Here is a 288,358-nt window from a genome sequence, read left to right as displayed (position 1 = left end):
AAATAACCATGTGACCAGTCACGTGTCTATTATCTCATTTGTTACAGACTTGTCACATGGCTAGACGTTATGCTAGGTCCTGTCAGTACATCTCTCTCCGGTACGCGGTGATCGTTCCAGCATCTCCGTGTACCGGCGAGATGCTCTGGCACATGGTCGGCTTCCCCGTTCCTGCATGTGGGCGCTCTTTACAGAGTCAGCCCACATGCAAGGACTGCTGCCACAGCTGGTGAATTGTGGCCCCCCGAATCACGTGATCAGAGCACCGTTGCTTTATCAACCCGCCTGTCAGCGGTGACATCACCGCTTACAGCCCACAGCCTCTGCTCACTCACTGAGTGATTAGACTGCACGGAGCAACAGCGTCTTCCTCCCATGCAGTGCTGTCTGATGTAGCAGAGCTGCATGGGTTGAAGGAGAAAGAAGACAGAAGACCAGGATCGTGGAGGGCTGACAGGGAGTAATAAACATTGAGTCTCTAATGTGTCTGTGTATTTATTTCTATTCTAAAGTATTTTTTCTCTGTGTGGTGTCTTTTTTTTAACCCTATATTGGAGATTCTTAATGGCCAGGTCAAACTTGCCTGACATTAAGAATCTCTGGCTTAATACTAGCTAGTAAAACAAAGCTAGTATTAACCCATTATTACCCAGGAAGCCACCCAGCTTCAGGGCTGCTGGAAGAGTTGGACACAGCGCCAGATGATGGTGGTTCTATGAAAGCGCCATTTTCTGGGGCGGCTGTGGACTGCAATTCGCAGCAGAGGAGCCCAGAAAGCTCGGGCCAACCTGTGCTGCGGATTCCAATTCCCAGCTGCCTAGTTGTACCTGGCTGGACACAAAAATTGGGCGAAGCCCACGTCATTTTTTTTTTTATTACTTCATGAAATTCGTGAAATAATTAAAAAAAAAAAAGGCTTCCCAATATTTTTGGTTCCCAGCCGGGTACAAATAGACAGCTGGGGGTTGGGGGCAGCCGTACCTGCCTGCTGTACCTGGGTAGCATACAAAAATATGGCGAAGCCCACGTCATTTTTTGGGGGGGTAAAAAACTCCTGCATACAGTCCTGGATGGAGTATGTGTGACGCCCTGGACCCCCAGGGGTCACAGTACACTAACACCACACATACACCCCCTCCCCTGGGTAGGTGACACCAGTCAATCAAATCCTTGTTGCCACCCTCCAGGCTTGATGTCCACACCAGATGGGGCGGAGCCAGGCGGTTGACCCCACCCACCGAGGAGTACACAGGCCTGGAGGCGGGAAAAGACAGAGGAGTTGGTGGTAGACAGTGAAAGTGAGAGGAGTGAAAACTGTTGGTGTCTGGGTTGGAGCCCAGGCACGTTCAGCAAGGTCGGCAGACGGTGGTGGCAGTCTGCAGGAGTTGGTGTAGGTCAGCGGAACCGTAGGACCGTCGTCTGGCGGTGGCCCGCCGGTACCCAACCGGGGAGCAGATTGAAGCCAAGCACCAAGGCAGGGTACTCAGACCCCGACTAGGCTAGGAGCCGCCAAAAAGGTCAAATTCTCTGATTGCGGTCTGGACCTCAGGGATTCATTCCCACCTAAGTCCCGTCAGAAGGCAACAGCCCAACCCGTCCGGATAAGTGCCACCGCCAAGGGCCAGAGATCCAAGGGCCAGCGCCTGCGGGAAAACGGGCTCTCCTGACACGTACACGCCGGGGAGCGGACTACCCGTGGGAAGCCATAGGAGTCAAATACGCTTACACAGGTGCAGGAAAACGACAACCACCATCAACCCGTCCGGGGAGAGTGAGAACACCGCAGCCGGCTGTGGGTCCCGTCCATCCAGCCGTTTGGTTTACCAGAGACTCTGTCCTTCTGTGTCTGAGTGAGTACAACAGTGCCATCCGGGATCGCGCTGCACCGCAACGTTGCACTCGCGCCCACGCTGCCTCCCCGCATCGGCACCTGCACCTATACCTCCTCCCTACTCCCCAACCGGGGCCCCGGGACCAACAGCCCCTACCCATGGAGGGGTCAACACCTTAGCTGCTCTCTGCCATCGCTCCCGGGATCCCCCGTCACCAGCAGCGGTGGTGCCCACCATCACCCCAACCCGTGGGTGGCATCACGACCGACATCCCAAACATCCACCAAAAACCTCCCCTTTTCACTCGTGGGTGAGGAGGCGCTGCTCGAGCCCTGGGTCCGGCCCCGTGCTCGAGCCACCGAGGAGCAGAAGCACCGGACCCAAGCGCCAGCGAGTCCAGAAGAGCGGCGTTCCCACCCCTCCGCCCGCGACAACTTGGCATCACGAACAGGATCCTACCCATCTACTTACCAGTAGAAGTGCGCCTTGCAGTTCCCGCCGGCGGTGTCCGGCCAAAAAATTTGAAGTTCCGCCATCTTGGGCGCAGATGTGCTGCTGCCTGCAGGCCTAAGTCCGGTTCCTGATGGAGCGATAGGTGGCCGAAATGGAGGAGGTGGCGGCGGCCGTGCGGAAACGCGAGGCGGAGGCAGTTCTGGAGGAGCGGGTAAGCGACCCACGCCCCTGTGTCCCGGAGGGACCGGTCGCTGCGGCTGAGGGGCCCGGTCTGTGCCCGTTCACCCTGCTGCCTCCCCAGCCACCCGTATCGGTTGTCGCTACCCCGCCAATCGGTCCGCTGCCACCAACACTGGCAGAGGAGTCTAACTCGCCCGCCCCAGAGGACAAGCCTGTAGCCCAGGGGTGGGCAATTAATTTTCCCATGGGGCCGCATGAGAAATTGGGATTGGTTTAGAGGGCCGGACTAATATAATTACCTCAGTTCTACCCAATATACTACATCACTACACCCCCTCCATATACTACACCTGTAATAAACTACACCCCTATATACTACACCTGTATTATACTACACTCCCTCCATATACCTGTAATATACTACACCCCCATATACACCTGTATTATACTACACCACTATATAATACACCTCCGATATACTACATCATTACACCCCTATATACTACACCTGTAATATACTACACCTCCATATAGCACACTTGTAATATACTACAACTCCATATAGTACACCTGTAATATACTACATCACTACACCCCTATATACACCTGTAATATACTACATCACTACACCCCTATATACACCTGTAATATACTACATCACTACACCCCATATACTACACCTGTAATATACTACACCTCCATATAGCACACCTGTAATATACTACACCTCCATATAGCACACCTGTAATATACTACATCACTACACCCCTATATAGCACACCTGTAATATACTACAACTCCATATAGTACACCTGTAATATACTACATCACTACACCCCTATATACACCTGTAATATACTACATCACTACACCCCATATACTACACCTGTAATATACTACACCTCCATATAGCACACCTGTAATATACTACATCACTACACCCCTATATGGCACACCTGTAATATACTACACCTCCATATAGCACACCTGTAATATACTACACCTCCATAGAGCACACCTGTAATATACTACACCTCCATATAGCACACCTGTAATATACTACATCACTACACCCCTATATACTACACCACTATATACACCTCCATATAGCACACCTGTAATATACTACACCCCCATATGTCACACACCCTGCTCCCCATACAGCCTGCACCCCCATATCACACACACTACACCCCATACAGCCTGCACCCCCATATCACACACACTACACCCCCATATGTCACACACCCTGCCCACATATCTCACCCTGCCTGTACCCCAACTTACCCCTCTCAAACACTCTGCACCCCTTCACATCCTTCTGTCAGTCTGCAGCCCTCATATGCCACTCACCCTGCAACTCCATCTTCCCACATATGCAGTCACCCTGCAACTCCATCTTCCCTCATATGCCACTCACCCTGCAACTCCATCTTCCCTCATATGCCACTCACCCTGCAACTCCATCTTCCCTCATATGCCACTCACCCTGCAACTCCATCTTCCCTCATATGCCACTCACCCTGCAGCTCCATCTTCCCTCATATGCCACTCACCCTGCAGCTCCATCTTCCCTTATATGCCACTCACCCTGCAGCTCCATCTTCCCTCATATGCCACTCACCCTGCAACTCCATCTTCCCTTATATGCCACTCACCCTGCAACTCCATCTTCCCTCATATGCCACTCACCCTGCAACTCCATCTTCCCTCATATGCCACTCACCCTGCAACTCCATCTTCCCTCATATGCCACTCACCCTGCAGCTCCATCTTCCCTCATATGTCACTCACCCTGCAACTCCATCTTCCCTCATATGCCACTCACCCTGCAGCTCCATCTTCCCTCATATACCACTCACCCTGCAACTCCATCTTCCCTCATATGCCACTCACCCTGCAACTCCATCTTCCGATGCGGTGTTTTTTGCCGGAGCAAAAAACGTTGCAGGGCACGTTCGATCCGGCCGCCGCATCGGCTAAATCTGCCGCATGCGGCAAAAACCGGACCGATCGCAAGCCCCTGCGGCACAATACGGCACTAATGTAAGTCTATGCAAAAAAACCCGCAACCGGCGTTACAAAAGCCGGTTGCGGTTTTTCTGCAGAACGCCGTATTGTGCCGCAGAGCAAAAATCCGGATGTGTGAAAGTACCCTTACTTTCTGCCCGGCATCCTGTGTCTCCACCCACACAGTCACATGGGCGTGACGTCATCGCAGGTCCTGCAAGATGAATTATTCCATCTGCTGTGCTGCTCCTTCTCCTGCAGGGCGGGCGGGAACTTTTGAAATGACACACGCAGAGCAGTACTGACAACGTCAGAGCGCGCGCGTGTGTCACTGACAATTAGTGCCGGCAGGGAACAGAGGAAAGACTCCTGCGTTCCGCTGCCTGCACTGACTGTGCGGACCTGCACAGGATCTCTCCCTGCTCGGCACGCTGCAGCCCGGCTCCACTGCACCGGCTGAAGATGGGCGGGCCGGTCACAGAGAGCAGGCGGGCCGGATGTGGCCAGCGGGCCGCCCCTTGCCCAGGTCTGCTGTAGGCGCTGCCCGCGGACGACCCTATGAACAACCCGCACCGATCCCGTTACCGTGGAAGGTTCCTTGGGAGGTGTCTGTCCGTGAGGTGAAGCCACCGGTCCCAGAAGCGACCGCGCCCAAGAGAGCCCCGGCCTCAGCAGTCCGCCCGGCCATGGAAAAAGTGGAAGCAGCCAACAGGAGGGCCCAGCAGGTGAGGCCTGTCATCCCTGAACTCCACGCCTCGGCTGAGGCAGCGCCGGGTCGCTGCTGTAAGGCAGCATCCCAGGCCGTGTCACCGTAGGACCTCCCAGCGAGGGTATCGGTCGTAGCTGGTATGGGGGAGATCCGGCGGGGCCCGACCCGCGCGCAGCAGGGGTACGCAGGTGCCCCCTTTTGGGATCGGCAGCCAACCCAGCTGGGCCGTGAGATTGCCGCCAGGGAGCAGCAGAGATCTGAAGTGCTGGCCTGCACAATCTGGGAGAAAGACAATCTCTGGAACGCCACCTACCGGGTGCGGGCCCGATCTACGAGGGCCAGGTCCGGCGATTCGATCCCCAACGAGGATATGGGTTCATTTACGAGCCCTGCCTGGAGGCCGAAATCTTTGTGGCTCGCAGAGATGTGAACTCCTATCTCCTGACGGGCCACCCTGGCCGTGACCTGCAACCGGGTGACCTGGTGACGTACACCCGACACTGCGGGGAGAGGGACTGGTTCGCCCTTGATGTGAAGGAGAGAGAAAGCCGCAGTGTCCCTAGGCGGCCCCAGTCCCCTCCCCCACCGTACCGTCCGGATGTGGAGCTGGAGGAGTATGAGGAAGGCGACCTCAAGTAAAGGCAGCGGACCCCCATTGCAGCAGAGCTGTTGTCCCCCGTTGGGACCCTAAGTTATGTTTTCTTAACCCCTAAAAGCCCCTGCCCACATGAGAAATCATGAACATGGCCGAGAACTCGCAGGACACCCACAAACAGGTGGGCTTGTAAATAATTCCGGGCTGGAGTTCCGTTTACCGCCTCCGGAGAGGCAGGTTGGAGGAAGGGCCCGTAGCAGAGCAGGCTGGGGTCCGGTCACCACCTGGACCGGTGACCATCCTCCGGGTCAGGGGTCCCCCTGGACGTGGGGCCCCCTGAATGACAACCGGGTGCGAGACACCGTACCCGTTCCCACTTGGACGACCTGAACCAGGTTCCTGTTTTCCGGACTGGGGAAAAGGGGTGCTGCCCGCTTCTTAGGGGCAGCATCAAGATTTAGGTTGTTTGGGAGGGAAAGTGGAACAACTGGAACCCGTCCATTGTTATTAAAAATGTTTTATTCCTGTTTGCAACGTTTGAAGTAACATGCCTCCCGTCAGGGAAGATTTGAAAAAATGCATACCGTTTGTTTGTTTTTCCCTGTTATTTATATTTTTCAGAAAATAAAACCGGTGATGAATGGGCAGCCCGCGGACGGTCTGCGTTTTACCAAGGGGGAGTGTGACGCCCTGGACCCCCAGGGGTCACAGTACACTAACATCACACACACACACCCTCCCCTGGGTAGTAGACACCAGTCAATCAAATCCTTGTTGCCACCCTCCAGGCTTGATGTCCGCACCAGGTGGGGCGGCGCCAGGTGGTTGACCCCACCCACCGATGAGTTCACAGGCCTGGAGGCGGGAAAAGACAGAGGAGTTGGTGGTAGACAGTGAAAGTGAGAGGAGTGAAAACTGTTGGTGTCTGGGTTGGAGCCCAGGCACGTTCAGCAAGGTCGGCAGACGGTGGTGGCGGTCTGCAGGAGTTGGTGTAGGTCAGCGGAACCGTAGGACCGGGGTCTGGCGGTGGCCCGCCGGTACCGAACCAGGGAGCAGATTGAAGCCAAGCACCAAGGCAGGGTACTCAGACCCCGACTAGGCTAGGAGCCGCCGAAAAGGTCAAATTCTCTGATTGCGGTCTGGACCTCAGGGGTTCATTCCCACCTAAGTCCCGTCAGAAGGCAACAGCCCAACCCGTCTGGATAAGTGCCACCACCAAAGGCCAGAGATCCAAGGGCCAGTGCCTGCGGGCAAACGGGCTCTCCCGACACGTACACGCCGGGGAGCGGACTACCCGTGGGAAGCCATAGGAGTCAAATACATTTACACAGGTGCAGGAAAATGACAGCCACCATCAACCCGTCCGGGGAGAGTGAGAACACCGCAGCCGGCTGTGGGCCCCGTCCATCCAGCCATTTGGTTTACCAGAGACTCTGTCCTTCTGTGTCTGAGTGAGTACAACAGTGCCATCCGGCATCGCACTGCACCGCAACGTTGCACCCACGCTGCCTCCCCGCATCGGCACCTGCACCTATACCTCCTCCCTACTCCCCAACCGAGGCCCCGGGACCAACATCCCCTACCCACGGAGGGGTCAACACCTTAGCTTCTCTCCGCCATCGCTCCCGGGATCCCCCGTCACCAGCAGCGGTGGTGCCCACCATCACCACAACCCGTGGGTGGCGTCACGACCGACATCCCAAACATCCACCAAAAACCTCCCCTTTTTACTCGTAGGCGAGGAGGCGCTGCTCGAGCCCCGGGTCCGGCCCCGTGTTCGAGCCACCGAGGAGCAGAAGCACCGGACCCGAGCGCCAGCGAGTCGAGACAAGCGGCGTTCCCACCCCTCCGCCCGCGACATATGCTGAGCCTTGTCGTTCTGCAGCTGCTGTCTGCTCTCCTGCATACATTAGTGAATGGAGCATGCTGAGCCTTGTAGTTCTGCTCCCCCTGCCTCTCCCTCCAGCATACAGTCCTGGATGCAGGATGCTGAGCCTTGTAGTTCTGCAGCTGCTGTCTGCTCTCCTTCATATAGACCAGAGGTTCCCAACTCCAGTCCTCAAGGCACACCAACAGTGCATGTTTGCAGGATTTCCTTAGTATTGCACAGGTGATAATTTAATCACCTGCAAAGGTGCTGAATCCAACAGCCATGCAATGCTAAAGAAATCCTGAAAATATGCACTGTTTGTGTGCCTTGAGGACTGGAGTTGGGAACCTCTGATATAGACAGACAGCAGACAGCAGCTGTAGAACTACAAGGCTCAGCATACTCCATCCAGGACTGTATGCAGGAGTTTTTGCCCCCCCCAAAAAAATTATGTGGGCTTCGCCATGTTTTTGTATGTCAGCCAGGTACAGCAGGCAACTACGGGCTGCCCCCAACCCCCAGCTGCCTATTTGTACACGGCTGGGAACCAAAAATATAGGGAAGCCCTTCTTTTTAATTATTTGGGGGACCGTATTTTTTTTTTAATTATTATTTATTTATTTATTTTACTGCTGTCACTCATCGTGGGGGAGTGTTTGACTACAACTAATCATGGGCACCGGTGGGCGGGGAAGGCACGGAATACCTGAATGAATAATGAAGCGGCAGCCATTTTCAAAAGAGGAAAAGCCGCTGGAGATTTGTGACAGCCGTGCAGCAAGGCACCCGTGATCGGTGAGTAGGGAAGAGAGAGGGATTGTGCTGGGGACGCAGGACGCATGCAGATACGCAACGCGCGCACATACTTACTGTGAAAAGCCAAACTTTTGGTGATCGAACCGTTTTCGAACGTAACTCGAACTGCCGAACTTTTAGCAAATCGTTCAAGTTCGTCGAACGACTCAAACCCCCCCAAAATACCTCGAACATCGCTCAACTCTACTGTTGGGACATTTCTGTACTTTCTGTGAAGACCACTCACTGCCACTCCTCCAACCATAAGTATATTATTACAGTTGTCCCTGCCTATGAGCAGCTTCTCTGTCTGTCACTGATTTGAGCATTTTTCATTCTGATAAGAGCACAGACCAGTGTAACAATGGTAGATAGTGAGCTTCAGACTACAGGAAAAGTCTTCTAATACAACAGCAGTGTATTCCTGGCAGTAGCAGGTTTCCATTCTCTCTGTATGCACTAGAGCAGAGATTGGCAAGGGGTGGCCCACGGGCCGCATCCAACCCGCCTACTGTCTGTGTCCGGCCCGCCCGTCTTAGTTCAGAGTTGGAGGTGTGGCCTTATCTAAGTTTTTATGTCTAGCTCCGCTCTCACAGCTGGGAGCTCTGTATCCCACAGTGCAGTGCATATGCAGCTGCCACGCCCCCACACTCTGCCAACCACGCCCCCTCTTGCTGCCAGTCACGCCCCCTCTGGATGCTGGCCCCAATCTCTGGATGCCTTCTATGTTATCTATGCTGCTGGCCATGTCCCTTTTGTTGTCATCCACGCCCCCTCTCAATGCTGGACACACTAGTGATGGGCAGTCTGCCTCTTTTTGGTGATCCCGTTCCCATGGCTCCACTCACCAAAATGAGCCGGCTCTTTCGGATCGTTCTTGGCTCCCTATTAAATGTGTACCCCAGGTGAACACATATTTAAGATTATAGTAACGCAGCTGAAACCACGCCCACTTGCGGCTAACACCCACTCACTTACAAGGGACCAATTAGATCGTTGAGGGGGCGGGGTTTAGCCACGTGTGGGCGAGGTTTCACCGGCGGTAAGAGCTGTTAAAAGAATTTAGTGGCTCTCACTGGGGATCAGTCTCCTGTCAGTCACAGCAGGGAGCCGGATCTTTGTGTCGGATGGCGACCGACACATCACTAGGACACACACTCCTCGGATGCCTTCCTTGTCCCCCTTGCTGCTCTCTCGATGCTGGCCACGCCCCCTTTGCCTGCCCTTTTTACCCAGGATCCTCACATGTGACCAGCTCATCTCCACAGCAGCCACTTCAAAACGTCTGTTCTGCAACTGAGGTAATGTGAACCAGAAGCAGCAGTGAGAGTGCAGTGTGCCTGCAAGAGGGGAGTCAGGGGAGAGTCCAGCACTTGTGTCTTCTCAGGTCCTCCCTGTGCCTGCACTAGAAGAAGCAGACACACAGGGGACTCAGAGAAGGCAGCCAATGGAGCGTTCAGGCTCTGCTGCTGCAGTGCTGCCAGCCTGTGCCCTCAGCGTCCTGCACTACTGCCAGCCTGTGTGTGCCGCCCTCGTGCCAGCAGCCGGGCTGCTCGGATCCGGATCCGCGGTGGCTCGAGGTGTCTCCGGACCCGGGGGTCGTGCAGCCACTCAAAATGAAGGGGGTATTTACAGGGGATTGTGTTTAGAGTTCGTGACGCCACCCGTGATGTGTAGTACCATTGCTGCAGTTGGGAGTACCCGGGGCAATGGAGTAAGGCAGCCAGGTGTTAGAGCCCTCCACGGGTAGGGGGAATGCCCCGGGACTCTGTGATGTGTTCGAGGAGTGCCGTTGCGTGCAGAGGGGTCACTTTTGTACTCACTCAGTCCATTAAGCTGACACCGACAACTGGATAAATCAAAGTTCTGTATACCGCTGCCGCTGAGGGGAGCTTAGTTTGGGTCCCGTCCCCAATGGTGCTGTCTGTTGATCCGTGACCTTCCTGCTGGCACTAAGTTACTTCTCTGTTGGTCCCGGTAGTATGGAACTAGTCGGGTCCCGCTCCCCACTATGGCTAAGTGTGGGAGATTGCTCTCAGGGTTCACGCTTGGGATTTTCTGGACCGTTTTAGTGGAAAGTCCCCCTCGTTGCGCTAGGACCCCGATTTTGGAGTGGGTGGAGAGCGGATCTTGAAGGCTTTGTTCTCGTTGGGTAAATTGTCAGGTTGCCTGAAGCTACTCCCTGACCTAGGGTCCACGTACCCCGTCGTGCCCTGGTCCCAGCCGGGTGATGGTGCAAGGCCGCCGGCTGTCCTCCTCTACAGTTCCGTGCCCCTTGCCACGATCCCCTGAGACTGGGGGTCTAGCTCCTCTAGGCCCAGATCACCGTCTGCTATCTAGACTGTTTTTCTAGGAGCCCTGCTCCTGACCTCCTCTCTCTTCCGGTCTCTACACACTTCCTCGACTGACACTCCTGACCTCCCCTTAACCAACCCCCGAAGTGGGCGACCCTATTCCACTCAGGCCGTCCACTGGTGTGTCTGGTGGGTGTGGTGCAGAGTGTACCTAGGACTTTTAATTTGCTGATGTAGGCAGCACCATGTCGTTGGGGACCCATAACCAAGAAGGATGTGGATATTGCAAGGGAGGGCAGATTGTACAATACCCTGTGACGACTTGATAGTCCAGGGGCGTCACATGTGCCCTCAGCATCCTCCAGTGCTGCCAGCCTGTGTCCTCAGCATCCTGCAGTGCTGCCAGCCTGTGCCCTCAGCGTCCTGCAGTGCTGCCAGCCTGTGCCTTCAGCGTCCTGCAGTGCTGCCAGCCTGTGCCCTTAGCATCCTGCAGTGCTGCCAGCCTGTGCCCTCAGTGTCCTCCAGTACTGCCAGCCTTTGCCCTCAGAGTCCTGTAGTGCTGCCAGACTTTGCCCTCAGCGTCCTGTAGTGCTGCCAGCCCTTGCCCTCAGCGTCCTGTAGTGCTGCCAGCATGTGCCCTTAGCGTCCTGCAGTGCTGCCAGCCTGTGCCCTCAGCGTCCTTCAGTGCTGCCAGCCTATGCCCTAAGTGTCCTCCAGTGTTGCCAGCCTGTGCCCTCAGCATCCTCCAGTGCTGCCAGCCTGTGCCCTCAGCGTCCTCGAGTGCTGCCAGCATGTGCCCTCAGTGTCCTCCAATGCTGCCTGCATGGGCTCTAAGCGTCTTCCAGTGTTGCCAGCCTGTGCACTCAGCATCCCCAGTGCCAGTATGTATGCCCCACAGGCCACCACTGTCAGTATGTATGCTCCACAGGCCACCAGGGCTAGTATGTATGTTCCACAGGCCCCAGTAATGTGTATGCCTCCTACTGACCCCAGTAATGTATATGCCACTTATTGATCTCAGTAATGTGTATGCCCCCCACTGACCGCAGTAATGTCTATGTCCCCCACTGACCCCAGTAATGTCTATGCCCCCAGTAATGTCTATGCCACTTACTGACCCCAGTAATGTGTATTACCCCCACTGACCCCAGTAATGTGTATGCCCACCACTTACCCCAGTAATGTGTATGCCACTTACTGACCTCAGTAATGTGTATGTGTCGCGGGCGGAGGAGGGGACGCTGCGCTCTCCCACTGCTCGGGTCCGGCCGCCGCTGCTGCTGCGGCCTCCGCTGCTCGGTGGCTCGAGCGATGGGCCGGATCCCGGGGACTCGAGCGGCTCTCCTCGCCCGTGAGTGACGGTGACACAGTTCTCGGTAAAACACACGGCTGGAAAGACGGTTCCCACGGATGGCTGCTGTTGCTTTTCCCTGGTAGTTGACGGTGACTGTCTCTGTCCCTGCACCTAATGAAATGTTGGTAGTGATGGGTTCCCACCGGTAACCCGCTCCCCAGCTTGGATATGGGCCGGAGGAGCCCCTCTTTGCCCGCAGGCGCTGGCCCTGAGAAACTGGTGCCCTGGCGGTGGCGGTGTCTCTCTCCTACGGTTGGACTGTTGCCTTCAATCGGGACTTAGTTGTTGGGAGACCCAGGAGGTCCCCTTCACTGACGGATTTGGCAAATTCACGGCGACTCCTAGCCTTGCCGGGATCCGAAAGGCCCCTGCCAATGGTGCTTGCTTCTCTTCGTATACCGTTCCGGTACCGCCGGGCCACCACCCGTCCACGGTCCTTTCGGCAACCTCCGATCAGCCTCTCCTGCAGACGGTCCCCGCCGTCTGCTGACCTTGCTGTCTCAGTCCGGGGCACACACCCGGACCAACTTCAGGCTTTCTCAACTCTCACTTTCTCTGTCACTACTCTCACTGTCCTCCTTCTCCTTTCAACTTCAAACTTAATCTCTCTCCTCTCCAAACTGAACTGCCTGGCTTCCCGCCTCCAGGACTGTGAACTCCTCGGTGGGCGGAGCCAACCGCCTGGCCCACCCCCTGGTGTGGACATCAGCCCCTGGAGGAAGGCAACAAGGATTTCTGGTATAGCTTCGGTGTACCTATCCGGGGTGTAGGGTGTGGTGATGTCATGACCTGTGACCCCTGGCTTGCCCAGGGCGTCACATATGCCCCCCACTGACCCCAGTAATGTCTATGCCACTTACTGAACTCCATATTTTCATTGAATCTTTGCATTGTTTACCTTACTATTTGTTTATGAAGGGATAGTATATATACTATATATAGTATTGGGTAAAACTGAGTAAATTATATTAGTCCAGCCCTCTAAAACATCCCAATTTCCCATGCGGCCCCATGGGAAATTGTATTGCCCACCCTTGCATTAGATCAATGTCTGGTGCAAAGCGATCAGTGAGAGGCAGTGTCACCCATGCAGCATGCCTCCTTGAAAAATAGGACAACAAAAAATATCCAGCTCCCACAATCCAAATAAAATTCTAGATGGATTGATTGGATAATCCACAAAAAATATCAACAAGACACAAAGTGTCCATTAAAAAATAGGTACAAAAAAAAAATGTAGGCAGATATTTACTTTTTTCACTACTACGGTATACAGTCATACACTGCCTGAAGAATTTGATTTGTCAAACCCGTACTGGGACCCTTCCTGTAATAAATTTACCATATACAGTGGAACCTTGGTTAACGAGAACAATCCGTTCTAGGAGTGTGCTTGTTAACCAAGTTACTCGTTCAGCAAAGCAAGATTTCCCGTAGGAAATCATTGCAATGCAGACAATTCGTTCCACAACTTGTTAAATGTCCCATACTGGTCCTCTATTGTGTCATTTCACACATGCACAAACACACACAAACATGCACAAACACACAAGCACGCACGCATACGCACATATTATGCTCACCTTACCTTCCGTTTCATCGCAGGCCTGCTGGGACTTGCTGTTCGCTAGTACGGGCTGTGTATCGGGTTACCATCACAACGAGGGAGGAACTTCCGCTGCCAGAGCGCTGATGTCAAAGGCAGGAGCCGCTTGCCTCTGATTGGTCAGCGCGCTGTCTTTTGAGTAGCGGTGACAGAGGAAGTTCCTGCTTCGTCGCTATGTTTGCCGATGCACAGCCTATACCGGTGAATTACAGGACCCAGGAGGCTGGCGATGGAACGGAAGGTACACATATTATGCTCACCTTACCTTCCGTTCCATCGCCGGCCTCCTGGATGTTGTAGTTCGCCGTGAGGATTCCTCCCTCGTCGCAATGTACCGTGGAACTACAAGAACCATGAGGCCGGCAATGGAACGGAAGGTAAGGTGAGCATAATACTGTATGTGTGTGCGTGCGTGTGTGTTTGTGTGTGTTTATGCGGACTGCAAGAGTGGGTTAGAGCGTGGTGGATGTACGGAACCGGAAGTGTGTGCGGTGAGTCTTTTGCTCATACAGCAAAGCTTTCTCGTAAACCGAGTTACAAATTTACAGAAAGCTTTGCTTGTTAAGCGAAATTCTCGTTAACTGGGTTACTCGTTAAGCGAGGTTCCACTGTATAACTGACAGAGGTTCTTGGTTTAACATTCTGATCAGACTGTATGAATGTTAAACCAAGAGCCTCATGTTCAGGTATATATGTTCAATTTTTGCCTAGCGGTATGAGATCAAAGTATGATTTTTGGATGTGCGGTTCATATCTTTTTCTCCAGCTATGTTACATTGTGTAAGGGTGGCTAGTGTGGGCTATTATGTTCTCCTATGCAGGGGCTACTATGCCGCAGTGCAGCCGGTATTTAACCCCTCTGGCCTCGGTCACCACTCTTGTAGAAAAGAGTCCATTCACATCTCTCTCTTTCATTCGCTGAGGCAATAAAATGGACACCGTTGTTGAATTTTCCAATTACAAACTTTTACTTGTTTCTTTCGTCACTGCAATTCCGTCACTTTCACAAATCAACTTCTTTACAATTCCTCTCTGCTCCTGCACCCCAAGAGTGCCGTTTCTGACCCCAGCGGGGTTACCCTGGGACTTCATTACTTGTCCGGCTGACAGCTCCCCCAGCTCTTATGACTCCTTAGACATCACCAGATCCACTATCCCCTATGCTGTACACGCCACACGCGGCAAGCTCATTGACTGCTCCCACGTTGGCTCCCACCCTATGGCCTAAAACACACTTCCGCATAAAAAACGTCCGTGTGACACGGTCTGTTTTTCGGGTCCGTGTTCCGTTTTTTTAGGGCGTTTCTCCGGTACGTATGGCATCCGTGTGATAGCGTATGCGAGCCGTGTGTACGTGTAAAATGTCCGTGTTTGTGTGTAAAATGCCCGTGTATGTGTACGTGGAATGTCCGTGTGGAATGTCCGTTTGTGTGTTGCACAATGTCGTTGATACATGTCGGCTGACATCAGACAGAGTTGCGCGATGAGAATGAACTCGGTGAACTTCACCCGACTTCATTGTCATGCCGCGGCTCTGTGTGTGCCGCGTACTGATTAGCGGTCACCTGTGAAGGATTCACCAGTGACTGCTAATCCCCCGAGTGACTGAAGTGAGCAGCCCTCTCTCATACTTACTGCTCCCCGATCACCAGCGCGGCGAGGAACAGCTGTGCAGAGAATACGCGGCAACAATTACTTTGAATATGCCGGCCGCTCATTAATGAATCTCGTATTCCCTGCTTTCCCCACCCACAGACGCCTGTGATTGGTTGCAGTCAGACACGCCCCCCACGCTGAGTGACAGGCGTCTCACTGCACCTAATCACAGCAGCCGGTGGGCGTGTCTATACTGTGCAGTAAAATAAATAAATAAATTAAATAAAACGGCGTACGGCCCCCACCAATTTTAATACCAGCCAGATAATGCCATACGGCTGAAGGCTGGTATTCTCAGGATGGGGAGCTCCACGTTATGGGGAGCCCCCCAGCCTAACAATATCAGTCAGCAGCCGCCAAGAATTGCAGCATACATTATATGCGACAGTTCTGGGACTGTACCCGACTCTTCCCGATTTGCCCTGGTGCATTGGCATTCGGGGTAATAAGGAGTTTTTGGCAGCCCATAGCTGCCAATAAGTCCTAGATTAATCATGTCAGGCGTCTCCCCGAGATACCTTCCTTGATTAATCTGTAAATTACAGTAAATAAACACACACACCCGAACAATCCTTTATTAGAAAAAAAACACTAACAAATTGCCTTGTTTACCAATTTTATAAGCCCGAAAAAGCTCTCCATGTCCGGCGTAATCCAGGGTGGTCCAGCGTCGCTTCCAGCTCTGCTGCATGAAGGTGACCGGAGCTGCAGAAGACACCGCCGCTCCTGTCACCTCCACGCAGCTAATGAAGGGAATAGCGCGATCAGCTGTATTCAGCGTTTGCCGCGAGTAACCTCAGTGACAGCTCAGCTGATCGCGCTATTACCTTCATTAGCTGCGTGGAGGTGACAGGAGCGGCGGTGTCTTCTGCAGCTCTGGTCACCTTCATGCAGCAGAGCTGGAAGCGACGCTGGACCACCCCGGATTACGCCGGACATGGAGGGCTTTTTCGGGCTTATAAAATTGGTAAACAAGGCAATTTGTTAGTGTTTTTTTTCTAATAAAGGATTGTTCGGGTGTGTGTGTTTATTTACTGTAATTTACAGATTAATCATGGAAAGGTATCTCAGGGAGACGCCTGACATGATTAATCTAGGACTTATTGGCAGCTATGGGCTGCCAAAAACTCCTTATTACCCCGAATGCCAATGCACCAGGGCAAATCGGGAAGAGCCGGGTACAGTCCCAGAACTGTCGCATATAATGTATGCGGCAATTCTGGGCGGCTGCTGACTGATATTGTTAGGCTGGGGGGCTCCCCATAACGTGGGGCTCCCAATCCTGAGAATACCAGCCTTCAGCCGTATGGCTTTATCTGGCTGGTATTAAAATTGGGGGGACCGCACGCCGTTTGTTTTTAATTATTTATTTATTTTACTGCACAGTATAGACACGCCCATCGGCTGCTGTGATTGGGTGCAGTGAGTCACCTGTCACTCAGCGTGGGGGGCGTGTCTGACTGCAACCAATCACGGGCGTCTGTGGGTGGGGAAAGCAGGGAATACGAGATTGATTAATGAGCGGCCGGCATATTCAAAGTAATTGTTGCCGCGTATTCTCTGCACAGCTGTTCCTCGCGGCGCTGGTGATCGGGGAGCGGTATGAGCCGGGGGAAGAAAAAAAACCAGCGCCAATGTAAGTATGACTGAGAACAGCAGAAAAAAAGTTAAGTATACTGAATTTAATTTAAAAAGAAAATAAAAATAAGATCGCTAGTGTAAAAACGCACACGCACGAAACGTGCTGAACACGGACATACTCCGTGTGCGGTCTGTGCAGGCACGGACCCATAGACTTTAGCGGGTCCGTGCCTGCGTGCTGCCGGACAAAAACGGACATGTCGTCCGTGCAAAAAAGCGCACACACGTACTTATCACACGGACACACGTTCCGTGTGATTTTACGTGTGTGTGCCATCTACCATTGAATAACATGGGTCTCCGTGTGTACGTGTCTCCGGTACGTGCAAATACGTACCGCACACGTACAAAAAAAACCGGATGTGTGTTGTGGGTCTAACATAGGGCTCACTAACCGTCTGTCTTCTGCAAAAAAAGGGGAATAGTGGGATTGCTTCTTCACAGCCGCCGATCCCGTCATCCGGAATCTGACCCAGCGGGGGTCACAGTTGCACTTCAGACCGCAACAGGAGGGAGCCTGAAGGTCAGCACAATCCGCTCTATTTAGGGCTACTTCTTGCTTCTCCTGTGGGACTCTGCTTCTCACTTCTTCGTAATTTGCCCTTTTATCTAACTCTCTCCTCCCTGAAATTAACCCCTTTCTAACAGGAGTCCAGGAGAGCAGTACCTTAGGTCACACTGCCACCTAGTGGCCACACCACACACAATGGGAATCTTAATTAACAACAATACATCAGGACATGCAAAGAGACACTTCTACAGGGGGTGGCTGAGCCTGGTACCCCCTACACATTGCATGGTCTGTCGCGATCTTTTTTTACTTTAACCAGCACGCCTACCATTTGGAACAGGCATGTTTAATTAGCACGGGAGGGCAAGGAGGGGTTCTGCCTTTTTTTTTTATTTTTATCTCAGTTCACACACTGGGAGATTGTGGATGGTCATTTGTTCAGTCTCCTTTCACAGTGTGCTGGTGCTGTGTGGCGGCCATTGTTGTGGTCGTTTTGTGTTGTTGGGGCGGTCTGGCCTGGAGTCATGGGGCTCAGCCTTGCAGTATAGATCTTGTGAGGCACCACGTCACCTGCCCTGCTGGTGTAATAGGGTGACCAGTGCCCTACCTCCCCCACTTCCCTGTTGGTGATTGATGGAATGCAGTGTATTTGTGTAACTGCCTTATACTAATGTGTTTTATTTTTGTAAACTGTCTTGCATTAATGTATATTCCTCCCCATGTGTAATACGGCCGGCTTCCCCCAGAGGTCATGGGTCCCGGGTCCCTCAGAGGGATGTGTAATACGGCCGGCTTCCCCCAGAGGTCATGGGTCCCGGGTCCCTCAGAGGGAAGGAATTGACTGGGAGATGACAGGGCAGCGAGGGTTAAGGCTGCTTTACACATATCGATGTATCGTGCGTTCGTATGTGCGATCGCACCCGCCCCCATCGTTTGTGCGTTACGGGCAATTTGTTGCCCGTGCGCACAAAGTCGTTTACCCCCGTCACACGTACTTACCTCCCGAACGACCTCGCTGTGGGCGGCGAACATCCTCTTCCTGAAGGGGGAGGGACGTTCGGCGTCACAGCGACGTTGCACAGCAGCTGCCCAATAGAAGCGGAGGGGCGGAGATGAGCGGGACGTAAATATCCCGCCCACCTCCTTCCTTCCGCATTGCCGGCAGGACGCAGGTAAGCTGCAGTTCATCGTTCCCTGGGTGTCACATGGAGCGACGTGTGCTGCCTCGGGAACGACGAACAACCAGCGCGCAGAAGGACATTCGATTTTTTGAAAATGAGCGACGTGTCAACGAGCAACGATAAGGTAAGTATTTTTGCTCGTTCACAGTCGCTCATTTGTGTTACACGCTACGATATGTCAAACGATGCCGGATGTGCGTCACTAATGACGTGACCCCGACGACATATCGTTAGATATATTGTAGCGTATAACGGGCCCTTTAATTGAGAGGGTGGCTCACCAGCACAGGAAAAGATATAGGGCAGTCATGGCGAACCTTTCACAGGCCGAGTGCCCAAACTGTAGCCCTAAACCCAATTTTTTTTCTGAAGTGCCAACCAATCCTATTATGTAAATAATTGATTTTAACCTTACCTTTGCAGGTTTCTCTTCTCTTCAGCAGGAGGCATCACGCTAATGCATGCTTACCACACATTGAAACTGAGCCACTGCCCTTTCCAGACACAGCAGTTAGATTGATCTCTCTGGAAAAAATTTCAACCTCAGAGATTTTAGCATGAAATGCAATCAGATTTGACCCTGTAATCCACATCTATATTTCAAAGTCTCAATATCTTGAAATCCCATAAAGATGTATGAGTTGCTACCCTTCCCTTTCATTGTGTAGTTATGTCCCTCTTCCTGGGCCACTTCCTGGTAAACATGTCCCCCATCCTGATATATATTTCCTACATTCTGGTATATTTGTCCCCATCATGGCCCCATCCTGGTAAATGTACCCCATCCAAGCATATTCACCATCCTGGTAAATATTCCTCATCCTGGTAAATGTTCCCCCATCCCAGCATGTATCTCATCCTGGTAAACGTACCCCATCCAGGTAAGGGCTCATACGCATGTTGCATAATAGCATGCATTTACGCTCCGTATAGCACTGCAGCGTAAATGCATGCGTCCTGCGCCACCTGCACAATCTATGAAGATTGTGCATGAGACGTGAACGCAGCGATTTAGGTGCTAAAATGTTGACCCAAATCCGTTTGTTCAAAAAAGCAGCATGTCAATTATTTCTGCATTCTGGATGCAGCTCCCACTCTGTCTATGGTGGGGGCAGCATCCCGAGTGCATGAAATCGGCTTTTTTTTTAACAAAAATACTGCATCATTATGCAGTCTTACTGCAACGATTTGACACGCACATGTGCTGTCAAATCACTGCAGAATATTCTGCAGTTACGTGCGCATGAGCCCTAAATGTCCCCCTTCCTAGCGTGTTCCCCCATCCTGGTAAATGTCCCACTTCCTGACATGTTCCCCTTCCTGGTAAATGTTCCCCATCCCAACATGTTCCCCATCCTGGTAAATGTACCCCATCCCAACAAGTTTCCCCATCCCAATATGTTCCCCCATCCTGGTAAATGTTCCCCTTCCTGGTAAATGTACCCCTTCCTGGCATGCATGTTTTCCCCATCCTGGCATGCATGTTTTCCCCATCCTAGTGAAGTGAGGGGGCAGGGAGGCCTCTGGCTGTGTAATCGTGGCAGCTCTGTATTCAAGGCACATCCCTGACTTCATCACTTCTTCAATGCTGGGACAGTGTGTGTCAGTATCTTCATCGGCCGATGCACAAAGAGTCTTCAGGCAAAAGTTGAGATGCATAAAAACTGACATTTATTCACACATAAAAAAACACTCCGGACAGCAGATTCCGGCAATCTTGGTGGAGCTGGGGACAACCTGCCCAAACGCGCCCTCTGGTGGGGATATGCCCTAGATACTCCTCTTCTCTGGGCTCCCACTCTCCGGTCAAGCACACACTGGACCCACACCAGCGGAATAGACTCTGAGGTTGCGTCCACCTCCTTCACTCCGGTGTCCCTTGATGTTCCGCTCACACACTCACACTTGCCGCTGCAGATGTTCACTGCCTGCTGTCCCGGATCCTTCTCTCCCACACACACACAGCCCTTCCCTAGATATCCGGCCGACTCCTCCTTCCCCGGTGGCAACAGCCGTCCCACCCGGCCACTAGGGGGTGCCCTAATACACAAAATCACATACAGTAATAAAATTCAACATTTTTAATAATAACAATGCCGGGTAACTATGCTGAACTAGTAGGGGGTAGGCCCACCCACTACACTAGCATGCAGGTTTTCCCCATCCTGGCATGCATGTTTTCCCCATCCTGGCATGCATGTTTTCCCCATCCTAGCATGCAGGTTTTCCCCATCCTGGCATGCATGTATTTCCCCCATCCTGGCATTCATGTTTTCCCCATCCTGGCATGTATGTTTCCTCCATCCTGGCATGCATGTGTGACGTCCTGGCAAAACCAGGTAGTCACAGATGACTGTACCCCCCACCAAGGGTACAGGAATCGCCTCCTCCTTGGGAATTAACACCACACATCCCACACACAGGAACATCAGCCACAAATCCTAGTCGCCCCCCCCAGGACAGCCAAGACACACCAGTGGGCGGGACCAGGCAGATGGGAACGCCCACCTAGGGGTCTTGAGGTGACAAGGGGCGGGAACCAGTCAGTTTGAGTTCAGTTGGAGTTAGAGTTGTGTTTCAGTAAGTGGAGTTGAGAGGTTGGAGTCAGTAAGGAGGCAACCTGCATCCGGCCTTGTTTACCATACGGACTCTGTGTGAATTCTTCCTAAGTATGAGTACACCGGTGTCATCCAGTCCAACCTGCCGACAGCGCCCCAGCCCTGCTCCTTGCCTACACCTGGGCACCGGGACTACACCTTTCCCCTACCCCTGGAGGGGACACCACCTTGCTGCCCCCACGTCATCGGTCCCGGACGCCGGTCCCGAGAGGCAGCGGCGGTGCCACCATCCCATCACCGCAACCCACGGGTGGCGTCACAGACAATCTCCCCTGTAAATACCTCCCTTTTTCACTGTGTGCGAGGGGGGCGGTTGCACGAGCCCCAGGTCCGGCCACCACTCGAGCCCAGGACATGATCCCGGATCCGAGCGCCACTTGAGCAGCCTGGTTGCCGCAGCGGAGGCGGCACTCGTCCGCGAGCGACACAGAAACCTGGTGTCACGAACAGGATTCTTACCCCATCAATAGATGCTGTGCACCTTGCTATGAAATCCGTGAAACGCTCCAAAATCTTGAACTGCCGCCATCTTGCCCGCCATCTTTGGCGCCAAAACAACAACAGCATCATCGTCTTCCCAGAAAAAGGCGCGAAGCCGAAGCCCCACCCCCTAAGAATGAGGGCGGAACCCAGTGACTCCCAAAGCCGGAAGTCGCAAAGGACAGTGGGTCTCGCGAGACTGCTGTTGAAAACCAAGGGGGAGCAGCATGTAAACCAAGAAGATAAAAGGCAGGGACACCAGGACTTTGCCAAATCCCATTTCTGGACAAGCAAGTGGCAGGATGTCTCAGGGGTCCGGCAACTAGCATGTGGACAGGCCCGTTCCCGGGACCTCCGACTGGATTGAAGAACAGACGGAGAGGATGTGCCGAAGAATCCAGGCCCAGGCACATTTCATGTTGACGCGGTGGACCACCGAAATGAAGGGCCTGGCTGCAGCTGTCCGGGTGCGCGAGATGGAGATGGCCTCGGAGGAGCGGGTAAGCAGTGACCCACGCCCCAATGTTCCCCAGGATTCGGCCGTCCCGGCTGAGGGGTCCAGCCTGCCCCCGTCCGCCACGTTGCCTTCCTCACCACCCATGTCCGCGGCCAGCTCCCCGATCGGCCCGCTACCCCAAGCACCGGCCGCGGAACCCGTCTCATGTCAGAAGGAGGACCCAGCAATGGGGACCTCGGGCCTTACCAGCACCACTGACCCGGCACCCGTTTGGCCCCGAGCCAGGCCGCAACCCTGACGACATCCCATCTGGCCCCGAGCCAGGCCGCAACCCCGATGACGTCATTCCCGGCCCCGGCAACCCGCCCGGCCGCATTAGAGATGACGACAGACCCGGCAATCCGCCCAGCCACATCAGAGATGACGACGACCTCGGCAATCCGCCCGGCCGCAGCAGAGATGAAGACGGCCCCGGCAATCCGCCCGACTGCACCGGAGGAGGAACCCGACCGGAAGTCTGTCTGGTCCGCGGTGCAGGCCGCTCCCAAATACCCCGTTCCGGCTGTGGAACAGCGAGCATGCAACTGCAGAGAGGAGGAGCAGGCCACTGAGCGATGGGGCCCACAGCAGAGAGAGGGTCCAGTCGTCGCTGGCGCCGAGGGCATCCGAGTGGGCATGGCTCCCGAGCAGGAGGCGGAGCACGGAACCCGTGCCCCGTATTGGGAGCGGCAGCAATGGCAGCTGCGCCAAGAAATCGCCACCCGTGAGAAGCGCAAGGCTGAGATGCTGGCCCGCACTTACAAAGAAAAAGACCATCTACGGCAAGCCACTTTCCAGGTCTGGGGCCCGACATACCGAGGACAGGTCCTCTACTTTGATCCCAAGAAGGGATGGGATTTCAATTATGAGCCGGAGGGATGTGGCCCCTCACCTGCCAACCGGCCACTCGGACCGAGATCTGGAACCCGGGGATATGTTGAGCTACACCCGCATTGCGGAGAGCGAGGATGGTTTGCCCTAGACGTTAAAAAGTGGGTTGTGGTGGATGAGACACCATGCCTCGCCTCCCACCGTCACCTTTATGAGAAGAAGTGAGGTAGCGGTTCCCGGCTGCCTTTTCTTACAGTTATTTTGAAAATATGTTTGCACCCGTTAACTGTTAAAAATGGACCATGGTGTCAGGACTGGCGACACCGCCCCAAAAACTTTCTTGGGTCATGTAAATAACCCCCCATCTACCTTCTTGTTACTCACCGCCAGGAGGCAGCACCCTCTGGAGAGGTCAGTTGGAGGAAGGGCCTGCGGTGGAGTCGGCCGAGGCCCAGTCATCGCGGAAAATGGTGACTACCCTCCAGGCCAAAGGGTTGCGGTCCATGGGACCCTTTGGGGTGATACAGAGTGCGGAACTTTGACCCACACACCAACAGAGACACCCACCAGAACCCAGGATGGTGTGACACTTGAATAGCGGTGACACCAAGGGAGGGTATAGGTGTTTTGGGTGGCGGGAAAAAGGGTAGTTGGTGACTGTTTCCGTAACGTTTAAGATATGTCCCTCCCATAAAGGGAAGAAATGTTTAACTGTTGACTGTTGAAAATGTTATCCCTGTTTTACCTTTTTTGCAGAAGCAGAAAAATAAACCCCGGTGCCAGACAGCCCGCGGACGGGCTGTGTTTTACCTAGGGGGAGTGTGACACCCTGGCAAAACCAGGTAGTAACAGATGACTGTAACCCCCACCAAAGGTACAGAAATCGCCTCCTCCTTGGGAATTAACACCACACATCCCACACACAGTAACATCAGCCACAAATTTTAGTTGCCCCCCCCCCCATGACAGCCAAGACAAACCAGTGGGCTGGACCAGGCAGATGGGAACGCCCACCTAGGGGTCTTGAGGTGACAAGGGGCGAGAATCAGTCAATTTGAGTTCAGTTAGAGTTGTGTTTCAGTAGAGTTGAGAGGTTGGAGTCGGTGAGGAGCTGAAGTGCAGTGTGGTCAGGGTTGGAGCCCTTGGAACACTGGAGGACCGACTAGGTGGCAGACAGCTTTGTAGGGCCACAGGCGACGGAGATCCGGTCGCGGGAGACCTGGAGTGGACCGGGGCAGGGTTGTAGCCCGTCGGTACAGATGACGGGTATCCGGTTTGGAGGCGTGCACAGGCGGGGTACTTGGACCCTAGGATGAGGCAAGCTTCAAGCCCCTTGTTAATTGACCAGCGGGACAAGGTACCAGGCCTTGTTCTCGAAGAGAGAAGCCCAGGTAGAGTAGACCGGCAGCCCAACAGGGTGTCCGCCAAGAACCCATTGAAGTCCGACGGGTCAGCGTCTGCGGGCAACGGCTCCCTCTGCATACAAAACTGCAGGGGAGTGGATTTCTCCCATTCCACGTGGGGTTAATCCATACACCACAAAGCACGAGTGCAGGAGGAAGGGCCCCTAAACTGCCAAGCCGTGTGTGGGACCAGCACACCCCTCCAGAGGCAACTGGCATCCGGCCTTGTTTACCATACGGACTCTGTGTGAATTCTTCCTAAGTGTGAGTACACCGGTGTCATCCGATCCAACCTGCCGACAGCGCCCCAGCCCTGCTCCTTGCCTACACCTGGGCCCCGGGACTACACCTTTCCCCTACCCGTGGAGGGGACACCACCTTGCTGCCCCCACGTCATCGGTCCCGGAAGACGGCCCCGAGTGCCACCATCCCATCACCGCAACCCACGGGTGGCGTCACAGACAATCTCCCCTGTAAATACCTCCCTTTTTCACTGTGTGCGAAGATGGGCGGTTGCACGAGCCCCGGGTCCGGCCATCACTTGAGCCCAGGACACGATCCCGGATCCGAGTGCCACTCGAGCAGCCCTGGTTGCCAGAGCGGAGGCGGCACCTGTCCGTGAGCGACACACATATTTTCCCCATCCTGGTATGCATGTTTTCCCCATCCTGGCATGTATATTTTCCCCATCCTGGCATGCATGTTTTCCCCATCCTGGCATGCATGTTGGCATGTATCTTTTGCCCATCCTGGCATGCATGTTTTCCCCATCCTGGCATGCATGTTTTCCCCATCCTGGCATGTATGTTTCCCCATCCTGGCATGCATGTTTCCCCCATGCTGGCACTGCCCTCCACCTTGACACAGCAGCAGACAAATTAAAAAAAAAAAAATCAAAAAACAACACACAACTCACCTTCCAGCACCCACTACACCGCTGCGCACCGCTGCGTCCTCAGTTCCCGCGCGGCCAGAAGATGTCATTACGCTGGTGCCGCTTACTGATGCTCCTTCGTCTCCTAGGCAACAGACCTTCGGCCTAGGAGAGGAGGAGTGTCAGAGCGAGGAGAAATATCCCTCTGCTCCAACACAACTTTGAACTGCTGGCGCAACCACGCCAGCAGTTGAAAGCAGCAAGTTCGGGTGACAGCGCACGTGCCAGCAGAAAGGGCTCTGCATGCCCCGGCTGGCACGCGTGCCATAGGTTCACCATCACTGATATAGGGGAAGGAATTTCCTGGTTCAGTCAGATAGGGAAAGGCTGTGAAAGAGTTCAGATCAAGAGAGAAGTTCAGGAATGACAGAAGATCAGAGTGGAGTGCAGAAGGGTAGAGGTGACAGGGACAGGATTTAAGGAGTGAAGCCCACACTTTAGCCAACCCCTGGTCCTTACTACAGGAACAGCAAGAGAGAAAAAGAGAGAAGAGCAAAGATGTCATAAGGGGCTCTATTGCAGCACGTCATAAATCTACAGTGTCATGGAGATAGATGTAAGGAGAAATTAGGGTTCTCCTACCTGAGGCATTATCTGCTGGTACCTGTGGGAAAGCAGTTGCGGCGGGAGGGCAAGTGGGTCCTTCTGTCTGTTAGCCGAGCTGAACGTCCCACCACCATGCTAGGGTGGGTCCGAAGTAGCAGGAGGTTAAGTCGCCCCATTACAGCCATTCCTGCAAAGTCGAGCCAGATGCTGGAGTTAATGTCCCTGAAAGATAATGATGAGGACGAGTCTGCGGTACAGAACTTGAAACTTTCTGCTGGTAAATTACTCAGTAAAGTAATATAAGTGTTACCGGGTGTCTGTCTCCTTCCTGACCGAGCGGGACATAAGGCCCATAGAAGTGAACAGGATCCAGATGACGAACAGCTAAGTACCACCTCCACACCGCATAACACCCACTCCACTCTGCCCCCCATGTCTGTACTGTACCGGGGTTGGTTGAGGTCCGCCATGACCATGATTTTGGATGTGTGGTTCATGTCTTTTTCTCCAGATATGTTACCTTCCTGTAATAATGTCCCCCACCCTGGGCCCCTCCCTATTATAATGTCCTCTTTCCTTGCCTTTTCCAGTAATAATATTGTCCATTCTGTCGCTCTTCTCCAACATATTAAAAAAAAAAAATTATCTTCCTCCACTCCTACATTTGCCATCTTCTTCCATAGCTGGCGCAGAAGCTGGCAGCTGACTTTGGCATGGAATTCATCACCCGTGATAGGCATGCCAACATGATCTACTAGACTCTTAAGCTGGTGTCACACATAACGACGACGACAACGACGTCGCTGCTACGTCACCATTTTCTGTGACGTTGCAGCGACGTCCCGTCGCTGTCGCTGTGTGTGACATCCAGCAACGACCTGGCCCCTGCTGTGAGGTCGCCGGTCGTTGCTGAATGTCCAGCTTCATTTTTTGGTCGTCACTCTCCCGCTGTGACACACACATCGCTGTGTGTGACAGCGAGAGAGCGACGAAATGAAGCGATCAGGAGCCGGCACTGGCAGCTGCGGTAAGCTGTAACCAGCGTAAACATCGGGTAACCAAGGGAAGACCTTTCCCTGGTTACCCGATGTTTACGCTGGTTACCAGCCTCCGCTCTTGCTGCCAGTGCCGGCTCCTGCACTGTGACATGTGGCTGCAGTATGCATCGGGTAATTAACCCGATGTATACTGTAGCAAGGAGAGCAAGGAGCCAGCGCTAAGCAGTGCGCGCGGCTCCTTGCTCTCTGCACTGTGACATGTAGCTGCAGCACACATCGGGTTAATTAACCCGTTGTGTACTGTACCTAGGAGAGCACGGAGCCAGCGCTAAGCGCGGTTCCCTGCTCTCTGCACATGTAGCACAGCGACGTTATGATCGCTGCTTCTGCTGTGTTTGACAGCTAAGCAGCGATCATAACAGCGACTTACAAGGTCGCTGTTACGTCACCGAAAATGGTGACGTAACAGCGACGTCGTTGTCGCTGTCGCTTAGTGTGACACCAGCTTTATTGGCCGGGGCCGTGTATTGCAGTACAGTCACCTCAGATGTACATCCACCTGAATGAGGCATTGGTGTTAGCAGGCCCCGTCTCTCACACGCTCCTAGTCGCCGGCACACCCTATGTAAACATGATCATTACACCCCTTTATTGATGGTGACAATGCATATCTAGTTAATTCAACACGGGTAAACAAAGGATCCTATTCTTGGAACCAGTATCCTAACAGCAGACATGTTAACTTGACTGGTTTTACATGTTTTTTTTTATTCTTTCTCATCTGATAACATTATGTTTTTCACACAACCGTTGGCCACATCTTTCAGCAGTGACTGCCATAAGCCACAACCTTGGACTGGCTATACTTTAGTAGTAATAACGTCCCCTTAGGTAACTATTGCTGTGTACAGACAGGGTGCCTTGTATGCCTTCCAATATAGTGTATTGTAAGAGGTTGGTTGTTCTTCTTATGTAGAATTAATGCAATACAGATTGCTAGAGTAGGAGCACGATATGATGCAATGATGTCTCCTTTAAAGGAAACTTCTCAGGGGCAATATGCACAGAACCATGAGCAGTTCTGGGTGCATATTGCTAATCCCTGCCTAACTGTCCCTGTATACGCTAGCATAGATAAAGGGATCTTTAGAAAAGTATTTCTAAATATATTTTACCGTATGCTAATAAGTGAGGGAAATAGTCCCCTGGGCGTTATTTCCCCTGGTTAGTCAGCTCCATTAGCATGTTAGTATACCCCTGTGGGGACCCTGTGGGTGCTAACATGCTAATGATTGCGCAGTGTCAGAGGATGATCTCACTCACCTCTCCGCCACCATCGCATTTGACAATGGATTTCGGCTCAGTGCGCATGACCCCGGAGTTTGGGTCATGCGCACTACTTCAGTTTGAAGCCAGGACTTGTACACCCGGCTTCATAGTGCGCATGACCCAAACTTCGGGGTCATGCGCACTGAGACGAAATCTCCCGTCTGAAGCGATAGGGGCGAAGAGGTGAGTGAGATCATCCTCTGACGCTGGACATTCATTAGCATGTTAGCACGTCCACAGGTGCGTACTAACATGCTAATGGAGCCAACTGGCAAGGGAAGCAACACCCAGGAGACTAGTCCCCTCACTCATTAGCATTCTATAAAAGATCTTTAGAAATACTTTTTCTAAAAATCTCTTTATCTATGTTAGTGTATACAGGTCCGGTTAGGCAGGGAATAGCAATATGCACCCAGAACTGCTCGAGGTTCTAGGTGCATATTACACCTGACAGGATCCCTTTAACCCCTTAAGGACAGAGACACCTTTGGCCTTCATCTCCCAGTCTTATTTCTGATCTGTTACTTTATGTGGTAATAACTCTAAAATTATTCTATATATCCAAGTGATTCTAAGATTTTTTTCTTCGTGACACTGACACATTGTATTTTATACAAGACGTAAATCAACAAAATTTGCATTATTTATAAAATTGTCAAATTTCGTGAAAAGTTAGGAAAATTAGCAATTTTTAAACTTTCCATTTTTTTCACTTTTAACAGATATAGTCATAGCAGACAAAAGGGTTAATAAATAACATTTCCCTTATGTGTACTTTTTGTCAGCATTAATTTTCATTGTTTATTTTTTTAGGATGTTAAAAGATTTAGAAGTTTAGCAGCAAATTTCATAATTGCAAATTTCCATAATAGCAAGGTCTGTACGATAGGACTAGTGCAAATGTGGTGCAAATATTCAAAAAGGGACAACAACTGAGTTTTAAAATAATAACCTCTACTGTTAGCAAAGTCTTTGATGCTTTTCTATGTTGGAGTTTCACAGTAGAGTAACCTCATCACTGATGACCTAACATCAAGATGGGTTTATGAGTGATTGGTCATATCTTATCAGCTTCCAAGATCCAGACTGGACCAGGGTAACTATCTAGAAGTAACCTATCTGGACTTTTCAAAGCTGTTTGATACATTAACATATAAAAGGATGATAGATAAAATAAAAGGATTGAAACTTGGGAAAAATATTTCTAATTGGGATAACATTTTCATAGTATTTAAAGGGAACCAACCATCAGGATTTTCATATATAAAGTAAAGCCAGTGCTATACTGGCACTAGGATGCTGAATGTAAGCATAGATTTTGTTGGATGTTTTATTTTAGAAATATGTGCAAGTAAATTTCCTGCATTGCACTGCTATTTGATTGACAGGTGCAACAGGAAGCAAATATGTGGCTTGTGTCTTGCAGAGAGAGGAAGGCCAGGTAATATAATAAAATATTTACAAAAATATGAGGAGTGCATTCACTTTTGTGATATACTGTAGCTTGAATCAGGGTATTTGCCCATACATTATGCTTATCTCAAATGAGGTAGCAAAATACGATATTTATGAAAACCCAATGAATTAGAGTTAAAATTCTACTTTAATCATATAATTTTGGACTTGTTTCAAATCTATTGTACAGAACCAAAGTTATCAAAATTCTGTCACTGTACATTTGCATAAAGTGCCAGGGAGGGGCAGTGGTGGGCGAGGGTAGCAGTCCTCAGTACACGGGGGGCACAGTACATGGGGGGTAGAGTGGTGTAAGGAAAGAGTGTGGAGGTGGTACCTTTCTGCTGCTGTATATCTGAGTCCTGTTCACTTCTATGGGCCTTGTGCCCCGCACAGTCAGTAAGGAGACAACCACCAGGTAAAACTTCCATAACTTTACTGAACAAATGTTTCACAGTTGATTTCAATTTTCTTAAGACAGATTCATCATCATCATCATCATCATCATCATCTACAATCATTAGTTTCTGTACCCGGCTCGGTTCTACAGTGATGGCCACCGTGGGGCGACTTATCCTCCTGTCTTTGACCCAATCCCTTAGCATGACGGTGGATCATTCAGTTCGGCTTCAACAGACGGATGGACTCCTTTGATGCCCTCCCGCTGCGACTGTGTTCCCTCAAGTACTGACAGGTGCTGGAAGGGGCACCCACCTCTCCTCTCCATAGTCTTACACCCCACTGCAGTCGAACTCCCTTCTTTCTGTATTCTTCTCTCTAATAACTTCTTCAGTCTAGTCTCTGTCACCTCCACACTATCCACCCCACTCTGCTTTGTCCGACCCTGCAGGTCCTCTCTCTTGTTCTATTCACTCTCTCATCCTTTCCCAATCTGTCTCTGCCCGGGAAACATCTGCCCTATATGCCCTCCTGTCCTGGGGACCATCCCTCCCCACTTAACCCCTGCTGCCCTGTCACCCCTATCCTTCCCTTCTCCCTAAGGGACCCAAGAAACAGTGACACCCAGTGGCAGCCAGCCATATCACAGGAGAATGCATTTACAAAATCACAATTCATAAAACACAAGCATAAACAAGAAATATAGTGCATTAAATAAAACCCATTCATCAGACATATTCAGGGGTAGCAGGGCACCGGACACCCTACTACATATGTGTGTTGCCCCTGAGGGTCCAGTCACCACAGAGGTACTGTACCTCAGCCAGAGGTGTGGTACCTTATTCTGTGGTAAGGAGGGGGCACAGACTGTTGTCCACACAGCACTTCGGGCCAGGGTTAGGGCAAGATTGTTCCTAAGGGAGAGAACAGCCCCTGAGTCTGCCTGAGGGTGGAGCCAGTGTAGAAGAACAGTGCAGAAGCAGAGTGTAGTATAAGAGAGGAGGAGACGGAACGGAGAGGTCCTGAGAACTGGAGCCAGTGCAGCTTGTCTCAGGACAAGAAGGAAGCAGTAGAGGAAGAGGGGGTCCCAGAGTCACGGGCAGTAAGAGATCCACCTGTGGGGCTTGCATTCACATCCGATGCACTCGTGTGGAGGGACTAGGCCGCAAGGGGGAACCGGCCCCTAGACCAGTGGAGAACAGCCAGGCTCAGCTAGTAACCCGGAGGCTGAGGTATCTTTAAGTGCCAAAGTCGCAGCCGCACACGAATCCCCTGAAAAGGTGACCACATACGGCTTGGGGATAGGGCAGAGGAGCCTCCCAGACAAGGCCCGCGGACACTCAGGGCACTGTGTGTGAGGCGCAGGGAAGGCGGGCGCAAGAAGATGATCTGGAAAGGGACTATAGAAAGGGACACCAGTTATGTGCCTCTGAACTACTTGGGGATTGGCTGGATCCCATTGCCGCAGGACCTAGCACTTCAAGGGTGGTTTTTGACCGGCTAGCCGTGATAACCTTGAATTGCCAACTGTGAGTAAACAGCTAATGACTGCATCCCACTGTGTCTTGGATTCATTGTCTGTGCCACACTACTCAAACACTTCATCTGCTAAAGGCTACGTTTGGCTGTCCTGGGACCCAGATCCACCTGTTGGGAGCTGTACCATCATTGCTGCATCACCATCTGCCCCAGCGGTCCCATCCAGCAGCGTCGGCTATACGTTGCCGAATACCACAGGTGACGTCACGACTTATTTTCCCCTGTAAATATTCGTCATATTTTTTGCAGACAGCTTTCTTCTCGACATAGCTAAAATAGTGAACATGTACACTTCATCTTCGTGGAGAACTTTGTAAACTTAAAGGCGGTCAGCTAAAGCATTTCTGATAATAATCACTGTAGCTTACAGATTGTTTGTTAGGTAACATCTCAGTTTTGTTTTATATACTTTGTAGTATGTGACAAGAAAATATTCACACATACTTGTCATATTTTTTTTCAGCAATGCCTATTAATAAAGCTTTAAAAATCCATGATAGATTTGATTTTTAAAGATTTTTGAATTTTTGAATCCGGACCATGGATTTATCGCCAACCAGCTAAACAAGCGGGTTTATCAATTTACTAAATACAGCGAGGCATAAAAACTTTTCCTTTTACATTGCCTATTAATCTCAGTTAAAAAAAGTTTCTGGACTCCCTGCATGTACGGCGATCTCTCCACTATTGAATGAATAGGTGCTGCACCACTGCTAGATGGCACTACATAGGTGGGGGGGGGGGGGACAACAAAAGAGCTGGCACGTGCAAGAACATAAAAAATTGGTTTCCTTTATTTGTACATTAGTTTAAATGGCCCTCAAACTGTACAATGGCTTCCATACTGTATAATGGCTTCAACAGTAGCCCCCACACTGTAAAATGGTCCTTCACATTAATCCTCATTCTGTATTAAGGCCCAAATAGTAGCCGCAGTACTGAAAAGTGGTATGAGTAAAGAGAGAATCCAGCTTCACAGGTGCATTATTCTTTATTTGGTATAAAATTGAAATCACATTAAAACAATTGCTAAAATAATACAGCCATCCTTAAACGCATTTCATGTGCCGCAGCATGACATGTGAAATGCGTTGAAGGATACCTCTTATATTAGAAATGGTTTTAATGTGATTTCAATTTCCTACCAAATAAAGAATACTGAACCCGTGAAGCTGGACTCTCTCATCACTTTTTCATACCATATATTCTGGCAGAAACGTTCCTTTGCTCCAGACTGCAGCTTCAGAAACCTTGAGATGAGCTAGACTTTCTACTATATTACTGAATATTGGTACCCACAGTAGCCTCCACACTGCATAATGGCCCTCACACTGTATTATGGTTCCCACACTTATTGAGGGCCACCCATTGTATGAGGGTTCCCAAAGTTTACTATGGCCTACACACTATATTATGACCTCCACAGTAGCACCCACACTTCATGAGGCCATCCAAGCTCCCAAACTGTATAATGGCTCCCACATTAACTTTTACACTGTATAATGGCCCCCCCACATTAGTCATACATTATATAATGGCCTCCAAATTAGTGCCCACAAAGTCCCCTACAGTAGTCCCCACACCATATGATGGCCCATCAGTAGCCCCTAAGCAGTTTAATGGCCCTATATTATCTCCCAGGCTGTATAACGGCCCCCACAGTAGTACTCACACTTTATGAGGACCCCACTATAGTAGTCCCTACACTGTATGAGGGCCCCTCACAGTAGACCCCACATTGTATGAGGCCCCCTAACTTAATCCCCACAATGTATGAGGGTCCCCCACAGTGGACGCCACACACTGTATAAGGGTCCCCCTCCCCACAATAGTCCTCACAGTGGCCAAGGACTTCAGAGTACCAGTGAGGGAAGGCATTGCACCACGTCATTCCCGCTATGACAAGTGCATCATCCTGCTGTGCTGTAGACTGCAGGCTTAAAGTGTCCTGCGATCTGATGGAATGGAGAGTGATGGTAGTGAAGCGACCGGTGGTAGGGCCGTGGGTGTGTGTGTATGCTCTATTCCAACAAAATCCCCATACTCAGATTTTACCGGTAGTAACATTTCTTTACTAGGAAGCATATTTATAATACAATCAACCGAACTATCTGCGCACATGTGTATAGTGGAGTCCCCGGATCTTCACTCCTTCCGGGTACGCAGCAAGAGGAAAGGGAAAAAAAACAACAAAGAAATGGCGGCAACTTTCCCTAACCTTCCCTACAATCACGTACCAGTCTATCCCGGAAGAAGATGCCGCTCCCACGTCGCAGGCCTGGGGTCTCACGATGATGGGTCCCGGTGCAGCGCTGAAGGGATGCAGCTCCTCGGTCTTTTCCTTTGATCTTTTCCCACTGGTAACGGATTCTAGTCAGTCTTTTAGTCCCGGGGCACGCCGAACAGAAGAAGGGAGATCACAGCCCCTGCACTTGCACTCAGGGTGCGATGCTCTGCAGTCCGGTTAGATCCTTGGTGCAAACAAAGTCCTGCAGACCGGGAATGGCAGAAACCACTTCCACAGGGCGATTCCTCCAAGACTCCGGTGGCAAAAGAGCCCTCTGTTCAGGAAGACCACACGCAGCTCTCCTCTGGCTGAGCTCCGGAGCTGAATAATCTTCCCGCACTTTTTCTTCCTGGTTCAAACACACAAGCTGCAGTAGGGGATTTCCCACCTCTGTGTTTTTGGTTGCACAGTCTGACACTGCCCCCTTGTGGGCAAGTGCTGAAGCAATATTCAAATCCATTTCTACATTAATGATGCAGTCTGAATTGTTGATCCCATTACATACCCCCCCACTTAAAGGTTGGCAGTCCCTGTCAACTACCGTCGGTTCCCAGGCAGCGATGACTGCAGATGTCACAGGGGTTGGTTGAGAAGTGGGCCATACATACTGGTCCCTGTAAGACCGCCCGGGCGGGATCCCAGCAGTGGTGCGGTCAGTGCGTCTCAAGGGTCGGTTGTTCCCTTCCCTGTCACTGTCTTTACGCCCCACTTCAGTCAGCACTCTGGGGGAAGAACTGGGTTGTGTAGGTGGGTCACCGGTCTCAGAATCGACGTGATCACTATGCTGGGAAACGTCCGTGACGTCAGTCGTGTTGGCAGCGTCACCCCCTCCGGGTACTGTGGTAGGGGAGTCAGGCTGGGATCGGCAGGGACGCAACATATTTCGGTGCACAGTGCGAATGTTGCGACTGTCTTCACCCTGCACTCGGTATACATGCCCATTGGGGTAGGGGCGTTCCATTACCCGGTAGACTTCAGTCTCCCACTTGGCTCGAAGTTTCCCTTGTGGCTTCTTGATACGGAGCAAGACTAGCTGTCCTAACTTCAAGGGTTGCTCTTGCACGGGGAGTGGGTCAGCATGTATCTGGCCCCGGATTTGTTGGCTCACCAGCCAGTGTACAGTCTCCATCTTCTGTCGGTGAGCATTTAGCCAGGAGGGGTAGTTATGGCAGACATCATCTCCAGGGTGGAATAGGTTCAGGTCATGGACCCCTTTTCCGGGGCGGCCAAAGAGAAGGGTGTGTGGGGTGTAACAAGTCACGGAGTGGACCTGGTTGTTGTAGGCCCATACTAGATCGGGAAGGAATTGGGGCCATTGGTCTTTCTTATCATCGGCCAAGGTGCAGATCAGCTGGAGTAGAGTCTGGTTGAAGCGTTCACATGCACCGTTCCCTTGTGGGTGGTAAGGAGTGGTCCTCGACTTCTGGATCCCATACATCTGATGCAGCTCTTCGATGACTCGGCCTTCGAAACAAGCCCCCTGGTCGGAGTGCAACCTCTCCGGGCACCCGTAGACGTGGATGAACTGTCGACAGATGGTCCGAGCAGCCGATTCAGCCGTCTGGTCTTTGGTAGCGACCGCGACAGCGAATTTTGTGAAGTGATCCACCATGACTAGGCAGTACTGATAGCCACTGCTCGCCGTCCCAATCAGCAGATAGTCCACCATCAACAGCTCAAGGGGCCTGGATGTTTTAATTGTCTGAACAGGTGCACGCTGCTCAGGGGACTTGTGTAGTTCACAGGTGCGACAGGTCTGGCAGACGTCTTCAACCAGCTTGCGGAGCCCCGGACAATAGATGGACTGTTGAATCCACCGAAAGGTCTTGTCTATTCCGAAGTGTCCATTCCTTTTGTGGGCTTGGGCCACCATCTCACGGGCCAATTGATCAGGCACCACAACTTGTGTGCATTCCTCCAGCATGTGTGACAAGAGAACCTTCCGGTATAGCACTCCTCTCAAAATCAGCCGGTCCCACTGACTGAGCAGGGTCAAGGTCCCGGTAGACAGTCATGCCCGTATATCGGCGGGAGGCTTCTGCTGCCGCTTCACCCATTGTTTGAGTAGAGCCCATTCAGGGTTCTGGTCCTGGAGCCTGCCCCACTCCTGGGGTGGCAAGGCGACCCCCACTGGAGTTCCAGCTTCGCCCACAACGAACTGGCGGTAATCCACCATCTGTTGGGCGAGCTTTGCAAAGTCAGGCGTCTCATCCCCTTCTAATTCTTCATCCCGGTCTCGGTTGAGTAAGGGGTATGACACTCTAGACAGGCTGTCCGCATTTTGATTCTCAGCTCCAGCCCTATATTTGATCTTGTAATTGAACTTGGAGAGCCGAGCCATCCAACGCTGCTCCATGACTCCGAGCTTCGCATTTTCTAAGTGGGCCAACGGGTTGTTATCGGTCAGGACTAATACTTTAGCCCCCATGAGGTATCCTGCAAATTTCTCCGCCATAGCCCACGTTAGGGCCAACAGCTCCAGCAGGAACGAGCTATAATTGGTGAGGTTCTTCTCGCCCTCATGTAGGGACCGACTGGCATAGGCTATGACCCGTTCCTTGCCTTTTTGGACCTGTGAAAGTACTGCCCCTAGACCCTGTAGACTGGCATCGGTGTGTAGTTGGAAGGGCAGGTTGTAGTCCGCATATGCCAGGATGGGGGGAGACGTTAAGACACCCTTTAGGGCTTGGAAGGACTCTTCCTGGCTGGATCCCTAGCTGATGGGTCGTCCTCTGGGGCTGTTGGTGGTCCCTCAAAGCAGGTCATGCAGCAAGCTGGGCGAAGTTTTTGACGAACCGGCGGTAGTAGCCGGCCAACCCCAGGAAAGCCCTGACCTCCTTGACGTTTGTGGGCTGCGGCCAATCCCGTACGGCGGCTATCTTCTCTGAAGATGGCTGGACACCTTCGGCTGAGATCCGGTGGCCCAGGTAATTGATCTCGGGCTGCAGAAGACGGCACTTGCTGGGTTTCAACTTCAGGCCATGTTCTCTCAACCTACTGAACACACGGCTCAGCTGCTGCAGGTGTTCTTCAAATGTGGCCGAATAGACTACAATGTCGTCCAGGTAGATGAGGGTGAAGTCGAAGTTGAAGTCTCCCAAGCAGCGCTCCATCAGCCGCTGGAAAGTCCCCGGCGCGTTGTTCAGACCAAAGGGCATCCGGTCGAACTCGTACAGGCCCATGGGTAAGATGAAAGCAGTCTTCTCTCTATCTTTCTCATGCATAGGTACCTGCCAATATCCGCTGGCCAGATCCAACGAAGAGAAGTATTTGGCTTTCTTCAGGGCTGTCAGGGATTCTTCGATCCTTGGCAAAGGGTATGAGTCCCGGATGGTGCAAGCATTCAAACGGCGGTAGTCCACACAGAATCTCAGGGATCCGTCCTTCTTCTTGACTAACACCACCGGTCCAGCCCAGGGGCCCTGGCTTTCTCGTACCACTCCAGCGTGTAACATGGAATTCAGGAGATTTTTCACCTCTTGGTATTGCTGGGGAGGAATTTGGCGGTACCTTTCACGGATAGGAGCAGTGTCACCGGTGGGGATTTCGTGCTTGATACTGGTGGTGCACCCAAAGTCGGTGTCATGCCGGGCAAAGGACGCCTGATGCTCTTGAAGTAGCTCTTCCACCTGGGATACCTCCCGTTTGGAGTATTGGGATACGTCCAACTGACACTTCTCTCGTAGTTCTCGCCCCGCGTTGGTGTCACCTGCGACAGCGGCCATGGCAGAGACCGTCACTGTCCAATCTCCCTCTGTAGACGGTACAAACTGGAGGGGGCTCATAGGGTTCACCTCTTCGGTTAGAGCGTAGACTCGGGCGAGCTGTGTCCCGGCTTCTAGGTCAACGCTCACGTTAGCCGTGTTGCCCAGCCTGACAGGAATTCTTCCCTTTCTCACTACTGCTAGAGTTCGAGCGACTAGTGGATTCAGCTTCCCTTCCTTCGGGGTGCGCGGCTCAATCAGCACCTCCACGCCTTCAAGCTGTCTCGTGGTGCTAAGGGGTAGTGAGATAACTGTCTCTTTCCCAGCCGGTAAGGTGATCCTAGTATGGCGGGGTACGGTGACCGTGGCCAGCGGCAGTTGTTCTTCTGTCATTCGCTGGAGGTTGCAGGTCCGGACCACTTGCTGAAAGGCACGGCGGGTGGCCCTATGTGCGGTCACTTCTTGCCAGTACTTGGGCCCCTTCTTGGTAAACAACACTAGATTCAGGTCTTTCAAGATGTTCATCCCAATAATCATGGGCGTTTCTGATCCAAAGCCTTCCCTGACCACAATTATCCCTCTCTTCCCGAGATCTTGGCCACAGATTTCGGTGTTCATCCAGGCAACTCCCGTCACCGGAATGGGTAGATTATTGGCTGCTTTGATCTTGATGGCGGTATCAGGGTCATAGGCAACCCGCGGCTTTAGACATTCTTCGTAGAACTGCTCGGAGATGGTGGATACCTGAGACCCAGTATCCATTAACCCTTGTACGGCGATCCCTTCCAGTAATACTTCCAGGGTGGGGCTATTTGATGCAAGTTTGTTCCGTGGCTGGCTCTCTTTTCCTACACCCCTCTCTTTGGCATCCCCTGCCGAGTGAGCCTCTTTGGCAGGGGCGTCTAGTTTAAAGGCGGCCGCTGTTGTGGGACATGACTTGCTGGTTCTGGTAGATCGGACCGTGGATGAACTTGAAAGTTCTGGGGGCAACGGTTGGCTCTATGGCGGGGATCGCCGCATGTCCAGCATCTTCCCATCGGCCGGCTGGGTTGTTGTCTCGCTTGCCGGCCCGCCTGTTGGTCTAGGGTGAGCTGTAACACCTGTTTCTGCAACTCTGCCACCATCTGCTTCAGTTCTTCCGTGTCGCTGTTCGGAGTCCCGATACCAGATATGGACCTGCAAGCCGCGGTATATGTCTGTGTCCCCACGACCGGTCCCCTTGAACGTTCTATAGCTTCTTGTTTGACCTCAGCGAACGTAAAGGCCGGATTTATCCGGAGTAGATCTTGCAATGAGCGGTTAAGGTACGGGTCTCTCAATCCGGTCACGAACTGATCTCTCAACACCAGGTCACGGGCACCCATACTAGCTATCTGTTCTTCTTTTCTACAGGCTTGTTCTAGCAGCACTTGAAGGGCATTGGCATATTGAGGAATGTCCTCCGACTCGAGTTGAGTACGCCGGAAGAACATATAGCGCAACGTTCCCGCATATGTGGTTGGCCCATAGGTGTTCTCCAGCACCCGCACCAAGTCATCCAACGTACGCTGGCCCCTAACCGTCTCCAGCCTGACTGTCGTCCACGCTTCCCCCTCTAATGTTAGCATGGCCATTTCTGCTAAGGTCTTAGGTTCAGTGTTATACATTTCCCCCACTATCTTAAGTTGTTCAGTCCATTCAGTTACAGGATAGTTCCGTCCGTCAAACTTTCTCAGCTGATTGACAATAGACGGCGGGGGAGCTGTCCGGTTATAAGTTACTACCGGGGGATGATTTTGTTGGTCACACATCCTGCCGACTACGCCACATGAAGCGACCGGTGGTAGGGCCGCGGGTGTGTGTGTATGCTCTATTCCAACAAAATCCCCATACTCAGATTTTACCGGTAGTAACATTTCTTTACTAGGAAGCATATTTATAATACAATCAACCGAACTATCTGCGCACATGTGTATAGTGGAGTCCCCGGATCTTCACTCCTTCCGGGTACGCAGCAAGAGGAAAGGGAAAAAAAGACAACAAAGAAATGGCGGCAACTTTCCCTAACTTTCCCTACAATCATGTACCAGTCTATCCCGGAAGAAGATGCCGCTCCCACGTCGCAGGCCTGGGGTCTCACGATGATGGGTCCCGGTGCAGCGCTGAAGGGATGCAGCTCCTCGGTCTTTTCCTTTGATCTTTTCCCACTGGTAACGGATTCTAGTCAGTCTTTTAGTCCCGGGGCACGCCGAACAGAAGAAGGGAGATCACAGCCCCTGCACTTGCACTCAGGGTGCGATGCTCTGCAGTCCGGTTAGATCCTTGGTGCAAACAAAGTCCTGCAGACCGGGAATGGCAGAAACCACTTCCACAGGGCGATTCCTCCAAGACTCCGGTGTCAAAAGAGCCCTCTGTTCAGGAAGACCACACGCAGCTCTCCTCTGGCTGAGCTCCGGAGCTGAATAATCTTCCCGCACTTTTTCTTCCTGGTTCAAACACACAAGCTGCAGTAGGGGATTTCCCACCTCTGTGTTTTTGGTTGCACAGTCTGACACTGCCCCCTTGTGGGCAAGTGCTGAAGCAATATTCAAATCCATTTCTACATTAATGATGCAGTCTGAATTGTTAATCCCATTACAGTACTGCAGGGAGAAAACATTCTACCCCAAGCTTAATTCTATCACAATGCTGCACATGTCCATACAGTTAAGAGTGGCGGTTGCTCCGAATAGGCCCCTCAGAGAGGAGCACGGGGTGACTGCCCCATCTGATCCCTTATAACTACACTACTGCCTGATATGCTTCAAACCAATAATCCATAGTGACACGCCCACCGGCGGCTGTGATTGGTTGCAGTTACACAGCTGTCACTCAGCATGTGGGCGTGTCTCACTGCAACCAATCATATTTGCCGATGGGCATGGAAAGCAGGGAATACGAGATTGATTAATGAGCGGCCGGCTTTTTCAAAAGAGGAAAAGCCGCCGGAGTTTAGAGAACAGCCGTGCAGCGCCACGCCGGAGATCGGGGAACGGTAAGTATGAGAGAGAGGGGGTAAACTGACCGACAGACAGCGAGAGGGACAGATAAGACAGAGAGACCGACCGACAGACATAGAGAGAGACCGACCGACCGACGGACTGAGGGAGAGAACGAAACAGAAAAAGAAAAAAGACCGACATCACATGAAATAAGCACAAAACGTAAAGGGAGCAAACAGAGATGCGTCCGTGTCACTCGGACGTGCGCACAGACCCATTTACTTTCATTGGGTCGGTGCTGCGTGTTGCGTGCTGAAAACGGACATTCTTCCGTGCAAAACGGAGACACAAACGTAGCACGCACACGGACCCACGGACCTTAATGAAAAATGCACATGTGTCCTCAAACATTAAATAACATTGGTGCACATTTGGCCGTGTCTCCGGTATATACGGAAACGGACCAAACACACACGTGTATCACGGACGTGTGAAGGGGGCCGTACTCCGATTCTCACATACAAGAGAATTGGAGCACAGTGAATGACATTCGGCTCACGTTTGCTGAAGTTTGAGCAGTGTGTCATTTGCACAATGCATCCGATTCTTTCTCACAAGAGAATCATCGCCATGTGTGTGAGCAATCCCTAAACATTATCAAAATACTCACTTGTCTAATAATTGTGCAGACAGTGTAACTAGCTCATGAATATGAAGCACTACAAAGCAGCAGGTTTTCTAGTCCTCTAGTGATAATCTCCTGCTTATAAAATTTTCATTTTATCAAAACTAAAGCAACAAGTACACTAAGTGACACATCGCTGTGATCAGAGTCTCTACAATATGCTGCTGTCAGATTAGATGGCAATTTCCTGGTGACCTTGGTTTACCTTTAACCCCTTTACCACCAAGCCTCTTTTCACTTTCCTGACCAGGACAATTTTTTCAATTCTGGCCAATTTCACTTTATGAGTTAATAACTCTGAAACGCTTCAAAAGATTCCAGTGGTTTTGGGATTTTTTTGTGACATATAGCACTTCATGTACTGTAATAGGCTATGTGCCCACGCTGCGGAAAATGCGCGGATTTTGCCGCGGATTTCTCGCGGAAAAGCCGCGGATTTTCCGAAAATCTGCAGCAGCGGCACTTCCCAGCCATTTCTATGGCTTTTTGGAAATGCTGTGCCCATGCTGCGGATTTTTCCGCAGCGGATTTGGTGCGGATTTTGATCCGGAAAAATCTGCAACATGTCAATTATTGTTGCGGATTTTGATCCGGATTTTGGCTTTAGAATTGGAAAAAAAAAAAATCCGCACCAAAATCCGCATCAAATCCGCGGCAAATCCGCGGTAAATCCGAGGTAAATCCGCACCTTTGAAAAGGTGCGGATTTTGCGGCAAAGCCGCGGATTTTCATGCAGAAAAATCCGCAGCTACATTCTACCGTGGACACATAGCCTAAGTGGTAAATTTGGGATGATATTTTTTGCGTTTATTTGTGAAAACATCAGAAATTTGGCAAAAACTTAGTAATTTTAAAACTTTGAATTTTTATGCCCTTTAACCAGAGAGTTACCATATTTTCCGGCATATAAGACAACTTTTTAACCCCTGAAAATCTTCTCAAAAGTCGGGGGTCGTCTTATATGCTGGGTGTCGTCTTATAGGGCGTATAATTAGGTAATTTACAAGCCCTCCCTGTCTCCATGACCATCAGAGTGGTAGCGCATTCCTCTGGCTCGCCCTTGTATCCTATTACCTCCTTCTCTGCCTCTCAGATCTCGGTCCTGAGGACTATAGCGATGAGGTGAGGGGGCGCCTCACCGGGAAGGTGTAAGTGAAGCAAGCTGCAGGCGTCCGGGACGCCCGGGGTACGAAAAAAAGAGAGAGCGGGGCTATACCCAGAAAAACACGCCTCTTTCACCCGCCGGACCCGCCCTTGTATTCTGTTACCTCCTTCTCTGCCTCTCAGATCTCACTCCTGAGGACTACAACGACGAGGTGAGGGGATGCCTCACCGGGAAGGTGTAAGTGAAGCAAGCTGCAGGCGTCCGGGACGCCCGAGGTATGAAAAAAAAAGAGAGCGGGGCTGTACCCAGAAAAACACGCCTCTTTCACCCATCTGACCCGCCCTTGTATTCTGTTACCTCCTTCTCTGTCTCCCAGATCTCACTCTTGAGGACTACAACGACGAGGTGAGGGGGCGCCTCACCAGGAAGGTGTAAGTGAAGCAAGCTGCAGGCGTCCGGAACGCCCGGGGTATGAAAAAAAGAGAGAGCGGGGCTGTGCCCAGAAAAACACGCCTCTTTCCCCCGTTTGACTCGCCCTTGTATTCTATTACCTCCTTTACTGTCTCTCAGATCTCGCTCCTTTGATTTGATTAAAATAAGGGACCCATGGTCGCACAGATCCCACAATAATTCCCTTGGTCAATTTTGGGCATTCCTATGCTCTTCTCCCCCTTGCTTTTCCCTGCATCTGCGCTCTCTGGCTGTGTTTTTCTTATTTTTCTGTCAACAGAGAGTTTACCAGGGCAAAGGTCATCTGTTGGTCAGCTGTGAGGCAAGATCAGCTGGAACCGGCCTCAGCTGGTTTTCTTGGCGCTCTTTTTCCTCCTCTATGATTGGTGGTTTCAGAAAAGTGCGGGAAAATCAGCTATTTAAAGCTGGATTTCGTGGATCAGCTGGCAGTCAGCGCTTTGAAGAAGTTTGAAGATCCCCGATGGAAGGCCTGTTCCAGCAGCTGATGAAGAGGGCCGGTGAAGCGGGCGGAGAAGACTGGCTGAGAAGATGCCTTGAACTTACCGAATCCCCGACGCCGATAGAAGAGGAAGGGATATCCCTTGAAGATGGAGAAGAGCCCACTCCGGTTCCCAGTTCCAGCGCGGAGCCAGTTGAAAGAAGGAGCCGTCCCATGAAAAGGATGAGGAAGAGCAGAAGCGTCTACTCACCATCGCCGCCATCCTGCAACAGGAAGAGGAATCGCAAGCGGCGGAAGACTCCGCCTCCTGCCAAGTCTCACATTTCCTACTATGGTCCCGAGCGCTGGTGTGAGCTGCAGCCGTGTGACGTCATCGGACAGAGCCCGGGGACCTCATCTAGCCTCCACTCCCGTAAAAGCATAGCGGAGGCCCAGGGACTGAGGCACAGTGCTCCGTCAGGGTCAAGAGGATCATCCGGTCAGGAGTCACAGCGGCGGCAGTTCCATGGATCGCGGCAGCAGAGGAGGAACTGCAGGCCAGGGCCCCCATGTGGCAGCTCCAGGATCCAACCATGGAAATGGGTCCAGGTACTAGCAATCGAAGAGGAGGTCCAGGCTCCGCCGCTGCAGTATCATATCACAGACTCCGAAGGACGGTGAGTTACCTCATTCTAATGTTAATGTTATGGATGTAGATAGCCTTAAATCTATGTTTAAAGGTTTGTTTCAAGAATGGTTAGCTGAGAGTAGGGGGCCTGGGATTGTAGCTGTTGGATCTCCTACTGTGGTCGTTGCTCAGGAGGATAGACCGGTGTGGGATAAAGGATCTGGGGTAGCCGAAACCTGTCTTAAGGAGGCTATTACCTGTGAAGTTTCCCCGCTGGGCTTCCATTTGAGCAGCAGAGTTAAGCAGAAAATTTTAAAGAAGGAATTTATAGATTTACTTTCACTATTGCTCATGACAAAGGATTTGGTTGTCAAGGGCGATAGAAAAGGTGAAAAAAGTAAACAGGAAGACAGGAGACGGGTACTCCCTGCTCCTTTAATAATTGGTTCCAGGCTTTTTGCATTTATGCTGCTGTGCTTGGGGAAAAATATCCAGAGGCCTGCAGCGGTCTGTTTCAACACATTGATATTGTACTGGAGGCATAGCGCAATTTTGGCGGTATGGCCTGGTACCATTATGATGAATCTTTTAGACAAAAGCTTGCGCTTCACCCTTCTATGCGTTGGGGGGTTAAAGACGTAGGATTATGGTTAAACCTTTTGCTGCCTCAACGGACTTCGTCCGGGAGGCAAACTGATACGAATCCAGTCACCAAAAAAGGTTTTTGCTTTGCAATTAATGAATCCTCTTGCAAATGGCAGAATAGCTGTCGATACAGGCATGAGTACTCCTTTTGTGGGGGCACTCATCCCATGTTTAAATGTTTTAAAAAAGCCAATCAATCAGTGCAAGAACAGCCACTTGCTAAAGAGGACACTAAGGGCAACGACAACGGTGAGGCTGGAAAAAATGGCCCCGTGGCTAGAACTTTTCCTGATCGGAATATAGCGAATCTGATTCTGTCAGGTTTTAGGAATGGATTCATGGTGCCTTGCTTTAAGGACTATGGTTGTTTTGAATCTAATAATTTAAAGTCTGTTCTTAGGTTTCTGGAAATTGTGGCCGAAAAGGTGGCTAAGGAAGTTGAGTTAGGGAGGGTTGCTGGGCCTTTTTCGTGCCCTGCATTTAATGATTTTCGGGTTTCCCCATTAGGTGTTGTCCTCAAAAAAGAAAAAGGTTGTTTTAGGATGATTCATCATCTATCCTATCCCAAAGGTTCGTCAGTTAATGATGAGGTTGACAAGGATAAAGCTTCGGTTAAATACGCATTGTTTGATGAAGCTATAGATTTATTAAAAAGGTTTGGCGGCGGGGCGTTGCTTGCTAAGGTCAATATCAAATCAGCTTTTAGACTTTTGCCTGTACACCAAGATGGCTATAATTCTTTGGGTTTTAAATTTAATGGGGAGTATTACTACGATAAGTGCCTCCCTATGGGCTTTACTTTGTTGTGTTATTATTTTGAGGTTTTTGCCTCTTTTTTTGAGTGGTATGTGATTTCTGATGCCCCTGGGGGTGGCATCCTACACTACTTGGATGATTTTCTTTTCGTTTGTTCGGCAGGTTCTAATGATTGTAATCATTTATTATCTAGAAGTTTTGAGTTGGCTAATTCTTTTTGTGTTCCTTTAGCGGAAGAAAAGACAGTGTACCCATGTGGTTGTTTGGAATTTTTGGGAATCACAATTGATTCTGTGAGGATGGAATGCAGGCTGCCAGCTGACAATTTAGTTAAGATCCGAGAGCTATTGGTGGGTATGTTAGCAAAAGAGAAAATGACTCTGAACGAGTTGCAATCCCTTTTAGGAACTTTAAACTTTGCTTTACGCATTTTGCCTATGGGCAGAGTTTTCTGTAGGAGACTTTATGATGCAACAATTGGCGTCTGGGCTCCCATTTCTCATATTAGAATTAATAAGAATATAAGGGATGACTTGATCATGTGGCTTCGTTTTTTGGAGCATTTTAACGGTCACAATTGCTCGCAACAGGATTTTATAGCGTCTGACTTGCTGAATTTATTTACAGATGCATCGGGATATGGAGCATACTTAAATGGCGAGTGGTCAGCAGAGGCTTGGCCTTTGTCTTGGGTCCGTGGTAATGTCTGTAGGAATATTTTGGTGTTTGAACTTTTTCCAGTGTTGGTTTCTGTGGTAATATGGTGGTCAAAATTGAGAGACTGGCGGATTCTGTTACACTCAGATAATAAGGGTGTTGTTTTTGCGATAAATACATTGTCTTCTAAATGTGTTTGGGCAGTTAGGTTGCTTAGACAGTTTTATGGTGTCTAAGGTACAACATTTGGATTAAGGCCCCGGTATATAGAAGGTAAACGCAGCGTCTTTAAAAAAAGCATGAAAAAACGCATGCGTTTTTACCGCGTTTTGGTGCGTTTTTGGCTGCGTTTTGCTGCGTTTTTGCAAACTGTGTTTTTCTGCATTTTTTTTCATCAGTGAACATTGCCATTAAAGATTGTTGAAAAAAAAAAAAGTCTGATGTCATTTCCTTCTTCCATATGTTCTTCATTCTCCAGTAGTGTATGCAGGAGAGCAGCCAGCAGCTGTCGAGCTACAAGGCTCAGCATCCTCCATCCAGGACTGTATGCAGGATTTCCTTGCCCCCCCAAACAAAAAAAATGACGTGGGCTTCGCCATATTTTTGTATGCTAGCCAGGTACAGCAGGCAGGTATGGCTGCCCCCAACCCCCAGCTGCCTATTTGTACCCAGCTGGGAACCAAAAATATAGGAAAGCCCTTTTTTTTTCATGAATTTCATGAAATAATTAAAAAAAATGAGGTGGGCTTCACCCAATTTTTGAGTCCAGCCAGGTACAACTAGGCAGCTGGGGATTTTAAATCCACAGTGCAGGGTCCCCATCCTTTCTGGTCACCCCGCTGCGAATTGCAGTCTGCAGCCACCCCAGAAAATGGCGCTTTCATAGAAGCGCCATCTTCTGGCGCTGTATCCAACTCTTCCAGCTGCCCTGGTGACGGGTGGCTCGCTGGGTAATAATGGGGTTAGGGCTAGCTGTATATTATCAGCTGGCCCTAAGCCCGAAATTCATGGTGTCACGCCAATATTAGACATGGCCACCATGAATTTCTAGTAAAGATAAAAAAAAAAACACAACACACAGAAAAATATTTTTATTACAAATAAAACACAACACAATTAGTGACTCCATCTTTATTGAAATAAAGAACCCCCTCCGCAGTAATCCTGGGTCAAGGGTCCCGCGCCGTCCAATCCGGATCCAATATCATCTGATCGGTTTGCTGGAAGGATTGCGGAGTGATCTCTGCATTTTTAAAAGTTGGTTTCCAAACTCAGTTTTTGTTTTTTCTGAAATGGTTCCTAGATTGGTTTGGTCATACAAGGAGCTTTCCTTCGTTAATAATATTAGAAAAATGGTTAATAGACATATAATGAAGTTCTTTCTGCGTTTAGGAGGTTTCTCTTACAGGCATCGTGAGCTCAAAGGTTTCATGCCGGCCTTGTACAGGGTTGATGGCGTGCACTTGTCGGACATCGAAACCTAAAAAATGTAACCCCAATTTTTCAATGAATAAAGGTGGGGATACACCAGAAAGAGGACTAACCCCAATTTTTCAATGAATAAAGGTGGGGATACACCAGAAAGAGGACTTAACCCCAATTTTTCAATGAATAAAGGTGGGGATACACCAGAAAGAGGACTAACCCCAATTTTTCAATGAATAAAGGTGGGGATACACCAGAAAGAGGACATTTTTTAGGTTTTGTGTTCTTGTGGACCTTTTCCGGTCATAGGAAAGGTTGTTTAGGTTACTTGTCGGAAATCGGTCTGGACATTTTTAATGTTGGTTTGGAGAATTTAATAGAGAAGTGGCTGTGGTGCTTTTGGGGGGCCTAGTCTCTACGAGGCTAGGCTTATGGATAAAATCGCCCAGCATGTGTTGGGGGAATTGCTTCATTAATTGTGATTATTTATTATATTTATTGATTCTGAATGATTAACTATTGGTTGTGTTTAATTAAATGGTAACTCATAATAAAACACCACGGCCCTTAATTATGCACCAGAAGCTCGTGTCCTTGTCTTTTTGGTATATAGTTATTTTAATAAGTTGGTCTTGTGCTACCATGTCAGGGCCCCTGTTTGATTAAAATGGGGGACCCATGGTCGCACAGACCCCACAATAATTCCCTTGGTCGGTTTTGGGCATTCCTATGCTCTTTTTCCCCCTTACTTTTCCCTGCATCTGCGCTCTCTGGCTGTGTTTTTCTTATTTTTCTGTCAACAGAGAGTTTACCAGGGCAAAGGTCATCTGCTGGTCAGCTGTGAGGCAAGATCAGCTGGAACCGGTCTCAGCTGGTTTTCTTGGTGCTCTTTTTCCTCCTCTATGATTGGTGGTTTCAGAAAAGTGCGGGAAAATCAGCTATTTAAAGCTGGATTTCGTGGATCAGCTGGTAGTCGGCGCTTTGAAGAAGTTTGAAGATCCCCGCCCACCCTCCCTATTGTTTTTAATGTATGCCTTTTTATGGATATAAAAAAATAAATATTTTTGTTGTGCTGTTTTATTAGTGGGTAAAATTGTCTAGCATGTGTTAGGTGGATTGTTTAATTAATTGTGATTATTTATTATTTATTATATTTATTATATTTATTGATTCTGAGTGATTAACTATTGGTTGTGTTTAATTAAATGGAAACTCATAATAAAACACCACGGCCCTTTATTATGCACCAGGAGCTTGTGTCCTTGTCTTTTTGGTATATAGTTATTTTAATAAGTGGGTCTTGTGCTACCATGAGGACTGCAGTGAAGCGGCGCAGGCGCGCGCATGTGCGAAATCAAATTCTATATTTTAACTGGAAAAGTTGGGTGTCGTCTTATACACCCAGTCGTCTTATACGCCGGAAAATACAGTATTTCACACAAAATAGTTAATAAATAACATTTTCCACTTGTCTACTTTACATCAGCACAATTTTTGACACATATGCTTTTAGTAAGGAAGCTAGCAGGGTTAAAAGTTTATCAGCAATTTCTCATGTTTCCAAAAAAATTTACAAAACCATTTTTTTTTAGGGAGCACATCACACTTGACGAGACTTTGTAAGACCTATTTGACAGAAAATACCAAAAAGTGACACCACTACTAAAACTGAATACTTCAAACTGCTCAAAGCTACATCCAAGAAGTCTCTTAACCCTTCAAATGTTTCACAGGTGTTAAAGTAATGTAGAAGGAAAAAAATAAAATTTTACTTTTTCCCACAAAAATGTTACTTTAGCCCAAAATTTTGCATTTTCACAAGGGTAACAACAATTTGGTGTGCAATTTCTCCTAAGTACACCAATACTCTATATGTGGCTGAGATCTAATATTTTAACAGAAGGACTCTAAAGGGAAGGAGTGTAATGTTGCTTTGGAGTGCAAAAGTGGCTAGAACAGAGCAGATGCCATGTTGCAGGGCGCCTGATGTGACTAAATAGTGGAAACCGCCCTACAAGTGACCCCATTTTGGAAACAAAACTCCTCAAGGAATTTATCTAGAGGTAAGATGAGCATTTTAAACCCACATGTGCTTCACAAACGTTTATAACATTGAGTCATGAAAATGAAAAAATACATTTTTACCACAAAAATTTTACTGTAAGCCCAATTTTTTTCATTTTCATAAGTGTAACAAGAAAACGTGGACCATACAATTTGTTTAGCAATTTTTCCTGAGTACAATGATGCCCCATATGTGTTAGAAAACTACGGGTTAAGCGCATGGCAGAGCTGGGAAGGTTAGAAGCGCTGTTTGAAATTTGGAGCGCAAAATTGTCTGGAATTCATAGCAGATGCCAAGATACGTGTAATGCCTGCCTGGAGCCACAGACTCAGACTGGCTGTAAAGGGAGGCTAGAGGAAAGCCACTCACCAAGCAGGATCCCGAGCACTCTGCAACCCTTTTACTCCTATACAGGGATTTGGAATTACACAGAGCCCCAGAGATCACCACCTGTGGTAGGCTGTAGTCCGTGGTAGTCAGGCAGGGTCAAAAACCAGAAGATGCGATACAGGAACAGAATCGGTAGGCAAGGGCATAATGAGGAAACAAAGCAGAGGTCAAATCCAGGACTGGCAGCAAGGTACAAAAACGACAGGCAGGAGGGTAATCAGAAAACAAGCACGGGTCAGCACACAGGAATTACTATACAAACAGAACAGGAACCAGGAATACAGAACTATCTCTGGCGGTGGCCAGCAGACAAGAGGGGGAATAAGAAGGGTGTGGTGTCTTCCAATTGGTTGTAGCTGAATGATAGTAACTTCAGCTGGAAGACACACGCCACCTACAGTCAGCCAGTGGTACTGCAGATCCCATGGAAACCAAGCCCAGTGGCTGAGTGGAGCCTGCGCTCACCAGCGCTGCTGACATCATCTCCTCTCCGACCACCAGCACTATCCACTGCAGGAACATGGTGACGCCTGGTAATCGAAGCAGAGGTCGATGGAGCGGACTCCGGTGGGGACGTAACAACACGTTTGCAGAGCCCCTGATGTGCCTAAACAGTGGAAACCCCCCCCCCCCAAGAGAGCCAATTTTGTACACTTGACCCCTCAAAAATGTATCTAGATATGTGGTGAACCTGTTGAGTTCCCAGGTACTTCACAGAATTTTATAATGTTGAGCCAAGATAATAAAATCATATTTTCCCACAAAAGTTGTTTTAGCCCATATTTTGCATTTTCACAAGGGTATCAGGAGAAAATGCACCATACAATTTGTTTTGCAATTTCTGTTGAGTACCCAATATGTGGTGGAAAACTACTGTCTGGGTGCTCGGAAGGGAAGGAGCAACATTTGAATTTTGTAACTCAAAATTGTCTGGAATCGTTATCGTATGCCATGTCACGTTTAGAGAACCTCTAATGCGCCTAAGCAGTGTAAATCCCCAAGTGACCCCATTTTGGATACTAGACCCCTCAAAGAATTTATCTATGTATGTGTTAAGCACCTTGAACTCCCATGTGCTTCACAGAATTTTATAACATTGAGCTGTAAAAATAAAAATGTTACTTCTTTAACCAAAAACAAATGTTTTTACCCCCAATTTTTTTATTTTCCCAGTGGTAACAGGAGAAAATGCACCATAGAATTTGACTTGCAATTTCTCTTGAGTATTACAATATCTCATGTGTGGTGAAAAACTACTATTTGGGTGCACAGCAGAGCTCAGAAGGGAAGGAGCACCATTTTGGGTGGAATAGATTGCGGACACCATGTCACATTTGAAGCTTCTCTGACATGCCAAAAGACCAGAAACCCCGCCAAAAGTGAACCCATTCTGGAAACTACACCTCTCAAAGAGTTCATCTTATATAGTGGCCACTTTTAACCTTCAGGTGATTCACAAAATTGTATAGCATTGGGCTGTGAAAATTAAATATTACCATTTTTTCCAATAAAAATGTTGTTTGGCCCCAAGTTTTAATTCTCAAAAAAGGAGAACATGGACCATACAATTTGTTATACAATTTCTTCTGAGTTGGCCAATATCCCATATGTGGTCGAAAACTACTTTTGAGGAACAGTGCACAGGTCAGAAGGGAAGGAGTGCCATATTGGGTTCATAATGAGTTGGAATGGTTTGGGAATGCCATGTTATATTGGCAGAGCCCCTGACATGCCAGAAAAGTAACCCCCCCCCCTAAGTGACCCCATTTTACAAAGTACACCACTCAATGAATTAATTAAGGGGTGCAGTGAGCATATGGACACCATGTAGTAAGTAACTGCATGATAGGACACACATTAGCTAGGGACCCCAAAAATAAGAGAATACCGTGAAGAGGTTTTGGGGCTCTGTTGCATTGATCAATTTAATAGCTAAATTTCTCTTTATTCATATTTCATAGCAGTAATGCAGATTCCATTATAATTTTTTCATGTAGCTATTGTATTTTTCAGGCCAGTATTCACACAGCAGTTAATGCTATTACATGTATTTCCCTTGCGTAGTCACTGGTGTGCATACCTTCTCTCCAAATAGTGATTGATTTTTTTTAGGTTTTTGCACCCAGTTCAGACTTAGAATGGTGTTCCAAACGTTATATCTTTATTTGCAAAAGACCTGAGACTGGGATGGAGATTTGTCTTCCAACAAGACAATGATCCCAAACATAAAACCAAATCTACAATGGAATATGTGGCGCCCCCACGTCAGCAGCAGGGCTGCTTGGATCCGGATCTGCAGTGGCTCGAGGGGTCTCCGGACCCGGGGGTCGTGCGGACACTCAAATAAAAAGGGGATGTAATATGTACAGGGGGTTGTTGTAGATACTTTGTGAGGCCACCCACGTTGTGTGGTAAGGTGGAGCACCACCGCTGCTGTTAGGGACCACCTAGGGGCGATGGAGCAGCAGCTAGGTGTTTGACCCCTCTGTGGGTAGGGGTGGATGCCCCGGGGCTCAGTGTCCATAACACGGGAGGTGATGGCTGCCGGTGGTGGCGCCCCGGGCTGGACCAGAGGGTGTTGGTGTACTCACGATTAAATGATTGCACACAAGTCCGTGGGAAACCAAGGTGTCAGTGGCCGGCTGTCGCTTCCAGATGTATATGGTTCCCACACCCGGCTGGTGTACCAATGTCCCTTCCTCCGGTACTATGCACTTTTCTCCTCTTATGGACAACCTCATGTGGAACGGGAAAGTCCTCTCCCGCTTCTGTTTTTGTTGGGAGATGTGCCAGCGAAAACTGACCCTTGGGATCTCAGTGGGTTGTTGCGGTTACCCTATCCCCCGAGGTGGGCTGCCATTTCGCTCTATCTGGTCTAACACACTGGAACAACGTCTGGAACCTTGTCCCCGGCTTGGTTAATTAGAGAAGGGGCTTGCAACCGTCTTCTAACTAGGGTTCAGGTACTCCGCCTGTGCACAGTTTCCGGACCGGATCTCCGCTGTTGGTATCGGTGGGCTCCAGCCCTGCCTCGGTCCACTTTGGATTTCCCGTGACCGGACTCCCGTCGCCTTTGGACACGGTCCACTGCTTGCCACCTAGCCAGTAGACCAGGATCACTACCCTGGCTACCCTTCACTAGTTGCAGACTTCACTTCAACTCCGGCTTGAACCACCACTTGAACTGAACTCTCATACTGACACTTCAACTTCCACTGCAACTTGAACTGACTGGTTCCCTCCCCAGGATCCTCAAGACCCCTAGGTGGGCTCTGCCAATCCGCCTGGTCCCACCCACTGGTTTGTCCTTCCTACCCTGAGGGGGTGGCAGATGGTACCTGATGAGGGATGGTGTTGTGTGGGGTGTACTGTTTCTCTGTGACCACCTGGTGGCGCCAGGGCATCACAAATAGTTCACAAATAAACGTATCCAGGTGTTAGAATGGCCAAGTCAAAGTCCAAACCTGAATCCAATCGAGGATCTGTGGAAAGAGCTGAAAACTGCTGTTCACAAACGTTCTCCATCCAACCTCACTCAGCTGGAGCTATTTGCAAAGGAAGAATGGGCAAGAATTTCAGTCTCTCAATGTGCAAAACTGATAGAGACATACCCCAAGCGACTTGCAGCTGTAATTGCAGCAAAAGGTGGCGCTAAAAAGTATTAACTTAAAGGGGACGAATAATATTGCACACCCCACTTTTCAGTTATTTATTTTTTTAAAAGGTTTAATATAAGCAATAAATGTTGTTCAACTTCACAATTGTGTCCCATTTGTTGTTGATTCTTCACCATAACATTAAAATTTTTATCTTTATGTTTGAAGCCTGAAATGTGGGAAAAGGTTGAAAAGGGCAAGGCAGTGTATATACAAGAAGGAGGACATACTGTATATACCAGGAAGGGAACAAAAACCAGGATAGAGACATATATAGCAGAATATGCCCAGGAGGGGGGTGTATATACACCAGGAGGGGCCAAGGAGAGGGACATATGCAAGAAGGAGGACATACATACCAGGAATGGGACAAAAACCAGGATGGGAACATTATACCATAATGCGCACGTGGAGGGAGGTATATATACACCAGTAGGGGCCCTGGAAGGGGACATATATAGAAGAAGGAGGACACATATACCAGGAAGGGGACAAAACCCAGGATGAGGACATATATACCAGGAGGATCTCAGGATGGGGACATATATATACCAGGAGGAGGACATATATGTTAGGAAGAGGACAATAAACCAGAATGGAGACATACATAAAAGGAAGGGCCCAGGATGGTCACATACATACCAGGAAGAGCCCAGGATGGGGACATATAAACCAGGATAGGTACACACACCAAGGAGGAGGACATATATACCAGGAGGATATTATACAGGGGGACAATGTGTGTGTGGGGGGATAGTATACAGAGTGATAATGTGTGTAAGTATATATAAAGAGAGGCAGCTTGTGTTGGGGGATAGTATACAAAGGGGCAGCATACTTGAGGGATATTATATAGAGTGGCAGTGTGTGTGGATATTACACAGAGGGGCAGTGTGTGTTGGGGATGTTATACAGAGGAGCAGTGTGTGTGGGGGGTATTATACAAAGGAGCAGTGTGTGTTGGGGATGTTATACAGAGGAGCAGTGTGTGTGGGGGGTATTATACAGAGCAGCAGTGTGTGTGGGAGGATATTATACAGAGAAGCCGTGTGTATGGGGGATATTATACAGAGTAGCAGTGCATGTGGGAGAGATATTATATAGAGGACCAGTGTGTGTGGGAAGATATTCTACAGAGGGGCAGTGTGTGTGGGATATTATACACATGGGCATTGTGTGTAGGTATATTATGCAGAGGGGCAGTGTGTGGAAGGATTTTATACATGGGGCAGTGTGGGAGAGATATTATGGAGAGGGGCGGTGTAGAGACTGTATCATGGAATGGAGAGGGGTAATGTAGGGGGTGTATTATTAATTTTTTGAGGGAAATACTTCATTTTCTTGAACAACTTCAAGGGTGCTAACACTTTTGACCTTGACTGTGTGTATATGTATATATACATATACTGTGTATATATATATATATACAGTTAGGTCCAGAAATATTTGGACAGTGACACAATTTTCGCGAGTTGGGCTCTGCATGCCACCACATTGGATTTGAAATGAAATCTCTACAACAGAATTCAAGTGCAGATTGTAACGTTTAATTTGAAGGTTTGAACAAAAATATCTGATAGAAATTGTAGGAATTGTTCACATTTCTTTACAAACACTCCACATTTTAGGAGGTCAAAAGTAATTGGACAAATAAACCAAACCCAAACAAAATATTTTTATTTTCAATATTTTGTTGCGAATCCTTTGGAGGCAATCACTGCCTTAAGTCTGGAACCCATGGACATCACCAAACGCTGGGTTTCCTCCTTCTTAATGCTTTGCCAGGCCTTTACAGCCGCAGCCTTCAGGTCTTGCTTGTTTGTGGGTCTTTCCGTCTTAAGTCTGGATTTGAGCAAGTGAAATGCATGCTCAATTGGGTTAAGATCTGGTGATTGACTTGGCCATTGCAGAAGGTTCCACTTTTTTGCACTCATGAACTCCTGGGTAGCTTTGGCTGTATGCTTGGGGTCATTGTCCATCTGTACTATGAAGCGCCGTCCGATCAACTTTGCGGCATTTGGCTGAATCTGGGCTGAAAGTATATCCCGGTACACTTCAGAATTCATCCGGCTACTCATGTCTGCTGTTATGTCATCAATAAACACAAGTGACCCAGTGCCATTGAAAGCCATGCATGGCCATGCCATCACGTTGCCTCCACCATGTTTTACAGAGGATGTGGTGTTCCTTGGATCATGTGCCGTTCCCTTTCTTCTCCAAACTTTTTTCTTCCCATCATTCTGGTACAGGTTGAGCTTTGTCTCATCTGTCCATAGAATACTTTTCCAGAACTGAGCTGGCTTCATGAGGTGTTTTTCAGCAAATTTAACTCTGGCCTGTCTATTTTTGGAATTGATGAATGGTTTGCATCTAGATGTGAACCCTTTGTATTTACTTTCATGGAGTCTTCTCTTTACTGTTGACTTAGAGACAGAAACACCTACTTCACTGAGAGTGTTCTGGACTTCAGTTGATGTTGTGAACGGGTTCTTCTTCACCAAAGAAAGTATGCGGCGATCATCCACCACTGTTGTCATCCGTGGACGCCCAGGCCTTTTTGAGTTCCCAAGCTCACCAGTCAATTCCTTTTTTCTCAGAATGTACCCGACTGTTGATTTTGCTACTCCAAGCATGTCTGCTATCTCTCTGATGGATTTTTTCTTTTTTTTCAGCCTCAGGATGTTCTGCTTCACCTCAATTGAGAGTTCCTTAGACCGCATGTTGTCTGGTCACAGCAACAGCTTCCAAATGCAAAACCACACACCTGTAATCAACCCCAGACCTTTTAACTACTTCATTGATTACAGGTTAACGAGGAAGACGCCTTCAGAGTTAATTGCAGCCCTTAGAGTCCCTTGTCCAATTACTTTTGGTCCCTTGAAAAAGAGGAGGCTATGCATTACAGAGCTGATTCCTAAACCCTTTCTCCGATTTGGATGTGAAAACTCTCATATTGCAGCTGGGAGTGTGCACTTTCAGCCCATATTATATATATAATTGTATTTCTGAACATGTTTTTGTAAACAGCTAAAATAACAAAACTTGTGTCACTGTCCAAATATTTTTGGACCTAACTGTATATATATATATATATATATATATATATATAATATATATATATATATATGCTGTAAATATTTCTGTGGGCCTCGGATGAAAGAGTTTCAGTGGGCCCCATGCACAAGCAGACACACACATACCAGATATGTAGCTATACAAGCATACGTACTGTACCTATACATATTTAAAGAGAATTTCAGAAAACCATATATAGACAGGCAAATCCATACACAGTCATATACACTGACATACATAGGTACACATCATACACGCACACATACAGACACATTAGAGGTATTTTTAATACGGGGAATCCGGCAGCAGCCTCTCTCACCTCCCCCGCTTGTCGCCCATCCAGCTCCTCCAGGGCATGTGGCTGGCCGTCACTAACAGATATGGCAGTTGTGAGACTGTGACCGGGGTTATCTATGACGGCCGGTATGTCTCGCCCCGGTTGTGCTCACTCCATGATAGAAAGTACATCCACTCTAGGGTTAATGCTGTTTCCTTACAGGCTGAAGGAAGGGTTAAATGCAAACAGGAACAAGGGCAGGTGTGCCGGGTGTGAGGGAGTGAACACAACTCCCTGAGTTCTCTGCTGGAGAGGCACATGTATATTGGTGTGGACTTTTGTTTTGGACATTAAACCGTGTGCTGTGAAACTTAATGCCTGGATCCCGTGTCTTCTGCTGCGCAGCCGACCGTGCTACCTCACATATGGTGGAGAATGCGGGCATCCCAGCCGGTGAGGTGTAGCTTCCTTTTCTGGTGACCCAGTAGCACATGTCCTGGATTCAAGCGGCTATACTACGGCCCAAACCCAGCGACGCCATGGAGGACATACTAAAGCATTTGGCTCAGGCTAATGCACAGCAGCAACAGACCAATGCACACCTGCTCCAATCCTTGAAATCGCAGGACCAAAGACACCAAGAACAGCTGGTTCAGGCCAATGCACGTCAGCAGCAAGCCTTACAATTGCAGGAACAAAGACATCAAGAACAGATGGTTCTCCTGGCCAAGTCGATCCGTGCTGGACCGGCAGCAACAACCCCGGGACCGGGTGATGACGGCAGCGTCCGGAAAGCGGTGAGACAAGCATTGCAAAAGATGACCCCGGGGGATGATGTGGAAGCGTTCCTGGCGGTGTTTGAGCGGGTGGCCGAGCGGGAAAAGCTGCCGACCCCCCAGTGGGCTGAGGTATTGTCGCCCTATCTGACGGGGGAACCCCAAAAAGCGTACCTGGACCTCTGTACCGAGGACGCCATTGACTATGTGACCCTAAAAGCCGAAATACTGGCACGGTTGGGGGTGAATACCTATGTACGGGCTCAGCGGGTAAATCAGTGGTTCTATGAGGAAGCCAAACCCGTACGCTCCCAGGCCTATGACTTGTTGCATCTTGTAAAAAAGTGGTTGCAGCCTGACACTCTGAGCCCGGCGCAGATGCTGGAAAGGGTAGTAGTGGATCGTTTTGTGCGCACTTTACCCGTCACCGTTCAACGGTGGGTAGGACAGGGTGACCCGAGTACCCTGGACCAATTAGTGTCCCTGGTAGAGCGGCATGTGGCTACGCAGGACTTGATATGGGACACTGAGACTTTGCGTACCGCCCGTCGGTCCGGCCCCTCCAAGCCTAGGGCCAAGGACCCACCGCCGACAACGGTGCAGGAGTCCCCTACCGTCCCGCCTGAGGCCGCGGCCGCCAATCCTGAGGTCCGGAAGGTTCTGTACCCTAAACGACAACCCGTCAAGGGGGTTTCCGTCCCCATTAGATGTTGGCGGTGCCAGCGGGTAGGACATATGGAAGCCCAGTGTCCACTCACCACGGAGCCCATGGATTGTGGGGTTACCCGGCGGGGTTCAATGTATGCTCAGGTGGTGTGTACCGCTGACCTGGTCTCCCCAGAGACGGAGCCCCACTTGTGCCAAATACAGGTGAATGGATGTCCGGTTACAGGATTATTGGATTCCGGAAGCTTAGTGACCCTTGTGCGATCCACCTTGAGGGCTAAAGTAAAGGCCACAGGACGTACCGTGGGGGTGGTTTGCATACATGGGGACCGCCGAGACTATCCCACGGGGATTGTCACCATCACAGCACCTTGCGGTCAGGTGCAACATGAGGTGGGACTTCTTAACACTCTTCCTTATGACGTGATCCTAGGAAGGGATCTGCCCTATTTTTGGACTTTATGGAAGGGACCCCCTAAGTCTCCTCAGATATTGGTCAGTCCGGGACCTGAGCCCTACAATCCTGAATCCGGGACACCTGCCGTAGGGGTCCCCATGATAGGGACAGAATGTGAACCCGATAGGTCGCCCCTAGAGGTATTGGCAGGAGAGGCTGAGACGGTCGAACCCATCCCGGAGTTGGAGGCGTCCCCGGATACGTTTGGGACTGCCCAACTCTAGGACCCTACATTAATACATGCCCGGAGTCGGGTGACAGTAATTGACGGGGTGGCACAGCTGCCCGGTGCCCAGGTAAGGTACCCCCATTTCGCTCTTAAGCAGGATTTACTCTACCGGGTAGATGAAATACGGGGCGTGGGGGTAGAGCAGTTGGTGGTGCCCCAGCCGCATCGTCGGCGGGTCCTCGACTTGGCTCATAAACACCTGATGAGTGGCCACCTAGGGATCAAGAAAACGCAGGAGCGAATATTGCAAAGGTTCTATTGGCCCGGAGTCTTTGGGGAGGTAAAACGGTTCTGCGAAACCTGCCCGGAGTGTCAGCTTACCGCACCCCTGACCCATTTTCGCAGTCCGTTGGTACCGTTACCCATTATAGAAGTCCCTTTTGAACGGATAGGGATGGATCTGGTGGGGCCCCTCGTAAAGTCCGCTCGAGGGCACCAACACATCCTAGTGATCGTTGACTATGCCACCCGGTATCCCGAGGCGATACCTCTCAGACATACTGCAGCAAAGCTTATAGCTCGGGAGTTGTTTGCTGTGTTCTGCCGGGTGGGGTTGCCCAAGGAGATCCTTACGGATCAGGGGACCCCATTCATGTCTAAAGTGACCAAAGAGCTATGCCGGCTACTCCAGATCAAGCAGTTGCGTACGTCTGTGTATCATCCTCAAACGGACGGTTTAGTCGAGCGTTTCAATAAAACCCTGAAAACCATGCTAAAAAGGGTAATTTCAAGAGACGGGAAAGACTGGGATATGATGCTTCCCTATTTGATGTTTGCCATCCGTGAGGTGCCACAGGCATCCACGGGGTTTTCGCCTTTTGAATTGTTATACGGGCGACATCCCCTGGGATTGTTGGACCTGGCAAAGGAAACATGGGAGCAAGAGCCCACCCCCCATAAAAGTGTGATTGAACACATTTTGGGTATGCAGAACCGCATAAGCGCGGTCATGCCAATTGTGAAGGAGCATTTACAGGAGGCTCAGGCCGCGCAAAGCGGGCGCTACAATAGACAAGCCACCGTGCGGACCTTTAAACCCGGGGATCGGGTGTTGGTATTAATCCCCACGGCGGAGAGTAAATTCCTGGCTCAGTGGCAAGGCCCCTACGAGATAAAGGAAAGAGTCGGGGTGGGTTAACTATAAAGTATTGCAGCCCGGTAGGCGGAAACCTGAACAAATATACCATGTCAACCTATTAAAACCTTGGCAGGAACGGGAAAGCCTGATGGCTGTTTTTTCCCCATCTCCCTCCTCTTCGGGTCGTTCACCTCCGGCTCCAGCGACCTCCGGAGAGGACGAACCGGAAGTAAGGATTGGAGAAGCCCTCACCAAGACTCAGAGGCGAGAGGCCAGACGGTTGGTTCAGCAGAACCCCGATGTCTTCTCCGAGCTGCCCGGTAGGACCAGTCTGATACGACATGATATTGTCACCGAGCCCCACCTGAAGGTACGCCTGAAGTCATACCGGGTACCGGAGGCTCGACGACAAGCCATATCGGAGGAAGTAAAGACAATGTTACGCCTGGGGGTCATCGAAAAATCCCGGAGTGAATGGGCTAGTCCGATTGTCCTAATACCAAAACCCGATGGCTCCTTAAGGTTCTGCAATGACTTTAGGAGATTGAACGAAATATCCAAGTTCGATCTCTACCCCATGCCCAGGGTGGATGAGCTGATTGATAGGCTGGGACAGGCGCGGTATTTTACCACGCTCGACCTGACCAAGGGGTACTGGCAGGTGCCACTGACGGAGTCCGCCAAGGAGAAAACCGCTTTTGTTACGCCGGAGGGTCTCTTCCACTATGTTGTCTTGCCTTTTGGGTTACATGGCGCTCCGGCCACGTTCCAGAGGTTGATGGACTTAGTGCTGGAACCCCACCAGGCGTATGCATCAGCGTACCTTGATGACATCATTATTTACAGCTCCGATTGGCAGACCCACTTGGAACAGGTACAAGCGGTGGTGGACGCGCTTCGAACGGCCGGATTGACAGCCAATCCCAAGAAATGTGCGTTGGGACTCACGGAAGCCCGCTACTTGGGCTACGTGATAGGCCAAGGAGTGATTAAGCCCCAAATTAACAAGGTTGAGGCGATCCAGAAGTGGCCTAGACCCCTGACCACGAAGCAGGTTAGGGCCTTCCTGGGTATCGTGGGGTACTACAGGAGGTTTGTAAAGGATTTTGCGGGACTATCAGCCCCCTTGACGGACCTTCTCAAAGGCAAGAAGTCCGTCATGGTGCGCTGGACTCCGCAGGCCGAGGACTCCTTCCGGGCCCTGAAGGGGGTCCTGTGTGGACAGCCCGTTCTCGTACACCCTGATTTCCGGAAGGAGTTCATAGTGCAGACTGACGCCTCAGAGGTCGGCCTGGGGGCAGTGCTGTCTCAGGTGGTTCAGGGGGAGGAACACCCCGTCACCTTCTTAAGTAGGAAGCTCACCCCTCCCGAGCGGAATTATAGCGTAGTGGAGAAGGAGTGCCTGGCGATTAAGTGGGCCTTGGAGTCCCTACGCTATTACCTGCTGGGACGGCAGTTTCGCTTGGTGACGGATCACTCTCCACTGGTCTGGATGAGGTCCGCCAAGGAACGGAATGCCCGGGTTACCAGGTGGTTCCTTTCTCTGCAGAACTTCCGGTTTACGGTTGAACATAGGGCCGGTAGGTTGCAGGGCAACGCCGATGCCTTGTCCCGCGGCCCATGTTTGATGGCGGGAGTTCAACCCCGCACGCTTGAACTGAGGGGGGGGGTATGTGAGACTGTGACCGGGGTTATCTATGACGGCCGGTATGTCTCGCCCCGGTTGTGCTCACTCCATGATAGAAAGTACATCCACTCTAGGGTTAATGCTGTTTCCTTACAGGCTGAAGGAAGGGTTAAATGCAAACAGGAACAAGGGCAGGTGTGCCGGGTGTGAGGGAGTGAACACAACTCCCTGAGTTCTCTGCTGGAGAGGCACATGTATATTGGTGTGGACTTTTGTTTTGGACATTAAACCGTGTGCTGTGAAACTTAATGCCTGGATCCCGTGTCTTCTGCTGCGCAGCCGACCGTGCTACCTCACACAGTAGAGTGCACTCTGAGACTGTTGAATGCACATCACATCAGAGAAGCTGTGGAGATAAAGCTCACATAGGGTCTTATCTGATAACAATGCGGGTGTAGGAGATAGGACAGGTGCTCACCTGCGGCGGTTATGACAGGCACAACTCCTATGAAGGCATAAAATAAATGCAGAAGTGGTCAAGCAGCAGCCCCGATGATGCAGTGGAAAACACAATGGTGGGTAGGAGAGTCGGGTTCACACTGCGCTAAAAACCACGATATGATGAATTCTTTTCTTTATTTAGGACAGGTCAACGCGTTTCAACGCGATTCAAAGGCATATGCCTTTGTCATATCGTCTAGCTTCATGGTTTTTAGCGCAGCGTGAACCCGACTCTCCTACCCACCATTGTGAATACACATCACAGGAGAGGCTGGGAACATACACATTACTGGGGGGCATACACATTTCTGAGGAGGGGGGCATACAGCATTGGAAGGGCATACATCTCCAGAGAGGGGGATACAGCTCTGAGGGGTAAACAGGACTGGGGTGGAGGGGGACATACAGCTCTGGGGCAGCACTGGGGTGTAAGAGACATAGAGCTCTGGGGGGTATACAGCACTGGGGTGGAGGGGAAATAGACCTCTGGGGGGTATAGAAGTATGCAGCCCCCACATTCCTCCATATAACATAATGCACCCATATTGCTCCACATAATTTAATACAGCATCATATTACTCCATATAATGCACCCACATATTCCTCCATATAGTGTTATGCAGCCCCCATACTCCTCCATATAGAATAATGCACCAAGTATTCCTCCATATAATATAATGCAGCCTCATATTCCTCCATATAGGGTTATGAAGCAGCTATATTTCTCAATATAGTATTATGCAGCCCCCATGTAGCAGCATTATGCAGCCCCATGTAGCAGCATTACACAGCTCCATGTAGAAGCATTATGCAGCCCCAATGTAACAGCATTATGCAGCCCCCATGTAGCAGCATTATGCAGCCCATGTAGCAGCATTACGCAGCCCCATGTAGAAGTATTATGTAGCCCCAATGTAACAGCATTATGCAGCCCCCATGTAGCAGCATTATGCAGCCCCATAGTTGTCTCTTTAGCGCGTCTACTGTTCTGTCAGCTCAGCCCACAGGCGCGCACAGTAATTAAGTCATTGCGCTCTGCTGTACTGATCTGTCAGAGGCAGAGTGCAGACAGACGCTGCAGGAGAATGATGAGTGGGAGCACGCCACTCTCTCTGTCATCATTGCTTTCAATTGTATTTACACACATGTTTTTGCAAGAATGGCGGTGAAAGTGTGGAAGGTTTGAGGGTGGAGACGGAGCTGGTGTGTAACCTGGGCGGAGCCTCAAGGGGGCCCAAAACTTTTGCCAGTATGGGGCCCTGAAATCCCCAGTGGCGGCCCTGACCGTGTCACTCCGCCAGAATTATGAGTATATAGTGTCTATATTTAATTTTTTTTTAAGTGAGTACATTTAGGGGAATTATACTGTTTATGGTGCTATTGCGAAATTATACTGTATATAGGGGGCGGTGGGGACATTATGCTGTGTATAGGAAGCTGGTGGGGGGGTCATCATCTTATATATATAGGAAGCTGTGTGGGACATAATTTAAATAGGGGAGTTGTGGGGGGGGTCATCATACTAGGGATACTTTTAGGGAATAAGTGGACATTATGGCTTTTTAGGGCCACACAGGTGAATTTTAAGTGGGTACTTAGGAGGAATCATTATATTATAGGGGCACTCAGGGTATTTTAAATGAAAAAGGAGCACATAGGAGGAATTATTACTTTCTAGGGGCAAGGTGTGAACACTATTACTTTCTGGGGCACTCAAAGAGGGTTTTAATTTTTCTATGGGGCAATTTACCATATAAAGGGCTCAAGGTAGGTGTTTTACTATGTAAAGGGCACAGTGGTGAACATTAGTATGTGGGGCAGAAAGGGGGGCACTGTTACCAGGTCACACACCTTGTAACGTACAAATACAGCAGCAGTTGCTCGGCATTGGGGTCTCAGTAGGTTGAGGAGTATGATACCATACCTCACAACCATCCCGGATACAGCGGGACTGTACCGGATTTGAGCGGGTGTCCCGGTATCACGATTGTGAGCCATGTGTCCCGTGGCTCCGCCCACCCGCTTTCTCCCCGTCTGACTTTCTCCCCCTACTATCCACATGAGCAGAGCCGAGCGCTACTTCACTGCTCTGGCTCTGTGTGGTGCCGCTGTTATGCGTCGGCGGCAACAGCACTTTCCTGGCTGCCGGCGCTTTAAATCCTGCACCTGCAGCCCAGTGCACAGCTCTCAGCTGGGCTGCTTGTGTATCTGCATCTGTGGGCGGAGCTACCGCGCAACATGCTGATCTCTGTCCACAGATGAAGAGACTGGAGGGAGAGGAGCTGCAACACCAAGGAACGCTGTATGTGACCCCCCACCTACCCAGAGCTGTATGCCGCAACCCCTCCTCACCAGAGCTTTATATATGCCTCCAGCCACCCCCCCTCATCAGATCTATATGCACCCCAGCCTCCTCACCAGATTTTTATGCCCCCCAGCCCCCACACCAGATTTGTATGCCCCCCAGCCCCCATACCAGATTTGTATGCCCCCCAGCCCCCACACCAGATTTGTATGCCCCCAACCCCCACACCAGATTTGTTTGCCCCCCGGCCCACACACCAGATTTGTATGCCCCCCAGCCCCCATACCAGATTTGTATGCCCCCCAGCCCCCATACCAGATTTGTATGCCCCCCAGCCCCCACACCAGATTTGTATGCCCCCCAGCCCCCATACCAGATTTTTATCCCCCCCAGCCACCACACCATATTTGTATGCCCCCAGCCCCCACACCAGATTTGTATGCCCCCCAGCCCCCACACCAGATTTGTATATCCCCCAGCCCCCTCACAAGATCTGTATGCCCCAGCCACTCCCCACCAGATCTGTATGCCCCCCAGCCCCCTCACCAGATCTGTATATCCCCCAGCCCACTCACCAGATCTGTATGCCCCAGCCCCCCTTACCAGATCTGTATGCCCCCTAGCCCTCTTACCAGATCTGTATGCCCCCAGCCCCCCACCAGATCTGTATGCCCCCAGCCCCCTCCCACCAGATCTATATGCCCCCAGCCCCCTCCCACCAGATCTGTATGCTCCCAACCCCCCCATCACAGCTGTATGTGCCCCCAGAGCTGTATAAGCCCCAACACCAGAGCTATATGCCCCTTAGTAATATCTATGCTACCAGTAATGCGTATGCCCCACAGTAAAGTGTATTTCCCCAGCAATGTGTATACCCCTTAGCAGCGTGTATGCCCCTCAGTGAAAAACACAGACGTTCTTCACTGACGTGTTAAACATGCATATGTCCCTTCATACTCCGTGATTCACGGCACACAGTGGTTGTCCATGTGCAATCCGTGATACGTGATCCGTATTCCGTGATTGCACATGGACATATACTCATCTGCCTCCGCTCCTGCTCTCCGTGGTGCTGAAGAGTCCCGCGATTCAGCATCCAGAGACCACTCTCTCACCTCTGCAGCTACTTCCGGGTCGGCTCTGGCTGCATAAATTATATATGCATGCCATAATGAACCAGCCAGGAAGAAGCAGAGAGCAGCTGCCGAACTCAGCATCGCTGGAGAAGGTAAGTTGAACAAGCTTTTTATTTTCAATGTCCGTGTTTTTCTGGTACGTGTTTCACGGATCACATTTTATGTTTATCAGCTCACCGTGTACACGCTCACTTCTGGCCTCTCCCTGGAGCACGGACAGGCACTGCCACAGCCCGATATTGCAAATATGGCTTTCCTCGCCTCAAGTGCTGGATGTTTCTCCTTTCTTTTATTCACGGACCACACCATAGTGTGGTCCGTGGGACATCAGTGATGCCAGAAAAAAATGGACATGTTTCTGTGTGGCAATCACGGATACGCATGTACACCACACGGAGACACGGTCAATGAAAAATCACTGATGTGTGCGCAGACCCATTGATTATAATGGGTCTGCATGAGTCAGTGATTCTGGTACGTATAAAAACTAGCACATACGTACCAGAATCACTGACGTCTGAATTAGGTCTAATATGTATGCCCCCTCAAGTACTGTCTATGCCCAAAGACCCTCCTGTGATGTATATACTATAGCCACAGCTCCTCCTGTGATGTATATACTGTAACCCCAGCCCCTTCTGTGATGTATATACTGTAACCCCAGCCCCTCCTGTGATGTATATACTATAGCCCCCAGCCCCTCCTGTGATGTATATACTATAGCCCCCAGCCCCTCCTGTGATGTATATACTATAACCCCAGCCCCTCCTGTGATGAATAAACTGTAGCCCCCAGCCCCTCCTGTGATGTAGCCCCCAGCCCCTCCTGTGATGTATATACTGTAGCCCCCTGCCCCTCCTGTGATGTATATACTGTAGCCCCAGCCCCTCCTGTGATATATACTCTCTCTCTCTCTTTATATATATATATATATATATATATAATATAAACCCCCATCCTCCCTTGTGATACATACACAGCGGTGTCAGTGTGCACTGTGCGTGGCTAGGTCTGTTAAAGTGATGCCAAGTGATCACTTGCCGAGGTGGAGCTGGACAGAGACAAGCGGGGAAGGTGAGTGCGGCTGCTGCCGGCTTCCCCATATTATTACCTCCAATGTGTGTATATATGTATGATGTATATATCTATGTATGTCAGTGTAGATGACTGTGTATAGATTTGTCTGTGTATATGTATTTTAGGGAATTTGTCTTCAAATATGTACCGTATATGTGCGTATACCTGTACCCACGATCAGGACTCACTGTGTCCTGGAGGCAGCGGGTCCTGACCTGCAGGGCTGCACGTTTCTTCCGCAGGAGAACGCAGCTACCCATGCCCACTATCAGGACTCACTGTGTCCTGGAGGCAGCGGGTCCTGACCTGTGGGGCTGCACGTCTCCTCCGCAGGAGAAAACAGCTGCCCATGCCCACGATCAGGGTTCAGTGCGCTGTGTTCTCCCTACGGAGGACGCATGCAACTGCAGCAAACAATTGTTATGCTGCAGTCTGGAAAGACGCTCCGCAAGTCAGTGTTTGCTGCAGAAAAAACAAGCACTGTGGGCACGGGATTTCTAGAAATCCCTCCACTCCGCTGTACAACGCAGCGTTTTGGACACAGCAAAAACACGCTACATCCAAAATGCTGCAAACACTGATCGTGGGCACGCAGCCTTAAACAATGTGATCAGCAGTGCTGAAAAGGATTGAATGTGGGCGTGACAGATTGAAAAATGGGTGTGGTTAGGGGGCATGGCCTTAAATTGCCGCGGCGTGCTACGCGCGCCGCAGACTTTGTCCCTCTTTCTCATCTTTAAGTGTTGGGAGGTATGGAGTATGTGCAGGCCCTGTTGGGGCAATGCTGAAAATATGGTCAAATATCTTTCTAATCAATTTTACAGACGAATAATTGCTGGAGAGGTTCTGAGCTAGAAGAAAAGACAGAAAAGTGAATTACTCCATGAGAAAGAACATCACATCACTATATAAATCTGCAATGTAATATTTTAATGTGACGCCCCTGGACTAGTCAGGGCGTCACAGGGTACTTCACTTTCTACTCTTTAGTACAGGACTCAACCCCCCATGGTTCTGGTTTCCCAACCTATGGTACTGCCTCCATCAGCACCCAAATCCCAATCACACTTCACACCACACCCTGTCAGGCACACCAGTGGGCTGCCTAGTGTCGTGGGCGGAGGGGACGCGCTCGCCACACTCGGGTCCGGGGCTTCTGCTGCTGCTGCTCGGTGGCTCGAGTGGTGGATTGGACCCGGGAACTCGAGTAGCGCTCCTCACCAGTGAGTGAAAAGGGGGTGGATTGGTTAGGGAGATTGTTCGTGACGCCACCCACGGGTCGTGGTGATAATGGCACCACCGCTGCTGGTAACGGGGATCCCGGGAGAGATGGTAGGGTGCAGCTGAGATGTTGTCCCCTCCGTGGGCAGGGGTTGGTGATCCCGGGGCCCGATGGTGGAGACGGGGAGGTTGGATGGCTGGGGTGCAGGGTTGCAGGGACAGCGCGGCGCGGTGCCTGATGGCACTGGTGTACTCACTCAGACAATCACTGACAAAGTCTCTGGTAAACCAAAACAGCCGGATGGACGGGTCCCGCAGCCGGCTGCAGTGTTGTTGTTGTGCTCTCCCCGGACGGCTGATGGTGGCTGTCTTTCCCTGCACCTGTGAGAATGTTCTTGACTCCTGTGGTTGCCCACCGGTAGTCCGCTCCTCAGCGTATAGGTGCCGTAGGATCCCGTTTTGCCCGCAGGCGCTGGTCCTTGGATCTCTAGCCTGTAGCGGTGGCTGTATATCCTCTCTGGGTGGACGGTTGCCTTCAATCGGGACTTTAGTTGAGAAACCCCTGGGGTTCCTGTCACATTCGGATTTGACTATTGACGGCGGCTCCAAGCCTGGTCGGGGTCCGATGGCCCTGCCTGTGTGCTTAGCTTCACTCCGTTCCCCGGTCTGGTACCGCGGCGGGCCGACGCCCGACCCGGTCCTTACGGCTCTGCGGAGTTCCACTAACTCCTGCAGACAGCCACCACCGTCTGCCAACCTTACTGGTTGCTCCAACCCAGACACCCTAGTGTTCACTCCTCTCACTCTCACCTCCAAGACTTTACTGTCAATTTTCCGCCTCCAGGCCTGTGAACTCCTTGGTGGGTGGGGCCAACCGCCTGGCCCCGCCCCACCTGGTGTGGACATCAGACCCTGGAGGGAGGCAACAAGGGTTTTGTGTTTGGCTGCTGTAACTGCCTAGGGTGGGCGTGTGTGTGTTGGTATATCTGTGACTACCTGGCTAGTCCAAGGCGTCACACTAGCTGGAATAGGACCGCCCACGTAGGGGTCAGGCAGACTGGTGGGAGGGAAGTAGTGAAGAGTGTAGTGTTAGCCCTCAAGAAGTGAGGAGCTGAGGGAGTGGTGGCTCCCTGTAGGTTACAGGTTGGGTCGCAGACGATGGTCTGGGCCCGGAGGAGTCGGAGACCCGGTCGCAGGGTATTGAGGCTGGGTGTCTAGACCCGGTCTTGGAGGACGGTCAGCAACCCGAGCCTAACAACTGGTCCGGGACCGAAAGCACGGCGGGGTACAGGACCCCAGGTCGGGGAGTAGCTTCAGGCAACCCAGCAATTAACCTGTGGAGGATAGTGACTTCATGGACTGTCCCTAAGAAGCTCAGAGATCAGGGACACTAGTGCAACAAGGGGAATAGGGCTTTCCAACCCACGCAGCCCACAGAAATCCCAAGCGTGAGCCCTTGAGAGCGCAGCTCCACTACCAACAAGCCAACGGGCCACCAGAACACTTCTAATTTGTGCACGGAGGCAAGCTCCGGACCACCCGACAGTACCAGATGGGATGGATACCCGGACGAGCTCCCCCAAGAGGGCAGCGCCACCCAGAGACTTGGTTAACATTGTTGTCAGAGTCTGCTTTGCGGTCGCATCATCACCAACACTGCCTGAGTGAATACGGGGTCCTCCCCTGCTTCCAACCAACGCTGCGCTCCCCTACACCAGCATCTCACCATCCAGAGTCCCAGGGCCTTCTCTACCCGTGGAGGGAACATCATCTGGCTGCCCCACTCCATCTCCCCCGGGTACTCCCATCGGCAGCGGCGGTACTCCCCTTACCGCAAACCATGGGTGGCATCACAAAATCTTATCCACTGTAAATACCCCCTTTTTCATTTTAAGTGGTCGCGAGCACCCGGGTCCGGAGACCCTCGATCCAGAGCAGAAAACCCCCGGATCCGAGCAGTTCGACTGCTGGAGGGGTGGCACACCTCAAAGAAAAGACGAGAAAAGTGAATGACATGAGAAACAACATCACGTCATTATATAAATTTGCAATGTAATCTTTTAACATGCTCTTCCAAACTGGTATCTACACTATATGGTCACTGAATAATGGAAATATTGGTCATGGTTTTTGTATATCGTTTATTCTGCAATAAAAAACATTGTTCTTGGCAGCACATCGCCCGGTGTAAACAGATGTGCTGCTGATAACATGTTCTGTATTAGGACAGAAGAATATTTTAGTGATTTTTTAATCTTCATTATATTCTTTATCATCCTGGGTAAAAAGGACAGAAAACAAAGCCAAACAACCTGAATAACTTGGCACTCAGTTCAGTATGAAATCAGTTTGCCCCTGAAATGTTTTTGTGTGATGGTGTGATGCCCTGCCTGGCCTATCAGGTCGTCACAGGGTATTGTGCAATCTGCCCTTCTGCACGATATCTGCATCCTCCTTGGTTATGGGTCCCTGTCTGTTGGTGTTGCTAAGAGCCAAGCCAGTCAAAATCCTAAGAACACTTTGCACCACACCCACCAGACACGCCATTGGAGGCCCTGAAGGGAATAGGGCCACCCACTTGGGGGGTTGGTAGGGAACAGTGAGAAGTGTTAGAGGAGTGAAGTGTTGGAGTGTGAAGAGAGAGTAGGTCAGTAGCAGGGCTCCTTGTAGAATACTACCGTAGGTGACAGACGTTGGTCTAGGCCTGGTGGGAGCTGGAACCTCCGCGCAGGGGATCATGTCACGGGGCACGGATCTGCCGAGGAGGGCAGTTGGCGGCCTTGAGCCATCTCCGGGCAGGGGCCAAGGCACGACAGGGTACGTGGACCCTAGGCAGGAAGTAGCTTCACGCAGCCCGGTAATTTACCCGACGGGGGTGAAGTCTTTAGGATTCATCCCTCACCTGCTCCAAAATCGGGGTACTAGCGCACCGATGGGATAGGACTTTCCCAAATACAGTCCAGGAAATTCCAGGTGTGAACCCTGAGAGCAAGCTCACTCCATTAGCCATACGAGTGAGCGGGACCCGAATAGTTCTATACTACAGGGTCCAAATAGTGAAGAAGGTGCCACGGAAGAGGTCACAAGCTAACAAACATCACCAAGGGGCACGGATCCACGCGTACTCCCTCCCTGCTGCAGAGGTGCTCAGAATTCTGGTTTACAAGCTGTCGGTGTCAGTATTCTTGGACTGAGTGAGTACGCCGAAACCCTTTCCTCCCCAACGGCACCCCTTTAACGGGCTCCTGGGGCAAAAACCCCCTACCCACGGAAGGGTTAAACATCTTGCTGCCTTACCACCGCCACCGGGGCGTCCCTAACAGCAGCGGTGGTACCCTATTTTACCACGCACCGTGGGTGGCGTCACGAACTTCTAACCCCCCTGTACATACTCCCCCCTTTGATCGAGTGGCCGCGCGACCCCTGGGTCCGCAGACCACGCGAGCCACCGTGGATCCGGATCCGAGCAGCAGCCCGGCTGCTGGCACGGGGGTGGCACAATGGTACAAGTATGTTTGCACTTTTAATTTTAACCCATGGTCACGCTTTTTCTAAGTCCAGCCCTGCTTATTATGGACTTTCTATATGTTGTACCTGTTCCCTATACATTTAGTCACACATTTTGTATATTATGTCTCCTATCCATCCACAGTGCAATTTGTCCGTGTTGTGGTTGAGCTATACATCTAACAATTTATACTTTTGGATATTAATAGTATGCATTTTAGATGCTCAGGCAAAATATATAGAAACTATTGGCAGATGCCCTCTTCCAAAATGGTGCCCACTAGCTCACACATCCAGTGAGCATGCTTGGAGCAGCACACTCTAGTGGCAAGGAATAACTATGCAGACAAACACATTGGCCGGATCTGGGCATGCTCAGTACATACAAACAGACTCGAAGACTGAGGAAACATGTGATATTACAGATCAGTGACTGGTGAGCGATGTTAATTGGATATTATTACTAGACACCTGTATGCAGGTTAATGACTGGTTAATTATACAGCTGGGAGATGTGCATGTACATGTGACATAATGTGTTATAGTGGGTTACATGGAGTCACTCGGGACCTTGCTGCAGGCACTGCTTTATATATCTTGTGTCTACATTATAGTGCTGCATTGAGGCTGAATGTTTCCAGGTTTAGGGTATGTGCCCATGATCAGGTTTCGTGGCATTCTGACGCGAGTGTCCTGTGCAGGAGAACGCAGCGTCCGTGCCCATGATCAGGATTCTGGGTATTTTTGCTGTCTTCTCCCGCTGAGAGCACTTACGTCTCCACAACAATAAATTGCCATTCTGCTGCTCGGGAGCCCACGCCGCAGGTCAGTGTACGCTGCTTTAAAAAGAAGCACTAAGTGCAGGAGATTTCTATACATCCCATCCACTGTGCTTGTACTGTACAGCGCAGCATTTTGGACGCAGGGAAAACGCGCTGCATTCAAAACATGCTGCGGACACTCATACCGGTAGATGGTACTCGCCCTTAGGGCTAATAAAGTTTCACGTTTCTTCTGGAAACTAGATTAGGAGTGCTGTCGTTTCTTTCGGTGTCTAATCTATGTGTCTATCTACATACACAAGTTGTGATCTGACGCCAGTGACCCTACTGAGAAGGTTATACTGTATGCTTGTGTGTTTCTCCAGGTACAGCCAGCCTGCCTCTCCCGGAGGAGGGGCACCTCCTACCTAGGCACAGGGAGTGGTCTGTGTGCAGCTCACAAGCCGGAAGAACAATAAGTTCCAGTTGTCACCTACATTTGAATAGTTGGTGTGAGAAGCCGGACGCTTCCAGCCTGATCGTGCCATCTATATGAGACATTGGGAGCCGGGCAATGCCCTGAGAGTCTCCGCTGGTCCTGGCACTGACTGGAGAAGAGAAGGACTCATCCCTGTAGATGGGGCCCCTGGAGGAGCTGCTCCTGGTCCTCTGTGTACTGTACGGGGGAACCTGTGGAGGTAGGAGACATCATCTCATTGCACCTGTTCCATGTGCTTGAAGCAGAATACTAGACATCACCGTGTGACTGACGTCCTGTGCCCTAGGACATTGGTCTGCTGCTTGTGATTGACTTCAGTCCTGAAACTATCACTCCTGGCATGCTACAGCAAGGTAGAGCCAAGAATTGTAGTTCAACAGGTTCTTGAGATCCACGTGTCGCAGACCCCAGCTCCTGGAATACAGGAGCAGACATGGCACTGATAAGATCAGGCTGTTATTTCTACAGACCTGTCCTGGTCTCTTTCTTTGTACTTCCACTGTCATGGCAGTCTAAGGCTACGTTCACATGTCCAGTAATCATCCGTTAGGCCTCGCTCTCATTAGGGTATGGCATCCGATGTGAGAGAATCTGATCATACATGCTACAAATCTCGCTGCAAGTGTGAGCCGGGTGTTACTGTACTGTGCCATGATTCTTTCGCATGTGAGTGTCGGATCACAAGTGCGGAGAAGGAGAGATTAATTGCTCCATTTTCTCCACTGCCGGTCTCTGTGTATATCACTTTGATCTCAGATGTCATCAGTGCAGTACGATGTTTCACATGCACCCATAGACTTGTATGGGTACATGTGATTCGATATACACTGCCAAACACAACATGCATTGTATACCAATATCAATCACTAAAAGTAGATATTGTTTTTCAACCAAATATTTGTACTACTTTTTATATAAAAACCATGTACTTTATTATAACAAATGCACATACATACATAGATTGTTTAAAATCAGGGAGGAAAGACAGGATAATTGACCCTACTCTTTTCCTACCTAACAACAGGGGTCGGCGTCCTAAGTAGTGAGACGCCCCCGTTCCACGACGACTGACCCTAGGTAATCCCTTCCTGCGTATTCAAGGTGTAGTCCCCTCAAGATTGAAATACCCCAACAGTAGTAACACCACAGTGAGGAAAGAGGTGCTCAGTCAATAATGGCTAATTTGTCTGTATCACCAATATGACCACTGGGGATTAAGGTATAGGGTCAGAAGCTGTCATTAAGTCTGTGTGCTCAGTATGAGATATAGAAAGTTAGATGTTGATAATCATATATTAAAGGAATGCCCAAGACTATTTCTGGCCGTATCAAAAAACTGCCCGACGCGTTTCGCCCTTTAGACAGTTGAGGGCTCATCAGGGGCTTTGTGATTGGGTCTTGAAGATTTTCTTTTGGCAATTCCGTTATAGTGGACTCCTCTTTTCACTTTTAACGAAAGGATGGTTGTGATGTATGGGAGTATTGACTCACTGGAGTTATGTCCCAAAGTTGTGTCAGATTAAGGACATATCCTCCTATATGGATAATTCTTTTGTGCAAGGTTTAGCACTGATGTGTCCGGAATATGGCTGAACTTTGGTCTTAGGCGTTCCACTTTGTTGATCTGCATCTGTCTAGCATAGTTCTATAGCTCCGTACTGTCCTTATCTCTTAGATGTGATTTATATAATTACCACACTAAGCTTGCCAACCATTAAAGAGTAACCTGAGTTCAGAAAGAACAATGCCTCCAGGTTGGCGATCCCCCGGGTATCATGTATTGATTTAGTACTGTCCTCTATATTGACAGACAGTGACCGACGTACTCATAGTCCTGATTGCAGTCCCACAGTGGGGTGACTGTGTAGGAATCCACCGCAGTAGGTATCTCCTCCGGTCTGTATTGGGAGTCCCAGGTCTGATGTTCAGTGATCGCGGATTACCTAGGGTCAGTCGTCGTGGAACGGGGGCGTCTCACTACTTAGGACGCCGACCCCTGTTGTTAGGTAGAAAAAGAGTAGGGTCAATTATCCTGTCTTTCCTCCCTGATTTTAAACAATCTATGTATGTATGTGCATTTGTTATAATAAAGTACATGGTTTTTATATAAAAAGAAGTATAAATATTTGGTTGACAAACACAACATGCAGCAACATTTTCCTGATGCCGATTCGGCATCAGAAAAATGTTGCAGATAAACACTGCCAAAACTGGTGCTAGTGCAATCCTATGTTTTATCAGATTGGACTTGTCCCTAGTAAACACAAGTGGGAGCGAGGTCTTAGAACGGATCCAGCAGCAATCCGTTGGCAAAAACGTGTTGCACAGACATAACTTTTTTTTTGTCCATTTTTAAATTGATCTTAGCTGGACCCAGTTTTTTAGCATTGGAGTCTATGGAAAACGGATCTTTTAACTGATTGCTATTTATCTCCCATTTGGCACTGATCCAGTAAACAAAAATGGATCCTGAACAAATAAAAGATAACCACATGACTAATTAATGGACCCATTTTCTGTAGACTGCAATGTTAATTGATTTCAGCTGAATGAGTTTGTTTTTTGTTTTTTTTTTACCATTGGAAGTCTATGGAACATGGATCCGGTAATTAGCCATCCGTTTATCTTTCATTTGCACAGGATCCATTTTTTGATTACTGGATCAGTGTCGATTGGAAGATAAATGGCAATCAATTAAAAGCCGTTTTCCATAGACTCCAATACTAAAAAAAAACAGGTCCAACAGACAAAGTTCTGTCTGTACAACTTTTTTGCCAACGAATCTCTTCAGAATCACTAGACTGGAGCACATAGTCTTAGCCTATGTTCACACAGAGTTGTTTTTTTTTATTATTATTATTAAGAAAAACTAATCCATAAAAACACTTTTTTGGGGTAGTTTTTGGAAGTGGTTTAAAGAGTTTCTTCACTGACGCGTTCTTTGCAGCCTCGTTGGACAGTGTCTACTTTGGTGAGGTTTTCTTCTCCAAATTAGGATGTGATTTAAAGATTTGCCATCTACCGTACTTTTTTTTTCCTCCATCAGTGGTGGTTTCAAAACTGCTTCATGAATTAACCCCCCCCCCCCCACAAAACCTCTTTATATAAAGAGCAAAAAATAAATAGGAACTGATTTATAAGACGTTTTGATGAGGATATTGACAGATCTGCTCCAAAACACACTGTGCAAGAATAGCCTTACAGCTCCATTTACCCTCAGTTTTATCAACCTGTAGAAAATGCTTTGTGAATCGGCACCCTGAAATCACAATTGTGTGGTCCTGATGGTTGCAATGGCAATCTAAGGCCAGAATCACACTTGCTAGTGCCTCGCGTGAGTCTCTCATGGTAGAACCCGGCATGGCCGCACACTCCCCTGACAGGAGCGGGTTGGTTGCATGTATCTATGCAACTCAGACGCTCCTGTACGCATAGTGTGCGGCCATGCCGGGTTCTACCATGAGAGACTCGCGCAAGAAACACTAGCAAGTGTGATTCTGGCCTAAGGCCTAGTAACTGTCTTGGAGTCTACCAGCTATGGTGGTGTCAACGTAAAGTGGACCTTCTGGAAATGTTATTTCACCTTTTTGTGCAGTATTACTATCTAGTTTAAGGAAACAGTCAATATTTTGAAACTTTTTTTTTATTCTTCTAAATTTTCATCAAATTTCCGACACTTTCATAAACAAATACAAAACTTAGTGGTAATAAAGTACAAAATGTCACAAAAAACATTCTTGAATCAACAGTAAGGCCTAGGACACACGGTGAGAAAAATGGTCCGAGTGGAATACGATAAAAAATTGCATTCCACTCGGACCGATATTACTCTATAGGGCAGCTCCCTTGAGCTATTATTTTCTCAGCCCTAATTGGACCGAGAAAACAGTCTCAGCATGCTGTGAATGGAATGTGATCCTGTTCCACTCGCACCCATGCAAGTCTATGGGGCGAGAGAAACGTCGCATTGCTCTCGCGTTACACCGGTGTACCGCGAGAGCAGTGTGATTCTCGCATCAGCCGGCAACGGAGGAGAAGGGAGATAAATCCCTCCCTCTCCATCGCAACGCCAGCCCTCCTCTCTGCAGCACCGGTCCTCCCCTCCGCAATTGTCGTCTGATCACACAATTGGACCACAATCGCTGTGCTGCGAGCGTGTGCCGAGTGTCATGCAGCACTCGCACAAATCCCCGTGTGGCCTCGGCCTAACCTATGCACCACTCCACCACTCGTGCTGCTTGGTGCAGCTCTCTACCAGCTGCAACTTTGTAGAGAATCCAAAAAATTCCAAGGCACCGAGAAGCTCCTTTCCGTTATTGGTCCCAGCATACAAAAGGAAAAAGTAAAAAAAAAAAAACGTTTTGGCCGACAAAGGGTCTTTTTCAAGCCTTATGTGTAATTTTTATGACTTGAAAAGACCTTTTCTTAGACGAAACGTTGTTTTTTTGCACTTTTTCCTTTTATGTGCTGGGACAAATGAAGATTTCTAAGTGGAGAGGAGCTTCTCGATGCCTTGGAATTTTTTGGATTCATCACCTAAAACATTCTCAGGATCTCTGGGATCCATTGAATCATTCCAGGGTTATTGCCACATAAATTTGACCCTGGTCAGAATTGAGAAATTGGGCCTGGTCACTAGGCCGTTACATTTTGATTCAGAAAAAAGGATGTCAAACAGGTTTTAAAATGGCCATGCAGATGACACATGGATGACAATACTGATGAAAATCTGTCCTCCCTTTTTTTTTTTTTTTTTTTTTTTCCCTTTTTCCCTCTGCATAACTATTTGTTTATACGTCCATCTGAACCCGGCCTTAATATTGTTATAGTTTCCAGCTCCAAAAGCAAAGTTCATAGAGAAGGAGCTCCTTATCACGCTGACGCCACACTTGGTAAATAGATTTCTTCTGATCCTTCATTACTAGTTTCCTCAAGAGTAACCTGAAGCCTCATGCTCAGTCTTGTTACAGCCATGTGTTGTAGGCCATGGATATCTATGGGCACATACTATATTTGCTTAGGTTACTCAGGTGTCACATTACGAAGATATTGTCACTACAATCCTGTAATGAGAGAAACCATGCTGTGTAGTACAGACAGGCAGTGACTCCATGTTTATCGCTGCCCATCGTCCGTGCACAGGGCTCTGGTGTATATATGAGGCCTAACATTAGTGCAGCACAGATTGAAATGTCACTTTTCGCCTTAGGCAGCTATTGCTTCCACTCCTTGTGGCAAATAAACATTTACATTCTTTCTTTTCTTATAACTGAATGATAAGGCTGTGTTCACACACAGCCAATACCTTCTCTCTTGGCAGTAAACCTTACATTACATTGCACATTACATGTATGATTTGTCTAAAGTACATATATTTAAAGGGGTTGGTCTAAAACGACAAGTCTGCACTTTTTGTATCGCTGTAGGTGACTGCAGACTTATGAATCCTCACATTGTGCACACTGTACACTGTGAGGATTGTCCGGTGCCAGAGTCGGCAACGGCGGTCACGTGGCTGCAAGTATGCGATATACGCAAAGTCCGACTATATGGGCGCTGCCTCAGTCACTGTATTCTAGTCGGATTCTGGCCAAGAGTATGCATACCACATACTTGATGTCACATGATCGCCATTTTCGGTTTTGACACCGGAGAATCCTCACAGCGTACAATGTGCGCAATGTGAGGATTTGCAAGTCTGCAGTCATAGAGAGATACATAGTGACTGCAGACTTGTCATTTTAGACCATACAAGCCAAGTTAGTAATGATGATCGAGCACTAAAATACTTGAGTGCGCTTTACTCGAGTTTAGCTGGTCGGACGCTCGGATGGGCTTGACTCGAGTAACGAGTATAATAGAAGTCAGTTATTGGGCAATTTGGCTTTCCGCCTACATTCATCCAGCTACAAACAGAGCATTTATGGGGAAAAAAGGGCGGTTAGGATTTTTAATTTTATTATTTTTTTTTTGTTTGACACGCTACATCCGAAAACGTTTTTACCCCCGGTGAGAGCCATTCAGAGACTGCAAGTGACTGTCACTGGGATGCCGGCTCTCAGCATGCAGTGAAGGGAGCCCGCGCTTTGTGTCTTGAATACTTCACAAGCGACGCATCTGAGCAGCCGCGATACTTGGCTGAGCACTGATCGTACCCTAGCACCCTGATGCTCGAATGAGTATCAAGCAGCGGTGAGTACGCTCGCTCATCATTAAAAGTTAGGGGGTTTTCTGTTGGGTTTTTTTTTGGATTTTTTTTTTAACCAAAACGCAGCTAAACTTTCTCATTGCTTTCTATAGGTGCAAAAAACACTGAAATAATTGACAAAACGTCTGCAGTTCTCAAATTTAGTCAGGTAACAAAAAACACATCAAGCGTGTGCACGAGATCTCTGAAATCTCACAGCCTTTTCTGGTTCTGTAAAATCCAACATCTGTTTTGCATAAAAATGCCCAGAAAAAACCCCACTACATTATTCATGACATTCTTTTAGACTACTGAAGAAAAAAAAATGCATAAGTGTTAATTTTTTCTGATGTTTGTATAAGTTGATTGTACATTATAATCACTGATTATTTTTGATCCCCATACAGTGCGTAGCATGACCGATGGCAATACACAGCGCTTTGTATCCAACTCTTTCCATCCTCATCCTCTTTCATTGCATCTGTCATTCTATTAACTAAACTCACATAGCAAAGTGTTATCACAAGCGATGATGGCTGCATTTCTTCTACATCATTTGTGGAAAAATGACATTTCATTAAGGTTCTGATGTGATCTCCATTACTGAATTGTCTTTTGGTCACAAAAGTCAGTGGAAAACTGAAGCATATACAATGAAACTAAAGGTGGTGACACACATAGCGACGACGACAACGACGTCGCTACTAAGTCACCATTTTCTGTGACGTCCAGCAACGACCTGGCCCCTGCTGTGAGGTCGCCGGTCGTTGCTGAATGTCCTGCTTCATTTTTTGGACGTTGCTCTCCCGCTGTGAAGCACACATCGCTGTGTGTGACAGCGAGAGAGCGACGAACTGAAGCGAGCAGGGAGCAGGCATCTGGCAGCCTGCGGTAAGCTGTAACCACGGTAAACATCGGGTAACCAAGAAGCCCTTTCCTTGGTTACCCGATATTTACCTTAGTTACTAGCGTCCGCCGCTCTCACACTGCCAGTGCGGGCTCCCTGCTCCCTGCATACATAGCTGGAGTACACATCGGGTAATTAACCCGATGTGTACTCTGGCTAGGAGTGCAGGGAATAGGGAGCCGGCACTGGCAGTGTGAGAGCGGCGGACGCTAGTAACTAAGGTATATATCGGGTAACCAAGAAAAGTGCTTTCTTTGGTTACCCGATATTTACCTTAGTAATGCGTCGCTGCTAGCTGGGGGCGAGTCACTGGTGAGATCTGCCTGTTTGACAGCTCACCAGCGACCATGTAACGACACAGCAGCGATTCTGATAAGATCAGATCGCTGGTCGTGATCGCTGCTGCGTCGCTATGTGTGACACCACCTTAAAACATGCCTGATAGTCACTTGAAAATATTTTTTTTTTTTTTGTTTGCTGACCATTTTCACTTTAAAGATTATATAACTTGGATTCTGTCTTACAGGAGCTATCGCTTGCCATAAATGTATAATTTTATTCCTTACCTGGTGTAGAAGCCGCTATTTTGTGCCGCAACATCTGTGTTCCTGGGATATGGTGCTCTCCTCCCACATCTAGTCTTTTTTAGCCAACTGGGCATGGTCCTAAAGATGACTCCCACAGAGAAGTGTTGAGGATCATGCCCACTTGGGTTTACATACAGGGAAGAACAGACCATATTTCAGAGATTTAGAGGCGCAGACACAATTAAATAAACAATGACAGGTTCAAGCGGATGCTGGCATTTACACCAGGTAATGAAAAAACATATTTATGGGACATGACAATAAAACAAATCCACCTGGATATACATTAGATAAGTAAAACAAGATAAATTATGTTTCTAATTCATTTATAAAAATTACCTAAAGGGAACCTGTCATATCAAAAAACACCGTTAGGCTCCAGATATGGGGTTTATCTGCAGGTTAATAGCATTCTAAAGTTGTGTGGCCACTACACTTGAACCCTGGCTACCGGGAGGAAATGAAAGGGGTTTTCCCATCTCCAAGATCCTATCCTAATATGTAGTAGGTGTAATAATAATAATATCAAATACCTCCAATTAGAAATGTAGTATAGTTCTCCTGATTAGCTTATGTCTCTTACCTCATGTTCAGGGCATTGCAGGACCTTAGATATCCGTGGTTATGGCCACTAGCAACTAACTAACCAACTGTGCCTATATGCGTGGTCATAACCATGGATATCTAAAGTCCTGCAATGCCTTCACATGAGGCAAGCAACATAGTGAATCAGAAGAACTATACTACATTTCTAATTGGAGGTATTTGCTAATAATATTATTACACTTACTACATATTGGGATACAATCTTGGAGATGGGAATTACCCTTTAACTTAATTTCTCCAGGCAGCCTATGGCGTTGTCATTGAGACGCAGCTTCAGTTTTCGCTCAGCACTGATGCACTCCATCATCAGCAGTGAGGGACATGACAGGTTCCCTTTAAGTCATTGATGGTATATTACAAGTATGTGCCATCACTGTCTGATCACTGTGTTAACTACCAAATGCTACATGTAGCATTAGCGCCAATGTTGACTATGCAGCCTCTTAAAAAACTGACAAGAACCAAAGGGGCAATGTGAACGCCCACAGTGATACTCCTTTACTATAGCTTTTTAGTGGAGTTTACCCTCTTAGTAACTTGTTGCCATGTCCTAGTCATATTCCATCAATGTCTTCTGGTCTTAAGATTAATCTTTGTATATTTGTTTCCTTTTACATATTGAAGTTTCAGTAATAATCATCTCTGGAGAAGAGGGTGGACAAGCAATTCTACCATGCAGCACCATAGCGGAGAGCACAAAAACTGTCATTTGGTTTATGGAGGACCCTAAACAAGTTATACTGAGCTGTAGCAATGAAACCCGCTCTAATCCAAAATACTCAGACTGAATGGGAGTTCTCTTGTGATATCAGATCTACACATGGAAGATGAAGGGCTGTACGGCTGCAAAGAGTGTTCAGAAACGGCAGGGACTGCACCTCAAATACAGCTGAAAATAGCAAGTAAGCTCAATTTCAGATGCATTTTAGGGGTAAAAACAAGTAATAGAATATTTCTAATTCCAAAATTGAAAAATTTGTAGATCTACTTTATACAGAAACTAGCGTTGCCCGGGATAGGAATTGTCTCCCCCCCTCTTCCCACCCCCCCTCGCTCTCCCCTTCCTCTCTCCCCCCTCTTCCCTCCCTCTCTCCCCTCCCTCTCTCGCTCTCTCCCACCCCCCCCTGCTCGCCCTTCCCCCTTCTCTCTCTCTCCGCCCCCCTCGCTCTCCCCCCCGTACTAAATACTAATGAAATTTAGGTAATTTTTGACTCTCCCCCCTCTTCCCCCCCCCTTTCCACCCCCCTCCCTTCCTCCTCTCACCTCCCTCGCTCTCTGCCTCCCCCCCCCCCTTCTCTGCCTCCCCCCCCTTCCTCTCCCCCTCACCCACTCTCCCCACTCTCTCCCTCTCTCTCCCTCTCTCTCTCCCTCTCTCTCGCCCTCTCTCGCCCTCTCTCTCTCTCTCCCTCTCTCTCTCTCCCTCTCTCTCTCTCCCTCTCTCTCTCTCCCTCTCTCTCTCTCCCTCTCTCTCTCTCCCTCTCTCTCTCTCCCTCTCTCTCTCTCCCTCTCTCTCTCTCCCTCTCTCTCTCTCCCTCCTCTCTCTCTCCCTCTCTCTCTCTCCCTCTCTCTCTCGCCCTCTCTCTCGCCCTCTCTCTCGCCCTCTCTCTTCTCGCCCTCTCTCTCTCTCCCTCTCTCTCTCTCCCTCCCTCTCTCTCTCTCCCTCTCTCTCTCTCCCTCTCTCTCTCTCCCTCTCTCTCTCTCTCTCTCCCTCTCTCTCTCTCCCTCTCTCTCTCTCCCTCTCTCTCTCTCCCTCAAATTCAAATTCAAATATGCTTTATTGGCAGGACCAAAATACAATTAGTGTTGCCAAAGCAAGAGAAATACAGTAAGTGTGGTGGGAGGGGATCAGGGTTATGGGGAGTTGGGGGGCACAATTTGGGCTCTGACAGTCCATTTAGGGGTCTTAGGTTCCCTCAGCTTATGACATGTGGTGACATATTGGGCAGCGATCTCCACCATTGATTCCTCTTCCCCCAGTAGGAAGCGGAGTTTCATGTCCTCATCCATGGATGGAAAGCCCGGGCTATGGGTGGTAAATTTCTGGAAGTGGGAGCCCCTCACTGCTGAGTATTTGTCACAGTGCAGTAGGAAATGCGTCTCGTCCTCCAGAGCCCCTGCTGGCAGTGCTGGCACAGTCTGTTCTCTCGCGGCTTGTATGTCTGTCGGTGCCGCCCTGTTTCCACCTCTAGGCTGTGGGCACTCAGTCTGTACAGGCTCAGGGTCTGCCTGTCTTTGGGGTGGCGTAGCCTTTCCAGATATGGGGCCAGAGTGTAGTCCCTCCGCAGTGACCGGTAGATGGTGAGTTTCTGGGAGTTCTCTAATTCACTCTTCCAGTCCTCTATGTATTGCATCTTGCAGCTCTCTGAGATCTCTTTTATTTGGGCTTTTGTCAGGGGGTGTTGCTGACTTTGGCTGGACTGGCTGCCAGGGTTCCTGGCTTGCTCTGGGCTCCGGCTCAGCAGGGCTTTATGATGGTAGGAGCTGGGGTTGCTGTTCTGTGTGTGTGCCTGGTGTGATAGCGCCCTCTTGTGTATAGTGAACCATAAGGGGAATCGGCCCAGCTCTGCCCTACAGGCTATGTTTGAGGTGCTGCGATGGACTTGGAGGAGATATTTACAGAACTCCATGTGGAAGACTTCGGTAGGGCTGGAATCCCACTTTGTGTGGTCTGGGTAGGTCACTGGGCCCCATACCTCGCTTGCCATATAGCAGTATAGGGGTGATGACGCTGTCAAATATCTTGAGCCAGACTCTCACAGGGTGGTTTGAGGTGGTACAGTTGTCTTCTGATGGCATAGAAGGTTCTGCATGCTTTTCCTTTCAGGGCTTCTGCTGCTTGCTTGAGGCTCCCGTTATTGCTTAGCTCCAGACCGAGGTAGGTGTAGCTGCTGGTGTTCTCCAGCGTGGAGCCATTTAATGTGAAGGAGGGAGTGTTTATTTTGTTCTGGTTCCTCTCTCTCTCTCCCTCTCTCTCTCCCTCTCCCTCTCTCTCCCTCTCCCTCTCTCTCTCTCCCTCTCTCTCTCTCCCTCTCTCTCCCTCTCCCTCTCTCTCTCTCCCTCTCTCTCTCTCCTCTCTCTCTCTCTCCCTCTCTCTCTCTCCCTCTCTCTCTCTCTCTCCCTCTCTCTCCCTCTCTCTCTCTCCCTCTCTCTCCCTCTCTCTCTCTCCCTCTCTCTCTCTCCCTCTCTCTCTCTCCCCCTCTCTCTCCCCCTCTCTCTCCCTCTCCCCTTGATACTAAATACTATTGAAATTTAGGTAATTTTGACTCTCCCCCCCCTCTCCTCCTCACCCCCTCTCCTCCTCACCCCCTCTCCTCCTCACCCCCTCTCCTCCTCCCTTAACCCATTGTCCCACTCGACACCGAAATCATATTTTCTTTGTCGCTCCATTGGGAGACCCAGACAATTGGGTGTATAGGCTATGCCTCCGGAGGCCGCACAAAGTATTACACTTAAAAGTGTTAAGCCCCTCCCCTTCTGCCTATACACCCCCCGTGCTCCCACGGGCTCCTCAGTTTTTTGCTTTGTGCGAAGGAGGTCAGACACGCACGCACAGCTCCACAGATTGGTCAGCAGCAGGGCTCTGGGTGAAGTGGGTGAAGTGGGATCCTATCGGTCTCCAGGCACTGAGACCGTGCTTCATCCACAACTCCTGTGGAGCCTGCTGGATAGGAGCCGGGTATCGTTCAGGGACATGGCCCTGCTACTTGGAGGTACTCTGTATCCCTGTGGGGACAGCGCACAGCAACACTCCAGCTTTGCTGGGTGTGCTAGTGCACCGGGGACCACGGCGCTGACCGGGTTAATATGTGCCATTACACACTCAGCGTTGCTGAGTGTGTTTATGTATAGGGACTGCCGCACTGACCGCCGCGGCCATGGAAACACTGCGGCGCGGCTGGGACTTGTAGTGCGCCGGGGACTTTCACGCCGGCCGCGCTTTTACGGCGGCCGCGTTTATTACTAGAGTCCCCGGCTTTTTGCGGCCTAGTTTCCTTTCCTCCCGCCCACAGCCCTGACAGGCAGGGAAGGGCGGGACGCTGCACAGAACGAGCAGCACTGAGGGCTGGAGCATGCTTTGCATACTCCACCCCTCTCACTGTGCACAGTGCGGGCACCAGTTCCCGCTCTTTCTGGGTCACGCCCACGGCTCCCTCCTCTCCTCAGGACGCCGGCAGCCATTCCTGTCAGCTCCTCGGACGCTGCAGAGGGGGGACAAAGTCTGGGAGACCCAGGCAGGGACTCTGGTGGCCTCACAACCGCTTTAGGCGGGTGGTAAGCAGCACCTGTGGTGCTAGCCCCATTGTGCAGTAGTGTAACATTATATGTTTATGGTATATATGTTTTACACTGTATGGTGCACAGTTGATTTCTGGCTATATACCCTATTGTGTTACTCAGGGAAGATAATAGCATGGCGCCCACGAAAGGCAGGGGTGCCAAAACACAGGCTTATTATGTTGCCTGCGCCGCATGTACGACCCCGCTACCGGCAGGTTCCACTGACCCTCATTGTGTGCACTGTTCGGCCCCTGTGGCACTTACTCAGCCGGAGCCTTTGCTAAGAGGGGCCCAGGGGGAGCCACCTGCTAACACTGTTCAGGTGACGGGGACGGAGTTTGCAAAACTCTCTGAGACTATGGCTAAGATACTAGAAGCCTTGCAGTCCAGGCCGGTATCTCAGCACAGGGACTCTGTTGAATCTTTGTTCCCTGGCCCACCTCAGCTGGACCAACAATGTCCTCCCGGGGTATCTCATGGATCCCAGGCTGAGGGTTCTGACACAGACCCCAGCCCCAGACCGACTAAGCGAGCTCGCTTAGATTTTCCCTCGACATCATCATATTGTGCAGGGTCTCAGAGGGGGGAATCTCTGGTTGATGATGCGGAGACAGCTGATCAGGATTCTGATCCTGAGGCCGCTCTCAATCTTGATACTCCGGACGGGGACGCCATAGTGAACGACCTTATTGCGTCCATCAATCGTATGTTGGATATTTCTCCCTCAACTCCTCCGGTGGAGGAGTCAGCTTCTCAGCAGGAGAAATTCCGTTTCAGGTTTCCCAAGCGTACACCGAGTATGTTTCTGGACCACTCTGATTTCAGAGAGGCAGTCCAGAATCACCATGCTTGTCCAGATAAGCGTTTTTCTAAGCGCCTTAAGGATACACGTTATCCTTTTCCCCCTGACGTGGTCAAAAGTTGGGCTCAGTGTCCCAAAGTGGATCCTCCAATCTCCAGACTGGCAGCTAGATCCATACTTGCAGTGGAAGATGGGGCTTCACTCAAAGATGCCACTGACAGGCAGATGGAACTCTGGTTGAAATCCATCTATGAAGCTATCGGCGCTTCTTTTGCCCCAGCGTTCGCAGCCGTATGGGCGCTACAAGCTATCTCAGCAGGTCAAGCGCAAATTGACGCAGCCACACGCACGTCCGCGCCACAGGTGGCGTCCATAACCACTCAGACGTCGGCATTTGCGTCTTACGCTATTAATGCTGTCCTGGACTCTGCGAGCCGTACGGCGGTTGCAGCCGCCAATTCGGTGGTACTCCGCAGGGCCTTGTGGCTACGGGAATGGAAGGCAGATTCTGTTTCCAAAAAGCGCTTAACCAGTTTGCCAATTTCTGGCGACCGATTGTTTGGCGAGCGTTTGGATGAAATCATCAAACAATCCAAGGGAAAGGATACATCCTTACCCCAGCCCAAACCGAACATACCCCAACAGAGGAAGGGGCAGTCGAGGTTTCGGTCCTTTCGGGGCGCGGGCAGGTCCCAATTCTCCTCGTCCAAAAGGTCTCAGAAAGATCAAAGGAACTCTGACGCATGGCGGTCTAAGTCACGTCCTAAAAAGGCCACCGGAGGTGCCAATACCAAAGCGGCTTCCTCATGACTTTCGGCCTCCTCACTCCGCATCTTCGGTCGGTGGCAGGCTCTCCCGCTTTGGCGACGCCTGGCTGCCACGGGTAAAAGACCGTTGGGTGAGAGACATTCTGTCTCACGGTTACAAGATAGAGTTCACCTCTCGTCCCCCGACTCGATTCTTCAGGTCATCCCCGCCTCCCGAGCGAGCCGAGGCTCTTCTGCAGGCGCTGGGCACTCTGAAGGCAGAAAGAGTGGTGGTCCCTGTTCCTCTTCAGCAACAGGGCCACGGTTTTTACTCCAACTTGTTTGTGGTCCCAAAGAAGGACGGGTCTTTCCGTCCTGTCCTGGACCTGAAACTTCTCAACAAACACGTAACGACCAGGCGGTTCCGGATGGAATCCCTCCGCTCCGTCATCGCCTCAATGTCCCAAGGAGATTTCCTTGCATCGATCGATATCAAAGATGCTTATCTCCACGTACCGATTGCTCCAGAGCACCAGCGCTTCTTGCGCTTCGCCATAGAAAACGAACACCTGCAGTTCGTGGCACTGCCGTTCGGCCTGGCAACAGCCCCACGGGTTTTCACCAAGGTTATGGCTACTGTGGTAGCGGTCCTCCACTCTCAGGGTCACTCGGTGATCCCTTACTTGGACGATCTCCTGATCAAGGCACCCTCTCAAGAGGCATGCCAACACAGCCTCGACGCTACCCTGGAGACTCTCCAGAGTTTCGGGTGGATCATCAATTTTCCAAAGTCAAATCTGACACCGGCCCAATCGCTCACATACCTTGGCATGGAGTTTCATACCCTCTCAGCGATAGTGAAGCTTCCGCTGATCAAGCAGCGGTCACTACAGACAGGGGTACAATCTCTCCTTCAAGGCCAGTCACACCCCTTGAGGCGCCTCATGCACTTCCTGGGGAAGATGGTGGCAGCAATGGAGGCAGTTCCTTTCGCGCAGTTTCACCTGCGTCCTCTTCAATGGGACATCCTACGCAAATGGGACAGGAAGCCGACGTCCCTCGACAGGAACGTCTCCCTCTCTCAGGCGACCAAAGCTTCCCTTCGGTGGTGGCTTCTTCCCACTTCATTATCGAAGGGGAAATCCTTCCTACCCCCATCCTGGGAGGTGGTCACGACGGACGCGAGTCTGTCAGGGTGGGGAGCGGTTTTTCTCCACCACAGGGCTCAGGGTACGTGGACCCAGCAAGAGTCCTCGCTTCAGATCAATGTTCTGGAAATACGGGCAGTGTATCTTGCCCTGAAAGCGTTCCAGCAGTGGCTGGAAGGCAAGCAGATCAGAATTCAGTCGGACAATTCCACAGCGGTGGCATACATCAACCACCAAGGAGGCACACGCAGTCGGCAAGCCTTCCAGGAAGTCCGGCGGATTTTGATGTGGGTGGAAGCCACGGCCTCCACCATCTCTGCAGTTCACATTCCAGGCGTGGAAAACTGGGAAGCAGATTATCTCAGTCGCCAGGGCATGGACGCAGGGGAATGGTCCCTTCACCCGGACGTGTTTCAGGAGATCTGTTGCCGCTGGGGGGTGCCGGACGTCGACCTCATGGCGTCCCGGCACAACAACAAGGTACCGACGTTCATGGCACGGTCTCAAGATCCCAGAGCTATGGCGGCAGACGCCTTAGTTCAGGATTGGTCGCAGCTTCAGCTCCCTTATGTGTTTCCTCCGCTGGCACTGTTGCCCAGAGTGTTACGCAAGATCAGGGCCGACTGCCGCCGCGTCATCCTCGTCGCTCCAGACTGGCCGAGGCGGTCGTGGTACCCGGATCTGTGGCATCTCACGGTCGGCCAACCGTGGGCACTACCAGACCGACCAGACTTGCTATCTCAAGGGCCGTTTTTCCATCTGAATTCTGCGGCCCTCAACCTGACTGTGTGGCCATTGAGTCCTGGATCCTAGCGTCTTCAGGGTTATCTCAAGACGTCATTGCCACTATGAGACAGGCTAGGAAACCAACGTCCGCCAAGATCTACCACAGGACGTGGAAAATTTTCCTGTCGTGGTGCTCTGCTCAGGGTTTTTCTCCCTGGCCTTTTGCCTTGCCCACTTTTCTGTCCTTCCTTCAATCTGGACTGGAAAAGGGTTTGTCGCTCGGCTCCCTTAAGGGACAAGTCTCAGCGCTCTCTGTGTTTTTCCAGAAGCGCCTAGCCAGACTTTGACAGGTACGCACGTTCCTGCAGGGGGTTTGTCACATCGTTCCTCCTTACAAGCGGCCGTTAGAACCCTGGGATCTGAACAGGGTGCTGCTGGTTCTTCAGAAACCACCATTCGAGCCAATGAGAGATATTTCTCTCTCACGCCTTTCGCAGAAAGTGGTTTTTCTAGTAGCAGTCACTTCACTTCGGAGAGTGTCTGAGCTAGCAGCGCTGTCATGCAAAGCCCCTTTCCTGGTTTTTCACCAGGACAAGGTGGTTCTGCGTCCGGTTCCGGAATTTCTCCCTAAGGTGGTATCCCCCTTTCATCTCAATCAGGATATCTCCTTACCTTCTTTTTGTCCTCATCCAGTTCACCAATGTGAAAAGGATTTGCACTTGTTAGATCTGGTGAGAGCACTCAGACTCTACATTTCTCGTACGGCACCCCTGCGCCGCTCGGATGCACTCTTTGTCCTTGTCGCTGGCCAGCGTAAAGGGTCACAGGCTTCCAAATCAACCTTGGCTCGGTGGATCAAGGAGCCAATTCTCGAAGCCTACCGTTCGGCTGGGCTTCCGGTTCCCTCAGGGCTGAAGGCCCATTCTACCAGAGCCGTGGGCGCGTCCTGGGCTTTGAGGCACCAGGCTACGGCTCAGCAGGTGTGTCAGGCGGCTACCTGGTCGAGCCTGCACACTTTCACGAAACACTATCAGGTGCATACCTATGCTTCGGCGGATGCCAGCCTAGGTAGACGAGTCCTTCAGGCGGCGGTTGCCCACCTGTAGGAAGAGGCCGTTTTACGGCTCTCTTACGAGGTATTATTTTACCCACCCAGGGACTGCTTTTGGACGTCCCAATTGTCTGGGTCTCCCAATGGAGCGACAAAGAAGAAGGGAATTTTGTTTACTTACCGTAAATTCCTTTTCTTCTAGCTCCAATTGGGAGACCCAGCGCCCGCCCCTGTTTTTTTGTGTACACATGTTGTTCATGTTGAATGGTTTCAGTTCTCCGATATTCCTTCGGATTGAAGTTACTTTAAACCAGTTTAGAATTCTTTTTCCTCCTTCTTGCTTTTGCACCAAAACTGAGGAGCCTGTGGGAGCACGGGGGGTGTATAGGCAGAAGGGGAGGGGCTTAACACTTTTAAGTGTAATACTTTGTGCGGCCTCCGGAGGCATAGCCTATACACCCAATTGTCTGGGTCTCCCAATTGGAGCTAGAAGAAAAGGAATTTACGGTAAGTAACAAAATTCCCTTCACTTCACATATAAGCTTCTTATACTAAGAATGTCCTCCGTTGCCTATAGCAACTAATCCGAGCTCCTATTAATGACCTGTAACAAAATAGAAGCAGAGCTGTGATTGGTTGCTATAGGCCACTTGATAAATATACAGGTTAACTGTCAAAACAGCCAATACATTACCTCACAATCCAAACCGTAAGTAAGCATTTTTTGGAGAGTAACTGTAAAGTGCGGAGTTAAAATTTCCCCTCAAAACATAGTCGTTCCCTGAGTCAAATGAGGTATCTGTGCAAAATTTCGTGATTGTAAGTGCGACGGTGCAGATTCCTTTGGCGGATATATGTACACATACTATACACACTCATCTTTATATGTTAGAGATTCTCGGTCAGCTTCTTAAGATTTCTGCAGCAGAGAGGAAACAAAAAGCTCCTTAGAAAACCTGTTTCTACTGGACCCCAAAAGCCATCTTCTTGGCCCCAGCACTGAGCGTGGAAGTGGTAGTGTCATGTCCTAACAAAAGCCATCAACTCTTCTCCAACATAATGAATGGTATTCTGAATCTCCACAAGATCATAGATATAAATCCATATCACCCCAGTGGTTGACCATAATCAGAACTTTGATTGGTGGTTGTCACTATTAGACTAAACTACAACTCACAATTTTGGCAGCACCGACCGACCAGCTAAGGTTTAATAGATGGGCAGTTCACAGACGTCTGGGCTGGTTCCCTATTATTATGCCTGAAATGGATAAAAAAATGTACAGCTGAATGTTACTATTCCCATTGTGGATAGTTTTGAAACAAAGTCTTGGTACAAACCATCTCTGCTCCATGAAAACAGATCTCTACAGAGCCTGATCCTTGGGGACCCATAAGCCGCACCCCCAGACTTCTGTAACGTCCCCCTTTCTTATGGATAGGGGATAACTTACTATTTTGATATTGACCCTTCACCACGCTGGCTGTCCCTGTTTTCTGCACTGAACGACAAGTTTCATGATGTGGAAAAACTTTACTGGACTGTTTTGGGATGTTTTATAAACCCTCCGTGACCCGTCCATGTGACCGTCATGGACGCATTTTGAAAGAGGAAGTCTCTAATTTACCAATTGTTAACCCTTTCCCTGACGGGAGGTTACAGACCTGTACCAGGGCTTTGTAGCTGTGCCACGTGACGCTGATTTCACATGCCTATTATAACAACTATAAGAAAAGAAAATGACCTTTGTAGCCAGGGTTGAATGCAGTGTTGGGATTACAATCTGTATAAAACAGTAAGAAAACATAAATTGTGTAGTGATGGAATTAGACATGTACAGTATATCACAAGTGAGTACACCCCCTCCCATTTTTGGAAATATTTTAATAGATCTTTTCATGGGACAACACTGTCGATATCACACTTTGATACAATGTAAAGTAGTCAGTGTACAGCTTGTATAATAGTGTATATTTGGTGTTCTCTAATTCAACACACAGCCATTAATGCTTAAACCACCGGCAACAAAAGTGAGTACACCACTAAGTGAAAATGGCCAAATTAGTCATTTTCCCTCTCTGATTATGTGACTCATTAGTGTTACAAGGTTTCAGGTGTGTTGAATTTGATGTCATCACTCACACATTCTATTATACTGGTCACTGGAAGTTAAACATGGCACCTCATGACAAAGAATTAATAATTTTTGCTCTACATAAAGTTGGCCTAGGCTATAAGAAGATTACCAACACCCTGAAACTGAGCTTCAGCAGGTGGCCAAGACCATACAGTGATTTAACCAGACAGGTTCCACTCAGGCCTCAACAAGGTTGACCAAAGAAGTTGAGCCCACGTGCTCAGCGACATACTGTATCCAGAGGTTGTCTTTCCAAAAGAGAAGTAAGAGTGCTGCCAGCATTGCTGCAGAAGTTAAAGTGGTCGGGGAGTAGCCTGTCAGTGCTCACACCATACACCGAACACAGCATCAAATTGGTCTGCATGGCTGTCATCCCCTCTTCTAAAGACGATGCACAAGAAAGCTTGCAAGCAGTTTGCTGAAGACAATCAAGCTACGGACATGGATTACTGGAACCATGTCTTGTGGTCTGATGAAACAAAGCATGTCTCCAGACCTAAAGCCTATTGAGCATCTGTGGGGCATCCTCAAACGGAAGGTGGAGGAGAGTAAGATCTCTAACAACCACCAGCTCCATAATGTCATCATGGAACTCCATGCTCAAGAGAGTTAAGGCAGCATGTGAAAATAATGGTGGCTGTACAAAATATTGACAGTTTGGACACAATTTGGCCATTTTCACTTAGGAGTGTACTCATTTTTGTTGCCAGCAGTTTAGACATTAATGGCTGTGTGTTAAGTTACACTGTTAGGCTGGGGGCACACGGGGATTACTGCAATCCCGTCGCATGACACTCGGCTCACGCTGGCAGTACAGCCAAGTGTCATGCGAGGGCCAGCGCTGAGGAAGAGAGGGATTTATCTCCCTCTCTCCTCCGTAGGCGGCTATTACCATTCTCGCCCTGCACTCGTGGTACACTGGTGTACCGCGAGTGCAGTGCGATTTTTCTCTCGCCCCATAGACTTGAATGGGTGCGAGAGAAAACCGGATCGCATTACAGTCGCAGCATGCTGCAATTATTTTCTCGGTCCGATTAGGGCTGAGAAGAAAATCGCTCATGGGTGCTGACACACAGGCTAATATTGGTCCAAGTGGAATGCCTTTTTTTTTTTATTATTATTATTATTATTATTATTTTACTCCACTCGCACAAATTTTCATGCCATGTGGCTTAGGCCTTATAGAAGCACAAGCTGTACACTGACTATTTTACATTGTATCAAAGTGTCATATCCTCAGTGTTGTTCGATGAAAAGATATAATAAAATATTTCCAAAAATGTGAGGGGTGTACTCATTTTTGTGATTTACTGTACGTAGGTATTGTCCTCTGTTAACATAACGTAATAGCCCTGCTGTTATGGGAGAATGGCTGTGTACAGAATATAGGAGTGCTGGAGACAAAAGGCCTGATTCTTTACCACCAGGTTTTCTTGCGTGAATAACTGCCTTAGGCTGCTTTCACACTACGTTTTTTTAACATGCGTCCTGAACGTTTTTTTAACGCAAAAGCGGATCCAGTGCAAATGCGTTTTCATTTCAATGCATTTGCAATGGACTCGCGTCAACATGCGTTCACCTGCGTTTGCGTGCATTATAGTAAGGATCCAGCGAGTTGCCGTTTTTTAACATTTTTCAAAAACGCTACTTGTAGCGTTTTTGAGCTGCGTCCAAATACTGCAAATTGCTGGATCCTGATTATACTGCACGCAAACGCATATGAACGCTGGCATGCTGATAGACAGGATCCTGCTTGCTCTACTGAGCATGCCCAGAAACCAGCCTCGGGTGATCAGTCCCTCCCTCTCTCCCCCACCCTCTCTCTTCCCCCCCCCCCCCCCGCCTGAAAGCTGCGGACACTCGTAACCAAGATAAATAGCGGGTAACCAAGGAAAGCGCTTCTCTTAGTTACCCGATGTTTACGTTGGTTACGTGTGCAGGGAGCCCGGCTCCTAGCATCTGCAGACGCTCGTAACAAAGATAGATATCGGGTATCCAAGCAAGTTACCCGATGTTTACCTTGGCTACGAGCCGGCTCCCAGTCTATCACGTTTAGTTCCCCTCATTCCCGATCACATGACTCCAATGCCCGCCCATAAACTTAGTGACAGGATCCTGCAAAATAACACATGCGTTTGCATGCGTTTTTTTGCTGTAAAAACAGGATCCGCTTTTACAGCAAAAAAACGTTCATGACGCATGTTAAAAAAAATGCAGTGTGAAAGCAGCTTTAGGGACTTTTTGATTTGTGAAAACATTCTTTCAAGTATTTCTTCCTTTTTAAAGTAGTCTTTGTTGTTTAGTTCATTTTCAGATTGTCACGTCAGTGTGGCTTTTCCAGATGTTTTAGAACGATTCATCAACTTGGACTTTTTAAAATGCGCAAACGTGATCCAGTCCTCAGAATGAATTTTTTTTATTTTTATTTTTTTGCACGACAGAAAATTTTTACGTAGATTTTGTCATTTTGCAGAACATGTGACTCCTTGTTTAAAACAAAAAATAAATAAAAAAAAAATAATTTTAAAAAGAAAAGTCTATTTTTAACTTTGCACAAAATTATTGAGCGGTGCGCGTTATTTTGAAAAAAAATTACGCAAATAAACAGTTTGACAACAAGTTAAATGACAAAAAAAGACAAAAAAACCCCAGCAAATAATGAATTGAAGCCAAAATATATGTTCTGTATAGTTTTCTTATGTTGAGCATGGACCGCAATAGGTAATCCTCCAAAATCTTTAGTAAATTTAGCAAAGTCTGCTTACTAAAGCATTTGTCCATCCCAATTTCAATGTCCCCCTCAGAGATAGACATGACTAAACGACTGTTACTTTCTGTACATACCCTTAAACTATAACAAAAGCTGCATCCTTTCACTTTTTTAATAAAGGGAATCTGTCAGCAGGCTTTATGCTGTGTAATCGGAGATCAGCGTGATGTAGGAGCAGAAACCATTTTTTACAGAATCCCTGTTTTCTCTGCTGTAGATATAGCAGTGGTCAAAATGCTTAGCTGTATGTAACCCCACTCACACCACTGATAGATTGCTGACAATGCACAGTGTATATAGGAAGCTGCCTATCAGTCAGTGGGCACTGAATTACACAGATTACCTGGATTTCTTAGCACATGACACCATGACATCTAGTCCAACAGTGATAGTCTCCTGTTGATAAAACATTTATTGTACGGAAGCTATAGCACATAGCCTAATAAGTGATAGATCCATGGAATCAGGCTCTCTGTCCATAGATAAGGCTGCTCTCACATTAAATATAAAAAACCTGCTGTCAGATTCCTTTTAAAATAGAGGGGTACTTAAAATAGGGTTGTCTCTACTTGACAGGTGCTTTCTACATAGAAGACAGCTGAAGTCCCCCTCTATAATATACTTATTCCTTGTAGGGCGTATGATCAGATATTTCCATTGACGAATCAATTACGTGGAATAGTCAGGTCCCTAAGGACTCGCAAGACCTTTACTCGAGGTGCAATCACATTAGATTATACCTTTTGCATAAAGCGGTTTCTGTGAAGTGATTACATTTTTGACCATGCCTTTAACTATGTATTCAGGGTAATTGAAATATGAAAGCAATAATAAGAGGTATCTAGACGTTATGTATATCAACATATTAAGGAAATGCTGCTTACAGCAGGTGAAATAAGTAATGCACACATCATCAATTTTGTAAGTAAATATATTTCTAAAGGTGCTTTTGACATGAATTTTTCACCAGATGTCAGTAACAACCCATCCAATCCAGAAAGGCAAACAAATCAAACCATAGATGTCCATAAATTATGTTATGTGTAATAATGTGAAATGACACAGGGAAAAAGTATTGAACACATGACTAAAGAGATATGCAAAAAGCCATGGAAAGTCATGCCATTATCTGAAATCTATCAGTAATTAGAAAGCAATCCTGCCACTTTGTGAGAAATAATATTAATTAATTAGTTCAATTGATGGCTGATAAAGGTGTCTCATTATCAAGGTGCCAAACAGGAAACATTTAAAGGGTGCATCCTTTAAAAAAAAAAAAATAAATAAATTGCTCCCTGCCTGTTGTGCCCGGCGTCATTCGTCAGCGGCACAGAGCAGTAATAGACTGCTCCTACCGGCGATTCAGCTGCTTTCGCTGACGTCGTGTCATCAGAAGCTAGTTAGGCAGCGGGGAGCCGGCTGTCAATCAGCATGACATCGGCTGTCCCACCCCATCTACAGAGCAGAGGGGAAAAGAAGCATCCGCTCTGTTGACAAAGCCATTGTATCACCGACAGGAGCAGTCTGTGCCTTCGAAGACCTACGCCGGGCACAACAGGCAGGCAGGCAGGTAGCAGATACTGACTGTTAATGCTTTGGTACTTTTTTTTTTTTTTTGTATTAAAGTCCTGGATATACCCTTTAATGATGGGTAAAACCAGTGTGTGGATTGGATGGCTTGTTACTGACATCTGGTGAGAAATTCATGTCATGTCAGCACCTTTAGAAATATATCTACTTAGAAAATTGGTGACTTGTTCAACACTTATTTCACCTGCTGTATATCAATGTGCATTCGCTAGTAATTGTACTTTAGTAACCTTTATCAGTTTTTAACGCCTTATCTGTATTCTTGCCAACCTAGAATTCATGTCACTATTAACTTCCCTTTTGTCCATTCAGGTGGTCCTCATAATATCACTTTCCTGATATCTCCTACCAAGACTTTTCCAAATGGCACCCATTACACTTCAAGTGGTTCCAACTTAAATTTCACCTGCTCTAGTTATTCCATCCCTGAACCGACAAATTCGATTTTGTTCCAATCGGGGGACGTTCCTGAGCATTTTCACTCGGTAAACGCAAGCTTGCTCTACTTTTTTTTGAGCAATATAGCTGCAGATTACCAGGGAAACTACACATGCTCTGTTATAAATCCTCTTAGTAAGAAGACGCTCAACTACACTCTTCAGCTTCTTGTTTATCGTAAGTATGATCTTTCTTCAGGACCATGAAAGATTAAATCTCAAATGATTTGCCAAAAATAAAATTGAGAGACTTACCAACATGCTTCATTCACATACTAACTGAAATACGTTACATTCAGCTTTGTTTTGCCCAAAACTGTGATAGGGCTTCCGTAAAGGTACTTGAACCCCGTTTGCTTTGTTTCGATAGGGAAAAAAAAGTGTCATTGCTTCTAGAGTTGTCATCTCCATACATACGGAGTTGATCGTAGCTGTACAGACTCTATGTACCACAATACTTCAGCACTTGTGGGATAAGATTACTGTCAGATTACTAGTTAGAAGGGGAGAATGGACTAGTCAGTCAATGAAAACTTGGTTATATTAAGTGTGCGAGTCTCCATAACCTGAAAAGTTGGTGCTGGCCAGTGAATTAAGGTACCGTCACACTAAGCGACGCTCCAGTGATCCCACCAGCAACCTGACCTGGCAGGGATCGCTGGAGCGTCGCTACACGGGTTGCTGGTGAGCTGTCACACAGGCAGATCTCGCCAGCAACCAGCCCCCAGCCAGCAGCGACGTGTGGAAGCGATGCTGCGCTTGGTAACTAAGGTAAATATCGGGTAACCAACCCGATATTTACCTTGGTTTACCAGCGCACACCGCTTAGCGCTGGCTCCCTGTACTCCAAGCCAGAGTACACATCGGGTTAATTACCCGATGTGTAGTCTGGCTATGTGTGCAGGGAGCCGGCACTGACAGCGTGAGAGCGGCAGACGCTGGTAACGAAGGTAAATATCAGGTAACCAAGGAAAGGGCTTCTTGGTTACCCGATATTTACATTGGTTACCAGCGTCCGCAGAAGCCGGCTCCCTGTTCACTGCACATTTAGTTGTTGCTCTCTCACTGTCACACACAGCGATGTGTGCTTCACAGCGGGAGAGCAACAACTAAAAAATGGTCCAGGACATTCATCAACAACCAGCGACCTCACAGCAGGGTCCAGGTTGTTGCTGGATGTCACACACAGCAACATCGCTACCAAGTCGTGCCTCAGCAGCGATGTTGCTAGCGATGTTGCTTAGTGTGACGTGGCCTTTAGTCATCTAAAGAGGTATTCTCAAGTTGTCTCCTGAGCAGCTCAGAGCAATGCATTCTCCTTAATTTCCTTACTTCCTGGATTCTGGCAGGGTGGGCTTTCCTTGTTTGACATCTCTGGGGAACGATAGAGCTGTAGTACTAGTAGATAAATAAAGCTCAGCACAAGTTCTGCTGTAACCCATTCAGCTATTAATGCTTGTTCCTAGTCGAGACGGTTATCCCTGTATTTATATATAAAGATATTCGGGTATTTGAACAAGTACACAGCTCTGGACAGCGAGAGCTGAGATTAGCATACCTTCTCCACAGGCTGGTGATTTATAACTGCATCTCTTCAGAAGATGAAAAGGAGAGGAGGGAGTTGGGCAGCTAACTGCTGTATAGCTATTATGGGTTGGAGACAGCTGACTGGTATGCTAGGAGTTAATCTCTCTCCTGGAATATAACTATTGCATACTCTTGGTTCTGGTGGTTAAGTTCCATGGAAGCCACCTGTAAAAGATAAAAGCTGTCATTGCAGGAGAATGAGAGGACAGTGGAAAATCAAGTCAATAGCAAGTTTGCTTTATTTTTTCTTGCTGTCTAGCTAATTAAAGCAAGTTAAGAACTTGAGAATACCCCTTTAAGCTAGAACTATGTAACTGAAAGTAGCTAATAGGCTACTACAGGCAAAAATGTCCATTTTGCAGCAGTTCATCTTCAAATGGGGTAGTTTTTTTTGACAATATACAAAGTGCTACGGACTATCCTATTCGTGCTGTGAAAAACGCATGGACCCTGAAGTAATACAACACCGTGCCAATGGGACTAGTCTAATGACCTCTTTATACTGTACAAGCCAATCTGGGCTATCTAATGACCACCGATCAAGTAGTGGCCTGTTTAGACCAGCTGACAATAGTTCTGTGTTTATTGGCAGCACATCGCCTGTTTACACAGGTTAGGACGATGTGCTGCTTATCAGCATTTTAATGCCAACATGATCCATCCAATCACCCAACAAACAAGCATTTAACTTGTTCATTGGTTAACCAGCTCATCTAAATGGGCTTTAAAGGGAACCTGTAACCAGGAATTTTCTTTATAAACTGTCCGCCCCCAGAAGGCTCTTATATACAGTATTTTAGAACAATATATATAAGTGCCCAGGTTGCTCTGTATAACGTAAAAAACACCTTTACTATACTCACCTGGGGGCGGTCAGGTCCAATGGGCGTTGGTGGTCTCAGTCCGGTGCCTCATCTCTTCCGTCTATCGCGGTCCTCCTTCCCAGATCCATGTAGATGAAGCGTCCTACGCCATCCACACAGAGGCCTCGATGGTGCTCCTGTGCTTGCGCACAGTAACCTGTCCTGCTGAGGGCAGAGCAAAATATTGTTTTGCGCAGGAGCATGGAAAAGTCAAAAACAACATGCGCATGTGCACTACAATACTGTGATGTGCCCTCAGCTGGGCAGATCAAAGTACGCATGCGCAGGAGTGCCATTGAGTCCTATGTGGGGATGACATAGAACGCGTCATCCACACAGCGCTCAGAAAGAGGACGGCAATGGACTGAAGAGAGGCGGTGTCAGTCCGAGACCAACGACGCCCAGACCAATGCTGTATATAGGGGCTTACTGGTGGTGGCCACAGCTCATAAAGGGAAACTGTCCCCAGCTTTTTCGCTTAAGTATGGGGAAAACCTTTAAAGAAATCACTGTCTTTGAAAAGTTAAGAGCATTATATTTTTACTTTTTTTTTTTTTCCTTTCCCGACAGATCAACCTGCTTTTCCTATGCAGTGCAGTGTACAGTACAAAGTGGTTCCCTCAGGATTGGCATTGACATGCACATGGCTTGGTGGATATCCACCTCCACTACTGCAGTGGGAAAATAGCAGTAATATACTGTCAAATGGGACCTCAGACACATTGGAGGTGACAGTAAATGGCTCCCAGTATCCTAATGGACAAAAGCTTACTTGCAAAGGAAAACACTCAATAACAAATATAATGAGAGAGGAGACGTGTGAAGTTCAATTAGGTAAGGAAACAAACTATCGCCTTTACCACTGCATTGGGCTACACTGCTTTTCTGAAAATTCTTGTCATTTCAGCATGTTAAAAAAAAAAAAAATCTCTAAATCAGAGTATCAGGTAATCTACATAAAGACCATTATCTGCATATAAACCAAATGTAGAAAGCCTTCTAGTCCTTGACGAAGTGGAGTCAGAGCGCTGTTGAATTTAAGGGGTTGTACCATGAATAAAGTGCACTTTACTTAATAGATCTTGGAAAGATGAGTTCCACAATAGCATGTGCTAGAAAATATATATACGCTACTCACAAATAGTTAGGGATATTTGGCTTTTGGGTGAAATTTCAGGATGATCCTAAAATGCACTCTAACTGTCACGAACCACCGGGGGGTCACTCAGAAATCCCCCGCGCTGGCTACCAGTACGTCACAATCGGGGGGTAACAAGTGGGGGTCACCCCTCCTTTATACCTCCCGACCGACAGACAGAGCACGTGACGCGCTCTCTAGCGCCCCTCTTATAGTCAGGCCAATTATGGAATTGCCCGACAATAAGCAAGGAGGCCGCTATACTACTTATGCCGATTATTGAAGGGTCCCCGGTGAGAGTAGGGTATATATTCCCCCGACCTCCGCGGGCGGAATATATAAAACCTCCCCGAATCTCACTGGCCTCCCCACAATAATCCTTGGCACAACTCGCTGCCACCAACCGCTTCACGGTAACTATTAGCCGAACACACAGACGTGGGATTCAAGATCGAGATAACAGAACAGCCCAAGATTAATTATATAATTTAATCAGCCTAAAGCACACTAGAAACTACAATATATACAATAGGGAATCTACAGAATATACATATGTCAGAGTACAGTTACAGATAAAGCATGGTTTACAAACAGGCATACACAGTTCCAGCAGTTACCTTGTGCGTCTGGCCACAGGGGGGCGCTGTAGACCAGGTTTCCAGGAACTCCCACAGATGTTTCCTACACGTGACCCCCAGCGAAAGAACCCTGGAAAATGGCCGAAGTAGGGTTATCAACCTGTGCAAATCCAGGTCCCCTCCTACCTTAGTGACCTCAGAGGGAGCACTGCTCCACCCCTGGCTGGAGTTATGGACAATCCACAACATGGAATATGGGCCATCACTTTGCCTGGGAGCGTCGTAGGCGGACGCCGACGCTCTCATTGTGACAGCTATGAATTTAGCTACAGAATGAGAGGACTCATGACTTGTCTACTAGTTCCCCATTGGCTGATATCACGCCTGGGGTATTTCCCAAGCTCCCGCTCCCATAAAAAGGGTGTGCCAGCATCGTCCGCATGCGGAGACACCATTTTTATGGTTGCCATATTTATCGGAAATATGGCTTGCGAGATATGAACCATTTTTTACTGGAGTCGTTCTGTCTGGATACTTCCAAGCTTGCTAATTAGATAGCAGCTCCTACCACAGGGTCACGGCAGGGAGTCCTCCTGTGTCCATTGTTCCCACATCATCTCATCTCCATATCACAGGAGATGGCCATGGAGGTGTAACACCTTCACAGATGCTGGACATTGAGAACAAGAAGGGAGGGGGGCACTGCCAGGGAGTGATGAGCGATTATGACTGGAAGTCATAATTCATCTTCATATCCCGGGATTTGCCTCACACCTCCCCCCTTTTGAGGGCGCTAGGGGGCAGCACACTCCGGTGTTCCCCCGTGCGCCCGTCCGCGACCTCTCCTTGTCGGGACAGCCCGTCTGCGTTACCGTGGTCACGGCCCCTTTTGTGGCGAATGGTGAAGTTGTATTGCTGGAGCGCAAGGCTCCATCGCAACAATCGCCCATTCGTCCCAGAGACGGTGTGCAACCAGCTGAGGGGATTGTGGTCCGTCTCCACGATGAAGTGGCGCCCGTATAGATAGGGTTGCAGACGCTGCAGGGCCCACACTATGGCCAGGCACTCCTTCTCCATCGTGGAATAGGCCACTTCCCTTGGTAACAGCTTCCTGCTCAGGTACAAGACTGGGTGCTCTTGGCTCGCAGAGTCCACCTGGCTGAGCACCGCACCGAGGCCGAAGTCACTGGCGTCGGTCTGTACTACAAACGGCCGCGTGAAGTCGGCTGCCTGTAGCACGGGCGGGCTGGACAGGGCGTCCTTTAGGGCCTGGAAGGCTGTCTCGCAGTCCATTGTCCAATCGACTGCAGAGGGCAGCTTCTTCTTGGTGAGGTCCGTCAAGGGCTTTGCCAGGCTACTATAGCGTGGAACAAACCTCCTATAGTACCCAGCGGTCCCCAAGAAGGACATCACCTGCTTCTTGGTCCTGGGGGTGGGCCAGGATGCGATGGCCTCCACTTTCTCAGGCTCGGGCTTCAGTGTTCTCCCGCCTACCCGGTGACCGAGGTACTGGACCTCGCTCATGGCCAGCTGACACTTTCCCGGCTTGATGGTCAAACCTGCCCGGTGGATCCGCCTGAGCACCTGTGCTAGATGCTCTAGGTGGTCCTCCCAGGTGGGACTGAAGACGGCAATGTCATCCAGGTACGCGGCCGCGTACCCTTCAAGTCCCTTGAGCAGGGTGTTGACCATCCGCTGGAAAGTGGCAGGGGCATTCCTCATCCCGAATGGCATCACCGTGGACTCGTATAGTCCAAATGGGGTAATAAAGGCAGAGCGTTCCCTGGCCTTGCGAGTCAGGGGGATCTGCCAATATCCCCGGCTCAGGTCCATGATGGTCAGGTACTGAGCCCCGGCCAACTGATCGAGCAGGTCATCGATGCGTGGCATTGGGTACGCATCGGCGACCGTGACAGCATTGAGCCCCCTGTAGTCCACGCAGAACCGAGTGGTTCGGTCCTTCTTAGGGACGAGGACTACAGGCGAGGCCCAAGCGCTGTTGGATGCCTGGATCACCCCCAGCTTCAGCATCTCGTCAATCTCCTGGCGCATGTGTTGCTGCACCTCCAGGGAGACCCGATATGCTGAACGCCGGATCGGGGGATGATCCCCAGTGTCCACGTGATGGACAGCCAAGTCAGTCCTTCCGGGCTGGTTGGTAAACAACCCCCGGAAGGGGAGGAGGGTGGCCCACAGCTGGGACCGTTGGTCCTCCAAGAGCTGGTGGCCAACCTCCACATCCTCAATGGATCCGCCTGCCCTAACCTGGGCTAGCATATCCAAGAGGGTTTCCGCTTCTCCCTCCTCGGGCAGGTTGCACACGGGGAGCGCACATGCCTCCCGCTCATGATGTGCCTTCATCATGTTCACATGGAAGGGCTTCCGCCTTCCACGGGCAGGGTCCAGGGTGACCAGGTACGTCACAGGGTTGAGCTGCTGGTACACGAGGTATGGGCCTTCCCAGGCTGCCTGAAGCTTGTCCTGTGGTACGGGGACCAGTACCCACACCTTTTGACCCACTTGGTAGGTCCTCTCACAAGCGTTCTGGTCGTACCAACGCTTCTGATCGGCCTGGGCTTGAGCCATATTGTCGTGTACCAGTTGCGTCAAGGCCTGCATTTTGTCCCGGAAGCGCATGACATACTCGATAACCGACACTCCAGGGGTGGCCAAATCCCCTTCCCAAGCCTCTTTCACCAGAGCCAGGGGGCCCCGCACACGTCGCCCGTACAGGAGCTCAAACGGTGAGAATCCTGTTGAGGCCTGTGGAACCTCCCGGTAAGCAAATAACAGGTGTGGGAGATACCGCTCCCAGTCACGCCCATGGGAGTCGACCAACATCTTAAGCATCTGCTTTAAGGTGCCATTGAACCGCTCGCACAGGCCATTAGTCTGTGGATGGTACGGGCTGGCCACCAGATGTCGCACCTGGACTTGCTTACAGAGGGCCTCCATCAGCTGGGACATGAATTGGGTCCCCCGGTCAGTGAGCATTTCCTGGGGAAAACCCACTCGGGAGAAAATCTCCAGCAATGCGGTGGCCACCTTGTCAGCCCGAATGGACGACAAGGCCACTGCTTCTGGGTACCGGGTGGCATAGTCCACTACCGTCAGTATGAAGCGTTTCCCGGAGCTGCTGGGGATGGCCAGCGGGCCGACCAGATCCACAGCCACCCTCCTGAAAGGCTCATCGATGATGGGCAGAGATACCAGTGGGGCTTTGGGGCGTGGCCCCGCCTTCCCCACTCTCTGACAGGTTTCACACGAACGGCAGTAGGCAGCCACATCGGCCCCCATTTTTGGCCAGTAGAAATGCTGGTTTAACCTGGCCTTGGTCTTAGCGATCCCTAGGTGTCCGGCCATCGGAATCTCATGTGCGATCCGCAACAACTCCGTCCGGAACGGATAGGGTACCACCAACTGTCGGTCCCTGGGCCACGCCTCCGGTGAACCCTGCTGGACCGTGGCCCGGTACAGCCGTCCTTGGTCCCAGACCACTCGCTCCGGGTCCGAGTCCGAGGGAGGCTGTGCCGCCTGCTCCTTAAGAGCTTTCAGGCTGTCGTCAGCTTCTAACGCTGCCTGAAACCCCTGACTAGATGTGGCCAGAATCGACGAGACTGTCACATCTTCGGTCAGTACCCCGGGACCTGTGTCCTGGCCTCCACCTGACTCGGCTGCCACTTGGTCAGAAGGGGAAGAGCTATCGGACCTCCGGGAGGCCCCTTGGCTTCCAGCACTCCCACTGCGGGTGACAGCGGCCACAGCCGCTGCGACCGTGGGTCGTGCCTGCTCCTCCTCCGTTCCTGACCAAGTCGCCGGTTCAGGCAGACCGACCGGGCTTCCTGACACCCCGGTTGTGGGGGAACCATGCACCGAGATCTTACCTGGGAGCACTTCCGCTCCTGGACCGGCCCCAATCTCACCTGCCTGTTCCCCTCCTGCAGCAACAGAACCCCGCTGTGAAATCTCTGGGGACCCCACATTTGCTGTGGTAGCCCCCACCCCACACACTGGTCCTCCCCCTGCAGCACCCTGCTCTCTGCTTATCCCTGCAGAGGGCAGCAGATCCCAGCTCACAGGCTGATTACTTGTAGAGGCATTGTCACACCTTTCTCTGACCCCCTCCCCTGTCACAGCTGCAGCTGTGTGTGTGTCTATGGTGTCTGTGCAAGCAGAAATATCAGAGTTCACTCCCCCCTCTCTCACATCATTCATAGATAACACATTAACATTGTCAGGAGTCATGTCCGTACTGGCTGAAGGTTCAGCCCTTGGTGGGGGCCCAAACTGGGAGGTTATCTGCCCCAAATCTGTCCCAAGTAGCACGTTTGCGGGGATCCGATCAGTTACCCCCACCTCCCTCACCCCTCGCCCTGCGCCCCAGTCCACATAAATGTCAGCAACAGGCAGCGCCGGGTCAATGCCTCCAATCCCGGAGACAGCGAGGGTTTTTCCAGGGATCAAGTCTTGGGGGGACACCATCTCAGGCCGCACCAGAGTCACCTCCGAGGCGCTGTCTCGCAGTCCTATGGTCACAGACCGGCCGACGGTGACAGGTTGGAAGCTGTCCAGGGACCTACCACCACCCCCACCCACACAATACACCTTGGGCGGCCCTTGGGACGGGGACGGAGCCGGGGCCTTGGGACGCTGAGGGCACATGGCCTTGAAGTGTCCAGGTAGGTTGCACTGGTGGCACCGTCTTGGCTCTGCCACGGGCCTGGAGAGGGGAGTTGAGGGGGACACCCCCTGCAGTCTAGGGGCAGGTGGGGCAGTCGCAGAATTCATCTTACCCCCTCTCCAGGTGCTGCTGGTGGCTGCTCTCCTGGCCTCAGGAGCCCGATTGTTGGTGTAGTCATCGGCCAGGGCAGCTGTAGCCGTGGACCCCTTTGGCTTCTGGTCTCGGATGAACTGGCGGAGATCCTCAGGGCAGTTCCACAAGAGTTGCTCCGTGATGAACAAGTCCAGGATCTCCAGTCCGGTGGAAAGCTGCAGGCCTTGGGTCCAGTGGTCGGCAGCTCGGGCAAGTGCCCGCCTGTGGTCAGCCCAGGAGTCCTTTGGTCCCTTCTGTAGGCTCCGGAACTTCTTGCGGTAGGACTCTGGAGTGAGGTTGTACTGTTGGATCAGGGCCCGCTTGATGGTGTCGTAGCCCTGATCTGCCTCAGCAGGCAAGTCCCCAAGGATTTCCAGGGCCTTACCCCTTAAACGGGGGGTCAGGTATTTGGCCCACTGGTCCTTGTCCAGATGGTGCTGCAAGCAAGTCCGTTCAAAAGCAGTCAAGAAAGAGTCCAAGTCTCCATCCTTCTCCAGCACTGGGAAGTCCTCAACACGGACCTTTGGAAGTTTGGTGTCTTGAAGGTCACGTGTGGCTGATGAGGGCCGGAGCTGAGCTAGCTGCAGCTGGTGGTCCCGGTCTGCCTGTTGCCGTCGCTCCGCAGCCTCACGCTCTGCCTGGCGCTCTTCACGCGCTGCCTGCCGCTCTGCCTGCCGCTCCGCAGCCTCACACGCTGCCCTGCGCTCTGCCATGAGTTCCCTGTAGCCCTCCCGGTCTCCAGCCTGGAGAAGGGCCATAGCCATTTGAAGAAGGCTATCCGAGCCTCCCAGGCTCGGTGGAATGGCACGTGGTGATCTGCGGCCCGCTGCGGAGCCTGGTGATTCACTGTCCATTGCAGAGCGGAGGGCTGGCATCTGGCTCGTTGAGGACCCTTGGGTGAGCTGCTCCTCATCTTGTCCAGCAGTGCCAGGTTGTGCAATGTCCTCTGCAGAGCTGTTTTCTGGCGTCGAGCTCCTGGAGGACTCGTGGGCAACCTCCTCATTACTGTCCACAGCACCGTCCTCCCTCTCTTCGGCTCCTGCTTTAGCATTGGCCAGTTGCATAGCTCTGCTCCTGGTGCCATCAGCCATTCTTGCAGACTTTTGGTCACTGACACAGAACTGACACCTGATGCCTCCACACACCTTACAGTATCTGCACTCTGACACTCTAGTGTTGAGCTAGTCTGAAGACCCCAGCAGCCACAGCTGCTGCAGGCAGTCTTTAGTGTCTGGGAGTATGGGTCTCACACTCACACACACTATTATCTCGATCCCACCGCTATGCCACCAATATGTCACGAACCACCGGGGGGGTCACTCAGAAATCCCCCGCGCTGGCTACCAGTACGTCACAATCGGGGGGTAACAAGTGGGGGTCACCCCTCCTTTATACCTCCCGACCGACAGACAGAGCACGTGACGCGCTCTCTAGCGCCCCTCTTATAGTCAGGCCAATTATGGAATTGCCCGACAATAAGCAAGGAGGCCGCTATACTACTTATGCCGATTATTGAAGGGTCCCCGGTGAGAGTAGGGTATATATTCCCCCGACCTCCGCGGGCGGAATATATAAAACCTCCCCGAATCTCACTGGCCTCCCCACAATAATCCTTGGCACAACTCGCTGCCACCAACCGCTTCACGGTAACTATTAGCCGAACACACAGACGTGGGATTCAAGATCGAGATAACAGAACAGCCCAAGATTAATTATATAATTTAATCAGCCTAAAGCACACTAGAAACTACAATATATACAATAGGGAATCTACAGAATATACATATGTCAGAGTACAGTTACAGATAAAGCATGGTTTACAAACAGGCATACACAGTTCCAGCAGTTACCTTGTGCGTCTGGCCACAGGGGGGCGCTGTAGACCAGGTTTCCAGGAACTCCCACAGATGTTTCCTACACGTGACCCCCAGCGAAAGAACCCTGGAAAATGGCCGAAGTAGGGTTATCAACCTGTGCAAATCCAGGTCCCCTCCTACCTTAGTGACCTCAGAGGGAGCACTGCTCCACCCCTGGCTGGAGTTATGGACAATCCACAACATGGAATATGGGCCATCACTTTGCCTGGGAGCGTCGTAGGCGGACGCCGACGCTCTCATTGTGACAGCTATGAATTTAGCTACAGAATGAGAGGACTCATGACTTGTCTACTAGTTCCCCATTGGCTGATATCACGCCTGGGGTATTTCCCAAGCTCCCGCTCCCATAAAAAGGGTGTGCCAGCATCGTCCGCATGCGGAGACACCATTTTTATGGTTGCCATATTTATCGGAAATATGGCTTGCGAGATATGAACCATTTTTTACTGGAGTCGTTCTGTCTGGATACTTCCAAGCTTGCTAATTAGATAGCAGCTCCTACCACAGGGTCACGGCAGGGAGTCCTCCTGTGTCCATTGTTCCCACATCATCTCATCTCCATATCACAGGAGATGGCCATGGAGGTGTAACACCTTCACAGATGCTGGACATTGAGAACAAGAAGGGAGGGGGGCACTGCCAGGGAGTGATGAGCGATTATGACTGGAAGTCATAATTCATCTTCATATCCCGGGATTTGCCTCACACTAACCTTTTCAGGTGACCTTAATGTGACCTTCTCTAAACTTTTCAATGCAACTTTTTAATGTCCAACTGTTCAGTTTCTCAGGACGTTTTGCACAATTTGCTGTGAAAAGGAGCTTAATGGCAAACTTCACAACAGTCGTTTGATTCATGAATAGCCCAATACATTTCAGGGTTCAATTAGAATTGGCATTTAAACAGTCCTCCTCAAAATGCTGATCACATTTTGACATCATGAGACCAGGACGACACCTAACAATTGATCAACTTTACCTCGCCATTTGAGGCTTCAAGCAGGATGTTCTCAGACGGAAGTAGCCACTGAGCTTAGCGTGTCATCAGCATGTTGCAACAGAGATATAGAGAGACTGAAAGAGCCACAGAAAGGCATAAAATTGGACGTTCTGTTGCCACATCCCTCACTGGTGACCTCTTCATCGTGAACAATGCCATTCAGAACTGGATAATTAATGCCACACAACTCCAGACACATTTTAAGGGAGGTGAGAAGAACCCATGTGTCAACTCAGACCATTCAAAACCATTTTACTCAATGTGGTCTGCGTGCTAGATGATCTGCAAGGGTACCTGATCACACCACTAGGCATGGTTGTCATCTTCTTCCTGGATGAGTGACCAGTGGGTCTCTGTCTTGTTCACTGATCAAAGGCAATTTAAGTTGAGCAGAAATGAAGACCACGAATGATGTTGGAGATGTCAAGGAGAGCGCAATGCATCAACCACTATTGTCACCAGAAAAGCTTTTTGTGGTGGTGCTGTTAAGCGGGCTTTACACGCTGCGACATCGCTAGCATTTGCTGGAGATGTCGAGCGCGATAGCACCCGCCCCCTTCGTACGGCCGATATGTGGTGATAGCTGCCGTAGCTAACATTATCGCTACGGCAGCGTTACACGCACATACCTGCTCTGCGACGTCGCTGTGGCCGGCGAACCGCCTCATTTCTAAGGGGGCGGTTCGTTCAGCGACGTCACACGGCAGGCGTCCAATAGAAGCGGAGGGGCGGAGATGCGCGGGAAGTAACATCCCGCCCACCTCCTTCCTTCCGCCTTGCCGGTGGAGGCAGGTAAGGAGATGTTCATCGCTCCTGCGGTGTCACACATAGCGATGTGTGGTGCCGCAGGAATGACGAACTACATCGCTAATATGCAGAGAAGAATTTTTTGTTTCAGGACGACCTCTCCGCGGCAAACGATTTTGACCGCTTTTGCTATCGCTTAAGGTCGCTCACACACTGCAATATCGTTAATGAAGCCGGATGTGCGTCACAAACACCGTGACCCTGACGATAATTCATTAACGATATCGTAGAGTGTAAAGCCCCGCTTTAGTGTGGGCAGATGTGCCTAGTCAATACAGAACTGCCCTACATTTTGCGAATGGCACAATAACCAGCCCCTATTACCTGAATAATATAATTAATCCAGTCATTGTAACATGATAATGCTTCGTCTTATCGAGGTCCGTCATTAGAGAACAATTGCTGCAGACTGGGGTACCTCATATGCAGGGGGCCGGCACTTTCTCCAGACTTTAATCTCATAGAAAACCTATGGGATCAGCTGAATTGTCGTGTAGAGGCTTGTAACTCTGTACCCCAAAACCTTAATGACCTGAGGACCGCCCATCAAGGAGAGTGTGATGTTATGCCTATGCGGACAATAACTCCACTTGTGAACAGCTTGAGACATAATTGTCAAGCTGAAATTGATGCTCAAGGCCACATGACAAGTTATTGAGACATTGACATTTTGGGTGTGTTATATCCACCTCTGTGTTTGTTTAAATAAATGGTTTGAGATGAGGAAATCACTATTGCATGCTTCCACTTAAATGCCCTACTTTCATGATAAAATATCACTGTAGCGTGAACTTCTTTGTTTCACATCAATTTTTTCCAAAAGCCATCTACCCTTAACTTTGTGAGTAGTGTATATCTGTGCTGAGATAATATTAATGTTTGTGTCATTTGCTGTATCTAACCATGCATAGCTTCTCCAGTTCATGGTTGACACCATGGTAGGCTGTTCTAAGAAAACAATGTTTTAGGGCACCATGTCTGCACCAGTCAAGTACCCTTTGGACGTGAGAGGTTCAACAAACCTTTACATAGAAAATGAACACATGGAAACCTACCAAAATAAACCCTGTTCTTGGATTTTTCTTCACAATGTTGCTCTTGTATTGTACTTCTGTAATACAAGTTGACCTTTTACCTCTTGATATGTTGTCTTTGCTAACCAAACACTAGATCTTATTGTGTGATCCCTCTGAAGGGTCGTAGGCTGTAATCAATGAAAACACGCGATTGTGCTAGAACCAGTGGGAGATGGAGAATGTATGTGAGTTATGTTTTGCAGTCAAGCCAGAACATACTTTGAATTTTTCGTGAGAACTTCCTGAACGGGAAGCATTACCAGCATTAGTCGTCAATGAAAGGAATTTTTAGATAATCGGAACACGGAATTTAGCAAATGTTAGAGCTCAAAATCATATTGTAACCGTTTTACCTTCAGAACAGGTTAGGCTATAGAGATTATGGTTTATGAGAACAGTACCTTTAATAACGGTGGTGGCATTTTATCAGTTGTGTATATGGAGATTAATGACCACAATTAACATGTCTCCACTGGATATTATCTGTGTTTAGTGCTCTATTAAGAATTCTAATATGAGTCAGGTGAGGTTTTATTCTGTCCACTGCACAAATATGATAAGATTAAAAGGGTTTTTGGTATAGAAAAACCCTGTTTGGTAGACACTCTCCTGCCCGTGAAATCATTGGTGCTTCGAGAAAGAGGAGGGATTATCTAAAATATGTTGTAAGTTACTCTCTAGGCAATAACAAAAGCTCTTCATAAGCCCAAAATTTTATTTCTTCTCCATTCGATTGGGCAAGGGCATACATGAAATCTTGGCGAGAAGGCCCAGTGCTAGTTGTCCTAGCCTCACTGAAACCCAGTGGTGCAGATTTCGCCCCCTCACCCCCCACCCTGCTGGGAAACTACATTGTTTGTTTGCAAGATCACAGTGAAGGAATTATCCAAAGATTTATGGAAATTACACCACGTCCTTTCGTCAGCATTTCACATCATATATTCAAAGCACAGATATGCAACACAATTTACCTCAATGATTACCCAAGTAATGTGAAGAATTTTATCTTGAACTCCTTATTCGAGAGCCATCATATTACCTCACACATAAGCTTCTTATGATAAGAATGTCCTTCTTTGCCTATAGCAACCAATCAGAGCTGCTTGACATCTAACAAAATAAAAGCAGAGCTGTGATTGGTTATTATAGGCCACCTAATAAATATCCAGGCAGTCAAAACAGCCAATATATTACCTCAAACATCCAAACAGTTTCTCTGTGTCTCTTTCTGTGTCTTTTTGTGTGTGTGTGTGTGTGTCTTTCTGTGTGTGTGTCTTTCTCTGTGTGTCTTTGTGTGTGTGTGTGTCTCTTTCTGTGTGTGTGCGGGTGTCTGTCTGTCATTGTGTGCGGGTGTCTCTTTATGTGTGTATGTCTTTGTGTCTGTGGGTCTCTCTGTGTGTCTCTTTCTCTGTCCATAATAGGAGTCTATAATAACATATCTGTTCCCAGCTTCATTGACTTTAATGTAAGCAGGTTTTTTGACGCATAACTGTGAAGATGTGAAGTCACTGCTTCCTAGTAGCTAAATTCAGTAATTTGTATGTGGTGAGGAGGCTAAAGCAAGTCTAGGCTGCCAGATAAGCAGAAGTTTGTAAAGTTACTATTATCAGTTGGGAGGTGTAATTTACATGGTAAATAAAGTGTTTCTCCTTATCTTCATTCTTTGGAAATTACACCACTGTTCATTGTGTTCCCTTTTTTCAGAATACCCTATGCCTCAGACCCAAGCACTGAGAACCTGCTTCAAAGGAGAAAATGTAACCCTGTCATGTACTGTGTTAGCTGCAAACCCTCCAGCTGTAATAACCTGGCTGCGTAATCTGAGTACCCCAAATGTACAGATCAAGCCAGGACCCAAATACCAGATCATACAGAGCAGCACAATCTCCTACCTCACTATTGTCAACTGCTCCAAGGAGGAAGATGAGGGATCCTATATATGCATGACGGAGAATGGAGTAGCAACTAGGGATGTCTATATATATCTTGATGTAACCAGTGAGTAGAAAAATGACGTATTTCTATTCCGTTGATGTACTGTATGTGTTAGTCATTTACTTACAGTTTAGCTGGCTCATTTGTTACATGCTTTGCCTAGAAATAAAAGATGGCAAGTGAAGTATGGTGAGTTCAGCTGTAGCAAAGTAGTATATCTTCAGCTCAGTAAAGTTCAGCTGTAGTTGTAGTATATCTTTATAAATGATCTGGATAACGGAGTTATTGGGAAACTCTTAAAATTTGCAGATGATACAAAGGCTACTTTCACACTTGCGTTGTGCAGCATCCGTCACAATGCGTTGTGTTACGCATGTGACTGATGCGTTGTAAATAGTGTGATAATAAAGGCAACGGATTCCTGTGAAATAACGTGTTGCGTTCTTTTAGTTTTCTTTAGCCAAGAGAGAGAGAGCCCCCATCATCACCGCACACACGCAGGCACTACAGCCCCCATCATCACCGCACACACGCAGGCACTACAGCCCCCATCATCACCGCACACACGCAGGCACTACAGCCGCCATCATCACCGCACACACGCAGGCACTACAGCCGCCATCATCACCGCGCACACGCAGGCACTACAGCCGCCATCATCACCGCACACACGCAGGCACTACAGCCGCCATCATCACCGCACACACGCAGGCACTACAGCCGCCATCATCACCGCACACACGCAGGCACTACAGCCGCCATCATCACCGCGCACACGCAGGCACTACAGCCGCCATCATCACCGCACACACGCAGGCACTACAGCCGCCATCATCACCGCACACACGCAGGCACTACAGCCCCCATCATCACCGCACACACGCAGGCACTACAGCCCCCATCATCATCCCACACACGCAGGCACTACAGCCCCCATCATCACCGCACACACGCAGGCACTACAATTCCCATCATCACCGCACACACGCAGGCACTACAGCCCCCATCATCACCGCACACACGCAGGCACTACAGCCCCCATCATCACCGCACACACGCAGGCACTACAGCCCCCATCATCACCGCACATACGCAGGCACTACAGGCCCCATCATCACCGCACACACGCAGGCACTACAATTCCCATCATCACCGCACACACGCAGGCACTACAGCCCCCATCATCACCGCACACACGCAGGCACTACAGCCCCCATCATCACCGCACACACGCAGGCACTACAGACTACAGCCCCCATCATCACCGCACACACGCTGGCACTACAGCCCCCATCATCACCGCACACACGCAGGCACTACAATTCCCATCATCACCGCACACACGCAGGCACTACAGCCCCCATCATCACCGCACACACGCAGGCACTACAGCCCCCATCATCACCGCACACACGCAGGCACTACAGCCCCCATCATCACCGCACACACGCAGGCACTACAGGCCCCATCATCACCGCACACACGCAGGCACTACAATTCCCATCATCACCGCACACACGCAGGCAATACAGCCCCCATCATCACCGCACACACGCAGGTACTACAGCCCCCATCATCACCGCACACACGCAGGCACTACAGCCCCCATCATCACCGCACACACGCAGGCACTACAGCCCCCATCATCACCGCACACACGCAGGCACTACAATTCCCATCATCACCGCACACACGCAGGCACTACAGCCCCCATCATCACCGCACACACGCAGGCACTACAGCCCCCATCATCACCGCACACACGCAGGCACTACAGCCCCCATCATCACAGCACACACGCAGGCACTACAGCCCCCATCATCACCGCACACACGCAGGCACTACAGCCCCCATCATCACCGCACATACTCAGGCACTACCGCTCCAATCACCACCGCGCACACACCGGCACTACCTCAGTGATGTTACCGCTGACAGCGCGATTCACTTCAGTTGCTGCGTGGAGCTCACAGAGAGCAGCGCTGTTCTGTGGCCACTCCTGTCAGCTTCATGTAGCAGAGCTGAAAGCGCCGTGGGACCTCATGTGGATTACGTCTGACTTGGATGGGTATTTAAGGATTAATAAAGTGGTGAAAGAGGGTGTATTTTTGTCTTTTATTCCAAATAAAGGATTTTTTCGGATGTATGTGTTTATTTAATTTCACTTACAGGTTAATCATTGGGGGTGTCTCATAGACGCCTGCCATGATTAACCTAGGACTTAGTGGCAACTATGGGCTGCCATTAACTCCTTATTACCCTCTATACACACTCGAACAATGGGCCAAGGAGAACAGAATGTTTTTTAACGGGGACAGATGCAAAGTCCTACATCTGGGTGAAAGGAATGTAAAAAGCATATATAGCATGGGAGGAATAAAACTAGGTGATAGCACCGGGGAAAAGGACTTGGGCATAATCGTGGATCCCAGATTCAACATAAGCCAACAATGCGGAGCTGCAGCTAAAAAGGCCAACAAAATTCTGGGATGTATCCAGACAAAAATTAAATCTAGATCAAGAGAGGTAATTATTCCCCTATACTCTGCCCTGGTCAGACCCCACCTGGAATACTGTGTACAGTTCTGGGCGCCCCAATTCAAGAAAGACATCGATATATTGGAGAAAGTCCAGAGAAGAGTAACCAAGATGGTGGAAGGTCTGCAAACCATGTCATATGAAGAACGGCTAAAAGAACTAGGAATGTTTAGTTTGAAAAAGAGAAGGCTGAGAGGAGACTTAATAGCTGTCAACAAATATCTGAAAGGTCGTCACAGTGCATAGGGATCTACCCTATTCTCATTAGCACAAGGATGTGCAAGAAGCAATGGGATGAAACTTAAAGGAAGGAGATTCAGATTAGACATTAGGAAAAACTTTCTGACAGTGAGGGCAGTCAGAGAGTGGAATAGGCTACCACGGGAGGTGGTGAGGTCTTCCTCAATGGAAAACTTCAAGCGGAAACTGGATAAACATATAGTTGGGATGATTTAGGAAAGCCTGCACTAGCGGGGGGTTGGACCCAATGGCCCTTGAGGTCCCTTCCAACGCTATCATTCTATGAAAGAAAGGCAAAGGGTTAAAAAAGTGGTGTGCAAATTGTAATGCAGTTTCTCTAAAAGCCGGTCCATTACAGGGGGTTTAGACACAATTATATGAAGAGGCGATTAAATGTTATATCGATAAGAGTCTGGGCACTAGGATATCCAACAATTACAGGGGGATATAACACTATTGTACTTTATGGGAATGATAGAAACTGCAGAGGGCAACAAAATACAAGAAATGATCGATTGATTGGTTGGTGGTCCAATCACAGGGACATATTCATACACAAAGAAGCTGGAGTTCTTCTCCAAACGTCATATTCCTTGATCCTCCATTGGCTTCAGAGACCCTCACGAAACGTGATATATATTGACTATATATGAGTGCCAGTAAGAGAATAATGGTTTATCCTCCCGACATGTAAATATTACATTTGGTGAAAATACTCAAACTACTTTGATACTGTATGTAAGGAAAAGCACAACAAATATAAAGAAATGTAGCAAAGTACATGTGTTTGGTTGTTCTTTTATCCACATATATTTTTTTTTTGTTACTTTTATTCTTCAGCACCACATAACATTATCGGATTAGTATCTGCTGTCTTGATCCTTGTCCTGATCGTGGTGGCCATTATTATAGGAACGGTACTGTACTGTGATCCTCAGTTCTATATGAAAGGTATGGATTCTCATATTACCTGTAATGTTTCAATGCTGAAGACTACATTGGAAAATAGTATAAAAAACACCAAAAAAAACTGAGCTGTAGCAAATGTTCAGTAAACATGCAACATTGCAAGCATGTGAATGGCAGCCTCAAGACTAGAAAAAAAAGAGAAAAATTGTATGAAAAAAATACCCTGACTATAAATAAATAAATTGCAAGTGCTTAATAACAGGGTAGTTATATACTAAGTACCCTGTTATTAAGCACTTGCAATTTATTTATTTATTTATAGTCAGGGTATTTTTCATACAAGTTTTCTCCTTGTTTTTTTTTTTTTTATTGGAAAATAGTATACCTGACTGATCCAAAATGGAGTAGAAAAGGGTAAAAATCGATTCATAAAACTTTACTGTGAATATAGAAATAGTACAACTTTTCATTGCACAATGAATAACCTTTCTTTGCCGTCCACGTTTGGATGAACCCAATATAGGCTCACTTATAGGACTTGTTCAGATGAGTGTATTTTGTCCTGTTCACATTCAAAATAGATTGTACAATGGATCAAAGTAATGCACGCCTCCATTTTTTTCATCTTTTATTAGGGGGAGGGGTGAGAGGAGATCAAATTTGCTGATTAAACTAAATAACCCAGATTCATCAAAGCAGTTTAACCAGAATTCTGCAGTAAATTGCAACTTTTGCTGCTTTCATGCCAGTTTTGCTCAGCACCTCCAAAATGTATGGAGCCAGCTGTCACAAGATGGAGACGTAATGACAGCTTATCTGATTAATGACGAGCTGTGGCATTCCTTACACCAGAAACCTTACTCTAGTTACTGACCGGAGTAAGATTTCTGGTGTGGCGCGCACCAGTAATCGCTAGTCTTGATAAATCAGGGGCGTTGGGTGTGTTTTAAAAGTAAAATTAATGTTGTGTAGACACAATACAAATGGGAATCGTTTTTGTAAGGATCCATTTCTATTTTTCACATTGAAAATTGTATGTGACCCATTTTTTTTTTTTAATTGTATAAAATGGAGGTCAAAATTAACATATGGACGACATATGTTAAATCTTTTTATTTTTTTCTGGATGAAGAACATTTATACCATATTTACATACGCTCATCTGAACAGGAACCTGTCATGTAATAAAACAAAATACTATTACACTGCAGGCATAAGGTTAATAGCATTCTGACAATATACAGCCGCCATACTGAGAGCCCTGCAGCTTCGGGCTTTCAGTCACAGGGGCGCAGGTATAGCTGTTCCAGTCACGTCTCAGTGCATAGTAAGCAGTGGCTATAGCCACGCTTAAGCACTGACTGACAGCCGGCTCTGTGCTGATGCAATGCTGGGCGGCTGTCAGTCAGTGCCGGGGGATGTGGTTACAGCCGCTGGTCCCTATACACTGAGAGGCAACTTAAACTTCACCGCTGCGCCCCTATGACTGAAATCCCGCAGCTGCTGGGAGGGTTAAAGATCATGTGCACTCAGCAGAGGGGCTCTCAGTGCAGCGAGCTCACTTACTGAGCTGTTTACTTCATTTTGATAAAATCATTCTCTTCTCTGCTGCAGATCTAGTAGTTATACAGAGCTCATGAATATGCTGGACTACCTGCAGAACGCCAAGTAGTCCTGTAATGATAATCTACTGCTGATTTAAACAGTGATTTTATCAAAACTACACTGAGCAGCCCAGTAAGTGACACATCGCTGGAATCAGGATCTCTGCCCCTACGTTATGCTGCTCTCAGATTAGGTGGCAAACACTTGGTGACAGATTCCCTTTAATTCTGCTGCTTTAAAAAAAAACAGAAACAAAATAAAAACATGAAAAATTGTAATGAAGTGGTATTATAAAGTCCAAATAAATTCACAAATTCAGTAATACGAGCTTTAATGGCAATGAAGCAAAATACAGTCAGAACTTTACGCTGCCTATTTTATATCTTTGTACATCTGAATTTTGACTGATTTACTAATATGTATTTTTTTTAACTCTTTTCATATTCTGGATGATCACAGCCAACCCCTTCCGGTGAGTCACACTTCATGCCTCATTCCGTGAATACAGCCCTTTTGTCATATTAGGGGACCTAGATGTCATAAAGGCTCCTTTCAATAGGTCAATAGTTAGTGCCAACAGAAAAAGCACGAGCGGGGCCTATTTTTTACATTGAAATGAATACCTAAGTGGTTTCTCGGGTACAACTGATGCAACGGATGCTGCAAAACAACGCAATTCGTTTTGATTTTTTTTTTTTTTTACAGTTTTACCAGCGGCAGACTATTGTAAACGATCAGCTGATCGCTCCCAGTAGCCGGCCGCCGGGTGATCAGCTGATCGCTCCCTGCAGCCGGCCGCCGGGTGATCAGCTGATCGCTCCCTGCAGCCGGCCGCCGGGTGATCAGCTGATCGCTCCCTGCAGCCGGCCGCCGGGTGATCAGCTGATCGCTCCCTGCAGCCGGCCGCCGGGTGATCAGCTGAGCGCTGTCACTTTCCGGCGCCCGGGCATGCCGGCGGGCGGGCGCTCAGCTGAGCGCTGTGACTTGCCGGCGGCCGGGCATGCCGGCGGGCGGGCGCTCAGCTGAGCGCTGTGACTTGCCGGCGGCCGGGCATGCCGGTGGCCGGTCGCTCAGCTGAGCGCTGTTGCTTGCCGACGGCCGGGCGCTCAGCTGAACATTCGGCCACCGCGAGCCAAAATAAAGTTTGATTTTAAAAAAAACAAAAAAAAAACCCAAAGTGCGCAGTGGAATCCAGAGGATTCCGCTGCTCAAAATAACGTTACATGCTGCGTTCCTCCCGCTGGGCGGAAGCAACGGAGCGTCGCCCAGCGGAAGCAACGCAGGTCCTTTTGGTACAATCCGTCACCCATACAAGTCTATGGGTAACAGCGGAATCCGTTAACGGATTCCGCTGTTTTCCAAAAGGGCGGATTGTAACGGAAGGAAATAAACGCAAGTGTGAAAGTACCCTTAGATGTAAATCATGTAGAATAACAAAAAAAAGAAACATAACATTTTGTTGTTTTTTTTTTTAATACTTTTTTTTTTTTTATCTGGTATGCTAAATCTTTTTTATATACTTATACCATACTCCTCCTGGAGCAATTAGCCCTACATAGATTTGGTAAAATAAATCTCGTCTTTCTCATAGGACTTTGTATTGTGTTGCAGAAAGCGGGAATCTGAAGTTCTGGTTCTTGTAGAATCAGAAGAGGAGGATGAGATGCAAGAAGTCGCTGATTCAGTTCCAAACACCCACACCACTATTGCAGAATTTAGTAATCCTGCCGCTGCAAATGGAACTGTCTGTAAACACGAAGTTTTGTTCCACAGCCCTCCTGACAGTAAGTATTTGTGTTACTCTAGCTTCATGTACAGTAGAGTATGTCTTATAGAAGTGGTCCCCACCCTTTCTTACCTTAAGAGCCATATTCAGCTCTGAGAGAGGCACCCAAGGCACAAAGCCCCCCCAATATAGTGACATCCAGATCCCACTACCACCCCCACAGTAGCCTATGATTAAGGACCTCTTTTGCGTCGGAAACTCGTCAGGGTCTTCTAATATGGATGGACTTCTTTAATATTATGTGGAAATAAAGGCAGAAATTATTTTACATTGGATGTGCCGATATTTTTTCCTCTTATTCAAGTTATAGTCTACCTGGCGGACTTCATATTGTTGCACTCCCTGGATGTGTGGTGACCTTTTCCATTGGGCGTGTCAAGCTTTCCTTCACCCTGTTTGTTGCTCACCCCCACAGTAGTGACCCCCAGAGCTCATATTACTGGTATAATATCCCAAAACTCCACCTAGAAATCACACTGAGGCAGTGTCTGTACATGCAGGGGTTCCCACCTTCCCCCCATTTGGTATCAGGTACTCCCACCACACTATTCCACACAGCTTCAAGCAACCCTTTAACTGGCAGTGTCATCTTATCTCCATCTTACCATACTTAATTTGTCTCTCTAACCCTTAGAGCACTACTTCAGCATTTGTTCCCCCCCCCACTACTGGAGTGGCACTTTTAATTTAAGTCCTGTGCCCCCGATCTTATACTCACCCTCCAGCATTTTCACCTTTTATCGGTGCCGTTTCAGTCCTGCAGCACCATCCTGTGACCACAACTTCTGATTGTCCATAAGTTACATCGCAAGCTTTCAATGCAACTCTATGAGAGCCAGAATGAGGCTGTCATAGACTTGCTTTCAAGTGTGACCTTTGGCATGCTCCATGAAACACTGGAGCAATCCAGCAGCTCACAAACTGCATGAGACTGATGGAAGCGCTGCCAATAAAGGGGGAAAAAAAGCCAGAGCGGAAGTATAAGACCCTGTACAGGGACCTTAGATTAAAAGTACAACTTCAGCAGTGAACAAAAAACCCAAAACACTGGAGTGATGCTATTAGCCAGTATATGCACATCCAGATCTGCTCTTCTATGTGAGCCTACTCACAATAGTCACTACCTGGAGACCTGCTCTTCATAGCTGTTTGTTAGACATAGTGCTAATGCAACAAGATGGCAGACAGCCACAAGCCACACATCATGGATCCACGAGCCACAGGTTGGGGAGCCCTTTCTTACAGCATATTGCTATGTACAGGGTTACAAAGTGCATACAAATCAGAGTGAAGAGGGGGTTAATGCCGCGCATCAGCCAAAATGAAGATGTAGCACGTTGATGTTATAAACGTATTCTTTTATTCCATCGGTCTACGCGTTTCGAGGATACACCTCTTCTTCAGGACCAGTGCATCAACATAGTATGATACTATGTTGATGCACTGGTCCTGAAGAAGAGGTGTATCCTCGAAACGCTTAGACCGATAGAATAAAAGAATACGTTTATAACATCAATGTGCTACATCTTCATTTTGGCTGATGCGCGGCATTAACCCCCTCTTCACTCTGATATGTATGCACATCCTTGTGGGGCTGCAGCAGACGCCTTCATCCTATGCTCTATCAGTGGTTGTGACTATCTCACAACCTTTTCAGGTGAGTGTATTTTTCCTGATCTACCTCACTGATCTGTTGGTATTACACTATCAGCGCTCCTTATTTTTCAGTTTACAGGGTTACAAAGTAGCAGACTTCAGCTTTTTACTTTAGGTTGTCAGAGGTGGTGGCCATCTTGGATGTAGCTGAACACCAGTCAGGGCAGAGGAGGCAAATGGATGCCACCAGGTGGGGTGACTACACATGAGAAATGTATAGTCACTTTTCAGTCCCAAGTGGAGGGTCGCTTTACTAAAGACATAAATGTACCTTTTACGTAAATCAGTACACGGCCCACATAAGGGAAATTTGTATGCAATTTTTTTGTTCAAGTGCTGAATAATCTGAGGAAATCTAGAAGAAGAAAACACTGGCTCGTTAACATAGTGAAGGGGAAACTACCTGTACAAGGGAAAAAAAAAGAATCAGCATTCATTCCTGGGTGATATTAAAGAGGTTTTTTCATGAACATTACTTATTAAAGGGAGCCTGTCACCCGATTTGGCAACTAAAAAATTGCGGCCACCACCACTGATCTCTTATATATAGAGTATATATAGCATTCTAGAATACTGTATCTAAGAGCCCAGGGCACGTTGTATAACGTAAAAAGCACTTTTACTATACTCACCTGGGGTGCAGTCTGATCCGATGGGTGCCATTGATCTCCGATCCGGCGCCTCCTCTCTGCTGCGATTGCCGTCCTCCTTCTTCGCAGGCCACTGTACGTGATGCGTCATACGCGTCCAGATCAAAGTGTGCCTGCTCAGGACCACAATGCCGGCTTTTGTGAATGACGTAGGACGCGACATGCACACATGTCTGCGACGAAGGATGATTGCAATCGCAGCAGAATGGAGGCGCCGGACCGGAGAGCAGCGACACCCATCAGACCGGACTGCCCCCTAGGTGAGTATAGTAAAAGTGTTTTTTTATGTTAGACAGAGCGGCCTGGGCTCTTATATACAGTATTCTGGAATGCTGTACGGTATTCTGGAATGCTGTATAGAAGAACTCACTGGTGGTGGCCACAGCTTATAGTCGCCAAATCTGGTGACACACTTCTTAAAGGGAACTTATCATTAATGGGGGTATGTCTTCTGAAGATCGAAAGAACAGTGGTAGTAGGTGATAGTGCACAGACATGACCAGCGCTCAGCGTTAGTCTCTATCCATACTGGATACCTATACTTGTAATTGTTTCCCGAGGGATTAACCGTTAATGCTCTCGTCTACCCTGTACACATATGCAGTATTCTTATAAAATCATTTTTTTTCTTTATAGACATCAGCTCTGATTTGCTCAATGAGCTCCCGGAAGAAACCAAAGGTGATGTGTTAGTAGAAGGCCTTTAGTTTTCATGATTTGACCTTACTCGCTTGACTTCAGGGAGTGCATCGCCCATTGCAAAGACTCTTATCCATAAGCAACGTCCTGGAAAGCTGGAGCAATTTACCCTCAGTTTATCGGCTTCTCTGCTCTTTTATACTATGTTTTGCTCATGATGTACCATGTTATTTCCTCCTAAGGAGGACCATTTGCTGTGAATGCAGGTGCATAATGTCTTGTAAGCACAATCATTGCACCACTAGTACGGTGTAATGTCTGTCTTGTGTGAAAAAAAAATGGGTAGCATAGTTCTTTAAAAAGAAACTGTCAGCACATTGTTACGTATGGAAGTAGTGGTACCACTGTATAGGTATTTGTCCCTCAAAAATGTTACCCTTTTTTGTAGAGATCCAATGCGCCACTCATGAGAAATCTACAGTAGAAGTCATATGCAAATCAGGCTGGAAGTGCACTGGGGGTGTGTCAGTGTATTTAGAAGAAGCCCCCCCGGTGCACTGACACGCCCCCCGGTGCACTGACACGCCCCCCGGTGCACTGACACGCCCCCTGGTGCACTGACACGCCCCCTGGTGCACTGACACGCCCCCCGGTGCACTGACACGCCCCCCGGTGCACTGACACGCCCCCCGGTGCACTGACACGCCCCCCGGTGCACTGACACGCCCCCCGGTGCACTGACACGCCCCCCGGTGCACTGACACGCCCCCCAGGGCACTGACACGCCCCCGGTGCACTTCCAGCGTGATTTACATATGGCTTCTTCAGTACATTTCTCATGACTGGTACAACGGATCTCTATATTATTGAGAGACAGGCTCTTATAGTTGTACCTCTATTTCTATATGTACAAATGTGCTGATGGGTTTCCCTTAGGATGACATGAGAATACTCATCTGTACATATGTGTGTCCTTTCCTAAAGCTGCAATGTTTGTTTTTGTTTGTTTGTTTATATAAAAAAATTACTTAAGTGTTTACTACCCTTAAAGGGAAGCTATCAATTTATTTTTGCTATGTAATCTGACAGCAGCATGAAGTAGGAGCAGAGAGCCTGAGTCCAGCAATGTATCACTTACTGGACTGCTTGGTGCAGTTTTGCTACAATCCTGTTTTTTTTTTTTGTAGATATAGCAGTGCTCAAATTGCTGAGCGGTGTATAACCCTTCTCACACCTCTGGCAGGCAGCCTCCTGCATGCATTGTGAGCAAGCTGGCAATCAGTGATGGTGGGGGAGTTACACAAATTAGATTCTGGCCTGAGACCTAGACCTCTAATGATAATCTCCTGCTGATAAAACACTGATTGTATTGAACCTACAGCACACAGCCCAGTAAGTGACATATCCCTGGAATCAGGGACTCAACACCTACATTATACTGCTCACAGATTAAATTGCAAAACCTGCTGACAGATTCCCTTTAAAGGACCAGTATTCTTCTACATTGGTGTTTGTTTCTGTTATCAATGTATAACCATACATATTGTAACCTCACTTAAGGTGGCAGGTCTTCAGCAATAACAAGACAAAATAAATCCTATCACGAATTGTGGGGAAATCAGTTTTTCTTTTTGTTTTGCGTAGTAAACAGCAAGAATAGTCTAATATTATTTCCTCTAGCTCCTGTGAATGAGAATCCCCCATTGCTATACATTGGTGTTCGCCAAGATCCAGAGGGTTCTAGTTTAATAGCAATAACACCATTGGAGCTTAGAGGGAACGTTTACTGAGATCAATGTATGTGTTTTGTGTCCTTTGTTTTCCATACTAACAATAGCACTACCCTATGTAACATGGGTCTTACTGGCACCATTGTTGTACCAGGCATAAAATAACCCCCAAAAATCATATAAAACCACAGATGGCAAAGCTAAGGGGCAGTCTACGTCATCATTATTTGAACAAATGTGTTAGAGGCCTGGTTCTCCTCTTGTTAGTGCCGCCTTCCTCAGTTCTCACAATACCAGTTGATGTGTTGCCCTATGACCAGACCTGTCCATAAGTTAAAAAATACTGCGCATGGAAAGCTCATTTTCAGTTGGAGGAGACTGATGGACCGGTCTGGTCATAGGAAAATGCATGAACTGGTATTGTGAGAACAGGAACAGTGCAGTCTGTGGGGAAGGTGGCTCTAACAAAGAGGACAACCTGTAATACTTATATATTGGCATGTGCTATAACGTTATGGCCCCAACCTACTGCATGGGCACCAACGTTCCATTCATGGTCAATGGGACTTCTGGGGATAACTTGTAATCTTGATACAAAGGCTGTTTCCCCCGAATATAAGACCTACCCCGAAAATAAGCCCTTGTAGGATTTATTTGTTGACAGGAATCTGACATCAGGTTTTTATACCCCAAACTAATGTCACGTATCTAGTGTTGCATTGTTTGAATAAATATTTGCCTTTAGTAATCCTTGCAATCCATCAATAAAATCGTATACAAATGACTGCAATTACAGCTCTCCGACGCCTCTACCTAATTTCCACCCTCTGCCTGATTCTTGTCAGTGACTCTTCTGTGACCTGCTTTCCGTAGTGAGATCTATCGCCAGCACCATTTATTTCCTGGGGCGGCACACACGCAGATTTATAGTCTGACTCTCACAAAGTCATCAGGTCCTTGCTGATCATAAAACGCCTCAGGCAATAATGGTGGACAGAGGTCTCGCTAAAAGCAGGTCACTGAGAGAAGGGTGATCTGTCAATCACTGAGAGAAGACAGGCAACCAAGAGACGGGAGAGCGGGCAGGAGAACCACAAGGGCAGTTTGCCACTCTGCTGAACTTGCAACTCATTTACATAAGATTTCTTGAAAATGGAAATGGTGTCCACCACTTTTACATTGACGGCCTATCCTTAGGATAGGTCGTCAATATATGATCGGTAGGGGTCTGACACTCCACACCTCCGCCATTCTCGGTCCCGGCGATGGCAGCAGGCAGCCGGAAAATTCTCAGTTCTCGAGCTGCACCGTCAACCGATAGAAGCCGCAGGTCCGCCTCCCATTCAAATCAATAGGAAGTGGATGTGCAGTACCCGACCGCTATCAGAAGACGGGTCAGCTTGAGAACTGAGCATTTCAGGCTGCCTGCTACCACTGGAACAGAGGACAGCTGATCAATAGGGTTGCGGGGTGTCAGACCCTGACCAATCATAATACTAGGCGGTCATTATTGGAAAAAGTAGTGCCCAACCTCTTTAAAGCAACATTACATACATGACATATAGTTTGGGGTATAAAAAAATGGATGACAGGTTACAATTTAAAGTAATATAATGTGTGTGTGTGTGTATATGTATATAGAGTACAGCTTGATTATTTATGAAGCACTGGGGCGCAATATTTTGCATGTTTACTTTTGAAGGGAAAACCGGAACTACTGCTCCTTAATAATACGTGCCTGAGGAAAGGACCGCAGTCCTGACTTAATGAAGATAGAGACCTCAGCACCCAAAGGACCTTAAAGAAAGGATCTAGATGCAATAAGTGAATATTTATGGTGATCCAGCAAGAAAAAGTCCAACGTTTCGACCAACAGCAGTCTTTATCAAGGACATTCAAAGTGCAATGGGTATAAATCAGATTATCATAAACAAGCCAGCAGAAGTACCATAAGGATATCAGGTGAACAATTGCATTGACGTATAGGAGGTGGAGACTGGCGGTGTGGGAGAGCCGGGCGTACGGAGGATGCGGCTGTCAGATATCCTTTTGATAATCTTCATTTTCCATGTTTTCCTCATGGCGTGGCTTATTTTGTTGTAAATATGTCAGCTTTACATTTTGTACTCCAGTTCCGATAGGTTGTTCATTATGGAAATGTTTTCTAAAGGATAAATTGTTGACGATGGAAATCTAGCACTTGCACTAAATTGACACTATACCTGTGCACTTATGTTATTAAATAGCAATAAATACACTATCAAAAGCATTTCACTTACAAGAGAACTATATGGCTGTTTGCAACATTTCCCACTAAAATGGTTTTACTAATGGGATCGGTGGTGATTAGCGATTGCTTTATCTTACCAATGGCTTGGCATGATGAGACAATTGCTTTAAGGCCTCGCCCCCACGATTATTATATCAGACGAGTGCTATCCAATTTTCTTTTTTTATCAGATCGCACTCTGATTAATATGTAATGTGTGGGTGCTGATCTTTGTTTTTTTCTCATACTAATTCAGCATAAAACAAAAATTCGAGCATGCTGCGTGAGGCAGCGCAAATCGGACGAGACTCGCTCATTCAAGACTGGGTGCGTCTGTGGATGCTCCCCCATTCAAGTCTGTGGGTGCACATCAAAGTGCAATCTGATTTCCGCGGACTTAAGGTGGTGTCACACATAGCGACAACGACATCGCTGCTAAGTCACCATTTTCTGTGATGTAGCAGTGACGTCCCGTCGCTGTCGCTGTGTGTGACATCCAGCAACGCTCTCACGCTGTCAGTGCCGGCTCCCTGCATACGTAGCTAGAGTACACATCGGGTAATTAACCCGATGTGTACTCAGGCTAGGAGTGCAGGGAACAGGGAGCCGGCACTGACAGCGTGAGAGCGGCAGATGCTAGTAACTAAGGTAAATATCGGGTAACCAAGAGAAGTGCTTTCCTTGGTTACCCGATATTTACCTTAGTTACGCTTCCACGCATCGCTGGGGGCTGGTCACTGGTGAGATATGCCTGTTTGACAGCTCACCAGCGACCATGTAACGACGCAGCAGCGATCCTGATAAGGTCAGATCGCTGGTCATGATCGCTGTTGCGTCGCTATGTGTGACACTACCTTTACTGTATGGAGATGTAGACATTTTGTTCTCTATCTTCTCAGTGTGCTCCAGTTCATCCAAGAGAATAAGATCTTCTCTCAGATGTTAGAATCTAGTCGTGTGACCCTCCCCTAATGGAGTTATTTGGTGTTTAGTAGTAAGTCCTATACGAGGAGATAACTTACTGAATATCGGATCCCCCACTCTTGACACTTGGGCTACAGAGGGCTCTTCTTGTATGGAGCGATGATCCTACATGGGCACCAATGTTCCATTGATGGTCTGTAGGACACTTGTATTCAGGCTATAAACCCCTTATTACTGCAGTGACGGCTACTGAAACTGAAACCCATGTATTGCTAATATCTGTTATTCTATTAGCATGCCAAGCTTAATGCAACAAAACATTATGCAACTATTCTTCGTTTACTTGCCTAAAACTAACATTCAGTGCCTTTCCCATGTAATACATTTTATTCTGTTCCTTCTGGTTATTATCTCAGTAGAGCGATGCACAGATACATTTTATCAGATATTTTTTTTCGTTATGAATGGGTATAATCCACCCTCTGCATTGGATGGGCTTGGCATGTGGACTACAAGTTCCAGCTAGCAGAGGGCACATGAGATTTCTGTATTTATTTGTCATTGTCCGTGTGTCATTTTCATTGCTTTTTTTTGTCATTTCCTGTGGCTATGGGTTTTTTTTTTTAATTTTCTCAATTGGATTTAATAAAATTTCTTTTACATAATGCAGTAGACTGATTTATTCCCGATCCTAATTTAGAAAGTTTTATGTATTTTGTAGTGTATGGCACAAAGAGTCCAAAGTCTCATTTAGGATAAAAGCTATATTAATATCTACAGATATAATCTATATAGTATATGGTCTAAAGGCTCAGACAATGGGAAGAAGTTTGTAGGTCTTCACTTGTTTTGTGAGGTTTAAACAGCAATTTGCCCTCTGTAATGTAGTTAGATTATGACTCGCCTTGTCCTAGGGGTGGGAAGCAGACTAGCACGCTGTGCAAAACAAAAAAGGCAAAATGCTCCCTATACCATGTGCTTGGTTTAGAATACGCATTACTTTGGTAAGTACACTCTGAGTTTCCTTGTGATGTGACCTCTACTGCTACTTCTACAGTCTTCTTCATACAGTACAGGGGCCAAAGGTGTCTCCAGAAACCGTGACTTGGCCAGAGAGTGGCCCCATATACAATGTGCACTATCCAGAGAGTGCCCCCATATACCTTGTGCACTATCAAGAGAGTGCCCCCATATACCGTGTGCACTAGGCGGAGAGTGCCCCCATATACCGTGTGCACTAGCTGGAGAGTGCCCCGATATACCGTGTGCACTAGCCGGAGAGTGCCCCGATATACCGTGTGCACTAGCCGGAGAGTGCCCCGATATACCGTGTGCACTAGCCGGAGAGTGCCCCGATATACCGTGTGCACTAGCCGGAGAGTGCCCCGATATACCGTGTGCACTAGCCGGAGAGTGCCCCCATATACCGTGTGCACTAGCCGGAGAGTGCCCCCATATACCGTGTGCACTAGCCGGAGAGTGCCCCCATATACCGTGTGCACTAGCCGGAGAGTGCCCCGATATACCGTGTGCACTAGCCGGAGAGTGCCCCGATATACCGTGTGCACTAGCCGGAGAGTGCCCCCATATACCGTGTGCACTAGCCGGAGAGTGCCCCCATATACCGTGTGCACTAGCCGGAGAGTGCCCCCATATACCGTGTGCACTGTTTAATGTGTCTTGAGAAGCAGTGTGCTAGCCAGAGTTTGCCCCCATATCCAATACAGCGAGTCCCTCCATAAATAGTGCTTCTATTAACAGTGTCCTGGCTAAAGAGTGACTTTTATTCAGTGCATAGGCTGAAGAATGTGACCAGAAATAGTAACCTAGCCAGGAAGTGCCCCTTAAGTACACTTACCATAACACCACCCAATGTCCAATGCTCTGGCCAGAGAAGTACCTATATACAGTGTGTGATCTTGTAGCACACTAAGAAACCGTTCTTGGGCCAGTTTCAGGAATACATGAATCCCAATCCATGTGGGCCGACCGTGGTCTCCAGACTTGAATGTCACAACCTCTCTGTTGCCTATGGAGCAGCGATTTTGGGTCTGGACCTCTCTACATCATGGACCTCTCTACATCATGGACCTCTCTACATCATGGACCTCTCTACATCATGGACCTCTCTACATCATGGACCTCTCTACATCATGGACCTCTCTACATCATGGACCTCTCTACATCATGGACCTCTCTACATCATGGACCTCTCTACATCATGGACCTCTCTACATCATGGACCTCTCTACATCATGGACCTCTCTATCCAACGTAAGGCCATGTCCTGACGTTTTTTGAGGTTCAAAAACTGCCTCAAAAATAGTTTAACTCAAAGACTCTTTATTTCAATCCACTTTGTGGTTCATATGTTTGGTTTTTTTTATTTCTGCTTTTGAAAAATGTCTGGAGGGAATAATGAAGTTCTGAAGGCTGCAACCCTCTCCTGTCAGCTTTACCTTGGCTGGTTATCAAAAATAGTTGTTTTTTTTAAATTATTCCTTATCCACATATGCTTGCAGGGCAGTTGCCCCTGTTTTGCAGCTCCCTAGACCTTTCTGCGACCATTTTACAGCACAGAAGTTTGGGACTAATAATAATAATAATCATCATCATCTTTATTTCTATAGTGCCAACATATTCATCAGCTGTAAAAGTAGCAACAAATCCAGCTCACAATCTCTGCATCCACTCTCTAATTAGAGCTCGAACAAAGGCCCTGCCACGGCCTGACAACCGAACAAGTAACACAGGAAAGTCCAGCTCAAATGAACAATTTCTTTATTTCTTGAGAATTTCAAGTACACGGGACATCAACATTTTCACAAGGAAGCCGCTATAATGGCATATGCATCAACGCGTTTCTAGTTTGTTTCCACCCTAGAACGCGCAACCATAGAAATCAACCATAGAAAACAAGTAACCTATCAGGCCTGCGAGGTCCCAGGTATGCGTTCTAGGGTTAATCATAATTTGCCCAGGGGCGTCAGAAAAGGTAATCGCGGGCCGCATGCAGCCTGGGGGCTGGAGATTCCCCACTTCTGTTCTAAAGCTGGTGTCACACATAACGACGACGACGACAACGACGTCGCTGCTACGTCACCATTTTCTGTGACGTTGCAGCGACGTCCCGTCGCTGTCGCTGTGTGTGACATCCAGCAACGACCTGGCCCCTGCTGTGAGGTCGCCGGTCGTTGCTGAATGTCCAGCTTCATTTTTTGGTCGTCACTCTACCGCTGTGACACACACATCGCTGTGTGTGACAGCGAGAGAGCGACAAAATGAAGCGATCAGGAGCCGGCACTGGCAGCTGCGGTAAGCTGTAACCAGCGTAAACATCGGGTAACCAAGGGAAGACCTTTCCCTGGTTACCCGATGTTTACGCTGGTTACCAGCCTCCGCTCTTGCTGCCAGTGCCGGCTCCTGCACTGTGACATGTGGCTGCAGTACGCATCGGGTAATTAACCCGATGTATACTGTAGCAAGGAGAGCAAGGAGCCAGCGCTAAGCAGTGCGCGCGGCTCCCTGCTCTCTGCACTGTGACATGTAGCTGCAGCACACATCGGGTTAATTAACCCGATGTGTGCTGCAGGAGAGCAAGGAGCCAGCGCTAAGCGCGGCTCCCTGCTCTCTGAACTGTGACATGTAGCTGCAGCACACATCGGGTTAATTAACCCGATGTGTGCTGCAGGAGAGCAAGGAGCCAGCGCTAAGCGCGGCTCCCTGCTCTCTGAACATGTAGCACAGCGACCTTATGATCGCTGCTTCTGCTGTGTTTGACAGCTAAGCAGCGATCATAACAGCGACTTACAAGGTCGCTGTTACGTCACCGAAAATGGTGACGTAACAGCGACGTCGTTGTCGCTGTCGTTTAGTGTGACACCAGCTTAAGAGGTAGTGGAGAGGCTCTATGTAAATTGACTTTGATTAGGGAGGGTGATAGGCCACCCTAAAAAGATGTATTGTTAGGGAGCGTCTGAAGTTAGGTTGTGGATAGTCCTAGTTTCTTGGGGTAGAGCATTCCAGAGGATTGGTGCAGCTCAGGAGAAGTCTTGGAGTCGGGAGTGGGAGGTTCGGATTAGTGTGGATGTTAGTCAAACGTTGTTTGCAAAGCATGATGTCTCACACCCCATCATGTCACACACTCCATCATTTAAGAAATAACGTCTGGAGCACCATTCTAAGTCTGAACTGGGTGCAAAAACCCTAAAAAACCCTTCACTATATAAAGAGAAGGGCTGCACACCAGTTCATTCACTGAATGAATTTAAGAGAGGATGGATGCTTTTCTTGATAGCAAAAGTATAGAAGGTTATAAATAGCATAATCTTACAGGTAGATAGAAGAGCGACCAAGATTATTAGAGGAATGGGTGGGCTGCAACACCAAGACAGGTTATTAAACTTGGGGTTATTTAGTTTGGAAAAACAAAGGCTTAGGGGGGATCTAATCACAATGTATAAACATATGAGGGGACAGTACAGAGACCTTTCCAAAGATCTTTTTACACCTAGGCCTGCGACTGGAATACGGGGGCATCCGCTACGTCTTGAGGAAAGAAGGTTTAATCATAATCACAGACGAAGATTCTTTACTGTACGAGCAGTGAGACTATGGAACTCTCTGCCGCATGGTGTTGTAATGAGTGATTCACTACTAACATTTAAGCAGAGCCTGGATGCCTTTCTTGAAAAATTTAATATTACCAGTTATGTATATTAGATTTTATAACAGGGTATTGATCCAGGGAACTAGTCTGATTGCGGTATGTGGAGTCAGGAAGGAATTTTTTCCCCATTGGAACTTGTCTGACACATTGGGGGGTTTTTTGCCTTCCTCCGGATCAACATGTTAGCCTACGGGTTGAACTAGATGGACTTAGAGTCTCCCTTCACCCTTAAAAACTATGAAACTATGACAGTGCAAAGGGAATAAATGTAAAGCAGAAACTGCTGTATGAATACTGACATGAAAAATACAATAGCTACATGTAGAAATGAAAGTATAAAAATGGAATCTGCATAAATGCCAAGAATAAGGAGAAATTTGGCTATTGAATTGATCAATAGAACAGAGCCCCAATGCCTCTTCACGGTATTCTCTACATTGGGGTCCCTAGCTTGTGTGTGTCCTCTCACGCAGTTAAAAAACACTTACCGTGTATGGGAAGCTGAGACCCCGGCTATATATGCGTATAATGTGGACTGGCAATAGGTGTGCGTGGGGCCGGGTTCACAAATATAATTTTACTACATATCGTTTTTGGTCTTTTACCAGCACAGCACATTGCAACATGCAACTTATGTGCTTTAACAAGTATACTGCTTATTCTATTTTTCTGCATGAATTTATGGCCCCCTACTTGTGTATACATATTTCATGAGCTTCTATCATGTTGTGCTATGTATATTTAGTCATCCGTCCCATGACACATGATACATTGGACTAAAAATCATGGTATATGAGATGAATATCCTTTTTTAAAACCATTATTTTAGATTTGAACTTACCTGACGCCTGTACAAATGGTCGCATCTAGTCAGGCATGCTATTCCTGAATAATATGGATCATATTATTCTCAAGCAATAATACCATAGATGTACTGTACATATTGTATACTTACCGTTCTCTTTTCATACCATTTTGTTCTAGTTTAAGACTTTGTGCCACAATTATTATAAATATGTTCCCTTAATATAGAGAGCCTCACCACGGAGATCCTGTTGTTGCATAGAGGCACGTCTGCCTATAAGGTGTCATTATTCTATATATTCGTCTGTATCATACTTGTGGATTTACCCTTTGATGCTATAATTATTGTAACCCCAGTCTGTGCGCTGGTTTTTCTTTTTCCTTTATTGTATATTTTATACACTTTTATTATTTTCACTGATTATTTTTTCTATCTACACAGATAACTTACCTGTTAAGAAAGGCCTAACAATAGGCCGAAACGTTGGGTGACATTTATTGCGGATATTCATTTTGTTAATTTTAATTTAAAACACCATACAATTTTTCTGGATTTTCTTTTGGTGCTATAGTCTATACTTTCCTACACACCCCATCATCACACACAGGGCAGCAGAGCGGAGCACACCCCATCATCACACACAGGGCAGCAGAGCGGAGCACACCCCATCATGTCACACACACAGGGCAGCAGAGCGGAGCACACCCCATCATCACACACACAGGGCAGCAGAGCGGAGCACACCCCATCATCACACACACACAGGGCAGCAGAGCGGAGCACACCCCATCATCACACACAGGGCAGCAGAGCGGAGCACACCCCATCATCACACACAGGGCAGCAGAGCGGAGCACACCCCATCATCACACACAGGGCAGCAGAGCGGAGCACACCCCATCATGTCACACACACAGGGCAGCAGAGCGGAGCACACCCCATCATCACACACACAGGGCAGCAGAGCGGAGCACACCCCCATCATCACACACAGGGCAGCAGAGCAGAGCACACCCCATCATCACACACAGGGCAGCAGAGCGGAGCACACCCCATCATCACACACACAGGGCAGCAGAGCGGAGCGCACCCCCATCATCACACACAGGGCAGCAGAGCAGAGCACACCCCATCATCACACACAGGGCAGCAGAGCGGAGCACACCCCCATCATCACACACAGGGCAGCAGAGCGGAGCACACCCCATCATCACACACACAGGGCAGCAGAGCGGAGCGCACCCCATTATGTCACACATAGGGCAGCAGAGCGGAGCACACCCCATCATCACACACAGGCCGCAGAGCGGAGCACACCCCATCATGTCACACACAGGGCACAGAGCGGAGCACACCCCATCATCACACACACAGGGCAGCAGAGCGGAGCACACCCCATCATCACACACAGGGCAGCAGAGCGGAGCACACCCCATCATCACACACACACAGGGCAGCAGAGCGGAGCACACCCCATCATCACACACACACAGGGCAGCAGAGCGGAGCACACCCCATCATGTCACACACAGGGCAGCAGAGCGGAGCACACCCCATCATCACACACACAGGGCAGCAGAGCGGAGCACACCCCATCATCACACACACAGGGCAGCAGAGCGGAGCACACCCCATCATCACACACAGGGCAGCAGAGCGGAGCACACCCCATCATCACACACACAGGGCAGCAGAGCGGAGCACACCCCATCATCACACACAGGGCAGCAGAGCGGAGCACACCCCATCATCACACACAGGGCAGCAGAGTGGAGCACACCCCATCATCACACACACACAGGGCAGCAGAGCGGAGCGCACCCCATCATCACACACAGGGCAGCAGAGCGGAGCACACCCCATCATCACACACACAGGGCAGCAGAGCGGAGCACTCCCCATCATCACACACAGGGCAGCAGAGCGGAGCACACCCCATCATCACACACAGGGCAGCAGAGCGGAGCACACCCCATCATGTCACACACAGGGCAGCAGAGCGGAGCACACCCCATCATCACACACACAGGGCAGCAGAGCGGAGCACACCCCATCATCACACACAGGGCAGCAGAGCGGAGCACACCCTATCATCACACACACAGGGCAGCAGAGCGGAGCACACCCCATCATCACACACAGGGCAGCAGAACGGAGCACACCCCATCATCACACACACACAGGGCAGCAGAGCGGAGCACACCCCATCATGTCATACACAGGGCAGCAGAGCGGAGCGCAACCCATCATCACACACACAGGGCAGCAGAACGGAGCACACCCCATCATGTCACACACAGGGCAGCAGAGCGGAGCGCACCCCATCATCACACACACAGGGCAGCAGAGCGGAGCACACCCCATCATGTCACACACAGGGCAGCAGAGTGGAGCACACCCCATCATCACACACAGGGCAGCAGAGCGGAGCACACCCCATCATCACACACAGGGCAGCAGAGCGGAGCGCACCCCATCATGTCACACACAGGGCAGCAGAGCGGAGCACACCCCATCATCACACACAGGGCAGCTGAGCGGAGCACACCCCATCATCACACACACACAGGGCAGCAGAGCGGAGCACACCCCATCATCACACACACAGGGCAGCAGAGCGGAGCACACCCCATCATCACACACAGGGCAGCAGAGCGGAGCACACCCCATCATCACACACACAGGGCACAGAGCGGAGCACACCCCATCATCACACACAGGGCACAGAGCGGAGCACACCCCATCATCACACACACAGGGCACAGAGCGGAGCACACCCCATCATCACACACAGGGCACAGAGCGGAGCACACCCCATCATCACACACAGGGCAGCAGAGCGGAGCACACCTCATCATCACACACACAGGGCACAGAGCGGAGCACACCCCATCATCACACACAGGGCAGCAGAGCGGAGCACACCCCATCATCACACACACAGGGCACAGAGCGGAGCACACCCCATCATCACACACACAGGGCACAGAGCGGAGCACACCCCATCATCACACACACAGGGCAGCAGAGCGGAGCGCACCCCATCATCACACACAGGGCAGCAGAGCGGAGCACACCCCATCATCACACACAGGGCAGCAGAGCGGAGCACACCCCATCATCACACACAGGGCAGCAGAGCGGAGCACACCCCATCATCACACACAGGGCAGCAGAGCGGAGCACACCCCATCATCACACACAGGGCAGCAGAGCGGAGCGCACTCCATCATCACACACACAGGGCACAGAGCGGAGCACACCCCATCATCACACACAGGGCAGCAGAGCGGAGCACACCCCATCATCACACACACAGGGCACAGAGCGGAGCACACCCCATCATCACACACAGGGCAGCAGAGCGGAGCATACCCCATCATCACACACACAGGGCAGCAGAGCGGAGCACACCCCATCATCACACACAGGGCACAGAGCGGAGCACACCCCATCATCACACACACAGGGCACAGAGCGGAGCACACCCCATCATCACACACAGGGCAGCAGAGCGGAGCACACCCCATCATCACACACACAGGGCAGCAGAGCGGAGCGCACCCCATCATCACACACAGGGCACAGAGCGGAGCACACCCCATCATCACACACACAGGGCACAGAGCGGAGCACACCCCATCATCACACACAGGGCAGCAGAGCGGAGCACACCCCATCATCACACACACAGGGCACAGAGCGGAGCACACCCCATCATCACACACACAGGGCACAGAGCGGAGCACACCCCATCATCACACACACAGGGCAGCAGAGCGGAGCGCACCCCATCATCACACACAGGGCAGCAGAGCGGAGCACACCCCATCATCACACACACACAGGGCAGCAGAGCGGAGCACACCCCATCATCACACACAGGGCAGCAGAGCGGAGCGCACTCCATCATCACACACACAGGGCACAGAGCGGAGCACACCCCATCATCACACACAGGGCAGCAGAGCGGAGCACACCCCATCATCACACACACAGGGCACAGAGCGGAGCACACCCCATCATCACACACACAGGGCACAGAGCGGAGCACACCCCATCATCACACACACAGGGCAGCAGAGCGGAGCGCACCCCATCATCACACACAGGGCAGCAGAGCGGAGCACACCCCATCATCACACACACAGGGCAGTAGAGCGGAGCACACCCCATCATGTCACACACAGGGCACAGAGCGGAGCACACCCCATCATCACACACACAGGGCAGCAGAACGGAGCACACCCCATCATGTCACACACACAGGGCAGCAGAGCGGAGCACACCCCATCATCACACACAGGGCAGCAGAGCGGCGCACACCCCATCATCACACACACAGGGCAGTAGAGCGGAGCACACCCCATCATGTCACACACAGGGCACAGAGCGGAGCACACCCCATCATCACACACACAGGGCAGCAGAACGGAGCACACCCCATCATGTCACACACACAGGGCAGCAGAGCGGAGCACACCCCATCATCACACACAGGGCAGCAGAGCGGAGCACACCCCATCATCACACACACAGGGCAGTAGAGCGGAGCACACCCCATCATCACACACACAGGGCAGCAGAGCGGAGCACACCCCATCATGTCACACACAGGGCACAGAGCGGAGCACACCCCATCATCACACACACAGGGCACAGAGCGGAGCGCACCCCATCATGTCACACACAGGGCACAGAGCGGAGCGCACCCCATCATGTCACACACAGGGCACAGAGCGGAGCGCACCCCATCATCACACACAGGGCACAGAGCGGAGCACACCCCATCATCACACACACAGGGCACAGAGCGGAGCGCACCCCATCATCACACACAGGGCAGCAGAGCGGAGCGCACCCCATCATCACACACACAGGGCACAGAGCGGAGCACACCCCATCATCACACACACAGGGCAGCAGAGCGGAGCACACCCCATCATCACACACACAGGGCACAGAGCGGAGCGCACCCCATCATCACACACAGGGCAGCAGAGCGGAGCGCACCCCATCATCACACACACAGGGCACAGAGCGGAGCGCACCCCATCATCACACACACAGGGCAGCAGAGCGGAGCGCACCCCATCATCACACAGGGCAGCAGAGCGGAGCACACCCCATCATCACACACAGGGCAGCAGAGCAGAGCACACCCCATCATCACACACAGGGCACAGAGCGGAGCGCACCCCATCATCACACACACAGGGCACAGAGCGGAGCACACCCCATCATCACACACACAGGGCAGCAGAGCGGAGCGCACCCCATCATCACACAGGGCAGCAGAGCGGAGCACACCCCATCATCACACACACACAGGGCACAGAGCGGAGCGCACCCCATCATCACACACAGGGCACAGAGCGGAGCACACCCCATCATCACACACACAGGGCACAGAGCGGAGCGCACCCCATCATCACACACAGGGCAGCAGAGCGGAGCGCACCCCATCATCACACACACAGGGCACAGAGCGGAGCACACCCCATCATCACACACACAGGGCACAGAGCGGAGCGCACCCCATCATCACACACAGGGCAGCAGAGCGGAGCGCACCCCATCATCACACACACAGGGCACAGAGCGGAGCGCACCCCATCATCACACACACAGGGCAGCAGAGCGGAGCGCACCCCATCATCACACAGGGCAGCAGAGCGGAGCACACCCCATCATCACACACACAGGGCAGCAGAGCGGAGCGCACCCCATCATCACACACAGGGCACAGAGCGGAGCACACCCCATCATCACACACACAGGGCAGCAGAGCGGAGCGCACCCCATCATCACACACAGGGCAGCAGAGCGGAGCGCACCCCATCATCACACACACAGGGCACAGAGCGGAGCGCACCCCATCATCACACACACAGGGCAGCAGAGCGGAGCGCACCCCATCATCACACAGGGCAGCAGAGCGGAGCACACCCCATCATCACACACACAGGGCAGCAGAGCGGAGCACACCCCATCATCACACATACAGGGCAGCAGAGCGGAGCACACCCCATCATCACACACAGGGCAGCAGAGCAGAGCACACCCCATCATCACACACACAGGGCACAGAGCGGAGCGCACCCCATCATCACACACACAGGGCACAGAGCGGAGCGCACCCCATCATCACACACACAGGGCACAGAGCGGAGCGCACCCCATCATCACACACACAGGGCACAGAGCGGAGCGCACCCCATCATGTCACACACAGGGCACAGAGCGGAGCGCACCCCATCATGTCACACACAGGGCACAGAGCGGAGCGCACCCCATCATCACACACAGGGCACAGAGCGGAGCACACCCCATCATCACACACACAGGGCACAGAGCGGAGCGCACCCCATCATCACACACAGGGCAGCAGAGCGGAGCGCACCCCATCATCACACACACAGGGCACAGAGCGGAGCACACCCCATCATCACACACACAGGGCAGCAGAGCGGAGCACACCCCATCATCACACACACAGGGCACAGAGCGGAGCGCACCCCATCATCACACACAGGGCAGCAGAGCGGAGCGCACCCCATCATCACACACACAGGGCACAGAGCGGAGCGCACCCCATCATCACACACACAGGGCAGCAGAGCGGAGCGCACCCCATCATCACACAGGGCAGCAGAGCGGAGCACACCCCATCATCACACACAGGGCAGCAGAGCAGAGCACACCCCATCATCACACACAGGGCACAGAGCGGAGCGCACCCCATCATCACACACACAGGGCACAGAGCGGAGCACACCCCATCATCACACACACAGGGCAGCAGAGCGGAGCGCACCCCATCATCACACAGGGCAGCAGAGCGGAGCACACCCCATCATCACACACACACAGGGCACAGAGCGGAGCGCACCCCATCATCACACACAGGGCACAGAGCGGAGCACACCCCATCATCACACACACAGGGCACAGAGCGGAGCGCACCCCATCATCACACACAGGGCAGCAGAGCGGAGCGCACCCCATCATCACACACACAGGGCACAGAGCGGAGCACACCCCATCATCACACACACAGGGCACAGAGCGGAGCGCACCCCATCATCACACACAGGGCAGCAGAGCGGAGCGCACCCCATCATCACACACACAGGGCACAGAGCGGAGCGCACCCCATCATCACACACACAGGGCAGCAGAGCGGAGCGCACCCCATCATCACACAGGGCAGCAGAGCGGAGCACACCCCATCATCACACACACAGGGCAGCAGAGCGGAGCGCACCCCATCATCACACACAGGGCACAGAGCGGAGCACACCCCATCATCACACACACAGGGCAGCAGAGCGGAGCGCACCCCATCATCACACACAGGGCAGCAGAGCGGAGCGCACCCCATCATCACACACACAGGGCACAGAGCGGAGCGCACCCCATCATCACACACACAGGGCAGCAGAGCGGAGCGCACCCCATCATCACACAGGGCAGCAGAGCGGAGCACACCCCATCATCACACACACAGGGCAGCAGAGCGGAGCACACCCCATCATCACACATACAGGGCAGCAGAGCGGAGCACACCCCATCATCACACACAGGGCAGCAGAGCAGAGCACACCCCATCATCACACACACAGGGCACAGAGCGGAGCGCACCCCATCATCACACACACAGGGCACAGAGCGGAGCGCACCCCATCATCACACACACAGGGCACAGAGCGGAGCACACCCCATCATCACACACAGGGCAGCAGAGCGGAGCACACCCCATCATCACACACAGGGCAGCAGAGCGGAGCACACCCCATCATCACACACAGGGCAGCAGAGCGGAGCACACCCCATCATCACACACACAGGGCAGCAGAGCGGAGCGCACCCCATCATGTCTCTCTGCAGGTCACCGGGCTGCTAGGTGATGGCTGCATTTCTCGGGCCGCCGGCAGGTGGCGGTGCCAGTGCAGTCCGTTCTCTATGGTAATGGCTGATCACATGACCGGAAGTTTTTAGGGTCAGCCTTCTGTCTGTGTGGGGCCGCCGCTGGGTCCTGGATCTTAGTCCCGAGCTGATCCCGGCGGCTGCTCCGTCCCCCCGAGCTCTGCGAGGCCTCCTCCCACTCTACACCATGAGTCACCGAGCCCTGCCCGGCCCCGGCCGCCCTGCTACGTGTGGTAATGCGCCCTGCTGCCTGTCCACCATGGAGAAGGCCCCCCATGTACAGTAACCTGCCGCCTGCGCCCCCGAGCTGCCCTGCAGGTGAGAGGCCCGTCACACGGCACAGCCGGCATGTCTGTCTTGTAGCCCGCACTGACCTGCTGTGTTTCTCCACAGATGGATATGAGTGCACTGGTTCTGTCAGAGGTGAAGGAAGGTGAGTGTAACCCCTTCCCTGCCACTCCACCTCCAGCATGTCATCAGGCCCCTGTGGGTGTCATCGCCTGGTCACTGCAAATATTGCTTTATTTATTCTTGTCATGGCGCCTGTCAAGCAGCAAGCTGCGTGCGCTGTGTGTGTGCGCTGTGTGTGTGCGCTGTGTGTGTGCGCTGTGTGTGTGTGCGCTGTGTGTGTGTGCGCTGTGTGTGTGTGCGCTGTGTGTGTGTGCGCTGTGTGTGTGGGCGCTGTGTGTGCGCGCTGTGTGTGCGCGCTTCCCGGCTTCAGAGGCCGCTGCGCACGTCTGGAATTTAAATTTATTGTCCCCTACTTTTATATTGTTGATCCTCAGGATAGGTCATCCGTGTCTGATCGGCCGGAGTCTGACACCTTGCACCCCTGCCTATCAGCGGTGGCAGCAGGCGGCCGGATATGCTCAGTTTCGGGGGTGCTTCGTTTTTTGATAGCGGCTGCAGCCAGGTACTGCACATCCGCCATCTATTATTTTGAATGGACAAGCCATCATTGTAAAAGTAGTGGACGACTTCCACCACATCTGATCCATTATATGCTGCATTCCAGAATACTGTAGATAAGAGCCCAGGCCGCTCTGTATAACGTAAAAAACAGCTTTATGATGCTCATCAAGGGGGCTGTCTGGTCCGAGGGGTCTCGCTGCTTTCGGTCTGTCGCCTCATCCATCTTGTGCAGTTGCCGTCCTCTTGCCCAGCCCCGTGTGCATGACGCATCTTACATCATACACACACAGGCCGCCATTGCGCTCCTTTGCAGGCACACTTTCATCTGCCCGGCTGAGAACAGAATAAAGTACTATAATGCGCAGGCGTGGGGAAAGGTCATAGACTGCATGCGCACTACACTACTTTGAGCCACCCTCAGCCAGACAGATCAAAGTGCACATGTGCAGGACCACAATGGAGACCTCTGTGTGAAGGACAGATCATGCATATGGGGCTGGGAAGAAGGACCGCGATCGCTCAAGATGGAGGAGGCGTCGGACCGCCCCCTAAGTGCTCTGTCTTAGCCAAACCAGGGCATTCTTTTATTCTATGGCCGGCTTCCTCATCTTGGATGCTTCTTGTGCTTACTAGGCACCACATAGTGTCATGACATCATGGGGCCTAGAAACCACTAGAGGTCCCAAGGATGTCAGCCACAGAAGTAAAAACTGCCCACAACGGTTTACTTAACCCTCGTGGCTATGGTCATACAGTTTCCACTCGCCATTTAAGAGCTTCAACCAAGGGCCTAACATTTCCTAAGGATGGGCCTTTTATTAGGCGAGTCCAATATACTAATGCCTAAAGGGAGGATAAACTCACCGCATAGGTGTCTCCACTACTGCTTGTCTTCTCCAGAAGTTTCCAGTCAGCCCAGCGCCACAAAATGAGCAATGTAAATTGAACAGGGGAAAAAAGGTGTCTGGTTTCTCCAATGAAAAAGAATGGACTTAATTTCATTACCATTAAAATAACAGTCATTGCAGGGAGGCAGCTCATGTTGACGCGTTTTGACCTTCGCGGTCTTAAAGGGAACCAATCAGGATTTTCGTATATAAGCTAAAGCCAGTGCCATACTGGCACTATCAGGCTGATTCTATACATGCCTGTAGTGGTCAGCTCAGATGTTTAGGTTTTCAAATCCAAGAAAGTGAAGTTTATAAATTCAGCAGCTGCTTGATGAGTGACAGTTGCATCTAAGCAGATAATGTCTGGGTGGGTATTCATATGAATTCCCGCCCCCATGCTGCCTGTTCCTCTCTCTATAGTAAGTATTATACAAACGATTCACTTTTTTAATGTCTGGGTGGGTATTCATATGGATTCCTGCCCCCTTGCCTGTTGTTCCTCCCTCTCTCTGTTCTCCATGGTAAGTATTATACAAACTATTCACTTTTTTGAAGGACCTGTGGCGAGGTCATACTCATGTGACCAGAAGGGGCAGGGCCTCAGCCAACAAAGCTGGATACCAGGTCACATGGGTATGACCTCACACAGGTCCTTCAAAAAAGTGAATAGTTTGTATAATACTTACCATGGAGAACAGAGAGAGGGAGGAACAGGCAAGGGGGCAGGAATCCATATGAATACCCACCCAGACATTATCTGCTCAGATGCAACTGTCACTCATCAAGCAGCTGCTGAATTTATAAACTTTACTTTCTTGGATTTGAAAACCTAAACATCCGAGCTGACCACTACAGGTATGTATAGAATCAGCCTGATAGTGCCAGTATGGCACTGGCTTTAGCTTGTATACGAAAATCCTGGTGATTGGTTCCCTTTAATCATGACAATAATGAAGACTGTGAAGGTCAAAACGCGTCAACATGAGGTGCCTCCCTGCAAAGACAATGTTAATGGTAATGCAATAAAGCCATAGATTTTTATTAGAGAAAGCGGACACCTTTTTATTACCTGTTCTATCAAATATGTAATTTTTATGGTGTTTACCAAGAGGGCATTGCTCACCCGGTAATAATGCAGAGCAGCCTAAAGGAACCTCCCTGAGAATCTTGTGAGCCCCACCCCTAGGTAAAGATTTAATATTTTAGCATATTGAGTGCACTAAATAGGCCCAGATCCCAACTTGGATTTACATGAGCGATGTCACTGTCAGCTCCTGGAGATCCCGCGTGTGCACACGTCTCATTCGTGCAGCCTTTTTATCCAAAGATGTTTACTTGCTGGCTTTAGAAGTGCTCTGCGTATGGTTGGAACCGCAGGAGTCTTCTGACAGTGTGCGTCTGAAGCCGACAAGCAAACACGTAAAAATCACTTTGTAATACTCACCTAAGAGGCATTGCAGTGCAGACTGGTCGGATGGATGTCTCTGTTCTCCAGTATCAGCGCCTCGGCATTGAGGTCCCGCGCATGCGCACTACAATACTTTGATCTGGCCTGCTCAGGGCATATCTAAGTGCGCCTGGGCAGGAGCTCAATGCCAGCTTATGTGGATGACGTAGGACGCGTCATGCACCCGGGCTTCAGAAGGAGGAGGAGAAAGATAAGTGAAAGAGGAAGTACCGGAGAACGGAGCCACCCATCCGACCAGTCTGCACCGCACAGCCCCTTAGGTGAGTGTTATGAAGTGATTTTTACATTCTACACAGCGGCCTGGGCCCTTATATACAGCATGTTAGAATACTGTATATAAGAGCCCACTGGTGGTGGCCACAACTGATAGACCCCAAAACTGGTGACAGGTTCCCTTTAATGTGCTGACATCACCTCAGTGGATCCATAGAAAATGTGAAGCGCCTGAGAGGCTGCGGGTGGTCTTATTTTGGATATCGTAAATGTGCTCCAAAATTGTCCTGCGTAAGGGCCCAGAAGTGCATCCTACATATTGTAGATTACAACCAGAGCAAGAAATCATATAAATGACGTATGTTGAACCACAGTTAATAAAATAATCCTATGAGTTCTAAGATTTACTACTGATGAACATTTTTTAGCATTAGTCATATGCCAGAGACCACAGGTTTATTGGGCACATGTGTGACATCCTACAGTTGAAAGCCATCCTCCAGATAAATCCGTTAATCTACTGGAACCCTTGTTGGTATGATCACTTGGGGATATAACATTACCAATAGTAGTGGCTCTTTTTGATTCAAAGTGAACCTCATTTTTTAGAAAGCATATCCCTAAGTATGGTATCAGTGTGCAGCACAGGGAGACATTTTTTCACTATACTCACAATGTGATAATACTGATGACTGAAGCAGGTAGAAAAGACAAAATTTGATTTTTTTTTTTAGTGGTGTTGAATCTAGAAGTGCCCATCGATTGTTCCAAATATTGTTTTCTGGTTTTACGGCCAACATTAACCTTTGCTTCGGACAAGATAGCCTCAGAATAACCTCTATTGCGAAAACGCCTGTCAATTATTCTACATTCTTTATCAAACAAAAGCTCACTGGTGCAACAGCATTTAGCCCTTACATATTCACCAACAGGCAAATTGCAAATGACGTGGCCAGGATAACAACTGGACGCGTAAAGGTACAAATTACCTGTGTATGTGTATGGGAGAGTTGGGCAAGACAGCTAATGGCCAAAAGATATCTGAAGCGTACGGGGACTTAAAGGGACTCTATATCAGCACAGAATGACTGTTCAAACCAAGTACAGATGCTCGGTACACCATGGCAAGGCCAATCCTTTAAATACACCTCATCTACTTGTTTTCCATCTAAATTCACCCTTCTCTAGCTGAGGCCAGGGCTGTCAATCAAAGAAGAGGAGTGGGTGAAGGTTGATGGAAAACAAACAGGTGGACAGGTGTATTTAAATTATTGGCTCTGCCATGATTCACGGCCGCCTGTACTTGGTTTGAACAGCCTTTCTCGTTTGAAAGAGTGCCTTTAAGTCAAGCCCTTTTTTTGGGTGACACCTAGGGCTTTGTTCAGATATCTGTATTTATATATTTTTTTTCTTTGTCTTTGGTTGGCTGAGTGTGCAACGGACAATACAAGGACCTTTTTTATGTTTTGTCAAGTCTAACAAATGGAGAATTACTACATCTACATTGAAACAGAATCAGAACCACCATCAGTATATAAAATGAATACAGTCCCAGCACTGCCAGCATCTGTTCATGAATGCGGCACCATCAGCATCTGTTCATGAATGCGGCACCATCAGCATCTGTTCGTGCATGCGGCACCATCAGCATCTGTTCGTGCATGCGGCACCATCAGCATCTGTTCGTGCATGCGGCACCATCAGCATCTGTTCGTGCATGCGGCACCATCAGCATCTGTTCGTGCATGCGGCACCATCAGCATCTGTTCGTGCATGCGGCACCATCAGCATCTGTTCGTGCATGCGGCACCATCAGCATCTGTTCGTGCATGCGGCACCATCAGCATCTGTTCGTGCATGCGGCACCATCAGCATCTGTTCGTGCATGCGGCACCATCAGCATCTGTTCGTGCATGCGGCACCATCAGCATCTGTTCGTGCATGCGGCACCATCAGCATCTGTTCGTGCATGCGGCACCATCAGCATCTGTTCGTGCATGCGGCACCATCAGCATCTGTTCGTGCATGCGGCACCATCAGCATCTGTTCGTGCATGCGGCACCATCAGCATCTGTTCGTGCATGCGGCACCATCAGCATCTGTTCGTGCATGCGGCACCATCAGCATCTGTTCGTGCATGCGGCACCATCAGCATCTGCTCGTGAATGCGGCACCATCAGCATCTGCTCATGAATGCGGCACCATCAGCATCTGCTCATGAATGCGGCACCATCAGCATCTGCTCATGAATGCGGCACCATCAGCATCTGTGTATATATGAATATTGAATATAATAATTATAAATTCTCCAGACTAGTTGTCCCCCTTTCCATGTTACCACAATGTTGTGTTTTTTTTTTGTTTTTTTTTTCTTTTTAAACATTCATATTAGTGAATAGCATTATACAGGGCTGGTTAGGCCATTGTTACTTCCGTCGCTGAAGCGTGGCAGAGTCCCCTCTTGATCATGGCCACAGTACCACCAAACTCAAAAATGGAAACAGTCTTTTTTCAATTATTCAAAGCTGTCGTATTAACTAGTGATGAGCCGACCCGAACTGTAAGGCTGGGGCCACACAGGGATTACTGTGATCCCCTTGCATGACACTCGGCTCAGAGCTGAGTGTCATGCGAGTGTCCCTGCGACTGAGGTCCGATCGTGCGAGCGGACCTCAGCTGCAGGGGGCGGGCCGGCTCTGAGGAGGGGTGAGCCAGTGCTGCGGAGGGGAGGGCCGGCGCTGAGGAGGGGAGGGAGGGATTTATCTCCCTCTCTTCTCCGTAGCTAGCTATTGTCATTCTCGCACTTCACTCGCGGTACACCGGTGTACCGCGAGTGCAGTGCGATTTTTTTTTTTTTTTTTTTTTTTTTTTTTTTTTTCCTTTCACCCCATACACTTGAATGGGTGCGAAAGAAAGAGTCTCGCATTACACCCACAGCATGCTGCAATAGTTTTCTCGGTCCGATTAGGGCTGAGAAAATAATTGCTCATGGGTGCTGACACGCAGGCTAATATTGGGCCGAGTGGAATGGGGTTTTTGGTTTTTTTTTTTTTTTTCTTTTTCGTTATATCGCACTCCACTCGCACCGATTTTCATGCCGTGTGGCTTAGGCCTTTGAAGTCCGGATTTGCGCAGTTTTCGGAAAAGAAAGAAATAAAGTATAAAGCAAGCACATCATACTTAGAGTCTCTAGCGTGGCTGTACCTGATCCCGCAGCCTCTCATTCACTTCCGGGGCCCCGCAGTATCGCTCATCCATGTGCACTACTTTCCCCGCCCACCATCCTGGCATCTGTGATTGGTTGCACTCAGACATGCTTTCAGCCTTTGTGACAGCGTCTGACTGCAACCAGTCACAGGCGCTGTCTGCAATTCTCTATCATGGTAAAATATAAATAAATAAAACAATTGGTGTAGTGTACCTCCATATTAGGTTACCCAGCACAGATAAAACCTACAGCTACAGGCTGCAGCCCTCAGTCGTGTGCTTTTCTTGGCTGTGTATCAAAATAGGAGAACCCACATGCGTGTTTTTTTTTTGTTTTTTTTTTTTTTTTTATTTATTTTTATTATCATCTAAATAATTTAAAAAAAAGCACGCGGTCCCCCCCGCAATTTTGATACCCGACAGCTTGGGGCTGGTATTCACAGGCTGGGGAGATCCATGCTTATTGGGCCACCCCCAGCCTAAAAATAGCAGCCTCCCTGTATTGTTGCATCCATTAAATGTGACTGCCCGCACAATACCCGGCTTTTCCCAATTGCCCTGGTGCTGTGGCAGTTGAGGTAATAAGGGGTTAATGTCAGCTCACAGCTGCCACTCAGCCCTAGATTAGTGATTACTAATCTGTAGGTGAAAAGAAATAAGCACAAACGTAGAAAAAAAATCCTTTATTTGTAATAAAAGACAAAAAAGCACTCTTTCACCTCTTGCATCAACCCCGGGCAGCTGCAGGCTGCTATTTTGGGCTACATGGGTCTCCCCAGCCTGAGAATACAAGCCCCCAGCTGTCCATATTTATCTTGGCTGGGTATCAAAATTGGGTGGACCACATGTTTGTTTTTTTTTGTTTTTTGTTTTTTTTCTTTAATGCCTTTAAATATTTTTTTTTTTTTGTTTTAAAAAAAGCCACATGCAGTTCTTATTTTGATACACAGCCAAAATATGCTTATGGCTGGGGGCTGCAGCCTGCAGCCGCATGCCTAATCTGTGCTGGATATCATAATACGGGGGGACCCTACGCCAATTGTTTTTATTTTATCCGACGATAGAGACCCACAGACAGCGCCTGTGATAGGTTGCAGTCAGATGCTGTCACAGGCTGGGGGCGCGTCTGACTGCAACCAATCGCAGTGCACAAGGATTGGCGATAATGAGCAGCCCGGAAATGAATGGGCATATGAAGCGCTTGCTCCTATTCCCCTATGTCTTCTACCACCATTTTTAATTGCCGGATTCTGGTCCCTATAGACTTTTTTTTTTTTTTAATTTAGGGATTGGCATACAGCCAGATAACCGGGACCAATCCCGGGCCGGAAACAGGCTTTTTTTTTTTTTTTTTTTTAATTAACCCAATTTTAACTCTATTAGACCCACCAGTCCTGGTTCTGTGAAGTCCGCCCATCACTAGTATTACCGTAATCTCTTCACCCCCGATTAATATTTTCATTTTTGTCTCCCCTTTTTCCGAGAGCCATAACCTAATTTTTCCATCAATATTGCCATATGAGGGCTTATTTTTTGCGGGACGAGTTGTACGTTTGAATGAAACCATTATTTTTCCCATATCTGGAAAACAGGGAAAAAATTCCAAGTGCGGTGAAATTGCAAAAAAATGTACAATTGTATTATTGTTTTTCTAGTCTGTTTTTTTTTTTTTTTTTTAAACCACGTTCACTATATGGTAAAACTGATGTGTCCGTATACTGTATGTCTCACGTTGGTGCAAGATACCAAACATGTATACTTTTACGTTCTCATATTTCGTGATGGTTTTTTTTTTGTTTTGATCTGGCGTTTTTAATTATGCCATTTTTGTGTAGCTACGCTGTTTTGATCACCTGTTAATGCATTTTAAAGAAATGTTGCGACGACCAAAAAATGTAATTTTGGCATTTGGAATTCATTTCTCGCTATGCCGTGTACAGATCAGATTTTTATATTTTGATAGATCAGGGTTTTCTGAATGTGGTGATACCAAATGTGGAGACACGGGGCTCAGTGGGTGCTCTCGTCCACTAAAACCCGCCGCCTTTAGAAAGACAGTGTGGCTCAGGGCTCATCCCAACTGAACGCCGGCCTCCTTAACTGTGGGCGTAACACTACTCAGACAACACAGGGTGAGGGAACCACAATAATTAAACTTTATTGGATCCCCAAACAATTAACGGCACATAACACATAACCAGCAAAACACACAAATGTAACAGGCAACAGAGTCTCACCCTTCCGCTGGCTCACCAGGGATTTAGAATGTCCATGCCTCACAGGTTCCAAGCTGTCTGAGGTCTGCAAAGTCTGTAACAGGTGACTGAACTGTCCCAACCTGAGTGTCCTCCTTAGGTAGTCCTGGTTTGATGTTAAAATCCTGGCAGCCGGAGTCGAAATTCCTAGGCTGTGGATATGGTCTCCAACCGGGACCGGAGTCCCTAGATTGAAGCCATAAGATATCTTGATCCTCTAGTCAGCTCCAAAGAGCTTAGACTAGATCCATCAGCATCCATCAACCCTGGTGGCTTAAAGAAGTCCCTTTTATAGCCATAACCTTCCCTTAGGATACACTGCGTCCTCATCGATTGGTTGGACAAGATTGCTTCTCCCATTGGATGAATTTCAAGCTGCATGGATAATGTTCATTTAAATGATGTGCATAGAAAGACTCATTATATCTACATGGAGTCGGCAAGTCACCGACTAGACAATGGCTACTAAGGTAATTACATTATCAATACACAACGACAATACAATGGTTACTGGAAATGTCTGGAGAACAATACGTCTGGCTTTCAGTGGCCAACACAATTACATTGAGTCAACAAGAGTCTTGTAAAAACAATGAGGGACTTCTCCCCCGTCTATAGACAATCTATCGTGCTGTCTGGCTGGATTTTAAGAAACTTTAACCCATGAGAGTCCATGTCGTCACACCAAATATGTGTTTTGTTTTTTTTATTTTTTAAGTTTAACTGTTTTATTTTCAATGGGGCGAAAAGGGGTGACTTCAACTTCTAGGTTATTTTTTATTTTTTTTTTAATTTATTTATTTTACTAGCCCCCCTAGGAGACTTTTATCACTGCAAAGTCCGATCGCCTGTGAATTTCTGCTGATCACAGCAGCATCTCTCTGATCACCAGAAATGTTCATCTCCTGTGAGTGCCGGAGCTCTGTTGGCTCTCACAGGGAGTGAATCATTGCAGCGTCAGGTACATCAGCTGACCCCACGCTAGCATGACAACACGTTGGCACTCACTGATCTCTTAAGAGGATGGCGAGGAACTGTGTGATCCCCACTGCGCCCATTTAAATCGCACTGTCTGTGTTTGACAGTGTGATCTAAGGGGTTAACAGGCGCTGGTAGATCTCCGATCCACCTGCGCCTGTAAGTCACATGTCTGCTGATCAGATCAGATGTGTGGAGAATACTGTGGGATCGCCACTGTGGCTCGCAGTAGCCGGAGGGAGGCGACCAAGGATGTACCAGTATGTCTTTGGTCATAAAGGGGTTAAAGGGAATCTGTCAGCAGGTTTTTTTTCTGCGTCATCTGAGAGCAGCATGATGTAGGCAAAGAGGCCCTGAGTTCAACGATGTATCATGTAGATTAGTGACTGCAGCCCCATTCTGACACAGTGAAAGATTTGAGATTTTGCATGTAGCAGAGCTCTGAGAGCTGCCCCTGTGCACACCAGGCTTTCAATGTACATTTCCATATAGAGAAGCTGCTAATCACAGAAGGAGGGCAGAGTCGGACTACAACTTGGGTGCTGCTGAGACCCAGTGATGATAAAGATAACCTGCTTAAACTAACATAGCATTTACACAAAAGCAGACTGTGAGATAAGACACACGGGGCCGAATTTTCTGTTTTTAACTTTTGCAACATGCTGTCTTCAGATTATATTGCAGAAACCTGCTGACCGAGCCCCTTTAAGACATAGTAGCCAGCTTTGAACAATATTTTTTTCAAAATAAGTGTTTGGGATTCCCAGGGTAGACAAAACAGTATATGTACAGCGTGCCTTGAAATGGGAAACCTCCTACTGCGTTGCATCATGCAGCTCTGTGTAGCTGTCAAAAACAGCAGCATATAGGCTGTGCAATCTATTAGTGGAGACAGTACAACCAAACCCAAAAATGGAAAAAAAGCCTTATTCCATTATTCAAAGCTGTCATGTGCAGACAGAGCTGTTTGCTTTGAACAATAGGTTTTTCAAAATAAATGCTTCAGATTCCCAGGATAGACACTGAGCAGCATGGGTGAGACGCTTCAAATGTAAATAGCTAGGACTGGCAGTAGCAAGGCTAGCCGAAGTGCCTCCAGCTTTTTAAATGCGGCAACTAGATTGTTTACCACTGGAGCAGAAAATTGGCTCCAGTGTAGGAACTGTTAAAACAGGCAGTCTAACAATCTGCACCTTTCTGAAAGCGTTGGCACCTAAAGAGCATGGGCATCTTTTGTCAATGTCATCTGAATGCAAGCAAAGCAGTGGTAACTTCAACAAGTCAGGCACCTGTCACTTCTGGTTTTTGAGCACTCTGTTGGATGGGGTTCTGTGGACCACCTCTGTTTTAATTGAGTGCTGTATGGTATATCTTCAGTGAGAGCTGTGAGGTCATCTCGGTAAGCAGGCTGTTTCACGGACTTTTTTTTACAATACGATGGTCTGTGTGGGAACTTTGTAAATCTTGGTTGTGAGGGTGAACTGGGAATACAAGCTATATAGGGGACATTATGTGTTAAACTTGTTGTTCTGTGGGTAAAATGTTCCAATGTTTTATGTCTGATTGCATTGAAGCATTTCTTTTGAGGAAAAAAAAAAATATTATTCAGATTTCTGGGATAGACACTGAGCAGCATGGCTGAGCCGCTTCAGATGGCTGGGACTGGCAGTAGCAAGTCTACCTGGCGGACCGCCATCTCGATAACAAATCCAACTACAAGCTTTTTAACTGCACAGCTATACTGTACGCATGGGGAGCTGAAAATTAGGCTCTGTAGGAGAAATTTGAAAAACAGAATCTCTCTCGGGACCTTTTTGAAAAATGATGTTCTGTGAGGGTGCCCTTCCAATGTTGGCTATAATGCTGAAATGTGAAAACCGGGTCAGCAGGGTGTAATGTAATGTGAGCTGCGCCTTAGGTGGAAACCGTTTTAGCGCATGCCCTAACACCACCGAGGATTTGGGCACATTTCTTTGTGATTCCTCCTACTACTATTCCTTTTAGTCCACCTACTCCTAATCCGGTCAGCGTAACAACCTCAGCTGGACCTGTGGATGGACTCTAGTGGCCTTTTTAAAATTCTTGCTCTGTGGGGCAACTTTGCCTTTTTTTTTATGGCCCTTTTTTAAATTGTTGGTCTGTGGAGAATCTCTGAAATCCATCTCTGTGGGATCACTGTTAAATTTTTTTAGTTTTTTCATTTACTTGCTATGTAATCATATTTGCTATGGTGACAGAAGCCCTTTAAGGCTATGTGCCCACGGGACAATGTACCCGCGGTTTGTAATCTGGTTTACCGCAGCTGCTCCCCGGAATCCGCAGCTATCCATTGCTGCAGTATTTCTGCGGAGTTGTTACGGTAAACCTGTGGAAACAGTGCCGATTTCGTGCAGAATTCTGCAGAATTCCCGCCCTGTATCTCCTTAGTGGAGAAGCGGGAATAATGCAGATATTTCCGCATGAATAATTGACATGCAGTTACGTACTGCTGCGGGAAATCCGCAGCATTTTCCGAAGCTGCACATACCACACCATTGACACAGCACTCCCCAAATCCCATAGGGTAACATGGGGAGTGTCTGTACTTGCTAGAACCTGTGGATTTATCTAGAAAATCCAGATAAATCTGCAGGTTTTCCGCAGCAAAATCCACAGGTACATTGTCCCGTGGGCACATAGCCTAAGTTATTTACCTATCCACGTTTGTTTGCAGGGCAATTAGTATGCTCTTACCCCCATTTTAAGTTCTTTTTGCAGCCCCTTATCCCTTACTACAACCATTTAACAGTCCCGAACTCAGGGTTCATAGTTCAGGGTCAAGTTTGCTCGCCGAACCTGATTTGTTTTTTTTTACTTATTGGTGGGAGGGGAGGTCCGTGCTGGTTTGGCGAACCCAAATATACATAGGTTCGCTTATCGCTACTGGTGGGCAGTTCCACGGGGAATCATTGAAAATTCAAGGCATATTATCCAGGAAATTTTGAAGTTGAATTTAAACACCCTATAAAGATGCCATTCTGAGAGGCCACCATCTTTAGTCTCGCTGCATTTAAAGACTTTGAGATGCACACCACCACAACTAGGAAATGTATGTCTGGTATAAATTCAGTGCGTTTTGTTGGCGTGACCTTACAGGAGGTGAACTCTTTGCAGGATCTCTGTCTTTTGGCCGGCTCCTCGGTTTCTCTTTCTCATGGAGTTGGCAGTAGATCAGTCCTTTTATTTCCTGCATGAGTGGGTGGAATGTAATGTGACTGTAGGTGCGAGAACAGCTCCGATATGATTTTATGGCTGTAGAATTTCTTTATTTGTCTGGAATTTGCTTACTCACCCTTACTGTAAATCCGTCTCTCTCTCGAACCTCAAAGAAATGTCATGTTTGGCTCATACCCAGGGTGGTCTGTCCTTCATTTTGGTCACTTTTTCTCATTGTATGCAAGGACGTTCTTAGTTGGTCGATGATTTGCTTCTCTATACAGATCTGTTAATTCCTGAAGCTAAGAATGGATGTCACTGCAGACCCTGAAATAAGAGAAGGGGGTTCATTGGGCATCTGTATCCATTGTACAGTGGATTCAGCAATGCTTCATGGTTTCCATTGGAGCCCTAGTTGGTTATCCAGAACAAAACATTAATGCTTTACTATTCCTGAAAGGGGTTGTCCATTTCTGGGGACAATTTTTAATTTTTTCTTAAAGAGCGAAAACATTAGAAATACTAATACAATATGTAGCCGTTGTCTGACAGGCATAATAAATTGTTACAATGTAAAAAAAAAAAACCTCAACAACATATTTTACATGGTAAAATTTACACCTGCATAATAAAGGGTTTTCACATTTTACAAAATTATAGCATTTAACTATGATATATTGTTACAATATGAGGGTCCAACCTTTGGGACCTCCACCAATTTTGAGAATAAATGAGGTGCATCGCTGGGTCCAGGTCTTTGTGTATTAAACTACAACATCACTGCTTCCATTCATGGTGAATGGGCAAACGCTGCACAGGAGGTGGCCATGGTGCTGATGCTCAGTGGACTCAATTTTGGTCTTGCTTTAGGCAATGTTCACATCACGTTTATCTTCTGTTCAGTGCAGTCATTGGGGCTTACGTTCAAACCCCCGCAAAACGAGATTCAGGCGTTTGTGCCAACAGGACCATTGACAAGAATGATGCAGACGGAGTCTGTGTGCTTTGTTGTGCACAGTGTTTGATCTTATAAGCCTTGTGGCTACATCTTGTTCTCTACCACCAAAAGGCGTATATGGCTGAAAATTATGTACAACAGAGAACACTGACTCCATCTGCATCATTACCATTAATGGCTCTGTCAGTGCATACACCCTATTCCCATTTTGCGGGGCGACCCGACAGCTACTGAACGTGGGGTAACATGATGTGAATATTGCCTAATTCTCTGGATCAGTGGGAGTTCTACGGGTTGGACAACCATCAATCACAAAGTGATGCTATATCCTAGAGAGAGCCCATCACAATATACAATGGAAACACTTTTTTTATTACTTTCCACATGATCTCTGGAAGCCACACCAATCCAAAATGGAGATTTGACAACAGAGTGGCGATAAACTGCAATTTCGAAAGGCCCCGTCCAGAACTTTTAAAGTATTTATGTATATGGAGTAAACCTGAAATGCACAAAATGGTGCCTGAACCTTAAATCATTATTATGATACTGCAATTGGAAATTACTCAACTTATTTTCTGAAGCATAATGTAGAGCGTTATATTGATAGATTTAATATAATTGCAGTGAAGGAAGTTTCAGGTTAGGTTGATTCGTCAGAGGATTGTGAGAAAAGTGACTGATAAGTGTGGGAAAGAGCATTTTTGTTAAATATGATATATTGCAAAGCTTTTTGGCTTCCCCTATATCAGTGTTCCCCAAACTCCAGTCTTCATGAGTCACCAACAGTGCATGTTTGAAGATCTCAGTATTGCACAGGTGATGATTCAAACACACGTGCAATTCTAACCCCTTCACGACCTTGGATGTACCCATATGTCCTGGTTGGGAAGGTGTTCCCGACCTTGGACATATGGGTTTGTCCTGGCGATGGTACAGGCACAGGGGCTGTATCCATGCTATTGCCACTGGGAGCTCAGCTGACGTGGCAGCCGAGCCCTAGCTCTCACAGCCAGGAGGGGTGCCCATGCTACCCCTGGTTGTTTAACTCCCTAAATACTACAATCAATAATAGTCGCAGCATTTAGGAGGTTGGAAGAGGGACTGCGCTCCTCTCCGAATAAGAGTCTCAGAATCGTCAGGATCCGTTGAAGCGTTCCAGAGTTATTACTCATAAAGTGACACTGGTCACAATTATAAAATTTGGCCTGGCCAGGAAGGAGAAAACAGATGGGTGGTAAAGGAAATCCAGAAAACATGCACTATTGGTTCCTCTTGCGAACTGGAGTTAGGGAACACTGTCCTATACTGACCATCTTTGGATAGACCCAGAAGTTACTCTTGCTCTTTACATGATTGTGTTTCTCAGATACACCTGTACTGCTGGCAGAACTACGACCTGCCCGGGAACTGCTGTATGATTGGAAGTCAAGTTGTGAGACATGGAGTGTTGAATTCTCACCTGATTGCTCCTGGTTTGCCTGGTCTCAAGGACATGGCATCATTAAGCTGATCCCTTGGCCATTGGAAGTGGAAGAACAGTAAGTGTTAGATAGTTGTGGGCAATGGTCAAAAACTGGTCTTAAAATACTAACGTTTTTCTAATTATTATTTGTTCTTTGTTTGCAAGGCCGTCATCACACAGACCCAAAAGTCAGCGCTACAAGGGCTCCGAAGTAAAAAGGAAAGAAAGCCTGAAAGAAAAAATATTGGATTGTGGCCAAATAGTTTGGAGCCTGACATTTGGTTCCTCATCCGCACCGGCTGGATGGAAACTATGGCCTCTTTCCAGACAGCAAGATGTTAAGTCTAGTGAATCTTGGCTTCTTTTGGCAACTGGACTTAGCGATGGACACATCAAAGTATGGGAAGTACACACAGGTAAAAGACCTAATGATCGGCTTCCAGGAGGAACAATGCAGGGTTCTACATTACTAAATAAAAGTTGACTTGGTTATAATATGGTTATCTTCACAAATAAAAATGTGGAGAGTGAAGAAGCAGAGAGTGTGAGTGGAGAATCTGATCTTCCGGGTGAAGCGTCGTAAAGGACTCCACTGTAAGCATTACCGTAGTAGCAGCCATAAGATTAGGTAGCAGCGACGTAGTGCGAGGTGATCTAAATTACCTTCTGTGCCATAACACACCAGAATTGCATATTGCTCGCTAGAAGTCTGGACCCCGGTACAAATTGTGCATTGAAGCTAAGTTTCTGAGGTTCACATATTATTGTCCCTCCACGTTCTCCCCGAAAGGTCTTAGTTGTGGAGCCGCTTAGAGCATTACGTGATAAAACCCTACAAGAACCTTAGGATGTAGGACGTGACTATTACATTGTTAAATCTGTACTATAATTACAGGTCGTCTTCTCTTCAATTTATCTGGGCACCAGGATGTTGTGCGGGATCTGAGCTTTGCAAAAAATGGCAGCTTGACCCTTGTTACAGCATCTCGGGACAAGACTCTAAGAATCTGGGACTTGAAGAAAGATGGTACGTCCCCTTGTATTCTTAACACCATTTCCTTATGGTAGAGAATTTGTTGTCTGTGTTTGTCATTAACTTCTGCTGGTTAGAAAAAAAGGTATGAAACGCTGTGAACATGTAATTTTTGTGTTACAATGCAATTGTACGTTTTTGGGGACACTCCATGTCATGGGGATATACCTTGTGCAGAGCCTTGAAGAGTGGTGCCTATCTTGAGGTATAGGGCTTGCTATTCTCTGAAGCCATGTCATTCAGGCTGTGCACTGGGCATATGACGGAGTTATTTGCAGTGTGCCTTTACATGTAGTCAGCCTTTGTATGGCATAACACACAGATTTCAATTGGAGTTATGCAGTAATTGTTTGACATTCAGGGTGTGTGTGAATTACTGAAATAGCTTTGCATCCGTAGTTATGTCTCCAGGAAAACACACACCCTGAATGTCATGGGGAACCTGAAGCTTCTTTGTTCTATACATCTTCACATGTGATGTGGAGCGGACAGACCAGCATGTCCTTCTCCAATGCTTTACAGCAACGATATTTGTAACATTCTGCACATACGTTTTGTCACCCTGGGCCAAATCTACCAATTTGCTCTAATATTTTTACAGTGAAAATTTGAAATGCAGAATTATAAAACTGCGCCTCCTCCCCCCCCACACACACACACACACACACACACACACACACACACACACACACACACACACACACACACACACACACACACACACACACACACCTTTCCTCAATTTTAAAGAGGACCTTCCACCAGTTTGAGAATGTTAAACTGGCCACATCTTGGAATAGTTGCTGCAGAGCTCAGTAAAATGTAGTGTTGTTGTTTTTTTTTTTTTGTTTAATTGGCTGCATTGTGGAAATATTATAAAGTTTAGGTTATAATTTATGTTAAGTCGTATGGAGTGTTACCAGAATATTGTCTCTGGGGGAGTGCACTTCTACCCCTGCATAAGGTTGACCAATCATAAGCAGGTAGCATCACACAAGGGGGGGGAAAAGAGAGAAAACACACCGCACAATAGCTTAGATCACAGGTTTCACAGCGACAGACTCGGAATGACACACATTCTGCTCTCCTGACAGGTCTCACTGCAGAGCTGTGTGTGATTACACACAGTGGAGAGATTACGAATACCTTTATCTGCCATGTCACAGCAGTCAGTTAGGGAAACGACAATACAGCAAAGTAGATGGCAAATTCAGAGGAGACCTGTAGATGTGCTTATAATGAAACAAAGCTGAGCTCTGCTGCTACTTCCCTGCACTGACTGCAGTGCGATGAATGGTGTATGTAATCACACACATCTGCTCTACTCCCACACTTAGTAATCACAGCTTATTAAACTCCACAGCCACTATTCCATGCTATAGGCAGTTTAACATGCTGATGAAAGACTCTCTTTAAGGGTTCGGTTCCACTAGCAAATAGCTTCCAATGATGCTAATTGGTTCAGGTCGTAAGTCCCGCGGCTAGATCATTATACAGACGCTAACGTGCAGGATAGAGTTGAGCAAGTGCCTAACTATTCGTACGCGCGATACTTATAACAAGTACTGTCTAATACTCGCGTATTTGTTCCGAATAACATGTGCTATGCAAGTCAATGGGGAAAAACTCTCAATGTAACGAGTAACCCAAATTCCGCACTATTTGCTTCTCGCATGAAAAGTACGGCATTCAGGTTACTTGTTACATTGCGAGTTTTTCCCCATTGACTTGCATTGCACATGCTATTCTGAACAAATACGCGAGTATTAGGCAGTATTCGTTATGAGTATAGTGAGTACGAGTAGTTAGGTACTTGCTCAACTCTAGTGCACAATTGTCCCAATGAGGCCTAAGGCACAGCACTGGATTCAGATGAGACTACAGGTAATTTGGGAAAATGTATTTCACCATTTGCTTTCATTCAATAGTATTGTAACTACTGCATACCTCTTTACCCCTAGGTAAGCTGATCCAGGTACTGACTGGACACGTCCAATGGGTTTACTGCTGCTCCATCTCCCCAGACTGCAGCATGCTGTGCTCTGCCGCAGGAGAAAACGTGGTAAGACCGCAGTCTATCAGTGCAGTCATAGGCATGTGATCTCTCCACTAATAAGAGACTCTGACTTGTACTACATGTGCTCTAGTCTTGTAAGAAATTAAAGTGAATCTGAATGCCGCCCGATCAATGGGCATCATGTGTCAGACACTGGCTGTATGATATGCAATGTGTGTTTGACTCTGCAACAATTTAGAAAAAAAAAAAAATGTAAAAGCGGTCAGGGACTAATTTGCGCTGGAGACTAGTCGGACAGGTGAGTCCTCTGCACCTTCTTCCTGCCTGCTGTTCTTGGGTGACAGGTCTCTCCCAGTATATATGTATGTATAGAGAGAGACCTGGAAGTAATTGGTTGCGGGCAGGGAGAAGATGCCTGGTACGGCCTCTCTGACTAGTCTTCCCTGTGGCTTGGTCCTTGGTGGCTTTTAAAGTTCTTTAATGTTCTTTGCAACAGCCTTTCAGACTCAAACATACATGATTGAAACCATACAACCAGTGTCTGCAGCATGTATCAGCTGTCTGGTTCCCTCTAAGGAATAGATTTTGGCATCCGTACACTCACAGCATGGTAAAACTGCAGGAATACTAGAACGTAATCTCTTACGGGCTATTCCTGAGATGATACGTTACTTCCTAACTATACAGGAGGGAATAAAATGGTGATGGGTAGAGGTTTGACCTCTGGGATTTTTAGTAATGGAGTGACCAGTCTTCAATGGATCAATGGTCATCTCTGCTCTGCTTTTGTTTTTGGCAGTGTTCCCCAACTCCAGTCCTCAAGGCCCACCGACGGTGCGTGTTGTCAGGATTTTCTTAGTGTTGCACATGTGTTGGAATTATCACCTGTGCAGCTGATTATAGTTTCACCCGTGCAATAGTAAAGAAATCCTGAAAATGTGAACGGTTTGTCGGCCTTGAGAACTGGAGTTGGGGAACACTGATCTATGGGACTGCTGGAGCATTCAATGTATAACATTCAGCTTGATATGGCAGTCACATAGACAACAGAGTGACAGTCGATCAATCACGGCTCCATTTCTTTTAAGACGGGCACTGCAAAGCTCAGTACTTGGGATGTAGAACTCCATCTCTGTATGGATAAAAGTCAACTATCTTTTTTTTTTTTTTTTTTTTTTCCCCCCAGTATATAGTTCTTAACACCATGAATTTAGTGCCTGAAAAATAGTTTAGGTTTTATTTAAGACTACATGTTATGACAGGAGTCCTTTTTGCCGTTATTTAGGTGCTGCTGTGGAGCATGCGCTCATACACACTTATCCGGAAGCTTGAGGGTCACCAGAACAGCGTAGTATCATGTGACTTTTCTCCAGATTCAGCCCTCTTAGTCACCGCTTCTTATGACACCACCTTGATTTTGTGGGACCCTTACACTGGAGAGAAATTAAGACAGTTCATGTGAGTAGCGGCTTGGTTTATAGACATTAGCTTAAAAGTGTACAATTCCCTACTAGACACTAGACCCTCACAATGGTTACAGTAAAAGGGCTGTGCATGGCTTCTTTACAAACGCTGCCCTTTTGGGCACTACTGAGTGTTTTCCGCAGATTTTCTCTAGTGGAAAGGGCCTCATCTGTAGAAACAATTCTCCATCCTTAGTTGTTTTACCCGTCATCCTAGATATGCCTTATAATTATTACTTGCGGCCTGTAAAATGTGTTTTTTAAATTAGTTACCTTTACACCCTTACCACTTTTGTAATTATCTTTATTACACAGTGCCCTACACATCTCCCGGTCTTCCAATCCCGGAGATTGTCGTCTTTTTTTTTTTTTTTTTTTTTTTTTTTTTTTTTTTTCTTTTTTGTGCACTCCCTGCGATGTTTTATTTAAGAGGCGTTCCCAATAGGATGGATGTCACAGGAGGCTGGGGCTGCACTTGCTGCCCATGAAAGCCTTTCTCCCTTCTGGAACAGGATGTCACAAAGGGGCAGCGCTGCAGTTACGTATTAGTTTCTTGCATCAACACCCTATAGAGACGTCTGAATCCTGGGTGATGGACACTCGGAGAGGTGAGTGCAGCACCAGCACTTTCCTCCTATCTCTACCTCTGTTGTAGCCTCTGTGAAAGAAGACATCAGGGGGCGGAGATAGAAGCACCACCCTTAAACAAATTATCAGGGGCGATGCTGGTGTCATACACCGCTTCTGTCTTTGTTATTGTATCTACATTTTAGGTGCCAGACTGCCCTTTCAAGTAACATATAAGATGCAGTTTGCAAAGTGCAAGGGAAAAAAATGAGACGCTGTAAAATATGTAAAATTATATTTTGTGATCTTTCTCTGTAATTGTAGATTAAGCATAGTCACATATCAATGAAGAATATAAATCGAATTTCTGAAAGTACCCCCACATTCTATAACCTAAAACAAAAGTGGTTTGGTTCCAACCTGACCCTGAGCAGACATTTCTTGTGAAGTGCCTTGATCTCTAGAAATAACTTGTGTATTTTGCTCTCAGCCATATTCCACTGTCTGGTGATGTGGACTACGGCACTGCGGAGCCACAGCTCAGCTCGTTGAGGTCTGTCTGCTTCTCTCCGGAAGGGCTGCACTTTGCTAGCTTGGCCGATGACAGGTGAGGAATGATGGGTCGGGTTTTGCTTTTTATGACATACATTGTGCTAACACCTGGGGATGAATGTAGGAGGTATTTCATTCTGTATTGAAGTGTCAAAACTATTGCTTACTGTGTTCATTTCCTTGGCATGAAAGACAAACCTTTTTGTTTAACCTTTTCAAAGGAAATTTCTAGTCCCCTCCATAAGTTTACCACCTTCACCCACCCTGCAAGATAGTAGGATACCAAGGATATGGCTAACATAACGTGTATTCACAAGAAAATTACTTTTTCAATTTTGTTTTAAAGTAATATCCTAGATATTACATATCTCCATCAAACCTAAAAAAACATGGTATTTATTCAGTTGTAATAATTGGAGCATAAACATTAACATTGCTGTTACAAACATTTTATTTATAGTGCTCCCCCCATGTTATTCCATCCCAGACCATCCACCTAATGTGTCAAGCGCTAGTGGTCACTCATGCTCATTAGCTTAAGGCTCCGTCACACACAGGGATAAATCTTTGACAGATCTGTGGTTGCAGTGAAATTGTGGACAATCAGTGCCAGGTTTGTGGCTGTGTACAAATGGAACAATATGTCCATGATTTCACTGTAACCACAGATCTGCCAAACATTTATCTGTGTGTGTGACAGGGCCTTTAGTCCCCGATCCTGAATCCTCTTGTACGTTGGTGGCGGAGTGAATCTTGCTCATGAAGTTTGGTTAAAAAAAAAACAAACTACTATTCAGTGGTCCCCTGCCACACTTCTATAGTGCTACTTGGATCTTCCAGCAGACTAAGGGCCGCTTTACACGCTACGACATCGCTAGCAATTGCAAGCGATGTCGAGCGCGATAGCACCCGTCGTTGTAATGATATGTGGTTATCGCTGCCGTAGTGACGTCGCTGTTACTGCTGAACAATCCCTCCCTCAAGGGGGAGGTGCGTTCGGCGTCACAGCGACTTCACTAAGCGGCCGCCCAATCAAAGTGGAGGGGCGGAGATGAGCGGGACAAACATCCCGCCCACCTCCTTCCTTTCTCATTGCTGGCGGGACGCAGGTAAGGAGAAGTTCCTCGTTCCTGCGGTGTCACACGTAGCGATGTGTGCTGCCGCAGAAACGAGGAACAACATCGTTACTGCAGCAGCAACTATATGTGAGATTAGGGGGGATGTCACCGATTAGCGATTTTGAACGTTTTTGCAACGATTCAAAATCGCCAATAGGTGTCACACGCAACAACATCACTAACGCGGCCGGATGTGTGTCACAAAATCCGTGACCCCCAATGACATCGCTTTAGCGATGTCGTAGCGTGTAAAGCCACCTTTAGTTCGTTCTTTAGCGGGAATGGGACAAACATAACAGCACTGCAGACAATCACTGCCCATAGCAGTGATACTTTATTCTCCACTGACGGGGACATTGAGGGGTGGCTCAGTGGTTAGCACTGTAGTTTTGCAGTGCTGGGGTCCTAGATTCAAATCCCATGAAGGACAACATCTGCAGGAGTTTGTTTGCTATTCCTGTGTTTGCGTGGGTTTCCTACAGGTTTTCCAGTTTCTTCCTACACTCCAAAGACATACTGATAGAGGATTTAGATTGTGAGCCACAATGCCAATGTATGTAAAGTGCTCTGATATTAATGGCGCTATACAGTGTGTCCACCCATATCCTGTCCACTGCCATTAACTTGAGAACGGCGGCAGCTATAGGCATAGAAGTGGTGCCTAGGTATAGTAAAGTAGCCATGCGCTACGAAATGAAACCACCTATAGCGTCACCTGGTGGAAAACAGAGTTAGCAGTTTTATCTCGAAAACGGAACAAGATAGAAAAAATAATACATTTATTCACCTATACAGTGTGCCCACCCATATCCTGTCCACCACCATTAACTTGAGAACGGCGTCAGCTATAGGCATAGAAGTGGTGTCTAGGTATAGTAAAGTAGCCATGCGCTACTACATTTACTACATTTCTGTATGCAAGGTGTCGATTCGTATTGAATTGATGATGCCCTACAACTTTCTAATTAACTTATTTTTTCTGATTAGCTGCAGCAGTTGCTCATCCATGCAAGTCAGGACATAATTTATTTACCTCCATGGGCTTCATTCACACTTCAGTATTGCATCAGCTTTTTCTTTCCTTTTTCTTTTCTTCTCCTTAAACTCATGTGAAGTGAAAGAACTATCTTTATCATATATCTTTCATAGACTAGTACCTTTTCATCAGGATACAGGGCCTCACATAGGGCAAAGATTATTCGCTGATTAAAGTGTTTGCTCCTCAGATATACAGGGAATTTTATGTTCTACCTTTACCAGACTAACACACTTAGGCTATGTGCGCACGTCTGCGTAATTCGTGCAGTTACGCTGCGCTTTGTAGTGCAGCGTAACTGCATGTGTCCTGCGTCCCCTGCACAATCTATGGAGATTGTGTATGAGACGTGCGCACGTGGCATATTAGAACGCAGCGATTCGGCTGCTGCCCGAATCGCTGTGTTCTAAGAAGTGACATGTCAGTTCTTCCGTGCGCTTTGCCGGCAGCCCCTGCTCTGTCTATGGCAGGAGCTGCAGGCAGAGCGCACGTTCTCGCCGGTACCATGCGCTTCAGAACGTAGCTTTTCAGCTGCGCTCTGAAGCGCATCTTTTAGGTGCTGTGCAGAGCGCACACGTGCGCACATAGCCTTACAATACTTAGATATTTGATAAATCTTATTTGCTCCTTGTGAAGATTACTATGAAATCATTGAAACCCTTCTGTTTTATCTTATTTTAGGTTTTTGCGGGTCTGGTCCTTAGAATTACAAGAACCCCTGACTGCTGCTCCAGTTACCAATGGTCTGTGTTGTACTTTTTTTCCACAAGGAGGAATTCTTGCAACAGGGTAAGAATGGGGATATTGTGTATTTAGATTTTTAAATGGTTGGATGAGCTATTCAACAGAATATATAAATGAACTATGTTCTGTTTAACCCTATTAGTCACCAACATGACATAGTTCCTGTAGGCACTGTAAGTGCCCAGGCTCAGTAGCTGTGTCGGCTGTAACATACAGCTGACGTCTTCCTGCAATTTCCAAACCCTCAGATGCCGTGATCATTACTGAAATACTGACCATGCCATGTAAATGAGTTTATAAAGGGAGAGGCCTTCCCATGAGCACAATGAAAATCAGTGTTGCAACAGTTTTGCCATGTATATGTAAATTTGATACCACCGCTTACAATTAATTTAAAGACAAATTCCAAAAATTGTTGGCTGAATTGCAGTTTCCTCCCTTCCTCAGCCCCATATTTGAAGTGACCACACTTTGCCTTCAAAACAACATTAATTCTGTACATTTGTACAAAGTTGGGAAATGTAGGATTATAGTCGGGTGTACGAGTTACCAATGATGCCAAACAGGTGTTAATGATCATCTTTTTTCATATGTATCAAAGGACAAAAGTATTTACTTAGCCAGAAACCAATGCAAGACTTATCAAACCCTCTTAATAAAGATGAAGGCAATACAGGTGCAAAATACTGATGAGGCAACCGCTCTCAACCTACCAGTTCATGGAGGGGTGATTGCTTAGTATTAGAGTTGCAAACTGATAATGCTTGTATAGGGCTCTGGTCACATACATGATGTACTGTGTTAGATTAGATGCATGGCCCAGCACTAGGCCACCGGGGCAGACTACCCTATTTTACAAGGCCAACATTAACAGCCACCCACAGCTGTTAAAGGGAACCTGTCACCAGTTTTTTCCCTATTAAACCAAAAATATCTCCTTCTGCAGCTCCTGGGCTGCATTCTAGGAAGATGCACCCTGTTGCAGACCACTAAAAGAACTTTATAAAATCTTACCGTTTCCTATGCAAATGAGTTTGGTTGGCCAGATGAGCTGGCTTTAATTCCGCTCCTGTCCCCCCTCCTGCCGCTGTTCGCTGTCCCCCAGTCATGATTTACATTGATGATGCTGCCCCACGCTGCTGGAGTCTCTCGCAGGCGCATTTCGCTGTGCCCCTATCACGGGGCTGATCATAAAGTTTCCCTCGCATGAGCGCCGGTGTTGTAGTTGCACAGGCGTGAGACTATGGGCGGGTACGAGGATGACGCTGGTGAAGTCATACACAGCGCCGCCCATAATCTCGCGCCTGCGCAAATACATCACCTGCTCAGCGAAATGCGCCTGCGCAAGACTCCAGCAGTGTGGGGCGGCATCATCCATGTAAATCATGACTGGGGGACGGCAAACAGCGGCAGGAGGCAGGACAGGAGCCGAACTAGAGCCCGCCCATCTGGCCAACCAAACTCATTTGCATAGGAAATAAGATTTTATAAAGTTCTTTTAGTGGTCTGCAAGGGGGGGGGCAGCAACAAGGTGCACCTTCCTATAATGCAGCCTGGAGCTTCAGAAGGTGATATTTTTGGTATAATGGTGAAAAAACTGGTGACAGGTTCCCTTTAAAGGTACGTGATGAGTGATCAAATCGTCCATCTGCCTGAAGAAATGTGGGCTGGGATGTGCGAGCCTGCATCCAAGGCAGGGACACGACCTTTGACATACATGAATGTCAAAGGTTGTGAAAGGGTTAAAGACTACGTGCAAGTGTAACTAAAGGAATTGATGCTGTTTTTCAAGGCAAAGTGTGGTCACACCAGATCTTGAGTTATATATGATGTATCTTGAACAGAGTCCAAATTTAGCATTCTGACTATCCTAATGTCATGATCTGTGCTGTAGATACATTATTTCACCGTTTTCAAAATGTACCAGCAAAACTGAAGGAGGCGATTGTTATGTAGTTATGTCTGCTTAAATAGGTGGATAAGAAGCGGACACAAGCTTACAGCATACTTTTCTGTATTTCAGAAACCGAGATGGGCATGTGCAGTTCTGGACCTCTCCTCGGATCCTGCCTTCCTTACGTCATTTGTGTCGTATGACACTACGTCGTTTTCTAACCACCTATCAAGTCCTTGCTTTAGCAATTCCTGGAAAAATGAAGGATTTTCTTATTTACAGGACTAATTATTAGACACTTTAAGAAATGATGCTATTGGAATAGACCTCATTCTAGAACTTTGAAACCTTACACAGAAGCTGACTAAACCTCATTCCTGCAATATCGGGCAGAGAACATCGCAGACGACAGTGGTACTGCAAGAATAAATTACAGAATACCTCTGTAGCTTGTGAGATAAATGTAATTTCCAAAATCAATGATTGTAGCCCTTTTCTCAGCTTGCATTCTATATTGTAAAGGGCCAAAATATTACATTTTATGGTCGTTTTGACCTCGAATGTTGGACTTTGATCTGTCTTAAGAAATAACTTTTAAAGGGGCTGCCTGGGTATTTTATAATAGTGGGGGTCCAATACCCGGCACTCTTGCCAATCAGCATTGATTACTCTTGGCGGCAGCCAGATGTAAGCATTGAATGAAGCAGCACAGCGCTATATACCATGTGTAGTGGTCACCGCTTTTTATGAGATTACACAAAATGTTAACAATTTAAAATCATAACTAACTAAAGCGATTACTCTAAGTTATGATTTCTTAAAAACTTTGGCACAACGAGCACCAAATTTCATTGCTATAAGAAAATGCTGAACCGGATATAATTAGTGATGGGCGAGCGTGCTTGATACTCGATCAAGCATTGGGGCGCTCCGACTCAACTTGAGTACAATGTAAGTCAATGGGAAACTCAAGTGTTTTCAAACTCAGATGCTCAAGGCTCGATCGAGTAATAAGCTGTGGCGAGCACGCTCACTCATCACTAGTTATGATTTAAAGGGGATTTCCAGGAATCCTATGTCAAAGCCGTCACCTCTCTGCATTTACTTTCTCAATTGATTGTCAGACTCACATTTGTTATTTTCATTACATAAAAACAAACTTGATTTAAGGCTAGTTTTGAGTCACAGCTAGTAGTGGACGCAATAGGAAGGGGAGGTATAGATCAAAAACTGTCACACGAAAGGCATGTGTGATTTCTGTATACCAATGTTAAACGCCCTAGCCTTCATGGGTGTGAACAGGGTCTTATCAGCTGGTAAGATCTGGTGCCTGCTTCCAGCCTCTATCCATATGCCCAGTGAGAGGTGAGTCCTTATACCATTACATAGTCCCCTATGTTCAAGTAGCTCCCAATCTGGTAGTTACAAGTAAATGTTACTTTGTGTAACACAGGCATTATCTCAATAGCTGCCATGTAATATATATTTACCTTGCAGTGATCAATGTAGGAGCAAGCCTAGCTGGTTGCAGCTCTCCCTGCCAGATGTAGAACCCAGGCATTAAGGGGTTACTCCCATCTCTAAGATCTTATCCCAATATGTAGTAAACATAATAATAATACTAATTAGAAATGTAGTACAGTTCTCCTGATAAGCTGTCTCTTACCTCATTTGCAGGGCATTGCAGCTTAGGTATCCATGGTTACGTCCCTCATATAGTGAGATTTAAATAGTTGCTCATGATTGTAACCATAGATACCCAAGATGCAATGCCCTGCACATGAAGTGACATAGCTAATCAGGAGAACTATACTACATTTCAAATTGGAGGTATTTGCTAATATTATTACACCTACTACATATTAGGATAGTATCTTGGAGATGGGAATACCCCTTTATGCTGATTACTTTATGGACCACATTCTTAAAGGGTCTTCATTACATAGCACTGATTTATCACGTTGCAAAGAAAATTGTGCTAACTAAGCTAATTATTAGAGGGGGAAATAGCAGCTGTCATTTGTGTTGGAATAGTCAGGTATACACATTCAGTGATTAACCATTCCTGTACCCATCCAATGTGATCATTCTGTAGCTTGTATTTTGCACTATAAAGAAGCAGATCTGTATTGTTTTTGTTTTTTCCTTCATAAAGAATCACACATGAATAAAAGCCTCTGGTATATAGCACATATTCTCTGTCCTAGTAGTCACAATTACTTCAGTTTCAACTTTAAATAGTAACTACACATTTTCCCAGAAAGTAATAGTACAAGTGAACATACAATATATCTCACAGGTTTGTTTCTCACAGACAATTGCTTCTTTCTCTATTTATATGCTTGGACTGATCATTTCCCCTCAAGAACAGTTTACATTTGTCTACAAATCTACCTTCAGGGAGGCATCAAATTCCACCTTCTGTCTGGGAGGCCAGATTCAGACCGACTTACTAAAGCTCTGGCCTCTCACATCAGCAAATTGTGGCTGTGACTAGCTCCATGTGCTTGTCTGCATAGCAAAATATATAAATAAATGCATGAGCTGCTTGCGGTTTATATGCACTAGTGCGGATCGTAAATGGACTAAATTGGTATGTACTGCGATTGTCTGAGTCTCTCATCATTCGCACCCATACAAGTCTATGGGTGCGCGTGAAACATTGGACTGCATACGGATGACATCCAAGTGCAGTGCGATATACGCACAGGCTGACAATGGAGGAGATGGGGAGATCACACTCTCCCTCTCTTCCGCAGCTGTGACCAACAAGATCAGATCACAGTTGCATGACACTCGGACCATGCTCGCAGCAGAGCAGGAGCCGAGTGTCATTAACATATTTCATCCAATGCTCTTGGATCACGTGTCATACACTAATGTGACTCCAGACTAAGAGGTGCATCACTCCGTGTAAAACAAGATGTGCGACTAATAACAAGATACTGTATACCAGTGTTCCCCAACTCTAGTCCTCAAAGCCCACAAACAGTGCATGTTTTCAGGATTTTCTTAGTATTGTGCAGGTGGTTTGTTTTTTTTTTTTAAATCTCCTGCGCAGTTGATTATTTCAACACCTTTGCAATTTCTGAGGAAAGCACTTAAGTTATGTGCTATAGTTCTAATGCTATATGTGTTTTATCAGTAGGAGATTATCACTGACTGTCTCATGAACAGGCCAGTCCAGGTAGTCTGTGCAAGCTTGCCCCCACCACCGATTGTCAGCTTGCTGAAAATGTACAGAATAGAAACAAAAGGTGGGGCAAAGTGCACTTAAATGATTAGCTCCACCAATGACTTCTCTCGGACAATCAACCTGTGCTGACAGTCCCTTTAAATGGACTTTGGGTTGTAGTCACACATCCCCGCTGTCATTTTGATTGATCATTACTCATCAGTTTTAAAAAAATTGATCTGTGTTTCTGATCCGTGTGACTCAAAGCATGTCCATTTCTCATCTGTTTTCTAGATCCGAATCAACCATTAGTCTATGGGGATCCATATAAAATGGATGAAACACAGGAAGACATACTTTGTACTTCAATGTTCCTTCCTTTTGTGTTTTTTTTAAGTTCTATTTTTTATAGCAATGATTTTATTAACTTTTTAGCACAAAAAGGTAAAGTATCGTAACTATTGCATGACACGTGCATGGATTGTGCTTGTGTTTTGGAGACTGAATCTCCATAGACACATTTATATATGTGGAATGTTTTTCTTAGGGACAAAGTAAAGAGAAACTTATCTGTTGTGAATAGTTAGTTTGAGTCAACTAGCTCTTTATTTTGTAACTCAATGACACTTCTGGGGTCCATTCCTGTGCGTATGCATGTGTTGATCAATGTAATAATAGAATGAAAGGAGCCTTTCTGATCCTGTCACTAATATGTACTGTTAAATTTTAAAGGTCCAGTCCAAGATAGTGTTTTATTTTTTTTTTGTTTAGGAAACCATCATTATATTCGGCATATAAATTGTTGGATTGTTTAAAAATAAGAATCAATGTGAATATAGGAGGGGGAGAAATGAGGGAAGTGAAGGGTTGGAAGCTCTAATTATCATCTGTGAAGAGAAATATTTTAATCTGTCATGATTCATCCCATTCGGATGCCATTAAATTGACTCCAACAGTACTAAACATTAGATAATTGAGGCCCTGGCCTAATAACCTAGATAAACTATATAGAGGAATAGTAATGGGCGGACCTGGACTGTAAAAGTTTGGATCTGCCCGGTTTCAAACTTACCTGAGTGCTGAGCCCAGGCATTGATCCGGCAACACAGTAAATACTAAAAAATAAAGAAAATAAGAATGAAGTAAGTTCTTCATATTTACCGAGGGTGCGGCCACCCATTCACTTCCAGGGCCGCTCATTACCTTCATTGCATATGCACTGATTTCCTCGCAGACCAGCCGTCCTAGCGTCTGTGATTGGTTTTAGTCAGACGCGCTCCCAGCTTGTGTGACAACGTCTGCCTGCAATCAATCAGAGGCGCTATCTGCTGGTCTATGTTGTACAGTAAACCTAAAATATTTGACATACAGTCCCCCCATATTATGATAGCCAGCACACATAAAGCATTTGGCTACAGGCTGCAGCCCCCAGCTGTGTGTGTATCTTGGCTGTGTATCAAATAAATAGGAAGACCGCATGTGACTTTTCATTATTTAAATAATTTAAAAAAAACAGTGTGCAATTCCCCCCCTCCTCATTTTGATACCCAGATAAGATAAAGGTTGACAGCTGGGGCCTGGTATTAGGCCGGGGAGACCCATGCTTATTGGGCCACACCCCCAGCCTAAAAATAGCGGCCTGTAGCCACCCAGAATTGTCACATCCATTAGATGCGACCGTGCTGGAACTTTACCCAACTCTTTCCGATTGCCCTAGTGTGTGTGGTGACAATCTGAGTAATAAGGGGTTAATAACTGCCCACAGCTGTCACGAAGCCCTAGATTAGTAATGGGGAGGGTCTGAGACCCCCCCCCGCATTACTAATCTGTAAGTAAAGGTAAATAAACACAAACACCGAAAAAATCCTTTGGATTGAAATGCAAAAACCCCCTCTTTCACCACTTTATTAACTCCAGAAATACCCCCGCAGATCTGACGTAATCATCACTAGGTCCCACGACGCTTCCAGCTTTGCTACATATCTGAAGTCCCAGAGCACGATCATGGAACATGACCGCCCGCTGCGGACATCAAGCAGAGATTGAGCCACACGATCAGCGATTATGTGACTCAGGTGATTTGCGGTCAGAGCTGGAGGTTCCCACGGTCCTCTACATGGGACCGCAGATAACCTGACCTTAGGTGACCTCAGTATTGTCAGTGACCTCACCTCAGGTGAGACCTGCATTTCCTGGCAGAAAACCATGTGTTTTTTTTTTTTGCCAAGAGATGTAAATTTGGTGCTGAAATGTTTACACCATATTCATACACCTAGGAAAAAAACGCATCTTAACGCATGCGGTTTTGATGGGGTGTTTTTTTTTGTTTGTTTTTTTTGCCAGGTGGTGTAGATTGGGTGCATGGATTTGGTGTAAAGATGTCATCACCAAATCTACATTTCTTGGCCCAAAAAATGCAAAAAAAAACAAAAACGTTTTGACGCCATTTTGGTGCAGTTTTCTGCCATGAAGTGCAAATTTGCTGCTGAAATGTCTGCACCAAATTTGCACTTCCTGGCAGAAAAAACGTTTGTTTTGCATTTTTGGCCCAAGAGATGTAAATTTTGGTGATGAATTTTTTTACACCATATTCATGCACCTACTCTACACCTCCTGGCAAAAAACTCATCGAAACCGCATACGGTATGATGCAGTAGTGATGCCATTTTTTTTCCCAAGGAGGTGTTGACTAGGTGCAGGAATATGGTGTAAAAAAAAATTAGCACCAAATCTATATCTCTTGGCAAAAAAACCTGTTTTCTGCCAGGAGATGCAGGTGAGTTCACTGAGTTTATTGAGGTCACCTGAGGTCAGGTTATCTGCAGTCAAAGGTGGAGGATCTACCTGCGGTCAAAGGTGGAGGATCATGGGAGTGACAGCACCGCTCTTTGCCACGGCTAATTTATTCTCTGCCTGAAGCTCACAGCGGGCAGTCATGTTCCAGGATCACGCGCTGTCAGTTCAGATGTAGCAGAGCTGGAATCGTCGTGGCACCTCGTGTGGATTACGTCGGACCTGTAGGGATGTTTTGGGGTTAATAAAGTGGTGAAAGAGGGTGTCTTTGTTTTATTTCAAAGGATTTTTTGCTGTTTATTTACTTTGACTCTCATAGACCCTTCCCATCACTAATCTAGGGCTTAGTGGCAGCTGTGGGCTTCCATTAACCTCTTATATTACCCCAATTGCCACCGCACCAGGGCAATCGGGAAGAGTTTGGTAAAGTGCTGGAATTGTTGCATCTAAGGGATGCAACAGTTCCTCGCAGCTACAGTTGCTATTTTTAGGCTGGGGCGGCCCAATAAGCATTGGTCTCAGCAGCCTAAGAATACCAACCCCCAGCTGTCGGGCTTTATCTTGGCTGGGTATTAAAATTGAGGGGACCGCACTTTTTTTTTTTTTTTAAATTATATTAATAAATAATAATTAAAAAAAAAACAAGTCGCATGCAGTTCCTCTTATTTTGATACACAGCCAAGATAAGCGCACGGTTGGGGGCTGCAGCCTTTAGCCATATGCTTTCTCTGTGCTGAGTATCATAATATGGGGGAACCCTACGTCAATTTTTTTTTTTTTAAATTTATTTTTACTGTACAGAGTCTGTGATTGAAAGGTCAGACAATCTGTCTCACAGGCTGGGGGCGCATCTGACTGCAACCAATCACAGATGCCAGCGGGCGGGGGAAACCAGTGCATATGCGATTAAACCTAATGCGTGGCCCTGGAAGTGAATGGGTGGCCTGGAAGCCGTGACAGAGCCTCGGTAAGTACAGCGTGCCTGCTCTTATCCCTTCTACTAACATTTCTTTATCGTTCCTTTGGGAGACCCAGACCATGGGTGTTTAGCTTCTACCTCCGGAGGACACACAAAGTACTACACTTAAAAGTGTAGCTCCTCCCCCTGAGCTTATACACCCCCTGGTGAGCAGACCCAGCCAGTTTATTGCTTTGTGTTCAGGAGGCATACATCCACACATGCATTCTCATGATTTTTTTTCCTTTTGGAACGAGATTGAAGAGTGGGGTCCACGTCTGGACCCCCGACATGTCCCTTCTCACCCCACTGTGTCGGCGGTGTTGTAAGGTTGATTCCTAGGCTGGAGCCTTACATGCTGTGCTCCTTCACCATCCCTCCTGAGCTCTGGCTTGAAGTGGGAGCCAGCACGGTCTCCATGCTTGGCAGGAGACCGGTCTCCATCCGCAGCCCTTCAGGACCCTGCTGGACCGGAGCACTCATCCCCAGGGACTTGGCCCTGCGTCTCAGCAGCTAAGTACCTGAGACGTTTAGATTTCGGGGTCCCTGTACTTTATTGTTGGGGGAGAGTGTGCTTATTGTGTTTACTGACATTTCCGGCGGGTTCTCTAGCTGTCGCCTGAGAACCGCGCCGATGGTGCCTGCGCGTCGGCCGCGCCGCTCAAATTTAGGCCCCGGCTTCGCCGGAGGCCTAGTTTCTGTTTCACTGCCCTCGCATGTCACTCATGCAGAGGGACGGGCTCGGCTCCTCCTAGCGGCCGTTCTGTACAGGGGAGGGACACTCCCCACTGCAGTGTGTGTCTCCTCCCTTGTAGGTCTCTATGGCCCTCCAGATCCCGCTCCTCAAGCAAGTCCCGCCCCCTCTCTTCACTCCGGCGGCCATTTTCTCAGCGTTCTCTCTGCGATCAGTCATTGCAGCGCTGGTCTGCAGCATCTCTGCTGAGGTGCTGTGCTTGGGGGTCCGGGCTTCGGGATCTGGAGGGCACACAACACCGCTCCAGCGGTCTGGTAAGCCACAACCGGTCTCCGATTGTGGACCTCTGTATATACTCTCTGGGGTTCATTCTCTGATTCCAGAGCTGACTCGCTGGATGAGGAGGATGCCTTTACAGGGGGCTCGGAGGCTAACTCCATGTGCCCCATTGATCTGTCCGAAAGTGACTCAGATCTTAGTGACTTGATAGCTTCTATTAATTCTGTACTGGATCTCAATCCGCCAGTATCAGAGGAGCAACCCTCTCTGGCAGAAAAGCACCAGTTTACCTTGCCTAAGAGAGCAAAGAGTGTGTTCTTTAACCACTCCAGTTTTCAGGCCGCTGTGACCAAGCCCAGGGCCTGTCCTGACAAGCGCTTCCCAAAGCGTGGTTCTGATGACCGTTTTCCCTTTCCACCTGAGGTGGTCAAGGAGTGGGCTCAGTCCCCAAAGGTAGACCCTCCGGTGTCTAGGCTCGCAGCCCGAACCGTTGTGTCGGTGGCTGATGGCACTTCCCTTAAGGATTACACTGACCGCCAGATTGACCTTCTGGCCAAATCCGTGTATGAAGTGGCGGGGGCAGCGTTTTCTCCGACTTTTGCAGCAATGTGGGCTCTCAAGGCCATCTCTGCTTCTCTAGAGGAGATGCATTCCCTCACCAGGGAATCTATGCCCGAAATGGATGCCTTAACTTCCCAAGCTTCGGCCTTTTCATCCTATGCCATGTCTGCCATGCTGGAGGCTTCTCACCGCACTGCAGTGGCTTCGGCTAATTCCCTCGCTATCCGCAGAATCTTGTGGCTTCGAGAGTGGAAGGCAGATGCTTCTTCAAAGAAGTACCTTGCTGGGCTCCCTTTTGCTGGGTCCCGGCTGTTCGGAGAACAGCTGGATGAAATTATTAAGGAAGCTACTGGCGGGAAGAGTACTTCCATGCCTCAAACTAAAGCCAGGAAACCTGCCCAGGGTAGGAATCAGTCGAGGTTTCGCTCCTTTCGTTTCTCCAACTGGTCGTCCCCTAAGCCCTCGGCCTCGTCCGCTAACTCAGTCAAGGACCAGAAATCCAACTGGCGCACAAAAGCGCGTCCACAGAAGACCGCAGGAGCAGCTGCCACTAAGGCAGCCTCCTCGTGACTATCTGCCCGCTCCAGCAACGTCCTTAGTCGGTGGCAGGCTCTCCCACTTTGGCGACGCTTGGTTTCAACACGTCTCCGATCAGTGGGTGAGAGATATCATCTCCCACGGCTACAGGATAGAATTCTCTTCCAATCCGCCAAACAGATTTTTTTTCTCTCAACTCCCCCCTGCTCCAAGGCCGCCGCCTTCTCACAGGCCATGGTAGCCTTACAGGCCAATGGAGTAATTGTACCGGTTCCCGCCCGGGAACGGTTCAGAGGTTTCTACTCAAATCTCTTCCTAGTTCCCAAAAAGGACGGTACCTTCCGGCCCATCCTGGATCTGAAGCTTCTCAACAAGCATGTTCAGGTGCGGCGCTTTCGCATGGAGTCTCTGCGATCAGTCATTGCCTCTATGTCCCAAGGGGATTTCCTGGCATCCATCGACATCAGAGATGCCTATCTGCATGTGCCAATTGCAGTGTCACACCAGCGTTGGCTACGTTTTGCAGTAGGAGAAGATCACTTCCAATTCGCGGCTCTCCCCTTCGGGTTGGCCACGGCCCCTCGGGTATTCACCAAGGTCATGGCAGCAGTGATTGCAGTTCTGCACCTCCAGGGGTTGGCAGTGATTCCTTACCTGGACGACCTTCTAGTCAAGGCTTCATCCAGCGCAGACTGGATGTCTGCAGCTGCAGCGGAGTGTCTCGCTCACTCTCTCCACTCTAGCTCAATTCGGGTGGCTGGTCAATCTGCCCAAATCCACTTTGACTCCGACCCAGAGTCTCACGTACCTAGGGATGCAGTTCGAGACCTTGCCGGCACTTGTGAAGTTGCCCTTAGTCAAACAGCAGTCCCTCCAGCTAGCGGTGCGCTCTCTGCTGAGGCCCCGCCATTATACCCTCAGGCGTCTGATGCAGGTGCTGGGTCAAATGGTGGCGTCCATGGAGGCTGTTCCCTTTGCCCAGTTCCATCTGCGCCCCCTGCAGCTGGATATTCTCCGCTGATGGGACAAGCGGCCTTCCTCCTTACACAGGTTAGTGGCTCTGTCGCCACAAACCAGGAGCTCTCTTCAGTGGTGGCTTCGGCCTCTCTCCCTGTCCCAGGGGCGCTCCTTCCTGGCCCCGTCCTGGGTGATTCTCACCACGGATGCCAGTCTATCCGGCTGGGGAGCGGTATATCTCCACCACAGAGCGCAGGGCACTTGGACTCCGTCCGAGTCAGCCCTTTCAATCAATGTGCTGGAAACCAGAGCCGTGCTTCTAGCTCTCCTAGCTTTTCACCACCTGTTGGCGGGCAGGCACATTCGAGTCCAGTCAGACGACGCGACAGCGGTTGCCTATATCAATCACCAAGGCGGGACACGCAGCCGCCTGGCAATGTTGGAAGTACAACGCATCCTTCAGTGGGCGGAGGACTCCAAGTCCACCATATCCGCAGTCCACATCCCAGGCGTGGAAAACTGGGAGGCAGATTATCTCAGCCGTCAAACCGTGGACGGTGGCGAGTGGTCCCTGCACCCGGCAGTGTTTCAGTCAATCTGCCGCAAATGGGGCACTCCGGACGTGGACCTAATGGCATCCCGTCACAACAAGGTTCCCGTTTACGTGGCTCACTCCCACGACCCTCAGGCATTCGCCGCGGACGCACTGGTTCAAGACTGGTCCCAGTTTCGTCTGTCCTAAGTGTTTCCCCCTCTAGCTCTCTTGCCCAGAGTTCTGCGCAAGATCAGAATGGAGGGCTGTCTAGTCATCCTCATTGCACCAGACTGGCCCAGGCGAGCTTGGTATCCAGACCTGCTCCATCTGTCCGTAGAGATGCCGTGGCATCTCCCGGACCGTCCAGACCTACTCTCACAAGGTCCGTTTTTCCGCCTGAATTCTGCGGCTCTCAAATTGACGGCGTGGCTCTTGAGTCCTGGATCTTGACGACTTCTGGTATCCCTCCTGAAGTCATCTCCACTATGACTCGGGCCCGTAAGTCTTCCTCCGCTAAGATCTATCACAGGACTTGGAAAATTTTCCTGTCCTGGTGTCGCTCTACTGACCATCCTCCTTGGCCATTCTCCTTGCCGACCCTTCTGTCTCTTCTACAGTCCGGTCTGCAGCTAGGACTGTCCCTCAACTCTCTCAAGGGACAAGTCTCAGCTCTGTCAGTTCTGTTCCAGCGGCGTCTCGCTCGGCTGGCTTAGGTCCGCACCTTCATGCAAGGCGCGTCTCACATCATTCCGCCTTACCGGCGGCCCTTGGATCCCTGGGACCTTAATTTTAGTTCTCACGGTTTTGCAGAAACCCCCCTTTGAGCCTCTTAGGGAGGTCTCTTTGCATCGTCTTTCACAGAAAGTGGTTTTTCTGGTGGCCATAACTTCCCTCAGGAGAGTCTCTGATTTGGCCGCGCTCTCTTCGGAGTCACCTTTTTTAGTTTTTCATCAAGACAAGGTGGTTCTCCGTCCGACTCTGGATTTTCTTCCTAAGGTGGTCTCTCCTTTCCACCTTAACCAGGACATTACCCTACCTTCCTTTTGTCCGGCTCCTGTTCATCGCTTTGAAAAAGCGCTGCATACTCTGGATCTGGTGCGTGCGCTCCGGATCTATGTGTCTCGCACCGCTGCTCTTAGGCGGTGCACTTCTCTTTTTGTGCTAACCACAGGTCGGCGCAAGGGCCTCTCTGCTTCTAAGCCGACCTTAGCCCGTTGGATTAAATCGACCATTTCTGACGCCTACCAGAGTTCTCAGGTGCCTCCCCCGCCGGGGATCAAGGCACATTCGACCAGAGCTGTTGGTGCCTCTTGGGCTTTCAGGCACCAGGCTACGGCTCAACAAGTCTGTCAGGCTGCCGCTTGGACTAGCCTGCATACCTTTTCGAAGCACTACCAAGTGCATGCTCATGCTTCGGCAGATGCGAGCTTGGGCAGACGCATCCTTCAGGCGGCTGTCGCCCATTTGTGAAGTTAGGTTTTGCCTACTTCTTGCCTTTTTTCGGTTTATTTCCCACCCAGGGACTGCTTTGGAACGTCCCATGGTCTGGGTCTCCCAAAGGAACGATAAAGAAAAAGAGAATTTTGTTTACTTACCGTAAATTCTTTTTCTTATAGTTCCGTATTGGGAGACCCAGCACCCTCTCTGTTGCCTGTTGGCAATTTTCTTGTTCCGTGTGTTATCACCGGCTGTTGTCGTGGACAGAGTCTCCGGTTGTTCCGGCTTTTGCTCTGTTCTACTTGTGGGTGGCTATTCTCCTTCAGCTTTTGCACTAAACTGGCTGGGTCTGCTCACCAGGGGGTGTATAAGCTCAGGGGGATTTGCTACACTTTTAAGTGTAGTACTTTGTGTGTCCTCCGGAGGTAGAAGCTAAACACCCATGGTCTGGGTCTCCCATTACGGAACTATAAGAAAAAGAATTTACAGTAAGTAAACAAAATTCTCTTTTTTTTAATCGCCGGATTCTGATCTTCATAGTCTTTTATGGGGACTCTCATCCGGCCCGGAACTGTATTTTAAAAACCAGATAACCCGGTTATCTGCGAGTCCGCTCATCACTATAGACTAATTGTTTCCATTACTACGTAAAGCTTTTTAACTATGCAGGAGTTTGGTAATCTTCTATCCTCCATGAGGAAGGCTCTGTTGGTGGTTATTTTAATGCCAGGTACGGACCCTCATTTTTCTGACTCGTACTGTCCGATTTCTTTGTTGAACTTCAATATTAACTTTTGTCAAAATACTTTCCACAATTCAAAGTCCTATTCATCCAGATCAGACCAGGTTCTTGCCTGGCAAGTCTACCAAACACCTGGGTTTTGCTGTGTCCCTTGATATTGGAAGGCCTTTGGGAAGGTTTCCCTTTCCCATTTTTTTTTATACAGGAAATTGAACCCTTTGCAGTATTTATTCATTTTTTTTTTCATGAATTGTAAGTGTCGCATAGTTGAAAAATTCTGGAATATTCATTGGCTTCAGAGTTGATTGGGCAAAATTGGCCTTCTTTGTAATAGTGGCTCAGAATCGCCATATCACTGGACAACCTCCTGGGGGAGCTGAACTGTGTCTCTGTTCAAGTATCTTGTGGTACATACAGTGTCTCCCCTATGCAGGAGCAGTGAAGCTTAGACCCTTTGGTAGAGGCTACTAAGACTAAACTAAAGGTGTGGTCTTCTCTACCTTTATGAAATGAGCCATTTATTAATGATATTGACCTCCTGAATTTAAATCTAACAATGAAATTTCTTAGTAACTTCTAAGTAAGTTTCTATATCAATTTATTTTTACTTTTACGGTTACATATAATTAATGCACAAAAATATCAGTAATTTGAAACATTATTTTTGCAAATATAAAGATGCAGAATATTTTGCCAATTTTCTGCTTTTTAGTGGAAAATTGGCAACAATTTAAATATCTAAAACATAGTTATATCGTAAGGCCCCCTTCACACGTCAGTGATTCTGGTACGTATGTGCTTTTTTTTTTTTTTTTTTTACGCACCAGAAATCACTGACATACGCAGACACGTTATAATCAATGGGTCTGCTCACACATCAGTGATTTTTCACTGAACATGTCTCCATGCAGCTTACACCCGTGGCCGTGATTCTGCACGGAGACAAGTCAGTTTTTTTCTGGCATCACTGATGACCCACGGACCACACTATGGTGTGATCCATGAAACACGTACCAGAAAATCACGGACATATTAAATATTTTCAACTTACCTTGCCTGCGATTCACTGTGCAGCCTCCGCTCTCGGCAGCTTCTGAGAGCAGGAATAGCCGACCAGGAAGTAGCTGCTGAGAGCGTTGGTCGGACGCTGGAGAGCCCAGGAGTTCAGCACAATGGACAGCAGGAGCGAAGGCAGGTGAGTAATGTCTATATACAATCACGGATTGCACATGGACAACCCACGTGTGCCGTGAATCACGGAACACGGAGGGACATGTGCGTGTTTTACACGTCAGTGAAGAACGTCAGTGTTTTTCACTGACGTGTGAAACGGGCCTTAGATGGTTTCTAAGGCTGAAGGAAGACCTTATGTCCATCTAGTTCAGCCTATTTTTAGTGCGGCTGTTCTGCAGTGTTAAACCAAGTGAAGGCAAAAATCTACAGAGTAGCGGCAAGTTTTCTCCATAGGCAAAACAAATTCCTTCCCGACTCCTAAGCTGGGTCAACTATCTACCTGTAATATTATGTTATTCATAACCTTCTATACTGTTGCTATCAAGAAAAAGCATCCATTCCTCTCTTAAATTCATTCAGTGAGTTGGCCATCACCACTTCCTTAGGAAGAGAGTTCCAGAGCCTCACTGCTCTTACTGTGAAGAACCCTCTTCTATGCTGGTGCAGACATTTTCTTTCCTCCAATTGAAGAGGATGCCCCCTTGTTGATGTCACAGTCCTTGGTACAAACAGATCATGGCAGAGATCTCTGTATTGCCCTCTGATATGGGAGACTTAATAAACAAGTACAAGTATAAGTCTTCTCTTTTCTAGAGTAAATAGACCTAATTTTGATAACCTTTCTGGGTATTGTAACGCACCCACTCCATTTATTATTTTAGTAGCCTGCCTCTGAACCCTTTCAAGTTCAGTAATGTCTTTCTTGAGCACCGGCGCCCAAAATTGCACACAATACTCCAAGTGTGGTCTGACGAGTGATTTGTACAGAGGGAGAATTATGTTTTCATCTCGAGCCCCCAGACCTCTTCTAATGCATCCCATCACCCTATTTGCTTTGGTGGCAGCTGCCTGACACTGGGCACTCCAATTTAGCTTCTTATTGACGAAGATGCCTATGTCTTTTTCCATGTCTGATTTCCCCAGCAGTTTCCCATTTAGTAAGTAATCGTAGCATTTGTTTCTCCTTCCCATGTGCAGAACCTTACACTTATCTGTGTTAAACCTCATTTGCCATTTTTCAGCCCAATTCTCTAATTTACTCATATCCATCTGTAGTTGCAAACTGTCCTTCTTTATGTTAACTACCTTACATAGTTTTGTATCATCTGCAAATACTGATATTTTAGTCTGTAAGCCATCCACCAGATCATTAATAAGTAGATTAAAATAGTAAGGGGGCCAATAGAGAACCCTGTGGTACCCCACTAGTAACCCTGGCCCAATCTGAGTATACGCCATTAATAACCACTCTGTTTTCTATCACTAAGTCAGCTACCTACCCATCTACACACATTTTCCCCTAGCCCAAGCTTTCTCATTTTACATATCAATCTTTTATGTGGGACAGTGTCAAATGTTTTACAGAAGTCAAGATAAAGGACATCCAATGATTCTTCTCTGTCCATTTGAGAGCTTACATCCTCGTAGAAGCTGATCAGGTTAGTTTGACAGGAGCGATCCTTCATAAATCCATGCTGATATGGAGTTAAATATTTATTAACATTGAGATATTCCATAATAGCATCCCTTTAAAAACCCTTCAAACATTTTACCCACAACAGATATTAAGCTTACCGGCCTTCCAGGTTCCCTTTTAGACCTCTTTTTGAATATTGGTACCACATTTGTTTGCCGCCAATCCAGTGGAACAGACCCGGTTTCTATAGAGTCTTTACATAGACCGGCCTCTATTCCTTATATCACATTACTTAACTCCCTTAATACCCGGGGGTGAATGCCATCAGGGCCTGGTGATTTGTCAATTTTAATATTACTAAGTCTGTTCTGCACTTCTTCCTGGGTTAGGCAGGTAATACTTAATGGGGTATTTACATTAGCACTCTGCATTTCCCCTGGCATATCCTTTTCCTGTGTGAGCACAGTTGAGAAAAAAAGTATTTAAAACATGTCTAAACACTATTGTGAATTATGAATTAATTTGTCTTCTGTCTTGTTTCTTTATCATCCAGGTTTCACTTCCATATGTAACTACAGAAAAGACAAGACTATGTATGAGGCGTGTCTTTGTCATCGTGACTTGTTGATTTTCCCATAACTGTTCTCTGACTTTGTGTCATCGCTGCATCTTGAGTGATAATTGATCCAAGTAAAATTTAAGTCCTTTACAACTTTCAGTTCGTCGCTGTCCATCTGAATTGTGTACCGGTCATACCTGGCAGTAGTCAATTTTTTTTGTCTTCTTTGTATTGAGCAGGAGTCCCATGTTCTTTCATCTTGACACTCTGTAATAAGTCCTTGATTCTATCTATGGTTGTTGCTATCAATTTTGTATTGTCTGCATATTTAAGATTGTTGATGATTTGTCCAGCAATTTTAATTTCTTCTTATTTTTTGGCAAGTCCAGCCTTCCTGAAAATAGCTTCTGAGTATAAATTGAAGAGAAATGGTGACAGGCTATAGACATGTCTAATGCCTCACTCTACTTTGAACCTTACCGTATCGTTGTGTTCCATTCAGACGTTTGGTTTTTTTGGTGAAATTAAAAGGTTCCAAAAGAGGCTGATAAGATAGTTTGGCACACCCATAGTCTACCTGATATTCCAAAGCTTCTGGTGATCAATACATTCGAATGCTTTACAGTAGCCGATGAAGCAAAAATAGATCTCTGGTGTATTCATTGGCCTTTTCCATTATCCATCTAATGTTAGTGTTACGACCAGAGTGGCAGTGACTTTTATGACCAAGACGGTGGTTTTGACCCTCTGGACCACGGAGCCCATGCTTGACTAAGCTTCTGCTGGTGGTGAGGTTACATTTGTGCTGCATGTAGATGCCAGGTACCACTAAAAGGCAGTCCCGAGCCCACAGTAGCTGACCTGAACAGCAGCAAGCGAGACAGAATCTGAGCCACAGGCTAGAGTCTGAACTGATAGGAGAGTTGGAGCCACAGGCTGGAGTCTGGTCGGACAGTAGGCGAGATGGAGCCACAGGCTGGAGTCTGGACTGGCAACTGGTGAGACAAAGAGTGAGTCACAGGCTGGAGTAAGGACTGACAGCATGCGAGACTGAGTCGGACACACAAACCTTGAGTCTGTACTGTCAATAGGCAAGACCTAGTTTGAGCCACGGATAGGACAGGTTCGAGAGCAGGTTAAGGCAGGAGGGGTTTAGGTGCAGACAGGATTGCTTGTGCAGATAGGACAGGTTCAGGTACAGGTGTAGACAGGGTCACAGCGACCTCACAACAAACTTGAAGGTTAAAGACACACTAGATACTGAAGTTGCTAAGGCATTTCCCTACAGGGGAGCATGCCTTAAATACCCTTTACCTCTCAGCTACAGGCTGGAGACCCCTCCAGAGTATGTGCGCTGCCCCTTAGAGAAGCCAGGAATTTGCAGGACCAGACTAGCTGCGTGTGATGTGTTCAGGCCCTGGAAGCTGCTGAGAGTACCGAAGCAGGGGCTGGAGGAATATGTGGGGGTCTTGGCAGTAAGCATATCAGTGTCTCTGTTGGGAGTAGGTAGCTGGGCAGTGCAGGGATGCTCTAGTTACAGTTAGTAATATTTATTGTTCATCTGTCTTTTCTGAATCCTGCTTGTTCCTCTGGCATCTCTATATAAAAGTATGGCTGTAGCCTTCGTTGTAGGATCTTAAGTAGTATTTTTCTGGCATGAGGTATGAGCACAATAGTTGGATAGTTTCCAGGCAGTAGCATCTCCTTTATTTGGAATAGGAATACACACCGATTTTGTACAGTCCCTGGGCCATATACGAGTTGTGATCACATGCCTGTGTCAGCAGATATAGACATCAACTGCTGCTTCTGAAGACTTTAATAGTAGTGATGAGCGAATACTACCATGCTCAGTACTCGTAACAAGCATTTTGATGCTCAGACGAGTTCGATTTATGTAGTGAGTATAATGGAAGTCAATAAGGAACTCAAGCATTTTTCCCAGAAAATCTTTCCCCATAGGCTTTTGTTATTTTTGGTATATGACTCTGTGCTGCCCCCATGCCAGCAGCCGAGCTGCTTGGATCCACGGTAGCTCGAGGGTCTCCGGACCCGGGGGTCGTGCGGCCACTGAAATGAAGGGGGTATTTACAGGGGAATGTATTAGAGTTCGTGACGCCACCCGTGGTATGTGGTAATTAGGAGTACCACCGCTGCAGTTGAGAGTACCCGGGGATGATAGAATAGGGCAGCTAGTTGTTGTGACCCTCCACAGGTAGGGGGGAATACCCCGGGGCTCGGTAATTGAAGGGGAGTGCCGTCGGATGCAAAAGGGTTCACTTGCGTACTCACTCAGTCCATTAAGCTGACACCGACAACTGGATAAACCAAAGTTCTGGATACCGCTGCTGCTGAGGGAAGCTTAGTCTGGGTCCCGTCCCCAATGGTGCTGCCTGGTGATTCGTGACCTGCCTCCTGGCACTAAGTTTACTTCTCTGTTGGTCCCGGTAGTATGAAACCTGCCGGGTCCCGCTCCCCACTATGGCTAAGTGTGGGAGCTTGCTTTCAGGGTTCACGCTTGGTATTTTCTGGACCGTTTTGAGTGGAAAGTCCTATCCCCCTCTTGCGCTAGTACCCCAATTTTGTAGCTCTTGAAGACTCTGTTCTCGGGCAAATTATCGGGTTGCCTGAAGCTACTCCTCGACCTAGGGCCCACATACCCCGTCGTGCCTTGGACCCAGCCCAGTGATGGTGCAAGGCCGCCGACTGTCCACCTCGACAGTTACCATGCCCCTTGCCACGATCCCTTGCAACCGGGGGTCCAGCTCCTCTAGGCCCAGACCACCGTCTGCCACCTAGATTACTTCCCAGGAGCCCTGCTCCTGACCTCCTCTCACTCTCACTCCTTAGACCCAACTCTCTCCTTCTGACCTCCCCTCTCCAACCCCCCAGGTGGGCGACTCTATTCCACTCAAGCTGTCCACTGGTGTGTTTGGTGGGTGTGGTGCAGAGTGTACCTAGGATTTGATTAGCTGATGGAGGCAACACCATATAGTTATGGACCTTAAACCAAGAAGGAGGTGGATACTGCACGGGAGGGCAGATTGCGCAATACCCTGTGACGACCTGATAGTCCAGGGGCGTCACAACTCCAGCCTGTCCTTGCGTCAAAATGATTGTTACGAGTACCGAGCATGGTAGTGTTCACTCATCACTATTTATTACCTCTAGTGGAATATTGCCTCATCCAGATATTTTTTGACACAAGCTTTAAAGCAGCAAGAACTTCGTCCTTCAAGATGTTTGTTCGCTATCGTTTCTAGTTTGTTTCTTTCTGTATCACTGAGTCGTTCTTGTAAAGATGCTCGTGAACTCTTTCCTTGATCTATTCTGGCTTGGTTTATTCCCATTGGTATCTTGACATTCCCACTCTTGGTTGTAACTTTCGTTGTAAATCTTTGCACTTTTGGTATGCCTTCCTGGTCTTGCCCTTCAGATGTTTGTTTTCTATCCCTGCACTTATCGTTAAGGCTGCTTTCACACATCCAGTTTTAGTAGAGCCGGCCAATCCGGCTCTAAAACCTATGCACCGGATGCGGCGACAAAACCGCATCCTTTGCATAGGTTTTTTACATGTGGCCCGTCCGGTTTTTGCCGCTTGCGGCAGTCTACTGAGCATGCGCAGTGGAAAAAACCGCATGCGGCGGCCAGATACGGTGTGTGCCGCAGGACGCCGCATGCGGCGTCCATAGGCATGCATTGCGAATTGCATGAAATTTGCAATGCATGCCTATGGACGCCGTATACGGTTTTTTTGCCGGCCAAAAAATGTGCCAGGCAACGTTCCATCCGGCTGCCGCATCGGCTAAATCTGCCGCATGCGGCAAAAACCGGACCGAACGCAAGCCCATGCGGCACAATACTGCACTAATGTAAGTCTATGCAAAAAAAAACGGTTGCGGTTTTTCTGCAAAGCGCCGGATTGTGCAGCAGAGAAAAAAACGGATGTGTGAAAGCAGCCTTAGTAATAAAGTTCTTTGTCTGCTCTCTTTAGTCTTTTACTTATGTTATGAGTGCTGCTGGTTACCCTTTGCTTTTGCCATTCGTCTTTATTTGAAGATTTTTAGAGTCATTTCTGTTAACCATCCTGGTCCTTATCTTGTAGTAAGGACCCTATCATCTTGTAGTAATGTGCCCATCCTGGTCCCTATCTTGTAGTAATGTCCATATCCTGATCCTCCTCTTGTAGTAAGAAAGAAAGAAAAGAGAGTGCTCATTGTGTGGATCAGCTAAGTAAGATTAATATTAAACAATCATTGTCAAACTCCCCCTCAACTCTTGTGCTGGTCAGGCACAATGCTGTCGAGTCACTTGTGAGAGGGGGTCCGGGTCAGACTGCCATGACAGCCGCTGGCTAGAGACACCGCAGACTACTGATGGCAGAGGCACGGATGCATTCCCGTTCACTTCAAATAACACAGACCACCAAACAGGAACAGGAAAGCTCCTGCCGGCTCCATACCCCGCCGGCCGCCAGAATAGTGACACCGGAATGCTACCACTGACTCCAAACACCGCAGAACGCCGGACAGCAGAGGCACAAGTGCTCTTCAAGGTTCACTCACAGATGGGCTGCTGCACTGATTGCCCGCTCCACTCCTGCTGGGTTAGGAGCTGAATAGATGTGAATAAATGTGAATATGATTTATTTTCCTGAGGAAGGAGACGGAGAGGTCTCTGAAACGCGTAGAATTATGAAATAAAGGAAATCTTTTTCATTTACAACATCAGTGGTTTTTAGCGCGGCATTTAAACCGGTTTTCTCTTTACCTGACCTATATTTTAAATAAATTGATAAGGGCAGAGGGTTCAGGCGCTGTGATCTAGAAGATAAACCAGTATTTTAAACCTTGTTTATCGGCTCTACGCATTTCAGGGATGGTGCATCCCTTTCCTCAAGGGTATCATCTTGTAGTAACAACCCCCATCCTGGTCCCCATCTTGAAGTACAGCGCCCTATTCTGGTCCTCATCTTATGGTAATGTTTTCATGTATACTGACAGTGCACTCTCTGTTGTCGGCTCAAATCAGCAGTAATGAGCTAACAACAGAGCAGTGGCTGAGTACCTGGTGGGCAGAGACCATTGTCGCGTCCGCAAGTGAAATCACTAATCTTACACAACTGTTGCCGGCTCGTTACTGCTGATCTCAACGACAACAGAGAGCGCATTGTCAATACACAACACGCAGGGTTGCCAACTTTACTTTTTTGTCCTCTGAACAACTTATCAAACAATCAGACACAACAGTTTTTACGGACATAATGTTATCATAATGATTTACTATAAGTTAAGTGATACATGTCTACAGCCAATAATTTTTATATGAAAAAAATCAGCTGCATTCACTGTAAAATGATGAGAATTACGACAAAATCTGTATAAGCTTTTTCAGCTTCAAAAAAAAAATCAGACACCTGTGTTTTGTTTTTTTAGACCGGGCAAAAAAAAAAAAAAAATGCGCCTTATTTTTTACACTGTCCTGGAATTTCTGGACTGTTGGTAACCCAGCGTACAGATCACTCAGTGACATAGCAGAGAAGAGCCCAATCACTGAAACAAGCATCAAAAATGACGCTTTGTTTCAGGGAGGGGCAGAGGCTGATATGGCAGTGACCACAGCCTCTGTACCCTCATGATACTTCATTTGAGTATCCCATCATGCACTGAGATTCTCAAGCAAAGCGTGATCAAAAAGTAGGGGGGGAAAAATAAACATTAGGGAATTTTTAATTCAAATATATTAGAAAATAGTTTCAATTTTTGCACTAAAGATTGGGATTTAGAATACGCTCACACGAGCGTTGAAATCGGACGAGTGCAATGCGAGAAAATCTCGCATTGCACTCTAACCAATCTTAAGGGTACTTTACACGCTGCGATATCGGTACCGATATCGCTAGCGAGCGTACCCGCCCGTCGGTTGTGTGTCACGGGCAAATCGCTGTCCGTGGTGCACAACATTGCTAACACCCGTCACACGGACTTACCTTCCCTGCGACGTCGCTCTGGCCGGCGATCCGCCTCCTTTCTAAGGGGGCGGTTCGTGTGGCGTCACAGTGACGTCACATGGCAGCCGCCCAATAGAGGAGGGGCGGAGATGAGCAGCCGGAACATGCCGCCCACCTTCTTCCTCATTGCTGGTGGACGCAGGTAAGGAGATGTTCGTCGTTCCTGCGGTGTCACACATAGTGATGTGTGCTGCCGCAGGAACGACGAACATCGTACTTACAGCAGCGATATTTGGAAAAGGAGCGACGTGTCAACGAGCAACAATTTTTCATGTTTTGCACTCGATCGTCGCTCCTTGGTGTCACACGCTGCGATGTCGCTAACTGTCCCAGATGTGCGTCACTAATGATGTGACCCCGACGATATATCGTTAGCGATGTCGCAGCGTGTAAAGCAACCTTTAGTCAATGAGGGAGAGCAGTTGGTAAGCTTTTCTCGCATTCAGATTCTGGATGAGAGAAAAGTAGCAGCATGCTGCGATTTTCTGCGAGAGCAGTATCGCTCACACCCATTCAAGTGAAAGGATGCGAGAGATACATCGGACTGTACTCAGATGTTATCCCAGTGCAGTGCGATATACGCACAGGCTGACAATGGAGGAGATGGGGGGGATTATCCCCTACCTCTCCTCTGCAGCGCCCGCCCTCAGCTTTGCAACTGTGACCCGATTGCAGGATTGGGTCACAGTCGCAGGACAGTCGGCTCACGCTCGCAGCAGAGCCTGAGCCGGGGGTCATTAGCATGTTGCATCGGATGCCATAGACTCGTGTGAGTCCAGCCTTAGGTGGAAAATTACTTTGGAATGCCACTTTAAACCCTTCACGACCTTTGATGTCCCTACAAGTCATGGTTAAGGCGTTCCCAACCTATGATGTACTGATATGTCATAGCAATCATGCGGGCACAGGAGCTGTGCCCGCATGATCATCACAAGGAGCTTGGCTCAAGGGCCCCCGCACACACCTGTATTTCCAGTACGTGCGGTGTTCAATGTCACACATACTGGCGGCACGCATTCTAATGAAATCAATGGTGTTCTTCACACCTCCGTTTTTTCACAGAGCGTGTCCGTGTTAAGCAGAGTGCAGCATGTGCTGGAACCGGCTGCTGCTCAAAGCCTAATAAGCCTAGTACTGAGTCACTATAGACTTTGATCCAGGTTATTGAGGAACAGTGTGGGAACCACTGGATTATGTCCGATGTGGGAACTTTACTTTCTAATAAATTGGTGAATGAGGGAGTCTCTTGTTTTTATTTATCTACCTCTTTTTAATGTCTTTCAGGTTTCAATTGTGGACTATGTTGGATTCTGTGGATCTGCATGTTCTGTGGACCTGCATGTTTTTGTTTTTTTTATTAATAAATTGGTGAACCATGAAGTCAGAGTGATTTTTTTTATTTTTTATTGTATTTTTTAATCTTTATACTTACTGGGTTAGTAATGGGGGTGTGAAATAGATGCCTCTCCATTACTAACACCAAGGCTTGATGTCAACTGGCATTACATAGCTGACATCAACCCTATGAACCATTACCCAGAGTGCCACCACACCAGGGCATTCAAGAAAAGCCAAGGCAAATCATCAAATGTGATGCGCCAATTCTGGGGTGGCTGCGGGCTGGTATTTTTAGACTGGGAAGAGCCCAATAACCATTTACCTTCACAACCTGGTAATATCAGCCAGCTGCTGTCTGCTTTACCTTTGTTGGTTATCAAAAATGTATTTTTCATTTATTTGCCTAAATGGCTGTACAAACTATGTAGCTATTAACTATTATCTTTGCACACCTTTTACATATCCAAACCATTCATTTCAGTGACATGCATGTTTTTTTTCTGGTGTCACACAGCGAGCACATACAGATGGCCAAAATGAACTGTGCCACACGTGTTTTTTATACAGATATATGGAGGGGACTAAGAGGTAGCCGAGCTCCTGCTGTCACAGCCAGTACTGGTGCCCGCACGCCTCTGGTGGTTTAACCCCCTAGATGCCACGATGAATAGCAATTGCAGCATTTAGGAGGCACCTTTGCGATGTAAGGCTATGTGCTCACGTGTGTGTATTGTATGCAGTTACGCTGCGTTCTGCACTGCAGCGTAACTGCATGCGTCCTGCGTCCCCAGCACAATATATGAAGATTGTGCATAATCCATGCCCACGTTTCGTTTTAGAACGCAGCGATTTGCATGCTGCCAAATCGCTGTGTTCTAAAAAGCAACATGTCACTTCTTTCGTGCGCTTTGCATGCTGTCTCTATTCTGTCTATAGAGAGAGGCTGCATCCAGAGCGCACGAATTCTTCAGTCACCAAAGTTTCAGAATGGAGCTTTTCAGCTGCGCTCTGAAGCGGACATGCAGTGACTTTTACGCCGCGGTGCAGAGCGCACACATGTGGGCACATAGCCTAAAAGTGGGCTGCTAACAGTTGCCATGGTAACCCGAGATCAAATAATGACCTCCGGGTTTTCCCAGCTACGGTGGCCTGTTATACCATGCCAGGAGCATGGTATAAAAGGCGTTCTGTCAGTGTCACACTAAGATGTGTAATGCATTGCAATACATTACATTACAGCACTGATCAGAGTAATAAACGTTAAAGTCCCAAAGATGGACTAAATAAAGTCAACGAAAAAAGGCAATTTGTTTTTCTTTTTTAAATTGCACCAATAAACACGTGTATTGATAGTACACATATTTAATAACGCAGCATCTGTAACCAGATTTATAAAATTCACTAGTTAATCCCTTAAGTGAACACTGTAAATATAAAAAACATGGCAAAAAACTATGCTTTACCATTATACTGTGAAAAAAAGGTGGAATAAAACGTGATATTAATTTTTTATTGTATAAACATAGCAAAACATTAAAAAATACATACATAAATGTGGTATAGCTGTAATCGTACTGACCCGAAGATTAAAACCGCCTTATCACTTTTACCACATGGTGATCAGTTTAAAAAAAATAAACAAAATCAAATTTATGAAGTGCTGTTTCATGTTCATTCTACATCCCAAAAACCAGAATAAAAAGCAATAAAAAGATTGTGCTTGAAAATGGTACCAATAAAAATATGAACTCATCCCACAAACAAGCCCTCACAGAAATGAAAAATTATTGCTCTCAAAATATGGCAATACAAAAACTTTATTTGCAAAAAAAAAAAAAAGCATTTTTTTTTTTTTTTTAGTGTGCGATCGTAGCCAAACATAAAAAACCTATATAAATTTGGTATAGTTATAAATCGCACTGACCCAAAGAATAAAGTCATCTAATCACTTATACCGCTCTGTGAATTGCATGAAAAATAAATGAAACAAATTCTTGACCTTCTGTTGATTTTGTTAATTCTGCCTCCCAAATATTGCAGTAAGGCTCTGCTCATATTTATCCAGCAGTCTACGCTGAACGTCTACATCAGCGTCTTCATGTAAATCTCTAAAATATGTGATTCAGACAGAACCTCCAAAGGAACATTTACTATAATGAGGCAGAGGGAGTCGTATTGGACTCTCTCCGGCCTATGATCTGGCGATATCCATCTTTTTAAGCATGCATAAAAGTGCGGTCAACCACAATTTTGTGCACTTCTGAAAAGGACACCACTAAACAGAGGCCAGACTGAGTCCAAAGTAACTGCGATATAGAAAAGCAAAATTGCCTAGAGGCAACAAGGTGCAACCCAAATTCTGATATGAGCAACAATATAGCAAGGATTAAAATGTAACTTTTAATGTTTTCTGTCTAAAAACAATAGACCTTAATAGAATAATAGATAAAGTGCAGTGCATAAACAATAGTGATAATAAAAGGATGGATCTCACCCGATATGTCTCTCCCGAGCAGATCACACACCACCGGAACGAACCACAGGCGGAAGAGGGCAAAATCAGACAAAAGGGGAGGGACCAGCAATTTCAATAATTCCTACCCCCGTCGTGCCCATGCAAAATGCTTCCGCCCTTACAAGGGCAGCACCCAAGTCAGGTCAAGCTACCCCAGCTCGATTTCTGTGTGTGTGTCCCACTGGCCACTATCACACACACAGAAATCGAGCTGTGTGTGAACACATACGCGACCAACGTGCTGTGTGTTGGATATTCCTGCCATTGCAGGTTGTACACTTTAATCTCCCCTGATGAACTCTCTGGTAACGCGGAGAGGGAAACACGTTGGGAGGGGTATATCTCCATTGGGGTAGCTTGACCTGACTTGGGTGCTGCCCTTGAAAGGGCGGAAACATTTTGCATGGGCATGACAGGGGTAGGAATTATTGAAATTCCTGGTCCCTCCCCTTTTGTCTGATTTTGCCCTCTTCCGCCTGTGGTTCGTTCCGGTGGTGTGTGATCTGCTCGGGAGAGACATATTGGGTGAGATCCATCCTTTTATTATTACTATTGTTTATGCACTGCACTTTATTATTTTATTAAGGTGTATTGTTTTTAGACAGAAAACATTAAAAGTTACATTTCAAAGTAACTGCGGCTTCATTATAGTGAATGGATTCCTCATGAATGTCATCTGAATCACATCATTCAGAGATTTAGATGCAAGCCCCGATGTAAATGCAATGCATAGAGCACAGGATAAATGTGAGCCAAAATTTTATATACAAAAAAAAGTCCCCACTCAGATCCGTTATCTGTGAATGGAAATATATGGGGGTTTTCACATTACTGATAACACAAAGACTTTGCAAAAGCGCTATGGCTCCCCCTAAAAGAAATCCAGTGTTCCCAAATTCAAATACTGAGCCCTACAGTGTGCCTAAATCACATTTAGAGCCCACGTTTGCAGGACTGTAGTGACGAGAGCCCACTTAATTTACAGGGTGCATGTCTCTAGAAGCTTAAGCTAGGCATTACGTATGGGCACTACAATAGCAGAGTTGCAATTTTCACTGCTACATCCATTGCTGGTTGTTTCTGGAAAACTCCCATGAAATCAAAATCATAACTATACTTGAAGATAAATTCCCAGAAGGATGTAATTTCCAAAATGGGGTCACTTGGGAGGGATTCTACTTTTTTTTTTTTAAACTTAGGGGCGCTGCATATGGAGTTTGCAAACTATTTTAGGAAAAACAGTGCTCCAAGAGCCAAACAGTGCTCTTTCCCTCCTGAGTACTGTACAGCTATACGTGGGGTATTGCCAAGTTTAACAAATTGTGTGACAAATTTTGGTACCACTTCTACATAATTTCCCCTGTGAAAAAGTAAAATCTGGGGCTAAAGCAATTTTTGGGGGTAAAATGTAATTATTTTTTCTTCATTCCCCAATGGTAAAAATTTGTGACCCACGTACAGTCTCAATATGATCACTGCACCCCTAGATTAATTGATTGAGCGGTGTAGTTGATAGAATTGGGTCACTTATGGGGAGATATGACATGGCACCAACAAATAATAACAAAATGTGCACTATAATGTCACTCCTTTCCTTCTGAGTTTCCGCCATGCCTAAAAAGGATACCCCAATTACATGTAGGGTATTGACACACTAATGAAAAACTGCACAACTGTGCAGTCCATTTTTTCCTATTAGCCCTTAAAATTGAAAACTTGAGGCTAAAGACACTTTTATTGATAAAAGGCAAGTCTTCTTTCTTCACCACCCAAATTTTGGCGAGACATGCTTTCTGCAGCCCTAGATGAATCATTGAGGTGTGTAGTTTGTAAAGTGGGATCAATATGGGAGGGTCTGCTTTTCTTTATTTGGGAAAAATATCTTAATTTTCACAGCTCAATGTTATAAAATTCTTGAGGGCTGTAGTTTCCAAAATGGGGTTCACTTGTGGAGTGTTTCCACAGTCTGGACACATCAGGGGCTCTGCAAATGCGAAATGGTGTCGGCTATCTAGTCCAGTCAATTTTGCGCTCCAAAAGTCAAATGACGCTCCTTCCCATCCGAGCCCTGCCCTGTACCCAAACAGTATTTCATCACCACATATGGGGTATACCAAATTGTAAGGTTCATTCTCCCAGTACCCTTGAAAAGTGGGGCTAAAGAAATAGTTGTGTGGGAAAAAAAATAAAATTTTAATTTCTCCTTCCACATGACTGCCTGCTGTGAGGTGGAGGCAGAGACTGAGCCGTGATCAGCGGTGAGGTCACTCAGATCTACCTGTGACCACAAGTCACCTGAGTGACGTCACCACTGATCGCGTGGCTCACTTCAGTTGCTGCCTGGATCTCACTGTGGCCAGTCATGCTCTATTGCTCTCGCAGAAAGCTTCAGATGTAGCAGTGCTGGAAACATAATGGGACCTCTTGTGGATTAAGTTGAACCTGCAGGGTGTTTTGGGGGGTTAATAAAGTGGTGAAAGAGGGTGCTTTTTTGTCTTTCATTTCAAATAAAGGGGTTTTTTTTTTGGCGTTTATTTACTTTCACTTACAAATTATTGAGGTGGAGGGGGTCTCCGACGCCTCCCATTACTAATCCAGGGCTTAGTGGCAGCTGTGGGCTGCCATTACATTAACTCCTTATTACTCTGATTGCCACTGCACCATGGCAACGTGAAGAGCCTGGTCTAGCGCCAGAATCTAATGGATGCGCCACCTCTGGGCCAGCTGTGGGCTGGAATTGTTAAGCTGTAAAGGGACAAATAACCATGGCCCTTCCCACCCTAATAATATCAGCCCCCTTGGCTGGTGGGGGAAACCCAACGCCTTTTTTTTGTATTGAATAAATCAATTTAAAAAAAAAAAAAATGTTAGATCCCCTCTATTTTTCATAACCAGCCAACCTCCAGCAGACAGCTGAAGATTGCAGCCTGCAGCTGCTGCTGTTCCTGTGCTGGATATGGAAAATGGAAGGGGACCCCACGACATTTTTTAACTAAAAAATAATTTAAAAAACAGCTGGACAAGCTAACTATTGCTCTATTATTTCTTTCTGTTTATTCTTTCTTATTATCTATTCTACATGTTCTACTATGTTTACCCGAAAATAAGACCTCCCCCGAAAATAAGACCTAACAGGTTTTTCAGGGAGGCTTAAATAGAAGACATCCCCCTAAAATAAGACCTAGCCGCGGTTCAATAATGAAGTGTCCGTACAGCGGTAAAAAAGTTAAAGACACTGCAGGACACTTCATTATAGACAGCAGACACCCCCAGAAGAGAGAAAAAAAGACAGAAGACCCCGCAGTCATACCCACCAGAGGCCGACCGGAAGCAGGTGAGCGCATCAAGGTCCTGTGGCGGAACACACACACACACACACACTACAGATCGCATCCATACTCTCACCACATTCAGCGATATCGCTTGCTTCTCGACGCGCGTAAGGACTTGCGACGCTGTGCAGTGGATCTTCCAGGACCTGCGGGAGGATCACATGGCCGGAATCGCGTGGTATCTCCGGATGTTGTGAGTGTGTGCGCGCGATTGTACAAGTATGTGCAATATTGTGAGTGTATGCTGTCTGATGTGTGAGCGTATGTGATCGGATGTGTGTCGGCCGGACGCAGGGGAGGACGGCGTACAGCACATCTGCCTGGAGCGCCCACCGGAGATCACAGGGAGGAATGATGTGGAATCTGAGGTGTATGAGTGTATGCTGTCTGATGTGTGTGTGTGATCTGCTGTATGTGTGTTGGCCAGATGCAGGGGAGGTGTGCATCACAGAGATCCCAGGGAGGAATGATATGGAATCTGATGTGTCTGTCTATATGAGTGTATGCTATCTGATGTGTGACTGTGTGTGTGTGTGTGTGAGCGATCTGATGTGTGTGTGTGTGTGTGTGTTCTGATGTATGTGTGTCGGCCAGACGCAGGAGAGGGCAACGTGCTAGGAGATCTAGGAGCCACACAGACGCCCGAGGCTGTTAGTATGATGATCCTGGAAAGGTGGGGGGGGTGTCTGCTTTTTGTGTGGGGTAAACTCACCCCCAACCATGTCTCCTCGAGAATAAGACACCCCCTGAAAATAAGACCTAGTGCTTTTTTCGGGGCAAAAAAATATAAAACAGTGTCTTATTTTCGGGGAAATAGGGTATCTATTCTAGCTATCAATTATCCTATCCTATCCTATTTTTTTTCTCCTTTAAAAAACGCATTAAAGCTATGTGCGCAAATTGCTATTTTTAAACGCTGCGCTTGTGCATTTTTTGCCTCTAAAAATGCACAAAAACGCACCCGCGACAAAAACGCAGTGGTAAAAAAGCATTGCGTTTTACCGCATTTTTTGCTTTGTTTTTGAACCTTGCGTTTTACTGCGTTTTTCAAATGCATTGGATGGGTGGAAAAACGCAGGAAAGAATTGACATGCTCAATTTTTTATGTCACCACAAAAACGCAGCCAAACAAAATGCAGTGTGCGGACAACAAAAATGAATTGTCATAGGCTTTGCTGGGGAAGCAAAGTCATGCAGTTCTGAGCCAACAAAACGCACTGCAAAAACGCGATAAAAAACTCTGTGTGCGCACATAGCCTAACACGGCAAAAAGTAATGTTTTTGGTCCACAAGCTGCGTTTTATGTGACCACAGGAATAGAGATGCACTTAGAAAAAAGATGCAACGTGCAGAGATACCCTAAGGCTAAGTTCACACACTGCGTTTTTTTTTACGCTGCGTTTGTGCGTTTTTTTTGCGGTAAAAAATGCACAAAAACGCACCCTCGGCAAAAACGCGTGCGTTTTTACCGCGTTTTGTGCTGCCTTTTTGCTCACTGCGTTTTTTATCAGTGAACAATGTCATTAAAGATTGTTCAAAAAAAAAAAAAAAAGTTGATGTAATTTCCTTCTTCAATAGGTTCTTCATTCTCCACTACTGTATGCAGGAGAGCAGACAGCTTCAGAACTACAAGGCTCAGCGTGCTCCATCCAGGATTGTATGATGGAGGGAGAGGCAGGGGGAGCAGAACTATAAGGCTATGTGTCCACGGTAGAATGTATCTGCGGATTTTTCTGCATGAAAATCCGCGACTTTCGCACCTTATTTTTGCCGCGGATTTTTTTTTTTCCTTCCCCATTCTATACCCAAAATCCGCACCAAAATCCGCAACAATAATTGACATGCTGCAGATTTTTCCGGATCAAAATCCGGGGCAAATCCGCCGCGGAAAAATCCGCAGCATGGAGACAGCATTTCCAAAATGCCATTGAAATGGCTTGGAAGTGCCGCTGCTGCAGATTTTCAGAAAATCCGCGGTAAATCCGCGGCAAAATCCGCGCAAAATCCGCAGCGTGGACACATAGCCTAATAAGGCTCAGCATACTCCATCCAATAGTGTATGCAGGAGAGCAGACAGCAGCTGCAGAATTGCAAGGCTCAGCATCCTCCATTCAGGACTGTATGCAGGAGTTTTTTGCCCCCCAAAAAAATGACGTGGGCTTCGTCATATATTTGTATGCTAGCCAGGTACAGCAGGCAGGTACGGGCTGCCCCCAACCCCCAGCTGCCTATTTGCACCTGGCTGGGAACCAAAAATATAGGGAAGCCCATTTTTTTTATTGTCTATTTCATGAATTGCATGAAATGATTAAAAAAAAAAAAAAGACATGGGCGTCGCCCAATTTTTGTGTCCAGCCAGGTACAACTAGGCAGCTGGGGATTGGAATCTGCAGTGCAGAGTGCCCAAGCTTTCTGGGCACCCCCACTGCGAATTGTAGTCTTCAGCCACCCCAGAAAATGACGCTTTCATAGAAGCGCCATCTTCTGGCGCTGTATCCAACTCTTCCAGCTGCCCTGATGCCAGGTGGCTCGCTGGGTAATGATGGGGTTAGGGCTAGCTGTATATTATCAGCTAGCCCTAAGCCCGAAATTCATGGTGTCACGCCAATATTAGACATGGCCACCATGAATTTCTAGTAAAGATAAAAAAGAACACAACACAATTAGTGACTACATCTTTATTGAAATAAAGAACCCCCCTCTGCAGTAATCCTGGGTCAAGGGTCCCGCGCCGTCCAATCCAGATCCAATATCATCTGATCAGTTTGCTGGAAGGCAAAGCGATCAGATGATGTCAGGTTCAAGGATGTGAATCACATGACACAGCAGCTGATTGTATAAAAGCAGTTTATACAATCAGCTGATGCATCGGTGCAAAAAAAAAAAAGAAAAATATGCACCTGTCTGTGATGACTCCTGTCCGATCACTGCAGGAGCTGCCGGTAATCAGTGAAGCAGTCTCCTGACGGCATCAGCTGATAGTTTAAGCCGGCCGGGCGGTAAAAAGCTGGCATTACCGCAAGACTTATGATCAGCTGATGCGTCAGGTGACTGCATCAGGTGATCACTGCCAGGTCCTGCAGCTATCGAAAGTCTGCACACAGCTGGAGCGGCGGTACCGGGAGAGGAGCTGGGAGCGGACATGGCACTGGGAGTCTGCGACAGGTGAGTATGGCATTTTTTTTCTACTGTTCACTTTTGATTTCGCAGCTGCTTCCAACTCCTGCCTGGCCATGACGCCGCACGGGAGCAGACATGGCACCGGACTGGAGGTGGAATCTGCGGTGACGGTATCGGGAGGATTCACGCTCCTGTGTTTACTGACAGAAGGAATTCTCTTCTTGTACATGTCACTGTACTACCCACCCCTTGCATTTATAGCTGCGTTTTTAGTCATAGAAACGCACTAAAACGCAGCTATATTTGCAATTTGCGTTATTCATTGCGTTTTGAACATCTCATTGAACTCAATGGGTAGATAACGCAGTGAAAAACGCAAAAATAATTGACATGCTGCGTTTTTGTGGGCACTACAAAAACGCAGCTTAAAAAAAAAAAAAAAAAAAAAAAAAAGCTGTGTGCAGACAGGAAAAATGAAAACTCAGACTTTACTAGGGAAGCAGTCATGCAGTTTTCTGAGCAAAAACGCACCCGAAAAACGCACAAAAATGCTGCGAAAACTGCACTGTGTGAATTTACCCCAACAGGTTCGCTCATCTCTAATATTAGCAATGACACTTTTTTTTTTTAATGAGAATTCTCATGACAGAATGCAACAGCCGACCCCGCAATGTTTAGCAACTTCTGGCCCAATATTACAGGTATCACATGAGCCCCACTGCTGTGTTACAACAGGATACTCCTAGAAATCCTAAAAACAACCAAGAAACAATATTCAGGATGTTTATTTCTGCAGTAAACTTGTTCGGTAACCTAACATTTATTCTTCTGGGACCCATCCACTACCCATGTTGTACTCAAATGTGCTTCCAAATGCAAATATCCAGTTTCTGTTCCAATAATAGAACAACTCGTGCATGTTCTTGTGAAATAGTTTTTGTTCTGTCCTTGAGTAACCTTGCCCACACGTCTATCACATTGCCACATCCCACTAAGATTCAGCCGCAATCATATCTCGAGTGACCTGGAATGCAGCGATCAGGGAGCCGAGCTGAATCTTCTCACTTGTCCCAGAAGCCAATCTGTACCTGAAAGAGAAAAGATACTTAAAATCAGTGGGTTTAAAACATTTCACTGCTTCCATGTAATTAGGAAGATACATACTAATGTTTTTCATATTTAATTTTTGCAATGATTAGCATTAATGTGAATCTGTCATCAGGTTTTATCTGAGAACACCACAATGTAGGTATCGAGACCCTGATTCCAGGGATGTGTCACTTACTAGGCTGGGTGTTGTAGCGCCAATATTTTCTTTCAGCAGATTATCACTACAGTATACAGTATCACAGCATGCAAGACCAGCTATTACGTGCAATCCCCCGCCACCACCACTTATTAGCAACTTACAAAGCACACTGTAAACAAGAAGCTGTCAATCGAGTGTGGCCAGGGTTACACACAGCTCAGCAATTTCAGCACTGCTACATTACCACAGAGAAACCAAGGATTCTAGTAAACTTGCACCAAACAGTCCAGTAAGTGACACATGGCTGGAATCAGGTTCTCGGTCTCTACAGTATGCAGCTGTCAGATTACATAGTAAAGGAGTAAAGGACCTGCCGACAAATTCATTTTAATAAAATACTCCAAGACTAACAGGAACCACTGGAGCAAACAATAAATAAAAATTGAGAAGGCTTTTATTTAGCTGATTTTTCATTTTTGCTGTGTAGCCATGGATGGAGTTAAATCATTTTCATTAGCATTAGATTGCAGGGGAGTAATACCAGCCCTCCAAAGGAATGTTCTTGTTGAGGATAAGAATTAAGTAACCAGAAATACTTAATTCAGCTATTTCATAGACTCAGGTGTATAGTTTAGTAGATGTAAACTAACACACATATTTTTGAATGCTTTTGTTTCTTACTAACACGTATATATGTATATTGCATATTTTGTGATTTTCCTTAACACAGTATATACCAGCATATGTAACTTAAAAGTGGCTGCCACATCCTGTCTACACCCAAGATGATGCACAAAGGAGAAATTCCTAAAGCTTGGACTGACCAATGCAGAAGAGATTATGCTAATTTCTATAAGTCTTGAAGCCCCGACCTACGATACTTTATTGGACCATACTTTTGTCTACACCCCTTACTTCTCCTGAACTGTATAAAATTTCAAACAATAAAGAGAGGCAGTCAGCCAGCGTCTGTCATGGAGATGGTGGTAACTGACTTGTTGTCCGTTATTTTAGTCTCATGTGCACACATGACAATATAATTTGGAACAGCAGTCAGATCCCGAGGGACCGCTTGAGTCTCATTCTCAACAGTCTCACTAAATATGTGCCCAGAATATTAAAGGGAACCTGTCAGGTAATTTATGTGTTCTAACCTAGTAGCAGTGTGATGTGTGGCCTTCCTACCCATCCCTGTGTTGTAATATTGTGTAATGTGCATGTATAAAAATATTTTTTATTACTTATGTGTACCCTATGTAAATTTGAAGGGGCTCTAGCCCCATGGGCATCGCATCGCCCTGTTGGCGCGATACCATGGATTTACTTTAGCGACTTCCTGTCGCTCCTTGGATCCTGCGTGTGCGCACTTACCATTCCTGCAGCCTTGTTATCCGGGTGCTTGCTTCTCGTCTTCAGACAGGCACTGCGCATGCTCAGAAGATTCCTGTGGATCCGGTCATGCGCAGTGCACGTCTGAAGAGAAGAAGCAAGCACACGGATAACAAGGCTGCGGGATGGTTAACTGCGCACGTGCGGGATCTCAAGGAGCTGATGGTGACATTGCTCAAGTAAATCCATGGTATCATGCCCACAGGGGTGTGATACCACAGAAAACATGCAAACGCCCAAAGGGCGATGCGATGCCCAGGGGACTAGACCCTCTGATCATTTACATATGTGTACCCTAAGTAATAAAACATTTTTATACATTCATAATACACAATATTACAACACAGGGATGGGTAGGAAGGGGTTACTAGGCCACACATCACCCTGCTACAAGGTTAGAACATAAATTACCTGACAGGTTCCCTTTAACCTGAAATAGGCTTTCAATGTATTTAAAAGGGAACATATGGCTGTAGGGTATATGGTGCAGATTAAGGGGTTTTTTTGTTTCTTTTTTAACTTTTGCTTTTTTTTTTTAAAACAAAAAACACTGAAATGAACGTAGTAAGACCAAGCAAAGTCCACCCCTCACACAGCTACTCTGTCGTATTTCTGAAAACGGAAAATCTATGTAAAAAAAACTAATCTTATCTTGCTGCATCTTGGTCTAGAGGTGTATAAAAGAAAACACTAAGAATGCAGTTTACAGCTATGTTCACACCTTTTGTATTTGCTGGGGTGTTTGCAGCTTTTTTTTTTCACAAGTTTTATGCAAATTAAGGCTGCATGCGCACGTTGCGTCATGTCCCTGCGGAAATTTCTGCAGGGATTTCACAGCACATGTGTGCGTCAAATCGCGTAATGAATGCAGTGTTTCTGCAGAAGAAAAGCCGATTTCATGTGCTCTGGATGCAGCCTCTCCCATAGACAGAGCAGGAGCTGCATCCAAAGCGCATGGAATAAGTGACATGTTGTTTCTTAGAACGCAGCGATTTGGAACAAAATTTTGGCATCCAAATCGCTGCGCTCTCAAACGCAACGTGCACATGGATTATACACAATCTACATAGAATGTGCAGGGGACACAGGTCGCATACATTTACGCTGCAGTGCAATATGCAGCGTAAATGCATGAAATTCGGCAACGTGCGCATGAGCCCTAAAAGCTGCTTTTTACAATACCAGCAAAAGCTATGGGATTTTAGAAATCTCATGCACACGATTGCTTTTATTTCCTCCCGACAAATGGAACGCAACAAATAAATGCTGCAAAACTTACTTTTTGAAAGCTGCTTTTTGTTTTACAGCTAAGGCTGCGCTCACATCAGCGGTATTTTGCCGCAGGGCCGGATCCGGTACAAATGCGTTTCAACTCAATTCACCTCCAATGGAGTCGCGGCGGGATTCGGTCACATTCACCGCATGTTGCCGCGATTCCATAGGAAATGAATGAAACTGAAACGCATTTGTATCAGATCAAAATACCGCTGATGTGAGCCAAGCCTAAGAGAGCAGGTCTTGGCTGCAGCAAAAACACGTGTGAATATAGCCTAATTCTTCCCTGCCGCTACCATCTATAATGTTTTATCGTTTCTCAGGCACAACTGTTATATATGTAATTATACATAATATATAATTTTACTCATATACCAAGATAAGGTAGCAAGTGTTCGTGAAGTTTAAAGGAAATGATACATGGCTTACTAAATTTTTAAAAAATATAAAGCTGAAAATTGTGACGTGCATTTGTAAGGAAAGGGTTCTTTACAGTTAGAGCAGTCAGACTGTGGAATGCCCTACCACAAGAGTAATGGCAGATAATATGACAGCTTTTACAAAAAGGGCAGGATGATTTCCTCAGTACACACATCATTGTTGGTTATAAATTACTTAATGACAAAATGTATAATTGGTGGAGGAAGGTTGAACTAGATGGACCTAGGTCTTTTTTCAATATAACTATTCAGCCTTGAATCAATACTTTGTACGACCACTTTTTGCGGATATTGCTGCTGCAAGACTTTTCGGATATGGTGCAGCGAAAATCAGCAAACAGGAGCAGATTCTGCAATCACAAAGGAGGCAGCCATACAGGAGGGAGGTCATGCCCCATTTTTCCCTGAGGAAGCCACTTTAGGGGTGGCGACACGCGTTGGGGTTTTTTTTCTTCTTGTCCTCCCTAATGTATGGCTGCCTCCTTTGTGATTGCAGAATCTGCTCCTGCTTGCTGATTTTCGCTGCACCTGTTTACCCTGTCTATGTGGTATTTATGAAATCTTATGTACTATTATGTATGTTTTTGGTGCATTTTGCTTGTTTTTCTGCTGATGTCCATCTATCAGTATTGAGGCTTTGCCTTTCTTATTAATATATAGTGTCTTAGGCTGCTTTCACACATCCGGTAGGTGCAGAGCCGGCCAATCCGGCTCTAAAACCTATGCAACGGATGCGGCGAAAAAGCCGCATAATTTGCATAAGTTTTTTTTAAATGCGGCCCGTCCGGTTTTTGCCGCTTGCGGCGGCCGGATGCGGGTTTTGCCACATCGCGCCGCATCTGGCGTCCATAGACATGCGGCACAATGCGTTTTTTTTTGCCGCACAAAAAAACGTGCCAGGCAACGTTCCATCCGGCCGCCTCATTGGCAAAATCTGCCGCATGCGGCAAAAAAACCGGACGGAACGCAAGCCCATGCGGCACAATGCGGCACTAATTAAACTCTATGCAGGAAAAACGCAACTGGCAGCAAAAAAAAAACAACGGTTTCTTTTTTCCTGCAAAGTGCCGGATTGTGCCGCACAGGAAAAACAGGAGGTGTGAAAGCAGCCTGAGGCTATGTGCGCACGTTGCATAAATTCATGCAGTTACGCTGCGCTACAAAAGCATCCTGCGTCCCCTGCACAGTCTATGGAGATTACAGTCTATGGAGATTGTGCAGGGGCCTTGCGCACGTGGCGCTTTAGAGCGCAGCGCTTCGGCTACCGCCGAAGCGCTGCGTAAAAAGAAGTGACATGTCACTTCTTTCCTGCGCTTTGCCGGCAGCTCCTGCTCTGTCTATGGCAGGAGCTGCAGGCAGAGCGCACGTTCTTGCCGGCACCATGCGCTTCAGAACGGAGCTTTTCAGCTGCGCTCTGAAGCGCACCTTTTACGGTGCTGGGCTAGTACGCAACGTGCGCACATAGCCTTACTTATTTATATGGAGGGGGTGACCTGTGGGGTTTTTGTCTTATTATATGCAAGCCCCTCTATGTGTTGAACATGTTTGTGTATTTTAAATGCTTTTAACTCCATGTTGGTGTTTTTTGGCTAATAAAAATTGATTGAATATTTTCTATTTGGTGATCCCAATTATTACACACCTTCTTGCTTCTTCTATATGATTCTGTAATTTCAGAAAAAGTGTTTAACACACACACACACACACACACACACACGTTTGCCTCATTGAACATTTACCCTTAGTATGTGTAATTCTCTTTAAAGGCGCAAGATACTTACTCTATATCAGCCATCTTTGTTAACAAATGCATTCGGACAGATGGTGGAAAATCCACTGGGAAAAAAAAATAAAAGGTCATTTTGGCTTACTTGTTTTTATAGAATGTTTTCTAACTATTAGCTTCTTTATCAAGACTTTTTGCTATATTGCTTCATTTCAGAGGTAGTGTAGCAATATCCTTGATTACACAGCGCAGTACAACCGTTTACAAACTTTATGTTGCAGGTTGCAGACATTATACTGGGATGAATGATGGATCGTTTCATGTGCACCTAGTCACTAGTCAAGTCACTAGTTCACTAGATAAAGATTTCTTATGATCTTTGTGTTTAGCACCCCCTGGTGGACAAATAATGATTTCTTACACGATTCAGGTAGATAATTAACCTGATACAGTTGCTGTGGGAACCATTCTGAGATAGGGGAAAATCACCAAAGAAACCAGTCACAAACAGATGGCATTTGACTGAGGACCGAGTCCCCACTGCTTATTTCCCCTCTTCAGCGCAGCACAACAAGGATATCAGGTATGCACTTTGCACCAGCTGGACCCAGGAGAAATACACAGACGTCATTCTTTGACTCATGGGAGAGAAAAAACAACTCACCTTGGCAAAGCCAATATCAAAGAAGTTCTATTGTAGTGATAATCTTGAAAATACAACACATGCACACAAGCCCCAGAAGTAATATACCCAGGGGTCAATGCCATAGAGAAAAAAAAAGCTAAAAAAGCAACATCGAAAAAAAAAAAAGGACAGAATTAAGGGCAGACAGCAGCTTAAACTGCAAGATGCATATGTTATCAGCATACAACAAGTCTTTTGAGGTAGTAGTTAGTCTGAAGTTCTTAAAATTGTAACAAAACACTACATGTGCACCATGAGAAGCAAATATGGGTCCTCCGATACAATATATACAGTGCAGCAAGAGTTTGGACACTTGCTCATGCAATGATTTGCCTTGTTCTTATTGAAATGTGCACATTGAAGATTCAGACAAAAGGCAGCAAAACCACATGAGAACATATATGGAAAAAGGAAGTTAAGATACACTTGTAAAACAAACTACAACAAATGTTAAACTGGGATTCCTCAAACTGACCTCTTTTTCCTCTGCTGACAGTAGTCACCTAGAATGGATTTCCAATAGTCTTGAAGGCATCCCAGAAGAATGCAGCACTTGTTTGCTGCTTTGTCTTCACATGGAAGTCCAATTCATCCCAATCAATCTCAATTGGGTTGAGGTCTGGCGATAGTGGAGGCTACCAACTTCTTTCTCCTTCTTGATCACATAGTCTTTATATAACCTGAAGGAGTGTTTTCTGGCATTGTCCTGTTCCAACATAAATGATGGTCCCATTAAGTGGAAAACAGAAAGGATGGCATGACATTGTAGAATGCTGCAATAGCCATCCTGGGTAAGTGTGCCTTGAGTCAGAGCATAATACAGATTTCCACTGATTTAATATCAGTCCTTGTGATACTTGGCCCAAACAAGTCGCATATTTGTGGTCTTCAGTAGAAGCTTCTTTGCAGCAATTTGACTATAAAGACCTCATGCACGGAGTCTGCACAGAACAGTTTAAGTTGCGATGTATCTGGTACTTGATGTCTGCCCATCATTGAGAGCTGTAAAATGAGGTGCTGTATTAGTTTTCTGAGGCTTATAACTAGTAAACTAATCCTCTGCAGCAACTAGTCGTCCTTTCCTGTGGCAGGCCTCATGAGAGCAAGCTTTATAATAGTGATTGATTGTTTCCACAACAGCACTTGATACAATGAAGGTTGTAGCAGTTTGAAGGATTGACCGACCTGCACATCTTAATGTAATAATGGTCTGTCTTCTTTTTACTTAGTTTTGTGGTTCTTGCCACATACTGGGTTAGGACAGTCGTGGAATAGGGATAAGCACTGTACGGAACGGTCTGCCAACACTGCCTCTACAAAACACCTGATGGTCGCAAGAACTTTCTGAAGGCCTGGGATTCTACAAATTAAGTCTTGATGAGCCATACCTGTTCAATGAAAGCCATTCTAGATGACTACCTGATGAAGCTACTGGAGAGAATGCCCAGGGGGTGTAAGGCTATGTTCACACACTGCGTTTTTTACCTGCGTTTTTGGTCCGTTTTTGCTGCAGAAATTTCTTGAGAATTTCTTGTAATCTTTCTGCAGACATTCCCCAGCAAAACTTATGGGGAAAAAAAATTAGCTGTGCGCGCACTGCGTTTTTTTCCTAAGAAAATTCTTTCAGTAGATTTTCTTAAGAAAAAGAATGAGCATGTCACTTCTTTTCTGCAGCTAACTGCGTTATTTCACTCCATTGACTGTAATGTAATCATGAAATAGCGCAGGAATAACGATGGTAGCAAGTGATGTGCGTTATACCTGCGTTATTCCCGCGTTATTTTGCGTTTTCGGGACATAGTGTACTTCCCTGCACTGCGTTTTGCAGGGAAGTGATGTCACTAGGACAGGAAGAGGAAGGAGAAGAGAAAAAAAAAAGCGTGTGCTCCGCTGTGTTTTTACCTTCCAGCCGGGTAAACACACAGCGGCGGCTCGGTATTCTCAGGCTGGGGAGAGCGAGGGACAGGGTTAATGCCCATTCCCCCCCCCCCCCCCCCGCAGCCGAGAATATCAACCGCAGCTGCCCCGGGACTGTTGCATCCATTATGCGGCAGTCCCGGCATGTTACCGGCTCCTCCAGATGCCGTGATGCGGGGGGCAATCCAGGTAATATGGAGTTAACGGCAACTAATAGCTGCCGCCAAGTCCAAGATTAGTGATCGCAGCGTCTATGACACGCCGTCACTAATCTGAAAGTGAAAGTAAAGAAACACACACACACCGAAAAAACCTTTATTTTGAATAAAAGACAAAAAGCCCCCTCTTTCTCCAGTGTATTAACCCCTCCCAGACACAGCTCCGACGTAATCCACAGCGATGTCCCCCGGCGCTTCCAGCCCTGCTCCAGCCGCGTGTGACAGTTCTCCACGGGTCAGTGAGCGAGTGCTGAATGCAGCTCCTGAGCGTGGCTGCGGGGAACTACAGGACATTTCTCACGGCCGCTGATGTGAACACATTACCGGCCATGAGAAGTGCAGTGTGTGGGGGGAAACATGATAAATAAAGCTGGAATATCTATCCCTCTATTATCTATCTATCCATCCCTCCCTCTATCCATCCCTCCCTCTATCCATCCCTCCCTCTATCCCTCCCTCCCTCTATCCCTCCCTCTATCCCTCCCTCTATCCCTCCCTCTATCCCTCCCTCTATCCCTCCCTCTATCCCTCCCTCTATCCATCCCTCTATCCATCCCTCTATCCATCCCTCTATCCATCCCTCTATCCATCCCTCCCTCTATCCCTCCCTCTATCCATCCCTCCCTCTATCCATCCCTCCCTCTATCCATCCCTCCCTCTATCCATCCCTCCCTCTATCCATCCCTCCCTCTATCCATCCCTCCCTCTATCCATCCCTCCCTCTATCCATCCATCCCTCTATCCATCCCTCCCTCTATCCATCCCTCCCTCTATCCATCCATCCCTCTATCCATCCCTCCCTCTATCCATCCATCCCTCTATCCATCCCTCCCTCTATCCATCCCTCCCTCTATCCATCCCTCCCTCTATCCATCCCTCCCTCTATCCATCCCTCCCTCTATCCATCCCTCCCTCTATCCATCCCTCCCTCTATCCATCCCTCCCTCTATCCATCCCTCCCTCTATCCATCCCTCCCTCTATCCATCCCTCCCTCTATCCATCCCTCCCTCTATCCATCCCTCCCTCTATCCATCCCTCCCTCTATCCATCCCTCCCTCTATCCATCCCTCCCTCTATCCATCCCTCTATCCATCCCTCTATCCATCCCTCTATCCATCCCTCTATCCATCCCTCTATCCATCCCTCCCTCTATCCATCCCTCCCTCTATCCATCCCTCCCTCTATCCATCCCTCCCTCTATCCATCCCTCCCTCTATCCATCCCTCCCTCTATCCATCCCTCCCTCTATCCATCCCTCCCTCTATCCATCCCTCCCTCTATCCATCCCTCCCTCTATCCATCCCTCCCTCTATCCATCCCTCCCTCTATCCATCCCTCCCTCTATCCATCCATCCCTCTATCCATCCATCCCTCTATCCATCCATCCCTCTATCCATCCATCCCTCTATCCATCCATCCCTCTATCCATCCATCCCTCTATCCATCCATCCCTCTATCCATCCATCCCTCTATCCATCCATCCCTCTATCTATCCATCCCTCTATCTATCTATCTATCTATCTATCCCTCTATCTATCCCTCTATCTATCTATCCCTCAATCTATCCCTCTATCTATCCCTCTATTATCCTATCTATCTATACCCCTAAATATCTATTATCTTTCTATATTATCTATCCTTCTGTCGATCTATCTATCCCTCTATGTATCTATCTATCCCTCTATGTATCTATCTATCCCTCTATCTATGATTCTATCTATCTATCCCTCTATCTATCTATCTAGCTATGATTCTATCTATCTCTCTATCTATCTATACCCCTAAATAGCTATCTATTATCTATCTTTCTATATTATCCATCTATTATCTATTATCTACAGTATCTTTCTATATTATCTGTCTATCTTTCTATATTATCTATTATCTATCTATTATCTACAGTATCTTTCTATATTATCTATCCTTCTGTCGATCTTTCATCTGTCTATCTATCCCTCTATCTTATCTATCAATCTATACCCCTAAATATCTATCTATTATCTATCTATACCCCCTAAATATCTATTATCTATCTATATCCCTCTATTATCTATATCTATCCCTCTATACTCTATCTATTCCCCTAAATATCTCTATCTATCTATCCATCCCTCTATCCATCCCTCTATCCATCCATCCCTCTATCCATCCATCCCTCTATCCATCCATCCCTCTATCCATCCATCCCTCTATCCATCCATCCCTCTATCCATCCATCCCTCTATCCATCCATCCATCTATCCATCCCTCCATCCATCCATCCCTCCCTCTATCCATCCCTCCCTCTATCCATCCCTCCCTCTATCCATCCATCCCTCTATCCATCCCTCCCTCTATCCATCCCTCCATCTATCCATCCCTCCATCTATCCATCCCTCCATCTATCCATCCCTCTATCTATCCATCCCTCTATCTATCCATCCCTCTATCTATCCATCCCTCTATCTATCCATCCCTCTATCTATCCATCCCTCTATCTATCCATCCCTCTATCTATCCATCCCTCTATCTATCCATCCCTCTATCTATCCATCCCTCTATCTATCCATCCCTCTATCTATCCATCCCTCTATCTATCCATCCCTCTATCTATCCATCCCTCTATCTATCCATCCCTCTATCTATCCATCCCTCTATCTATCCATCCCTCTATCTATCTATCTATCTATCCCTCTATCTATCCCTCTATCTATCTATCCCTCAATCTATCCCTCTATCTATCCCTCTATTATCCTATCTATCTATACCCCTAAATATCTATTATCTATCTTTCTATATTATCTATCCTTCTGTCGATCTATCTATCCCTCTATGTATCTATCTATCCCTCTATGTATCTATCTATCCCTCTATCTATGATTCTATCTATCCCTCTATCTATCTATCTAGCTATGATTCTATCTATCTCTCTATCTATCTATCTATACCCCTAAATAGCTATCTATTATCTATCTTTCTATATTATCCATCTATTATCTATTATCTACAGTATCTTTCTATATTATCTATCCTTCTGTCGATCTTTCATCTGTCTATCTATCCCTCTATCTTATCTATCAATCTATACCCCTAAATATCTATTTATTATCTATCTATACCCCCTAAATATCTATTATCTATCTATATCCCTCTATTATCTATATCTATCCCTCTATACTCTATCTATTCCCCTAAATATCTCTATCCCTCTATCCATCCCTCTATCCATCCCTCTATCCATCCCTCTATCCATCCCTCTATCCATCCCTCTATCCATCCCTCCCTCTATCTATCTATCTATCCCTCTATCTATCTATCTATCCCTCTATCTATCCCTCTATCTATCCCTCTATCTATCCCTCTATCTATCCCTCTATCTATCCCTCTATCTATCCCTCTATCTATCCCTCTATCTATCCCTCTATCCCTCTATCTATCTATCCCTCTATTATCCTATCTATCTATACCCCTAAATATCTATTATCTATCTTTCTATATTATCTATCCTTCTGTCGATCTATCTATCCCTCTATGTATCTATCTATCCCTCTATGTATCTATCTATCCCTCTATGTATCTATCTATCCCTCTATGTATCTATCCCTCTATGTATCTATCTATCCCTCTATGTATCTATCTATCCCTCTATGTATCTATCTATCCCTCTATCTATGATTCTATCTATCCCTCTATCTATCCCTCTATCTATCTATCCCTCTATCTATCTATCCCTCTATCTAGCTATGATTCTATCTATCTATCTCTCTATCTATATATACCCCTAAATAGCTATCTATTATCTATCTTTCTATATTATGCATCTATTATCTACAGTATCTTTCTATATTATCTATTATCTACAGTATCTTTCTATATTATCTATCCTTCTGTTGATCTTTCATCTGTCTATCTATCCCTCTATCTTATCTATCTATCAATCTATACCCCTAAATATCTATCTATTATCTATCTATACCCCCTAAATATCTATTATCTATCTATATCCCTCTATTATCTATATCTATCCATCTATACTCTATCTATTCCCCTAAATATCTCTATCTATTGTGAGACTGTGACCGGGGTTATCTATGACGGCCGGTATGTCTCGCCCCGGTTGTGCTCACTCCATGATAGAAAGTAAATCGACTCTAGGGTTAATGCTGTTTCCCTACAGGCTGAAGGAAGGGTTAAATGGAAACAGGAACAAGGGCAGGTGTGCCGGGTGTGAGGGAGTGAACACAACTCCCTGAGTTCTCTGCTGGAGAGGCACATGTATATTGGTGTGGACTTTTGTTTGGACATTAAACCGTGTGCTGTGAAACTTAATGCCTGGATCCCGTGTCTTCTGCTGCGCAGCCGACCGTGCTACCTCACATATGGTGGAGAATGCGGGCATCCCAGCCGGTGAGGTGTAGCTTCCTTTTCTGGTGACCCGGTAGCACATGTCCTGGATTCAAGCGGCTATACTACAGCCCAAACCCAGCGACGCCATGGAGGACATACTAAAGCATTTGGCTCAGGCTAATGCACAGCAACAACAGGCTAATGCACAGCAGCAACAGACCAATGCACACCTGCTCCAATCCTTGAAATTGCAGGAACAAAGACACCAAGAACAGCTGGTTCAGGCCAATGCACGTCAGCAGCAAGCCTTACAATTTCAGGAACAAAGACATCAAGAACAGATGGTTCTCCTGGCCAAGTCGATCCGTGCTGGACCGGCAGCAACAACCCCGGGACCGGGTGATGACGGCAGCGTCCGGAAAGCGGTGAGACAAGCGTTGCAAAAGATGACCCCGGGGGATGATGTGGAAGCGTTCCTGGCGGTGTTTGAGCGGGTGGCCGAGCGGGAAAAGCTGCCGACCCCCCAGTGGGCTGAGGTATTGTCGCCCTATCTGACGGGGGAACCCCAAAAAGCGTACCTGGACCTCTGTACCGAGGACGCCATTGACTATGTGACCCTAAAAGCCGAAATACTGGCACGGTTGGGGGTGAATACCTATGTACGGGCTCAGCGGGTAAATCAGTGGTTCTATGAGGAAGCCAAACCCGTACGCTCCCAGGCCTATGACTTGTTGCATCTTGTAAAAAAATGGTTGCAGCCTGACACTCTGAGCCCGGCGCAGATGGTGGAAAGGGTAGTGGTGGATCGTTTTGTGCGCACTTTACCCGTCACCGTTCAACGGTGGGTAGGACAGGGTGACCCGAGTACCCTGGACCAATTAGTGTCCCTGGTAGAGCGGCATGTGGCTACGCAGGACTTGATACGGGACACTGAGACTTTGCGTACCGCCCGTCGGTCCGGCCCCTCCAAGCCTAGGGCCAAGGACCCACCGCCGACAACGGTGCAGGAGTCCCCTACCGTCCCGCCTGAGGCCGCGGCCGCCAATCCTGAGGTCCGGAAGGTTCTGTACCCTAAACGACAACCCGTCAAGGGGGTTTCCGTCCCCATTAGATGTTGGCGGTGCCAGCGGGTGGGACATATGGAAGCCCAGTGTCCACTCACCACGGAGCCCATGGATTGTGGGGTTACCCGGCGGGGTTCAATGTATGCTCAGGTGGTGTGTACCGCTGACCTGGTCTCCCCAGAGACGGAGCCCCACTTGTGCCAAATACAGGTGAATGGATGTCCGGTTACAGGATTGTTGGATTCCGGAAGCTTAGTGACCCTTGTGCGATCCACCTTGAGGGCTAAAGTAAAGGCCACAGGACGTACCGTGGGGGTGGTTTGCATACATGGGGACCGCCGAGACTATCCCACGGGGATTGTCACCATCACAGCACCTTGCGGTCAGGTGCAACATGAGGTGGGACTTCTTAACACTCTTCCTTATGACGTGATCCTAGGAAGGGATCTGCCCTATTTTTGGACTTTATGGAAGGGACCCCCTAAGTCTCCTCAGATATTGGTCAGTCCGGGACCTGAGCCCTACAATCCTGAATCCGAGACACCTGCCGTAGGCGTCCCCATTATAGGGACAGAATGTGAACCCGATAGGTCGCCCCTAGAGGTATTGGCAGGAGAGGCTGAGACGGTCGAACCCATCCCGGAGTTGGAGGCGTCCCCGGATACGTTTGGGACTGCCCAACTCCAGGACCCTACATTAATACATGCCCGGAGTCGGGTGACAGTAATTGACGGGGTGGCACAGCTGCCCGGTGCCCAGGTAAGGTACCCCCATTTCGCTCTTAAGCAGGATTTACTCTACCGGGTAGATGAAATACGGGGCGTGGGGGTAGAGCAGTTGGTGGTGCCCCAGCCGCATCATCGGCGGGTCCTCGACTTGGCTCATAAACACCTGATGAGTGGCCACCTAGGGGTCAAGAAAACGCAGGAGCGAATATTGCAAAGGTTCTATTGGCCCGGAGTCTTTGGGGAGGTAAAACGGTTCTGCGAAACCTGCCCGGAGTGTCAGCTTACCGCACCCCTGACCCATTTTCGCAGTCCGTTGGTACCGTTACCCATTATAGAAGTCCCTTTTGAACGGATAGGGATGGATCTGGTGGGGCCCCTCGTAAAGTCCGCTCGAGGGCACCAACACATCCTAGTGATCGTTGACTATGCCACCCGGTATCCCGAGGCGATACCTCTCAGACATACTGCAGCAAAGCTTATAGCTCGGGAGTTGTTTGCTGTGTTCTGCCGGGTGGGGTTGCCCAAGGAGATCCTTACGGATCAGGGGACCCCATTCATGTCTAAAGTGACCAAAGAGCTATGCCGGCTACTCCAGATCAAGCAGTTGCGTACGTCTGTGTATCATCCTCAAACGGACGGTTTAGTCGAGCGTTTCAATAAAACCCTAAAAACCATGCTAAAAAGGGTAATTTCAAAAGACGGGAAAGACTGGGATATGATGCTTCCCTATTTGATGTTTGCCATCCGTGAGGTGCCACAGGCATCCACGGGGTTTTCGCCTTTTGAATTGTTATACGGGCGACATCCCCGGGGATTGTTGGACCTGGCAAAGGAAACATGGGAGCAAGAGCCCACCCCCCCATAAAAGTGTGATTGAACACATTTTGGGTATGCAGAACCGCATAAGCGCGGTCATGCCAATTGTAAAGGAGCATTTACAGGAGGCTCAGGCTGCGCAAAGCGGCCGCTACAATAGACAAGCCACCGTGCGGACCTTTAAACCCGGGGATCGGGTGTTGGTATTAATCCCCACGGCGGAGAGTAAATTCCTGGCTCAGTGGCAAGGCCCCTACGAGATAAAGGAAAGAGTCGGGGTGGTTAACTATAAAGTATTGCAGCCCGGTAGGCGGAAACCTGAACAAATATACCATGTCAACCTATTAAAACCTTGGCAGGAACGGGAAAGCCTGATGGCTGTTTTTTCCCCATCTCCCTCCTCTTCGGGTCGTTCACCTCCGGCTCCAGCGACCTCCGGAGAGGACGAACCGGAAGTAAGGATTGGAGAAGCCCTCACCAAGACTCAGAGGCGAGAGGCCAGACGGTTGGTTCAGCAGAACCCCGATGTCTTCTCCGAGCTGCCCGGTAGGACCAGTCTGATACGACATGATATTGTCACCGAGCCCCACCTGAAGGTACGCCTGAAGTCATACCGGGTACCGGAGGCTCGACGACAAGCCATATCGGAGGAAGTAAAGACAATGTTACGCCTGGGGGTCATCGAAAAATCCCGGAGTGAATGGGCTAGTCCGATTGTCCTAATACCAAAACCCGATGGCTCCTTAAGGTTCTGCAATGACTTTAGGAGATTGAACGAAATATCCAAGTTCGATCTCTACCCCATGCCCAGGGTGGATGAGCTGATTGATAGGCTGGGACAGGCGCGGTATTTTACCACGCTCGACCTGACCAAGGGGTACTGGCAGGTGCCACTGACGGAGTCCGCCAAGGAGAAAACCGCTTTTGTTACGCCGGAGGGTCTCTTCCACTATGTTGTCTTGCCTTTTGGGTTACATGGCGCTCCGGCCACGTTCCAGAGGTTGATGGACTTAGTGCTGGAACCCCACCAGGCGTATGCATCAGCGTACCTTGATGACATCATTATTTACAGCTCCGATTGGCAGACCCACTTGGAACAGGTACAAGCGGTGGTGGACGCGCTTCGAACAGCCGGATTGACAGCCAATCCCAAGAAATGTGCGTTGGGACTCACGGAAGCCCGCTACTTGGGCTACGTGATAGGCCAAGGAGTGATTAAGCCCCAAATTAACAAGGTTGAGGCGATCCAGAAGTGGCCTAGACCCCTGACCACGAAGCAGGTTAGGGCCTTCCTGGGTATCGTGGGGTACTACAGGAGGTTTGTAAAGGATTTTGCGGGACTATCAGCCCCCTTGACGGACCTTCTCAAAGGCAAGAAGTCCGTCATGGTGCGCTGGACTCCGCAGGCTGAGGACTCCTTCCGGGCCCTGAAGGGGGTCCTGTGCGGACAGCCCGTTCTTGTAAACCCTGATTTCCGGAAGGAGTTCATAGTACAGACTGACGCCTCAGAGGTCGGCCTGGGGGCAGTGTTGTCTCAGGTAGTTCAGGGGGAGGAACACCCCGTCACCTTCTTAAGTAGGAAGCTCACCCCTCCCGAGCGGAATTATAGTGTAGTGGAGAAGGAGTGCCTGGCGATCAAGTGGGCCTTGGAGTCCCTACGCTATTACCTGCTGGGACGGCAGTTTCGCTTGGTGACGGATCACTCTCCACTGGTCTGGATGAGGTCCGCCAAGGAACGGAATGCCCGGGTTACCTGGTGGTTCCTTTCTCTGCAGAACTTCCGGTTTACGGTTGAACATAGGGCCGGTGGGTTGCAGGGCAACGCCGATGCCTTGTCCCGCGGCCCGTGTTTGATGGCGGGAGTTCAACCCCGCACGCTTGAACTGAGGGGGGGGGGGGTATGTGAGACCGTGACCGGGGTTATCTATGACGGCCGGTATGTCTCGCCCCGGTTGTGCTCACTCCATGATAGAAAGTAAATCCACTCTAGGGTTAATGCTGTTTCCCTACAGGCTGAAGGAAGGGTTAAATGGAAACAGGAACAAGGGCAGGTGTGCCGGGTGTGAGGGAGTGAACACAACTCCCTGAGTTCTCTGCTGGAGAGGCACATGTATATTGGTGTGGACTTTTGTTTGGACATTAAACCGTGTGCTGTGAAACTTAATGCCTGGATCCCGTGTCTTCTGCTGCGCAGCCGACCGTGCTACCTCACACTATCTATCTATCTATCCCTCTATCTATCTATCTATCATATATCTATCTCTGTATTATCTATTTTTTTTTTTATTTTCAATGTGCTTTATTGCTGTAAGGCTATGTGCGCACGTTGCGTAAATTCATGCAGTTACGCTGCGCTTTGTAGCGCAGCGTAACTGCATGCGTCCTGCGTCCCCTGCACAATCTATGGAGATTGTGCAGGGGCCGTGCGCACGTGGCATATTACAACGCAGCGCTTCGGCTACTGCCGAAGCGCTGCGTAAAAAGAAGTGACATGTCACTTCTTCCATGCGCTTTGCCGGCAGCTCCCGCTCTGTCTATGGCAGGAGCTGCAGGCAGAGCGCACGTTCTCGCCGGCACCATGCGCCTCAGAACGGAGCTTTTCAGCTACGGTGCTGGGCTAGTACGCAACGTGCGCACATACCCTTAAGGCATTAAAAAATGCAGGGACCAACATGAAAGAAAACGCACCGAAAACGCATGAAAAACGCACCGAAAACGCATGAAAAACGCACCGAAAACGCATGAAAAACGCACCGAAAACGCATGAAAAACGTTATTGGTGCGTTTTTTAACGCAGGTGCGTTAATCCTTCACTCAAGAAATTTCTTAAGAAAAATCATTTTTCTAGTGTGAACATAGCCTAAAGCTTTCATTAGTGGAGGGGGATACGTGAGGAATCTTGTTTACATGACTTCCTTTGTGGATTTATTGCCTTCAGTCTTAAATCTACAATGTGCACATTTCAATAAGAAAAAACACCAATCTATGTTTTATGGTCTATACCAAAAAGGTGTTGCTCAAAAGGATGCATGTATGTCTGCATAACAGCTGTCTGCACAAAAGACTAGGATACTATTGATTATCACTATTGGGGCAAATATATGTATATTCTATTTCAGTCTGTTACAGACTTTGTTTATATTAAGGAATAACGTTTGGAACTCCATTCTATGTCTGAACTGGGTGCAAAAAACCTAAAAAACATCACTATGGGGAGATAAGGTATGCACACCAGTGACTATGTAAGAGAGGACGCACACAAGCTAGGGACCCCAACGTAGAGAAATACTTTGGCGTAGTGTTGGGGCTCTTCTGCATTGATCAATTCAGTAGCTAAATTTCTCTTTATTCATATATTCATGGCAGTAATGCAGGTTCCATTTTTCACATTTCATTCTTACAAATAGCTATTGAATTTTTCATGTCAGTATTCACACAGCAGTTTCTGCTATTCCATGTATTCCCCTTCCATAGTCACTGGTGTGCATACCTTATCTCCCCATTGTTACAGACTTTGGTCATGAACATAACATAAAACAATTTTGAAATAGAACTAAATCATTTAGCTTTTTACCTCTGTGTACATAGACATGAACTTCAGTGAGAATGTCGTGAAGCGCCAGGCCTTTGAGGGTTTTCAGTTCCATGATAACTGCACAAGATACTTTAAGGAGTCTCACATTTTATTATAAATTAAATACACACACATATATATATACACATTTAATAAATATATATATATTATATATAATTATATATATATATATATATATATATATATATATATATATATATATATATATATATACATATACATATACATATACATATACATACACACACACACACATATATTGGATTGAGTAGCATTTCTGCTAAAAAAGACAAACAAAAAACGTAAGCATGGGCACGCACCATCTGAGCGGAGCTGATGCGAAGTAGCGTGCAAGCACTTTTGTGGAATAAAGGCTTTGATCAGTCGAAGTGGATTTACCTTGGATAGATAACATCAGTGGAAGATTGGCTAAACATATTGTCCTCTTTAATCCCTTTCCTTTTTGTTTACTCCTCTTCTTGCAATAGTCATAACTTAACCCCTTAGTGACGGTCCGGAGCTAATTTTCACCTTAATGACCAGACCAAATTTTGCAATTCTGACCAGTGTCACTTCATGAGCTTATAACTCTGGAACGCTTCAACGGATCCCGGTGATTCTGAGATTGTTTTTTCGTGACATATTGGACTTCATGTTCGTACCAAATTTAGGACAATATTTTTTGCGTTTATTTATAAAAAAAAAATTGAATTTTGGCAAAAATTTTGAAAATTTAGCAATTTTCAACTTTTAAATATTTATAAACCAGAGATTTCCGTGACACAAAATAGTTAATAAATAACATTTCCCACATGTCTACTTTACATCAGCACAATTTTGGAAACAAATTTTTTTTTTGTTAGGAAGTTAGAAGAGTTCAAAGTTTATCAGCGATTTCTCATTTTTACATCAAAATTTACAAAACCATTTTTTTTTTAGGGACCACATCACATTTGAAGTGACTTCAATAGGCCTAGGTGACAGAAAACACCCAAAAGTGACACCATTCTAAAAACTGCACCCCCCAAAGTACTCAAAATCACATTCAAGAAGTTTATTAACCCTTCAGGTGCTTCACATGAACAAAAGCAATGTGGAATGAAAAAAAGCAAAAGAAGGGAATTTTGTTTACTTACCGTAAATTCCTTTTCTTCTAGCTCCAATTGGGAGACCCAGACAATTGGGTGTATAGCTATGCCTCCGGAGGCCACACAAAGTATTACACTAAAAGTGTAAAGCCCCTCCCCTTCTGCCTATACACCCCCCGTGCTCACGGGCTCCTCAGTTTTGGTGCAAAAGCAAGAAGGAGGAAAAAATTATAATTGGTTTAAAGTAACTTCAATCCGAAGGAATATCGGAGAACTGAAACCATTCAACATGAACAACATGTGTACACAAAAAACAGGGGCGGGTGCTGGGTCTCCCAATTGGAGCTAGAAGAAAAGAAATTTGAGAAATATACATTCCATAGGGAAAATACAATTAAATAAACCTGGTGGACAGGCCAACTCAGGTTTTCAGCAGCTCAAAATACATGGAAGAAGGGAGAACCAGAGCAAAAAAGCTGAATCAAAAATTACAAAGTTTTTTTTATTTTTATATTCAAAGTGCACAGTGCAATACATGAAACATTGATGTTCAATAAAAAGAGGGGGTGGGGAGCATGGGTGCAAAACAGATCAACATTAGCCGGGTGTGGACTAACAGGCAAGAAAATGTTCAAATATAGGAAAACCCCTGATTGCCTGCAATGAAAAAAAAAAAAATCAATATGCTGAATGAGGGCATATGAGTGTGGTTAACCTGGAGGAGTGAGATTTCTTTTTAATATGATGCAACATATCCCTTGTGACAACATTAATTAGCGGATGGTTTCATTTGATATATATACCATGATTTGGTTGGAGATGCGACCTGGTTTCAAAATTCCACCTGGCGGCTGCCTGCAACTTTACCATTCTTTAGGCTGTGCTGGATTACGTTTCACTTTATGACATGTAGTGTTATGTCTTTTTACCTGTGTTATGTGTTCCGCATGTTGTTCCGCTATTATGTATATCCTTAATTTCTGTGGTCCTTGCCAAGCGTCTATTTTGTGTCACCTTGTCTCCCCATTCATTTATCCACCGTGTCCGGAGTTTTGTGCGCGTGCGTGCGCCCGCCTGTTGTTCCCTGGCCGCGCTCTGGCGTCTCCATGGAGTCCGCGCGTGCGCGGTGGTCTCTGCGGGAACATCAGTTCTCGTCTTGGCCTCCGCGCATGCGCCTGACTCCTTGACGGCTGGGGTCACGTGGCGGGGAGCTTCTTTTGGCGGGCCCGCGCATGCGCCGTCTGACTCCGGAACTGTGGATTCCATTTGTGTTTCCCATTTCCGCGGTGCTATTTATGGGTCACTCCACCGGATGTGTGCACCACTCTTCACCTTCCCCCATGATGAAGCGGCCAGCGATGCGCTGAAAGCCGCGAAACGTGCGTCGGGCCCCCTGCCACCGGTCTCAGGTAACATATGTTCACTATACCGGGCACTTGCCCTTATCTTTACCCCCCTCCCTGCCGTGAGTTAACCTGCCGTTTTTTCATGTTCCACCCCAAGTTTTTTGTCTGGCAGATTTTCCCTGGTACTACCCTGCCTCGGGGTTATCAACCTCCCTGGGGGGTTCCTGTGTCCTATTGACATCATTTATATATTTTTTTCACCATTGACTAACTCTAGGCAGTTATTGGCCTATTTTTGGCCATCCAGTCGGGAGTACCTTTCTGCTCTATAGTGATTTACATTTACTCTATGTAATTTACTATTATTGTACCTACTTTGCATCCTGGAATTTTTCCTTTTTCCTGTTTGCAAGCTATACTCCCTATTAATGACTCTTATTTAACATTAAGACCTGCCCTAGAGTCTTGGGGTTTCCACCTGATTCCCCCCTTGTATCAACAAACTTAGGGGGTTTGTCCAACTGTGTGATTACACCTTATTTTCTATTGTGGCAATCCTTTGGCTTAGTCCTGTGATTGTTCAGTCAGGAGCACTTTTCTTCCCACTTGGGATCTTGTGCTATTCATGTATGACCTGATTTCCCCTATATTGGGTTGTCTCCTGATTGTTAACCATCTCCTTTGCCAAATCACATCTGACCACCAACAGTTCGAGTTCTCTGTGTTCTCACTCCTCCAGGTTAACCACACTCATATGCCCTCATTCAGCATATTGATTTTTTTTTTTTTTTTTTTTTTCATTGCAGGCAATCAGGGGTTTTCCTATATTTGAACATTTTCTTGCCTGTTAGTCCACACCCGGCTAATGTTGATCTGTTTTGCACCCATGCTCCCCACCCCCTCTTTTTATTGAACATCAATGTTTCATGTATTGCACTGTGCACTTTGAATATAAAAATAAAAAAAACTTTGTAATTTTTGATTCAGCTTTTTTGCTCTGGTTCTCCCTTCTTCCAAGAAAAGAAATTTACGGTAAGTAAACAAAATTCCCTTCTTCTTTGTCGCTCCATTGGGAGACCCAGACAATTGGGACGTCCAAAAGCAGTCCCTGGGTGGGTAAATAATACCTCATAATAGAGCCGTAACCGGCTCCGTCCTACAGGTGGGCAACCGCCGCCTGAAGGACTCGCCTACCTAGGCTGGCATCTGCCGAAGCATAGGTATGCACCTGATAGTGTTTCGTGAAAGTGTGCAGGCTCGACCAGGTAGCCGCCTGACACACCTGCTGAGCCGTAGCCTGGTGCCGCAAAGCCCAGGACGCTCCCACGGCCCTGGTAGAATGGGCCTTCAGCCCTGAGGGAACCGGAAGCCCGGAGGAACGATAAGCCTCGAGAATTGGTTCCTTGATCCACCGAGCCAGGGTTGACTTGGAAGCTTGTGTCCCTTTACGCTGGCCAGCGACAAGGACAAAGAGTGCATCCGAGCGGCGCAGGGGCGCCGTACGAGAAATGTAGAATCTGAGTGCTCTCACCAGATCTAACAAGTGCAAATCCTTTTCACATTGGTGAACTGGATGAGGACAAAAAGAGGGTAAGGAGATATCCTGATTGAGATGAAAGGGGGATACCACCTTAGGGAGAAATTCCGGAACCGGACGCAGCACCACCTTGTCCTGGTGAAACACCAGGAAGGGGGCTTTGCATGACAGCGCTGCTAGCTCAGACACTCTCCGAAGCGAAGTGACTGCTACTAGGAAAACCACTTTCTGCGAAAGGCGTGAGAGAGAGATATCCCTCATTGGCTCGAACGGTGGTTTCTGAAGAACCATCAGCACCCTGTTCAGATCCCAGGGTTCTAACGGACGCTTGTAAGGAGGTATGATGTGACAAACCCCCTGCAGGAACGTGCGAACCTGTGGAAGTCTGGCTAGGCGCTTCTGAAAAAAGACAGAGAGCGCAGAGACTTGTCCCTTAAGGGAGCCTAGTGACAAACCCTTTTCTAATCCGGATTGAAGGAAGGACAGAAAAGTGGGCAAGGTAAACGGCCAGGGAGAAACACCCTGAGCAGAGCACCACGACAGGAATATTTTCCACGTCCTGTGGTAGATCTTGGCGGACGTTGGTTTCCTGGCCTGTCTCATGGTGGCAATGACCTCTTGAGATAATCCTGAAGACGCTAGGATCCAGGACTCAATGGCCACACAGTCAGGTTCAGGGCCGCAGAATTCAGATGGAAAAACGGCCCTTGAGACAGCAAGTCTGGTCGGTCTGGTAGTACCCACGGTTGGCCGACCGTGAGATGCCACAGATCCGGGTACCACGACCTCCTCGGCCAGTCTGGAGCGACGAGGATGGCGCGGCGGCAGTCGGCCCTGATCTTGCGTAACACTCTGGGCAACAGTGCCAGAGGAGGAAACACATAAGGGAGTTGAAACTGCGACCAATCCTGAACTAAGGCGTCTGCCGCCAGAGCTCTGTGATCTTGAGACCGTGCCATGAACGTCGGGACCTTGTTGTTGTGCCGGGACGCCATTAGGTCGACATCCGGCATGCCCCAGCGGCATCAGATCTCCTGAAACACGTCCGGGTGAAGGGACCATTCCCCTGCATCCATGCCCTGGCGACTGAGAAAGTCTGCTTCCCAGTTTTCTACGCCCGGGATGTGAACTGCGGATATGGTCGAGGCTGTGGCTTCCACCCACAGCAGAATCCGCCGAACTTCCTGGAAGGCTTGCCGACTGTGTGTCCCGCCTTGGTGGTTGATGTATGCCACCGCTGTGGAGTTGTCCGACTGAATTCGGATCTGTTTGCCTTCCAGCCACGGCTGGAACGCTTTTAGGGCAAGATACACTGCCCTTATCTCCAGAACATTGATCTGAAGGGAGGACTCTGTCTGAGTCCAAGTCCCCTGAGCCCTGTGGTGGAGAAAGACCGCTCCCCACCCTGACAGGCTCGCGTCCGTCGTGACCACAGCCCAGGATGGGGGCAGGAAGGATTTCCCCTCCGACAGAGAAGTGGGAAGAAGCCACCACTGAAGGGAAGCTTTGGCTGCCCGAGAAAGGGAGACGTTCCTGTCGAGGGACGTCGACTTCCTGTCCCATTTGCGGAGAATGTCCCATTGAAGTGGGCGCAGATGAAACTGCGCAAAAGGAACTGCCTCCATTGCTGCCACCATCTTCCCTAGGAAGTGCATGAGGCGCCTCAGGGGGTGTGACTGACCATGAAGGAGAGATTGCACCCCTGTCTGTAGTGAACGCTGTTTGTTCAGCGGAAGCTTCACTATCGCTGAGCGAGTATGAAACTCCATGCCAAATATGTCAGTGATTGGGCCGGTGTCAGATTTGACTTTGGAAAATTGATGATCCACCCGAAACTCTGGAGAGTTTCCAGAGCAATGTTCAGGCTGTGTTGGCATGCCCCTTGAGAGGGTGCCTTGACAAGTAGATCGTCTAAGTAAGGGATCACCGAGTGTCCCTGAGAGTGTAGGATTGCCACCACTGTTGCCATGACCTTGGTGAAGACCCGTGGGGCTGTTGCCAGGCCAAAAGGTAGTGCCACAAACTGAAGGTGTTCGTCCCCTATGGCGAAGCGCAGGAAGCGCTGATGCTCTGGTGCAATCGGTACGTGGAGATAAGCATCTTTGATGTCTATTGATGCCAGGAAATCTCCTTGGGACATTGAGGCGATGACGGAGCGGAGCGATTCCATCCGGAACCGCCTGGTTTTCACATGCTTGTTGAGCAGCTTTAGGTCCAGAACGGGAAGGAAGGATCCGTCCTTTTTTGGCACCACGAACAAGTTGGAGTAAAAACCGTGACCCCGTTGCTGAAGAGGAACCGGGATCACCACCCCTTCCTCCTTCAGGGTGCCCACCGCCTGCATAAGAGCCTCGGCTCTGTCGGGGGGTGGAGATGTTCTGAAGAAACGAGTCGGAGGACGAGAGTTGAACTCTATCCTGTAACCGTGAGATAGAATGTCTCTCACCCATCGGTCTTTTACTTGTGGCAGCCAGGCGTCGCAAAAGCGGGAGAGCCTGCCACCGACCGAGGATGCGGTTTGAGGAGGCCGAAAGTCATGCGGAGGCCGCTTTGGGAGCGGTTCCTCCGGCGGTCTTCTTAGGACGTGACTTAGACCGCCATGCATCGGAGTTCCTCTGATCTTTCTGAGGCCTTTTGGACGAGGAAAATTGAGATCTGCCCGCGGTCCGAAAGGACCGAAACCTCGATTGTACCTTCCGTGGTTGAGGTCTGTTTGGTTTGGACTGGGGTAAGGATGAATCCTTTCCCTTGGATTGTTTAATGATTTCATCCAATCGCTCACCAAATAAGCGGTCGCCAGCCAATGGCAAACCGGTTAAGAACTTTTTGGAAGCAGAGTCTGCCTTCCATTCACGTAGCCACATGGCCCTGCGGAGTACCACCGAGTTGGCGGATGCCACCGCCGTACGGCTCGCAGAGTCCAGGATAGCATTAATGGCGTAGGACGCAAACGCCGACGCCTGATTGGTTAAGGACACCACTTGCGGGGCAGATGTACGTGTTACTGCATTAATCTGCGCCTGACAAGCTGAGATAGCTTGGAGTGCCCATACGGCAGCGAATGCTGGAGCAAAAGACGCGCCGATAGCTTCATAGATGGATTTCAACCATAGTTCCATCTGTCTGTCAGTGGCATCTTTGAGTGAAGCCCCATCTTCCACTGCAACTATGGATCTAGCCGCCAGTCTGGAGATTGGAGGATCCACCTTAGGACACTGAGTCCAGCCCTTGACAACCTCGGGGGGGAAGGGATAACGTGTGTCCTTAAGACGCTTGGAAAAACGCTTGTCTGGACAGTCTCGGTTTTTCTGGATTGCCTCTCTGAAGTCAGAGTGATCCAGAAACATATTTAATGTACGCTTTGGAAACCTGAAACGGAATTTCTCCTGAGAAGCAGACTCCTCAATTGTAGGAGCTGGGGGAGAAATATCCAACACCTGATTGATGGTCGCTATAAGGTCATTCACTACTGCGTCACCTTCAGGCGTATCTAGGTTGAGAGCGGCTTCAGGATCAGAATCCTGATCTGATACCTCCGCTTCATCCTCCAGAGAGTCCCCCTGCTGGGACCCTGAACAGTGTGACGAGGTGGAGGGAATTTCCCAGCGACCCCGCTTGGTCGGCCTGGGACTGCGGTCCGTGTCAGAGACCTCACCCTGGGACCTATGGGATACCCCAGGGGCACTTTGCTGTTCCAATTGAGGGGGACCAGGGGTCAAGGATTGGATAGAGCCCGGGGCCTGAATCACCGGTCTGGACTGCAATGCTTCCAGTATTTTAGCAGACCATTTATCCATAGTCTCAGACAGTTTGTCAGCAAAGGCTGCAAACTCAATCCCTGTCACCTGGACAGTGGTAGCAGGTGGATCCACCTGGGCCACCAGTCGCAGAGGCTCCGGCTGAGTAAGTGCCACAGGGGCCGAGCATTGCACACAATGAGGGTCAGTGGAACCTGCCGGTAGTACAGCTGTACATGAGGTACAAGTTGCAAAGTACGCCTGTGCTTTGGCACCCTTGCTTTTTGCAGATGACATGTTGTCTCCTCTGAGAACAACCAGGAGGGTATATAGCCAAAAATCAACAGAGCGACCGTACAGTGCAATGTATAGCCTATAAGCCTATATATATATATATATATATATATATACACTTCGGTACTCAGTGGGGCCAGCACCATAGGTGCTGCTTACCGACCGCTCAAAGCAGTTGTGTGGTCACCGGATTCCCTGCCTGGGTCTCCCTGTGTTGTCTCTCCTCTCCAGCGTCTGAATCGCTGACAGGAATGGCTGCCGGCGTTCTGTGGGGAGGAGGAGATCGTGGGCGTGCCCAAGAAAAGTGCGGGAATCCAGTGCCCCACTGTACTGAGTGAGGGGGGAGGAGGATACTAATGTATGCTCCAGCCCTCCGCTGACGATCCGTGCAGCGTCCCGCCCCTTCCCTGACTGGCAGGCCTGTGGGCGGGAATAAACGACACTAGGCCGCAGAAGCCGGGGACTAAAGTTATAAGCGCGGCCGGCAATAAGCGCGGCCGCGCGGTAGTCCCCCGGCGCACAAACACACCCAGCAGTGCTGGAAAGTGTCTGGCACAAGCGCTCCATGTCCGGCGCACTAACACACCCAGCCGTGCTGGAAAGTGTCTGGCACAAGCGCTCCATGTCCGGCGCACTAACACACCCAGCAGTGCTGGAAAGTGTCTGGCACAAGCGCTCCATGTCCGGCGCACTAACACACCCAGCCGTGCTGGAAAGTGTCTGGCACAAGCGCTGCATGTCCGGCGCACTAACACACCCAGCCGTGCTGGAAAGTGTCTGGCACAAGCGCTCCATGTCCGGCGCACTAACACACCCAGCAGTGCTGTAATGTGTCTGGCACCAGCGCTCCATGCGCGGTCCCCATGGGGACACAGAGTACCTCATAGTAGCAGGGCCTTGTCCCTGACGATACTCAGCTCCTATCCTGCAGATTCCCAGGGGCTGCGGAGGGAGCACGGTCTCATGTGCCTGGAGACCGATCCTGGATCCCACTTCACCCAGAGCCCTAAGGGATGGGGCAGGAAAACAGCATGTGGCTCCTGCCTGTGTACCCGCAATGGGTACCTCAACCTTAACAACACCGCCGACAAAGTGGGGTGAGAAGGGAGCATGCTGGGGGCCCTGTTATGGGCCCTCTTTTCTTCCATCCGACCTGGTCAGCAGCTGCTGCCGACCAAGCTGTGGAGCTATGCGTGGATGTCTGCCTCCTTCGCACAAAGCATAAAAACTGAGGAGCCCGTGAGCACGGGGGGTGTATAGGCAGAAGGGGAGGGGCTTTACACTTTTAGTGTAATACTTTGTGTGGCCTCCGGAGGCATAGCTATACACCCAATTGTCTGGGTCTCCCAATGGAGCGACAAAGAAATTAAATTTTACCTAAAAATGTTGCTCTAACCCAAATTTATTCACTTTTAGAAGAAATAACACAACAAAATGGACCCCAAAACTTGTTCCCCACTTTCTTATGAGCGCGCCGATACCCCACATGCGGTCAGAAACCTCTGTTTGGACAAATGGGAGGGCTCGGAACAGAAGGAGCAATATTTGAATTTTGGAAAGCAAATTTGGCTGAAATAGATTGCGGGCACCATGTTGCATTTACATGTCCGCTAAGGTACCTAAACAGAAGAAACCCCTCACAAGTGACGCCATTTTGGAAACTAGACCCCTCAAGGCTCCTATCTAGGGGTATAGTGAGCATTTTGGACCCACAAGTACTTCACAGATTTTGTTAACGTTATGTTGTCATGTTGAAAATATTAATAATTTTCTCAAAAATGTTGCTTTAGCATCAATTTTCTCACTTTTTCAAGAGGTAATTCCAAAAATTTGACCTCAAGGTTTGTTTCCCACTTTTTTATGAGCGCGGTGATACCTCACATGTGGTCTGAAACCTTTGTTTGGACAAATGGGAGGGCTTGGAACGGAAGGAACAATATTTGAATTTTGGAAAGGAAATTTGGCTGAAAAAGATTGCGGGCACCATGTCGCATTTGGAGGTCCCCTAAGGTACCTAAACAGCAGAAACCCCGCACAAGTGACCCCATTTTGGAAACTAGGCCCCTCAAGGAATTTATCTAGATGTTTGGTGAGTACCCTGAACCCCCAAGGTGCTTCACAGAATATTATAACGTTGAGCCATGAAAATAAAAAAAATAAAGCTTTTTTTTCACAAGGGTAACAGGAAAAAAAATCACCATGAAATTTATTGTGCAATTTCTCCTGAGTTTGGCGATACCTTATATGTGGTGGAAATCAACTGTTTGGGTACACGGCGGGGCTCGGAAGGGAAGGAGTGCCATTTGACTGCACAATTGTCTGGAATCAATAGCGGACGCCATGTTGCATTTGGAGAGCCCCTGAGGTGTCTATACAGTGAAGCTCCTCAACATGTGGCCACATTTTGGATTATAGACCCCACAAGGAATTTATCTAGATGTTTGGCGAGTACCCTGAACCCCCAGGTGCTTCACAGAAGTTTATAATGTTGAGCTGTGAAAATAAAAAAATACATTTGTACCACAAAATTGTTACTTCAACCAGGTAGCTTTTTTTTTTTACAAGTGTAAAAGGAAAAAATTCAGCATAAGATTTATTGTGCAATTTCTCCTGAGTATGCTGATACCTTATGTGTGATGAAAATCAACTGTTTGGGTGCACAGCAGGGCTCGGAAGGGAAGGAGCGCCATTTGACTGCACAATTGGCTGGAATCATTAGCGGACACTATGTTACATTTGGAAAGCCCCTAAGGTGCCTAAACAGTGGAGGTCCCCCACAAGTGACCTGATTCTGGAAACAAGACACCTCAAGGCTTTTATCTAGGTGTATAGTGAGCAGTTTGAATCCAAGAGTACTTCACAGAATTTGATAAGCTTAGGTTGCCATATTGAAAATTTTCATTTTTTTCACAAAAATGTTGCTTTAGCATCATATTTGTTACTTTTTCAAGAGGCAACAACAAACCGTGGACCCAGCAGGTTGTTATCCAATGTCTTATGAACACAGGGATACCCCATATGTGGCCAAAAACCTCTGTTTGGATAAATGGGAGGGCTTGGAATGGAAGGAGCACCATTTGAATTCTGGAAAAGTTGAAATAAATTGCGGGCACCATGTCACATTAGCAGGGCCCCTTGGGTACCTATACAGCAGAAACCCCCCACAAGTGACCCCATTTTGGAAACTGGATTTTATTCAGGAGTATAGTAAGCATTTTGAATCCACAGGTACTTCACAAAAATGTTGCTGTAGCAACCAATTTCTCACTTTTAGGCTATGTGGCCATGATCCAGCGACACGGCGTCTAGTACACAGTGTCAGCCTTCCTGCAGAGATGTGAGTTGTCCACGGGAGAACGCAGCTGCCCATGCCCAAGATTTGGGTTCAGGCTGCTGTAGAGCTCTATCCTACCTGCAGAGAAAACTCTTGTCTCCGCTGCATAAATTGACATGCTGAGGCTCGGGAAGCCACGCTACCGGTCAGTGTATGCTGCGGAGAAGAGAAGCACAGTGGGCACAGGATTTCTAAAAATCCTTCCACTGTGCTTCTACTGCACAACGCAGCGTTATGGACGCAGGGAAAACACTGCGCCCAAAACGCTGCAAACCCTGATCGTGGGCACACAGCCTAAAATGCTACAATGGATGAATGGATAGATGTCAAACAAATATAACGTCCCACCCCCTGCATATTCTAAGCTGGCGCCCTTTAGTGCCTTTCATGTGGCACTAAAGGGTGCCTAGCCTTGTATTTAGCCCCCCAAAAAATTAATAATTAAAGCCAGCTAGGATAAAGCAGACAGCTGTAGCCTGCAAACCACAGCTGACAGCTTCAGCTTGGCTGGTGATCAATTTGAAGGGCTCCCCAGGCGTTTTTTTTAAAAAAAAACAAAAACGTGGGGTCCCCCCCAAATTAGATCACCAGCCAAGGTGAAGCAGACAGCTGGGGTCTGGAATTCTCAGGGTGGGAAAAGCCATGGTTATTGGACTCTTCCCAGCCTAAAAATAGCAGGCCACAGCCGCCCCAGAAGTGGCGCATCCATTAGATGCGCCAATCCTGGCGCTTCGCCCCAGCTCATCCCGCGCCCTGGTGCGGTGGCAAACGGGGTAATATACGGGGTTGATACCAGCTGTAATGTCACCTGGCATCAAGCCCTGGGGTTAGTGATGTCACGGCATCTAAACAGATACCCGACATCACTAACCCAGTCAGTAATAGAAAAAAATAAAGACAAAAAAAAAATTTATTTGAAAAGAAGGGAATTTTGTTTACTTACCGTAAATTCCTTTTCTTCTAGCTCCAATTGGGAGACCCAGACAATTGGGTGTATAGCTATGCCTCCGGAGGCCACACAAAGTATTACACTAAAAGTGTAAAGCCCCTCCCCTTCAGCCTATACACCCCCCGTACTGCTACGGGCTCATCAGTTTTGGTGCAAAAGCCAGAAGGAGGAAAAAATTATAAACTGGTTTAAAGTAAATTCAATCTGAAGGAATATCGGAGAACTGAAACCATTTACCATGAACAACATGTGTATACAAAAAACAGGGGCGGGTGCTGGGTCTCCCAATTGGAGCTAGAAGAAAAGGAATTTACGGTAAGTAAACAAAATTCCCTTCTTCTTTGTCGCTCCTAATTGGGAGACCCAGACAATTGGGACGTCCAAAAGCAGTCCCTGGGTGGGTAAATAATACCTCATAATAGAGCCGTAACGGCTCCGTCCTACAGGTGGGCAACTGCCGCCTGAAGGACTCGCCTACCTAGGCTGGCATCTGCCGAAGCATAGGTATGCACCTGATAGTGTTTCGTGAAAGTGTGCAGACTCGACCAGGTAGCTGCCTGACACATCTGCTGAGCCGTAGCCTGGTGTCGCAAGGCCCAGGACGCTCCCACGGCCCTGGTAGAATGGGCCTTCAGTCCTGAGGGAACCGGAAGCCCCGAGGAACGGTAAGCTTCGAGAATTGGTTCCTTGATCCACCGAGCCAGGGTTGATTTGGAAGCTTGTGTCCCTTTACGCTGGCCAGCGACAAGGACAAAGAGAGCATCGGAGCGGCGCAGGGGCGCCGTACGAGAAATGTAGAGTCTGAGTGCTCTCACCAGATCCAACAAGTGCAAATCCTTTTCACATTGGTGAACTGGATGAGGACAAAACGAGGGTAAGGAGATGTCCTGATTGAGATGAAAAGTGGGCAAGGCAAATGGCCAGGGAGAAAACGCCTGAGCAGAGCACCACGACAGGAATATTTTCCACGTCCTGTGGTAGATCTTGGCGGACGTTGGTTTCCTAGCCTGTCTCATAGTGGCAATGACCTCTTGAGCTAATCCTGAAGACGCTAGGATCCAGGACTCAATGGCCACACAGTCAGGTTGAGGGCCGCAGAATTCAGATGGAAAAACGGCCCTTGAGACAGCAAATCTGGTCGGTCTGGCAGTGCCCACGGTTGGCCAACCGTGAGATGCCACAGATCCGGGTACCACGACCTCCTCGGCCAGTCTGGAGCGACGAGGATGGCGCGGCGGCAGTCGGCCCTTATCTTGCGTAACACTCTGGGCAACAGAGCCAGAGGAAGAAACACATAAGGAAGCTGAAACTGCGACCAATCCTGAACTAAGGCGTCTGCCGCCAGAGCTCTGTGATCTTGAGATCGAGCCATGAATGTTGGGACCTTGTTGTTGTGCCGTGACGCCATTAGGTCGACGTCCGGCATCCCCCAGCGGCAACAGATCTCCTGAAACACGTCCGGGTGAAGGGACCATTCCCCTGCGTCCATGCCCTGGCGACTGAGAAAGTCTGCTTCCCAGTTTTCTACGCCCGGGATGTGAACTGCGGATATGGTGGATGCTGTGGCTTCCACCCACAGCAGAATCCTCCGGACTTCCTGGAAGGCTTGCCGACTGCGTGTCCCACCTTGGTGGTTGATGTAAGCCACCGCTGTGGAGTTGTCCGACTGAATTCGGATCTGCTTGCCTTCCAGCCACTGCTGGAACGCTTTTAGGGCAAGATACACTGCCCTGATCTCCAGAACATTGATCTGAAGTGAGGACTCTTGCTGAGTCCACGTACCCTGAGCCCTGTGGTGGAGAAAAACTGCTCCCCACCCTGACAGGCTCGCGTCCGTCGTGACCACCGCCCAGGATGGGGGTAGGAAGGATTTCCCTTTCGATAATGAGGTGGGAAGAAGCCACCACCGAAGGGAAGCTTTGGTTGCTTGAGAGAGGGAGACGTTCCTGTCTAGGGACGTCGGCCTCCTGTCCCACTTGCGTAGGATGTCCCATTGAAGAGGACGCAGGTGAAACTGCGCGAAAGGGACTGCTTCCATTGCTGCCACCATCTTCCCCAGGAAGTGCATGAGGTGCCTCAAGGGGTGTGACCGACCTTGAAGGAGAGATTGTACCCCTGTGTGTAGTGAACGCTGTTTGTCCAGCAGAAGCTTCACTATCGCTGGAAGAGTATGAAACTCCATGCCAAGATATGTCAGTGATTGGACCGGTGTCAGATTTGACTTTGGAAAATTGATGATCCACCCGAAACTCTGGAGAATCTCCAGAGTAACGTTGAGGCTGTGTTGGCATGCCTCTTGAGAGGGTGCCTTGACCAGCAGATCGTCTAAGTAAGGTATCACTGAGTGACCCTGAGAGTGGAGGACCGCAACTACTGTAGCCATGACCTTGGTGAAAACCCTTGGGGCTGTCGCCAGGCCGAACGGCAGTGCCGCGAACTGAAGGTGTTCGTCTCCTATGGCGAAGCGCAAGAAGCGCTGATGCTCTGGAGCAATTGGTACGTGGAGATAAGCATCCTTGATATCGATCGATGCTAGGAAATCTCCTTGGGACATTGAGGCGATGACGGAGCGGAGGGATTCCATCCGGAACCGCCTGGTCCTTACGTGTTTGTTGAGCAGTTTTAGGTCCAAAACAGGACGGAAGGACCCGTCCTTCTTTGGAACCACAAACAGGTTGGAGTAGAAACCGTGACCCTGTTGCTGAAGAGGAACCGGGACCACCACTCCTTCTGCCTTCAGAATGCCCACCGCCTGCAGAAGAGCCTCGGCTCGCTCGGGAGGCGGAGATGTTCTGAAGAATCGAGTCGGAGGACGAGAGCTGAACTCTATCCTGTAACCGTGAGACAAAATGTCTCTCACCCAACGGTCTTTTACTTGTGGCAGCCAGGTGTCGCAAAAGCGGGAGAGCCTGCCACCGACCGAGGATGCGCTGTGAGGAGGCCGTAAGTCATGAGGAAGCCGCCTTGGTAGCGGCACCTCCGGCGGTCTTTTTAGGGCGTGATTTAGACCGCCATGCGTCGGCGTTCCTCTGATCCTTCTGAGGCCTTTTGGACGAGGAGAATTGTGACCTGCCCGCACCCCGAAAGGACCGAAACCTCGACTGTCCCCTCCTCTGTTGGGGTGTTTTTGGTTTGGCTTGGGGTAAGGATGTTTCCTTTCCCTTGGATTGTTTGATGATTTCATCCAATCTCTCACCAAACAAACGGTCGCCAGAAAATGGCAATCCAGTTAAGCACTTTTTGGAAGCCGAATCTGCCTTCCATTCCCGCAGCCACAAGGCCCTGCGTATTACCACCGAATTGGCGGCTGCAACCGCCGTACGGGTCGCAGAGTCCAGGACAGCATTAATAGCGTAGGACGCAAATGCCGACGTTTGAGAGGTTATGGACGCCACCTGCGGCGCAGACGTACGTGAGTGAGTCAATTTGCGCCTGACCAGCTGAGATAGCTTGGAGTGCCCATACGGCTGCGAATGCTGGAGCAAAAGACGCGCCGATAGCTTCATAGATGGATTTCAACCAGAGCTCCATCTGTCTGTCAGTGGCATCCTTGAGTGAAGCTCCATCTTCCACTGCAACTATGGATCTAGCCGCCAGTCTGGAGATTGGAGGATCCACCTTGGGACACTGAGTCCAGCCCTTGACCACGTCAGGGGGAAAAGGGTAACGTGTATCCTTAAGGCGCTAGGAAAAACGCTTATCTGGATAAGTTGGTGTTTCTGGACTACCTCTCTGAAGTCAGAGTGGTCCAGAAACATACTCTTTGTACGCTTGGGAAACCTGAAACGGAATTTCTCCTGCTGAGAAGCTGACTCCTCCACTGGAGGAGCTGAGGGAGAAATATTCAACCTTTCATTGATGGACGCCATTCACTATGGCGTCCCCATCAGGAGTATCAAGGTTGAGAGCGGCTTCAGGATCAGAATCTTGATCAGCTACCTCCGCTTCATCATACAGAGAGTCCTCTCGCTGAGACCCTGAACATTGTGATGATGTCGAGGGAATTTCATAGCGAGCTCGCTTAGTCGGTCTGGGGCTGCGGTCCGTGTCAGAGACCTCACCCTGGGATCCATGAGACACCCCGGGAAGACATTGCTGTTCCAACTGAGGGGAACCAGGGGACAATGATACCACAGTGCCCCTGGCTTGAGATGCCGGCCTGGACTGCAAGGCTTCTAATATCTTAGCCATAGTCTCAGAAAGTCTTTCAGTAAAAACTGCAAACTCCGTCCCTGTCACCTGGACAGTGTTAACAGGTGGTTCTCCCTGGGCCACCCCTAGCAGAGGCTCCGGCTGAGAAAGTGCCACAGGGGCCGAGCATTGCACACAATGAGGGTCAGTGGAACCTGCCGGCAGTATAGCCGTACATGCTGCACAGGCAGCATAGAAAGTCTGTGCTTTGGCACCCTTGCTATTTGTGGACGACATGCTGTTGTCTCCTCTGAGCAATACAGGAGGGTAAATAGCCACAAATCAACAGTGCACCATACAGTGTAAAGTATAGACTATAATCATATAAACTATAAATACACTTCTGCACTAGTGGGGCCAGCACCACAGGTGCTGCTTACCGCCTGCGCAAAGCGTTTGTGTGGGCACCAGAATTCCTGCCTGGGTCTCTTTGAGCTTGTCTCTCCTCTCCAGCGTTAGCAGAGCTGAGAGGAATGGCTGCCAGCGTCCTGGGGAGAGGAGGGAGCCGTGGGCGTGACCCAGAAAAGTGCGGGAACTGGTGCCCCACTGTGCAGAGTGAGGGGGGTGGAGTATGCAAAGCATGCTCCAGCCCTCAGTGCTGCCGACCTGTACAGCGTCCCGCCCTTCCCCTGACTGGCAGGGCTGGGGGCGGGAAAAGAATGAGACTAGGCCGCAGAAGCCGGGGACTATAGTTATAAGCGCGGCCGCCGTATAAGCGCGGTCGGCGCGGAAGTCCCCGGCGCACTAACAGTCCCAGCCGCGCCGCAGGGATAACCATGGCAGCGGCGGTCAGCGCGGCAGTCCCCCTACACAAATACACTCAGCGACGCTGAAGTGTATAGTGGCACAAATGCAGCCAGCGCTGCTGTCCCCGGTGCACTAGCACACCCAGCAATGCTGGAGTGTTGCTGTGCGCGGTCCCCACGGGGACACAGAGTACCTCCAAGTAGCAGGGCCATGTCCCTGAACGATACTCGGCTCCTATCCAGCAGGGTCCTCAGGAGCTGTGGATGGAGCACGGTCTCCTGTGCCTGGAGGCCGATGGGATCCCACTTCACCCAGAGCCCTAATTGAGGGATGGGGAAGGAAAGCAGCATGTGGGCTCCAGCCTCCGTACCCGCAATGGATACCTCAACCTTAACAACACCACCGACAAGAGTGGGGTGAGAAGGGAGCATGCTGGGGGCCCTGTTATGGGCCCTCTTTTCTTCCATCCGACATAGTCAGCAGCTGCTGCTGACTAAGCTGTGGAGCCATGCGTGGATGTCTGACCTCCTTCGCACAAAGCATAAAAACTGATGAGCCCGTAGCAGTACGGGGGGTGTATAGGCTGAAGGGGAGGGGCTTTACACTTTTAGTGTAATACTTTGTGTGGCCTCCGGAGGCATAGCTATACACCCAATTGTCTGGGTCTCCCAATTAGGAGCGACAAAGAAAAAAAAAAAAAACAACTCCCCGAAACATTCCCTCTTCCACCAATTTATTGAAAATAAACAAATTCCGGTCGCTGTAATCCATTTTGGAGGTCCCTCGACGACTCTGGACCTTCTAGAATATGGGGGGCACGTTCAGGGAACGTATCCCCCATTTTCTGGAAGAGCAAGCTCTCCATGAGCAGTGTGGGTGCAGTAATCTGAGAATACTGCACTCACACTGCCCCAGTCCAACCTAGGGCAGACTGACCTGCAGTAACCTCACTCCAGAATATGAGGGGCACGCTCACAGAACGTACCCCCCATTTTCTAGAACAGCAGGCTCTCCATGTGAGGAGTGTGACTGCAGATTACTGCACTCACTCTCCCCCGGTCCACAGTGCAGCAGCGAGGTCAGCGTCCCTGCTTGCAAGGATCCAGCTGACAGCCGCTGTCTGCACATGCGCCGCCAGCTTTCCAGAAGGAGGCGGAGTGATCGCGGGGACGGAGCAGCAGCCAGGTAACGGGGAAGACCGGGGGGGCTGACGGGGGGTGACGGCGGGACCTGGGGACAACTTTTCTGTCGCATGTGACGTGTCACATGCGGCAGAAAGAGCAGGATGAATGCGGCCGCGCGCTGCTGTGCGCTGCACGCCGCCAGCTTGTATGTTCCGGAGGGGGGGGGGGAAGGGGGAGCGCGCTGGAGAACCGGAGGGGGCTCCGGGGGACCAGAGGGCTCCGGTGTACCTGAGAAGGGGGAGCACATTTCCCTCCAATCTGTAATTTTTGATCATTTCAGATCGGAGGGAAATGAATGCAGTCAGTCAGTCTCTCTCTCTCGTCCCGGATCCGACTCCCCATTGATTTACATAGCCGCGGATTCCGGATCGGATCCGGACTTCGGCGTCAACCCCATCCGGATCCGTCGGACCCGGATTATAGCCGATCCGCTCAACTCTAAATCTGACCCATAATATTTTTTTCTTCCTCTTGTTAATGGAGCTGGGGAGGGTGGGGGTATTAATTTTGTGATACATGCAAGACCACGACTTTCATTGCATTTTTTGGAGGAACCAAGTAAATAGAGCTCTAGTATAGAAGATATCAGAAGACTGCAAGTGCATTGGGGGCTTGTCCATGCATTAGACACAGTCACAATGCACTGACACCCCACCCTAATGAACTTCCAGCCTCATTTGCATATGACTTCATAAGTTCTCTCATGATTGTCACATTGGAGCTTTACAAAAAAAGATGGAATATTTATGGAGGACAAGTGCACAAACAGCCATACCACCCTAATGGGACAATATCTAAGCCGGCCTCCTTTTTTGCCAAAGTTGACGTGTACCAAAAAAGAGAAAAGAAAAAAAAACCCAAAACAGATCTATCTAATGAAATCAATCAGCCAGACCCTTCCACACAGAGTAATGACGCCATATTGCCACCGTAAACTCTGTGACAAACCAACCTGAAGTGGAGTTGCCAGGTCTGAGGCAGATATCTGAAGTTGTATAAATTCATATTTTAAGACTATTTCAGGATATTCCTTTTAAAAGAGACAATGCTTTTAAAATGGGTTGTATGTAACAAGACAATACTGGAGCCACTACAGTAAAATCCTTAGGGACTTGGCTTTCGAGATGTGAAGGAAACAGGTGTTTTTGCTGGAGGAAGAGTATGCAGACGGTAATTAATGTAACGTTCGTCATTATGTGAATATTTTCAGAAGAAAGGATACGTTTGTATGCAGTGGTGAAATCCTTGTTAAGCATCCAATCCAGAATATTGGAAATGTCCACTTTCAATGGATGACCAGTACATGTATATACTGTATCCTCTGTCACTTTTTCATAAGCCATATTTGTACTCTGAAAAAACACAGACAAATATAAATAAGAAAATTATTAAAGTGAAAATGCAAAATGATATCCTGTATGGTTATATAAAATGACTGGATTCAGTAGTATGAGAAAGAAGCAGCGTATGCTCTAATTACATATCCATAGAATGGGTGCAAGCCGCAAAATATCCCTGTTCACAATTAAAGAACATTGCAGTACTGTAGCTTCCTCCAAGGAGGTTATTTACCAGACATGCAATATTTCAATTTCAACCGTCTTTATTAAAAGGGTTTTCCCATGAACAAAGAACATTTTCATCAAAAGATTTGGAATAATAATAATTACCACAATTAGATGTATTTAAGAAAAATGTTCCTATGCTGAGATAATCTTCTATATGTGTCCCTGCTGTGTACTGTGTAATGGATGTGTCTGACTGTACAGGGACATGGTCTGATCATACATATCCTGGGCTGGGGAGGATGCAAAAGAGTATAAAAAACATTACAGCATGGGATCACTGATTCTTTTTGTGAGGTAAAACATCTCAAATCAAAGGAATAATTATTTGCAATCCTGTGATGTAATATCTATATACATTCACTTCCTCCTCTGCCCAGGAGCTGTAGTATGATCAGACCATGTCCCTGTACGGTCAGACACGGCCATTACACAGTACATACCAGGGGCACATATATAAGTTTATCTCAACACAGGAACATTGTTGTTTTTTTTTTTTTTAAACACATCCAATTGTGGAAATTATTATTATTCCAAGATCTATAGATTAAAATTAACTTTGTTTATGGGAAAAACCCTTTAATGTTTGATGAAGACCGTTGAGGTTGTCACCTTGGATGAAGTTGGAGTGCTGCAATCTTCTTCTCTTTCACTTAGGGTACCGTCACACTTTAGCGACGCTCCAGCGATCCCACCAGTGATCTGACCCGGTCAGGATCGCTGGTGTGTCGCTACATGGTCGCTGGTGAGCTGTCAATCAGGTAGATCTCACCAGCGACCAGCCCCCAGCGACGCGTGGAAGCGATGCTGCTCTTGGTAACTAAGGTAAATATCGGTTAACCAAGCAAAGCACTTCGCTTGGTTACCCAATATTTACCTTGGTTACCAGCGCACACCGCTAAGCGCTGGCTTTGTGCACTCCTAGCCAGAGTACACATCGGGTTAATAAGCAAACCGCTTTGCTTATTTACCCGATGTGTACTCCGGCTACGTATGCAGGGAGCAGGGAGCCAGCACTGGCAGCCTGACAGTGGCGGACGCTAGTAACCAAGGTAAATATCGGGTAAACAAGCAAAGGGCTTCGCTTGGTTACCCGATATTTACCTTGGTTACAGCTTACCGCAGGCTGCCAGAAGCCAGCTCCTGCTCCCTGCACATTCAGATCGTTGTTCTCTCGCTGTCAAACACAGCGATGTGTGCTTCACAGCGGGAGAGCAACGTCCAAAAAATGAACCAGAGCAGTGTGTAACGAGCAGCGATTTCACAGCGGGGGCCAGATCACTGCTCAGTGTCACACAGCGAGATCGCTAATGAGGTCACTGGTGCGTCACAAAAACCGTGACTCAGCAGCGATCTCGCTAGCGATCTCGCTATGTGAGAAGTACCCCTTAGGCTGGACTCAGGAGGCCTTAGGTCAACGTCCGTATACGGACCACAATGTCCTGAATGATCACGAGTCTCCTGAGCCACACTTATCACATTACATAGTTCTTTGACACTGCATTTTGGTCGAGGCCCAAGGTCAGTCCGTGCATTATGGTCCATATACGGACTGTAAGATATAGTCATCTGAACACTTCCTTAAAAAGATTTTACCATTAACAAGCACTGAATTTTGACCCATGAAAAGTACAAAGAAAACAAACATAAATGCATATATGACTAATAAATGTAACAACTTATATCTCACCTGTAATATATTCAGAGCTCTACGCATATCTCCACTAGACAGCGTCACTAAAGCCTTCATCCCATCTGCAGTAATATCAACACTATTTGAAAACGAAAAAAGGTAAATGTTGCTAATTTTGTAACGTTTGTATAAACGTTTTGAGATCACTTGTGCAATATATTGCATACTTTTCCTGCTGAACTACATATTCCAGCCGGGGCACCATCATTTCTGAACTCAAGGGACCAAAGCGAAACCTTGTGCATCGAGACTGTAAAGCTGGGATGATCTTTGACAAGTAATTGCAAATCATGCAAAATCTGGTATTTTCTGTGAACTTCTCAATCACTAAAAGGGGGGAAAAATAAACAGGTTTTTATATTACATAAGTGACATTACTATTGACAATTTATATTTACTAGTAAAATATACAGCTTATGAAAATTGGAAAAAAAGAGAAAGGAAAAAAAAAACAATTTAAATGACAGACTAAATCCAGCGCTGGAAGGACCGGACTCAATAGACATATGTGTAAAACTTCACTTATCTACTACATTAAAATGGCAAGATCATCGGACAGGTACAGATCAGTCCATACACTAATGTCTAAGGCTACTTTCACACATCAGTTTTTTTCCATCAGGTACAATCCGGAAAAAAACGGGTTAAACGGATCCAGTACCGCATCCGTTTTATCCCCATAGATTTGCATTGTTACCGGATTGTACCTGATGGCTTTGCGTTGCATCCGTTTTTTTCCGGATGCGGCAAAATTAAAGCGGCGGCCGGAGGCAACGTGTCTTGCAACGCTTTTTTGTCCGGCAAAAAAAACGCATCGCGCCGGATCCGGTGAGATACGGCGTGTTTTACGATGAAAGCCTATGGACGCCGGATCCGGCGCAATGCGGTAAAAAATGGATGCGGCTGCCGGATCCGTTTTTGTTAACTGCGCATGCACCAAATTAATTAAAAAAACTGATCCATCAAAAAAACGGACAAAACGGATGCAAAACGGATCCGGTTTTTTACGCATGCGGCATAACGGATCTGTTAAAAACCGGATCCGGTGGATACGGTTTTACATTTTTTTGCCGGATCCTTTGGATCAGGAAAAAAAAGGATTGTGCCTGAATGCAGAAAACTGATGTGTGAAAGTAGCCTAACATAACTAAGGCTACTTTCACACATCCGGCTTGAGCTCTGTGGCTCAATCCGGCTGTGAAGCCTATGCAACGGATGCGGTGAAAACACCGCATCCTTTGCATAAGTTTTTTACTTGCGGCCGGTCCGGTTTTTACCGCTTGCGGCATGCTACTGAGCATGCGCAGTGGCAAAAACGCATGCGGCGGCCGGATGCGGTTTTTGCCGCATCGCGCCGCATCCGGCATCCATAGGGATGCATTGGGAAAAGCGCCGCATCGGCCGGATGCGGCGCAATGCGGTTTTTTTTTGCCGGAGCAAAAAACGTGCCAGGGAACGTTCCCATCCGGCCGCCGCATCGGCTAAATCTGCCGCATGCGGCAAAAACCGGACCGAACGCGAGCCCATGCGACACAATGCGGCACTAATTAAAGTCTATGCAGGAAAACCGCAACCGGCAGCAAAAAAAACCGGTTGCGGTTTTCCTGCAAAGTGCCGGATTGTGCCGCATTGCAAAAGCCGGATGTGTGAAAGCAGCCTAAGGCTACTTTCACACGTCAGTTTTTTGGCATTAGGCACAATCCGGCGTGTGCCTGATGCAACGGATCCGGCGCAAAATATGCAAAAATGGATGCGCATGATCGTTTTTTTTTTATGGTTCCGGTATACCTGATCCGTCAAAAAACGGATCCGGCGCATCCGGTTTTGCATCCATTTCGTCCGTTTTTTTGCTGGATCCGTTTTTGTTTTTTTTTTCAATAAATTGGAGCATGCTCAGTTTACAAAAACGGATCCGGCGACTGCATCCGTTTTTTGTCGCATTACACCGGATCCGGCGTCCATAGGCTTCCAATGTAAATCACGCCATATCGCGCCGCATCCGTCGCGATGCAGTTTTTTTGTCAGAGACAAAAAAACGTTACAAGAGACGTTCCATCCGGCCGCCGCTTTAGCAAATTACGACGGATCCGGCAAAAGCCGGATGCAACGCAAGGCCATCAGGCACAATCCGGCGCTAATACAAATCAATGGGGATAAAACAGATCCGGCGCCGGATCCGTTTTTCTCCTGATTGTGCCTGATGGAAAAAAACTGATGTGTGAAAGTAGCCTAACCTGAGTGGGGACTTTCTTTTTGTGGGTTGAAAAAAGCTTTTCTGTTTGGAATTTTTGGTAACAGAACATTTTGGCTCAGTTCACATTTATCCCGTGCTCTACGCAGAGTCCTTACATCTGGGTTTCCATGTAAATCTACAAAATACACCCCCAACGGATCCCCTCACTAATAAGGCAGCAGAGATATACTGTGGACTCTGTGTGGTTTCTGTTCAGTGGTGTCGGGCTTTAAAGATGTACACAAGAGGTGGTTGACTGCACTGTTATGCACACCTACAAAGATGGAAACAGCCGGATCATAGGCTAGAGAGCTCATTGTAGCAAATATGACATTGGGGGTTTTGTCTGAATCACGTATTTCAGAGATTTACACGTAAACCCTGGTGTAAGAGTTCAGGATAAATACGAGCTGAACATTACTGAGATCTTTGGGGGGCAGAATGACCACATCAACAGCAGGTCAAGAATTGGTTTTATTTATTTTTTATTTTATTCACCGTGTGGTATAAGCGATTAGACCGCTTTATTCTTCGGGTTGGTGCAGAAATACCAGATTTACATTATTTTTTTATGATTGACAACTATCACACACAAAAGTTGCATCACGTTATTTTCAGAACTATCAGATTTTCTATATTTCTTCTGGCACAGTCATATGAGTGTTTTTTTTAGTGGGATGAGTTGACGTTTTTATTGGTGCTATTTTCGGGCACATTATATTTTTTTATCCTTTTCTATTCAGATTTATGGGGCGCAGAATGAACAAAAATTCAAGAATAGTTTTGTAGAGATTTTTTTATGCCATTCACCTTGTGCTAAAAATAAGACAGATTCTTCGGGTCAGAATGATTACAGCGATACCACATTTGCATATATTTTGGATTGTGTGCGGGGACCTCCACATGGGTAAGCTGTGCACTATATGGCCGTAATAACCTTATATTGCATGGACATTTTGATGTTGATGTTGATATATTGAATATCTGTATACTTGTAACAATGTATGCAATTAGTCACTTGTCCATTATGTATACTCTGGCCTGCACTATATAATTATTCAAATTACCAATGTCGTCTGGCTATTTCCTGCCCTTAGGGGTTCTGTGTACTCCTTGTGACCTTTATCATATGGTTTTTATTTGTATGTCCTTATAAAATATATCCCAATAAACATTTTGATATTTTTGATACATCATCTTGGGTTGATTTATCTGGTTGCTCTGGACACAGATTTGTTTCTCTAAATGATAGATTTCCAACACAGCAAAGCCATAGTGTCACATGTAGTTATAGTAATAATGGAGTCCCTGTAAAAGATATATTATTTTTCAGAGAATCCATAGGGCCCAATAGGTCAAATGTATGCTCTCCCAAAATCAGTAGCGTCAACCCAACATTAATATCTAGCAAAGCACAGACAAGATCTCCTTTCTAAGCCCATGCTACATTAATCATACCCAGCAGGCAGCAGTGGAAATAAGCACGACAGACAAGTTGCCTGCATAAATTCAGCTGCTGTAGCATAAAGACATGGCAGATTGTTATGTCTATCTAGGATTTTCAGAAGACCTGGTAATTTTGTAACGCTTCCAGGCATATGGCAGATGAGTAGTGTGCCACTTTACCTCGCCTCAAAGCATTCTGTGCATCTTGAGTCATTGCATCTGCTTCATCCAAGATCACCAGTTTAAAACCTTTCCTGCAACACAAAAAATAGGCAGAGGTCACCCCAAAATAACACGGCTTAAGCTGTGCACTAGTGTAACAAAATACAGGAAAATATCCGGGCACTGCACAGGCCAAAATATTAACTAATGGGAAAGTGAAAGATCTAACAGATATAAACTAGGTAGGCATAAAATAAACCAGCGCACTGTTAGGATTCAGCTCTGCTTGCCAGTATGGTTCCAACAGTCCACTTCCCACTTGGCGGCACGGTGGCTCAGTGGTTAGCACAGCAGCCTTGCAGCGCTGGGGTCCTGGGTTCAATTACCCACCAAGGACAACATCTGCAAGGAAAGGAGTTTGTATGTTCTCCCTGTGTTTTGTGGGTTTCCTCCGGGTACTCCCGTTTCCTCCCACATTCTAGAAAACATACTGATTGGGGTTCAAAATCTAAATTCCCTATGGGGACAGTGTTGCCAGTGAATGTAAAGCACTGTGGAATTAATAGCGCTATATAAGTGAATAAATATTATTATATTATTATTATTATTATTACTTCCCTCAATGTTCTTACCTGCTTCTTATCAATGTTTAATTTGAGCCAAATACATAAAATGCTCAACTGAGAGAAGCTAGAAAGCATGTGAAAGCAAGTAGACAAGTGAATAGGTGCTGTGATGTGACAATATCAAATCAGTGAGCAGATCAGAATCTTAACAGTGTGTATACTACGCACTGTTAGAATCGGGCAAGCTGCTATGTTTTTTGAAAATGTCCCAGGGCTGTACAACCCTTATAATAACTAACCATGGTTATAAACACATACACTACATTAAAGGGGTGGTTCTCTACTCTGTAATAATGACCACATCCTGTAAAACTGATAGGGAAGGCTTTTTCTAAATACCTTGTTCAGCCAATTCTGCCTCTGACCGGTGCTATTGTGGTCCGGTCTTCCCCATGAAGTGACCCCCTGGCTTCGTGACCTCTGAGTTCCGGTGATGTCATGTTAACTTCCAGTTGACCTGACACCACCAAAACAGGACCCAGTCTTCCTGAGTGACTGAGCTGTGGGTGGAGTTTCACCGCTCATCACAGCCTAGCACCTTGTGCGTTCTCTCCTTCAGTGCAGAGCGCAGCAAGCAGGAGCGATGCTGGGCTGTAACGAGTGGTGAAACACTGCCCACAGCCCAGTCACACAGGAAGACTGGGGCCGGCCTCGGTGATGTCAGGTCAACAGGAAGTTGACGTGACATCACCGGATCCCAGAGGTCACGAAGCCCGGGAGTCACGTGATGGGTATGAGCGGACTGCAATATTGCCGCTCAGAGGCAGAATGTACTACACCAGGTATTTAGAAAAAGCCTTCCCTAAGATTTGGTTACTATTGCAGAGTAGTGAATCACCCCTTTAAGGTAGTGATGTTTCTGTAGATTGATCTCACGTAATTTGCTCTTAGTGCTAAGCACATTCGTGCACCACCAGTGAAAAAATGACGTAGTTAAGGCTTATGGTTCAGTAAAGTTTGTGCTGTTTCCATTGAGAGTTCATCTGTATATATGTGCTCCAGATTTCATCAACAATGAAAGTAGCTACCAATAACTATTCAGGTATACCATTTTAGATCACACAGGGCTACGTTTTTTGTTGCCCAGGCTCCCAATAGAGCTGGCAATCCTGGCAGATTTCACTAACAGTCAATCACAGCAAGTGGCTGAGTGTGAGACAGGAGTAAAAAATTAGGAGTGTTGGGAAGAGAGTCAGGTTACTAGGCACATCAGTAAGGATAAGAAAGCAATATAGCCAGGTTATAGCCCATGGAGAGTCCACTTACTTAAATATGGTTCTTGTGCTGGCAAAATTTAATATGGGGCCTCTGACAATATCTATACCACGATCATCAGATGCATTCAGCTGGGAATAAAAAAAATTCCAATAAACTGCAATGTTAAACATTTTATCAAGTACACAAGGAAACTGTCAGAATAAAGCAAAGGAAGATAATATGCAATACCGATGCACCACACAAAAAGCGCAGTAAGTTCACCTCCAGTGCAACGCAACATACGTCCAATACGGTTAAACAACTTGTTTGGAAAATCTACGATTGTCACCAAACATAACTCACTACTACAACATAAATAATGTCATGTTTTCAAAAAGATCATTGTAAGTTGCCATTTTTATATTATCAACATTCCTATGGTAATACAGTGGAACCTCGCTTAACGAGTAACCCAGTTAACGAGAATTTCGCTTAACAAGCAAAGCTTTCTGTAAATTTGTAACTCTGTTTACGAGAAAGCTTTGCTGTACGAGCGAAATACTCACCGCACACACTTCCGGTTCCGTACATCCACTGCGCTCTGACCCGCTCTTGCAGTCCGCACAAACACACACACAAGCACGCACAAACATACACAAACAAACACGCACGCACACACATACATACAGTATTATTGCTCACCGTACCTTCCGTTCCATCGCCGGCCTCATGGTTCTTGTAGTTCGCCGGTACATTGCGACGAGGGTGGAATCCTCGCGGCGAACTACAAGATCCAGGAGTCCGGCGATGGAACGGAAAGTAAGGTGAGCATAAGGTGTACCTTCCGTTCCATCGCCGGCCTCCTGGGTCTTGTAGTTCGCCGGTATAGGCTGTGTATCGGCAAGCATCACAACGAGGCAGGAACTTCCTCTGTCAGCCGCTACTCAAAGGCAGCGCGCTGACCAATCAGAGGCAAGCGGCTCCTGCCTTGACATCAGCGCTCTGGGTGCGGAAGTTCCTCCCTCGTCGTGATGGTTAGCCGATACACAGCCCGTACTAGCGAACAGCAAGTCCCAGGAGACCGGCGATGAAACGGAAGGTAAGGTGAGCATAATATGTGTGTGTGCGTGCTTGTGTGTCTTTGTGTGTGTTTGCACGTGTTTGTGCATGTGTGGAATGGCACAATAGGGGACCAGGATGAGACATTTAACAAGTTGTGGAACGAATTGTCTGCATTGCAATGATTTCCTATGGGAAATCTTGCTTTGCTGAACGAGTAACTTGGTTAACAAGCACAGTCCCAGAACGGATTGTTCTTGTTAACCAAGGTTCCACTGTAAATGTATTTGTGTAGATTTCCTCCAGATACTCTGGTTTCCTCCCATACAGCAAAGGCATACTGATAGGGAATTTAGACTGAGCCCCAATGAGGACAGCAATTATGATGGTGTCTAGAGCGAACCCAAAGTTTGGTTTTCGGGCCAAACACAGACTTCGGATACTTTACGTATGCAAACCACTCGCATGAGCATCGCTGTGCTCAGGTATGCACAGTACTTAGCCCAGTGTGAGCCGCTTGCAGCGTTTGATCGGCTTGTACTGGGGGTAACAACAGCATGATCAGCGTGTGCACCAAACAACAAAAAAAAAATCCCGCTCACCCTCCCCGAGTAGTGTTCTGCCTATGGCTGGCTGTATGCGGGTGGAGACCCGAACTGCCAATCACTAACTTCCATGGGAGTTCGGGTCAAGTCCGAACCTGTGGAAATTCGGTTCAGCTGCACGCGTTGAACCTAACTTTCATGGGTTCGCTCATCTCTAATGGTGTCTGTAAAGTGTAGAATTAATGGCGCTATATACCAGTTAAAAAAAAAAAAATAATAATAATAACAACAATCACCATCAGCACTATACAGAGTGATACTTTTTAGTTCCATGGTACTAGGGAAAGAGGCAGCAAAAGATGCTGTGGTCCAAATTCTCAATGAAATGTCTTCTTACCTCTAACACCATAGAGTTGAACTCTTTATCCTTATACAGCTGCTTTGCACAAGCAAGTATGGTGGAAGTTTTGCCTGTCCCAGGAGGTCCATATAGTAAAAGATGGGGCAGCTTGTCTTCACTTATGAACCTTTGAACTAAAGGGGTATACAAAGAAATTTTGATTCAGCAGTTGTACAGTAAAGTACAGAAATTCACTGAAAAGCACAACAAATTCCATCACAGAAAAAAAAGCAGCCATATTTACCAACACCAAGTCACAATACTAATACTATGCAGCAAGGGTCAGAGGCACGTAGCCTGGGGGCCATATGTGGCCCCTGGGCTGTCATCTGCAGTTGTTGGAGGCTCCCAGGATGTCTTTGGGACAGCATAATGCAGACCAAAGAATGACTGCGCCAGCACCCCTGAATGACATCCCCCTGAAGTGCAGTGTGTTGGAGTTGAGGTGTCGCTTTCTCGCACAGCCAGATCGCTGATTGCAGGTGAATTTCCCCCGCTTTTCCGGTCTTGGCAGTGAGCGCTCTGAAGCTCTTCACTGCTTAGCACAGCAGGCATGATAAAGTGACGTCATCACACCCGCTGGACCAAGACATCAGACGCAGAATGATGGGGGAGGGAGCGGACGGCTTCCCTTGTCAATCATTACTTTCAACCTCTAGGATTTTGACATGTGTGCACTACAGGATGTAGCAGGCCCCCCACTATAAAGGCAGAGGCAACATGGGCCCTAAAAACGCATTTCTTTAGACTAGCCTATCACCTCACTTCCCTGATCTAATCTAGTCCCTTTCTGCCCTTCACAAAATTAACTTCCAATTCTAGTCCCCTGTATCTTCTGGTTCCTTCCTCTCCATGTACTTTTTTACACTCTGTACCTGTATAAATTCTGGCTGGTGACCGGTCCACGCAGCTGGTTTTGAATCCCCTATTAAATCGATGGCTGCACCATATATGACAAGCTTCTCTCCCCCCATTCACCTTTTGTGCCTCCCCTATTCCCTCATAGACTGTAAGCTTACGAGCAGGGCCCTCACTCCTCTTGGTATCCTAATTTTGTTATTTTGTATTGTCTCGTATTGTCAGTACATATCCCCTCTGAATTGTAAAGCGCTGCTGAATATGTTGGCACTATAGAAATAATAATTATTATTATAGATGCAAAATACTGATAAAACAACCAATCACACACCTATCAATCATGTAGAGGATGATTGCATAATATCATAAATGCACACAGATAAGGCTTGTATAGGATGCCAGTCACACAGGTAGCGTACAGTGTTTGCCTTGCAGCCTATTGATCATGCCCATAGTATGGGATCAGGTGGGCTACCCAGCACTATGTAAGTGCAACCCATTGGACAGACAGCCCACAGCTTGAAACCCAGTCCTCACTGTCTTGAGAGTCCCTACACTAAAATGAAAAACATCACTTCAGAAGAACCTCCAGTTTCACATAACTGGCTGTTATATCCCACACCTTCATTGAACAAAATTTCTGAGATGCCCACTGATAGCTGAAACAAAGCGGCAGAAGCAATCAATTCAGGACTGTATAGGGTTCAGTTGTCCTCCACAGCATGGACTCACTGAAGTATATGTGTACATATACAGCATTTTCGAGGATTAGTGTGGGGGGTGAAATAGAACAAACTTAGACTAGACAGTCTTAACGTATCATAGTGGTTCATGATATTTAATAAACTTGTCCAATCTAATTCTCCACCACCTAAGGCTATGTGCGCACTGGAAAGAAGGGAATTTTGTTTACTTACCGTAAATTCCTTTTCTTCTAGCTCCTATTGGGAGACCCAGACAATTGGGTGTATAGCTTCTGCCTCCGGAGGCCACACAAAGTATTACACTCAAAAGTGTAACCCCTCCCCTCTGCCTATACACCCTCCCGTGCATCACGGGCTCCTCAGTTTTGGTGCAAAAGCAGGAAGGAGGAAACTTATAAATTGGTTTAAGGTAAATTCAATCCGAAGGATGTTCGGAGAACTGAAAACCATGAAACAATTGAACATGAACAACATGTGTACACAAAAGAACAACTAGCCCGAAGGGAACAGGGGCGGGTGCTGGGTCTCCCAATAGGAGCTAGAAGAAAAGGAATTTACGGTAAGTAAACAAAATTCCCTTCTTCTATGTCGCTCCATTGGGAGACCCAGACAATTGGGACGTCCAAAAGCAGTCCCTGGGTGGGTAAAAGAATACCTCGATAACAAGAGCCGACACGACTCCCTCGTACAGGTGGGCCACCGCCGCCTGAAGGACTTGCCTACCTAGACTGGCATCTGCCGAAGCATAGGCATGCACTTGATAGTGCTTTGTGAAAGTGTGCAAACTAGACCACGTAGCTGCCTGACACACTTGTAGAGCCGTTGCCTGGTGCCGCAATGCCCAGGACGCACCCACGGCTCTGGTAGAATGGGCTTTCAGCCCCGAAGGAATCGGAAGCCCCGAAGAACGGTAAGCTTCAAGAATCGGTTCCTTAATCCACCGAGCCAAGGTTGACCTGGAAGCTTGCGAACCCTTACGCTGACCAGCCACAAGGACAAAAAGCGCATCTGAACGGCGCAGGGGCGCTGTGCGAGACACGTAGAAACGGAGTGCTCTCACTAGATCTAATGAGTGCAAATCCTTTTCAAAGCGGTGAATTGGATTAGGGCAAAATGAAGGTAAGGTGATATCCTGATTGAGATGAAAAGGCGATACCACCTTAGGGAAAAATTCCGGAACAGGACGGAGAACCACCTTATCCTGGTGAAAAACCAAGAAGGGGGCTTTGCATGACAGCGCTGCAAGCTCCGACACTCTACGGAGTGAAGTAACTGCTACTAGAAATGCCACTTTCTGCGAAAGACGCGATAAGGAGACATCCCGCAGCGGCTCAAAAGGCGGTTTCTGAAGAGCCGTTAGCACCCTGTTAAGGTCCCACAGGGTTCCAGCGGACGCTTGTAAGGTGGGACTATGTGGCAAACTCCCTGCAGGAACGTGCGGACCTGCGGAAGCTTAGCCAGGCGCTTTTGAAAGAATATTGAGAGTGCCGATACTTGCCCTTTGAGGGAACTAAGTGACAACCCCTTATCCATTCCGGATTGAAGGAAGGAAAGAAAAGTGGGTAAGGCAAAAGGCCAGGGAGTAAAACCTTTATCAGAACACCAGGACAAGAAAATCCGCCAAGTCCTTTGATAGATCTTGGCGGACGTCGGTTTCCTGGCCTGTCTCATAGTGGTAATGACATCCTGAGACAACCCTGAAGACGCTAGGAGCCAGGACTCAATGGCCACACAGTCAGGTTGAGGGCCGTAGAATGCAGATGGAAAAACGGCCCTTGCGACAGCAAGTCTGGGCGGTCTGGCAGCGCCCACGGCTGACCCACCGTGAGATGCCACAGATCCGGGTACCATGACCGCCTCGGCCAGTCTGGAGCGACGAGAATGGCGCGACGGCAGTCGGACCTGATCTTGCGTAGTACTCTGGGCAGCATTGCCAGAGGAGGAAATACATAAGGCAGTTGAAACTGCGACCAATCCTGAACTAATGCGTCCGCCGCCAGAGCTCTGTGATCTTGAGATCGTGCCATGAAGGCCGGGACCTTGTTGTTGTGCCGTGACGCCATGAGATCGACGTCCGGCGTTCCCCAGCGGCGACAGATCTCTTGAAACACTTCTGGGTGCAGGGACCATTCCCCCGCATCCATGCCCTGACGACTGAGAAAATCTGCCTCCCAGTTTTCTACGCCCGGTATGTGAACTGCGGAGATGGTGGATGCTGTGGCTTCCACCCACTGCAGAATTCGCTGGACTTCTTGGAAGGCTTGACGACTCCGCGTGCCGCCTTGGTGGTTGATGTATGCGACGGCAGTGGCGTTGTCCGACTGGATACGGATCTGCCTGCCCTCCAGCAACTGCTGGAAAGCCAATAGGGCCAGATACACTGCCCTTATCTCCAGGACATTGATCTGCAGGGAAGACTCTATCGGAGTCCAGGTTCCCTGAGCCCTGTGATGGAGGAACACCGCTCCCCACCCTGACAGGCTCGCGTCCGTGGTGACCACAGCCCAGGTTGGGGGCAGGAAGGATTTTCCCTGTGATAGAGAAGTGGGAAGAAGCCACCACTGAAGAGACGTCTTTGTTGCAAGGGAAAGAGAGACGTTCCTGTCGAGAGAGCTCGACCTCCTGTTCCATTTGTGGAGAATGTCCCACTGGAGCGGGCGCAGATGGAATTGCGCGAAGGGCACTGCTTCCATCGCTGCCACCATCTTCCCCAGGAAGTGCATGAGGCGTCTCAAGGGGTGCGACTGAGTCTGAATCAGAGACTGCACCCCTGCCTGCAGTGACAGCTGTTTGTCTAGTGGAAGCTTGACTACCGCTGACTGTGTATGAAACTCCATCCCTAGATAGGTCAGAGATTGGGTCGGTGTCAACTTGGATTTTGGGAAGTTGATGAGCCACCCGAACTGCTGGAGGATCTCCAGAGCGACGGAAAGGCTGTGTTGACACGCCGCCCGAGAAGGTGCCCTGACTAGGAGATCGTCTAAGTAGGGAATCACCGAGTGCCCCTCAGAATGCAGGACCGCCACAACGGATGCCATGACTTTGGTGAAAACCCTTGGGGCTGTCGCCAGGCCGAAGGGCAATGCCACGAACTGAAGGTGTTCGTCCCCGATGGCAAAACGCAAAAAGCGTTGATGTTCTGGTGCGATCGGCACATGGAGATAGGCATCCTTGATGTCGATCGATGCGAGGAAGTCTCCTTGTGACATCGAGGCGATGACCGAGCGGAGAGATTCCATCCGGAATAGTCTGGTGCTCACGTGTTTGTTGAGCAATTTGAGGTCCAGAACGGGACGGAATGATCCGTCTTTCTTTGGCACCACGAATAAGTTGGAGTAAAAACCGCGACCCTGTTCCTGAGTGGGAACGGGGGTCACGACTCCTTTTTTCAGAGCGTGCACTGCTTGAAAAAGTGCGTCTGCTCGCGCGGGGGCGGGGAGGTTCTGAAGAAACGAGTCGGAGGGCGAGAGCTGAACTCTATCCTGTAACCGTGAGACAGAATGTCTCTCACCCATCGGTCTTGAACATGTGGCCACCAGGCGTCGCGAAAGCGGGAGAGCCTGCCACCGACCGAGGATGCGGTTCGGGGATGCCGTGAGTCATGAGGAGGCCGCCTTGGAAGCAGTGCCTCCGGCGGTCTTTTGGGGGCGTGACTTAGATCGCCACGCATAGGAGTTCCTCTGGCCTTTGTCCTGTCTATTGGACGAAGAGGACTGTGGCTTGGCGGAGGGACGAAAGGACCGAAACCTCGATTGAATTTTTCGTTGCTGAGGTCTCTTAGGTTTGGACTGGGGTAAGGAGGAGTCCTTTCCCTTGGATTCCTTAATAATCTCATCCAAACGTTCGCCAAACAATCTCTCGCCAGAAAAAGGCAAACCGGTTAAGAACCTCTTGGAAGCAGAGTCTGCCTTCCATTCGCGCAGCCACATGGCCCTGCGGACTGCAACAGAATTAGCGGATGCCACCGCTGTACGGCTAGCAGAGTCTAGGACTGCGTTCATGGCGTAGGAAGAAAACGTCGACGCCTGAGAGGTTAAAGATGCAACCTGCGGGGCAGACGTCCGTGTGACCGCATTAATCTCAGCCAGACAAGCTGAGATCGCTTGGAGTGCCCACACGGCTGCAAAAGCCGGGGCAAAAGACGCTCCCGTGGCCTCATAGATGGATTTCACCAGGAGTTCTATCTGCCTGTCAGTGGCATCTTTTAGTGATGAGCCATCTGCAACCGAAACTACAGATCTAGCCGCCAATCTGGAGACTGGGGGATCCACCTTAGGACATTGAGCCCAACCCTTAACTACGTCAGAGGGGAAGGGGTAACGTGTGTCAGTAAGGCGCTTAGTAAAGCGCTTGTCCGGAACCGCTCTGGGCTTCTGGACAGCATCTCTGAAGTTAGAGTGATCAAAAAATGCACTCCGTGTACGTTTGGGAAACCTAAACTGGTGTTTCTCCTGCTGAGAGGCCGACTCCTCTATAGGTAGAGGCGGGGGAGATAGATCCAACACCTGATTGATGGACGAGATAAGATCATTTACTAAGGCGTCCCCTTCAGGTGTATCAAGATTGAGAGCAACATCAGGGTCCGAGCCCTGAGCTGCAACCTCCGCCTCGTCCTCCAGAGAGTCCTCAAGCTGGGAACCCGAGCAGCGTGAGGAAGTCGGGGAAGATTCCAAGCGAGCCCGCTTAGCTGGTCTGGGACTGTGGTCCGTGGAGGAGTCCTCCACGTGAGACCTAGGGTCCACCCCGGCCGGGGTGTACCGAGAGGGACCTGGAGGTGCCGATCTATCAGGGTCAGGGGCCTGTGTAAGGACCGGTCTGGACTGCAGGGCTTCCAGCAACTTGGCAGACCATTTGTCCATAGACTGAGCCATGGATTGTGAGAGTGACTCTGAGAGCTTTTCAGCAAAAACTGCAAACTCTGTCGCTGCCACCTGGACAGTGGAAGCAGGGGGGTCTGCCTGAGCCGAGGGGCCCACCAGTGACCGAGGCTCCGGCTGAGCAAGCGTAACAGGGGTCGAGCATTGCTCACAGTGAGGGTAGGTGGAACCCGCAGGTAGCATGGCCCTACAAGAGGTACATGTCGCAAAAAAACCCTGTGCTTTAGTGCCCTTGCTCCTTGTGGCCGACATGCTGTTGTGTCCTAGGAGCGTGATCACTGAGGGTATATAGAAAAAAGGGTATACAGCCCGGCCGAACAGAAATAAGTATATATATATACGTATCTATACCGGCACCCAAGGGGACCAACACCGAGTGACCGGTGCAGGCTTACCGACCGCTAAAAAGCGGGGTGTGTGTGCTCCAGATTCCCTGCCTGGTCTCCCAGAGCTGCAGAGCTGTTCTCTGTGATTCTCCACCGGCAGAATGTCCTAAAGATGGCTGCCGGAGCTCTCAGGGGAGGAGTGAAGCCATGGGCGGCGTTAGGAAAAGTGCGGGAATCTGGGGTCCCCACAGTGATCAGTGAGGGGGGAGGGAGCATACAGGATGCCCCGGCCCTCACATCCGACGTCAGGTCGGCTGTCCCGCCCCTATCTCTGATAGACAGGCCTGGGGGCGGGAGTTTTGCCACTAGGCCGCGATGAAGCCGGGAACTAAATTTAATACCGCGGCCGACAAGTAGGCGCGGTCGGCGCGGTAGTCCCCGGTCTTCACAATTCAGCGGCGTCCGGAAACCAGGCGCTCCATACACAGTCCCCATGGGGACACAGAGTACCTCGTGGATGCAGGGCCCTGTCCCTGAGGATAGATAAGCTCCTGTCCAGCAGATTCCCTCAGGGGCTGCGGCGGGAGCACGGTCCCAGAACCTGGATGACCGCTTCGGATCCCACTTCTACCAGAGCCCGCAGGGATGGAGAAGGAAACACGGCATGAGGCTCCGGCCGTCGTGCCCACAATGGGTACCTCAACCTTAACAGCACCGCCGACTCAGTGGGGTGAGAAGGGAGCATGCCGGGGGGCCCGTGGGGGCCCTCTTTTCTTCCAACCGATACAATCAGCAGCTGCTGCTGAGTAAAATGGAGATGTGTGAGTGGATGTGTGCCTCCTTCCACACAAAGCATAAAACTGAGGAGCCAGTGATGCACGGGAGGGTGTATAGGCAGAGGGGAGGGGTTACACTTTTGAGTGTAATACTTTGTGTGGCCTCCGGAGGCAGAAGCTATACACCCAATTGTCTGGGTCTCCCAATGGAGCGACAAAGAAATGGAATTTTCTCAAGAAAATTCCGCAGGTATTCAAAGATTACCGCACTCTCGGTAAAAAAACGCGGCAAACCGCACGCGGTTTGCCGCGGTATTGCATTCAATGCAATAAAGCACATTGGAAAAAAAAAAAAAAAAATTCACTCTGAGATAGATAGATAAAGAGACAGAAGAATAGATAGAGGGATGGATAGATAGATAGACAGACAGATAGATAGAGGACAGATCGCTGCATTTCCCACGGTCGGCAGTGAGTTCACATTACCGGCCGTGGGAAATGACCAGTAATTACCTCTGCTGTCTGCTGCATTCATTCAGCGCTGTGTCTGTGACAGTCGCGGCTGGATGTAAGCAGCGCAGGACCTGTGGATTACGTCGGAGCTGTGGATTACGCCGGAGCTTTGTTTCGGGAGGGGTTAATAAAATGGTGAACGAGGCTTGTTTGTTTTATTTAAAATAAAAGGATTTTTCTGTGTTTTTTCACTTTACTTACGGGTTGATCATGTCAGCTGTCACATAGACGCTGCCATGATCAAGCCTGGAGTTAATGGCGGTGATCCACCACCATTAATCCCTTGTATTACCCTGACAGCCACTGCTACACGGCTGCAGGAAGAGCCGGGGACACGCCGGTGCTGCCGCATAATGCATGCGACAGTGCCGGGGCAGCTGCGGCTGATATTCTCGGCTGCGGGAGGGGGAGTGAGGCGGGGGACATTAACCCTGCCCCTCTCCCTCCCCAGCCTGAGAATACCGGGCCGCCGCTGTGTGCTTACCTCGGCTGGACGGTAAATATACAGCGGAGCCCACATTCTTTTTTTTCTATATTTCCGTTTGCTTTCTATGTGTGTTCTATGTGTCTGTGATCTGTGTGTGTTTACTCTCTGCACGGCTTCCTCTTCCTGTAATGACATCACTTCCCTGCAAAACCGCAGACAAGCGATGTACATTACCGGAGGTAAACCGCGAAATACCGCAGGGAATAACGCAGGAAAACGCAGTGAACCGCACAGAATTTGCTGCCTGCGTTATTCCCTGCGGGATTTCACGATTAACATTGGAGTCAATGGAGTGAAATCCCGCAGCGGCGTGCGGAAAAGAAGTGACATGCAATTGTTTTTGCTGCGGGAATCCCGCAGCAAAACATGCAGCTGTCAAATTCCGCCTAGTGCGCACAGGATTTTTTTTGCCCATAGGTTTTGCTGGTGATTCACTGCAGAGATGTTATGAACATTTTCTGCAGCGAAACATGCAGCAAATCCGCAAAAAATCTGCGGCAAAATCCGGTAAGTGCGCACATAGCCTTAATCTGATTTTCCACCACTTATTAATAAGCTTACTTTGTGTCAGAAATTTGTAACCAAATTTTGGCAGAATTTCCAGAGTACACTGTTGTACACTAAGCCACACCCTCATTGGAGAAGGCGCAGGACGTGTCTAAAACACTACTATATTCCAAATCATGAAAGAATTATTGCATTTAGCTTGATAAATTTCCCCCTATGAGCTTATAATTTTAATCCACTTAGTCACACCATAATTGTAAATATATCTGTTTAAAAAAAAAATTGCATCACACTAGGTTCAAGTATAGTATATTTAATTTTTAAGTCGAGAAAGAAAGAAATCACGACCATCATGGATGTCGCTTATTTTATTTAGTTTTAAAGTGTGCCATGTGGTCGGGATTTCTAAATTTGAAAGGGTAGCTAGGAGTTTAATTGAATTTTTTTTAATTTGGGTGTATTTACAGTGCCTACAAGTAGTATTCAACCCCCTGCAGATTTAGCAGGTTTGATAAGATGCAAATAAGTTAGAGCCTGCAAACTTCAAACAAGAGCAGGATTAACAGATGCATAAATCTTACAAACCAACAAGTTATGTTGCTCAGTTAAATTTTGATAAATTTTCAACATAAAAGTGTGGGTCAATTATTATTCAACCCCTAGGTTTAATATTTTGTGGAATAACCCTTGTTTGCAATTACAGCTAATAATCGTCTTTTATAAGACCTGATCAGGCCGGCACAGGCCTCTGGAGTTATCTTGGCCCACTCCTCCATGCAGATCTTCTCCAAGTTATCTAGGTTCTTTGGGTGTCTCATGTGGACTTTAATCTTCAGCTCCTTCCACAAGTTTTCAATTGGGTTAAGGTCAGGAGACTGACTAGGCCACTGCAACACCTTGATTTTTTCCCTCTTGAACCAGGCCTTGGTTTTCTTGGCTGTGTGCTTTGGGTCGTTGTCTTGTTGGAAGATGAAATGACGACCCATCTTAAGATCCTTGATGGAGGAGCGGAGGTTCTTGGCCAAAATCTCCAGGTAGGCCGTGCTATCCATCTTCCCATGGATGCGGACCAGATGGCCAGGCCCCTTGGCTGAGAAACAGCCCCACAGCATGATGCTGCCACCACCATGCTTGACTGTAGGGATGGTATTCTTGGGGTCGTATGCAGTGCCATCCAGTCTCCAAATGTCACGTGTGTGGTTGGCACCAAAGATCTCGATCTTGGTCTCATCAGACCAGAGAACCTTGAACCAGTCTGTCTCAGAGTCCTCCAAGTGATCATGAGCAAACTTTAGACGAGCCTTGACATGACGCTTTGAAAGTAAAGGTATGAGATCTTCCCGGAGCTCCTTCCTTGTTGTCCTTGGGTTAGCCTTGACTCTTCGGACAAGCCTGGCCTCGGCACGGGTGGAAACTTTCAAAGGTTGTCCAGGCTATGGAAGGCTAACAGTAGTTCCATAAGCCTTCCACTTCCGGATGATGCTCCCAACAGTGGAGACAGGTAGGCCCAACTCCTTGGAAAGGGTTTTGTACCCCTTGCCAGCCTTGTGACCCTCCACGATCTTGTCTCTGATGGCCTTGGAATGCTCCTTTGTCTTTCCCATGTTGACCAAGTATGAGTGCTGTTCACAAGTTTGGGGAGGGTCTTAATTAGTCAGAAAAGGCTGGAAAAAGAGATAATTAATCCAAACATGTGAAGCTCATTGTTCTTTGTGCCTGAAATACTTCTTAATACTTTAGGGGAACCAAACAGAATTCTGGTGGTTTGAGGGGTTGAATAATAAATGACCCTCTGAATAAACTTTTCACAATTTAAAAAAAAAAATAAAAGAAATTACATTCTTTTTTGCTGCAGTGCATTTCACACTTCCAGGCTGATCTACAGTCCAAATGTCACAATGCCAAGTTAATTCCGAATGTGTAAACCTGCTAAATCTGCAGGGGGTTGAATACTACTTGTAGGCACTGTATTTATTTTAGGTGATTTATGTGTTAGGTATTTCCAGGCTTGTATTGCTGCTGTTAAGGGGGGGGGGTCTGGGAAAGTTAAAGAAGGGTTGGACATATGGGAGATAAGAAGATTTTTAAGGGGACGATAATTATTAACTGAAAGTTCCAGGTCCATTAAAGGGAAATGAATATGCTTCTTTAATTCAATATTGACTTTGCTTAACCCCTTCAGCCCCCGGGCACTTTCCGTTTTTGCGTTTTTGTTTTTTGCTCCCCTTCTTCCGAGAGCCGTAACTTTTTTATTTTTCCATCAATCTTGCCATATGAGGGCTTGTTTTTTGCGGGACGAGTTGTACTTTTAAATGAAACCATAAGTTTTACCATATAGTGTACGGGAAAACGGCAAAAAAATTCCAAGTGCGGAAAAATTGCAAAAAAAGTGGGATTGTACAATAGTTTTTGGGATATTTTATTCACCGTGTTCACTATATGGTAAAACTGATGTGTGGGTATGATGCCTCAGGTCGGTGCGAGTTTGTACACACCAAACATGTATAGGTTTACTTGTATCTAAGGGGTTAAAAAAAATTCACAAGCTTGTCCAAAAAACGTGGCGCACGTTTTGCGCCATTTTCCAAAACCCGTAGCGTTCTCATTTTTCAGGATCTGAGGCTCAGTGTTGGCTTATTTTTTGCGTCTCGACCTGACGTTCTTAACGGTACCATTTTTGCGCAGATGCTACGTTTTGATCGCCTATTATTGCATTTTGCGCAAAATTTGCGGCGACCAAAAAACGTAATTTTGGCGTTTGGAATTTTTTTGCCGCTACGCCGTTTACTGATCAGATTCATTGATTTTATATTTTGATAGATCGGGCATTTCTGAACGTGGCGATACCAAATATGTGTGTATTTTTTATTTTTTTAACCCTTTAATTTTCAATGGGGTGAAAGGGGGGTGATTTGAACTTTTAGGTTTTTTTATTTTTTTTTCAAACTTTTTTTTTTACTTTTTTTTTTTTATTTTACTAGTCCCCCTAGGGGGCTATTGCGATCAGCAATCCGATCGCTCTGCACTATCTGCAGATCTCAGCTACAGAGCTGAGAACTGCAGATTTGCTGCTTCACTTTCAATGCCGGCTGTATTCCGGCATTGAGAGGAAGTGACTCATGTTAGCTACAGGCGTCATCACATGACCCTGTGCTACCATGGCAACCGCCGAAAGTCACGTGATCATGTCACGTGACTTCCGGTGGGGGCGGGGTAAGTCACTGTCATGGCGGCGCCCATATACATATCGCTGCCAAGACTTTGGCAGCGAAATGTAAGGGGTTAATGGCCGCGGGTGGCAGCGATTCCAGCCGCGGCTAGCAGGCACACATATCAGCTGTTCACAACAGCTGATATGTGCGCGTCTCGCCGCCGCCTGCCGGCGGCAGGGGGCGGGGCTTACCAGCACACGATCCATGACGTATCTAGTACATCATGGGTCGTTAAGGGGTTAATTAAGTTTTTAATATGATACCCATAAAGGTCTGGAATTCCTATACCCCCTACTTTTATGTTTAGTTAATGTACAGGACCGACCAACAGTTTGGACACACCTTCTCATCTCTAGAACAACTAATAAGAGGAGACTTTGCGCAGCAGGCCTTCATGGTAAAATAGCTGCTAGGAAACCACTGCTAAGGACAGGCAACAAGCAGAAGAGACTTGTTTGGGCTAAAGAACACAAGGAATGGATATTAGACCAGTGGAAATCTGTCTGATGAGTCCAAATTTGAGATCTTTGGATCCAACCACTGTGTCTTTGTAGAAAAGGTGAACGGATGGACTTTACATGCCTGGTTCCCACCGTGAAGCATGGAGGAGGAGGTGTGGGGGTGCTTTGCTGGTGACACTGTTGGGGATTTATTCAAAACTGAAGGCATACAGAACCAGCATGCCTACCACAGCATCTTGCAGCGGCGTGCTATTCCACCCAGTTTCCGTTTAGTTGGACCATCATTTATTTTTCAACAGGACAATGACCCCAAACACACCTCCAGGCTGCATATCCTTTTCTTCCAGGCTCTTGGGCTGGTTTAATTGTCAGTAATGTAGTCCGGTGGCAGGAGCTGAGACAAACACGTCCTCACTCCTCCATAGCCAGGACACGCCCCCCCACCCCCACGACGTCCGTGTTTTAGGTACGTGTGACATCCGCTTTTTAACATGGATGTCACACGTACCCATGTTACCCTATTGTGCACTCTCACACGGCCGTGTTTTCACACGGACCGTGTGGCCCCACTATTTCACACGGAGACGTGCCCGTCTTTTCTCCAGCAGCACGGATGTCAGACGGACCACACACACACTGATGTGATCCGTGTGACATCAGTGTGACACGTACCGGAGAAAACACGGGTTTTTAAATAAAAAGATTTTCTATAGTTACCTGTATCCAGCGATGCTGTCTCCGGCTCTGCTGCCTTCCGCTCCTGACCCCCGCTCATTATTTTCATTGATTATTCACCGCAGTGAGCAGCTGAGAGCAGGGGCATCGCGGGGACAGCGAAGGAGACAACACCGCCGAAGACAGCATCGCTGGGGACATCGATAGTGACAGGTGAGTATTCTGCCAGCAGTGTGTGTGCAGGGACGTCCAGGAGGTCATCGGATTTCCCAATGAACTCTGATGACCTCCTGATGACACACATGCGACAACTGCATTACAGCGAGTTTCACGATGGTGACCTCCAGGGGTGGGTTCATAAGAGTTCATTGGGAACCCTGATGAGTCCCTGGATGTCATTGCACAAACTGCTGTATACTCACCTGTCACCGGCGATGTCCCCGGTGATGTCTCCAGCGATGCTGTCCTTGGCTGTGCTGTACCCAGCCTGTCCCCGCGATGCTCCGGCTTCCAGATCCTCATGCAGTGAATAATCAATGAAAATAATGAGCGTGGATCAGGCGCGGGACGCAGCAGAGCCGGAGAGAGCATTGCTGGATACAGGTAAATATAGAACATCTTTTCATTACAGAGACACGTGTTTTACCTGGTACGTGTCACACGTATGCAAACACGGATGTCACACGTATGACCATAACCATGAGTGTGACTGGTACCTGATTAAACACGGACGTCTGAAACCAGCATAATTGTACTTATGTTTGAAGCATTGTCTTATGAGGATCCGTTTTTGGGCTCAAAAACGGATCCTCACAAAGAATGAGCATGTCAGTTTGTGTGGCGTTTTTCTAATCTGCCTTTGCTATTGTAAACATTATCTATGACCTCAAAAACCTTTTGGTTTTTTAAAAAGCTGATCTGCTTTTGCAGCTGAAAAACGTATACTCAAAAAACGCAGCAAAAACGCTGTGTGTGAATGTAGCCTTAGATCAGGAATAGAACAGCCATTTGTAGGACATTTCATAACTTTCCCAAATTCCTATGAAAAAATATTCAGTACATTCTACATTGCACTACTGTCCCCAATTTATTATATATTTTAGGAGTCTGAGTCGGTCCATTTTATTCTGACTCGACCAAAATGAACACCGACTCCACAGCCCTGCTTGTGTGCTGACCAGACCGTTATAGGACATATATCTTCATTGTTATTCTCTTTAAAATATAATTTGAGGTTTTCTATTTGAGGCTTATAGCAGCTGTATTCTAGGCAAAATCCACCTGAAAAAGGACGTGGTGTGCACCATCTAAGGCCCTGTGCGCACTGGGAAATAACTTTTTCTTAAGAAAAATCCGCACCCTCTGGCAAAATACCACACCCACGGCAAAAAACGTGGTAATAACGCATCCGCGGTTTTGCAGCGATTTTTCCGCGGGTTGATACCTGCGGTTTTTTTTTACCATTTCTATGGCAAAAAACGCAGGTACTTGCGGAAAAGAAGTGACACGCTCATTATTTTTGCGGCAGAAATTCTGCAGCAAAACCGAGAGGTAAGAAAACCGCAATGTGAGCACACCATTTTTTTTCCCGCATAGGTTTTGCTGGGGAAGGACTTACAGCAAGTTGGGCTGCAGTGTGTACATCGCCCTGGCCAAAAACTGATGCTCTAGCAGGATACAGCTGATACAGTTTTTGGCCAGGGCGATGTACACACTGCAGCCCAACTTGCTGTGAGTAATACTTGATTTTTGGAGGACATTATCCTCTTATTGTTGCTTTTTTTATATTATATGCTGGGGAAGGACTGCAGCAAGGTTAGGAACAAAAACCGCAACTTTTCTGCTGCGAAATCCGCGGCAAAAAACGCAGTGTGCGCACAGGGCCTAAAGCAGTATTTATATCTGCAGAAAAATCTACAGCTAAATGAGGAGCAATGCAAATTTCATAATAATTATAATACTAAGAGGTTGTTTTGTATGCAGGAAAATGTGTACATAACTAATCTGACACATATAACTTACTTGTACTCAGGATATCCTGATGGGAGATCAAATCATCAAGTGTTTGGGGTCGATACTTTTCCACCCTGTATGAGGAGATATATTTTACCATGGTAGCTAAATGATGTATATAGTTTAGCGACTGGGATTAATAGAATAGGAATACCTTATGTTTTCTAACATGCATGCATACATTTTTTTTCTAGACTGATATAACCTATGGATCAGTCCTAAGTAATGAATCCATGGGAAAAGTATATAGGATAATACATGGCATTAATATAGGCAAGTAACCTCAGTACCAAAATGATGGCAAACGAAAATCTTGATGCAAAAAGGGAATATTTTATTTTATCTGGCAAGAAGTGGTCAATAATAGGCATAATTCGGATTAGAACAAACAAGCCAGCAGAATTATAAAAGGATATCATGTAGTCAAATGCACTGAGGTATGGGGTGTGGAGTCTTGTACTGTGGGGGAGCCGGGTGTGCAGTCGATGCGGCAGTGTTTTGCTTACATTAAAGGGGTGGTCTAGCACCTAAAATAGATTTTCTATCCTTACCCCCTAAGTACTTTTAGAATTATCTTTATAAGGCCTAAGCCACACGGCGAGAAAATCGGTGCGAGTGGAGTGTGATAAAACATCACATTCCCCTCGGACCAATTCTAGCCTATGTGTCAGCACCCATGAGCGATTATTTTCTCAGCCCTAATCGGACCGAGAAAACAATCGCAGCGTGCTGCAAGTGTAATGCGAGACTCTTTCTCTCGCACCCATTCAAGTGAATGGGGCAAGAGGAAAATCGCACTGCACTCGCGGTACACCGGTGTACCGCTAGTGCAGTGTGAGAATGGCAATAGCCGGCTACGCAGGAGAGAAATCCCTCCCTCCCCTCCTGAGTGCCGGCCCGCCCCCCGCAGCTAAGGTCTGCTCGCACGAACGGACCTCAGTTGCAAGGACACACGCATGACACTCGGCTCTGCTGTACTGCCAGCACGAGCCGAGTGTCATGCAAGTGGATCGCAGTAATCCCCGTGTGGCCCCAGCCGAATACAATTCCTTACTAGTGATGAGCGCGCTCTACCATGCTCAAGTGCTCTGTACTCGTAACCAGCAGTTGGCTCCTCGATAAGACGCAATTCAAGTACCCGAGTATAATGGAATTGAAAGGGGAATTCAAGCATTTTTCCAGGAAATCTTTCAGAAAAATGATCAAGTCCCCATTAACTTCCATTATACTCGTGTACTCGAGTCATGCCCATTCAAACTTCAAACCGCTTGTTACGAATACTGAGCATGGTAGTACTTGCTCATCACTATTCCCTTAACTTCTCCCTGTCTAATCCCTAAGGCCTCCTTCACACATCTGTATATCCGATACGTGTGACGTCCATTTTCACACTTAAGGGAGACACGGGCACATGTAGACCCATTAAAATCAATGGGTCTGCGCACACATGCGTCTTATCACATGGACCGTGGGCTGATTGTGCGGCGCTGTATCAGACTGAGGGTTACGGCAGGTTGTAGGCTTGTCGAAAGAGGTGGGTCTTCAGGTTCCTTTTGAAGCTTGTCAAGGTAGGCGAGAGTCTAATATGTTGTGGCAGAGCATTCCAGAGTATGGGGGAGACACGGGAGAAATCTTGGATGCGATGGTGGGAGGAGGTCGGAGGAGATGGGAGGGGAGTAGAGAAAGAAATCTTGTGAGGATCGGAAGTTACGTGCAGGTAAGTACCAGGAGACTAGGTCAGTATGTGCTCCGTGTGCCATCAGACACGTGTGACATGTATCATATAAAACCACGTTTCTGTGACATAGAAATTAATTTCTATACTCACCTTCTCCAGTGCTGCTGTCTCTGCCGCTGCTGTCACTTCTTTCCAACCCCAGCTCATTGCATATTCACTGCACTTCGGGCTGGAAGCAGGAGCAGCAGGAGTCAGCAGGGCCGGAGACCACAGAGCGAAAGACATCAGCACCACGGATAGCAGTGACTGGGACAGGTGAGCAGAAAGTTCCTGCTCTCCGTGTGTTATCATGGACAGCACACGGAGAACATTTGTGTGCCAAAATTATGGCATACGGAGGGCCATATGTACCTTTTACATGTCCGTGCAAAACGTGCGTGTTTTTCACAGATGTGCAAAAAAGGCCTAAATATTTCCTGTGATGTTCCATTTGAGAGGAATCTCAAATGTGACGATACAGGAGTCCAGCACCGCACTCCCTTTTCCAATCACCCAGGACGTCTTCAGAGGTCACCTATGCAGGAAACTAGTAAGTAACTGCAGCGGTGCCCCCATATGACGTCCTGTTTGAGGAGTGAGCTCAGCCCCAGCCTCCTGTGACATCACATTTGAGACTCCTCTCAAACAAAACGTCACAGAAAGTGGTTATCAAACTAAAAAAAAACACAGATTTAAGGATTAACTCAGTAGGGAGAAGTGTAGGGTATTATGTAATAAAGAGATTTACAAAAGTGGTTAGGGTGTAAGAATAGTTAGAAAGAAGGGAATTTTGTTTACTTACCGTAAATTCCTTTTCTTCTAGCTCCAATTGGGAGACCCAGACAATTGGGTGTATAGGCTATGCCTCCGGAGGCCGCACAAAGTATTACACTAAAAGTGTAAAGCCCCTCCCCTTCTGCGTATACACCCCCCGTGCTCCCACGGGCTCCTCAGTTTTGGTGCAAAAGCAAGAAGGAGGAAAAATATTATAAACTGGTTTAAAGTAAATTCAATCCGAAGGAATATCGGAGAACTGAAACCATTCAACATGAACAACATGTGTACACAAAAAAACAGGGGCGGGTGCTGGGTCTCCCAATTGGAGCTAGAAGAAAAGGAATTTACGGTAAGTAAACAAAATTCCCTTCTTCTTTGTCGCTCCATTGGGAGACCCAGACAATTGGGACGTCCAAAAGCAGTCCCTGGGTGGGTAAATAATACCTCATAATAGAGCCGTAACGGCTCCGTCCTACAAGTGGGCAACCGCCTCCTGAAGGACTCACCTACCTAGGCTGGCATCCGCCGAAGCATAGGTATGCACCTGATAGTGTTTCGTGAAAGTGTGCAGGCTCGACCAGGTAGCCGCCTGACACACCTGTTGAGCCGTAGCCTGGTGCCTCAAAGCCCAGGACGCACCCACGGCTCTGGTAGAATGGGCCTTCAGCCCTGAGGGAACCGGAAGCCCAGCAGAACGGTAAGCTTCGAGAATTGGTTCCTTGATCCACCGAGCCAGGGTTGATTTGGAAGCCTGTGACCCTTTACGCTGGCCAGCGACAAGGACAAGGAGTGCATCCGAGCGGCGCAGGTGCGCCGTACGAGAAATGTAGAGTCTGAGTGCTCTCACCAGATCTAACAAGTGCAAATCCTTTTCACATTGGTGAATTGGATGAGGGCAAAAAGAGGGTAAGGAGATATCCTGATTGAGATGAAAAGGGGATACCACCTTAGGTAAAAATTCCGGAACCGGACGCATAACCACCTTGTCCTGGTGAAACACCAGGAAAGGGGCTTTGCATGACAATGCTGCTAGCTCAGACACTCTCCGAAGTGAAGTGACTGCTACTAGGAAAACAACTTTCTGCGAAAGGCGTGCGAGAGAAATATCCCTCATTGGCCCGAACGGTGGTTTCTGAAGAACCATCAGCACCCTGTTCAGATCCCAGGGTTCCAACGGACGTTTGTAAGGAGGGACGATGTGACAAACCCCCTGCAGGAACGTGCGTACCTGTGGAAGTCTGGCCAAGCGCTTCTGAAAAAAACACAGAGAGCGCAGAGACTTGTCCCTTAAGGGAGCCAAGCGACAAACCCTTTTCCAATCCGGACTGAAGAAAGGACAGAAAAGTGGGCAAGGCAAATGGCCAGGGAGAAAAACCCTGATCAGAGCACCATGACAGGAACATTTTCCACGTCCTGTGTAGTCTTGGCGGACGTTGGTTTCCTAGCCTGTCTCATAGTGGCAATGACCTCTTGAGATAATCCTGAAGACGCTAAGATCCAGGACTCAATGGCCACACAGTCAGGTTGAGGGCCGCAGAATTCAGATGGAAAAACGGCCCTTGAGACAGCAAGTCTGGTCGGTCTGGTAGTGCCCACGGTTGGCCGACCGTGAGATGCCACCGATCCGGGTACCACGACCTCCTCGGCCAGTCTGGAGCGACGAGGATGGCGCGGCGGCAGTCGGTCCTGATCTTGCGTAACACTCTGGGCAACAGTGCCAGCGGAGGAAACACATAAGGGAGTTGAAACTGCGACCAATCCTGAACTAAGGCGTCTGCCGCCAGAGCTCTGTGATCGTGAGAACGTGCCATGAATGCCGTGACCTTGTTGTTGTGCCGGGACGCCATTAGGTCGACGTCCGGCATCCCCCAGCGGCAACAGATCTCCTGAAACACGTCCGGGTGAAGGGACCATTCCCCTGCGTCCATGCCCTGGCGACTGAGAAAATCTGCTTCCCAGTTTTCCACGGCCGGGATGTGAACTGCGGAGATGGTGGAGGCCGTGGCTTCCACCCACATCAAAATCCGCCGGACCTCCTGGAAGGCTTGCCGACTGCGTGTTCCTCCTTGGTGGTTGATGTAAGCCACCGCTGTGGAGTTGTCCGACTGAATTCGGATCTGCTTGCCTTCCAGCCACTGCTGGAACGCTTTTAGGGCTAGATACACTGCCCTGATCTCCAGAACATTGATCTGAAGTGAGGACTCTTGCCGAGTCCACGTACCCTGAGCCCTGTGGTGGAGAAAAACTGCTCCCCACCCTGACAGACTCGCGTCCGTCGTGACCACCGCCCAGGATGGGGGTAGGAAGGATTTCCCCTTCGATAATGAAGTGGGATGAAGCCACCACCGAAGGGAAGCTTTGGTTGCCTGAGAGAGGGAGACGTTCCTGTCGAGGGACGTCGGCTTCCTGTCCCATTTGCGTAGGATGTCCCATTGAAGAGGACGCAGGTGAAACTGCGCGAACGGGACTGCCTCCATTGCTGCCACCATCTTCCCCAGGAAGTGCATGAGGCGCCTCAAGGGGTGTGATTGACCTTGAAGGAGAGATTGCACCCCCGTCTGCAGTGAGCGCTGCTTGTTCAGCGGAAGCTTCACTATCGCTGAGAGGGTATGAAACTCCATGCCAAGATATGCCAGCGATTGGGCCGGTGTCAGATTTGACTTTGGAAAATTGATGATCCACCCGAAACTCTGGAGAGTCTCCAGAGTCGCGGTGAGGCTGTGCTGGCATGCCTCTTGAGAGGGAGCCTTGACCAGCAGATCGTCTAAGTAAGGGATCACCGAGTGACCCTGAGAGTGGAGGACCGCAACTACTGCAGCCATGGCCTTGGTGAAAACCCGTGGGGCTGTCGCCAGGCCGAACGGCAGTGCCACGAACTGCAGGTGTTCGTCTCCTATGGCGAAGCGCAGGAAGCGCTGATGCTCTGGAGCAATCGGTACGTGGAGATAAGCATCTTTGATATCGATCGATGCAAGGAAATCTCCTTGGGACATTGAGGCGATGACGGAGCGGAGGGATTCCATCCGGAACCGCCTGGTCTTTACGTGTTTGTTGAGCAGTTTTAGGTCCAGAACAGGACGGAAAGACCCGTCCTTCTTTGGAACCACAAACAGGTTGGAGTAAAACCCGTGACCCTGTTGCTGAAGAGGAACAGGGACCACCACTCCTTCTGTCTTCAGAGTGCCCAGCGCCTGCAGAAGAGCATCGGCTCGCTCGGGAGGCGGAGATGTTCTGAAAAATCGAGTCGGAGGACGAGAGCCGAACTCTATCCTGTAACCGTGAGACAGAATGTCTCTGACTTAGACCGCCATGGATCGGAGATCCTCTGATCCTTCTGAGGCCTTTTGTACGAGGAGAATTGGGACCTGCCCGCACCCCGACAGGACCGAAACCTCGACTGTCCCCTCCTCTGTTGGGGTAATTTTAGTTTGGCCTGGGGTAAGGATGTTTCCTTTCCCATGGATTGTTTGATGATTTCATCCAGCCTCTCACCAAACAAACGGTCGCCAGAAAATGGCAAACCGGATAAGCACTTTTTGGAAGCCGAATCTGCCTTCCATTCCCGCAGCCACAAGGCTCTGCGTATTGCCACCGAATTGTCGGCTGCAACCGCCGTAGGCTCGCAGAGTCCAGGACAGCATTAATAGCGTAGGACGCAAATGCCGACGTTTGGGAAGTTATGGACGCCACTTGCGGCGCAGACGTACGTGTGAGTGCGTCAATTTGCGCTTGACCCGCTGCAATAGCTTGGAGTGCCCATACGGCTGCGAATGCTGGAGCAAAAGACGCGCCGATAGCTTCATAGATGGATTTCAACCAGAGCTCCATCTGTCTGTCAGTGGCATCCTTGAGCGAAGCCCCATCTTCAATTGCAACTATGGATCTAGCCGCCAGTCTGGAGACAGGAGGATCCCCTTAGGACACTGAGTCCAGCCCTTGACAACCTCGGGGGGGGAAGGGATAACGTGTGTCCTTAATGCGCTTGGAAAAAACGCTTATCTGGACAAACTCGGTGTTTCTGTACTGTCTCTCTGAAGTCGGAGTGATCCAGAAACATACTCGTTGTACGCTTGGGGAACCTGAAACGGAATTTCTCCTGCTGAGAGGCTGACTCCTCCACTGGAGGAGCCGAGGGAGAAATATCCAACATTTGATGTATCGACGCGATAAGATCATTCACTATGGCGTCACCATCAGGAGTATCAAGGTTGAGAGCGGCCTCAGGATCAGAATCCTGATCAGCTACCTCCGCTTCATCATACAGAGAGTCCTCCTTCTGAGACCCTGAACAATGTGATGAGGTAGAGGGGATTTCCCAGCGAGCTCGCTTAGGCGGTCTGGGGCTGCGGTCCGTGTCAGAGACCTCACCCTGGGATCTATGAGACACCCCGGGGGAACATTGTTGTTCCAACTGAGGGGAACCAGGGGGCAATGATTCCACAGTGCCCATGGTCTGAGATACCGGTCTGAACTGCAAGGCTTCTAGAATCTTAGCTATAGTCTCAGAAAGTCTGTCAGTAAAAACTGTAAACTCCGTCCCTGTCACCTGGACAGTGTTAGCTGGTGGTTCCCCCTGGGCCCCCCTTAGCAGAGGCTCTGGCTGAGCAAGTGCCACAGGGGCCGAGCATTGCACACAATGAGGGTCAGTGGAACCTGCCGGTAGCGAGGTCGTACATGCGGCGCAGGCAGCATAGTAAGCCTGTGTTTTGGCACCCCTGCCTCTTGTGGGTGACATGCTGTTGTCTCCCCTGAGCAACACAATAGGGTATATAGCCAGAAATCCACCGTGCACCATACAGTGTAAAGTATAGCCCATAAACATATAATCTATAATTACACTTCTGCACAAGTGGGGCCAGCACCTCAGGTGCTGATTACCGCCCGCTTAAAGCGGTTGTGTGGCCACCAGCATCCCTGCCTGGGTCCCCCAGCGCTTGTCTCCCCTCTGCAGCGTCAGGGGAGCTGACAGGAATGGCTGCCGGCGTCCTGAGGAGAGGAGGGAGCCGTGGGCGTGACCCAGAAAGTGCGGGAACTGGTGCCCCACTGTGCACAGTGAGGGGGGTGGAGTATGCAAAGCATGCTCCAGCCCTCAGTGCTGCCGTCCTGTACAGCGTGCCGCCCTTCACCTGACTGGCAGGGCTGGGGGCGGGAAGAAAAAGAGACTAGGCCGCAAAAGCCGGGGACTCGAGTTATAAGCGCGGCCGCCGTATAAGCGCGGTCGGTGCGGAAGTCCCCGGCGCACTAACAGTCCCAGCCGCGCCGCAGTGATAACAATGGCAGCGGCGGTCAGCGCGGCAGTCCCCATACACTAACACACTCAGCGACGCTGCAGTGTGTAATGGCACAAACGCAGTCAGCGCCGCGGTCCCCGGTGCACTAGCACACCCAGCAATGCTGGAGTGTTGCTGTGCGCGGTCCCCACGGGGACACAGAGTACCTCAAAGTAGCAGGGCCATGTCCCTGAACGATACTCGGCTCCTATCCAGCAGAGTCCTCAGGAGCTGTGGATGGAGCACGGTCTCATGTGCCTGGAGACCGATTAGGATCCCACTTCACCCAGAGCCCTAAGGGAGATGGGGAAGGAAAACAGCATGTGGGCTCCAGCCTCCGTACCCGCAATGGATACCTCAACCTTAACAACACCGCCGACAAGAGTGGGGTGAGAAGGGAGCATGCTGGGGGCCCTGTTATGGGCCCTCTTTTCTTCCATCCGACATAGTCAGCAGCTGCTGCTGACTAAGCTGTGGAGCTATGCGTGCATGTCTGCCTCCTTCGCACAAAGCAAAAAACTGAGGAGCCCGTGGGAGCACAGGGGGTGTATACGCAGAAGGGGAGGGGCTTTACACTTTTAGTGTAATACTTTGTGCGGCCTCCGGAGGCATAGCCTATACACCCAATTGTCTGGGTCTCCCAATGGAGCGACAAAGAAACACATTTTAGGTTCCAGATCACCCCTTTAAGTTAGGACTGTGGTCCTTTCCTAGAGCACATACACTTCAGGAGGAGTAATGTCGGTCTTTCTCTCTATACACAGCATAAGTCCTATGACCCCTGGCCTTCACTAAGGAACAGGTATAGTACACACTGGGGTTAACAGAACCTGTCTACAGGTTTTTCCCTTCTGAGCTGCGGCCACCACCAGTGAACCCTTATATACAGCATTCCAGAATACTATATACAAGTGCCCAGGTCGCTCTGTATAACGTAAAAAACATTTTATTATACTCACCTAGGGGCGGTCTGGTCTGATGGGCGTCGCTGGTTTTCGGTCCAGGGCCACCTCTATCCTGTGCAGTCACCGTCCTCCTGCCCGGCCCCATGTGGATGAGAAGCCTTACGTCATCCACACAGAGGCCTCCATTGCGCTCCTGCGCAGGCGCACTTTGATCTGCACGGCTGAGGGCAAAGCAAAGTATTGTAATGCACAGGAGCGAGGAAAGGTCAAAGAATGCCCGAGCATGCGCACTACAGTACTTTGCTCTACCCTTAGAAGTGATCAAAGTGTGCCTGCGCAGGAGCACAATGAAGACCTCTCTGTGAATGATGTACGACACACCATACACACGGGGCTGGGCAGGACGACGGTGATTGCACAAGAAGGAGGAGGCGCCGGACCGGAGAGCAGGGTCAGCGACATCTATCGGAGTGGACTGCCCCCTAGGTATTATAAAGGTCTTCATGTTATACAGATTGGCCTGGGCTCTTATATACAGTATTCTGGAATGCTGTATATAAAGAGCCTAATGATGGTGGCCGCAGCTCATAATGGAAAAACCTGGTGACAGCTTCCCTTTAGGGACACAATGAATTTTTGGGTTTTCATTTCTTCCTCCCCTTCATGCAAGAGACATAGCTTTTTTATTTTTCCTCTGGCATAGTGTGAGGACTCGTTTTTAGAAGGACGAGTTGTATTTTTCATTGTCACCAATCATTATATCATGTGATGCACTGGAAATCCGGAAAATAAAATTTGGGAGTAAAGTGGTTATAGAAAGAAATCGGGATTTCCCCGGGTCACATCACTAGTGCCATATAAATACTGGGGAGTGTGTAATAGCAGCGGTATGTCTATTGGAGGGAAACAACAGCTACAGGCATGGGGGGGCCACACAGGACAGGCATGGGGGGGGGGGGCACACAGGACAGGCATGGGGGGGGGGCACACAGGACAGGCATGGGGGGGGGGGCACACAGGACAGGCATGGGGGGGGGGGCACACAGGACAGGCATGGGGGGGGCCACACAGGACAGGCATGGGGGGGGGGGGCACACAGGACAGGCATGGGGGGGGGGGCACACAGGACAGGCATGGGGGGGGGGGGGGGCACACAGGACAGGCATGGGGGGGGGGCACACAGGACAGGCATGGGGGGGGGGGGGCACACAGGACAGGCATGGGGGGGGGGCACACAGGACAGGCATGGGGGGGGGGGCACACAGGACAGGCATGGGGGGGGGGGGCACACAGGACAGGCATGGGGGGGGGGGGCACACAGGACAGGCATGGGGGGGGGGGGCACACAGGACAGGCATGGGGGGGGGGGGCACACAGGACAGGCATGGGGGGGGCACACAGGACAGGCATGGGGGGGGCACACAGGACAGGCATGGGGGGGGGCACACAGGACAGGCATGGGGGGGGGCACACAGGACAGGCATGGGGGGGGGCACACAGGACAGGCATGGGGGGGGGGCACACAGGACAGGCATGGGGGGGGGGCACACAGGACAGGCATGGGGGGGCACACAGGACAGGCATGGGGGGGGCACACAGGACAGGCATGGGGGGGGGCACACAGGACAGGCATGGGGGGGGGCACACAGGACAGGCATGGGGGGGGGCACACAGGACAGGCATGGGGGGGGGGCACACAGGACAGGCATGGGGGGGGGGCACACAGGACAGGCATGGGGGGGGGGCACACAGGACAGGCATGGGGGGGGGCCACACAGGACAGGCATGGGGGGGGGGCACACAGGACAGGCATGGGGGGGGGGCCACACAGGACAGGCATGGGGGGGGGGCCACACAGGACAGGCATGGGGGGGGGGCCACACAGGACAGGCATGGGGGGGGGGCCACACAGGACAGGCATGGGGGGGGGGCCACACAGGACAGGCATGGGGGGGGGGCCACACAGGACAGGCATGGGGGGGGGGCCACACAGGACAGGCATGGGGGGGGGGGCCACACAGGACAGGCATGGGGGGGGGGCCACACAGGACAGGCATGGGGGGGGGGCCACACAGGACAGGCATGGGGGGGGGGCACACAGGACAGGCATGGGGGGGGGGCCACACAGGACAGGCATGGGGGGGGGGCCACACAGGACAGGCATGGGGGGGGGGCCACACAGGACAGGCATGGGGGGGGGGCCACACAGGACAGGCATGGGGGGGGGCCACACAGGACAGGCATGGGGGGGGGCCCACACAGGACAGGCATGGGGGGGGGGCCACACAGGACAGGCATGGGGGGGGGCCACACAGGACAGGCATGGGGGGGGCCACACAGGACAGGCATGGGGGGGGGCCACACAGGACAGGCATGGGGGGGGGCCACACAGGACAGGCATGGGGGGGGGCCACACAGGACAGGCATGGGGGGGGGCCACACAGGACAGGCATGGGGGGGGCCACACAGGACAGGCATGGGGGGGGGGCCACACAGGACAGGCATGGGGGGGGGGGGCACACAGGACAGGCATGGGGGGGGGGGCCACACAGGACAGGCATGGGGGGCCACACAGGACAGTTACAATGTGCCATATAGGACAGTCGCCGGCAACCAAAACCTCCAGCAGCCCCGGACTGACAGTCACAATATGTCACCAGCGACAGCGTGTGATGCAGCTGTAGGTCACACACAGGACCAGTGCAGCCGATATCACACTATATACTGTATATACACAGACGCCTATCTGTAACACGTGACCCCGGCTCTCCCCACCACACACAGCAGTGATGTCCGGTAACACCGGGACACTCGGCGCACGCTCCGTACCATGGCAGGTTCCTGCTTTTTGCGGGCTGACTTTTGCCGTCGGAGACCATGTTATCTGTACAGCAGCGCGCAGTTACCAAGGAGCCGGCAGGACTCAAGGCTCAGGCTCCAGGTTCTGAGTACCGCGCTTAATTCAGGGGCGGGGCCTGAATTTCGCGGCTCTCAGACTCTTCTCGAATCTCGCGAGAGTTCCGGGGTGTGAGCGGCAGGAGCTGCGCACTGCTGTTTCCCCACGTGACTGGTGCTGGCGCCCCGTGCTACTCTGTGTGCCGGGGCCCGGGAGTCTAAGGCGGGCGTGTGTCTGGTGCTCCGGGCTGTGAGCAGGTGGAGGCGCTCGCCTGGGAATCCCCGGTAACAGCTCTGCGGTTTAGTCCGCACCATTGCCTCAGATTGCAGCGCTGTGCCTGTGGAGTGAGGGTCACATAAACCGGAACCTGTCAGGTGCAGTTTGTACCCAGAGCCGTGGGTGTATATTGCTAATCCCTGCCTCACCGTCCCTGTATACAGTGGTATAGATATAGAGATCTTTAGAAAAAGTATTTCTAAAGGGGCGTGCTGCCAACTAGCCAAGGTAACGCCCATGTGACTAGTCCCCTCACTCATTAGCATATCATAAAGGATCTTGAGAAATACTTTTTCTAAAGATCTCTTTATCTATGCTAGTGTATACAGGGACGGTTAGGCAGGGATTAGCAATATGCACCCAGCACTGCTCGTGGTCCTGGGTGCATATTGCACCTGATGGGTTTCCTTTAGGGACCTGGGATTTCTTTTGTTTTTCTTCTTCCGTTAGTCATTCCTTTTGTCCTGTAGCTGTATGCACTGGCCGATGGGGAAAACACAAGTGCCATGAATAAGGCTCACAACTCTACAATTAGGCATTAAAGGGAAACTGTCACCAGATTTTCCATGCACGAGTATAAGCCAAGCCTAGCATCTTCAGCAGCTCCTGCAGGCCACAAAGGTGCATGTTATCTCCCCGACTCCCCCGTACACCCCCAAATACCTTTGGAAAAATGTATTAGTTTGTCCGGTTCAATGGGCGTGCTTACTGCGACATCTGTCCCTCGTCTATCTGCTGATCGCCGTGTTCTTGTTATGACTGACTTGGATGATGCTTCCTACATAGCCTGGTGAATCTCGCGTCTGTCTGCACAGAGACATCGCCGGCTCGCAGAGGTACACTGTTGCGGACAGAGCCTAATACATAAGTGCGCCACATCTTTCCTGCTCCTGACTTACAGAAGCTACTCGCCAGCACTGCTTTGTTCCCTGGCCCCGGAAATTGCAGAAGAGGCAAAAATAAACCAGAAGCCGAGGAGAAGAGAACAGAAGATCAAATACATATAGTGTACTGGAAAACGGCAAAAAAATTCCAAATGCGAACAAATTTGCAAAAGAAAGTGCGATAGCACTATTGTTTTTGAGATATTTTATTCACAGTGGTACAACTGATGTGTGGGTGTGATGCCTGAGGTCGTTGCGAGTTCGTAGATACCAAACATGTATAGGTTTACTTGTATCTAAGGGGTAAAAAAAATCAGACGTTTGTCCGAAAAAAGTGTCGTACAATTTACGCCATATTCTGTGACCCGTAGCGTTCTAATTTTTCGGGATCTATGGCTCAGTGACTGCTTATTTTTTGCATCTTGAGCTGACGTTTTTAATGGTACCATTGTTGCACAGATGCTACGTTTTGATCGCCTGTTATTGCATTTAGCGCAATATTTGTGGCGACCAAAAAATGTAATATTGGTGTTTGGAATTTTTTTGCCACTACGCCGTTTACCGATCAAATTAATTGATTTTATATTTTGATCGGGCATTTTTTGAACACAGCAATACGAAACCGGTGTATATTTTTTGTTTTTAACACTTTAATTTTCAATGGGGCAAATGGGGGGGTGATTTGAACTTTTAGTTTTTTTTTTTATTTTTTTAAATTTTTTTAAACTTTTTTTTATTTTTATTTTACAAGGTCCCCTAGGGGATTATATGGATCAGGAATCTGATCGCTCTGCCATATCTACTGATCACAGCTACACAGCTGTGAACAGCAGATATACTCATTTCATGTCTCACCCAGCTCTGGGCTGGGTGAAACGGAAAGTGAGTCATGTGAGCTACAGGAGTCATCACATAACCCTGTGCTACCATGACAACCACTGGAAGTCACGTGATCACGTCACGAGACTTCCGGTATCGGCGGTATGTAATGGTTTGCCGCTCTCGCGATCATAATGGCGCTGTCACTTATTGACAGCGCCATTTAAGGGGTTAAATGGTACGGGCGGATAACGATTCCCCTCGTGCCTAGCAGGCGCACATCTCAGCTTTATATATCATCTGAGATGTGCGCCGAACTCCCTCTCCTGCCGCCGGCAAAGCCGGAGATTAACCCTATGACTGCTAGGATGTAATTTTACCGTCCGCGGTCGTTAAGAGGTTAATTTGCATTTTATTGCATGAAATAAGTATTTGATATAGAAAAACAGAACTTAATAATTGGTACAGAAACCTTTATAATTACACAGGTCTGATGTTTCCTGTAGCCCTTGACCAAGTTTGCCACACTGCAGCAGGGATTTTGGCAAACTCCTCTATACAGATCTTTCAGGTTTCGGGGCTGGTAATGCGCAACACTAAGGGGTACTTTGCACACTACGACATCGCAAGCCGATGCTGCGATGCCGAGTGCAATAGTCCCCGCCCCTGTCGCAGCTGCGATATGTGTTGATAGCTGGCGTAGCGAAAATTATCGCTGCGCCAGCTTCACATGCACTCACCTTGCCCTGCGACGTCGCTCTGGCCGGTGAACCGCCTCCTTATTAAGGGGGCGGGCCGTGCTGCGTCATAGCGACGGCACACGGCAGGCGGCCAATAGAAGCGGAGGGGCGGAGATAAGCGGGACGTAAACATCCCGCCCACCTCCTTCTGCATAGCCGACAGGAGCCGCGGTGAAGGAGGTAGGAGATGTTCCTCGCTCCTGTGACTTCACCCATAGCGATATGTGCTGCCGCAGGAACGAGGAACAACATCGGACCGTCGCAGCAAGGTAATTATGGTTTTCGCTGACGCTACACCGATGATACGATTACGATGCCTTTGCGCTCATTAATCGTATCATCTAGGCTTTACACACTACGATGTCGAGAGCGACGCCGGAAGTGCGTCACTTTCGACATGACCCCACCGACATCGTACCTGCGATGTCGTAGTGTGCAAAGTACCCCTAAGTTTCAGGTCCCTCCAAAGATTTCCTATTGGGTTCAGGTCTGGAGAGTGGCTAGGCCACTCTAGGACCTTGAAATGCTTCTTATGGAGCCGCTACTTAATTGCCCTAACTGTGTGTTTCAGGTTATTGTAATGCTGGAAGACTCCGCCACAATCCATCTTCAATGCTCTTACTAATGGAAGGAGGTTGTTGACCAAAATCTCGCGATACATGACCCCATCCATCTTCCCTTCAATACGGTGCAGTCCTCTTTGCAGAAAAGCAACCCCTAAGTATGATGTTTCCACCCCCGTGCATCTCAATTGGGATGGTGTTCTTGGGGTTTTACTCATCCTTCTTCCTCCAAACACCGCGAGTGGAGATGATACCAAAAAGTTCTATTTTATATAATATTAATCTTTATTTCTATAGCGCCAACATATTCCTCAGCGCTTTGCAATTTCAGAGGTTCATATACAAACATTCATTCGTGACAGTTAAAGAAAATACAATAATTAAAGCAAAAATAAAGACAACCCTGCTCGTAAGAGCTTACCATCTACAATAGGGTGAGGTGGGGGGTGACAAGGTACAGTTGCTTATTTATAATGACGGTCCAGCCATCTCGAGGAAATGGAGGATAGATAAAGACTGCATGAGCCAGTCATCAGACAATCTTTGTGATGCTTTTGGGTGCTGTGGAGTCTAACTGAATATTATGCTTTGGGAAGCAGTGGAGGGGCTCTATGTGAATTGACTTTGAATAGGGTAAATTGAGACAATGGACCATACGATATGTTACACCGTTTCTTCCGCGTTCGCCAATACCTGATGGTTGAAAACTACTTTTGAGTTACAGTGCAAAGCCCAGAAGGGAAGGAGCACCATATTGCAGTGCAGATTTAGTTGGAATGGTTTGGAGCCATTCCAGGAAAGCAGAGCCCCCAAAGTGATCCCATTTTATAAACTGCACCCCTCAATGAATTCATCCAGGGGTGCATTGAGAACATTGACACCACAGGTGTCTCCCAAAATTTTATTCTATTGAGCGGTAAGGAAAAATAATTATTACCACTAAAGGGTTGTTTTAGCCTCAAATTTCCAATTTTCATAAGAGAATAAGTAAAAAAAAAAAAAGGTGCCATTATGTGTTGCACAATTTCTCCTGAACGTGGCAATACCCCACATGTGACTGTACAGTACTATTTAGCCACATGGCAGGACTTGGGAGAGAAGGAGCGCTTTGCGCACAGATTTTCCTACAATAGTTTAATTTGCAGAGCCCGTAAGTGCTAGAACGGTAGAGACCACCTCAAGTGACCACATTTTGGAAAGAAATTACACCTCTCTGGGAATTCATCTGCGAGTGTAAGGATGATTTTGTCCATGGAAAACACCAGTACATGATAGTGCCCTGCATTGTGCCTAGTTCATTCTTCTGGAGACACACACCCTGTAAATAAAAGGTCTTCCTCACAACAGAAATGTCAAACGTGGATGTATGCTAAGAAAGGAGGTAAGGAGGAGGGCATTTGAATTTGGGAGCACAGATTTTGCTGTTTTTCTTTCTTGGGGAGCCATAGCGCTTTTCTAGAGCCTTTGAACTGCTAGTAACGTGGAAGCCCCATATATTTTCGATAAGAGATAACGGACCTGAGTGGGGACTTTTTTTTGTGGGTTGAGTTGAATCCTATTGATGGCAATTTGGGGTACAGAACATTTTGGATCAGTTCACATTTATTCTGTGCACTTTGCTGAGTACTTACATTGGGGGTTTCCATCTACATCTCCGAAATACATGATTCACATTAAGTTCCCGAAGGGTCCATTCACTAATAATAAGGCAGGAGAGTAAAGGGGGCTTTACACGCAACGATATCGTTAATGTTTTATCGTCGGGGTCACGTTGTTAGTGATGCACATCCGGCGTCATTAACAATATCGCAGCGTGTGACACCAGCGACCTTAAGCGACCTCAAAAATGGTGAAAATCATTCACCATGGAGAGGTCGTTCCAAAACCAAAAATCAGTAATGGTTGATTATCGATGTTGTTCGTCGCTCCTGCGGCAGCACACATCGCTGTGTGTGACACCGCAGAAGCGAGGAAAGTCTCCTTACCTGCCACCAGCCGTAATGCGGAAGGAAGGAGGTGGGCGGGATGTTACGTCCTGCTCATCTCCGCCCCTCCGCTTTGATTGGCCGGCCGCTTAGTGATGTCGCGGTGACGTCGCTGTGATGCCGAACGTCCCTCCCCCTTGAGGGAAGGATTGTTCGGCAGTGACGACGACGACCAGGTAAGTGTGTGTGACGCTGCCGTAGCGATAATGTTCGCTACGGGAGCGAACATACGATATCGCACACTCGACGGGGGCGGGTGCTTACACGCTCAATATTGCTAGCATTGTCGTAGCGTGTAAAGCCCGCTTTACTCTGGACTCTGCTTGGCCTCTGTTCTAAGGTGTCCTTCTTTTCAAAAGAGCACAAAACTGTTTCCGTACTTTTGTGCACGCCTAAAAAGAAGCGTAAAAAGATTGACACCGCCGGACCACGAGTCAGAAAACATTTCAAAATGACTCCCTCTCTTTCATAACAGTGAATTTTCTGTTGGAAATTTTGTTTGAGTCACATTTTTAGGAGATTTACACTTAATCCCTGGTGTAAAGAGCTCAGCGTAGCATGCAGGATAAATGTGAGCCTAACTTTACTGCGATCTTTGGGAGGCAGAATAAGCAAATCCACAGTAGTTGAAGAATTGGTTTTATTTATTTACTTTTTACGCCGTACACCCTGCGTATAAGTGATTAGGTAGCTTTATTCCTCAGGCCAATACAATTACAGCGATGCCAGATTTATATACTGTAGGGTTTTTTTAGGTTTGGCTACTATCACTAAGCCCTTTTTTTTTTTACAAAAATAAAGGTTTTTTGCATCATCAAATTTTGAAAGCTATAGTTTTTTTTTATTTTTCTGAGTTATGTGAGGGCTTGTTTTTTTGCAGGATGAGCTAGGGTTTTTAGTGCTACCATTTGGGGTCACTTAGTAGTTTTTGATCGCTTTCTATTCCGCTGTTTTTGAGCTAGAACCAAGAAAAAACAGCAATTCAGGAATACTTTCTTTTTTACACCATACTCAGTGTAGTAAAAGTGATAAAACATTATTCTTTGTATCAGAACTATTAAAGTGATACCATATTGACACAGTTTTTTTTGTTTTGCCGCTTTTTCACAATAAACACAATTTTAATGAAAAAAAAAGTTTTTGCATTGCTCTATTCTGAGAGTTATAGCTTTTTTTTATCGCTGGCAGAGCTGTATGGTGGCTTTTTTTTGCGAGACAAGATGACGTTTTCAGCAGTTCAATTTTTATTCATATATGACTTTTTGATCTCTTTTTATTCCACGTTTTTGTCAGCTGTATGATGAAAAAACATAGTTTTTGCTACGTTTCTTTTTTTTTTTTTCACCGTGTTCACCAAAGGGGTTAAATAGTGTGACAGTTTTATAGATTGGGTTCTTCTGGATGCCGCGATGCCAAATATGTGCACTTTTTTGTATTTTTTTGTTTTTACATAAAAATACGCATTTATTGGTATACTTTTTTTAATGTTTTTTTGTTCTTTATTTCTTTACTTGTTTTTTCTTTTCTGTAGTTTTTTTCTATATTTTTGAAATTTATTTTTTTTACTTTTTTTTTTTTTTTTACTTTTTTATTTGGCCCTCTATGTGACATTATCTTTTATTAGTCTGATCGCTGGTATAATAATGCAATACATTATATATGTCAGTGAGACACTGATAAAAGTGTCTTAGACCATGCTTCTGGCATGGTCTAATATGCTTGCCATAATTGCCTGAACCGGAGGTCATCATGACATCTCGATCGCATGGGAGAGGGAACGCGCTCCCTCTCAAGTCCCTAAATGCTGTGATCGCTATTGATCACAACAGTTAGGTGGTTAAATAGCCAGGGGTGGACCGTCCCTGCCTGTGACAGCTAGAGCTCTGCCTTGGCTTACACCGAGCTCCCGGCGATGACTGCATGTGCACAGCTCCTGGGCCCCGCATGATCGCCATGATGACCGCATACACCGTAGGTTGGGAATCCATTCCCAACCATGACGTATGGATACCTCATAGGTCATGAAGGGATTTAAGGCATTGTCCTATACTTGGACAACTCCTTCTAATTCCTCACGTGTTTGGCCCTGAAAAAAAAAAATAAACTTATACTGACCTCCGGTGACGGCACTGCTGGAGTGTTGCTGGCACTCGCTCTACCGGAGCTCATGTGAGGTTTTTACATGACACACACCCTGTACCCAGCCAGCCCTTGTTTTATTCTCCTTGCCTTCGGACATCTCAAACATCTATAGGAAGTGTGAGAGCACTATCGTCCGAAAACAGTGACAGTGAAACTGACGCTTATTGGGTTTAGGGTGAGCGTGATGTAAAAACCTCAAATGAGCCCGGGTACAGCGAGTGCCGGCTAACCAGGGCCAACATGGGAATGACAAGGGCTTGTCCAAGTAAATAGGCTTGTTGGTTTTTGATGGGGAGCAAATAGACCTAATTTCTGCAAACTATATTACCCACAAATTGAATCCCCTAATTCTCCCATGGTTAGTAATTCCACCTAAGTTTATATTGTCTAACGTGACGCCATTTTAATGTTACAAGTGCTGCTTCAGGAATTTAGCAGACTATTAAATTGCATTTTTCTTGTCTGTCACAATACAGGGTGGATCTGTCATGACAGCCAAAGCAGCTAATGAGCTCAAAAAATAACGTGCAATTAGCCCATTAATTTAAGTGAGGGGTTAAAAATATGACTTTCAGTAAAATGTATGTCTATACTATTTAAAAGCTTCTCTCCTTCATGCAAACCCAGTGACAGAAGGAGAGGATTTTGTTTTACAAATTGAAATGTAATTTTTGTCATAGATATGCCATTTTAGTGTCCATGTCCAGATTGTGTTACTGTGAGAGGACAACCCTCTCATGATTTTGCTGTTTTCTAGTTGCGTTTGTGTCGCGGGCGGGGAGGATGCCGCCGCTGCTGCGCTCGCTAACGCTCGGGTCCGGCTGCTGCTGCGGCTGCTGCTGCTCGGTGGCTCAAGCGGTAGGCCGTATCCGGGGACTCGAGCGGTGCTCCTCGCCCGTGAGTTGGTTTTGGGGAATTTAGTCCGTGACGCTACCCACGGGTTGTGGTGAAGAAAGGCACCACCGCTGCTGGTGACGGGGATCCCGGGAGCGATGGTAGGGAGCAGCTGGGATGTTTTTTTCCCCCTCCGTGGGTAGGGATCGGTGGTCCCGGGGCCCGGTGGTGTGACGGGGAGGCAGGGTTGCAGGGACAGCGCGGCGCTGTGCCGGATGGCACGGGTGTACTCACTCAGCAAGAGATGCACAAAGTCCTCGGTAAACCAAACGGCTGGATGGACGGGTCCCGCAGCCGGCTGCAGTGTCTCTCCCCGGACAGGTGATGGCGGCTGTCTTTCCCTGCACCTTTGTGTACTTGTTTGACTACGGTGGATCCCCAACGGTAGTCCGCTCCCCGGTGTATGGATGCCGGAGGAGCCCGTTTGCCCGCAGGCGCTGGCCCTTGGGTCTCTAGCCTTAGGCGGTAGCTGTATACCCTCACGGTGTGGGCGGTTGCCTTCTATCGGGTCTTTTGGCTGTTAGGAAACCCCTGGGGTTCCTGTCACACTCGGATTTGACTGTTGACGGCGACTCCAAGCCTAGTCGGGGTCCGATGGCCCTGCCTGTGTGTGCTGGCTTCACTTCGCTCCCCGGTCGGTACCGGCGGGCCAACTCCCGACCCCGGTCCTACGGTTCCGCGTTGTTCACCACTCCTGCAGACGGCCACCACTGTCTGCCAACCTTGTTGTCAGTGCCTGGGCCCCAAACCCAGACACTCTTCACTTGACTCCTCTCACTTTCACCTCCAAACTCTGTCAGCTTTTCCCGCTTCCAGGCCTGTGAACTCCTCGATGGGTGGGGCCAACCGCTTGGCTCCGCCCCACCTGGTGTGGACATCAGACCCTGGAGGGAGGCAACAAGGGTTTTGTGTTTGGCTAATGTTACTGTCTGGTGGGGGTGGGGGTGTGTGAGTGTTACCTGTGACGACCTGGCTAGTCCAGAGCGCCACATTTGCACATAATATTTTAATAATTATAGCTTTTTTGAAAACACCTCAAGTTGTTTATTAACCCTTCGGCACAATTTCGGATACAGGTACATGACTGCGATGGTGATGACGTGTGCAGAGGAGTTTTGGGAGCTTTCTCCACACGTGGCAGATACCAGCCATGTTAACTTTTAGGCCATGTGTGCACGTTGCTATTTTTGTGTGCTTCTTTTCTGCACATAAAAATCATGTTTTGGCAGAAAAAAAAACGCATTTTTTATCGCGTTTGCACTTTTTTTTTTAAATGCTTATTTTTTCATGCTTTTTTTTTTTTTACTCTTGGCAATCGTGAGACTTCAGGCGCTCTACCCCTGTGATCGCCGCCATGTACAGCTGAGACCCAGCTCTCACGGCCTAGAGTGGTTCCCATGCCGCACCCAGCAGTTTCACCCCCTGAATACAGCGCTCAATGCGATCACAGCATTCAAGAGGGAAGGAGAGGGATCGCTTACCGCTTCCTGGCGATCGGGTCCCAGTAATGCGATCACATGGACCTAATCGCTGCCATGGCAAGCCTGGGTCATCACAATGATGACCCCAGGTTACTGAGTTACAGGGAGCCTCACAGACCATGCTATATGTACGGTATGTGAGGCACAGTTCTGCAATGTAATGCCTTGTAGTGATAAAGGGGATTATAGAAACGCAGGGAAAAAAGCGAACAGAATTGATATGCTGCTTCATTTTCCTGCAACAAAATCTGCAATAGAAAAATGCAGCATGTGCACAGCAAGTCAGGATTCTCATAGAGTTTGCTGGAATACTTTTTTCTTGCAGTATTGATTAAAATCTGCAAGGAAAAAAGCAACGTGCGCACATAGCCTTATGGACAGAGCTAATAATGACCAAGCTCAATTTTTTTAAATCTGACGTCCCACTTCATGTGGTAATATACCAAAAAGGGAGAAATGCGGGTGTGCTGTGCTGCTGGAGAAGCATTCATGAAAAAAATGAAGCATTGTTAAAAAAAAAAAAAAAAATATATATATATCCTGTGTACTGTATCAAAAGAACACAACATGGCTATAATGAGCCGGATAAAAATACAGCTATAGAAGCTTAAAGATCTATTTGGTTACTGGGTCTGGTCAAACATAAATACAGTCATGGTCAAAAGTGTTGACACCCTTGAACTTGTTCCCAAAAAAGTATTTTTATACCAGAAAATGGTTGCAATTACATATGTTTTGTTATTCACATATTTATTTCCATTGCATGCATTGGAAGAACACAAAAAATATCAGAAAAAAAAAGCAAATTGGACATAATTTCACACAAAAGCCCAAAAAATGTCAAAGACAAAATTCTTTACATCCTCAACTTAATATTTGGTTGCACATCCTTTGGAAAAAATAAATTCAATCAATTGCTTCCTAAAACTATCAACAAGTTTTTCACCTCTCAACAGAAATTTTGGACTCTTCTTTTAGAAACTGCTCCAGGACTCTTGACGCACCCACAGGGTCGGGGGGGTTACTCGTCGCCAGGCGCGCGGTGCTTCTGCTCGGACGCTGCGGTGGCCGTGCCCAGTTTCGTGACCCCAGGTGTCAATAAAATGGCTGGGAATGATGGGGGTAGCTGTTCGTGACGCCACCCATGGTGTGCCGCCTATGTTAGCCGCCGCTGCGGGAACGCTTCTCTCTTCTGGGGCGGATGACTACACAGTTCAGTTGGTAGAGCTCTCCACGGGCAAAGCTATGCCCCAGCGAAGATGACCGTTGTAGTAGTCTCTCAGGTGCCGATAGCGCCAGGGCGCGATGGTGAGGGCGCTGGCAGTAATGGGGTGACACAGATGGTGCAGTTCAAGTTCTTTACTTACGGGAAGCACACTGCCATTGGAGTACCGGGCAGCGCTGTGATGGGCCTCAGCCGATCCCGGATACTTTGGAGGTCGAGGCCGGTGTTTCCTTCTGTTCGCCACCTTTCGATGGTTTCCCTCCACCCCCAACTCCTGGGCCGTGGAACAGGTCATGGGTGCTTTCCGCGCTCCCCGCGAACCCTGGGATCCCCCTTCTTTCCTAAGAACCCGGGTCAAGCCTCCAGCTCCAGACCACGGGCCCCGAACTATTCGTGTCTGCTTCTCTCCTCCTGAGTTCGACCTCACAAGGACACTGTCTGGTGCTGACTGCCTGTTGTGTGTAGGATGACTCCTCACTTCCCCTGTGGATATCCCACCTCCCGGGTCCCTAACTAGTGGGCATGAGGTTCCATACCTTGTGATGGCCACCCCAGCTCCTACCCTAGCCCAGTCCCAGTGACAGTACACCCGTGTTATGTGTTGGTTGAGTGTGATTATGGTTGTTACCGGGGACGACCTCCGCATCCAAGATGAATACTGCACCTTAACACTAGAAGTCCCAGAGAGGGGTCATTTAACATTTCTACCATTGAAACCCTGTGGAGCTCGAAATTCCTGGGACTTCTAGTGTTAAGTGAGGTGCAGTACCCTGTGGCGACTGAAGCCTCAGGGGTGCCACACTCTCATATTTGAAGGCTGCCTTCTCCCAACAGCAATTTTAAGATCTCTCCACACGTGTTCAATGGGATTTAAATCTGGACTCATTGCTGCCATTTCAGAACTTTCCAGTGCTTTGTTTCCATCCATTTCTGGGTGCTTCTTGAAGTATATATGGGATCATTGTCCTGCGGGAAGACCCATGATGACGTAGAAACCAAACCCAGCTTTCTGACACTGGACACTACATTGCAACCCAAAATCCTTTGCTACTCTTCAGATTACATGATGAATAGATAAAGTCAAAGCAGTTAGTGTCAGAGGCAGCAAAACAACCCAAAACTTCTTTGAACCGCCACAATATTTGACTGTAGTTACTATGTTCTTTTCTTTGTAAGTCTCATTTTGTTTTCGGCAAACAGTAGAATGGTGGACGGTGTAGTGCATAACAAAACTGCCCCAGACTGTGCAGCAAGGGGTTAACCCTGCTGCTGTATTTGTCCAGCCCGATCTCCTTCTGGATTAGTGATGTGTCAGTCGTGAACAATCCGACACAAAGATCCAGCTCCCTGCTGTGACTGACAGGAGCCGGATCCCCAGTGAGAGCCACTAAATTCTGTAAACGGCTCTTTTCGCCGCTGAAACCCCACCCACCTGCGGCTAAACCCCGCCCACTCAACAATCTAATTTGTTCCTTGCAAGTGGGGGTTTAGCCGCGGGTGGGCGGAGTTTCATCGGAGTTACTATAATCTTAAATATGTGTTCACCTGGGGTGAACACATATTTAAGAGCCAAGAACGAATGAGCTAGCTCTTTTTGGTGAGCGGAGCCGTGGGAACCGGATCACCAAAAAGAGCCGGACTGCCCATCACTATTCTGGATCCTGCTCTTCCTGTAGTGGGGAAGGGGACACCGTCCTGGCCCCTCCTGATTTCCCAATTCCAACTATAGGGTGTACTTTCTACCTATATATTAGGGTCTGGGGCGGTGTCGGGCCTTTTTCCCTGGTATTCCAGGATCTGACAGAAGCTCGCCCTCCCCTCCCTATTGTTACTGCTTGTGTTCTTTTGTTGTTAAATATTTCTAAAGATTTGTACAGTGAAATCACAGCGGCATGTTTCAACAATATTCTGGTGAGAGAGCGGAAGTCCTCGGTCCTGTGGTAGAATGTCCCTTCTCACCTGGAGTCAAGTTATGTTTTTACAACTTTTAAAGCGTTTGGAAAAGTTTATAAAATAATATATCAGTAAAGCTGTGACTGATATCTGACAACAAAATAGTGTGTTTATTTCATTAGGGCGGGCCTTGCTTTGGGTGCAAGGATTTTTGTTTTCGTCTGTGCAGTCTGATGTGCTTTACCAAAAAGCTCTATCTTGGTCTCATCTGTCTACAAGATGCTTTCCCAGAAGGATTTTTCTTTACTCATGCACATTTTGGCAAACTGCAGTCTAGCTTTTTAATGTCTCTGTGTCAGCAGTGAGGTCCTCCTGGGTCTCCTGCCATAGCGATTCATTTCATTCAAATGTCAGGTAGTTTGCTCTGAAACTGATGCACCCTGAGTGTCACGGTTGTCACTACGTGCCTTGTGACTTTTGACAAGCTTAGGGCTAGTTTTTCTTTTACCATCTGAAACCATACACTTGAAACATGTTTTTTGCTTTTGGCAGCATTGGGGTTAATGTTTTGCTTTGCCTGATGCAAGCTTATTACCCCCGCCCAGGTGTTTACTCTGCTGAACACTTTCAGCCTTGATATATAGATATAGTTGACACGCCCACCAGGGCCGTGGGGCACTCGGAACCAGGCCGGTTCTAATGGGGAGGTGGTCAGGCTGGCAGGACCTGACTGCGTGACCCTTGCGGTGTCATTTAAATGAGTGGGGGATATTTACATGAGATGAGTTGTGACGCCACCTGTGGTATGCG

General features: G+C 48.1%; 3 protein-coding genes across 4 annotated transcripts; 2 read left to right on the top strand and 1 right to left on the bottom strand.

The window, feature by feature from the left end:
- The first annotated feature begins 71,865 nt into the window (after positions 1-71,865).
- On the top strand, positions 71,866-126,981 carry VSIG10 (V-set and immunoglobulin domain containing 10). Its single transcript, XM_075324151.1, is given in 11 exon segments — positions 71,866-71,935; positions 72,647-72,958; positions 81,671-81,823; positions 81,826-81,948; positions 96,607-96,909; positions 99,752-100,015; positions 112,174-112,467; positions 116,023-116,133; positions 118,156-118,168; positions 119,308-119,480; positions 122,425-126,981. Coding segments are annotated over 10 exon segments (1,566 nt in total). The 5' UTR covers positions 71,866-71,935; positions 72,647-72,897; the 3' UTR covers positions 122,496-126,981.
- A 13,820-nt stretch (positions 126,982-140,801) lies between these two features.
- Positions 140,802-168,929, top strand: WSB2 (WD repeat and SOCS box containing 2). Of its 2 annotated transcripts, none has more exons than XM_075324138.1 (10): positions 140,802-141,071; positions 141,147-141,186; positions 156,199-156,370; positions 156,460-156,710; positions 157,190-157,321; positions 159,289-159,386; positions 160,630-160,802; positions 161,865-161,981; positions 164,762-164,869; positions 166,848-168,929. In XM_075324138.1, exons 2-10 carry the CDS (start codon positions 141,147-141,149, stop codon positions 167,011-167,013), a joined length of 1,257 nt encoding a protein of 418 aa, XP_075180253.1. In that variant the 5' UTR covers positions 140,802-141,071; the 3' UTR covers positions 167,014-168,929. The 2 variants fall into 2 exon arrangements, with proteins under 2 accessions (XP_075180253.1, XP_075180244.1); XM_075324129.1 differs by having other exon boundaries at positions 140,805-141,071; positions 159,289-159,389.
- Positions 168,930-199,677: 30,748 nt separating this feature from the next.
- On the bottom strand, positions 199,678-274,748 carry RFC5 (replication factor C subunit 5). The gene is made up of 11 exons (XM_075341852.1): positions 274,580-274,748; positions 263,091-263,155; positions 247,670-247,806; positions 245,738-245,817; positions 243,864-243,937; positions 240,172-240,331; positions 240,002-240,083; positions 237,969-238,098; positions 218,319-218,396; positions 205,045-205,099; positions 199,678-199,998 (listed from the first exon to the last, which is right to left on the bottom strand). The coding sequence occupies exons 1-11, from the start codon at positions 274,627-274,629 to the stop codon at positions 199,902-199,904; spliced, it is 1,008 nt and encodes a 335-aa protein (XP_075197967.1). The 5' UTR covers positions 274,630-274,748; the 3' UTR covers positions 199,678-199,901.
- Positions 274,749-288,358: the final 13,610 nt, after the last annotated feature.

This window comes from Anomaloglossus baeobatrachus, chromosome 1, assembly GCF_048569485.1.
Source record: "Anomaloglossus baeobatrachus isolate aAnoBae1 chromosome 1, aAnoBae1.hap1, whole genome shotgun sequence".
In the NCBI taxonomy this organism is placed as follows: domain Eukaryota; kingdom Metazoa; phylum Chordata; class Amphibia; order Anura; family Aromobatidae; genus Anomaloglossus; species Anomaloglossus baeobatrachus.
The sequence above is the reverse complement of the archived record's forward strand: the minus strand, read 5'-3'. Positions and strand labels throughout refer to the sequence as shown.

Excerpts from the sequence above, each read along its gene's own strand:
- RFC5 (XM_075341852.1), bottom strand. The coding sequence starts at position 274,629 with ATGGTCTCCGACGGCAAAAGTCAGCCCGCAAAAAGCAGGAACCTGCCA. Across the intron at positions 263,156-274,579 it reads AAAAGCAGGAACCTGCCATG|GGTGGAAAAGTATCGACCCC; the intron begins GTACGGAGCGTG and ends CTCCTCATACAG. Across the intron at positions 199,999-205,044 it reads ACAAAGATGGCTGATATAGA|GTACAGATTGGCTTCTGGGA; the intron begins GTAAGTATCTTG and ends TTTCTCTTTCAG.
- WSB2 (XM_075324129.1), top strand. The coding sequence starts at position 141,147 with ATGGATATGAGTGCACTGGTTCTGTCAGAGGTGAAGGAAG. Across the intron at positions 159,390-160,629 it reads CTGCCGCAGGAGAAAACGTG|GTGCTGCTGTGGAGCATGCG; the intron begins GTAAGACCGCAG and ends GCCGTTATTTAG. Across the intron at positions 161,982-164,761 it reads GCTAGCTTGGCCGATGACAG|GTTTTTGCGGGTCTGGTCCT; the intron begins GTGAGGAATGAT and ends ATCTTATTTTAG.